The sequence below is a fragment of the Alligator mississippiensis genome, chromosome 3 (assembly GCF_030867095.1).
Source record: "Alligator mississippiensis isolate rAllMis1 chromosome 3, rAllMis1, whole genome shotgun sequence".
Classification (NCBI taxonomy): domain Eukaryota; kingdom Metazoa; phylum Chordata; order Crocodylia; family Alligatoridae; genus Alligator; species Alligator mississippiensis.
Genome location: NC_081826.1, coordinates 147,186,114 through 147,473,191, shown reverse-complemented (window position 1 = coordinate 147,473,191; position 287,078 = coordinate 147,186,114). Strand labels below are relative to the sequence as shown.

The window sequence follows — 287,078 nt, the reverse complement described above, 5'->3', positions numbered from 1 at the left end:
TGGGAAATCCCACTGGGTGTCCATATATATCACTAGGTATCTAACTGCTTTTGAGAATCTGACCCTAAATGCCATGCCCGAGATCACACAGGAAATCTTGGGCAGAGCTAGAGGTTGGACATGATCTCCTGAGTACAGCCTTTTAAATATGAGGCCCCCTTTCCTCCCTTACTTTGTCAGAACGAGGACACAGTTAAAAAAAACAACAACATGAAAAGTGAAGCAACCCACATCATCTCTGGGAAACAAAATCAATTGTAATAACAGAGCCTGCTGGGGCAAAAGTCAGCTATTCAGGAGCCTGTGGAAACTTGCCTTATCAAACTGTCAGACCTCATGTCAGGGGGGATGTTTTGTGTATGGAAAAGCATTAAAGGATCTCAGCTCCCAAGAGATTTGGAAGAGACACAATAGAAGAGACTGAAGTACTGACTGCAAGGAGGAATGAACAGATTTCCCAAGCCCTGAAAATAAACAGGCAGGGAAGAGATCAGTGTCTTTTCTGCTTTAAGGCCAGGTACTCAAGAGTGAGGGCAGGAATAAACCTTTTGACAGGGAGGGAGCCCCAGGATCTTCCTTGTTTCTACCTGGAGAGCATGAGGAAAAATGGGACACTGTATTCTCTAAGGCAGGGGTGGGCAAAATGCGACCCAGGGGCTGGATGTGGCCCACCAGGCTATTCTGTCTGGCCCGTGGGGCCCCTAAAAATTTTAGAAAATTAATATTAATCTGCTCTGGGCTGCCTGTCATGCAGCCCTCAATGGCTTGCCAAAACTCAGTAAGTGGCCCTCTGCCCAAAATAATTGCCCGCCCCTGCTCTAAGGTCTGAGTCAGTCATTGGGCTTCTAGAAAAAAACAGATGCTAACAAAGTTCAAACAGAAGCAAGAAGCAAATTAACCCTTCTCTTCCCTGAGTGACACTTCCTAACAGAGCTCTGAAGCATATCAGGGGACTAATCAAGGTGTGCTTCTTGCCCCCACACACTACTGTCACAGTATATACAAGTTCAACCCCTCCCTTTTGGACTTGGTATCTTGATCTCCTTTTTGGGGGGATCATACCGATCTTTCCCCTGAAAGGCCAATCCTGTTTCATTTTGCAAAGCATTATGGAGTTTCTGAGCTAGAAGGACAGTCTAAGAACAAAGAATTAAGAGCGAAGAGTGGGGCAGCAGCGAGCTTGTTTATTTTCCCTGTCACTGTACAGTGAAAACTCTTAGTTTCTTCTGAACTTCCTTTACAGCCTCTTGGCATCTATTCTGAAGGTAAAGAATGTCTTATTTCATGTATGCTTTATCTAGGTTTTTGCCTGACTGCTGGTGAGCCTGTCCTTTGCAAGGAGAGAGCACAATGCCCAGGGCAGGGAGTCGGACTCGATGATCTACTGAGGTCCCTTCCAACTCTGAAAATCTATGAAATCTATGAAATTAGTAGACATGTCTGGAATTTGGATAGGGAGGCAATAGGTGATGTAGAATTACCAAAACAAAACTTGACCTTCAGTGATCGTTCATTAGACAATTTCTTTTTTTTGCAAGTGACTAGGAAACGTAATGCTCTTCCCAAGAGACTTAGCAAAGATCATCTTAGTTGCCTCGCTCAGTTATGGAATCCAGCATGCAAGATGACGTGAATTAAAGAACAAAGTTATGTGTTAAATTGTTCGAGATATCATTTACATTTTTCTTAGGAAAAGTACATGAGATCATTAAAAGTATCTACTCCATGCTCACATTTACTTGATTTCATCTCTCCCTGCTAATATGCACCATCAGGGCTGGTCATGGGGAGCATGACAGTTCCATTATGTGCTGAGGGTCATTGCCCTTTTCTGTTTGAATTTGCAGATCATCTCTTACAGGGTGATACCAAGCCTCTTGCACTGCTGTATTTTGCAGAAGGTTCTTCAGTGGTCCAAGTTCTAAGCCTTCATAGAGAAATGTACATTGCAGTTGATGGGGCCAGCTTTCCAGTTCAGGTCACATGTCCACAGATGGCAAGGACCTGCTGGTGTCAGACCTATGCCACCCAGGCCTGTTAGGTCATTTTTAGAAAATATTTTTGATAATGACCATGTAACCAGAATTTTGATGGCATAACTCAGTTGAAATCTTTCTGCACTTTCAGTGATCCCCAAGTACAGCAGGTCTCAACATGACTCCCTTCTAGTCAAGGTTCGTTTAAACTCCCCTAGGCCAAAGACAATAGCCAGGTCATTGCAAAATGTTCCAGTCACATGACCTGGCCAGGTTTGGACATGCAGTAGTGGCAAGACATGACTGCTAAGAGGCTGTGGACTCTGGATAAATGGGGACCAATTAACCTCTCGTTGACACTGATGGAATGAAGTAACTGATAAGAAGAACACTGCTGGCTCAGGAGATATTAATGGCTTAATTAAGGATAAGAACCAACAACCAAGGGTTGATGGCTTGTAAAATACAATTGGGCTCCTGGCTCTTAGAATGGCAGAAATTCCAGGCCAGTCCAGATCATAGGTATTCTGGTATGTCTCTTTCTAGAAAGTAGAATCACTGGACCCAAAATGTCGGTGCCTTTGGCTTCCTTGCTGGAAGTCCAGTCATTCTTGCATATGAAACCTCTTAAAATCATACAGCTGCACCTACATGAGACACTAACTGTGCAGTTGTTACTGCGCCGTCATTAAGTACTTGCATATGCAAGTACTAAATAACTGCACAGTAACTGGAGTTACTGCTCAGTAAGCGTCACTGCACAGCTTTTTGGTGATGCTGACTGCGCAGGAGCTCATTACAACTGCATAGTAGTGTCATGTCATGCTTCATGTCATGCAACACTACTGCGTGGTCACAATGAGCTACTGCACAGTCAGCATCTTATGTAGACGCAGTCAAAATCATCCTAAACTAGGGTTGGAAGGAACCTCAGGAGGTCATCTGGTCCAAACCCCTGCTCAAAGCAGGACCATCCCCAGCTAGATCATCCCAGCTAAGGCTTTGTCTAGCCAGGTGTTAAAAACCTCCAAGGATAAAGAGTCCACCACCTCTCTAGGAAGGCTGTGGAATCTCAACCCACAGCAATCTCAAATCCAGAACAGTAAAGCCTATTCCAGTGCTTTACTATCCTCCTAGTGAGAAAGTTTTCCCTGATAACTAACCTAAACTTCTCTTGTTACAGCCTGAGACCATCGCTCCTTGTTCCATCTCTTGCTATACTTTGGACGCATGCTATTCTTCTACCATATGCAAATGCCCATTACAAACGTCATGCTAATGATGAGCAAACTCCCAATGAAAATTTCTGTGGCATGATGCACGAGCACCACCATAGTACCAACAGGCAATGATTAACCCCCTCTACAACTTTTACTTCTGCAATCAGGTGTAATGTGAATATGTGTAACAGCAATGTTGCTGTGCTGACTGTTAATTTGGACTACAACTCTGAAAAATCCCCAGGACCTGGGGGGGAAAGGGAAAACAGGAAGAGGAAGCTCAAGACTGGAGTAAGGGGGAGAGAGAACAGCATACATGTGTAACCTAGTCAGTCCTACACAGAGGAGTTCACAGTAGATCTGGAGATCTCACTCTTGGTCACTGTAGACTGAAGAAGTTGGGGGCATTTGCACGGTGCTGTTTGAGTGCTTTATGGACAAAAGGCTTGTTAGGAGACACCTCTGGAGATATGGGGGGAAATTAAGGTGCTGACTATATGTTACCACAGTGTTGATGTTTCTTTACCTTTTTGCCTATTTCCTCCCTTTGGCCTGTTGGTTGTGACTCTAACCCCTATGATTCTAATGTTATATCTATGTCTGTCTGTCTGCCTGTCTGTCCATAACGCTTTATTTGCACATTGATTGGCTGATGGAAACAGCCCGTCAGAGTGCTCCAATCATGGAGGAGCACCACCATGATTTCAAAGCCGCGTCTAGGACTGGACAGAGGGTGGGGGAGCCGAGACCAGCAGTGCTGGCCTCGGCTCCCCCACCCCGCTTCCTACAAGAGGCACTGCGGCAGCATGGGGCATTAGATGGCAGCACTCAATCCCAGCCTGCTCCCCCCACCCTTGTCATTCTTGATGGGCAATTGGCTAGTTTTCTGTATAAAAGTAGAAACCTCCCCCTTGTTTCTTGTGCCAGTTTCTGGGTCTGCAAGGTTGGCACATAGAGTTAAATCAGCTTGTATTCTGCAAATAGCTGCCTGATAAGTAATGAGACACAAAGATAGGAGGGAGCCAGTGAACTCAGGTGGATGAAAACAGCCTAAAGGAATCAAAACTCATGGCAGAGGTGATATCTTTTATTAGACCAACTAGATATTTGCATTAAAATTTCTTTATTTGCAAGCTTTCGGACACAGGCACCCTTCATCAGGCATAGGAAACTGAGAAGATTGTAAAAGTTCTCCAAGGTAGAAATGAAAATTCATATTTCACAGAAGACCTGAAAGTATGGTAAAGTCTCCTTTTTGGAACAGTTCATTTTATGCAGATTAAGCTCAGAGAAAAGCTGGAAAAGTCTTTTTACCTTGAAGTTTTCTAGTGGTAAGCAGGATGTAGAATCATATTTCCTTCTGGTTATGATGTTTCATATTTCACAGAAGAGTGGAAATGTGGAATGCTCTACCACCAGACAACTTTAAGGTAAAAAGACTTCCAACTTTTTTTGGGGGGGTTGATTCCTTTTGCCTTTAGACTAATACAGCTACAACCTGAATATTTGAAAACAGCCTAGAAATACTGGCTTTGCTTTAGTCCAAGATCATACTTCTCCACTGTCCTTCTACCAGAATATAGGTCTAAAGCCTCAGCTAGTGTATGTTTGTGTCATTCAGCTTGTAGTTGAAATCATTCTTCACCTTCAGTGATCTCCAAGTACGTATGTCTCAACAGGACTCCCTTCTAGTTAAGCTTCACTTAAACCACCCTAAGCTAAAGACAGCTCTTGGTGGGTGCAAATCTGTGCTGCTCCATATGGTCAGTGGGGCCAAATCTGCAGCTGGGATAGACTGGCTATAAGCGTTACAAGGGCCATCTAGTTCCATTAGCTTCACTGGAGCATCTCCTTCTACAGAAGCTGAGGTACTACTCTAGGCAGTTCTTGGCCTTCGCTGCACACAGTCCTGCTACTTTCCATTTCTCATAATTTGATGCCCTTAACACTCCTCACTCAGAGGCACAGGGATTATATGTATCCCTATGCAATAGGGAAGTCTGTCTGCCTGCCTTATTTCTGATGGTATTTCCAGTTCTCATTTAGCATATAGTCCCTGCCTATAGTGACAGCACTGGCTTTCTATGCTGCCTGTTGATTTTGATAGCTCTGGTTTGGAGGAGGAGGAGGAGGAATCTGGTGTACTGAAGTGCTCAGCCCTTCTCTCTGTCCTCTCCCCACCCCCCTTCAAAATACTTGTTTTCATGGCCCAGGATGGGAAGAGAACCTGTACTGTTGCCCTTCCTACCACCCCTAGTTTGGCACTGGCATGCTGTACAACCCGCCAATGGTAGCCGAGCCATGTCTAACGGCATGTCCTTAACCAAGCATGTCAGGAATGTGTTTGTTTTCTGAGATGCAAATCAATAGGTGGTGAAACCACCAACAGCACAAATTAGACTCTGCTTGACATACTGAGCTAAGTTCCTGGGCCCAGGCAACAGCAAGCCAGACAGGATGTAGGAAGAGGTAGCTATGAGCCAGACCACTGATAACCAGGGATCCTGGTTTTCTCTGATTTAACCCTCTTTCCCCCCCCCCCCCCCGGGCCATCTTCAGTTTAAAAAAAGTAATGCCAAATCCACATTTTTCACTGATTTAACCAAAAATTGGGGATTTTTTTAAATCAGAGAAAACCAGGATCCTCGCTGATAACCAACCTGGCTACCATATCTGAGGGTAGCTGCAAGGTACTACAATGAAACAGTCACTCTGGGTCTGTTCTGTTGCTTGGGAATCACCAGAGCAATTTGGTATACTGGCAGCACAAAACCTGGAGTAGAAGGGGTGGGGGGTTAAACTCTGGATTTATACTCCTTACATCAGAAATGCCCTGGCTGCAGTTCTCATACCCATGCTGCCATTGGATCAGCCTCCAGGGAATGAAGGGAAATGTGGGAGGAATGCTTTTCACCTTTAGTAGTAGCAGACTAGAAAGACCCTGGAATCATTTTATTTTTCCCTAACAAGAGCAGGAGGGCCCTGTACCTGTGCAGTGGTCTGTCCAGGACACACTCTTTTTGTCTGTTTTTGCTCTTTTTGGCTGCCTGTATACCCCTGAGAAATCAGCTCACATCTAACACAGGGAGAATCATAGTTTGTAGGGTTGGAAGGGACTTGAGCAGATCATGAAGTCCGACCCACTGCCCTGGCAGGAAAGAGTGCTGGGTCAAATGCTCCCCAGCAAGGTGTTCATCTAGCCTCCTCTTAAAGACCCCTCAGAGGAAGCCTGTGCAGGTTAGTGCCAAAGACAGCATCACTGGTTACATGGTGTTCAGTTCTAACATCCATAACTCAGTAATACTGTTGGGAAATTAGAATTATCCAGAGAAGTGCTTCAAGGTTGTTCTGAGGTCTGGAAACCTGCCTGACTGTGAGACCCTCAAGGAACTGCTCTACCTGCTTCTTCATCCAGGAAAAGAAGAAGGTACCTGACAGTAAACTATTTGTACCTACCAGGAGATGATGTTTCCAGCAGTGGAGCGCTCATTAACAGAAGTCAAAACAAGACACTGATTTCTATGACACATTTCAGACCAGAAGGTGCATGACTTCACAGTAAAGGGATGTAAGCTTTGGAGCAGTTTACCACGGTGGATCCCTCACCTGAAGTTTTCAATCCAGGCAGGCTGTATCTTTCTAAAAGAAGTACTTTCACTGAACCAGTGATTTAGGTCTTATATCATGCAGGAGGCCAGACTATATAAGATCAAACTGATCCCTTACTGATTAATCCATGCTTCACCTTCCCTTTTCGGTAGACACTATTCTCTTGCCTCAAATTCTATAAAGGCCTCAATTCTGCATTTACTGAAGCTAATTAAACCAGGGCTATGGGTTTGTGATAACTGAATTGGTCTAATAAGTACTACACAGAGGGCGCATCTACATGTTCATTAATGTGCAGTGATTACTGCACATTTAATTTAGTACTTGTATACTCAAGTACTAAATAAATGTGCAGTAACCAGAGTTACTGCACAGTAGCACCAGCAAATTCCTTTTTAGTGATGCTACTGCGCAGTAGTCTAATAATAGTATGCAGTAGCATATTAGCACTGTCCATGCTACTGCGCAGTGTTATTAGACTATTGCACAGTTAGCATCTCATGTAGACATGCCCAGAGTGCTCTCTGTAGGAGCAGAATGCTAGCAACTTACTTAGACCCAGCCATATTCTGGTCCCTTGTTCACTCAGGATTGAGGAGATTTTTTGCTGATGTTGTGGTTCATGAAAATAAAGTCAAATACAAATTCAGTTACTTCCCTGTACAGCCTACCTGCATGTGTACAGCCTCCTTACACATGTACAGGCACATGTACAAGTTCTAGACTAAGAATAGTCCTTGGTGGAAAGTACCTGAAGCTGTGCCCAGAAAGACTGAGAAATGTAGTTAGAAGTGAAATGCTCTGAAGAACTCACCCATTCTACAGCATTCCCACCACCAGGAACACCTCTCCTCCTTCTGGGAAGGGATAAGGAAGGATTTGCTTTTCAGCTACCAATTAGTGGCTCTAGAGTCTAGAATTACTTAGCCCAAAATTTCTTTGTACGATGAGTTCAGCTGTGAAGAGACACGTGCCATGCTCCCTGCATCAAAATCAATGGAATTGTACTGGGTGTCTGCACAGAATTTGGCCCTTTTCATTTCCCAGATTCAGTTTATTTGCCCAGATCACATGCAGCATCCCACAAGTATTGAAGATCTGCCTGTGTTTTAATGTAATGGTTGATCATCTGAGGCAGAAAGCAGCCAAGTGATTTACTTGTGGTCATGCCTCTGGTCACATTGAGTCATTAGTTTATTTGGATTTAGGACTCAGGCTCCTCTCTTTCCCAGCATAGTGCTCTGGCTGATAAAGCAAACCACCTGTATTCTCTTGGCAATTATTTTTTTTTCAAAAAGGCAAGCACCCAGGGAATTAAAACAATAGCAAAATCCTGGTGCCTGAGTGAGTCTGGTTGGCCCAGGGGCAGATCCAAAAGAAATGCACTGCCATCTCTGACCATGTGGCAGTCCCTGAAGAAGGTAGGAATTCCCACCCTTCCTTCCCCTCCATCTCAGAAGCATGTCCCCTCCCCACTCCCCATCCCCTTTCCTCCCATTCCTCCCTGCCCTGCCTGCTGCTGCCACTGTCCCCACTGTCCTGGGGGCAAGATGAGGTCCTGTCACACTCCAGCTGGGCTGCATATAGGGGCTGGGCTCAGCCCAGGACAGCAGCAGCAGCAGTGATGATGGTGGGCAGGTGGGTTTCCCCACCTTCCTGATCTCCCTGGATGTCTTCCCACCAGCCTGGGAGCGGGCATGAAGAGGGGGAACCCATCCACCTGCTACTTATGCTCCTGTTGTTGTTCTGAGCTCATCCCAGCCTCTGTGAAACCCAGCTGGAGTTAGGTGGCAACCAAGTAAAACATGCCTGCTGGGAGAATGTGAATAGCTATTATTTATCCAAATGTCAAAGCCATCAGAGGAATTTAAATTCAAGTGATCCATGCAGGGACTTTAACCATTTCACAGCAATGCTGACTGTTTATGACTAATGGTGTTTCATTTTCTGGGTGTTCATGTGCACGTGATCTGTAGACTGGTTGCAGTTATTATTTGTATTGAGGAAGCACCCTGTGGTGCCAGCCATGGACTAAGGCTCTCATTCTCCTAAGCCCAGAAACCCAGTACTAAAGGTAGTTCTTGCATCAAGGCATTTATGATCTAAGACAAAAAGACATATTCCTTTCTTAAAAGCCCATTTGCTGGAGAAAAGAGGAAATGCTAAATTATCTTTTGCGAGTTGGCAGGAAAAGTCTACTGGTTGGAAGGTCTCAGAACTTCTGAAGAGTTGCAGGGTAGAGTAATAAGCTTTGTCTGTAGCCAAAGTGGTCCCCAGTGTTTCACATCTACCAAGTCCCATGGATGGATCTTGGGGGGCTTGTTCTCACTGTAGGCTTTTCCTGTGACTGGCTGGTTCCCAGCCGCTTCCCTTTAACCCTAACAAAAGGGCTGCATGTAGAAGAAAACATGCAATTTGGTGCCACTAGAGGCAAAATTAGGGCCAACTGTCAGAGTATGGAGCACCCCCACCTCCAGATCTTAAAGAAAGAATCTTACTTCACATTGATATGTGGATGCCACAAGGAGCACCCCATGCCACAAGAAGCCTCCATCCCATTCTTATCTCTCTCATGCATACATGTGGAGATGTGCTGCAAAACTGTGGAGCACCAGAAGCATGGAATTCATTCAGAAATTATGAGAAGAATCACAGAGAGGTTAACAGCCTGCTTATCAGCCTTTTGAAGGCCTCTGAATCATTTCAGCCTGCATTCTGCTCCTCCAACCACCTCTCCACTTGAATATTAACTGGTGCTTATTAGATCAATATTTTACAAGAGAGAACGATCTCATTGTTCCCATTGTGCAGATGGGGAAACTGAAGCATGGAGCAGTGGAGTGAGTTGCCCAAGGTGATCCAGCACAGCAGTGGCAGAGCTGGGACACACATCTTTCAAGCCCAGTCAAGTATTCTAGGGCATTTATATACATACATTTGTCTGCTCTGACATGCTGAAGATCCGGTGCGTCAGAGCAGACTCGATTAACCTTCAATGTGTTTTAATTCAAAAGCACGCCACTGCCATTTTCTCAGTGCTGATGCATATTCCGCCATTTAAACAAATGCATGTGTTTGCTGCTGTGCCGGGAGCTTTTAAAAGCACCCAGCACTGTGGCGCAATCGTGTGTACAAATGGGCTAGGTTCTAGGTTACCCTGGGGGGTATCTACAAGTGTGCTTTACTGCAGAGTTAACTAATTAGCTCCTCAGTAAAGTGTCACCATCTGCATGTGCTGCACTATTGGGCTGGAGTAAACCAATTAACTCTACCATGGGATAGTACTGCTCAACACAATTACTATCCTATGGTGGAGTTATTTAGTGTGCCACAATGCATGTGTAGACGCTGGCTGGTGCATGAGAGTTCTACAGTGCAGGGTCTGCCTTGTGCCCCAGCCAGCCCCTCTGCAGCACATTAAGCCAGGGCAGAGCAGCCCTGGGCTGACGGGTTGACCCCCCAGGTCCTCTGCCAGCCAGGGCTGAGCTGCCCCAGCTCAACGTGTTGTAGTCCCAGGTGCACATGTAAACACTGAGTCTAGGAGCAATAAACTTTGATGCAAAGTGCACTGGAGTTTATTCAGCCATGCTAATTGTATGTGTAGATGCACCCCTTGACTAGCTAGGATTAAAAATGGCAAAGTCTTATGTACCATCTTTCCCACTGGCATGGTGTAGAGGGTGCACATGGGTTCACATGCACCTCTTGAGATTGGCAGTGCACCCCCTGAAAGAAGCGCCGCCGATGCTGCCGGCAATGCCTGCAGGCAGTCACCACTCACCACCCTCCCCATTGCTGACGACACCATGGGCAATGTCTGTGAGCAGTCGCCAATCACCACTGGTCACTGCCGATGCTGCTGGCAGCATCTGTGGGTGGTCGCTGGCTGCTGGTAGGTGCTCACCACCCCTTGCCTCCACCACCAACACCACTGTGACCGCCTGCAGGAGCTCCCCACTCGCTGCTGCCATGCCCCTGCCACCACTACCGTTGCTGCTGCCATCACCTACAGGTAGTCACCATGCCCCCACCAGGCTCCAGGGGCGCACGTCATTCATGATCTTTTCAACCCCTATGTTCTAGCTCTGATCTAGCAGAGGCTGTATGTGACTTCCTCTACTTCTAATCCTCCCAGCTGCTGGGAGTTGGTCTGGTGCTAGATACAAGAACTAAGATAAAAAAAGAAGCCTGTTCTTCTGCTTCTTCCAGTTCTCAATCTGCTGGTACCTAGGAATTAGGAAGGGAAAGAAAGCAGCCTGGCTGGAAGGAAGAGACAAAAGCAGGTCAGGGGAGAAGACAGAGGCAGATATTTCTCATATTTTGGCTTTCTGACTCAAGATTTTGGGTCTGGATTTGTACAAACAGTGAGTGAGAAACTGCAATAGCAACTACTGCAGCATCTGCCTTAGCATAACTGATCATTGTCTGCTCCAGATCCTGGTATAATTTACATATGTGGAATCAGAAAAAATATTTGCCTTAAACTTTGATTATTTTAGTTATAAGATGACATAACCGCTTTGTGTAGAATTGCTGGCTTGGTACAGTAGAACAGATAAGGGCAAGTGTTTGTTCTTTGTAACTCTTCTGCAAATGCTTCGCTCACCGCGGCCTTGAAGGTAGAAAAAAAAAGTATGTACAAAGTAGATTTCGAGGTGCAAGAAGGAGGTTTGTGAACTAACCCTATCTCCCCCATAATTCCCATTCTGATAACAGCAAAGAAATAATGAAGTAATATTATAGCCGCTTTTCATGCTAATTTCACTATATGATCACGTGAGTTGTAAGCGACTCTTAAAAAGTATATAAGCCTCCTGATTTTGCTCTTGGGGGGGGACCCCTTCCAAGTGCTTGGGAAATCCATGTCACTTTGGAACTCCCCCTACAGCTGTAGTTTCTTTTGAATAAAAGCTTCTGCTGACCTGACCCAAAAGTACTCTGTGTGTGTTTCCACGACAATTCCTGGTGCCGTGACTCGGATCCAGAACACAGGCTGAGGAAGGAGGACCGCAGGCTACCCCCCGCCCCCCCCGAACCCTGAGGCGCCAAACTTGAGAGGTAAGAGACCTAATTCAAAATCTCTATTGGGGTTTCGGAGGAGGACTGCCTGTAGGCTCCCAACTTGGCCGTGGTAACTGGATCTGAACCTTGTTAAAACAGGTCAGTCTGAACCTTACTGCCGGCTAAAATTTTCTGTCTGGTAAAGGATCCCATTTTGTGTCTGGTAACGTACGTTTTAGGGAGAAACTGTTTGAGGCACCTTCATCCAACAGCACATCGGGCTTGTAGTTAATTAACTAAGGTGGTGTGGGGTAGGAGGTCTGGCTAACTGAATAAATGTGCATGTGTGTGTGTATTTAAAAATATGAGCCACTAACCAGGACTGAAACTATGGTTGGGCTCAGCCGCCCCAATTCTGCCTAACAGGGCAGTTTTAAAAGCAAGGGGGCCCAACTGGAACCTCGTGACCCAGTGGACAGGGCTTATTGAATGAATGTGTGTGTGTATTTAAAAATATGAGCCACTGACCAGGACTGAAACTACGGTTGGGTTCAGCCGCCCCAATTCTGCCTAACAGGGCAGTTTTGAAAGCAAGGGAACCCAACTGGAAGCTCGTAACCCAGTGGACAGGGCGTCTGAGTGATTTTGTCTTTTCCAAACCCCTCGTCCCAGTAGCTTCTGCCAAAAGCAGGAGTGAAAGGATCCCTCTAGTGTTTCCCTCCCCATTTCCATTTTATGAGCCGGTGTCGGGTCAGAAGCCTTTTGTCTGGGCAGTGAAAAACTGTGGGGCAAGGCACTGAGCGGCCCGGACATCCTAAATAAGCCTTTCCTACGTCTCCCTGTGTGACTGAAAATGGGAACAAGTCAGTCTAAACAGGTTCCTGTCCCCCCTAAGGGAACTCCGGCGTACTTTATGTACACACACTATTCTCCCGAAACTTGCAAGTACCTGGATAAGTGGAACTGGTATACTAGGGATGATCCTGTGAAACATTTTCCACAGGAAGGAACATTTGATCAGGATAAAATAGTGCACTTGAGAGGGGCGTTAGAGTCCCGTAAATCCAAAACACCACAAAACCAGTGGGACGCATTCTTTTATTGGTATGATGAAATGTCCAAAAGGCGAACAGAATCTCAAACTAGGAGCCTAAAAAACTCTCAAGAAAAATTAAAACGGCAGTTAAAAGCTGTTCGGGAAAAATTGGCTGCTCCCCCAAATTACACGCTGGCCACCGCTCCGATGTATCCAGCATTGTCCGGGGCGCCCCCACCACCGGAGCCAGCAGAGGATATCCTTAACCTTTGTTCAAACCCTGCTCTCCTGGAACTCCCACATCAGCTACAACCGGTTCAACATCAGGCTGCAGCCCAGGCTAGTAACCCATTAGCTGAAGCTCCTTCAGTAAATCCATCCACGGAGCTTAATAGTCCGAACTCATCCACCATATCTGCCACTCAATCATCACCAGTGTGGCAATTTACTCCTGGGTCACAACCCACCACAGGTGTATTTAAAAGAATGGAAATAGGCATGGAAAAATCTCCCTTCAATCTAAGATCCCGAACTGCACAAGTTTACCCCCTAAGACAAATGCCAGGCATTGGCACCGATGAACAAAATATAGTAACTGTGCATGCACCCTGAACTCCAGGTGATCTCTACAATTTAACTCAAAAGTTCCCAAAAATCAGGGAAAACCCAGAAAAATTTCAGGAAGAATTGCAAACTGTTATAAATTGTTATAATCCAACATGGGCTAACATTAACCAGCTCATGCGATCCATTTTGCCCAAGGAAACTATGCTACGTCTGTACGCTGCCTGTACTTGGCCAGATCAAAACCCAGGGATTGGCCAAGACTTTATTAACAAAAGAAATGCTTTGGTTCAGGCAGTACTCACAATTTGCCCAAAAAAGGCAGACTGAACCAAAATAAATACCTGTAAACAAAACAAAAATGAACACCCCAGTAACTATTTAAAACGCCTCAAACAGGCATTTAAATGATACTCAGGAATGGATAACCCAGTCAAAAATGCTAAACAAGCAATAGTGGCAGCATTCGTCCAGGAACTTAACCCTAAAATTGCTGAGAAAATTCAAACAGTAATTATTGGCTGGGAAACTAAAGATTTAACTGAAGTCCTTGCTGCGGCTAACCATTTTCATAACAAATTGGAACGGTCTAAAAACAGTGCTGAGTTTAAGTTAATGGCCTTACAGATTTCTCAGTTGCAGGGTCCAGGTAGAGGAAGGGAACGAGGACGGGAAAGGGGAGGCCTGGGTAGATTCAGGGGAAGAGATAGATCCTTGAGCCCACAAAACCCAGGCTATGGGAACCAATGTCATTATTGCAAGCAAGAAGGACATTGGAAATCAGAATGCCCCAACCGCCCCGGCCAAGAACCCAAACCCCAGCCCCCACCTCCACTTCCTGTCAATTTTCCCAGTGTTGAATAGAACAGCCTGAAAAACAGTAACATCATTGCTCCTTTGCTTGCTACTGACCAATCTGGTCCGTTTGTTAAATGCCTTATTTCTGGTAAACCTGTCTCCTGTCTTGTCAACACCGGAGCGTCCCGCTCCACGCTAAAGGCTGCTGAGTTTCCTTTTCTACCTTATTCTCCTGAAACTGTAAATGCTGTCGGTATAGGCAAACAACCTATTCCACATCCCGTCTCTGAACCTGTCTCCATCTCTATTGGCCCTTTGTCTGAAAATCATGCCTTTCTTCTTAGCCCCTGTGCACCTGTCAACCTTCTTGGTAAGGATTTGCTGTGTAAACTGGGATGCGTGATTTATTGTAGCCCAAATGGTGTTTACCTTGAGGTACCGGAACATAGGGAAACCGAGCTTGTGGCTTTGCTAACCCAAGAGTACTCTAATTCCAACACTTCCTTCTTGCAAGAGAAACTGTTGGCACGAGTACCTCCACAGCTGTGGTCCACCCATGCAAATGAAGTGGGGTACATGCTGAGTGCTGAACCAGTGCGTATCATCCTGAACCCTGCCAAGCCACTTCCTCGTGTCCCACAGTACCCCATCTCAAAGGAAGCTGAGGAAGGGATCAAGCCTGTCGTTTCCTCACTCCTTAAGCAAGGGATTATTGTCCCAATACGCTCCCCTTGCAACACACCTATCCTACCTGTCAAAAAACCTGGTAAAGATACGTATCGCTTTGTGCAAGATCTTCGAGCTGTAAATGCCGCTGTGTTACCCGCTTTCCCCGTGGTCCCTAACCCTGCCACTATTCTTTCCTGTATCCCTTCAGATGCTACATATTTCACAGTAGTGGATCTTTGTTCTGCTTTTTTTTCTATCCCTGTTCATAAGGACAGCCAGTATCTGTTTGCATTTACTTATCAGGGATTTCAATATACCTGAACAAAACTCCCTCAGGGATATACAGAGTCTCCAACCCTGTTTTCCCAAATCCTAAAAAAAGATTTGGATCCTATTACGTTCAAAGGGGGGGTCCACCCTTGTTCAGTACGTTGATGATCTATTGTTAGCCTCACCCACTTTAGAGGCCTGTGAGCAAAATACTTTGACACTCCTCACAGCTTTAGCTCAGAAAGGCCACAAGGCCTCAAAATCTAAATTGCAGCTCTGCAAGTCTAAGGTACATTATTTAGGGCATGATATCTCAGCAGGAAAACAACACCTTTCCCCTAGTAGAGTTGAAGCTATCCTCAACATTCCCAAACCTATAACTAGAAAACAGATGAGGGGATTCTTAGGTGCAACGGGTTATTGTAGACAGTGGATCCTGGGTTATGCTGCTTTTGCAAAACCCTTGCAAGCATTCACTCATAATACCACCCCGGAACCCCTCCCTTAAACTCCTGAAGCCAAACAAGCATTTGTGGCCCTTAAGCAAGCCCTCACTCTTGCTCCTGCTCTTAAACTTCCTAATTATAAGAAACCCTTTACCTTGTTTTGTCATGAACGGGAAGGAATCGCTTTAGGAGTACTCACTCAGCTGCATGGTGAAAAGCATCGCCCAATTGCATATTACAGCTCTGCCCTTGATCCCGTAGCTGCGGGACTTCCTCCTTGCCTCCGTTCAGTTGCAGCTGCTGCCTTGTTGGTTGAAAAGGCAGATTCTCTAGTTTTGGGACACTCTTTAACCGTTGCAGTTCCACATGCTGTGATGGCCCTTCTGCTCAAGGGCAAAACTCAGCACATTTCCAATTCCCGTCTTACTAAATATGAGAAACTTCTACTGTCAGCTGCAAATGTAACCTTAAATCGCTGTTCAATTCTGAATCCTGCGTCACTTCTGCCTATTGCCTCTGATGGTGAGCCTCATGATTGCCTGTCTATCACAACTCAATTGTTAACCCCTCGAACTGACCTCAAGGACATTCCTATCCCGAACTCTGACCTTGTTTTGTTTGTTGATGGTTTCTGTCTTAGAAATGATGCAGGCAAATTAGTTGCAGGATATGCAGTATGCACTCAGTATGCTGTTTTGGAAGCCTATTCTTTACCCCAAGCTCGTTCTGCTCAAGTTGCTGAACTCATTGCTTTAACACGTGCTTGCATTCTTGCAAAAAATCAAACCACAACCATTTATACTAACTCTAAGTATGCTTTTGGTGTTGTTCATGATTTTGAACAAATCTGGAAACAAAGAGGGTTCCTCACTTCATCAGGGACCCAAATCAGTCATGGTTGTTATGTAAAAGCGCTCTTAAAAGCTGTTCAATTGCCTCTTGCTATTGCTATTGTTAAATGTAAAGCTCATAAGAAACCCTTTGATGATGTCACACGAGGAAATAATCTGGCAGACCGTTCTGCCAGAAATGCGGCCCTTTCTGGCCCACAGGCTCCTAACTCTGTTTTTGTTTGTTTTTCAGCAAACCAGTCTCCTTTGGCTAGCCTTTCAAGTCTGGCCTTTCTTCAAAATCAGGCCCCAAAAAAGGAAATAAATAACTGGCTGCGTGCAGGATGTTCACTGCACCCCGACTCTCTCTGGTGCTCCCCGAACGGCCGCCTGGTGGCGCCTAGAGAGCTTTTGCCACATCTTGCTCGTTTAACCCACTCTGTGGCCCATACGAGCAAAGGAGGAATGATTGCTACAGTACAAAGAAATTGGTTTGCCCCAAATTTTCCTTCCATGGCACAACAGTACTGTAGCTCCTATCCCATCTGCTTAGCTCACAACATTGGGCAACGGGTAAAAACAACACCCGCAGCCCATCCTCCTCCATGGGGACCGTTTGTAAATCTGCAAATTGATTTTGTGCAGCTACCTAAGTGCTGTTCTTATAAATACATTCTTGTTATTATTGGTGTGTTCTCTGGATGGGTGAAAGCCTACCCATGCGTACGTGCTGATTCCATCACTGTAGCAAAGAAATTGCTCAAACAATTCATCCCTAAATTTGGATTGCCCCTCACAATAGATAGTGACCGTGGCACCCATTTCACAGAACAGATAGTAAAAAACATCTGCCAAGCACTCAACATACAGCAACACCTACACTGTAGTTATCATCCACAGTCAAGTGGTGCTGTAGAACGTAAAAACTCTGATTTAAAAACACGCATTTCGAAGATTTGTGCTAAAACAGGCCTCAAATGGCCTGATGCACTGCCCATTGCTCTTATGCACATTAAAAACACTGTTAACAAAAAACATGGCCTAACCCCTTATGAAATACTCATGGCACAACCCATGAGGATGCCAGCTACACCACCTGTTGCCCCTCACCAAACAGACCTACAATTAACTGATAAAACTGTACTAAATTATTGCAAGGCATTAATAAAGTATGCCAGGTCTGTTCATTCACAGGTCCAAGAAGCCTTACCTCAACCACCGGATGTTCCCTGTCACAACCTCGAACCAGGGGATTGGATCTACGTAAAGGTCTATCAACGGAAAAACGCACTTCAACCCAGATGGAAAGGACCTTTCCAGGTACTTCTAACCACTAATTCTGCTGTTCGTTGCCAAGGTCACCAAACGTGGACTCACGCCTCGCACTGCAAGAAGGTATCACCTCCATTGGACCCCGAAGCAGCTGTATTCCAACCAAGGTTGGGATCTTTCCCTGAGGCCAAGGACAAAGACCCTCAGGACCTCACTCAGGCAAGTGAGGAGCATCAGGGTGCAAGTGCTAGTAACCTCTCCCCTGCACCCAACACCTCAGCCCAGCCGGATTCATCAGTTGAAGAACGAAGATATCATCTTCGGCCTCGAAGAAAGTGAATGCTCCCATTCGGAAGATCACCACCTCGATCAAGACCAAGAGCCGACATTATCAGTCCTTTAGGTAATTTGAGCCCAGAGGACGAAGAAAGACTTTGGCTGCCATCCTGGGTTTGGCTGGTAGTGTTCTTTTTCTTACTGGTGCTGGTTATGTTTGTTGTTAAGATTCTTTGTCCCTCCTGTATCTAAAAATGGCACTGATATCCTTATATATCACACTTGGGTATCTCAGTATCACCCAAGGGGGGTGGGAGAAAAATTTGTATTTGCAGATCTCCCATGCGGTGGCTCAAGCTGGAAATAAAAGTGACTGCTGGATATGCTCTCACAGCCCAGCACACCTACACCAAGGAATCCCAATGATCGGAGTACCAATATCCCTCCAGCAATGGGGAACAATAAACGGCGGCTTCGTTAGACACTACTCGTTAGCTGCCCATCGGTCCGCTCCTAAAGAATGGAGGGCCGCCCCTGCTAACTGGATAATCTCCCCAAGAGTAGAGGCGCCTTTCTGTTACAGATCCAACAACACCGGAGCTTATAATAAAGCCACACCTGTAGGACACTACCCTCATTGCCTAACTACTCTAGATTATAGCCCTAGTAGCACCAGTGGAATCCTGTTGGGTAACGTACCCTCTCTCAATTGTACAGGATTCATGGTCTACAACTTTTCTAAGGAACCTCATGTTGCTCTCATTGCAAACAGATCAGAATTTTACATTCACTCCAATTTTACTTCTTGTAATATATCTCGGTCCAGCAGAATAACAGCTGAACGTGGACCGTCCTATACGATGCATATCAATCGAAAGTGCCGGATAGGGCACAACAACTGCCGAGATTTGAGTACCCTTTCTGCCCCAGGCCTTTACTGGCTCTGCGGAAACAGGGCTCATAAAATCTTGCCCTGGAATTGGGTGGGGACATGCACTCTTGGACGTGTTATCCCTGGTTTCGAAATGCATAGTGCAATATATCTGGAACAAGTAAAAAATTTCAACCATCACATGAAAAGGGCGGTTAACCCCTTAGCTACCAGAAACACAGGGTTCCATCGATTTGTGAGAACCTTCATACCGTGGCTTGGAGTAAGAGAATTGGAACTAGCCATAATTAACATTTCAGCCACAATGGAAGCTATGGGAAATGCCACTGCGGATGCAATTCAGGCTCTGCAAAAAGAGATCTCCCAGATCTCACAAGTAACTATACAACACCGCATAGCCCTAGATTACCTATTGGTATCCCAGGGAGGAGTATGTGCCTTAGTAAACTCCACCTGTTGTGTCTATGTCAATCAGGACATGCGAATCGAAACTGACATTCGCAAAATCCGAAATCAGTTAAGGGTCCTACATCAAGTGGCCTCAGAAAATACTGACTGGGGTCTAGAAGAAATGTGGTCTTGGCTAACCTCCTGGCTCCCAGATTTCGGGGCCCTTGGCAAGAAAATCCTGTATGGAATATTGTTTGTCTTGATAGTTCTGATAATGTTCTATGTCTTAATGCAACTGATCCTCTGCTGCGTGAAAGCCAGCAGGGGAAGCTTTAGCAAGGCAAGAAAACCCACAGCAGAGTCTAGAATAATGTTGTTACAAAAGTGTGAGCAGATTGAAAGAAAACATGAAAGGCTGCATGATGAAATAGAGGGGCTCATGAGAATGGAAATTTAAGGCTAAAGTGAGACTAAATAGTCTCAAAGGGGGGGGCTGTGGAATCAGAAAAAATATATGCCTTAAACTTTGATTATTTTAGTTATAAGATGACATAACCGCTTTGTGTAGAATTGCTGGCTTGGTACAGTAGAACAGATAAGGGCAAGTGTTTGTTCTTTGTAACTCTTCTGCAAATGCTTCACTCACCGCGGCCTTGAAGGTAGAAAAAAAAAAAAGTATGTACAAAGTAGATTTCCAGGTGCAAGAAGGAGGTTTGTGAACTAACCCTATCTCCCCCATAATTCCCATCCTGATAACAGCAAAGAAATAATGAAGTAATATTATAGCCGCTTTTCATGCTAATTTCACTATATGATCACGTGAGTTGTAAGCGACTGTTAAAAAGTATATAAGCCTCCTGATTTTGCTCTTGGGGGGGGACCCCTTCCAAGTGCTTGGGAAATCCATGTCACTTTGGAACTCCCCCTACAGCTGTAGTTTCTTTTGAATAAAAGCTTCTGCTGACCTGACCCAAAAGTACTCTGTGTGTGTTTCCACGACACTTTTGAATAAAAGCTTCTGCTGACCTGACCCAAAAGTACTCTGTGTGTGTTTCCACAACACATACATGTCTAAATCCATCATAAATCCAGTCCAACATGCCAAAGCAGCAGCCTACGCCTTCCATGGCTTTCCCACACTGCTTGAATACTTCCTAACTTTCCTGCTTGGCAGGCTTTCTTAACACAGCTTCTCTGAAGCCTCTCCCTACCTACTGCTCCCACCCTACCTGGGCTGCAGGCTTTCAGAGTAGATATCTCTAATTAGCTGCCTGGTCTGAGCTGAGGATGGCAACTAGACCATCCTTTGACTCTTTTCAGGTGAGGGCAGGGAGGGGATGTGGCCCATCATAGAAAAAAAGCAGGAAATAAAAAGATTTGTGCTTCTGTTTTGAGAACCAAACATCCTTTTTCTGGTTTTTGATTAAAAAACCAACAGCAAAACAATTAAATGAATGAGTTTTTTTTCATTCTGTACAAAACTCTAATCATTCTTTCAGATCCCCCAGCATGAAGCATAAAGTCACCCCCTGAAAACCTAACTGGAAACCACTGGACAGTCATGGAATCATGGAAAGGGGAATAAATCAGGCAACCTTAAGATGGATCTTAAGTGGAGATGGCCCTTTGGCTATGTTAGGACGCAAGGAATGTGTATGGGGGCCACCAGGGTCCAGTTGAGAGGCTGAGAAATTATAGGTCTGAGGAGCTGCAGGTTTTCTGTGAACATACAGGAGCCAGTTCAGTGCTCAGCCCATGACACCAAAACCTTCAGTGTTCAGACACTGCTGCCCATTCCAACTCTTTCCAGACTGTATGCATAATTCTAGAAATATTCCATTTCATAGCTGAGCAGGACTAAAAGTACAATCTGCTTGGATATTTGGTGAATAATCTTATCTGTGACTGCATGAGAATTTCCATTCCATCTGCCATGTTCCCTAATGAGAATACAGTTGTCTTGGAGAAATCCCTTAAGATGATTGATTGTTGGAGTCAAACTGTTTGACCTGCACCTAGTGCTGTGCTGCTTTGTAAAACAAACTTAAAGATAAACCTTCCTAAGAAGGTATAAATACCTATGTCCTAATGTCCTGGTCTCCTGGATGGTAGACGTCTGTGTTAACCTAGTCAGTTTTCATTGGTGTTAAGAAAGTAATCGGCCACACTATATAAATATTGCTTAATTTGAAAAAAATACAAATCTGCTTTGATCGCTCTCATTTAGGGATGTTAAACCCCCAGCCCTCAGGCTAGGTTGGACCCCCAGCACTGGGTCATCCAGGCCATGGGACTTCCCCCCCGATATTTGGCAGTGGGGAAATGATGGCACCACTGCCCTGCTGACACATTTACTAGACCTATGGGGAGCCCTATGGGCTAGATAGTATGGCTCTGTGTGCTGGATTGGCTGCATAGGGCAACATGGGGTCCAATCCCAGCAACATTGGGCCTGGGTCCCTATCCTGGCATGCAGTGCCAGCATGGGGCCTATCTGGGTATATGGATCTAGTCCATGGACCAGCCTTATGCCACATACATGGCTCATGGGGTCAGAAGATTAAGCACTACTACTTTAGTTCTGTTGAACAGTCAGTTACAATGTGCTCACCTATAGACCCTCCCCTCCCTTTTGCAATAAAGGTGTTTTGTTAATAATGTGACCACAGGAATTCTTTTGACAGCTTTTCCCCTTAAACAGCCTAATGATTAATTTGACCATTCTAATGGCTTATCTGAAGGATTGTTTCTTCCCAGCACCTAATGGAAAGAACAATCAGGTCTTCTAAACCTAATTGTTCAGCGGGTTAATATTAAAAGTTTTTCAAGCTCCTCAGTAAATCTGGGAGTTCTTTGTGAAGCTCTGAACTGGCACTCCCACGGGCAGTAACAATGTGAAATGATACCCGTGAAACGAGGGTGTTTCCTCATTAACTGAGATATTTGTACTGAAAAAATAAAAATGGAAATTGGATGAGAACAAGGGGAAGGTTCTTTAATTCCTTTATTGTTGTCAGAATCTTCAGAGATTTCATTTTAATGCTTTTAAAATTATACCTCTTGGACTGTGGTCCCTACAAGTTTGGTCTTGGACCTGAAGGAATGTGAGAATGCTGCTGCCAGCTGGATGCTGAACAGAAGCTTCACCCCAGTCACAGCACAGCAGACAGCCAGCATGGGAGGAGAGGCCTGTTTCTATTATGACTCCCTTCCATTGGGAAAATTACAACAGAGTTTAGTGGATGTGACTGGAAATAATAAGGAATGGTCTCTCCTCTGGTTGGACCACCACCACACACACAGGGAGTACCGTGATGATGGCTAGGGATGGAAGATGCAGTCAGTTCAGGATGCTTGGCCTGCAAAGGAGAATGAAGCCATGAGGATTTTGCACTCTCAGGATGCACCATAGGAGCTCAGATGGATTCACTTCCATGCCAAAGTGAGCCAACACAAAACATTTCCACATTTCTGAAATGGAAAATACTTTGGACCTTTCTGGTCTATGAAAAAACAGACGTTCCTCTTCCCTCACCCTTTATCTCCTTCCCCCTCTGCTAACCTCCCCACTCTGTTTCATCTAATTCAGGATGAAAACAAGTGTTACATTCTGGGATTTTCAATAGTCTCTAAAAATTTCAGACTGGATCTCAGCCTGAGGAAAGTCCTTTGTCCAGGGGTAGGAAAGCACTTGGGTTTGTACTGTGTGGTTTCCTCAGGCTAACACTGGGGCTTGAATTTTGACATTTCCCCCAGCCATCTTTTCATCAAGGACTCCCTGTTGCGAGTAGGTTGCTCAGAACACAACAGAATGACACTGCATGGTTTTGAGTCAGCCACGTGACACTGCAGTTGTGTTGCCTGCTTCCTTGGCTGTTCGTGCTTTGGGAATACTGAAGGATGCAGGCATTGTTTTTGCCAAAATCTCCCCTGGAGATTCACCTTGAAAGGTCTGGCCACTACCGTTGGTCAGGACATTTCAATGAAAAGGAACAAAATGATCATTTCCAGCCATATTTCCCATGGAAAGTGCAAAGTATTAACTTAGCCATGGAAATGGAAAATGAAACATCTCATGACTTCCTTCCCAGCCCATCATAAGGCTGGTGAGGGGGGAACTGCAGTGTACCAGAGTTTTGGTGGAACCTGTGATGTGTGCACTTCATGCATGGGTCCCACAGAGGGAAGCCGAGTGACTTGCTCGAGGTCACACAGGCTGCTAGTGGCAGGGCATTGAACCAAACCCTCTCAGGTTGCAAGCAAGCACATTTACCTCCGGGCTGTTCTTCCTCCTAACTTTCAGCCAGAAACTCCCAGTTCAGAACTGTTCCCCTGATGCCTCATTGGCGCGGTCAGTCAGATGCTTTGTGTGTTATCAGCAATCGGTCAGAGCCAAGGAGTCTGATACTGGTTTGGTTTGCTTCACTCTGTGTCTGAGCTCACGCTGATCAGCATTGCACAAACAGGAGTCTCTGCACTAGCATTAGCGACTGGTTTCAACTGGCTCTTCCAAGGGCTTCTTCACAATACACATTCCTGTTTCTCACCCCCCACCCGAACAACACAACAATTGCCAAATGACATTCACATAGTACAGAAATTAAAATGCCTATAGTCAATTAGCCCATACTATCTAGCGCTGTTTTAGCTAAGTTTAGGATGTGCCATTCACTACAGGTCTCTCCAGAGACATCACCCCCACTGATTCAAGATGGCAATTGGCCCAAGAGGTCTGGTAGTGTTATGTTGTGCGGCTCTGCTAGCTTGACCTGCTGTGGTTCTTACATAGCCTTGTGAGGCAAAACAGCCAGCTCGGTGCCCCTTACCTCTCTCTCTGCAGGAATTTTGATAAGATGTTGCTTATTCTACTACAGTTTGTATCTGTCTGGCCTCACAACCTCAGGACCAGAGGGCTTTTGTGACACGACTGCTGCTTGTGACCGCGGTGTCCCACTGTAGATGTACACAGTGCCATTTTCATGAGTGGTAGCAGCTTTCTGCATCCCAAATCATACTGGGTGCTTTAGTTTTGCCTTACTTGTCTCTCTATATACACAATCACTCAGATATCAGCTTCTGACAAGAAGACATTCCTTTCTGCAGTTTTCGGCTGAGTTAAATGTCAGCTGGAAAAAAACCTGGCTGCTTTGGTACTGTTCTGTAATTTCACAACAGCCATGTTGGGGGTGGTCTTTACCTTGCCATGGAGCAGACACCTGGGTATCTTGTATTAATTTTTCTCCTAATTATATTATTTCTCTAGGACATTTTTATATTTTACTTAGTTGTGTAGCTCTAGCCTAGCATCTCTGGGATCTTTCCAAAGCTGTTCAGAGACTCTCATCCTGCTCTTTTACTCCCAGGGCTGGATTAAACCTTTTGCAGGGCTTAGGCAAATAGACTCGGGGGCCCTGGGCTGGTTGAGACCCTCCACTCCCCGCACAGGCACTACTGCCTGCAGGAAGCAGGGCTTGAAGCCACCCCTAGGAAGCACCTGCCATGGCAGTGAGACAAGCAGAAGGGAAGGGAGGTGGACAATGCCATTCGCACTGCCACCATGGAGGGAAGGACCAGGGCCCTCCCCTGCAGCTCAGGGCCCTAGGCATGTGCCTGGTTTGCCTATGGGTTAATCCAGCCGTGCTTACTCCACCCTTAGCCCCCTCCACCCTTATCCCCCTCTCCCCCTCACCCTACCTCCAATCAAAATATCATCTATATAAAGCTTAGTCCTCTCTATACCATCCAAAATTTGTTGCAGTTTCCTGGAACAGCTCAGTTGCAGAACAGAAGTACCAGAAAGGAAACAGACCACTGGCAGTCTGTGGTGACTATGTCTTCCAAAGAGGAGGTTGAATGAGGGAAAACACCTGCTCTGATTTTTAAAGAGCACCTGTCAGAACAACGCCAAAGCATTAAGCAGAGAAAAATATTTGGCATCAACCTCTCTCCAAAAATGTCTTCCTAGAAAATGGGGAAAAAAAATTCTTTTTATGTATGTGTTTAAGCCTTGAAGCCCATAGCTCTGTCCTTTCCTACAGTGATAGCAAATATATTCAGTCTGTTTCTTCTGCTTTCTTTTTGGTTCCCAACCATAATCTCTTTCCAAAGTTATCCAAAGTCTCTTTCAGCCTCTACCTCAGTAAGAGGGAACTTTCCAAGGGGTGTGAACTGGAATCCTTTGTCTTCATCTGCACGGTTAGGAGCTCCTCTGTGCCCTGCAGCAAAGACCCCCAAACTCTTCTTCAATTGTTTTCAATCTCTGCCCGAATCTCTGCCCTTCTGTCTGGGGCAGTGTCAACCCTAATTTGACCTGCAAAGGCCTGACATATGCCAAGCCACAGCAAACATGCCACAAGTGGGATAGGCAGCCTCTGTATGTAGCACATGGTAGACTGGGGAAGAAACAGAGAGATTAAGGGTAGATAGCACATGGAGCAAAAAATAGAGTAGCAGATCAGGCAGCGAGCAAAAAGAACATCAAATTGGGTCGGGGGATAGGATTGGAATGGCACTCAGGGAGGGTATGAGGCTTAGCTTGTGGTAGGCTGGCCAAAAAAATTGCTTTTCACTGTTTTAACCTAATAATGGGCTCTTCCCCTCCCTACCCCAGCACAAGCATTACAAACTATATCTTTTCTGATTTGTTATTTACACATACCCCCTCTTACTGTGAGGATAAGCTTATCATGGTAAGCCCTGTATTTTACTCATTTTCCATTGACTGCTTGCAGCATTTTTTTCTCTCCACATCTAATGTTGCTCATTTGGGTACCACATTGATTTGTGCACCACCTGTGTTTCCAGATGGATGGTCCATTCATTTTCTGCTAGCTTGTTGTCCATGGTTCCCGGAAAAAAATCCTCTGAACTAGTGGTGCCAATGTCATCCTCTTTGTCCAAGCTCTGGACACACCACTGACCCTTGCACACTCTTGAAAAGTGATGTCATCCACTGCTGTCCTGGCACCTTTGGCTTGTGCTGTTGGCCGCAGCATGTGCAGAGGCATGGGCAGTTTTGTATGGACTAGGACTCTTGAGCAACTTGTGCCTTTCTGTGTCAGGCCTTTTTGCTTAAAGTATTCTAGATTCTCCATGATATTCACAATATTTAAGTACTGTCTACCTTCCAGCCTGGACTGGGTGTCTCCAGTTGTTTGATAAATTCTAATTGCTTTGCCAGGAGTTAATCTTGGGTCTTCCAGTAACCTTAGGGTTTTTAGTAGCATGTTGCAATCCATGATCTGGTCTCTTTGCAAGGAGATGACCCATGCATATTGGCTGTTCAGCTTTAGATTGTTCATAAATGCTTCTATGTTTTTACCTTGTTTTGTATTTTCTGTTTAAAAACACATCACTCCCATTTTTTACTCTTACATGGCAGATGGTGCTTCTCAAATCTTTGTAGTACATTTTTGTCCCTGCCTGTGTTAACTGAAAAGCATTGAAACATCGCAGTCTTCAGAACCTGCTGTTGCCAGAAACAAGGCTACCTGTTGCCCAAGTTTTTGTATGATGGCACCCACAGTTTGCAGTCACAGTGAAATGTCCTTTAAAGCTTCCCAGTTGCCCTCCACATTTCTGGGGTGTTTCAGCTCTAATGGCTTTTTAGGCAAGTTATTCTTCCACTCAGGATATTTTCCTAGCTTCTGTTACTACTGGTATGCTGTGGTATTCAGTGGCCACCAGGCAGTTGCACATAGATTGCCTTCATTTAGTCAGTCAGTGCTAGTTGCTGAGCAATATGCAACAGGAACTTCCCCAGAGCCCAGCAAATTTCCAAATTGCTCTTGCAAAAGCCTCTAAAAGGTACTGTTTGTCCACACCTTAGACCTTCATTTTCCTGTATTAGGTCAAGCTGAAGGACATTTCCCATGAGACACTATGGCCTCCCTCCCAGAGGTGCCTCAGTGCATGATGGAAAATGTAGTTCAGCATTTCTGAACTGGAAGTGTTCTTTGGGAAGTTTCTTGCTGTTAAAAAGCCAGTATTTTCTGTGGAAGGCAGAGTCTATGTACTCCCTTTTGCCAGCTCCATCTCCCCAAATCTCTGAAACCTGTTTCCTGACATAAACCAGATTCATCAAAAAAATTTTTACTGGTACTTTGAGAGATCTCACCCTTCTGCTTAAGTCCATGACCTAATTTGAGTTTGCAATGCTGGGCCTGACGCTGTGAAACTCACTTCTTTGACATTTGTCTCAGCCCTTTCCTCCTCACTCTTTAAACAACATATAAACCATCCATGAATGCAAATCTGCATTTAAAACCTCTCCAGACAACAGGGGAAGGACTTGTTAAAGTGATGCAACTATTAAAATATGTTACAAGGGCTAGAATTGATATCCAAAATTTACCCTAAACTAAATCCAGGTTTAAAATCTATTCACAACAGTAGAAACAGTTCAACTGTATAGGACCTCTTCCTGTAGTACCCTTCTCTACAAGCTGGTCTATACCAACAGACTCATACCCCCTATATATGCCTTGTTCCTCAACAGGTTGTAAGGGTGGAGTGGACTAATTTGATCAACACAGTCCAAGGCCCCAGAGGGCCACCACCATGCCTTGACCATTTCCATCCTTGTCCAGAGTCTTCCAAAAGCTGTTGTTTTGAAGATATCTTCCACACTGGGACAGCAGCTTCTCTACTCAGAATGAAAGATTGCCAGATAACAGACTACAGGACTGGTCCATTAGATTATGATCATATAACCTGTACCTGTTAGGATTTGTATAACCGCTCCCGCGTGGATTGGGATCGGTTGTTCTTATCCTGCCTCTGATTTCCCTCAGGCACTCTCGCTGCTCGTATGTCACCTCCCCAGGGAGACCTCCAGTACTTTCCTACCACGTCTTGCTGTTCTATTCAGGAGTGGGAGGCTCCCTCAAAGGTGGGACTTGCTGGGAGGCGTCATCAACGGGTGCTTCTGGAGCTCTACCTCCCCTACACCCCTTCCATGCACCAAACAGCTGGATTCAGCCTGGTGTTAGTTAGGCTGGGCACTTCAGATGCCAAGCCTAGTGGTGTGACCCTGATCTGGGCCTCAAATGAGAAGGCCTGACTACAGCACTGGGTTTACAAGCCACCTACTGGACAAGGGTCCTTTGTTTTTGGACCCATTAACATGGGCCTGGGTTATGCCCACCAGTCTCATCCCTAACTTCAGACTATGTGCCTATTGGCCACTGGGCAGCCTCCCTGGCTTTCTGAGCCCCTGCCTGGAGTCTCTGAGGGCCTCTGGTTCCTCAGCCCCAGGAGTGAAGCATGTGGCTGTTCTCTGGCCTTAGGGGCAACCAAACTGAAGAAGAAAAGAGTAATTCAAAGTGTCAGGGAGGTATGGTATCGACTCCCTGCTGACGCATCCCATGTGTGTGGTGGCAGTCAGTCCCTCGGTATCCTTCTCAGCCCGGGTGTCAACTGCTGCACTGCTTGTGGTGCAGAACCCTCTTTAGGACCCCGTCCTGGATCCCACCATGTAGGTAGCTCCGGTCGTGCCAGAGGAAGCACACTTCTACCTCCCAGCTGTGGCTCCCTGGCGTTTTGTCTGTTGTTAGCTATTTTATCTGAGTCATCCAGCATTTTGCAGTGATGTTGTCGCCTTGTGCTGGCTCCAGGGATATAAACAGGCAGCTGGTGAACCATGTGGGCAGTTTGCTCGGCTGGGGTTAGTTCCCATCCAGTGTGCCTGCGGTGGGTAAGTATTTCCCCATTACAGGGTTCCCCTGAGTGCTTCCCTGGGACCGTGGGGGTTCCCTGCCATGGTTCTGGCTCCAGCAAAGGGATTTCCACCTGTTTTCTTTCAGCACCTTGGGACATAACCATACACTCATAGAAAAGAAGGGCTAAAAGGGACGTCAGGAGGTCATCTACTCCAACCCCTTGCCTAAGCCAGGATCATCCCTATATAACCTATCCTATATGTGGCAGGATGGCCAGCAGGCTCACCAGCAGCCCAAATTGTTGGCTTGAGCCTGAACAGCACGAGCCCCATTAGTGGAGGCATTCTTCCTTCCCCACCAATCGGGAAGGCAGGAGGAAGTGACTGAGTGACAGGGCTTGCTCTGCATGGGGCTGGTTGAAGTAACTGAGGGGTGGAACTAGGATAGGCAGCCTCATGAAAAGGCAGCAGAGGGCAGCAGTTAGAGAGCAAGTTGCTTAGAGGGAGCTTGCCCCAGGAGGAAGCCAGGGAGCAAGAGATTATGTGCATATTTGTGTGAGCATGTGCAAGGGACCTGGTGCAGTGTTGAGTGTGCAGGTTCTTGTGCTGTGTCTTTTCCCCCCTCCACATCCTCATCTTCTCTCTCTTTCTCTCTCTCTCATTCTCTCTCCTTACAACATAGGTTTTCTCCAGGGAACAAAGGTGGCAAAAAATGGAGGCTGGGTCAACTGTTGTGACCTGCAGGGGATGTGCCATGTTTGTGTTCCTCCCAGAGGTTCAGGACCACCTCATCTGAATCAAGTGTAAGCTGGTGCCTGCTCTGGAGAAGAAGATTCAAAGACTGGAAGAATGAGTATCCACACTGCATTGCATCCAGGACCAGGAAGATTACTTGGACAAGAATTATGAGAAGAAGGTATTAGAGAGACCAAAGGACACTTCTCCTCATTGCCCTTTGGCCCCTCCAATACCGGCATATGACTCCTTGAAGAAGGAGGGCCCCCAGAATTGGAAAGCAGTGGATTGAAGTCAGAAACAGCTTTCAAGAGCTCTGTGGTAGAACTGCTGAGGAAATGACAGAGGAGGAGACATATGCAGGCATGAGGCAGAGGAGGCAGCAACCTAGAGAACAGGAAGTGCAAGGTCCCAAAGACAGGGGCTCCAGGACCACTGCACCAAAAAGGAACAGAAGAGTGGTGGTGGTCAGTGACTCCCTTCTACAGAGGTCAGAACCACCAACTTGTCATCCAGATTTGGGGGCCTGGGAGGTGTCCTGCCTACCTGGAGCCCAAATTCAGGAAGTCACATACAGATTGCCAAACCCCATCATCTTTCAGACCACTACCCCTTCCTGCTTCTCTATGTGGGCACCAACGACACTGCTAGGAATGACACTGAGCAGATCAAAGGTGCCTATGAGGCTCCTGCCAAGAGGATTAAGGAGCTGGCAGCACACCTGGTACGAACAATGCATGCCCCTGGCAGCTGGAGGGCATGGTGGCGCTGGCAGCACCGGTGGGAGTGCGGCAGTGGTGGCAGCAGGAGCACAGTGGAGGTAAGCAGGAAGCTCCCACAGACACCACCGGTGCAGTTGGAACTCCCATGGCCACTTCCAGAAGCAGTGCAGCTGCTTTTACTGGCAGCCCTGTTCCCTGCCCAGTGCTCGCAGAGGGGGGCACTGGTGCTCCCGCCTGCTCCCCTGCTCGCCGGCTAAACAGGGAGTGCAGTCTAACAAGGGGTGCACTGGCACTCTCAGGGGGTGCACGTGCGCTCCCATGCACCCCCTACGCATCGCTCCTGCTTGGAAGGATGACTGCTATCAAGAGATGGGATCCATCTGAGCATGTTGTCTGGCCAATCTAGTAAGGAGGGCTTTAACTTAGGTTCCACAGGGGTTGGTGATCCAAACCCTCTTGGAACAGAGCACGCACTCCAGAGGGGAAAGGGCTTGAAGATGCAGCTGAACTCTGAGAAAGAGCCAGAGAACTACTGGACTGAAATAAGTGATGCAGAAGGGAAGCCAGTAGGTCAAAATTCAAAATACATCTGATGCAAGGATACAAATGCAAGAAGTACAGGGAATAAATATGATGAGCAGGAAGCTGTAGCCTGTGAAAAGATCTATGATCTGATTGGCAGCACAGAGACCTACCAGGACAGCTCTTATGACTGGAATGTCAATATGGATGATTACACTCTATTTTGGAAGGACAGGGGTGGGAGAAAAGGTGGGTGTTGCTTTGCATGTCAAGAACACATACACTTGTTCCCTGGTTCAGGAGGAAGAAGACAGCAAAGCAGAATGAAGCAGGGTGAAGATGAAAGGTGAAAGATGCAGCATGAATCTAATGGTGGGGATTTATTACAGCCGCCAACTCAGGAAGAGAAGGTAGAAGAGGCACTCTTCAAGCAAGTAACAAATCTATCCAAAACCTATGGGATGGTACTGATGGTACTTCAATTTTCCAGACATCTGCTGGAAGAACAATGCAGCCAAACATAAAAGGTCAGGCTGGTTATGAACTTGTATAGAAGACAACTTTCTGTTCCAGAAAATAAAGGATACAATTAGGGGATCATCTATCTTGGATCTTGTCCTGATCAACAGGAAATAATTGGTGGGGAATGTGAAGGTGATGGGTAACTTGAGAGGAGGCAATCACGATATGATAGAATTCCAGAACCTGAGACAGGGGAAGCATGAAGTCAGAAAAATTAGGACGCTAGATTTCAAAAAGGTGGATTTCATTTGACGCAAGGAGTTAGTAGGCATGGTGTCATGGGAGAAAAGATTGGAGAATAAAGGTGCCCTGGAGGGCTGGGAGCTTTTAAAGGGCGCAGTATTAGAAGCCCAACAAGAAACTGTGCCAACAATGGAAACACAAGATGAATGGCAAGAAACCAATTTGGCTGCACAAGGAGCTTCTAAAATGCCTTAAATGCAAAAGAAAAGCATACAGGCAATCAAAGAGCAGGCAGTTCAAAAAGGAAGCATATGAGAAAATACCAAGAACCTGCACAGACAAAATCAGGAAGGCAAGGATAAAGAACAAATTGCATCTGGCAAAGGTGGTTAAGGACAGAAAAGTTCTAGAAGTATGTTGGCCAGAAAAGAAGGGCCAAGGAAGCTGTGGGTCCTCTGTTAATAAACTAGGGAAACTCCTAACAGAAGATGCAAAGAAGGCAGGCTACTCAGCAGCTACTTTGTCACAGCCTTCACAAAAGTATTAAGCTGCAGCCACACAATAGGAATTATCTGGATAAGGAAGGGGGCAAGCTGAGGGAGGAGATAACAAAAGAGACAGTCAAAGAGCTTTTCATGGGTCTGAATGAATTCAAATCAGCAGAGCCTGATGAACTTCATTCCAGGGTGCTGAAGGAGCTGGCAGAGATCTCAGAGCCCTTGACAATGATCTTCATGAAGTCGTGGGAGACAGGCCAAGTACCAGAGGACTAGAAAAGGGCCAATGCCCCTCTTTAAAAAAGCAAAAAGGAGGAACTACAGACCAGTTAGCTTACCTCCATACCTGGGAAGTTATTGGAGCATATCCTAACGAAGACCATTTACAAGTATTGGCAGGAGGAAAGGCTGATCACAAGCAGCCAGCATACATTTATGAAAAACAAGTAGTGTCAAACAAACGTGATCTCCTTCTTTATGGGACTCATAACAGGCTGCACAATCTACATACACACAGATGTACTCCCTATACTTTCAGGCATTAGGTAAAGTGATTAAAGAAGATAGACCCTAACATCATTACTGGCAATAGAAGCAAAAGATTTTGATAATCACCTGCTCCATCAATTGTTAACTGAAGACCGTAACAGATGGAGGCTTAAGAAGCTCAAAAGTCATAAACCATTTGTACATGAAGACCACAAGATCCTGGAAGAGATTGGGGATACTGAACCAAACCTATGGGCATTAATGGAGTGGGCTGACCACTGGCAAATCTATTCCTACAGCATTCTATACCAACATCAAACAAGTACCCCTTTGGGTACAACCTTGACAGAGAAGTGTGGGTCAAGCTGAACAGACTGAGATCTGGATATGGATGCTTCAAAACCACTTCACAAGATGAACATCTTGGACAACTCTCTGTGTGAATGTGGTGTCCAACAAACAGCGCAGCACTTAATTGAAAGCTGCAATCTTTACAAAAGCCCAGATGGGATAGCTGGAATCCACACATTGAGTGATAATACCAGACAGTGGCTTATAGCTTTGGAAGTTGATATCTGACACCATATGAAAGAAGATCTCTTTCTTTGTCAAAGTAACTACTTGGGTGGATGAAGGGAATGCTGTGGATATATAGCAAGACTTTTGGCAAGGTCCTGTATGAGCTTCTTATAAATAAACTGGTGAAATGTGGGCTACATAGAACTACTATAAGATGGATAGATAACTGGCTCAATAGCCACAGGCAAAGTGTAATTATTAACTGGTCCTTGTCAGAGTGGCAGGAGGTTTCAAGTGGAATCCCTCAGGGGTCTGTCTCAGGCCCAGTGCTGTTCAACAAGTTTATTAACAATTTGGGTGCTGGCATAGAAAACTTCATGAGTAAGTTTGCAGACAACATGAAACTAGGAAGGACTGTGAACACACTGGAGGAAGTGAGTGCAATTTAGAAGGATCTCAACCGGGTGGCAAGTTGGGATAAAGCTAAGAGGATAAAGTTCAATGCAGACAGATATAAGGAGATTTGTACACATGCTTGCACCACAGTGCATGCAGTTGTATAAGCAGTGAAATGTGCATCAGTGCTGAGAACATGGTGGCAACACGCTTTTGAACTAAAATATTTGAAAGGTGTTTTAGTTCAAAAGCGCACCACCGCCATTTTCTGTGCAATGATGCTCATTTTGCCATTTATACAACTGCAGCGCAGTACACATCAGCTCGCACGCAGAGCAGATTCAATTAATTGAGCCTGCTCCAACCTGCTGGATCTCCGGCGCATCGCAGGGTGAAAAGGTATATCTATATAAATGCCTCAAGGTACTACAACTGGGGAAGGAAAATCTAATACATAAATATAAAATGGGTGACACCTGGCTGGATGGCAGCCCTCTAGAAAAGGACTTGGAGTTTTGGTAGATCACAGACTCAAAATGAGTCTGCAGTAGGCCTGTGCGAAGTGGCTAGTATTCGCTTCGGATTTGGATTTGGCCAATTCGGGGGACAGTGATTCGATTTGGTGATTAGAATCACTGTCCCAATTCAATTTGGCCAAATCTGAATCAGAGATTTGGGGAAGGGAGGGTTGGTGGGGCTGGGGAGTAGGGGGGGGGCTGTCAGGGGTCTCCCTATGGTCCCCTCCCCCCTCCCCCAGCTGTCCCTCCCTGCCTGTAGAATTTACCAGCTTGGAGTCCAGCTGCTGCTTCCTGCTGCAGCCTGGGGACTGCCTGAATCATTGAAGATTCGGAGAGCTTTGAATCAATTCGGACCTTTAAATTGATCCCCTGGTTCAATTTGGATTCAGAGAGTCAGCCACCAAATCGGGACGAATCTCCTCCAAATCGAATCACCACCCAAAGCTTCGTACAGCCCTAGTCTGCAATATAATGCAGCTGCACAAAAGGCCAATGCAGTTTTGGCATGCATCAATAGAGGCATTAGGTGCAAGACACAGGAGGTGAGAGTCCCTCTATTCGGCACTGATTAGACCTCATCTAAAATATCATGGGCAGTTCTAGGCTTCACCTTTTAAAAAAGGACATGGAGACATTAAAGAGGGTCCAGAAGTGGGCAACAAAGATGATCAAGGCTTTGGAGAGCAAGTCATATGAGGAGAGGCTGAAGGAGCTAGGCATATTTAGCTTGTGGAAAAGAACACAATATTATGAAGGGACATAATATTGGCTTGAAATACTAGAAAGCAGCCATAAAGAAGAAGGAAAGCACCTTTTCTCTCTTGCGGCAGAGGAGGACATGGACTAATGGTTTGAAGTTGCAGAAAAATAAGTTTAAACCAGATATTCAGAAAAACTTGTTCACTGTTAGAATAGTGAGGCAGTGGAATAGATTGTGTAGAGAAGTTATGGAATCTCCATCACTGGAGGTGTTCAAGAAAAGGTTGGACAACTGCTGGTCAGGGATGGTCTAGGGCCTGCCTGTGTTCTACTATGGGTATTTCCCATGCTTCTGAGCTCTGCTGATTGCCCCTGTCCCTCCTTTCTGCTATACATGTCATGGGCTGCTTGCAGACATTAAAAAAAAACACGCTTTACTGGAAGAAGCAGTGTGCTACTTCAACTCGGTTTCGCAGAGTCTGCATAGCTCAGGTGCTTCAATGGGGCTTTTTGGTGCTTTTATCTAAAGCTGATTCAATTAGCTACTAGATAAAAGTGCCCAAAAAGCCCTGCTAAAGTGCTTGATCTATACAGACATTGGGCAAGTTGGGTCCAACTAACATACTGCCTCTTCTGGGCATACGATGGACTGGGTGCAGCAATACGCCAATTTTAAAGTAAAGCGCCAGGTTTTGTTGAGGGGTTTTTGATATCTGCAAGCAGCCAAGGTGTTCTTCAGTCTCCCTCTAAGGCATTGGGTGTTAGCTATACTAAAGTTGGGGACTTACTCTGGTGGGTGCCAATGTTCCTGCTAGGACCAAAGCTAGAGGTTCCTGGCTAGAGGGTCTTACTCCTCCACTCAGTCAGACAGATCACCATATTTGGGGTCAGGAATGAATTTGACCCCATGGCCAGACTGGTACAGATTGTGGGGGGTTCTGCCTTCCTCTGTAGTGAGGGGCATGTCCCTCTTCCCAGAGTCTCTTGAGCATATATTGCAGTATTTCATAGAAGCATGACATTGACTTCCATGGTTCTCCTGCTTTACCTGTGGCAGGTTAGGGTGTTAGGTCTGCGTTGCATCAAGGCTGAGGATAGTCTTGTGTACAGTTTAGATTATAGAATGGGTTGGTTTGCATGGGGATGATCCTACCTCAGGCAGGGAGTTGGACTAGATAATCTCTAAAGGTCCCTACCAGCCCTGCTTCTCTATGACGCTTTACAGAGATCTGCATTGTTACAGAAAGGGTGACAATAGCACAGAGAAGTGAAGAGACTTCCCCGGAGTCATCCAGCTTACCACTGGCAGAGCCACGCGCAGTCTCCTGACCCCTTCTGACCTGGCATCCTCTCTACTTGGTCACATTACTATCTATCTGGTCTTACCTCCTGCCAACAAATTGCATTGTAGACAATGGGCCTTCTCAGCGGGGTGGGTAGTCGGCCTGCGGAGAGCTCAGAATTGGAGCCCTTGTCTTTGATTAAGAGTACCTGCCTGTATTCCTGTTCAGCTGAACCTCCCCAGCCCCAGTGCAGCCAGACATTTTGGTTTTGATTTCCATAGATTTAATCACAATGTTTCGTAGAGGGCAGTATTGTGCTCTAGAATGTTTTCTGTGGCAGGTAATTCTTTTAAATATTCATTTAAAAAAAAGATGAATACATCACAACTACATTCCTCCTATAGAGAGGCTGAGCTGTAAAACAACTTACAATAGTGAGCCAATGTTTTATTGATGAGCTGTGGGTCTGAAGTAGTCTCTTTTTTGGGGGCTATAATTTTAAAATGGCTCATTCAGCATCTTGTTTTGCACATGACTAACTTCACACTTTATCTTTCTATTCATATGTGCGCCTTTAAGATTCCAAGGGCTAAATCTGCATGCAAGCCACAAAGAAAATCAAATTGTTGTCTCAAAGAAAGGCAAGTCTATAATAGCTCTAGGTCTTTATTGATGGCAAGTACGCTCTGTGTTTCATTTCAAACTCTAGAGTCTTCAGATAATTTATTAGTCCCGTTCTATTTGCAGCTGCGAAAGATATTAATGTTTCCTAGAAACACTTTTAACAAATCTCACAGGGGGAAAATGTGAATGTACTGAACCTTTCTTAGTTTAAAAAAATAAAATAAAAGAGTGTGATCCCTACCCAGATAAAAGAACCCAGAACTGTGTGAGTGACCTGCCTCCCTTACCCGTTCCTTTCCAAGGTGCATTTAAAGAACCACAATATCAATTCATAGCCAAACTCCTCTCCCAAAGCCCACATTTTTAAATGGAGACAATTTAATACTTTCAATGATCAAAGCACCGGAATAAAGGTATGAATCGGCTACCAGAAACTGGATTTGGGGAAGAAGGGTATGAATCAATAGTTTTCCATACAATGCTATTTAAAAAAAAAAATCTATTTTCCCAGCCTATTCCAAAAAGTGGCTGAGAAATGTTGCTGTGGAATCCCATGCTTGCCCTTCAAGCATTTCTCTCTCAGTTCTGCCCCATTTACAAGTAGACACCTGCCAAGCAATATCCTGACCACTGAAGTCAGGGGGAATTTTGCTAACTGCTACTCTTAAAAACTCTCTCCTGGTCTCTGACTCAAGCTAAATTCCTTCCATCTTGTATGCTATCCCTGGTCATTTGAAATCTGCAATACACATTAGAGCCCAGGCTAAAACCCTGCTATCTTCAGAGGGTGCTGTCAGTGACACCTATGCAATTCCATCACCTTCAGTCAGTTTGCAAAGTAAGAACACAACCCAGCTCCCTCTCTCTCCCTCAGCTCTGCAGGGGGAGAGAACAGTAAAACTTTTATCTTCCACACACAAACATCAGCACAGAGATAGCACTAAATACACCCCCCCCCTTCCCCAGCCAGCAGAGCTGTAGATCCAGGAGGTGCTGTGTTTACATTTTGACACTTGGCAGAGGAGCAGCACAATGAAAGGAGAAGAACAGAGAATGCGAGGCCTCCTGCTTCTTTCAAAATATACGATAATGTCTGTCACTAAAAGGGGTGTGTAGGCCTTGATGCAGGGAATGTTTGCAGCTGTTGGAGCTGAGCAGGCCTCTTTTAGGGTGGGTGCACCAGCTTTATATGCTGGCACGCTTATTGAATCTGACAGCTTAATTCCCATGTGAAGACAGAGGGTAGTGCAGGCTCTTCTGGAGTATAAATTGATGTTGGGTCCAATTCTGATTCACAATCTCCTGTTTTACTGGGTGCCACTCCAGACTGGCATCATCCACCCCCTTCTGCACCCTGCTACAGAAGATATGGGCAGCATTTCAGCATGTCCTGGTTCAAGCTGCAGGGAGGAGTTGGGGACCTTCCTTCATCCCTCTTCCCAATGCCAGGATGATCAGTCTTTACTCAAACAGTACCTAAGCGGAGCCAACATTTTCCATCCCAACCCCAAAAAGATAAGTGAAGCATAAGCACACTCCCCTTCTATAAACCCCTCATTTTCAGCATCATGGATTGCTACTCCATTACTCAGCCTGTTTCTTGCCACTTATTTTGCTAGCTATTACACCTCCCACCCAGACCACCATAGATATAGCCCATCTGCCCCAAGACAGGGATGTGGTATAACTAACCAGGGAGCCAAGCCACCAGATTTTTAGCTCAACTTCTTCCAAAATCTAGAAGTCTCAGAAAGAAATGTCCAGCCAGGTGCCTACCTACTCCCCCTACCCCAGGTATTTTCTACATGTGACAGTGCACCCTTAACCGAGGCATTGGAGTGAAATGCTGGCCCCACCAAAGCTAAATATTTAATTATAATGAGCTAGGATTCACTCCATCTATTACAACACAAAGTTCCAGAACTGACCGCAGTATGCCACAGGTGACTGCCCCCAGGAAGGCTAGAGTACAACATCTCTGCCTCACTCATTGGCTACCTCTGCATATGTATATTGAGCCTGCCATAGGATGCATCCAGCAAGTTGCCTTCAATGCCCACCTCCTTCCCCAAGCTTTTCTCAGCATTGCTACTTCCCAGCTTGCCCTGCACACAGCACATTGGTCCCAGGAGATTGCTCCTCTTGTGTAGAGTGGGGATTGGCTGGGGTGCACACAGTGGGGAAAGGTTTTGCTTCTTGGTCCCTTCACACATCTGTGTCAGCCCTTTCCTTCATTCTCCAGTGTCAGCTGCAAGTCCTTGGCTTCAGCTTGTACCATAAGGAAGGGAAAGATACTGGCTTCCGTTAGTCTTTTATTTTTTTCCCAGGGCATACATTTCCACATTCTTTCTGACCCTGAGGCTATCACATCATCTACCTGACTAGCTTTATTTCCTCTATGATCTAGCAGCCTCCAGCCTAATGACTGCCTCACTGGCCCTCTTTATCCATAGCCATGGCGGGGTTGGCACCTTGACAGGGTAGTGGCTGGCTGGCTGGTTGACTCTTCCCTTACTGGCATTGGCTGAGGGTTATAGACCTTATCATATAGCATAGCAGGCCTTGATCTTTCAAAGACATCATCATCTGGCTTACTTCCCTCTAGAGTGCACACTGATTTTCCTGGGCCTGTTTCAACACCCAACTGAAGTCAATGAAGAGACCTCCCTCCAACAGCAGTTGCATGGATGGAACACTCATTTTTTTTCCTGGCAGCAAGGTCAAGGGAAGCAGGATCACTGCCAACACCAGCTGTGAGTCTGGCTTTCTATGCTCAGTTTTCCACGTGTTTCCTCATCTGCCCTTGGTCACCCCTGCAGCTCTTACTACAAAGTATCTTTGCTTTCTTGTTGTACAAACAGCTCTAAATCTTTTGGACATATTTTAAAAAGGAGTTCAGTCTCGTGGCCAACTGTTGAATTCATTTTATCTTGCACAACTCATTCATTTTAAGGTGTCATGTCTCCAAGAGTACCTCCCTTAAGCTTCTGTATTTGTAGTAGTTTCTGCTGAAGGCAGCAGCATGGTCCAGTGGATTGGACACCTATGCTGTATTTCTGTGCTTACCTGTGCCTCAGTTTCCCCATGTCTCAAATGAGAGTACTACATTTTGAGCTCAGTGGATGAAACACACCACAAAAAAGTCAGGGTGGTGGTTATTCATATTGCTGTTAAATGTGGCTCCAGAGAAGAATGCATGTTTTCTTGTCACTTAAGTCATTATTTATTATTTTGAATTTCCCCTTTGCTGCACTTCTCCCTTCCCTGTAAGCTTCAATCAGTGGGAGTTGCCAGATATTTCCAGGCCACCCAGCTCTCTTCCTGTTCTTTGCTTTGTCCTAACACCAGAGTGCGTGTGTGAGAGAGTGTGTGTGTATGTGTGTGTGTAGGGGGGGCAATTTGCATATCATCTTATTTTCTTTAACTGGATCACGTTCCTCTGGAACAATCCAGCAGGTCCCTGGCCTTTTTCTTCTACTGGATCCTTCTCAGTGTTCACAGGACACATCTCTGCTCCTTTACAGGAGCAAGGCAAATACCCTTGTCCTCTCCTTCAAAGGCGAATGGAATATCACCTGCCTCTGGGTGTTCACGCTGTGTGAGCTTCAACCACCAGAAACCTGAGATTGTGGGCCAGTGTTATTTATTAAACTGTATGCTTGAATATGAAAATTAGCCAGCTTCATAAAATTATATATATAGTCTGACAGAGTAGAAGTTTGACGGGAGTAATAATGAATACAAATTACAGAGAAACAAAATAATCTATTTCTATTAGTAATACATGTCACCACGAATGAATTTTATGCCATGTGAATGATGACAAATTGCATTATTATGTTACCAGTTACCTTGGATTGCCTTTCTAAATATACAGTCCCTTGGCATTGGATACGCTGCCCCCTCAATACGCTGCCCCCGCCCTCCTATGTTATTTCACCCAGATGTGGGTCAGGGCAGAGTTTCTCGGTGCAGGGAGCTGGTTGTAGAATTCACTTCCCACATCTAGTTAAAGGGCCTGAATTTTCTGGATCTTTGGATTATGTTGAAAAGCTTGTGGGGCGGGGGGGGGGGGTTCTCTCATCATTCTTTTTTTCCTTCCTCCTCCTCCTCCTCCTCCTTGTCTTCTAGGGGATTGGGAGCCAGTTGGGGAAGGCTAAAGGCTGGATGGAGCTGAAGGAAGGAGTTGGTGGAGGACAGGAAGCACAGTAGTATTCTTTGGGGTGAGGTTTTCTAAAAGGCTAAGGTTCAAACAAGTGATCAGAGGGGCATGCTTTAAAAAACAAAATAAGCACTGCCCATGTTCTCCTAGAACCAAAGCCTGAGATGATGTCTCTTTTGAGGGCTCCCCAGCTATGGTGTTTGTCCCCCTCCAAGGGTTTCCCAGGGAAAGGGGCAAATCAGCATAACAATGAATGATAGGGTAGTTTCCCTGTCATTCTCTGGTGTCTCCATGGAGAAACCACTAAGGGAGTGGCCTGGGACTGTCAAACAGCCACCGCTGCTTCTTCTGAAGGGCCAGGCTCCTGTGAGAAGAAGCACCAGAGGAGGAAGGTGGCTGTGGCCCTTCTGGAGTTGTGCCCAAGATAGTAGCTTTGTGAGCTAGTTGGTAGAGGGAGTAGCTGTGGGCCTAGATGCAACACTAGAGAAGAAAGGACACAGAAAGAACTGCACTCCAAGGAAACAAAGGCAGGGAACAGATCCTGCCTGGAGAAAAGTTGCGCTTGTTCAAGAACAACCCACAGGATACAGAGCTGTAGATAAACCCTGGTGAAGTGCTGGGCTGGAGGCAGATCTGGGCCTTTGCTGTGGTGGGATGAGAGCCTGGGAGCAGAAGCCTCAAAACTGGCTGTGACATGAAGGAGAGATATGGAGCTGGGGCAATGAGGATTAGTAACAAGTTTGGAGCCCAGCAGGGAGACAAAGAGCAATGCAGAATAGCCCATACTCCAGCCAGGTAAACTTCTAGACGAGGGCTTATGTCAGCAGAGGGGGATACCTTGAGTCCTTAGTCTGGGAAGTCTGGGAAGACTGAGCAGGCACAATCTCCTTTGCACACTACAGTTTTGACCAGGAGTGGGATCTAGGATCTTGAAAAGTGGGGCATGCACAGAGCTCACAGGAGTGGGTGTTGTAACCAGCTGTGGAGACCAGAGTTCTTGGCAGTAGAGAGCTCACTCTGCATGTGCTACACAATCAAAAGGGGGTTCAGCCATACCACCAGACTCCCCAGATCCATCCCAGTGTCAACCTGTTATCCTAATAATGCCAGCCATTCCCTGGAGGATGCTCTCTCACCTACCACCCTGAAGACTTCTCCTTTGCAGACCAGCATACAAAAGGAAGCCCAGCCAGTATTAGAGCCTGGTTGAAGCTAGCCCTTGCCTCCCAGCTTGAAGAAGACAGAGCACATTGCCAGATACCCAGAAGGGACAGTTGTACAGTGGCCCTCAGTGACACCTGGAGCAGGGTTGTGACAGTATTGCTACATGCATTTTATACCACAGAGAAAGCCCACCCAAAGAGTCAATTCCACTGCACTACTATGAGAAGTGCAAAAGAATAATGATGAGTCAAGGGAATGTGTCTGCCAAATGAAAATATTTTCTACATAAACTCCCTCAAAATGTTACAGAAACCAGAGGCCTCTCAAAAAGCATGGAAAAATGTTAACCCTGTAGTTCTGTGCCCAGTGTTCCTGGTAAGCAGAGGCAGATCCAGAGTGGGTGCAGCAGCATGGTCCCCCTCTCCCCCCAACTTCCCAGCTGTGTCACACACGAGCTCTTGGCACAGGGTCTACCCAGAGCTTTTGCTATCCCATGACTGCAGAGCCTAGAGGGAAAGCCCATAGCCACCACTACTCATCCCTTCCTTTCTCCTGCTACTGAAATCAGCAGAGATGGGGAGGGAGAGGAAGGGTGAAAAGCAGCAGTGTTCATCCTCTGGGCTCGAGAACTACATAAAAGCAAGGGCTCTAGCTAAAGCCTGCCCTGATCATCTGGTGAGAGATCATAAACTCACCGCTTATGCTGAGCTCCAGCAGGAGCCTGCCCTGACCAGAGAGGGAGCTCAGAGCTCACTGAGCATGTACAGCACAGCGGAAGTGGGGCAGCCACACCCCTCTTATCCTATTCCAGCCACTGTTGGTAACACGTACAAAGGAAGTACTTGGTGCATTATTTTAAATATACTTATTTTCTTTTTGGTTTCCTTGGCATCCCATTGTCAGCTAGTTTTGATGTAAGGTCCCTTACTGCTGAAACTTACCAGCCTACATAGCCAGGTTTCAGGGTAGCCTCTTTCATTAGATAGCCTGGCTTTGAACAACCATTTAAAAAAGTTGCTTTATAGCTCAAAGGATTTCTAGTAATACACTATAATGTAAACAGCTGCAGAGTACCTAGATGAATAGAACAAGCTGGAAAGATCATGCTTCTCTGTGGTTGTGATTTTTTGAAAGCGTTAAAGGATGGATAAGAAATAATCTATGGATAGATTTTAGCTAAACTTTGAAAAACCTTTCTATGAAGTTTCCCACAGGAGACAGTTAAGGAAATGAGGAAACTAAGGAGTGGGAGTTAAACTCCTGTGAGGGATTAAAAACTGGTTTAGACCTTGGAAGTAAAGGGAAGAAATAAATGGCCAATTCTCAGTTTGGAAGGAGGTTAATAATAGGATGCCGGTGGGATCAGTACTAGGATTGATGATGTTCTGTAATCATTACCTGGAAGACAGGATGAATACTGAGCTGGCAAAATATGCTGATGACATAAAATTATTTAGGTTAGTTACAGCTAGGGAAGATTTTGAGAATCTCTCCAGAGGATCTGAGGAAACTAGATAAGTGGGCAACACTGACAAAAGAAACTCAGACACACAAAAAATAAAATATAATGGAAAGGCAGTTTAACTTAGTTTAACACCGCTGGGTTTAGAATTAACAGCAGCTTCTCAGGAAAAGATCTTGGCATTGGTATATGCAGCTCAGAGAAGGCAGCTGCTGAGTGTGGAAGGCAGTCCAAAGCCTAAATAAGGTGTTTGGTGAAAAAGGCACTTGGCTGAGTGAAGAAGAGGATAAATGATACACAAGATCTCGTAATGCCATTAGACAGTGCGGTCCCAATCCTGCAGCTGGATTAGTATGGGTGGATCTATGCAGAGCTCACCCCATCACATTCAGTGGGATACTTCATATGCAGATCTAACTGGATATTTGATGGCATGCCAATGCAACAGTTGGGAGAAGACTGTCTCAGTTACTGCAAGAAGAGTAAAGTGCAGTGAACGGTGCCCTTAAGTCTGGCTCTCCACATCATAAATAGTAGGGCAGGAAGGAGAAGACTCTATGGGGCTTCTTTCTCATAAGTTATCTTTGGTAATTAAAAGTCTGCTGTGACCCCACTCATGTCAGTGGGCAGGAGTGAGTGGGATTGAATGGGAGTGAGCGGAGCCTAATGTTTCTGTACTGCAGTGGTTGGGGGCAGTATGGAGCACTAGGTTGTGATGTTTAGGCATGCTTGCAGATTGTGGAGAAAACCCTAAGTTTGCCTTAGTTTATGCACTCTTATGGGCTCAGCACGAGACAGCTACCTGAGGAATAACTCCAGGATCTGGGAGGATTTTGCAGCCTACACTGAATCTTGGGTTTCCATAGCTTCACTCCCAGTAGCACCTGAGCAAATTATGTTCAAAATTAGCTGGAGTGCATTCACTTGTGTTGCTGTCGTACTCAAGGATTGCAGACGTACTCTGAGAGTCAGTCTCCTGCTCAGCTCCCAGGGCAGGGCATCACCTGTCACCCTTGCTTGGGTCAAGCCATGTCTGAGCCCTATTTGCTCACATGGACTAAGCTTTTTGCAGGCATTTTAAAGGCTACAGATAAGCTTCTCATGGGATGCACAGAAGGGGACCTAACTCGCATGAAATCCAAAGAAACAAGGTGCCAAGACATTTTGAATATTCCATGAGGTACCTATGTGCACTTTTAGGTGTCTAAAAATCTTTGAAAACCTGAACCCTAATGTCTGCAGCAACACTAAGACCAGGAATGAGTGGCACTGGATGACAGTCGAGCAGCACATGTGAGAGTCAAATAAAAGACGGAGGAAAAAGCAGTTGTGTACCTTTCCTTGTTCTGGCAGAACAAAGGAAGGCTTTTACTGGACTTAAAAAGCCACAACTTAACTGCAGAATGGATCAAAGAAAGTGAGGTTTTTGTTATTTATTTACACAATGCCCCAGTGAACTCGGTGAATTTGATACTGTGGGAGGTCAGTGAGGGTGTCTGCTGGGAACTGGTGTTTCTAGCAATGCCACCCATAATTACGCTAGCTAAGGAAGATATATATATATTCACTTCATTTCAGCCTATATTATATAGAATAGCTATAATTCAATATAGGATGAATTTAAGTGAATTAGGTGCTTTAATCATCTAAAATATCTGGCATGAGTTACTCTGAGGGCATGGCATCAGAAAAGTGTGTGTGTGTGTGAAATCATTTTCTGATCCCAAGATACTCTGAGGGCATGGCATTAGAAAAGGCAGGATGTTTGTTTACTTTAATATGGCAGATTTTAATGCATTTAATGTGCACAATATATCTGATCTTTTGCTCAGTTCAAGGCGGTAAGAACTAACATGGTTTTCCTTCTCATCTCCATTCAGTGGATATTTCCACATTAGGAGCTGATCCAGGTCTCATAAATTTAGGGCTGAGATTTTTGACTGTCTATAACTTTGAGTTTTCCAAATTCAATAGAAAAATCCTACAGAAACTTCAAACTCCAGAATTAGAAATAGCAGCACCCCCAGTAGCCTATAAATCCAAAATGCTGTCTCCTTGGAATGTCATCTGCTCCTTTCCTGGTTTATTATTTTAATTAAAAATGCAATTAAAATTTATTGCACCACTTATTAACCATGGAAAGCAGAAATATGAGCAGAAACAGTGTTCTGCAATTCAAAGAAGTTGCTATGTAACTTTATTATTGAATTAAATGTAGTGATATTATCGCTAGTGCCAGACCCTTAGTCAGCATAAACCAATAAGGAACGTAGTGCAATAATAACATATTAATTGCCAGATACTTATCCCTTCTCAGTGCTGATAAAGTCTCTTTGCACTGTAAATTTTAAGAACTTACAAACATTGTTGCAATATGGCTGACTGGTATGCAAGTTGCAGGGTGCAGAGAAAGCTTGCATTTTGGATGACTTACTTTTAGAAGATAACTAATTATTTCCCAACTTTTTTTAACGAGAGTTATTTTTTCCCTCCTGTTATTTGGACCATGACCTCCAACCATTTAGCAGTTACAGCAGGCAACGATTGTTTTTTTTTGTAAGCTTATGTTCTGCAAGCTCCCTATGGTTATGTTCTAGAATGGTAATTTTGCGTATTTTTTATCTGCAGACTAGGCCTGTGCAAAGCAGCTAGAATTCGCTTCGGATTCAGATTTGGCCGATTTGGGGGACAGCGATTCGATTCGGTGATTCAAATCACTGTCCCAATTCAATTAAGCCAAATCTGATTAAGCCGAATCATCCAGGCCCTTCCCCCCCATCCCCCGGCAATGGCTGTCCCTGCCCCAGCTCCTGGCACTTGTTAAAAAAAAGCCCTGAATCAGCAGGTGCTGCCGGGCAGGGGGGCAATCCCCACTGCCCCACACTGCATGGGGGGCTCTGCATGAGCCCCCCCAGCCCCCCCCCCCCATGGCTGCCCTGCCTGCCGCAGCTCCAGCCCTTTAAGAAAAAAAAACAACAAGAAAAACCCCAGACTCATCACTCCTGCCAGTGGAGGGGGGGAGGGGGGTGATCCCTGCTGCCCCTTGCTGCCCCACGCCATGTTGGGGGCTCTGCTCGAGCCCCAGAGGCCCCAAGGCCACTGCAGGACTGGTGAGTCCTGGGGTTTCTCGAGTGTTTTTTTCCTTAAAGGGCCGAAGTTAGCCTGGGCAGGGGACTCGTGGGGGGGCCAGGGGAGTGGGGGGGGGGCTCATGCAGAAGCTTTGGAGAGCTTTGAATCGATTTGGACCTTTGAATTAGTCCCCTGATTCGATTTGGATTCAGAGATTCGGCCACCAAATCAGGCTGAATCTCCTCCGAATTGAATCACCACCTGACGCCTCGCACAGCCCTACTGCATACCCTCATTAATACACATTTTTGGAGGCTTGGGGGTTACTCTAATTTTTTTTTACTCTTTGTGGTCCCAGATGTTACTGTTTTGGGTTAAGTGTAAATGGCAGGTGGATCAGATTTGGTGTTCACTGGCCCTCCCTTTCAAAAGTGTGAGGTTTGTAGAGGTACAAATACTGCTAATGCAAAATTATAGACAGGTCAGCAAAGGGTCAGCACTCACTGTGAGCTGTGCAAAGATCTGCAGTGAGTGACCCTCAGTTTTAGAGGGGGAAAAAAAGACATGAGTGCAAAGAGTAGGTGAGAGTCCAGATTGGGGTCACTCTCTAGCTCGCTATAAGAGGTTCAAGTCTGATATTCACTAAAGCTAAAAGAACTTAAAATTGCTTGAACCTATTATTGAAACAGAACAGGGTCTAAAATAGCTTGGGTAATATAATGAACCTGGAGAGGAGGACTGGTGTTCTCCCTGGTGCCAGCAGAGGAGTAGCAATAAACTCTGGTATTGCAGAATTGAGGTGACAACCCTTGGCAGTTGTGGAGGAGCAACCCCTGGCAGTGCCAGCCGGAGTAGTGCTCTCCAGCAGAAGAGTGGCAGCAACTCTGGTGCAGGTCTCCCTACCCAGCTTTTGCTATTTTAACTGGTGTAGAAGGTGGTAGAGGCCCCAGAGCAGAATGGCAACCTCTGACAGCGAGGAGCAGCAGGGTCTTTTGGGCTGGGCCTCCCTACCCAGCACCTGCCAATGTTGGTTGGTGTAGGTGGAAGGGCCCTTACCCTACCACCTAGGTGTGCCTCCCTTCCCCACTGTCTCAGCAAGATGGTAGCCCCCATGGGTTGGTTTCATAGTTTCATAGTTGGTAGGGACAGAAGGGACCTGAGCAGATCATGAAGTCCAACCCCCTGCCACAGCAGGAAAGAGTACTGGGGTCAAACGATCCCAGCAAGGTGTTCATCCAGCCTCCTCTTAAAGACCCCCAGGGTAGGAGCCAGCACCACTTCTCTTGGAAGTTGGTTCCGGATCCTAGCTGCCCTGACAGTGAAGTAGCACTGCCTGATGTCTAGTCTGAATCTACCCTCTGCCAGCTTGTGACCGTTATTTCTTGTCCTTCCTGGTAGTGCTCGGGGGAACAGGGACTCCCCCAGTGCCTGCTGGTCCCCCCTGACTAGTTTGTAAACGGCCACTAGATCCCCCCTCCTCCTTCTCTTGGGGAGGCTGAACAGGTTCAGGTCTTGTAGCCTCTCCTCGTAGGGCCTGCCCTGCTGCCCCCTGATCATGTGGGTGGCCCTCCTCTGAACCTGCTCCAAGTTGTCCACATCCCTCCTGAAGTGCGGCACCCAGAACTGGACGCAGTACTCCAACTGCGGCCTGACCAGTGTCGCATAGAGGGGGAGGATCACCTCCTTGGACCTGCTTGAGATGCATCTGTGGATGCATGACAAGGTACGGTTGGCCTTCCTGACCACGTCTCCACACTGCCAGCCCATGTTCGTTTTGGCATCAATAATGACTCCTAGATCCTTCTCTGCCTCCACACTGACAAGAAGGGAGTTCCCCAGCCTGTAGGTGTGCTGCTGGTTCTTCCTCCCCAGATGCAGCACCTTGCACTTGTCAGTGTTGAAACCCATCCTGTTCTCATCTGCCCACCCCTGTAACCTGTCCAGATCCAATTGCAGCCTGTCCCTCCCTTCTAGCGTGCCCACTTCTGCCCACATCTTAGTGTCATCTGCGAATTTGAACAGGGTGCTTTTTACCCCCTCGTCCAAGTCACTGATGAAGATGTTGAACAGTGCAGACCCAAGGACCGAGCCCTGGGGAACCCCACTGCCCACATCCCTCCAGGTCGAATAAGACCCGTCCACCACCACTCTCTGGGTGCGGCCCTCCAGCTAGTTAGTGACCCATCTGACTGTGTAGGCATTGACACCACAGTCTCCTGTTTTTTTAATGAGAATGGGGTGAGAGACTGTGTTCCCTGACTAGGTCCTATCTGACTCTAGGCCTGGGTGCGCCTCCCCTGAGGCCTACTGGGGTCCCAGTGCGGGGGATGACCCGGTCCCTGTTCAGAAAAATGGAGGCAAAGAAATTGTTAAATAGGTTAGCTTTGCTGTCTGGTGCAACGACCAGATTTCCTAGCGTATCCTACAGAGGCCCCACGTTACCCGTCTCAGAGATTGCTAACTGAAGTTTCAGTTAACATTCAATAGTTACAGTTTTCTTTCTGGCTGTGCATTTATTATTCCCTTTTCCCCTGGAAGAAATCCTGTTTTAGTTGAACATTGCTCAGGAGTGGGACGTTTGTTCACATTAGAACTGTTGAAATATGGTTTCCCAATTTCTGTGTGGGGCCTGGAGCCAGATTTTAAAACTTTGGGTTAAACCCCTAAATTTGAACCCAGCCCTTGTTCTTGTCATCCAGTGCCCGGCAGAAGGCAAAAGGAAGAGTTATCTGGAAGTTTTAGCTGTAGATAAAGTACCATCCCTTTGAAATTGTCACCTATGTAAAAAACAACTCCTCTAACACTGCCAGGGAGTAGCATACCTAGGGACAGTTGAGCATGAGGGGCACAGGATCAGCGCTGGTTGCCGCTTCCATCTATCTGTTGCCACTGACCAGGGCTGCTTGTTATGCCTTTTCTACCAGTTGTGAAATGCTGGGAGGTTCAGCATTTCTTGTGATACTCATGCAAGCAGCAGACCTGTCACACATCCTACTGGGCTGTTGGCAGAACGTGCAGTCCTTTATCCTGGCTACTTGGGCCACCTGTAGTACCAGGTTTTAGGCATGTAGAAAACAGTTGCTCTGTCTTCCCTCCTCTGGAGTAAGCGAGCCACTGGATAGGAAGGGAAGGCTGAGAACAGGGCAAGCTTTGAGAAAGGACAGGATGGTGTGCATGCACGTAGAACAGGGCAGGGTAGTGCTTCGACCAGTGATGACTGAAATCCTCAGCACTCTTGAAGCATCTGAATTTTCCTGCTTCGGCGTATAAACTGACCTCAGACTGTAGAGTACTCTTGTTTCTGGACCAGTTATCTGATAGCCGCTACTGCATGGAGTCTTGCAGCTCCCTCTGAAGAACCTGGGATCAGTTCTGCTGGCAACGGGACACTGGGTTAGATCCCGTCTGATGCAGCCTGGCAGTGCCTAGGTTCCTAAGGGCATCACACACACAGTTAGGCTTGCGTGATGCGAGGGCTGCTTTCCTCTTTGTTTTGCAAATAGTGTAAGGAATGCAGGACAGATATAACATGGCCACAGTTGCTCAAACCAGTAAAGCAAGCATGTCACTTATTTCTACACACGCTACAAGTGATGAAGAAACACTGGAGGAAGTCATCCTGGAAAGGAACTAAAATTGCACCCTATGGTCACAAAGGAGAGGCTCTCTTGTCATGAGGTCACTGCTGCATAAAAAAGGTGTTGCTTGTGCAAATTGCACAACCAGAACCTAACAAAAATCTACCCTCCACCCCTTTCCCACACATGGCTTTCCATTGAGAAAGTATAGCCAAAAGCAATGCCTAGTTTATCCATAAAATCAGTGGAAAATTTGAAATACAGAAGACAACATGTCTTTAACTTTTAAAGAAAAATGACACTTTCAGACTGAAAAGCCCAAGGAGGTATGTCAGGTATGGCCTGCTGTTCAGCACCCTGTCAGGTGTCAGTGATTTCTGCATTATAAATGAAGTACAAATGACAGGTCACAGAAGATCCTATTCAGTGTCAACGAATATCAGGCCACCTCTTCTGAATACAAAAAACAGGAGAAAGGAAAAGGATTATGTATTGACAGTTTAAAAACCACAGTGCAAAGAAATGGTTAGCAATTGATGACTTTTTTTTTATCTGTTGATAAATACAGTGGGGTACTACCTGTCATCTTTTACAAGTATTTATGTATCAGTTGCCCTTTCAGCATTTTTTTCAGAATTACTGATGCCAAAGTGCAGTGATTCTGAACTGGGGGTACATGTACCCCTAGGGGGTATGTGAAGCCTCATCAGGGGGTACATGAGATATATTTCGTACATTGTCTAACACAGGTCGAAGGGCCTAAAAAATTAATTTCCCATTGAAAGGGGACATGTGAAGTCTCACTCTGAGACCAAGGGGTATGTCGACTGAAAAAGGTTCAGAACCGCTGCTATAGTGGAATCATAAGCCCTAAACAGAATTGGGACCATTTGGTGCTGAGGGCTGTATCAACACAATCTCCATTCAAAATGTCCTTTACCTACTAGCATTCATTGACATTCACATTAAAACAGCCAATGCCATAAATTATCAGTGATCTAAAATGTTCCTGTTAAGATCTTAAATGATCTAAGGATTTTCCCTTAAAAACGTGAGCTAAAGAGGGAGGAAAAATAAAAAAGAGGGACTCTTTCTTACCATTTTTGCAACTATAGGATGTAAAGAAGGCCTGAAAGGATTTTTTTTCTTAAAGTGTGTCATTTTAACATTGGAAATGCCAGAAATCTGGGGTGACACTGCTGAAGTCTGTGAACATTTTGCCATTGACTTTAGCAGATCAGAGGTTCATTGGTTCAGTATAATTGTTCCTGGTTGGTTAAAGCTCTGCCACTGAGGAACCCAAAGATGTGGCTGGGGAGCTCTCTCAGCCCTTAACTGAATGGAGAGCATTGCCAAATGATCTAAACTTGCTTCCAAGAAGCTGCAGGGCTCAGAAAAATGGAAACACTATGAAATTGCCACTTCCTTCTTCTCAGACCATACCAAGATAGTCATTGTGAGCATCTGTTACTTCATCCCCAGGCTCTCATCTGTGTGGTCCTGCAAGACTCAGGCCTCTCCTTACATGTTCCATATATAATCTCACACAAGCACACATGAAGCTATGAAGCAAGTTGGATGCCAGAAATATGCAGGTGATACCTGCTGCATACTATCTTTACAGCAAAGCCACATTTCTTCCTACCTGCTTAGTCAAAACCAGTGCTGGGTTAAAGATCCACTGAACCCGGTCAAGCCTAAAGATCTTACAACCTTAAAAACAACTCTTGCTATGGAGGGAATCCACTCTTGGACTGCTAGATCCATAGGTGCTGAGTATGTGGGGGCCCAATGGCCCTGGCCCCACTAATTGGATGGGACAGTCCTGAAATGAGAACATCAAGTCCCAGTCCTGGGCTGCATGACTCAGGGACATAATTTGTTTCGGATTCCCAGTATCGTGCAGGGATCTAGGTCTTCCGTTCCCTGTGCAAAAACAGGGGAAACGGTGGGTTTCCCCTTGCAGGGTGGCAGAGTTCTAGCCTGTATGGGGTTGTGGGGAGCTGGACACAGGGAGTACCACATGCATGTGCACATGCACCCATGCACGGGGCCAGGAATACAGCCCCAGGCAGTGGTGGAGAGTGGCTCCACACCTGCCTGCAGGTAAGTCTATGGGGGGGGGTGCAGATTGAGGCCCCCATGGTAAGGGAGCGAGTGGGGCAGGGGCTGGACCTGGGGGGCAGTGCCCAGCCAGGACAGTACATGGAGCCGGGGCCGGGGCTGGGTCCAGGAGTTGTGGCAGAACCACGGGCAGCTCGTCCAGAGGGTTGGGGGTAGGGAGGGGCAGGCAGCTTCCTGCTGCTTTGTGCACTCCCATGGAGGAAGGCACGGGGGACACGTGACCCTCAGATTTGTGTGCAGCGCAGGGGTGGATGCAGGCTGCCCACTGCAGTCTTGGGGCTCTCTACCCTGCTGCCCCCTCCCCCTCCCCCTGTGCTGGCTGCACTGCCATTGCGAAACACCCCCTGCCCACCTGGGAACAGCGGGGGTGGCGGTGTGAAGTTGTGCCACCCACGGCTGCCGGGCAGGCAGGGGGCGCCTTGCCATGGTGGCATGGCCAGCATGGGGCTCCTGGGGGAAAGGCAGCAGGGCCAGGGAACCCCGAGCCCACAGCTGGCAGCTCACATCCGCCCCTGCTCCCCTGTTCGTCTCTTCTCTGGCCGTGCCGCTGCAGGGGGAAGGCATCGTCTTAGGCCCCGCAGACAAAAATAAAAATGTTGCCTATGTCTAGATTGAGCAGAAAGTGGGGGTCCTTCTGCAATGTTGTTGGGATGCAAAATATCAGCAGTGACTGGAAGCACCCACTCCCAATTGCAGCAGGCTGAAAGATGGCATGCCATGCTGCTGGACATAGACCTGATAATGGTGAGACACATGCATATTAATGCTGAAAGACAAACACTTAGATATGGATAGGATGGGTTAGATAAGGATAAGCCTACTGTCGGCAGGGCATTGGACTAAATGAGCTCCTGAAGGTCCTGCCAGTCCTGTTTTCTTGATTTAATATCACCTCCACATTCGACTGACTGCAGCACTGATCTTGAAATAAAGTCACGCACCCTGCAAGAGAATCAATAGATAATATGTTTTGTCTTAGCTTAGCAGCACTGGTTATCACGACCAGATCACCCCCATGTTGAATACTGACATCCTCCTGTACAGTCCCTGGCCCAAGCTCCCTCTCCCATATGCAAAGCCCTCTGGAGGACTAGTCTGCATGAGAGGTTGCCTCTCCTGCCACAACCTTAAAGATCTGAAGGACCCTTTTCCAAATAAAAGATATCACATCTACCCAAAGAAACTTGCCTGCCTTTTCCAAATACTTTTTTCAACCAACAGTGTTACAAATACATCATGCCACCACTGTCAGTTCTTTTGTGAGGATAGCTCTTTAAAAAGACTCAGAGAGTGAGGAACATGCATCCTAAAGACAGGCTGTTATTTTAAAACAGCTGAAATATATCATCTTTCCAGCAGCACAGAAGTAACAATACAGAGCAGCTCTGCTCTCTACAGTCCCGGCAGAACCACGTGTGCATTCTGCTTCCTCCTAGTGGCCAAATGCTGCGGTACTGAAGCTGCCGGTCTGAAGGCTGTGACAATCGCTAGAATTAGGCATGTTAGATACTTGACCATCACCTCAGCTGGGGAAGCCTTGTTCTCTACTGCGCTGTTTCAGGAACCTTCACTGGTCTCATTATGAACGACCCAAGCGACATGGCTTCAACCCTTCCCATCAAGAGACTTTCAGTCTAATCAATCCCACTGCTCCATTATCTCCTAGGCCAGTGGTTCTCAACCTTTTTTCTACCAGGACCCATTTATAAACATCAATGGCCAGTCCTGACCCGCTGTCCCTCACTCCCGACCCTCTGCCCCCAGGCTCCAGCCCCCCAGTGTGTGGGGCCTGGGGGTCCCACGCAGCCCCTTGCAGCCTGGAGCTCTGCCAGCCTGCAAGGAGAAAGTCAGAGTTTCCCCACATTTTTATCCTTTAAAGGAGAATCCATTTTTAAAGTTTGTTCACAACCCTTTCATATATTCTTGCAACCCATTTTTGGGTTGCGACCCATGGGTTGAGAAACACAGCCCCTCCTTTCTGCTTTTATGCCTCCGTTTCCCTTTCCATCCTGTTCCTCCACCCACACCATGGTCTCCTGCCTCTTCCCAAATGTTTTTCTCTGTCACACACACAATCCCATACTCATCTGTACATCTGGATCTATTCCTAGGCAGACAAGATTTTTTGGATAGATCCGATATCTTTTATTAGGCCAACTAAAATAGTTGGAAAAATGGTCTTAGACCAACACGGTTACAACCAGCACCCCTGGATCTACTCTCCCTTCTCTCAAATCTCTGGAGGGCAGATTATCCGCTTCAGGACTGAACTCTTAATGAATGTTTTGTCCCCAAATGATCTTGAGTGGAGACTGCAAACTGTGGGCGGCAGGCCCAACAGCCGTCTTTCTGCTCAGGCCACCCCAGCATTGCACCCAAGCTCAGTAAATAGAAAGTGAGAGGCAGCACGGTCCTTAATGCTGTGGGGAGCAGGCAGTCCTTCTTTCTCCATCCATGTCATGGACAGGGCTGGTCCAAGAGTAATTGGTGCCTTAGGCGAACTGTGTGCCTCGGTGCCCCCACCATGTCCAATACAGAGGAAGATAAGACGTCTAGAACGAACTTTTACGGCTTGGTGGGGAGAGCAGCCTGGAGACTGGCCCTGCAGCCCCAGCGCCCGCCACGGCTCCAGCCCTGTGGGTGGGTGTGCTGGGCAGGAGTGAGGGGCACCGCTGGCCTGGGGGCAGGGGCTGCAGGTTGGGAGTGAGGGGCATTAGCAGGGCTGGGGGCAGGGCCGGTCCAAGATGGAGCTGTAGCCAGCCAGGGCTGTTATTTAGAATGATGCTCCTGTCATTTTGTTCTGCCTATCATTTTGGTGCCCCCAAATTTTGGCGCCCTCCTAGTTCACCTAATAGTTGGACCGGCCCTGCTCATGGGAGGAAGCCCCTCTGAAACGTCTGGAGACGGTAAAGAACTGGGGTCACCGAGGAGGCCACCTTTGCTACGGAGGGGCCCCCAGCCGGAGAAAGGTGCGACAAGCAAAGCAATCCCGCTGCACAGCGCGCAGAGGCGCAGGAGGGGGCGCGGAGGGCTCCCTGGGGCTTGGCAGGGCTTCCTCGCCTGGGTGTCTGCAACCAAAACCAGTCTTTATTTGCAGCTCTCGGGTTGTAGTCCAGCTTGGCCCCGGCCAGCACCACGGAGCGCGTTTGTCGCGGGGGCCAAGAGCTCCCCGGGGCGGCAGGAGGCCGGGAGCGCCCTCAGCACCCTCAGCGGGGCAGCAGCCGCACCGCACCGCCGCGCCCGCCCGCCCGCAGGGGGCCGGGCCGGCAGCAGCCGAGGCTGGAGGCGGGAGGCGGGGCCCTCCCCGCCTCACAAGCACCTGGCCCGGCCCCTCCCCGGCGGCGGGGGGTGGGGGAGTCTCCCCGCCGCCGCCGCGTCCCCGCCTCCCCGGTGCGTGCTGAGGTCAGGCCCGGCCGGCTGCGAGCGAGTGCGGGTTGCAGCGGGCGGGAGGCGCGCTGGCCGCCCCCCTGGCGGGGCCAGGGCCGGGGCCGGGGCCGGGGCCGGGCCGGGGGCGGCGCCGCCGCTGAGCCCGCGCCCCGCGGTCCCGCACGCGCTGCCCGCCCCCCCCATGGGCGCCGCGCGCTAGGGGCGCACCATGGCCAAATGGCTGAACAAGTACTTCAGCCTGGGAAACAGCAAGACCAAGAGCCCCCCGCAGCCGCCGCGGCCGGACTACCGCGACAAGCGCAACGGGGCCGGCGCGCCCTCCCCGCAGCCGCCGCCGCCGCCGCCGCCGCGGCCCCACACGTCGCCCCGCGCCCCGGGCCGGGGGCGGCCGCGCGACGACACGAGCGAGCTGCTCCGCGCCTACCGCGCGCAGAGGGACCGCGACTTCGAGGACCCGTACAGCGGGCCCGGCTCGTCCCTGCGCAAGCTGCGCGCCCTGTGCCGGCCCGACGAGCCACCCGGCGCCGCCCCCGCCCCGGCCCCCGCGCCCGACCCCGGCGCCCGCGCCTTCTCGTCCGCCTCGTGCCGCGCCGGCCCCGCGCCGCCCGCCGCGCCCTCGCCGCTGCTCTTCCGCAGCCACAGCGAGCGGCGCCCGGCCACGCCGCCCGACATCAAGTACATGTCGCCCAAGCACCGGCTCATCAAGATCGACAGCGCCGGCGACGCCGCGCCTGCCTGCAAGGGCGCCTGGAGCCCTCCTGCCGCCGCCGCCAAAAAGCTCAACAAGTGCCCGGAGCCGCCCGAGGGCGCCGTGCCCTGCGCCAAGAAGGAGAAGGTGAGGCCCTGCCGGCCCCCCCTGCCTTCAGCCGCCCCCCGGGCTTGGCACCGGGGTCATTTAGCCTGCGGGGGGTGGTGACAGCAGCCTTCAACTACCCGAAGGGGGCTTGCAAAGAGGATGGACCTGGACTGATGACAGGACAAGCTGCACAGCAGCAGTCTCAAGTTGAGGCAAGGGAGGGTTAGGTTGGAGAAAACTTTGTCATTAGGAGGGCGGTGAAGTGCTGGAACGGGTTACTTAGAGCGGTTGTCAAGCCTCTGTCCTCAGAGGTTTTGAAGACCCGGGTAGGAAAAGCTTTGGCTAGAAGGATCTAGCTGGGGACGGTCCTGCTTTTGAGCAGGGGGCAGCGTTCCCTCTGAGCTGCGCGGCCGTGCAAGCGCACCTGGGAGGTTGGACTAGATGTGGCCTCCTGAGGTCCCTCCTAATCCTCATGTTCTGTGATTCCCTGGTTCTGAGGTGGTGGGACGGGGCAAGGGGGCCGGGCCCTGAGGTCTTGGCTTTGCTGCGTCCCCCTGAGGACAGGCAGCTCAGTGGGACCAGAGTGGAAGTTGGGCATGGGGGGGAATCCACCTGCTGCTGGGAGGCAACGGGCGGGGGGCATCTGTTGCAGACAACATTCGGGGAACCAGGCGGGTGGCGCGTTTGCAGCATCTGTGGCCAGAGTTGTGACCCTTTTTGCATACAGCATTTCCCCCCCTGCACAGAAGGTCTCTCTCCAGGTCTCTTCTGGCCAAATCAAAGAACAAGGCATGACGCCATCCTGTGTCAGAAGGGGGAAGAGAAAGGGATGATGAGAGAGAGGCTTCCAGTTCAGCAAGAGTGGGTTTGGAGCAGGGGTGGGGGACATATTTAATCTCTCAAGTATTGTGCTGCTGCAGGATGTAAGCTATGTAGGAAAAAGCCTGTCATGGGCTAAATAGTATAATAAACAGGTATCGTAACATATCCACTCCTGCTCCAACTTGGTTCTGGCACGCAGGTATTTTGGGTGCTAATGTCCAAGGCTCTGGGAACACCAGGGCATACTACAGTCTGCGCTGTTACTCTGCATGTCATTGTTTAGGATAGAGAACGGGCAAAGTTTTCCATAGTTTCTGTTTTGACCTGCATTTTTCCACCCAGTTCCTTATTTTGCTTTCTGACATGCTGCCTGGCTCATGTGCAAGAGACGTTTAGGTGTTGGTTATTTGCATTCTTTCTGTGTGTGGTCACTGGAAATAATTTTGTGATTTTTCAATCATGAACGCCTACACCATAACTTGTTTGACAGATGTGCTTTATGGGGAAAGTGGTAGCCATTGATGCTTGCTTCTACTTATGTACTTGTCTCTTGCAGACAGCTGAATTGAGTAAATTACAAAAGGGTAGACTTTGAGTCACGTGGTAATAAGACTGCTTTAGAAATTGCTTACTGGAAAATTGCATGGAGTATTTGATAAGAACACGGCCATACGCCTCCGTAAAACTGAACAGAGACTGATTTGTGGTGGGAAATCTGAAATATAAGTACACACAGTTTAGATCACTGCTTCTCAAGCAGGGTGCTGTGGCACCCTGCAGTGCCAGGAGATCCTTCGAAGGGTGCTGCGGGGTGCCATGCAATATTAGCCCTATTAAATGTGCAACACCTACTCCTGATTCACAAGATAAACCCAAGGATTTCTAATAAGAATCCGTAACGTCAAAAACATTGCTGTGTCATTTTTTCTGTAGTCAAGAAAAATGAAGGAAAAATAAGACCTGGCATTTTCTAAGGGTCTAGATCAGTGGTTCTCAGCCTTTACAGATTCAAGGCACCCCTTGGAAAATGCCAGCTCTTATTTTTCTGTAGTAAAAAAAATGGATGAGATGAGAATTAATGAAGCCATTTTTCTGTTGCAAAGAACTCAGAAGGATGACAATAGGTCACAGTGGTTTGTAACATTATGAATTCCTATTTGAAAAATCTTGTGAATCATGTTTGCATGTCCAACAGTGCTAATATTGCATGGCACACTGCAGCACCCTTGAAAGAATCTCAGAGAACCCCGTGTGTTATAGCACTCTTGTTGAGAATTACCAGTCTAGACATTACTCTACATATTAGGTTAACTCCTGATTAGAGGTGCACTGATATATCTGTGCCATATTGGATTGGCACCAGTAAAAGGGAAATTAACATTATAGGCCAGCAGCTTTTTTTGGCTGGTGTAGCCGATTAATGTCACTGATAAATGCTGTGTGTATCGCAGCGTGCATGAGGCCAGGAATGCAGCTGGGCAGCATGGAGAGCAGCATCCGGCCAGTAAGACTGAGGGTGAAGGGGCATCGGGAGCGGGGGCAGATTGAGGCCCCCATGGTGAAGGAGGGAGCGAGGGAGGAAGTGGGGCAGGGGCAGGCACTGCCCAGTCTGGGCAGTGAATGCAACCCTGGGGTCAGGAGTGGGACAGCTCATTTGAGGGGTGGGGGGGGTAGCTCCCCACTACTGTGCACACCCCTGGGGGAGGCATGGGGGGGCATGTCCCCCCCTAGATTTGTGTGCGGGGCAGAGGCAGGCTGTGGGCTTGGGGCCAGGGGCTTCACTGGCTTCTTGGCGGGGGGGCTGGGCTCAGCTGGCAGTGGGAGGGGTGGATACGTGGGTGTTACAGGGAATCTGGGAGTGGCCATAGCCTCCCAAGCCCTCCCTAGCGCCTCCCCTGCTCAAACCACTTGGCTCTGCTGCCTTTCCCTTAGGAGCCCTGCCATGGCTGCCTGCCCCCTACCTGCTCCTCCCTAGGGAAAGGTAGCAGAGCTGCGTGCCCTGAGCAGGTGCAGTGCTAGGGGGGGGCTTGAAAAGCTATGGCAACTCCAAAATTCCCCATAGCTTCCCCCCATAGCCACCTCTCTCAGCCCTCTGCCCCCTCCCCCCATCTCAGCTGCTCAGGGTGGCTGAAAGAGTTCAGCGCCCCCGTGCACTGGGAATAGGCCAGCACAGCCCCTGGCCCTGAGCCCTGCAGCGGGCAGCCCACCTCTGCCCCAAGCACAAATCTAGGGGGGCACATGCTCCCCATGCCTGCCCCGTGGGTGCACGCAGCAGCAAGGAGCTGTCTCCCCCCCCCCCCCCCCCGACAAGTCACCTGTGGCTTTGTCTTGCTCCCGGTCCCAGGGTCACATTCAGTGCCCTGGCTGGGCAGCGCCTGGCTCAGCCCTAGCCCCTGCACCATTGCTCCCTCACCTCAATCTGCCCCCCACACCCTTTCCCTCTCTGCTGCCTCTTCCCCAATTTACCAGCTGGACGCTGCTGCCAGGCTGCATTACTGTAAATCGACTGTCAAATCGGTACTAGCCAATATTGCTGGTTAATAATCGGCCGTCGGTATTGGCCAAGAAAATCTTTATTGGTGTACCCCTGCTCCTGATGTCTGTCACTGCCTGATATGGAGGGCTTCACAGACCTTTTAGAGGCTTTCTTGGAGTGTAGAGGAGCACTCTGATACTGTAGTGAGTGATGAGTATGAAAAGCATATGTGCATAAATAAATGGGATGGGAAGAAGTTCAGTGGCAAAGATAAAGTGGAGATTAAAGTCCGGTAGGTTACAGTTTAGTAGCCTAGGTTTGTGTAACAGAGAGCACAACAATGACAGGCTTCAGAATCTCAGGCTGAGTTGTTAATGTTTGCTTTTTTCTGGCGGTATTTCCCTGTAGGTATTTACCAAGCACTGCAAATGCTGTCTTAGATCTGTAGAAAAATGTCACTGTAAATGATATTACACCATAGGTGATGGCCTTTTTTTTTTTTAAAAAAAAGGATCCCTAATCATTTAAAAGGGATGCATATTCCTGATAATTAATAATTTTATTTTCCTCTCTTTTTGAGATATTTTGAATATTATCCTAATCTACAGTTATGTATGCTGATGTTTGACAGATGTAACAGTAGCTCTGTGAACTCTAAATATTTGCTAAATGTTATTACTTTGAATAGTTTATGCAAGCATGTTTAGGCATATGACTTGGTTCAGCAGAATGGTGACACATTTCCATGTCAGCCTGAGTTGATAAATTATATCCTGTCCAAACGCAATCCCAAATAAATCAACTTGTCATGATGAAATAAGATTAAAACGCTAAGATATTTATTGCATTGTCAGTCATTCATATGTAGCCACTGACTGGAAACACTTAATTCTTTTCAAGGAATTGAGTGATTAAAGTTATAATCTTAATTCATATTTCACTTTTCTATAGGCCTCCTGACTTGAGGTTGTATTTGAAAGTGGTTTGCCAGTATTTTCTCTGGGGCATATATTTTTCAGAAAATGGTTGTCCAGTAGGGCATACACAATCCGTAGTTCATTGGGCATGAATTGTAAGTCAAATGATAGTCTCAAGCAATTTTTTTCTTCTCAATTTTAAATCTTACTGAGGCAATTAAAAATACAGCTTCTGCATATGCTACAATAGCAGCTTGTTGTAAAACATATACATCAATTACCGCTAGACTGGAACAACTCAAATAGCTGCTCTTTTCAGTTGTGTAAAGTTACATTCTATTTTTGGTTTAAAAAATTGCATCTTTGAAACAGGATAATTTTCAATGTGACTTGATTATAGGATAAAGTCTTTCTAAATCTGTTATAACTGATATGGGGGAGGAGTAGTGTGTGTGCGTGTGAGAGAGGGAGAGACTGAAATTTTAAGAAACAAAACTGGAACTGGATTTAACCTGTGAGTGGCAAATACTAGCCTGAAATAAGCTGCTGTAGCCAAATTGTAAATTTATAATCTAATGGTTGCAGATGACTGTAATCACCTGTGGGGCTTTCTCTTCCTTCTCTTTCGTCATCTTTTTCCAAATAAAGTTCTGGGTAGAAGAAGCTCAAAAACTTTTTCTTAAAGTCTTCACATCCATCCAACTGAATTTTTCCAGGGCATTTTTTTTGTACTTGGGTAAAGACTGGTAGATTTACCAGACATAAGGGATTATCTGGTGGCTTCTATATGGTGGCAGAGGTCTTCTGTTGCTCAGGAGATGGCATTCCTCACCTGACAGACAGCTGAAGTTCTGTCAGCTTAAGGGTGCTTTTTGCGTGGATGCCTGCAGACACTTGTTACCCAGACTTTCTAGAGTAGAGCAGGCGGCAGTGATGATTCATCTTGCTTGTTTTTCTCTTGCTTGTTCAGCTGTTGGTAAAAAAGCATTGGCTCTGAAGAAGTAACCAGCATAGCCAAGGCCAAAGGAAAGATTCAGAAACTTGCATTATTAGCCAACATGCTCAAAAAGTCTTCTGTAAAGAAGTTCTCCATTAAGTCAGTGTAGCATGAGGTAAAACCTAGGCTTCTTACTAACGCTATGCCTTCATTGTAGGGGTGCACTGATAAAGATTTTCTTGGCCGATACCGATAGACTGCTGTTACCAACCATATTGGCCAATGGTGATCTGATAACCGATTTATCGGATCTTGCATTTTAAAATACTGACATAAATAAACTTTTTTTGGGGGGCACACTTCAGCAGCCTCCTGCATCACATGCATCAGTGTCCTAGTGCTTAAAAATGGCAGCGGGGCATCACAGGTGTTGAGTGAGCTTTATTTCAAGTGCTGCCACCACCATTTTTAAGCACAGGGATGCTTTTAAGCAGAGCAGAGCTAAGTGGGGCGAGGGCAGGTGTGAGGTGCACTTGACTCTGTTCTGCTGCCTTTGCCCTGGGAGCCCCAAGCTGGCTGTGCGCCCCCTGCTTGCCCAGCAGTAGAGGGCAAAAGTCGTTGCCCAAAATGCTGCCATGTGGCAGCAGGTGCACAACCAGTGTGGGGCTCCCAAGGGAAAGGTGGCAGAACAGAGATCCCCAAGCCCACAGCGAGCAGCCTGCATCCACCCCATACACAAAGCTGGGGGAGCACATGCCCCCACATGCCTCTTCCAGGGCTGTGCGTGCAGTGGTGGGGAGCTGCCTTCCCCCTTTGTCCCCCGGGTGAGCCTCCCGTTCTCTACCCCAGGCCTGGGTCCCATGCACTGCCTTGTCTGGGCAATGCCTGCAACCCCAGTCCCTGCCCCACTCCCTCCCTTACTGTGGGGGCCTCAGTATGCCCCCCCACACTCCTTCCCTACCCCTCCATAGACTTGCCTGCAGGGAGCTGCTCTCCACACTGCCTGGCTGTGTTCCTGGCCATGTGCATGTGTACGGCTGCGCACATGCATGCAGCGCCCCCTGCATCTCACTCCCAGCAGCCCCAAGCAGGACCCTGTGCAGGCTATAATGTTGCCCGCCTGCAAGGGGAAACCTGCTGTTTCCTGAGGGAACCCAGGCATCTGGGGGTTGTGGCCTCACAGGGGAGAGGGAACCCAGGTGTCCAGGGCCTGGGCCAGAAGGCATAATTATCGGTAGACTTCATTGGCTATAATGGCCAAAAAAGCTGATAGCTGATAATTTCTTTTCCTCTTTTATCAGTGCTGATATGATAGGCCACCAATATATCGGTGCACCTCTACTTCATTGTAAATATTAGTTTGAGCTACTAGGTTTGAGGTATTTCACTTCAGGCTTGTCTACATTACAGAGCCTCTGCTGCAGCTATTTCAACAAACCCCCTAGTGAAGTGGCGCTTAACCTATCTGACCCCATGGCCTGGCTGCAGACTGAATCCCAGAAGGAGTCTGTCCGCAGGTGTGATCTGGGGCACCAGCTCCGCCCTGCACGCTGGATCTGGCCACAGAGCTATCCAGTATGCTGGCCTGATCAGTGTGATCAAGCATACTCTGCCATGTCATCTGGTGCGGGGGGCTCCCTGTGTGTCCAGACATTTGGGGGCAGACAATTAATGTTGCCATTGCCCCTCTGCCAACAAATTTCTGGGGAGACTCCTGGGCCACATGACATGAATTTGAGCACCACTGTCTTAGTGGCAGTGCAGCTTGTGCAGGTAAAAGGAGTTTTCTTGCTGAGATAGCTCTGTCACCTCTTTGAGGGATGCTATTTAAGAGTCCTGAAAAAAGGAGCAAAACTTCGTAGCATAGACTAACCCTTGAGTCGGAGCAACAGTGGTGCAAAACAGTGCTCATGTTACTTGAATCAGCAGCTGTAACTCCAGCAGAGAGAGTATTGCAGCAGCCTATGTTCCCACTGATATTTGGACTTCAACACACCCCCCCTGCCAGGACAGTAGCTCAAGCCATAATACAGCACTTAGCTCAAGTCAGAGATTTTTTTTGTTATGTTAATTGGGAAGGCAAAAAACTTACCTTTTCAGTGCAGTGAAGACACACCCCAAGCTTTACCTTGCATGCTAAATAGATGATTAAAGTCTGTGCTAGCTCCTTTGAGAAGTCCCATGTAGACAGCCAGCAAACCCATCATCTCTTTGTTATAGTCTGGACCAGGCCTCTGTGTCTGCTTATGTTTGTTTTCTGTTTTTTTGTTCTCCCTGAAGGTTAACATGGCGTCATTAGACTCTCTTCTGACTGTAACACAGACAGAGTGAAATAGGTGTAATATTTTTACATGAGCTATTGAAAATGTATTGTTTAATACTTGCAGGGTTGTTGGTTGTAGCTGTGTTGGTCTAAGGACATTGCAGGCAAGATTCTTTGGGTAAATGTGATATCTTTTATAAGACCAACTAAATAGTTGGAAAAAAGTTCTTTGCAAGCTTTTGAGCTCAAACACCCTTGTTTAATGGTTGTGATTTGAGCAGCCTTTGTAGCAGTGATTGGATGCATGTAGTCTCACCAAAAAAACAGTGAGGGTAAGAATCTGTTCAAGGTGTCAGTGTCAGATATGTCTGTCTGTCTCTCTCTTTTTTTAAAATATGTTGATGTGTCTGAGGATTGATCAGTAAATGGGGTACCAAGAGAGTATCCCCCATAAATGGATGTTGATGTCATTACTAAATTTCTTGGAACTTTGAAAAGTTAGTAATATATTGAAGACCTGAACCAAACAGTGGAGCTTTCCTGTTTGGTAACATCTGCTGATATTTCTACTAAATTTCATAGGAGGAGTTAATTTCCTGAGTATTAACTTTCTCAATTATAGAACAAAGAGGAACTACATAAATTTCCTCTCACATTATTTATTTCCTTCCAGTTGTGGAAAAGAGATCTTTCTGGATTACTGTTACCCTGGAGTTAAAGGAAGGACTTGAGCATTGAGTCCAAGGGACAGGTCATGTTAACGGGTAAGGGAGGATATTACTTTTTTCTCATGATTCCACAATCAAGCATGAAGGCAGTTTTGACTGAGAGTTCACTCTAGCCAGTGAACAAGTTCAGGCAGTAATTAGAAATGTTATATGTAGATATAGATATTCAGATCTATATTGGAGAAACCTAATGGGCCAGAAGAGTTCATGTGCGCATCAGGCCGTCCTGGTTTGACACTGCAGCAAACACAGGAGGCAGTTTTACCTGGAGAGGCAGCAGCACCTGGCTGAGGCAGCATAATAGTGGTTCTCATTGGGGGTGCTGCCCCATTCCTAAAAAGTGGTAGAGTGGTGCCTTGACTATAAAAAAAGATTGAGAACCACTGCATAATATATTATGTATAATATATGAATAGATAGCATATAACTATATCTCTAGAGACACACATTTATAGATATATGTAAAATAAATTAATTCTGGCAGGAGAAAAGGGAGAAGTAGGTAGCAAGTAATATAGGTTAGGATTTATGAAATGCATAAAATTGATAAGGAAAGCTAAAGGCATCAGGGAAAAAAGTCCATGACTAGTACACTTAAGAGAGTTAAAAGAAACTTTAAAAGTATATTAAGAATGAAAAAATCCTAGGAATAAATGAAGAAGGTAAAACTGTTAATAATACAAAAAAGGAAGAAGTGTCCCATAATTATTTCTGTATTTGGGAAGAAACAATGTAGTGCTTTTCTACTATATGAAGATGGCACAGTAATTTCTAGTCTGTTAATAACTGAGGGTGATGCTGGACAATGTCTGCTATAGATCAACAATTTAAAACTGGCAGTTAAGGGCAACTTGTACTCGGGAGTCCTCAATAAGTTGGCTGAGGAGATCTCCAGTCTTTTGGTGTTAACTTTAATTAAATCTTAGAATAGCAAAGAAATTCTAAAAGACTGGATTAGTGCTCAAGTTAAGCCAGTACTTACAAAGGGCAATGTCATGATGCAAGTTTCTATAGGCCATTTAGTTTAAAGCAGTCCTCGGCAAAATGGCAGGAAAACTGGTACAGGGAACACTAGGTGGAGAATTAATGGACAGCAATGTGAGTGGATGTCAGTCCCTATGTTTTCAGAGAACACGTGCTTTGCCAAACACGACTTCACTCTTTGAGATAGCAGGTGTGGCTGATGAAGGTAGCAGCATGCATGTAATAGGCTTGGATTTTATGAGGTATTTTAGTGCTACAGTATTAGCAGAAGTCTTTGTTAGTCCAATCATGTCATAGTTCCTTGACTGTGCAAAGACTTCCAGTTCTTCTGCTTGTTTTCCAGGCTCTGTGTGTTCATGTACAGACACCTGAGGTAACTAATCGATGACCCTACTTCCTCAGGAAGAATGAGGAGGCCTCCCCTGTTGCCTTCTCCTCTTGTGCTTCCTCCAAGTCTCCTGCTTCCCCGCTTACCTCAAGGCTTTGTTTTCTGGTCCCCTATGAACCAAAACTAGGTACTGTGGGAGCTGGCTGATATGACTGCAGAGCCACTGGCCATTATCTTTTTGACAATTTGTGGTGACTGGAAAAAGGTAAATATAGTGCTCATATTTAAAAAAGGGAAGAAGGAAGATCCAGATAACTACAAACCAGTAAGCCTCACCTCAGTCCCCAAAAAAATTGTGGAGCAGATCCTCAAGAAATCCATTTCTAGGCACTTGGAGGAGAAGTGATCAGGAACAGTCACCATGGATTCACTAATGGCAAGTCAAGTCATGCCTGATCAATCTGATTGCCTTCTGTCATGAGATAACTGACTCTGTGGATGTGGGGAAAGCAGTGGACTTGATATACCTTGACTTTAGCAAGGCTTTTGATACTGTCTCCCACAGAATTCTTGCAAGCCAACTGAGGAAGTATGGGTTGGATGAATAGACTGTAAGGTGGATAGAAAGTTGCATGGATTGTCAGGCTCAACGGGTAGTAATCAATGGCTCGATGTCTAGTTGGCAGGCAGTATCAAGTTGAGTGTCCCAGGGGTTGGTCTTGGGGCCAGTTTTGTTCAATATCTTCATTAATGATCTGGAAGATGGCACAGAGTGCACCCTCAGCATGTTTGCAGATGATACCAAACTGGGGGGGCGTAGTAGATATGCTGGAGAGTAGGGCTAGGATTCAGAGTGACCTAGACAAATTGGACTATTGGGCGAGAAGAAATCTCATGACAAGGAGAAGTGCAAAGTCCTGCACTTAGGATGGAAGAATCCCATGCACTTCTACAGGCTTGAGACCAACTGGGTAAGCAAGAGCTCTGCAGAAAAGGATTTGGGGGTTACAGTGGATAAAGTGGATAATAAGCTTGATATGAGTTAGCAGTGTGCCCTAGTTGCCAAGAAGGCTAAAACTATACTGGGCTGCATTAGTAGGAGTGTTGCCAGCAGATTGAGGGAAGTAATTATTCTCCAGTGGTGAGGCCACATCTGGACTACTGGATCCAGTTTTGGGCCTCCCACTATAGAAAGGATGTGAACAAGTCAGAGAGAGTCCAGCAGAAGGCAATAAAATGCTAATGGGGTTGAGGCACATGACTTATGAGGACAGGCTGAGGGAACTGGGTATATTTAATCTGCAGAGGGAAAGACTGAGGGGGGATTTAATAGCAGCCTTTAATTACCTGAAGGGGAGTTCCAAAGAGTATGGAGCTGGACTGTTCTCAGTGGTGACACATGACAGAATAAGGATCAGTGGTCTCAAGTTGCAGCAGGGAGGTTTAGGTTGGATATTTGGAAAAACATTCTCACTAGCAGGGTGGTGAAACACTGCAGCAGGTTACCTAGAGAGGTGGTGGAATCTCCATCCTTGGAGGTTTTTAAGGCCTGGCTCAACAAAGCCCTGGCTGGAATGATCTCATTGGGGATAGTCCTGCTTTGAGCAGGGGGTTGGACTAGATGACCCCCTGAGGTCTCTTCCAACCCTAATTTTCTAGGATTCTGTGATTCTTACATATATATACATAAGTACTTATGTGCTCTGATATTAGGACAACTTTAATTGCATAAAAACAGTTAACTGACATATAACAAAGTAGTCAAACGAGAATATTCACTAAATATCCACTGTAATACTTTTCTTCCTCTTTTAGAGAGAGGAAGTGGTGGGGAGGCACTGTGTCCTAAAAAGCAGTGATTTTGGAACTGGTGTAGAGGCTTAGAGTTGACTAGTTACTGAACAAAAGCACCCAGTTCAATACCATAGTAGAGAGGTTTATTGCGGTCCCTGGTTGCACGAGCCAGGGAGCAGTGAACAGGAGTGGGGAATTGTTTTTTCCTCTGTGTATGGTCATAGTTCTGAAGATCAGTCCTGCACTGCTGCATCCAGTTCTGGTGCTCGCGGTTTTCAAAAGGATTTTGCAGCATTAGTGAGTGTGCAGTAAAGAACCATGGAAGTCATTTGGGGATTGAAGAAAATGCCTAGCAGCGAGCATTGGAGAACTTAATCTGTTTCGCTGATCTGTTTGGCTGTGCTCTTGGAAGATATCCTGTAGCAAAAATCCAAGTTCTTGGGCTTGTTATAGGGGTAATTGAGTGAAATGAATGGCTAGCAGTATATAGGATCCACAGTGCCATTTCCTGTCCTTTTGTCTTACTGGAATATTTAGATTGTACTGTCTCAGGCAGAGGAAGCCCAGACCCCTAAATATATGTACAGCACCTGTCATAATAGGGCTCTGATCTTGATTGAGGCCTCCATATGGTATTTGGTACAAATAATCCTGTCTGGTCTGTACAAGTGATTCTCCCTCTGAAAGGGTCAGCTCTCTTCTTAAACTACCAGACAAATGGGCGTTCAGCATGGCTCCAGAGTAGGATGCTACTTCATGTTTTCTAGTTACCACTTCAACTGGATGTTCTTGTGAGGCAGGCTTTCTAATTTATTAGACTTCAATGGCAGAGCTGATAGACCTCTATGGAGCAAAGCTTTGAAATTTAATGTCTGAACGTAAGGCAGAAAGCCCTTCATGAGAAACTTGGTCCTAAAGAAATCCATCAAAGTTTGCTGGGTGATGTCCTGTTCTTACTCCCTACAGAAATTCATTTTGTGAGCCATGTTTGTGCAGAAGGCAAACCAGAGTTCTCTGTGTCACTTGGCAGTTTGGATGGAGGTAGTTACAGTTTTTGCCTGATCTGGCCCCAAAAGCTGTCTACACCTGTGACCAAACAGAAGAGCATGGCTGCAGACTGCTTTAAAAGGGTCTAATCCCACAAAAATTTGAACCATCATTGCATGAGGGTTCAGATGAACATGCTCCAAAACAGAGCTTGTTCTGTAACTTGTTTCTGTGGAGCTCCCAGCCTGCTCCTGTTTTCAGAATGGACAGAGGGAAAGGGAGCAAAGGGAGTTTGGTCTGTGGTTTTTCAGCCGGCCCTGGAGGGTGGGGTGGCTGTATTCATGGGCAACTGGTGCCTTCTGGGTCTGGGGGGGGCGCCCGCAGAAGCCACTGGTGGCGGTGGGGACAGAGCTGGTGAGCACCCGCAGATGCTGCTGGCAATGGTAGTGGCGGAGACAGGGCTGGTGAGCAGAAGCCAGCGGTGGCAGGGGTAGCCCTGTCAGAGGGGGCACATTCTAAACACAGTGTCTGGCCTTGGAGGGGGAGTGGCATTGCTACAGAGGATGGGTTGCAGACTGGCAGCAAGCAGCTGGAATCTCCAACTCCCAGACCTGACAGTGAGCTTCTGTTGAGTCCAGGGGATCATTGTGACTCATGGTGCTTTCTGCAAAGCACCATGAGTTGCAATGGGGAGCTCCTTTTCTGTCTGTGCTCTTCATGTTTACCCTGTACTTTTTTTCAGTGTGGTTTTCCACCAGGTTTAGCATTGAGTCAGGGTCAGGCTTAAGAAGTCTACCATGTAATTCCCTTAAAAGCAAATCCCCTACCTGCAAATGCAACTTGCAGGAATATGGTGTGAATGAACTGTTAGCACACAGTTGAGGTGATCCTTCAAAATATGCAAGTGCATCTTTGTTCTGAGCTTTACCAGCTCAAATGCCTGAACAACCCAAAGTAGCAAAAGCTGGAAAACCGTCCTGCAATTTAAAAGCACCCTGACTTTCCTAAGTATCTAGGAAATGTAGAGGCATACACAGATCCTTGGTTCTGCATTTACTAGGTGTTTCTATGCAAGTGCCTTGGCAGAAATGTACAAAAAGGGCGCTTTTTTTCCCTTTGCAAAAGGAGTTCCAGTGTATTTGTTTGGAACCTTTGTTTTAGAATTGGGGTGGGTCTTATTCTTTGCTGCCTGGCACCTTATGTAGTCCTGGTGTAGTCTTGCCTTCCACTTGCACTGGTACACATAGTTATCCAAGACAAAAGGTATGAGAGCAAGGCCATGTCTCCTCGCATTTAAGGAAGGCCTTTCTAATGCATCTATATCAGTTTGTTAATATTTTCACTCAAAATATTGTCTACACTGAAAGAGTTCACTTTGCCTTAGAAATCTGAGAGGTCTTTTGTGTAGAATTATTAGCATGTTTCCAGAGAGTATGACCAGTGAAAAAGTCAAAATACCTTTGACATCATTGTTCTCATGTCACAGTAAACACTGCCCTGCTCTGCCTGCTCTAAGATGTTACTTGGACTCTGAAGGCAGTGGCCACAGAGCTGGTGCAAGATCTGCTGTCAGAGGTGGGTGTGCCTGACAATAAGTACTTTGTATTTGAAGAAACAGAGCAAAAAATGAGGGAGAGATGGCAACTGCTGTCTTGCCAGAGTAGGCTGTGTGTCTGTATGTGAGAGCCTCGCAGATCACCTAATCTTAAAATTACACTCACAAGGACTTTTTTCCTTTTGAATAGGACAGTGGCATGCATCCATGCAATTGTAGTAGAGTCTGGGGCTATTGTGTCAGGACTTTTAAACATACATTAATGAGAGATTAATATCAATTTTCCCCTTTAGCATATTTGTGTTTTTTGAAAAACAGTAAGCATTTACAGGATTGATTAATTTTGTATTTAAAGTATTGGTTTTATCTGGTTTTATTTGGTCTTATCATGTGTACACAGTTTGAATGATCCATAATGCTTTTAATGGATGTTATGATAAAATGTGTAAGTGATACTGAGTGAATACAGTTCACTCATGCACATTAAAGGGCTTGGAAGCTATAAGCCTGGCATATGTTGAAGGCATTCAGATTTTTAAGGACCAAAATACTTGTGGGCTTCATAATAGCTTATTTGAGGATCTCCAAATACTTTATAAACTTTAAGCTGCAGTACTTCACTTCTGAGAGCAGGCTGGGGGTTGACGTGGTGAGTGTGTTTATTCACACAGGAGGTATCCATTTGCTTGCCACTTCAAGTCAGCAACTGCCTGCTAAGGAATCCCACAAGAGTTTAAGTGAGGTACACATCTGTTTGAAACTTGGGTGATGTCAGTAGGCAGAATGTAAGGATTGGCATGGACTGTCCTCAAGCTGGTGGGGTTAACAGCCTTGCTTCTACAGATCCAGCTGCTCTCAAGTATTTCTAACTGGCATTTGGTATCTTGTGATTCCCTTTCATCTGTGTAATTCACAGGATAGCTTGCTTCACCTCTTGCATCTTTTCTCTTCACTTCCTCTGGATCAGGACTGGGTTTGCTGGAAGACTTGCTCTTTTTCAGCCTTATGTACAGGCACAATCCTTTTCTCATGGGCAAGGTGCTGAACAGCTGTTCTTGTATGGCAGTAATATTTTCCCCTATTTCAGGGCTGGGATGCAAGTCCGCCAGAGCTTTTAGGAATGCCAGGGATAGCCAGAGGTGATGCTTTCCAGGCAAGTGTAACAGGCTGCGGCTCTGACTGCATGCTCTACAGTGGGTCTTCCTCCTTTCTTCTTCACCACAATGTCTTCCCAAAAGTTGACTGAGTGCAGAGGCACAAAATCCCTCTAGAAGCTGGCTGCCCTGTGTAAGATGTGTGGGGGAGTCTTAAATGGACCGAATCTTATTGATTTGACTTGGGCGATGTGAGGCTCAATGGCAGTTCTTAGTGTCATGACCCAAGGGTATGATTTTGTGTGCGCTTCGGCACTGCAGAATTATTTCCCGCCATGAGGAGCTTTCTTTGCACGGTGCAATTCTCAGTTGCAAAGAGAAAACCCCGGTGCAAAGGAGTTCCCGCCATTCGCATGTAAATTTGTGTCCCACTATTGGCTGTTTTTAAATTATTCCCACGTGGCGGCTAGCGATTGGCTTGCTAGCCGTATAAGAGGCTTGAGCGGATTCCGCCCAAGTTGGAGGACTCCACAACCATCTGGAGGAGGAGAAGGAGGACTTCACATCTTGTGAAGAACTCTAAGCGCTGCGGAGCCTAACAAACCCAGCGTGTGCCTTAAGGATATAGGGGCCTGATCAACCTCTAGCCTCTCCCTGTCGCCGCCTAATCCCTCGATGTACCCTTCCTTGTGCGCTTTCGGTATCCAGAGCTCTTTCTGGGTTTAAGAGGCTCGAGTTTTCTACTGGTCTTGTTCGAGCGAGTTTTGTAACTGCAACTTAAGCGAAGCTTTTCCCTGCCTGCACCGCGACCATCTACGGTGTAAGTAAAATAATCTTTAATCAACCACTACGCGTCCGTGCCTAATTCTAGTCCACTGCCGTGCGCCCCCGAAACCCTCGGACCGCTCCCGGCCCACACACTTAGGATCTCTTCAGCATGTCACTTCTGTGGCTGGTCCACTGCACCATGCTGTATAACTGGGCTGCCCTTCTTTGTGGTCATTGTGGCTGCTTAAGTGTGCCTGGTTCATGTCCAACACTTGGTGGCTGTGCCCTCCTGTCCAGCCAGGGGTCCTACCCCTGCAGCCTCATGCATGGGACGATGGCAGACCAAATTCCAGGTCATGGTGTCTGTTGGTTTCATGAAGTCTGGAGGCTAGCCCAGGGCAGGGCAAATGAGTAACAGGGTTAAAACATCCTTGATAATTCTGTTTTGTGCAGAAAAAGGCTCAATGTGCATGCCTTTGGCTGCCTTCCCCCATGACAGTGGGGATTAGCTGTTGTGACTGATGTGTAGAGGTTATGTAATAATCTAAGCCTACTGTAATGTAGTAATTTTACAGCTACTCTCTGAGAGCTGTGCAGTGAAGTGGAGTTATTGAGTATTGGGTTGTAGAAAACTCTTTATGGAGACAGTATTGATTTAGATTTGTAGGGGGCTGTGTGGAAGAACCACTGGAGAAAACTGCAGATGAGACATAAATAAGCAACCTCCCAGCAAGTGCTGAAGGGAGGTGATTCTAGAATAATGGTATTTCTCCAGGCTCCAGCCTTCAGTGACAAAAGTTTTGGGCCACTGCTGGGCATTGAACAGGAGGGGTGAGGGGCCCAGTTGTTAAAAGCTGTCCCTGGGGGCAGAGTGTTGTGGAAGGGAGTCTGAAGGAATTGCACCTTTTCCCTGTCCAGGGAGAGGCTATTGAGTATTCACCGTTTTCAGATCTGCCTTCTCTGAAATGCTTTTGGTTTTATTTAAGTGTTACTTTGCTCTAAAGAAGGCTGCCTTGTCACAGGGTGCTGCTGTTATAACTCTTGGACCTGAATGTCAGGTTCTGAACTGGGGAGATCAGAGGAGACGGCATCCTGGGACATAGTTTGAAAGCAGGAGAGTTGTGTGATTTGATCCAAGAGAGCCAGTGGCAGGTGCGCTTGGGAATGGGGCAGAGGTGTAGGTACTGTGGCAACTGTGATGGGCCCAGGTCTGCCTATGTATCTTGTGTTAAGGGAGTCAAGCTTGCTGGCTCAGATAAATATGTTTCTTACTTGCAATCATTTGTATTTATTTATTTTTAAAAATTTCCTCACCCCCACCATCTCTTCCATGGAAGACTTTCCCTCAGCATTCTTCCCTTTGGCTGCACAGGTCAGCTAATTCAGGGCTGTGGCTAATTGGGTGGTGGTGGGTTAACTGCCCAGAACAAAAGGTTTCTTAATGCCTTGTGAAGCTTTAATCTGTGTACTCCAGCCTTTGTTGCTGTTTACTATGTCATTTCTTTGTGGTAGCTAGTGCTTATTCTCTTCAAGCTGAGAAATATGTGCTGAAACCTTTAATGCCTGGGTTCCTATGGTACCTGAGGTCGAAAGGTATAGGCACAAGAACACTGTGGGGAAAAGAGGATGAATTCTTCCCCCATTCCAGCCTCTTGCTGATATCATGCATTGACATTCATTCAGGCCTCCTCCCAGAAGAATCATCCTTACAGAGCTCAAGTCTACCTGAAGATGGGTTAGTGCCTCCTTAATGTATATGCTCTGTTTCTGGACAGTATGCCTGTGTTTTCAGTAGTTTCTTTTGTCTAGGGACCTACAGAAGTTGTGGCAGAAATGGGCTGCACAGCGGCTCCTTTAATCTTGCAGTTTTTCCCACATGCTCCCCCCCCCCCCCCGCGCTCTCCCCCCCCAATTGGTGGAGAAACCCCACTGCTCGCCCCTCACTCCTGATCAGTGGGGTGGCGAAAACCATGGTTTTAAATATGGTGCAGATTTTGTCCCCCACCCCTGATCCTGGCAGCCCTGCTGCTTGCTTTTGACTGGTTGAGAGGCAAAATCTGCACCATATTTAAAACTGTGGTTTTTGCCTCCTTGCTGATCAGGAGAGGGGTGAGTGGTTGTGGCAGGGGGTGGGAAGGTTTGCAGGGGAAAACTGCAAGATTAAAGGAGCTGTCATGCAGTCCACTTCTGCCATGATTTGGTAGGTCTGTATTTGTGTCTACTGAACAACTAAATGTGTCCTACGCACGAAGACGACCTCAAATATGGGTTTGGAGTAAAGTCCACTTGGACTCGTTGCCCTGTTTTTGTTTTTTTTCTTTTCTTCCAAATCTAGTAGGGTCACAGCCTGAAAAATTCACAAAGAAACCCAGTAATGACTTAAACTTAGTAAGTGACTTAGCCTCTGGTACAGGGAGCAAAATATAACCATGTTGTTTTAGATAGCAGTTCAGATTTCTGTTGGAAACCCAGCAAATCATTATTACCCTAAAATGAAATTGGCAGGGGCCACTGTGGGTTGAGTAATTGAGATGCTAATTAAAAAAAAGTTTTAAATGACTAATGAGTGGCTCTTAACTTTTTCTTCTAGAGTATTTGTACTCTGAATCATGTTGATGAAATCAGCAGACAGTTGATTTGCTGATGGAGGCATTACAAAGTACAAACTTTGGTTAGAGACAGTCACAGCTCGTTAATCTTTTGCTTTTTTCTCATAGTGTGCTGTGTTTTCTTTTTATCTATATTGCATTCATGTGCATTCTTAAATTTCTTGAGGGCGGCTTGGGTAACATATATTTATATATTTTTATGGCGTCCCTAATCCTGAAATATTCCAAAGCACACCACAAACTTCATGTACAGGTTTCATGCTGTTGCTGATGAACTTCCTCCTCCTCCTCCAGCTTATAATGCTGAGGGTGTCATAACAGCACCATGTCAAATTCCTAAAAGGAGGTGAGGAAATAATGCACATTAGCAGACTCTTATTCAGATTTAAAATGGGTACTTACTGTCCTTGCTCTTGCAAGAAGTGCCATGATGTATTCTAAGACCTTGCACGGTCAAGAACTCAGTTTTTTAGCTCTCAGTGCAAGATGGTGCTACTGGCAGTACAGAGTCTTCACCTTAAAGCCATACCTGTGGTGCTGAGATGAATTCTGATTTAACCAGAAAGGTGTTCTTTTTGTATGTTTACGGTACCAGTGCCTGCTGCCAGGATGGATTAGCTGTGGTTGTCTCCCATATAAAACTAAATAGACCTCACCTCTGAAGGCTTGTTAGCACTGACAGGATCACAGCTCAGGCAAAGATGAAGATGTAACTTCTGCAGCATATCTGAATTGATTCTGGCACAATGAGGTTTAGAGTGTGATTTGTTTTGCGAATTTTTTTTAAAAAGATTTCTTTACAAACAACTCCTAGCTTTTAAATTTAACTAGCCTGCCTCTGCTTTCAGCAAACACATGGAAGAAATTCCTAAAGCAGCTTTACCCCAGTCTGCTGTGAGATTTCTTTTGTAGTGTGTATTGAGGGGGATAAATGCCACTCCCCTTATTTCAGAGGATCTCACTGAAAGGCTGTGTTGGGAGTAGGAAAAAAACAAACCAAAACAAACCCCCAAGCATTAGTGAAATGTGGGTCTGTCTGCCCTACTATAATCTTCTCTATAGTGGCAGCCCACTGCGATGCTGCTATGGCTTCTCCTTCTGGCTACTCCACTCTCTCCAACAGCTTGAAGGGTTTAGGAAGGCAGCCTGCAATTGGCTATGTTGGCTGGGGTGGGGAGGGAAGCCAAATGAAAGTCTCCCACCAACCTGGAGTGACTTTATTTCCTTTCCAGACCTGTCCAATGTCCACAATAGAGTAATACGTTTGGCTGTGGCTGGTGCTTGGCAGACCAGCTGGAGCTGAGCCAAAGATCTCCTGCAGACAATATGTTAGAAATAGTCTCTTTGCAAGCAGTTTAAACCCTATAACTCTTCTAAGGGGATTTGTTGTAGCTGGCAGCTATATATACTTGGCCAAAGAAATGTGAAGTTTAGTAAATTCTTGGTAATAGCAAAGGATGAAAGTTAATGGAACCTCTCAGACCTCTTTAATCCCTTCTGCTCAGAACCCTTACAGGAGACCATTAAAATATACACACAGTCCAAAAAACTCTGGATGGGTTGCTTAGGAGCAGGTCATAGAATCATAGAGAAGTAGGGCTGGAAGGGACCTTCAGAATCCAATTATGTTGGCTGGTGGGCCACTTAACGAGTTTTGGTTGAGGGTTGCATGCACCAATCTTTCATTTTAAGATCTTATTTAAAGAAACTATACATAAAAAGCAAATATCTGCTATATTTTATTTAAAAACAACATTTATCCTGATTTATGGGTTTTTTTTAGTATTGTATATAGAGGTAGAGGTGCACCAATATATCGGTCCATATTGGATTGGCCCTGATAAAAGGGAAATTAACATTATTGGCAATTAGGCTTTTTTTTTTTGGTCGGTATAGCTGATAATGTCACCAATAAATGCTGTGTGCATGTGTGTAGCCACAGTGTGCATGTGACCAGGAATGCGGAGCAGCAGCTTGGAGGGCAGTGTCCGGCTGGTAAGTCGGGGGGGGGGAGGGGGAAAGGGCTGTGGGGGGGGGGTCAGATCGAGGCCCCATGGTAAGGGAGGGGCTGGGGCTGGGGCAGGGGTAGGCGCTGCCTAGCTGTCTCAGCGGGGCAGCACCTGCCCTTTCCCCAGCCCCACTCCCTCCATCCCTCAATCTGCACCTCTCTATACCCCCCCCCCCCCGGACTTACCGGCCGGATGCTACTCTCCAAGCTGTTGGGCTGCATATTGGCTAACGGATCAGTATTGGCCAAGAAAATTTTTATCCGTGCACCCCTCTGTAGAGGCAATTGCATAACAGCTTAAAAATAGTCTTCCTTTTGCGAATTGTGTGTGTGGGGAGGTGGGGTGTGTGTGAGGGGGTCTTGCACATGTTTATAGGGGCCTGCCTGCATTTGGCAAACAACTAGGGAGGAGTATAGTTGCTAGTTGCAACTCCAGTTGTGCTTTGGCCTTTGTGATTTCATCTCTGTATGCCCAAGTAATGTTTTTATATTCCTCCCTTGTTGTTTGTCCAAGCTTCTAGCTGTAAGCTTCCTTTTTGTGTTTGAGCTCTTCAGAGAGTTCTCTGCTAAGCCAAGCTGGTTTCCTGCCATACTTGCTATTCTTTCTGCACATCAGGATGGTTTGTTCCTGTGCCCTCGGTAAGGTTTCTTTACAATACAGCTAGCTCTCCTGGACTCCTTTCCCCCTCAAACTGGCCTCCCAGGGGATCCTGCCCATCAATTCCCTGAGGGAGTCAGAGTCTGCTTTTCTGAAATCCTGGGTCCATACTCTGCTGGTCTCCTTTCTTTCTGTTGTCAGGATCTCAGGATCAATCATCTCGTGGTCACTGCTGCCCAAGTTGCCATCCACTTCTTCCCCCACAAGTTCTGCAGCAGGTCTCTTCAACTCTTGCACCAGGAATGATTTATTGTGTTCTGCGCAGTAGTATTGTCAGTTTTGTTTTGTTTTTGTGGGTTTTTTTTTAAAAGAATTTATTAAATGGTGAACTTCCTACTGAGGCTGGATGAACATCAGAATCGCAGCTATATCATTCATGTATTTGACAGGCATTTCCTGAGCACTGTTCAGCAAGCAAATGTCTATGGCTGTAGAATTATAGAAAACAAGGGGCCTTAACTATCAGATGAATCTTTACCTTTGTCACACAGGAGAGTACTTGGGAGGAGAAGTCAGGGGCCCCTTGCCCTATATGTTGGACCCACAGCGTTGGTGGTTTGGTGTGAAAGGGGAATTGAAAAACAAAGCATAGTTAAGAAGTAGGTGTGTGCAGGGAAACGTTAGCCAGCACAGAAGTCTAGTAGGGAATCTGCCTTTGGGTCCCAAGCCTCTGAGCTGAAGGTCCTGGATCACCTGGGTCAGAGTCTATCTTGTGGTTCCTATCCATTTCTTAAGTGCTTAAGAACAAAAGTCCTACCATGGCTGATTTCAGTCTTACACAACCCTACCTGGCACAGATACTCTGTGCACATGTATAGGGTGGAGGTGGTTGAAAAGAGGAAAAGAGAAGGGGTTGGAGCAAAAGGTAAAATTTTGGTTAATCCAGGATTCTGTGTCTGCCAAACCAAAGCAGATCATTCAGCTTTGAGATGGTGCCCAGAGAAAGGCTATCACTTGACTTCTTTACTAAGGAGAGTTTCTGAGGAAGATATAGTTGCCCCATTAACATAATACTGCTCAAGGCATTGAGATGTTGTCTTACCTCAAGAGACTTCTGCACAAATTCTTTCTAGGGTTGCCAGCAAAGCTATGGTAGGTATAGTCTGACTCCTTAGCCTCACTTATCAGCGTAATTTATGATCCCTGTTTAAGAGGTCCCACCCAGACTGGAATAGCAAGGCTCTGGCAAGTCAGGATTGAAATTCATGGTCAGAGCTGTATGTGGGGGAAATCTGCATGTGATCTACTCATTTCAGTGTTGCTTACTATCTTGCTTTTGCTGATGTTCGTGTACATTAATCTGTTCTCTAACTTTGAAATTAAAACTTTCATAGATTCATAGATGTTAGGGTTGCAGGGGACCTCAGTAGCTCATCAAGTTGGACCCCCTGCCCTGGGTAGGAAAGGGAGCTTGTCCAGTCTCCTCTTGAAGACCCCCAGGATAGGGGAGAGCACCGCCTCCCTTGGAAGCCCATTCCAGATTCTGGCAACCCTTAATGTGAAGAAGATTTTTCTAATGTCCAACCTAAATCTGCTCTCCATTAATTTGTGGCCATTGTTCCTAGTTATTGGCCATTGTTCTTGGTTACTCTGCCTGTACCCTACAGATTGTGGGACTCCCCCGTTGTGCCCCTCCTGCCTGAGCTATCTGAAGGAACATGTGCTGTGACAAGTAGAGAGTGGAGGGAAATAAGGTTGGGGAGAGGGAGACTGTTGCCCACGGCCAGAGTCATCTGCTGTTGAGGAATCAAGGCATTCATGACATCTCCTTGTGAAGTTAGCCTTCCTTTGGAGGTTGCAGTGTTATTGGAACATTGCTATTATTGGCGGGGCTGGCTGGACCAGGCACAGGCAGCCAGCCCCATGTGAGCTGTGAGTGGCTGCAGCACAGGGTGCCAATCATGGGGTGGGGGAGGGGCCGCTTTTCCCCCCCCCTGTGCTCAGCTTTTCCCTGGGCTCCTTCTCTGCCCTTCCCCCTGCCCTTCCCCCACCCCTTCCCTCTTCCCTGTGGTTCTGCCACCTGGTCCCAGGCCAGAAGCGGAGGGGGGGAGGGGCAGGGCTGGGCGGGCCCTGCTGTTGTGGGAGCCCGCCGGACTTCCCCTGGATCCTACTGCCCTTGGTTCCTGTCAAAAATGACAGGGATAAAATATTAATTTTCTAATTTTTTAGGAGCCCCACGGGCCAGATAGAATGGCCTTGTGGGCTGCATCCGGCCCGCGGGACATATTTTGCCCACCCCTGTGTTAGACTGTTGCTAAACTGTACCAATTATGCTGCATAATGTCGCTTTACTTCGTCAATAATTGATGATTACATGGAAGTTTTTGAGAGGTTTTGCTAAAAAGTATAGTAACTCTCTGTTTTCAGTATGACTAGCATCTTTCTCTGCAGTGCTTCAAAGCAGACTAATAGCTTTGTAACATAATTGCATATTGTGCACTTGACTTAAAGCCTGGAGGTTGCTGATTGTCTTGATGTAAAGTGTTTATAGGATTAAGACATTGTCCTTAAGATACTGCATTACAATATTTTTAAGGTGCAACTGCAATGCTTGGTCACTTCTCATTATATCAATGGATCTTCTCACTAGTTGCATTCAGAGCCACATATGTATGTTTTGGTAACAGTGTTAACTTGTCCTTTATGCCCTTTCAGGAAGTCCGTGTGGCTCTACTCTGTTCTCTTACATGTGTTCTTGACGGATCTGTTCACAGAGCTCCAGTCAGGCCCTGAAGGGAGTGTGGAACTGGAAGAAATCTTGCTTGACCCTCTTAGGCTGTTGGTAGGTGCAGAGATGCACTGCTTGTTAACTGCATGCATTTGGCATTAAGGGAAATGTGAAATCCTGCAATGCTGTGTTTAGTCAGTTTTGAGAGTGGAACTGTGCAAAGTACATACCATGAATGCAATATTGTACCTAGCTTACCTCTCCTAAAATATCAGTGTCATTCTTGTAGCTGACCTCAAGTGTCCCTCTAACTGTTTATGTGGGGTGATGAAGGACCTGAAGGACCTGATCCAGTCCTTCACCTGTGGCGTTATGCAGGTGTGTAATCCCACAGTTTATAGAGGGGTTGTGTTCTAGCATAAGTTCAAATATAGGTGCATCCATAGGATTGGCTACCAAATGAGCATGGAAAAATATGTCTTATTTGGTTTGGTATAACCAGGAAAAATGTCAAGAAAGGGAAATGAAATTTTATTTAATTTATTTAATACGCTAGAAATATCTCCAACATCTTTACCAAATGTGTACTTTTTAATGCATTCTTCAGGTTGGCCTGTTGTCCTCATTTGGATAATGAAAAAGTCTAATAGCTTTGCTGTACTTCTCCAACAAGTTCCTTTGTTGCTGGGACTGTATGTAGATGGGTTTCATCGGCAGGCCTCTCAGCATGTTTCATACTTCTCGCAGCATTTTTCCTCTTAAGCTTCTGACCTCAGATTTTTTTTATATCTCTGAGGGGCAGGTAGGGGAAGTTGCCCTTTGGGTAGAAGTCGTTCATGACTATTTCCGAATTAAAAAACACTCTTATTTAACTGGATAAGGCCACTTACTATTAATGCAGCTGTTATAATAATATTCCTGGCCACTCATTATTGGTATCTCTAGCTAAATTATGGATTGCTAATCAAGGGTCAGTCCTGTTAGTTTGGGGATGGCGGTAGTAAGAGCTGCTTGTTCTCTTTAAGCTGGTTTATATCTAGAAGGGAGCCACCTTCCTTTGCCTTTATAACTCCTTCCTACTTTCAGTAATAGCATGGCTTATGTATTTTTTTTTAACGTTCACATTTCTTCTGCCTTCCCCCCCCCACCACTTCTTATCTGAAAGTTTAAAACCCATTAATTTCAGGTTATTTCACATTGTGTCTATAGCAGCTGTGACCCAGGTGACTAACACACTGACTCATATACAGTGCAGACTTGTTTTATAATATGTGGTGACTGTGACCTGGGCAGCTGGGAGTTAGATATCAATGGAGAAAAAAGTTAATTACAAATTAAATTGAGCCCACTGTTCAGTAACACCTCTCCAAATGCCCATTCTCTAATGGTTTTACAACTTAGTCAAGCGCATACCTAAATGAAGGGAAATGACATCTCAGTGATTCTGGGGAGATTACAGCTTCCTCTGAAGGTTAGAGGAGTGGAGGGTGGTCAGCATCTCATAAGAATAAGCTTGCAGTTACCAGATCATTTGATTTCTTAACAATAGCACTTGTATTGATTTGTGTGTCTGCCGTGATTGAATTTGAAATGCCACGGAAGATAATTGGTGGGTCTTAAACAGAGTTAGTATGTGAGCTGACACTTGTCCTCTTTCTCTTTTTTCCATGGGCTCACTATCTTAGACAAACCTATGCAAACTTTAAATCCTGTTGGGTTTTTGGTTTTTTTGGCAGTTGTGTGTATAGGGCAGAGAACATGGCAGGGAGCAGGAAGCAGATCAGTGACTTTGGAGCTAGTTGGAATGTCTGCCAAAAAGGTTGGTCCTCACTAGTCTAGAGGGGTTTCTTGAGGTCACTTCTCAACCTGTCTCTCACTGGTGCTATGATCTGTCCTTAGCTAACAAAATTCTGCTGGTAACCAGTGCACAAGTGATGAGAATAGGGTAAAGTTGGCAGGTCAGGCTACAAATTGTGGTCATGGGTGATATGTTTTGGAGATAGAATGGGAAGAAGGATACCTTCTGAAGTACCATGGTTGACCTGCTGTTTCCATGACTGCTGCCAAACAATTATCTGTGATTCTGACTTGGAAAGGTGTTTTTTTGTTTTGTTTGTTTTTTTGTACACCCAGTGGTCCACAGTTGCCTGTTGGCAGGCGTGAGGCACGGGAAAGCTTTCTGCAAAGCAATATTCTGATAAAATACTGCTAGGAATAGGAGGATATTTTAATAATGTGTGAGGTTTTAGTATTTTACAGTGTAACTAGCTTGCAAAGGCTGTATAACTTGTGAGGCTTACTTAGGTCTTGGCTTCACATTGGCGAACTCCACATTGTCTTTCAGAACTAACATGTGCCTAGTAGGCAGTAGCCTCCAAATCTCCTTAAATTTTAAGCTGGTTGTTACAAATTGCTCCCAAACTCATTGCCTTATTATAACAGTGGTGCTCAACTTTTTTCCTTGGCAGGCCAGATGGGTCATGCCCAGTTCATTCACTAGCCAGATACAGCTCATGGCCCTGATCTTCTGCCTGGGTTGGATGCATTGGAGCCCCATCTGGCCATGCAGAGGAGGCTGGGGAGCCAGCCTGGTGCAGCCCTGTGAGGGGAAAGGGGGAGTGGCCTGGCTATGATTCAGCCCTCCAGGGAGAAGGGGCCCCAGCTGAGCTGTGTTGGGAGAAGGGGTATGGCCCGTCCCCGATTCAGCTGGGCCAGGGGAAAGGAGCATGGCCCAGCCCCAACCTGGTAGTGTGGAGGAATGGGTGTGTGTCCTGCCCCAGATTTGGATGTATTGGTGGAGGGGGCATGGGAATTTGGCAGCGGGGGAGGGTAGCCACTGCTTCCTCACTACCAAATTTCCCAACCTGTGGGGAGCCCCCCAGGCCAGATGCAATGGCTCCATGGGCTGCATTTGGCTCGTGGAGAACCCTTGCCTCTGTAAAGTCCCCATAAAAAAGCTCAGAGACTAAGGTCTGGGTTTTGTTCAAGGAGCTTCTTTTTCAAATAGGTTTATCTCTGGGAAGTGGCACTCACAAAAACTCACTAAACCTCCCTTCTTCCTTCCCCAGTCTGCAAAAAGTCTACAGAGCAGAGTCCAGGAACACCCTCTCCATGGAAAATAATGTAGGGCCCAGTTTAGGAGTCTCATTGCAGGTCTTCCTGTCACAGGACCAAGGCTTATGCATGGTATAAATCCTGCACCAAACAACCAACATAGGGCTCAGTCTAAATCCCACTGATGCTAATGGGGATCTTTCCACTGACTTCACAGACAGCTGTATTGGCTCTTCAGCTTTTTTGCATTTTATACCCGAAGTTCTCTGTCCTAGTAACATACCCACTGCCTGGGGAAATGGGACATAGGCAAAACCAGGGTTTTGAGTTTAATGCTTGGGCACCAGAACTTTCATAAATTAGTAGAACTTTGCTTTAAGTGTTCTTGGAGGAGATCATTCTGATGTATTTTCTCACGGACACATGAGCTAACAGCTTTACATGAAAACCCCCCTTTTTTCTTAAGGGAAACACCTGCTTAATAGTTTGTTTAGGAAATGAGACCGGAGCATCTCTTGGCTGCTGCGGGGGGGGGGTGGGGTGGGGGGGGGGGTTTGGTACTTATTGACATTTTTTGCACCATTGTAAAAAGTAGGCAATAAACTTGTTGCATAAAACATGCATTTGACAAATAAGGATTTATACTGTAGCTAGTGACTGCCTCATTGTAATTGGTGCAGGGTGAGGATTTTACACTGTGGAAAAATCTGAGGTAATTTAACCCAGGTGTGGTTCATACGTCCATGAAGCTAGTTAATGCCCGTTTTCTTCTTGAAGAAACTCCTCTTTCTGTCTTTACATAGTGGGGCAGTATGTGCCAGGGTGCTGCTTGCTTTTCTTTTTGCCATTTGTCAGTATTGCAGGACAGATGCTTCCTGCCCTTGCTATTTAATCACAGCTGAAAATAGGAGGAGACTTGTTCATTTGCTCCCTTTACTTTTGTTAGTGATCACATCTTTCTGTCTTTTTGTCAGCTAGCCTCTACATCTCTGTGCTTTTGGGGGGATTGTTTTACCTTCATTCTGAACTGGGGAGTGTTGGAAGGGCTACAGGTATTCAGCCAGGGAGACCCTGAGTTCTCTATGTCTTGAGTGGCCATTATTTGTCTCACAAAGCAGAGGGGGTTGTGGATACAGTCTGCACCAAAATGATCAATGTCTTGGAAGTCAGTGGGCGGGAAAGGAGGCTGCTATTCTTATTTAATACTGAATTTGCCCTAATCCTCCTTAGATCCTTCACTCCAAAATGGGTTTATTTAATTGGAGGAAGATGATGTTCACTGTATCCCAGCTAAATCTGCCAGCTACTGCCCTCTGGGTATAAAGTCAAGTGGTCAGATGTTGCTATACTGCAGTGTCTGTCCAAGAGCTAGTTATCTAGCATCTGTTCTTTCAGACCAGGTGAGGATTTTCCTTTAAAAATTGGCTTTACTTTAGCAGATAGATCCCTATTGATTTGAAAATCTGTCTCTAAATTGGATGCCTGCATAAACTGTGTGTGTGAGAGATTCTTTTCTATTTAAATTACCCTGACTGCACAGACACATGTAGAAATTGCACGTACAAATGTTCCATTACACCGATAATTAATCATTTGAATGCACATAGCTTCAATAATCAGGTCTCTAATATACAGCAGAGGTAGAACAGCTAATAACCTCCAACTCACACCTTAGTAATTGCATCTTCGTAGAGCTAAGTGGCAATTAACTGCTAAAACAAGTGACAAGATGTAAATTTATCTTTTATATCTACTACTTTTATCTTGGTTTCTTTCCCATCTAACATCTGGACCATTGTTAACTACCAGCATATGTTTTAAATTAGTTAAGTTGCCCTGCATCCTAAGCACTTGTTTCCATGGAGGTTCATTTTTAATGTTTCACCTGCTTGGGATTTCTCTTTTGCATGTGCACAAATTCATTTGTCTTTTTGAACAGTTAACATGTTCACGTTCTGCAGAAATTTTCTTAGACTGATCCATATTTGCATGTTTTGAAGTTTTTCATTGTTTGATTAACTGTATCACAATGGAAATACTGACTTTTTAACAATTTATTTAACACGCCAGTGAGCACATGTTACCGAAGAGCATTGAAGTGGTACGAAGTTAGAATTTGTCAGTGAACTTAATGGTGCCTTCATTTCCTAAGCATTCTGTCCTAGAGGTTGTTTTTCCCATATGCCATTCTACTACAGCCAAGACTAATTGATTTTTATTTATAGGCTCCTGAAAAGGGAGCTTAGTGCAAGTGAATAAATGCATTTAGATGGATTACTTGGCAAGAATATTTAGTGGAAAAAATACTTTACTTCCTCTGAATGATTGAAAGCAAATACCTGCTCTTTGGCATAGTCTAGCTACAAAGCTGGATTGTGATGCACGTTCTGTAATAAAGATTTATAATGCACTTGATATCCAGTAATTGATGGTGATAGGATTATACCAGCCTAATCCTGATGGAACATCTAGAGCGCTAGGCTAGCTGACTTCTGTGTTAACAGTGATGCGCTTGCTAATATTTAGAAGGGAAAAACTTGTCCAGGATTTGTAACAAGTCTTAGTACTCATGTGACCAAACCAGAATTCTGCTTCATGCTGATATCCAACATTTTCCTGTGGTGAGTCTTTCAACCTGTTTGCTGGAAGTGAGCACCCAGATCCATCAGTACCCTGATGTTGAGCAGTGAGTACCCCTGTTTTCAATGATGAGAGCTTGCTAAGAGAGAAGACTTTTAAGGCCACGTGGGAATGGAGCCCAGGTCAGAATAGCTGGGGTCTACCAAACTCCAGGCAGCTGCTGACTGATTTTGCATGCAGATTGCAGGGCCAGCAGCCATTTTCATGGGTGTAAATGATTCCTGCCTCCAAGGCTCTGATTAACCAAGGGGCCTTAGTGGCCCCACCCCTCATCACTAATTTGCTGCAAGAGCTGCCTGCCATACAGTCCCGCCCCTTGTCACTGATTGGCTGCAAGGACTGTCTGTCATGCACCCCTGTCCCACACTGCTGATGGGGGGGCAGTATGACTGATGACCCTTACAGCTTCCCTCCCCCTCCGGTGGGCTGTGCAGCTAGGCTTCAGCAGCCTTGAGGACTACTGGCTTCCCAGAGGGAGCCAACATTTTATTTTTGTTAAGTTTCTTTTTTTTTTTCCAGGGAGCCTGCAAAAACTGCAGAGCCCACACTTTTTCATGGAGCCCTCCTGAAATCACAGTTTCTGCAAATATCCTGAAGAATTCAGGAGAACCCATAGAAAAACTCAGTTTCACTATTTTGTTTCTGTGAACTTTACAGTTCTACTTGTGATGCACGTTGTTAATACAGTAAATGCACTTCAGTGGAAGAAATTGCACCCCAGGATTTAGAAATGAAGAGAATGCAACTAGATTAGCTCTGAATCAGTCATTTTATCTTTAAGGTGGTGTTCTGTGCCTTTAATTGTAAATTCCCTCATTGCTAATTAGAAAGAATACTGGTTTTCTCTGTTTAAAAAAAAACCCAAAATTCTCTGTTAACTCCCCCCAAAATCTGCGTTTTTCACAATTAAAATGAAACTACTCTGTGTGTGTGTATTTATTTATTTAAAAATGTCCACGGGATAGTTTAACTAAAGCTCACTGAATGAGTTTTAGTTAAAGCACCCCAGCAGCCATTTTTAAACCGGCAGGGGCTTATACATGTGATGCTGCAGCGATGCTACAACGTTCTAATTCAAATGCATTGGAGCACATGCATAGGTGCCCCATGCGTTCAGGACCCTGCCATATAAATAGTAATGCAAAGAGTTACCTCTGGGCCCTCAAATGGGTAGAGAGTGACTGTCACATGTGAGCTCCTGCCTTGTTAAGTCCTATAACTTCAGTTTATCTGAACACTCTTGGTAGGCTTTTAAATGCTGAGGAAAATGCTGCTGTGTTACTAGCTTGTACATCTTTCGTTACAGGAAAAGCGGATGAATAGATACTTTAATTTTGTTTTCACACAATAATGTTTTACTTGGAGAAAATAATAGTTCAGAAAAATCTAGAAACAATGTTTCATCTTTTCAGATGCTGCCAAAAGGAGTTAGAAGTTCTTGCACTAGTTTTACTGCATAAAGAAGATATGGGATTGCTTGCTTATTAGTATGGACAGTTTCAGTTAAATTTGATTTATCAGTAGACTGGGAGCTGCTTGTTAAAACCACCTCTGACAGATGACAGCCCTGTTTAAGTGATTCGCATTTAACTATTATCTATAGTGAATTCATCAGAATTCTGTTTGATATAAACATTTGCTGTCTGGCGCTATAAGTGCTAAGGTGGTTTGGAAATCCATCCTGTTTCCATTAGGTGGTATATACCAGGCCAGACGTTGCTGCATTTGGATCCTTTGCTCTGCTAATCACAAGATGATAAATGAGTGAATGAGCCTAGTTTTGGATATTGGGCTTTCTTTCCTTAGCAGCTAGACTTGGTTTCTGTGTTCCTTTTTCAAGTGCAACCTTTTATTTTATGTTCTCTTCAGTGCTGAGGGTACAAGGATAACTCTCTTTTTTCCTTTAATTTATCATAGTAACAACTAGAAGAACATGCAAAGAAAAAGCAAGTAAGAATTTGAAGGTGGCAGAGCTAAGTTTGGAGTCGGAGAGTAGTTTCCTTTAATTAAATCACAATTTCTCAGCTTCTGAATTAGCCTGTATCTGCACTGATTACAATGCGGCCAATAGCTTCAAGTGAAGTCTTGTGTATTTGTCAGCCATTTTAATGCAGGCCCCCAATGTAATGATTCTTTTGTGACCTCTGTGGCAGAACAAAATGTATCAACCTCCCCACTCCCCTACCCAAAAAAACCCAACTCAACAGCCTAAATATAGGTAGCTAAAAAGAAACTGTTAAGAAATTGATTTGCTATTTTTGCAGATGAAAATAAAGTCTGGTCTTATGCTATGATTTTCCCACATATTTCAGATATTTTTCAGCCTAGCTCAGAAAATTATTTCTGGAAACATTATGCTGCCCTGTTTTACATGGAGCACAAGTTAAAAATATTATGAAAAGTCATCCTCCAAGCTAGATAATTCTTGCATCTGAAACAGCTTCTAAAAATTGATTTTTAACATGATGCTCACTACTCCATCAGCTCTGGTTATAGACATTTTTATAGACTGATTTCTGAACCCCAGGAAGAGTAATATAGACAGGATCAAAGAAGTTGTATGGAAAATGGGAATAAACAATTACTAGTTGTTGTCACTGTGGGAAGCAGAATATATGGCAGTAATATTGGTAGCTTCCTGTTGGCTAAATCACCCAACTGCCAATTTCAAGCTTCCTCCCCTTTTCTCAGCTCTCATGCAAAGAAAGAGAAGCAACCAAATCCTACAAAAAGGTGCACACAGAAATTTCCTTAACTTGCATAATTGGGCCTTTCCTGCTGATTTTTGTAATGCATAAAGTATATGTGGTCATGCAGCAAAGTTAAATTGTTAGCTTTTCTGGGTATGAAGATGGTTGTGATGATCCATCTTGTCAAGTTTGAGGCCAGACAGCACAGAAATATATCCTCTCTCCTAATGCATTGCAGATCATTGATTTCTGAAGTTTAAAAAGGACTATCCAAATGTCTGCTCATTGCTCTGCTGCTGCATAATCTGTAAATACATAAACTGTTGCAGTTGTCTGTTGGGTCTGGATTTACCGAGCACTTCTTGGCTTTTCATGAGAAACTGCTGTTGAAATACGCACATTCACTTCAGTGCTAGCAGAAGCAGCAGTTGCAACAAAACTAGAGACAGCTGGGTTTAATTTTGGTTTTGACTCCAGTGGTTTGCCAAAAAAAAGGCCCACAAACAGTGCTGCTGCCAGCTCAGTGTTTTCAGATGAAAAAAGAATGAAAATTGCTATTTCTTTTGTGGAAGCATAATTGCTGCATTGCTTTTAGGTGTCCGTGCTATTAATTGGCTTCCAGACTGATTACATTTCACACACACGGTGCAATTTGACTTTTGGCAGATCAGGGTACTCTTAAACCAGATTGTCCAGAATGAATAGAAACACTTTCTTCCATTTGAAACTCAATAGATATAGAGCTATATACAGTATATCTATATCTATAGACATAGATCTATAGATAGACATATATAGATATATAGAAAGATATATATATATAGACCAATATCTAGAGATTATAGATCTATAGATGTAGATAGAGGTAAATGTAGATCTATATGGTACAGTAAACACTTTGCTTTAAAAAGACAGCATATATTGACTGAATATATTTGCTGCTGAACATCTGTTATGTAGCATTTTTGTGCGTTTGTGTTTCTCAGATATTTTTTAAAGTCTCCTTATTTGTGTTTCTTGTAGAAATGTAATATAATTCACAAAATTCAGATCTTTGGAAGGAGAAAAATATCAATTTCTGCAAGAGTTTATTGACATTAATTCTCTTTTTTTCTTACCATGCCAGCAGTTGTTGACCAGTTGGGCAAGAACTTATATTTTTCTCGTTTGCCTAGAGCTTTCGCACGTAGCAGCACTTTTCCATTCTAGGTTCTTATAGCAGTACATGGGGAAGTGGTTCCTCTGGTATAGAGATGGCAAAATGAAGGCCTAATGAAGGCACATAGTTTCCACAAACTCATCTACAAGTCAGTGGCAGAAGAGGGGTGCTTCCTAGTCAGGAGTGGGCAACCTATTCCAACTTCAGGTCAGAATGACCCACCCCAGGTTGGAGGAGAATGGGTGGGCAGTAGGACTCAGCCACTACTTGTCTCCCCTGTGGTAGGGGGAGAGCTCTCATAGATGGCATTTGTCCCTATCTGCCAAAGCCTCACATCCTTGGGCTAGATCTGGTCTGTGGGGTATAGGTTGCTGACCGCTTGGCTAGGTTGTTGACTCTAGGGACAGTGCCTGATTTACCACACTAAGGGATGTATGCATTAGTTGTATAGACCAACACTGATGAGTGTGTTGGTTGCAGGTTGTAGCATGCTGGTGACTTCCTGTGAGTGGTAATTTTAGTGAATTGCAATTTTAGTTCTGTCTTGGGCAGATACCTATTTGAGCATTGTTATTGTTGTTATTGTTGTAATCTGTGCAGCATTTCTGTGTGCTGTGCCGCAGAGAGGCTAAGTAACTTGCCCATGGTACAGCAAGATATTTGTGGCAGAGCAGAAGTTGAAACAGGATTATCTTTAGCCTAGGCTAGTGCTGTAGCCACTGAGCACACCTTCTGTAGTACAGTACTTTGTAGGATGCTAACGGGGGTACGGACAGACATCCATTTGAAGTGCTCCCAAATCCTCTGGAATTTAGAGCGCCTTTGGAAGCCCCTTTCCTCACTTCCTGAGTGCTGCAGAATTACTGTGAAAGCGTGTAGTGGCGGGGGCAGTACTCTCCTGCCAAGGGACTTGGCCTCTGGAGGTTCCCATGGGCAGCATGGAGAGCACTTGTTGGTGCGCTGTCCTCTTCTCCTTTAATTTTCCCCTTGGACTGGGGGATGCCAGAGTGCCTCTGAAGGGTGCAGACGTTTCAGGATGTGGTTAAAACAAAGTTCCCCTTTTTTATCGCGATTTTTTTTTAACTACTTCCAAAAAGAATGTCTGCCTGTGGCCAAGGCTAAATATCTGGGTGGAGAAAATGCAGCCCATTTGAATGCTACAGAGAAGCTCGGGCTTTGTGGGAGATTCTCTGACACTGGTTATGTCACTCACACCGAGGTTCCTGCTGAGCATGAGCTTGTTCATAGTAATATAGGTCTTCCCTCAAAGGACAAGGTGAATTATTACAAGGTGGTACACTCATTGTCCCTTGTGCCCTGATGAGGATGAGCATTCAGGATGTGAGAGATTGCTTGCCTTACTTTTGCAAGCCACTTTTAAGTTAGTGTTGTCTTGAAACTGAAATGGGGGAGGATAATTAAGTGCCCCCTCATGGCAGCTGATGGCTGTGGTTGGTTGAGCAGTAGTGGTTTTTTGGGTAAGTTGAATTTCATGATCCACTTCTTATATTTTCTCTTTGGCAGCAGCAAACCTATTGCAGCCTTTCTGCACTGAAATGCTACCGTTTGCACAAGATATTTGTGTGTGCATTCCTTTTGGTTATTTTTTCCCCAAGTAGCACTCCTAGAAGCACAGAAAACTCAATCTTTTTAGTTTGTCATCAGAACTCGGTGAGTCCAGCAGTGCTTGGATGGGAAAGGGGGTTTCTACTGTCTGAAACGCTACTGGAAGTTTACAGACAGCAAATTGTGTGAAAGAAATGAGAGCACTAGACCATTCAAGGGCATGGATCCCTTTATCTTTGCATCCACCTCATCACACAGCCCACCTGCCCTCCCATCTGCAAGTCTTCATTCTTTATAGCAGCCCCTGCAATTGCTATGTTTGAAGCTGATTTATTGTGAGTTTAGCTGTCCCTTTTTATATGCTTCAGTAGCGCAAAATATGGAACCGACCAAATCTCTTCAAACCACAAATGAGCACTTCTTGAACCACCAGTGGTCCTTGGACCACAGGCAGCCCACAATTGACCTCAGCCAGCTTGTGGTACAGCAAGCGAATGAAATTCTTACTGGGTAACCTAGGATGAAAAGCTATCTCTGGAAGATAAACTCTGAGGCCTGCCTTCAAAAAGCAGTGATAAACTAGAGGATTCTCTGATTTCCACACTCAACCATGAATTCATGTGCAGAGGGCAGTCGGTCATGTCATCTCTCCCAACTTCTTCCCCACATTCCTCAGGGAGCATGTCACTTCTCCATGTGTTACCTGGGTAATAATATAGGCCATATCTATACTTGCCCTACTTTGCTGTCAGAAATTCTGGTGGCAGAAACCATCACCTCCATTCAGGCCTGCATGTTCCTGGCAGCTCTCTGTAGCTCTGTTTGATGACTACCAGTAGAATGCAAGAATGGGACGGAATAAAGTGGGGAGTAAGCTGGGGTGGAAGGTGCAAGCCGCTAGCAGAAGTGTCAGCACATGGCTTCTGCCAGCTGTTGAACGTCAGCAGCAGAAGCCTTCTCTGCTCACCATAGGTATGCAGTACATTAGCTGAGGGAAGGAGGATGGTGCTACCATGGAGGGGCTTTGAGAGTGTGCTGCTCTCAGAACTGTGCTGGTAGAACCGCAGCGTAGAGTGGGACTTAGATTGTAAATTGCTGTTGTTAAAGATCCATTGTCTTTCTTGTCTGTCGAGCACTATGGTTGCATAGTGACTGTTAAAAGGTTAAACAGGCTTCATTGATGCTTGGGCTCTGGGAAGCCTAGCCTGCATGTGAAATTTAATCGAGCCAAAGTTCACGAAAAACACCGTCTGCACAGAGACGTCTTCATCCCTCCACAAATACTTGGGTCTTTAGATTATGTTCTAGGCACCCTGATCCTCTGACTTGCTGGCTGCATATATTCAAAGATATGTTCCTTTTAAGCTCCCCCCCCCCCCCCAACTCATTTGGCTAGAAAGTCCATGGCAAATAATTGGTCTTGAACACTTGTCTGTAAGCTGTAGTTTCTTTTCTGTGTTAAGTGCTAGACTTTTACCAGAGGGGCCATGGCCCTGCCTGTCCTTTTTGAAAGGCTTGTAGTTTGCAGCATCTGTGGGAGCCTATTCAGATGACACTGGCTGTCTGGGAGAAAGTGATCTTTATCATGGGAAAGTCTGTATAAAGTTATCCATTCTTTGCAGCCTCTGGAGTGGGTTGCTGCAGCTAGCTCACTGTCTCTGGTGCTACATAAAGATTGCTAAGAAATTGCAGCATACTGCTGCCTCTTGTGGCTTGTGCATGGAGCAGGACACTGATTCTCTCAAGTCTACAATGGCATCCAGCTCATATCGCCAAACTTCTCCGTTCTGTTCCCTGTGTCTGACATTGCCGTCTCTTGGCTGCATCCTGGCAGCTATGAGCAGCTTGTGCTAATGGGGAGAGACTGAGGGTGCTAAACTTTATGCCAAGGAGCTGCTGGCAGAAAGAGGTCCCAACTCTTGAATTGGCTTCCCCCATCATTAGTGTCACAGAGCAGCGCTTCTCAACCCATGGGTCGTGGCCCAAAAGTGGGTTGCAAGAATACATGAAAGGGTTGGGAACAGACTTTAAAAATGGATGAACAAACTTTAAAAATGGATTCTTCTTTAAAGGAGAAAAATGTGGGAAACAGTGGCTTTTCCCTTGCAGGCTGGCAGAGCTCCAGGCTGTGAGGGGCTGCTTGGGCCCCCCTCGCCCCACACATGCCCCCGCTTCCACGCCACATGCCCACCCTCTGCCCCATATACTGGGGGACTGAGGCCTGTGGGTGGAGGTAGTGGGATAGGAGTAAGGGGGCACTGGTTTGGGATTGGCCATGGACATTTACAAATGGGTCCTGGTACAGAAAAGGTTGGGAAGCACTGCCATAGAGAATTTGCTTGACTGTTGGCTAAGCAGGCTGGAAGGCACATCCATCCGTGGTTCTCCTTGGTTTTGAGGTGAGTAAGATTCTGAGGCTTTGTGTAAGTAGGCAGCGGGAGAGTTTCTTATGGTTCTTGCCCCAAAGAGCATTTTCCCCTCCCTCCGTGTATGTGTAAAGCCCTGCATGACTGGGCGCCAATCTCTGGTTGTGGCCTCTGGCAGTAATGCAGTTGACATAATTTCTCATGTTGGCATCATTTCCATTACGGATGTGTGTGTGAAATGAGTTTGGTCATTTAATGATAGGCGTACTTTCTTTAAATTTAATGCAGTGCACTTATACAAGAGTAAGCTTTTTAGAAAACCCTTTATTTTCCTTTTTGGTTTTAATTTGAAAAAGGACTCGTGTAGTGTGTTTTTTTTGGGTTTGTTTTTTTTTTTTTGAAGAAGCTACTTTAACTGGAAAAATGTGAAACTTATTAGAAACTGAGAGGATTTGCAACTGTCAGCAAGTATAAAAGAAACCATGTGTCGTCTTAGGTCAGCTGCTTTACCGAGGCTGAGAATTTGTAAATTCTAATTTAAGCTGAAATAGTAATACAGTCAGCTGGAGGGGGGCTCTCTGACAGCACCAGACTGCAGATCTAATTTTAATTATGAAATGCAGATAAAGCGTGTTGAATGGGTGTATTCCCTGTGCTGGAGAAGCTTTTTATTTCAGCAGCCTTTGTATTTGCAATTTGTCTTGCTTCAAACATTTGTATTTGTCTTGCTTCAAACATTGATTTTCAGATGGTGGTGAATAGCAGTGGCCCTCCCAGTACCCCGACAGTCTGGTTGTTCTGTGTTAGAAGGGGCAGTAGAATCTCAGGGTCTCCTCTAGGGGCATTTTCCTTGTTTTCTGGGGCCAGGATTGTTACAAATCCTTGTGGCTGATCCTGCCAACAGATGTGTCTTGTGTGGATCTCTGCTTGTGTGGCAATCCCTCAGCGGTTTGGGACAGAGGGGCCTGCACACGTAACTTAGCAGTTAGTACATGCAGATCTGTTATGTAGCCCTGGACTCTGCTCGTATGGCTTTTGAATTTTGTCTCAGAAAAGGTGGTCTTGTGATAAAGCAAGTTCATCATTTTAGTCTCTTCGGTAACACTTGGTACCTTGTCAACTAGAACACCTTACTATAGTGTTTAATACAAATCAACATTTGATGTTATCCTGTTTGACAGCATTTTAGATGTATAATTTTCCTCCTAATGTTTTTGGCAAATGGGGAAAGAGAAATATCAAATAAAACACATTATCTGCATTAGGCTATTTTTCTATTTCATGTCATTTTAGTGCAGTTATTTTTAAAAAAGGCAACTATTACTGTGTCAGCATCTGGACTTGGGGAACAGCAGGGAGCCTAAGATACTATCCATCAGCTCGTGACAAGGCTGCATCAGGAAAGTAAATGGATGGTAGTTCAGCTGCAGGGCTTTTACAGATAAACCTGCCCTTGTTACCAGGAGAAATTATTGCTGCATGATGCACATTGTTGTCTTTGTGTTAAATGCACACAGCCGCTGACACTGCTCTGACAGTGCTGCTGATTGCTGCTCTTGCATACATTACTGAAGACAGGGAGCATTTTTCATTGAGTTAACTATTATATCCACAATAACAAACCATTCATTTCAGTTGTTAACTGAAACAAAGGATTACTTTTTCTCCCCTTTATTTTTCCTATCTTAGTTGTTTCCAGTTTAACAAACCCTCACATACCAAATTATAGGTGGAGAAAAGGCACCATTGGTTTATATTTTAAAACCTCCAAATAAATAGATTGAAATTCCAAATAATTAACTCATGACCATAGGACTGAGAGAAGGGAAATACAATTTTAATATACTAGAGTTAAACCTTTTTCCTTTCTGAATTCACTGTTTTCCTTCCCCCTCAAGACACTGGGGCTGGAAGCTGTTCACCTTAACTCAGTGTAAATATATTCTGTATGGTAGTCAGGCTTCAGGTTATTTGGCATGTTCAATGACATGGTTCTCTGAGGTCCCCCAAGACTTTTTTGGTATCTACCGCCCGGTTGAAGGGGGACTTCCAGCAGACCCCAGTGTAGATGGAACAGAGTCCAGCTACTCTTACTATGCCTATGCTGTGACTCTGACCCAGCTAGGCATTTTTCAGTATAGGATGTGAGGAGTCCTGTTCACTCCTCTGGGGCTTCTGCTTCTTAGATTAAACAGGATTTTTTTGTATTTACTTTGTATTCTTCTATTTATTCTCACCTTTCTCCTCCCTCCTGTATTCATCTTAGCACAATATGCTCTTTCACTTATGATTTTCCTGCCTCTGTTTTTTGAAAAGCCCCTTTTCCTGCTGTGTCACGTCCCCTACCCCCTTGAGCAGATGCTATCCTGTGTGCCACCCCTGCCCATGCTGTCATGTGCTCCCCCGTTGACCTTCTGGGTTCTGTTCCCTTCATTACCCATATAGAGTGGTTTTTATTGAGGGTAAAATTCAGACTTCTGGGTCCATCTATTGCTGGCACCCTTTAAAAAGACCAGAGCCAGCTTCTATTTCACTTTGGAATGGGAGAAACTAGAGCCACAAGGGCTGACAGTGTAGACACTTAGGGAGAGAAGATTTCGGAGTGGGCTGTAGTTTCATAGTAGCTAGGGTCAGGAGGGACCTGAACAGATCATCTAGCCTGACCCCCTGCCACAGGCAGGAATGAATGCTGGGTTCACAAGACCCCAGACAGGTGATGGTCCAACCTCCTCTTGAATTTGCCCAAGGTAGGGGTGAGGACCACTTCCCTGGGAAGTTGGTTCCAGATTTTGGCCACCCTAACTGTAAAATACTGCCTCCTGATCTCTAACCTAAACCTATTCTCCATCAGCTTATGACCATTGTTCCTTGTCACCCCAGGTGGTGCTGGGGAGAAAAGGGCTCTGCCTATTTGCTGTTGATCCCCCCTGATGAGTTTGTAGGCAGCCACTAGGTCCCCCCTCAGCCTCCTCTTACCGAGGCTGAACAGGTTCAGGTCTCTCAGTCTCTCTTCATAGGGCTTGTCCTACTGCCCTCTCACCAAGTGGGTGGCCCTCCTCTGAACCCTCTCCAGGCTGGCCACATCCCTTTTGAAGTGCGGCGCCCAGTACTGGACGTAGTACTCCAACTGCGGCCTGACCAAAGTCGCATAGAAGGGGAGTATCACCCCTCTGGACTGTCTTGAGATGCACCTTTGGATGCATGACAAGGTATGGCTGGCCTTGCTGGCTGCGGTCTGGCATTGGCGGCTCATATTCATCTTGGAGTCGATAATGACTCCAAGATCCCTTTCCGCCTCTGTGCTTTGAAGAAGGGAACTCCCCAGCCTGTATGTATGCTGTGGATTCCTTCTCCCAAGGTGCAGCACCCTGCATTTGTCTACGTTGAACCCCATCCTATTCTCGTCTGCCCACTTTTGTAGTCTGTCTAAATCTAATTGCAGCCTCTCTCTCCCTTCAAGTGTGTCCACCTCGCCCCACATCTTAGTGTCATCAGCAAACTTGGACAGTGTGCTTTCCACCCCCTCGTCCAAGTCGCTGATGAAGATGTTAAAGAGCGCGAGCCCGAGGAGCGAGCCCTGGTGGCCTTCTTAAAGTCTAGAAAGACTACGTCCACAGCGACACCATCATCCAAGGATTTAATTACTTGGTCTTAAAAGGCAATCAGGTTGGTCTGGCAGGACCTGCCTTTGGTGAAGCCATGCTGATTGCCCCTGAGCATGATCTTCCCTGTAGGCCCCCCACAGATGTGCTCCTTGATGATTCTTTCCAAGATCTTTCCGAGCACCGAGGTGAGGCTTACAGACCTATAATTACTTGGGTCCTCCTTCCTCCCCTTCTTGAAAATAGGGACCACATTAGCCAGTTTCCAGTCCCCCGGCACCTGGCCAGATGACCACGAATGCTCATACAGCGGGCCAAGGGCTTCGCGATGACCCCTGCCAGCTCTCTCAACACCCTTGGGTGGAGGGCATCTGGAGCTGTAGATTTAAAAATGTCTAGCCCTTCCAGAAGATCCCTAACTACATCTGCGCTGACTGAAGGCTTGATAGAGCTATCCCCAAGATTGTCCCTACCTCTGGTAGGTGGGATATCCTGATCCCTGTTCAAGAAAACCGAGGCAAAGGAACTGTTAAAAATATCAGCTTTCTTGTCTGGCGTAGCCACAAGATTACCGTTTGTGTCTTGCAGGGGCCCTACATTGCCTGGTGCCCTTTTCTTGCTCCCAGTGTACTTGGCCTAATGTACTTGGCTTGTTTATTCATAAGCTCTGCCTGTGCTGCCCAGCGCTGGTCTGGTGGGAGGGTGTCTGTACTTGGTAGCTGAGGGAATGGAGGTGCGGTAGAGGCTATTCCAGAATCCTTGCTTGCCATCTTGGTGCTGTCTGGATGCCTCCCTGTCACTGTCCTCTGGTCTAGGTGCTTGTTTTCCTGCCTCTAAGGCTTTAATAAAAATTTCTCCTCTCCTTCTCTCCTTACACTGTTCCTACTCCACTGCATGCTTCAAAGGGGTGCTCTTGCTGGCATTTGCTGTGATTGCCTTCTTTTCCTCTGCAAGGACCGTTCCAGATCTCCTTGGGCCATGCTTTCTGGCTGCTAACATCTTTTTGCCATGTCATGCCCATCCCTTCTTTTCACACCCGTCTTGCTTTCTGGTCTTTGTGCTCTCCTTCAAGTCCTTCCTCAATGGCTGCCTCAGTCTGTTGTTCAGTGCTGACATGCATTGCTCCACTACTTGCTCCTGCCCAACCTTATTCTCAGTGTTAAAACTACTGGGACATGCAAGGTGTAGGCCTGATACAATGTGGCTTGCCTTACCTCTTGCTTTTTTCCCCTCATGCCTTCTTTGTTTTCAGTGTCATGCCAGTATAGAGGGTGGTGTGCTGTTTTGTGGGGAGTTTGTTCCTCTTCCTCTATTTCTATAAAATCCTGTGCAGAGTTACTACACTAGAGACTTGACAGCAATGGTGCCAGCAACTAAGTGAATGGCTAAGACATCTTTCAGTTACGAGGGTGGCAGGCAGTTAGCTTGGAGTCAGTTGGTGAGAGAGAGTGGCAGGACACAGACAGCAGGTGACGAAGAGAATTCGGTACCTAACCAGAACCCATTGTAGAGAAAAAAGAAGTGATGCTTCAGCTTTGCAAATGTGTACCTTCTTTTAGATAGGCCAACTGGCAGGGAGGGTATGAGGGGGGCACGTGCCTCCCCCCCACGACAGGGCCATCCCTGCCATCGATGCCACCGCCAGCATCTGTGAGTACTTACCAGCTCCTTCCCCACCACCAGTGCCATTGCTGGCTTCTGTGGGTGCCCCCCCAGACTCAGGAGACACCAGTCGCCCATGGTGGCAAGAATAGGTAATTTCATATACTTTTATCAAAGTAAAGAGAAATGTGACCTTATTACAGTATTTAGGCAGAATAAAAAGTAGGGGCCATGTCAACAAATACAGTTGTATGCAAGAGGCTTTTTATTCTTTCTTTTAAATGAAAATAAGAATTAAGTGTAGAGAATATACTGTGTAGTGTTGGGTTTTTTTTTTCCCCCTGGAAGGTAGTTGGACAATATTTTATGTTGCTTAGCTTCTTTTTTGTGGCTTACAGCAAAGTAAATGTACACCGGGGTGGGGCAGTTATTTGGGCCTGAGGGTCACAGAGAGAGTTTTGATGAGCTGTTGCTGGCTGGGTCAGGACTGTTCAGCTCCCCCACCACCTGTCCCCCCGCAACAACTCACCCCAATTCCCTATGGGGCTGTGGGCAGGCAGGGAGCAGTTTTCAGGGGTGGAAGAGTCTGGGATTACATACCCCTGCCCTCTAGAGGGTTGGGGGGCATGTTTGTCTTGGAGTGGTGGCTGCCTGGGCGCTAGGTCCCTGAAGCCTGCTGTGGGTGAAGGGAGGGAGGTGGGCAGGGGGCTCGTATATCAGAGCTCACCCGGGCAGCACAGTCTGTGCTGTCCCTGTAGCACTCTGCATGGGGCCAAGCCCCACTTGCTCACCCTAGGGCAGCCTGCACTGTGCTCCCATAGCCCAGCTGAGAGGTGCTCTGCACCTCCTGCTTCCAGTGGTGGCTCCTGCTCCTGGTCTTGCCCCTGCAGCAACACACCACACTGCTCTGGGCAAGCAGCAGCTTCAGCAAGGCTCCTGCCCCAGTTCACAGGGTTCTGGTTTCAGCTACTGGGAGGGGAGCCAGGAGCTGAAGCCGGAGCCCCAGCACTGTGGCAGGAGCTACCCAGCTGAAGTTGCTTGCCTGCTCACCCGGAAGTACAAGGTGCTGTTCAGTGCCATGGGGCAGGAGCAGATTCTGGCAGGCTGTTCCCCATGCGGCTGCAGCCGGCTGGGTGTTGCTCTGTACCCCTCACCTCCAAGACCAGCTCCTCTTCCCATTGCACCACTTCCAGTAGTTGCATGAGGCCCTAGCTCCAGATCTTGGCTGCTGGAGCCCTGAGCCCTGGGGTAGGAGCTGCCTGGCTGAAACTGCTGCCCAGAGTGGCCTGGTGTGGTACGGCAGGGACAGGATCAGAAGCCATCGCTGGAAGTTGGGGGTACAGAGCAGCATCCTGTTGCAGCTGCACTGGGAACAGCCCATCCAGAAGCTGTGTGCAGGCTGGGGCCCTGTGCTGGGGAAGCCTGGTGCAGGCAGGCTGCCTTGGCATGAGCAGGCAGGGCATGGCCCCATGCGGAGTGCAACAGGGGCAGCGGCAGGCCAGATCCTGTCACCTGGCAGATTGGATCCGGCTCATGGGCCGTATTTTGCCCAGCCTTGATGTACACAATACTCAACAAAGTATGCAAAAAAGAAATCCACATGTTAAAAATATATGAAAAGATAGAAGCTTCCTGCACAACGTGAATGCAAGCCTTTGATTAATTGGCATATTGCCGTAAACCAGGCTAATTGCTCAAATCCCATTAATTTGCCAGTGTTTAACTATTACAGATATGGCCATGTGCCCTTCAGTGATCTGTTTAGAGGGCAGCGTAACTATGGAAAAGCCTGTGGTTGTCTGAGCATATCCACACATTTATATCTCAGTTTAAGTAGAGCACTTACTCGTGACAAATGTAATGCGTGTGCTTTAAGTTCTTTGCTGAATTAGGGACTTGGCCTCCAATACTAAAAAAAAGTCCCTCGCTATAGTCCCTCGCTTTTGCTCTTACGCTCACTTTCCACCCGCACCCGATGCTTTTTAGTTTAGATGTTGTACCTTCCACTACTTGCTGCTACTTTAGATTCCCTGAGTTCTAACTTGCCAACTTCAAAGGCTTCTCCAAAAAGTTTAACTTTCCTCATTTCAGGTCCTGATAGCGGATGACTACTCTGATCCTTTTGATGCCAAGAGTGAACTGAACAAAGCAGGGAAAGGAGAGAACACAGGCTACATGGAACCATATGAAGCTCAGAGAATAATGACTGGTAAGAATATGGGGCTCTATGCAGCCATAAATGCAATTGAGATTTGACATGAAGTGTTTTATGCACATCTTCAGCCTGGTCATGCCAGTGCCCTTTTGGTACCTTGGACCACACTTTTCAAAGTAGTTGGATGGTCATCAATAGAGGTGAACCAATACATTGGTCCAATATTGGATTGGTACCAATATAAAGAAAATTTGCTGTATCGGAAATCGGACCAATGGGACCGATAATTTGGCTGATTAATGCTCGTGCTGCAGCTTGGAGAGCTGCCTGTCAGAGCTGGTAAGTCCATTGTAGCGGAAAGGAAGGGGAGAGAGAAGGGGTGTGGTGGGGGCAAATCAACAACCAGCAGCACTGGGAGGGGGCTGCAGCCACCCCAAGTTTTGTCATTGCCCAGGTCCCAATGCTGCTGCTGGTACCTGTCCAGCACAGCTCTGGCTCAATCCCCGCCCCCACCCATGCTCTGGGAAGAGCCGGGGCAGTGGTGGTTGGGTGTGCGGTGGCGGTCCTGGGAGCTGGGCTATGACAAAATTTGGGGTGGCTGCAGTCCTCTCCCAGTGGTGCCGTTGCTCGCTCTGTGCCCAGCCCCCACCAAGAAGAGCCCCGTGTAGCCTGGCCCCAGCCCACAACTGCAGCCCACACGTGCCCCCCCCCCAAGCATGAGCCTTGGCTTTGTCCCTCGCCCTGCCCTGGCTGGGCAGCCCCTGTCCCTGCCCCCTCCCTCACCGCAGGGGGGCCTTGATCTGCTCTCCACGACACCCCCCACTGCACAATAGACTTACCAGCTGTATGCAGCTGTATTGGAATTAGATTGGTATCAGCCGATATGCCTCCTTAAATATCGGTTATCAGTATCGGCCCCCAAAATCTCTATTGGTGTACCCCTGGTCATCAACGTAATTAAGATGCCTAGCAAGGTTTCCTGCCAGGACTATTTTTGAAAGTTTATAAGGGAGCCAGTGGAATTTCCACTTATATCATTGGATCAGGCCTAGATGCGTTTTTATAACCTCAAGGAAGATTACACAGTGGGAGAAGTGGATACCACAGGGATGCAATGGTTCTATTTTCATGCAGATGTCCTCCTCCTTTTTCCCTCCCTTCTTTGTATAAAGCATATGTGAAGAGAGGCACAGAAAATGACCCACAGACAACATTGTTTGTAAGCACCCTCCTAGGGAGGTGTCATTGGGCCTTTGTTTTTTTATTGTTGTGGACCTATTCATTCCTTTTGAGAGGATTTTTAGCTGGAATGGTTTGAATGGGTTCTGTGTTCTTACACAAGTGAGAAAAGCATGTTTTTTTTTCTGGTGTAAGTGTTCTAGTATATCCCTGGCTTTGCCTTTGTCTATAGTCCTTAAAGATTTTCTTCACAAATATGTATTCATGTTCTAAATACAAACACTTGTGTGAAGGGAGAAGACGTACAAAACCTGCTCTTAATGAGCTTGTGGGGATTTGCTGTCAGATTCAAGTGGGAAAGATTTCTATGGTATCCTTGGTCAAAACAGCTTGGGATATGACGGGCCAGTTTGTGTATGTTGGAATAAAGCTGTTCTTTGGAGTCCAAGCAGGATGTTAAAGGCATTCGCAAATGTGAAATCTAATCCTGCACAATGAAGTTCTAAGTGCTACTCTCTATTCCCTTTAGACTCATTGGGAATAGAAGATACTCATGTCTCATGGGAGTTGCTCAATCTCTTTCTGGATTGGACTTTCATTTGTTGCCAGGTACCCAAGGGCCAATCTGGTTCTCCTAGAAGCCAGTGGGAGTTGAGCATCTTTCCATTGACTTGACTGGGAACAGATTATGTCCCTTAGTATCTATGTGAAGAGTGTCTTGATGTCTTACTGTGAGATGAAAGCTAAAAGGCTTTTTTTTTTTTTTGGAAGGCTTTAGAGATATAGTTTTGGATTCCTGTGTGAGTGTGGCAGGAACCTGTAAATTTAGATTATATAACTACTCTGCAGTAGCAATTTTAAAGAACAAATTCTTACTGAGATCTTCGTCTTGTTCTTGACATACATGTTCAGCGTTTTGAATTTCTCCATAAAGTTATGTTGACTGACAAGTAAAGAGCCTGTTATAGTAGACATACATCAATATGATTACAGTGGCTCTGGCAAACATTCTTTAAGAGAGTGTTCTGATCATATTCAAGCATTATTTAATCTCAGACAGGGAAAATCTGCAAACAGCAGCAAAATAATCTTTTGTTTTCTTTACTTCTTCCAGACACCTTTGTGAATGTCTGCCGAGTACCAGAATTGAACTCCTTGATTCATAAAATATTTAAAAATGGTTTAAGATGCAAACAAAAATATCTGTGGTTCAAAAATAGAAGGTTCACAGATTAAACTCTAATATTAGGTGTGTTTCCCTTTGCTATTGTTAAGCAAGATTTTGTTCTTATGGCTTATGTACATGATACCTGATTTGAAAGAGTCAGGGCATTTGCATGGGCCTAACAGGCTGTCCATGCAGAGCACCTTGCAAGCGCTTGCACTGTAGCAGCAATTAAATTAAAACAAGAAACGTCAAAGTCAGTAACTTGGTTGACAGATTGACTAGTCTCTCAAAAAAGTGTGAGGTGTTTTTTGTTATTGTTCTTGCAGTTTAGCTGTATACAAGAATACGACCTTTTGCAAGGGTCTCTGAAGGCTTGTTGAAGGAGAAAATCCATTTTCAGTCTGGGCTGTAGGGCTGGTGCAGGGGTGGATGTAACAAGACCCACCACATTTTAGAGCACAGTTGCCTTTGCTTCTGGCAGCAGCTAATGATCTGTCCCAGTTGGTTAGATCAGATGCACAAATGGTTATGGGCTGACTACAGGGAATACTTACCAAAGTGTCTGACTTTGCCCCTGGGATGCTATGGGTCTTATTGTGCTTGCTCTCTTTCACTCATGCTCTCTCTCCCTGGAATGGGACCATGATATCAGTTACTCAGAAAACCTGCACTCCTTTGCCTTTGACAGTTTGACTAGGCTTCACTTTCTAAAGTGTTATTTTACAATGGAGCATGAAGCTCTGATCTTGATTGTGGCCTTTGGGAGCTACTGCAAAGCAAACAATGAATTATGGGAGATGTGAGTGACAACAGCTCAGGTGGCCCTGTAATTTCCACTTGCAGCCGGACATAAAATCCCTTTGTTGCACACTTGGGTGATTAAAGTCATTGTCCAAACTTTGCCTAAGGAAGAAGCAATTCTTTTTTTTTTCTTCCATTCCCCCCCCCCCCATTTTGTGGGTTTTTTAAAGAAAAAATGCCGTAGAAGAAGCCTTTAAAAATATTTCTGCGTTGAAACATTACCTTGTTTGTGTAGGCAACGAACCATGGTTCCCACTCAGTTTAGACTCCGTGCACATATACATGTTTGCATTTCTTTCCCTGATAACACTTTAAACATACAGCAATTCTCATTTCTAAAAACCAAATGGGTCTTATTTGGAATTACTGTTTTGAGCTGCAGTAAAGATTAGCCAGTGGAACTGTTTGTATCCATTAGTTACTTGGTGAATCAACCTCTCTTATGTTTTCATGTGCTTGTTTTTCAACTAAGACTTAAACAATCATTTCTTATCAATGATCCTGTGGGGTTTTGACTAAAAATTCATGTTCTTTCCATTAAAAGCTGCAGCCCATTGCCTGTTTGGATGAATAAATATGATAGCTTGTTTATCCATGACATAACTTTGCTTTTATCCCTGGTTACTGGGTGGAAATAATGTAGGGAAGGAGGAAAATAATGACAATGTTTTCATTTATGTTTGTAGAATTAGCTAACCTGCTGTTTAATTATGACACCGAATTTGTTAGGCAGTTGCCTTGATACGATTATTTAATGTATTGAACAGCAGGAGCAGGACATAACAATTTAACTGTGAATCTTCAGTTGTCTTATGGTCTGATTTTTTTTTTTATTAGGGCTGAACAAAAATCTTCTTCAGCAGCAAGGTCTTCAATATGTACTCAGCAGTCCTCTTCCTGCTAAATTTATGCTCTTCACTTATTCTAGACTGGCTTCCAGTTCCCCAGGGATGCACCATTTAATGGATCTGGTGCTCTGAAGGCACTCCTAATGCATTTCCTAGGGCTGTAACAATAAGATGCAGGCTCAGACAGTGCCATGGGATCTGTGCCTAACACTTTGGGGGGGATTAGCACCGTCATAAAAGGGAAGAATTACAAAGTGTTTACTAAAAGTCCAGATGTAAAATTACCATGTCCCTTGTTAACAGTAGTCCTTTGAAGCATTGCTAGTCTGTGGTCACCCCTATCTGTGTCAGTGAACAGCTTCTAAAGAGAAGAGAGATAAAGGTACAATGTAGTCATATAATCACAGAAAATTAGGGTTGGAAGGGACCTCGGGAGATCATCTAGTCCAACTCCCTGTTCAAAGCAGGATCATCCCCAACTAGATCATCCCAGCCAGGTCTTTGTCTAGCTGGGTTTTAAAAACCTCCAAGTATGAAGAGTCCACAACCTCTGGGTATCCTGTTCCAGTGTTTTACTACCTACTTAGTGAGAGAGTTTTTCCTAATATCCAACCTAAACATCCCTCACTGCAGCTTGAGACCATTGCTCCTTTTTCTGTCATCTGCCACCACTGAGAACTGTCTAGCTCCATCCTCTTTGGAACCCCACTTCAGGTAGTTGAAGGCTGCTATCAAAGCCCCCCTCAGTCTTCTCTTGTCCAGTTCCCTCAGCCTTTTCTCATAAGCCATGTGCCCCAGCCCCATTTTTGTTGCCCTCCACTGGACTCTCTCCAATTTGTCCACATCCTTTCTGTAGTGTGTGTGGTGCAATATGGGACACAGTACTCTAGATGTGGTGTCACCAATGCCAAATAGAGGGGAACAATCACTTCCCTTGGTCTGCTGTCAACACTCCTACTAATGCAGCCCAGTATGCCGTTAGCCTTCTTTGCAACAAGGGCACGCTGTTGGCTTATATTCAGCTAATTGTCCACTGTAACCCCCAAGTCCTTTTATGCAGAGCTGCTGTTTAACCGGTCAGTCCCCAGCCTCTACCAGTGCATGGGATTCTTCTGTCCCTTTGTACAGGACTTTGCACTTTTCTTCATTGAACCTCGCAAGATTTCTTTTGGTCCAATCCTCCAATTTGTTGAGGTCACTCTGAATCCTAGCCCTACCTTCCAGCGTATCTACTGCTCTCCCCAGCTTGGTGTCATCTGCAAACTTGCTGAGGGTGCACTCTATGCCATCTTCCAGATCATTGACAAAGATATTGAACAAAAACCAGCCCCAGGACCAACCCCTGGGGCACTCCACTTCCTACCAGCTGCCAACTAGACATGGAGCCATTGACTACTACTCATAAGCCCAGTGACCCACCTTACAGTTCATTCATCCAATTTGTACTTCCTTTGCTTGCTTGCGAGAATGTTGTGGGAGACCATACTAAAAGTTTTGCTAAAGTCAAGTACACCACATCCGCTGGTCTCCCCACATCCAGAGAGCCAGTCACCTCATCATAAAAGGCAATCAGGTTTGTCAGGTATGACTTGCCCTTGGTGAATGCCTTAGATAGTAAGATTGAGCCTTGCATTGGATTCAGTGTGGGGATGAACCACTGAGGAAATCTGCTCTGTCCTGCTTTATGCTTTCCTGGGCTATAGTGTTCTCTAACAGGCACAGATCCATTCCTCAGAGTAGTATAGGTATAGACCTGAGTGTGGAGGGGGCAGGCTGTGTCTCTGCCATGTCTGCACCTTGTTTGTGTGCTGTGTATCCTTAAGCCCAGAGGAAGCAGCTGTAGGAGTGGCCGGAGGACATGGGGATATAATTGCATTGCGTCTCTCTGTGATGTGCCCATCTGTGATGCGGGAGGTTCCTTTTTTCTCCTTCATAAGGAGCCACACATCTCAAACTCAACTGCAGTGGTGCATGATTCATTATAACAAACTTCAAATTGTAATTAAGGAAAAGCTGGGAGGTAGGGGGGGCAGGAAGAGGGGAGGAGCAATCTGAGGGTTCAGTCCTTTAGAGACCTGGAGTTTTGGGACTCTTCCTCTGATGAGGATTTCCAGGGTTGTAGTCAAGAAATTCCAAGAAAAATTATAGTTTTTGGCAGAAGGTCTTGGAAAAAATGGTAAAGCCACTTGTGCCATTTGTTCCAGGGCAGAGCTAGAGGGTACCAACGTGACGAAGAGGCCCTGGTATAGCTCTGTGCCTGTAGAGCGTTGCCTAGTCTGAGACCAATGGCGAGTTGGGGGAGAAAAGCTAGTGAGGGGCTTGCTTCCTTGCTGATACTGAGTTTCTTTTTGGGTGGCTCCATTCTTCATATCATCTTGTGGTTTGGAGGTGCCCAGTGCACTGTCAAGCTCCCCTTCAAATGCCCACTTAACCCCTGTCTCCTAGAAGGCCAAGCCCCTTCCTCACCCCTGCACCATCTGAAGGATCTTTCTGGTGGGGGAAGGGGTTGTGTCCTCCTTGGCCAGGACAGGAATGGCTCGCTCTGCTTTGCTTCTGTCCTGGCCAGTGTAAGTGGGACGTTTCTACCCTTTTGCTTTTCTTAGCTTCCTTTTTTAGCTCAAGAGCCCCTTACCCATGCACAGGCTCAGTGTCCCTCTCTGCTGCCTCTTACTTCTTGCAGCTTTGCCAAGAAGCAGTGGAGTGAAGAGGACATGGTTGTATTCACTCAGTGGCTCTAGAGAGGTAATCTCAGTCCTGGGGCTGCTTGTGTACAGGTCAGGAAGGCAGTGCTTCACCACCTGGGTCATATCCTGAGGGCTTTCTTTACATCCATGCCTGCAAGGCACCTGTAGGTATTGAAAGCTGAGGCTCCTGCAGGAGCAAGAGCTGAGGCTGGCCTGTGGGGACTGGAAAGAGAAGTGCCATGTCAGGCATTAGTTTTTATAGCTGTATCTGCTGAAACCACTTTCTGTTACTCTGTCCCTTTTAGGCAGAAGGTGATTGCTCGCTGATGTCACCTTGCTTGGTGAGGAGCATCCTTCCTTTTTAAAACATGCATCAGACCCATACTGCAGCATCCCATCATTCTCCACAGTGCTAAGGAGGAAGGATGCTTTTTAGAAGCCTCCTGATGCCTCCTCTGAGGCAGCACAAGTCCTCCAGACAGCTCTGCATCATGAGAGGAATTGACTGGGCCCTCAAACTGTATGAGTCTCTTCTGAACAATTGAGCAAAGTCCTCTATCAGTAGATGGCTTTGTCTGGCAAAGTGTAGACCAGTGATTCTCAGCCAGGACGATGCAACAGCCTAGGATGCTGTGAGCTCCTTTTAAGAGTGCCTGCCCACTGACACTGCCAAGTCGAGCTGTCCCACCATGCCTCTGTTTCTGGGAGATGTTCAGGGCTGATCTGGAAAGCAGCTGTGGCAGGAGGGGACACCCAGCTGTGGCCTGGCCTGACAGGAAGGGCTGTTGTGAGGATGCTGCTGCTGGGTCACCCGAGAACCCAGACAGGCAGGGCCACTGCTGTGGACAGGATCTAGTAAGTGCTCTACTTGTCCCTGTGATTCCTGCAGACAAGGGGCAATCCTTGGGCTTTCTGTATTGAGGCAAAGGCAGGGGTACACATCTGCCTTGTGCAGGGAAAAGGAGTGGCTCCCTCTTCTTGCATCTGCAGAAGGTCTCACTAAATTTGGAAGAGTTACAGAGGAGTACCAAGAATGTGGAGAGGTTGAAAACCATTGCCGTAGAGGATATCTAACAGGTCTTTTCAGAAGAGAGTTCCAGCCTTTGGACTATGGTTCAAACAGCTGCTACACAAGGGTATTATGCAGAGAGGACTGCTTATATTACTTCTTCATTTGTGTAAGTGGATGGTAATTATGAGGCTAATCTAATCCACTCCTGGGCTCTTGGAGCATGGATGTCCAACTTATTATCTGTTATGCCAGTATCTTTTTTCCTGGGTGTCAAATTAAATTAGTTTCTTAATTTAAAGTTGTGATTTCGGTTAGTAGGGACTCAACACCACACACAGTTGACTAGGAAAAGGTCAGTTTGGATGGTGATTAAATGAGATGTAGTCAGTTATGTCCCAAGCTGATCTGTACTGCAAAAGTCTTTCTGAAAGTTGTTGTAGTGAAAAAGCAAAAATACTTTCCTGCACAGAAGCCTCAGCTCCTCCGCTGGCCTGGGCCTGGGCCATGCAGAGGCAGGGAGGGCACTTGCTATGTTTACTGTATGCACAGTGCACTGTCCTGCAGCCTTGGTGTCTGCTCCCCTGGAGGAGGCCCCTTTGTGATTTCAGTCAGCAAACTGAAGGGGGATCACAGTGGTTTCCTTCATCTTGCATTGAACTCTTTGAGTTTCTGGTCAGTCCTCCCTGCTAGAGATGACGGAACCTTAAGAAAACACCTCTGAAGAATAAGTTTCTTAGCCTGTGTAATAGATGATGTGGTGATGGGAGATAAAAACTGTTTGGGAAGGATATTCTCTCTGTTAAACCCATTGTTTAAACCAGGGGTGGGCAAAATAGTTTGCAGGCTGAATTCAGCCTGCCAAGGGATTTTTTTCTGGCCTGCAGTCAGTTCCTCAGTCCTGCCCAGCTCAGGCATGAGGGGCTGCCTGGGCTGTGGCACATGCAGACAGTCCTACCATTCCCAGCATGGCCCTGGTCCTGCTGCCCAGGCACCCTAGCCTGTGTGCCCCTCACCCACCACCAGGGGCAGGATCCACATGGGCAGGGCACTCGCCGAGCAGCTCAAATGGGGCTGTGCCTGTGGGCTAGTGGGAAGCAGCATCCAGGAGCGAGACAGAAGAGCAGGACCAGGGAGACCCCGTGGTCTTGGGGCAGTGACAGGACGGGGATGAGGCCCAGAGCAGAGCAGTGATCCACTGCCTGCATGCCCCTGTGATGGGCACAGGTGCTGCGGGCAGGGGAGTGCAGGGAGCAGATCATGGGTCTGTCCTGGCCCCAGCGCCGCACTGTCAGCACCCCAAGATCCTATCCCCTGCCCTGGATGTGGCTCCCATCTGTACAGCTGTCAGTCTCCATGGAGACCCCTGGCTCGTGGGGTGGTGACATGGTGGGGCCAGGGCAGAGGCTGGGTTCTGCGGGCAGGGGCATGCAGGGAGTGCATTGCAGCTCTGCCCTGGCCCAGGCCCACACTGTCACCACCCCACGATCCAGGGGTCTCCATGGAGATCAGCTGGGACCTGCATGATTGGAGCACTCAGCCAGGTAGCCAGGATGGGGCCATGGGCCAGCAGGGGTTGGGTCCAGGAGCAAGAAGAAAGGTAGGCATGGCCAGGGAGACCCCAGGACCTGAGCCAGTGACAGCGTGGGGTCGGGGCTGAGCCATGATTCTGTCCCTGCACACCCCTGCCTGCGGAACCTGCGCCTGTCACGGACATGCGGGCAGGGTATAACTGCTCTGCCCCAGGCCCCAGCCCCACGCTGTAATTGCCCCACGATCCTGGCCTCGCCCACCCACCCACAGCCTGTCCCATGTAGGGAGATTTGGTGGGTTGTTGTGAGGGTGCTGACTTGGCCCACAGCAGCTCACCAAAACTCCCTATTTGGCTCATGGGCCCAAATATTTACTCACCTCTGGTTTAAACCCAAGTCCTTTCAAGTTGCAAGCTGAGTAGCAGTCTGTTCAATCTGTGTGCTTCTTATAGAAACTTGCAGCAAATACAGCTAAAACAGGGATCAGCAGTGTTTTTAGGCTGAGTGCCAAAAACCCAATAACCTGGACTTTGAAGATGTTGGTAAGCTGGGGGTGGATGGCAGGGGAGCTGTGAGGGGCCCAATCCTTATTGTGGCAACACAGCCTCGGCTCCTTCCCCGCCATAGTCCCTGAGGCACACATGCAGCCACTGCCAGCAACGAGTGGGGCTGGGGCTCTGGACCTTGGTGCAGCTCACAGGTACTGCTTGGAGCAGCTGGGCTTTGGCGAGCCTGCAAGTGGCTGCACTGGATCCCAGAGACCTGCTGCTGCTTCTTGCCAGTGGTGGCTGCAGGTGTGCCTCCAGGTTCACAGTAGGATGGGGCATCCCCTTCCCCTTGCTCTTCCCTGCTGCAGGCTAGGCACTTACCACTTGCACAGGGGCAGCACAGGCCTCACCAGGACCTCCCAGGCCACATCAGGGACAAGGGTCGCAGCCAAGGACTGTGCTACTTCGTGGCAGTGGCTCAGGACCCGGCTCCTTGTTCAGTACAGTGGGAGCAAGAGTGGGGGTGGGGGCTGGGGCTGGCAGGACGGCTAGGCCCGGTCCTGCGATGCTCGGTTGCAGGAGGAGGAGCCTCCCAGGACCGCCCAGGGCAGCCTGCCCCCACTCATGAACACCTTCCTCCAGCCCTTTGGCCAGGCTGAGGGCTGCCCCACCCCATCCCCAGGGCTGTCTCTGCAAGGGAGCTGCACTTTGGAAGGCCACTGTGTGGATGAACTGGGGAGAAGAGATGAACATGGGGGCGGCAGGGCCTGGAGCTGCCCAGCCAGAGCCCTCCTGTGCTCGTGCAGCTTACCCTGCCCTCTGCAGCTGAGTCTGGTGGGATGGGGATGGGGACATGCCCCCTCTTGCCTCTCTGCTCTGCCCCTCTCTGACCCCTGTGGGGATGCTAGGCTTTGCAGCTGTGCAGCTCTGGCCCCTTCCCCATGGTGGTCCCCAAAGCATGCAGGGGCTACAAGTCAGGCCAGGACTCCAGACCTTGTTGTAGTCACTTGCAGGATCGTGGGTGCCTGCCGTATCTGGCCTGGGCTCTGGGCAGCTGCTGCTTGCTAAGGAGCCTGGACTGCTCCCAGCTAACGTTCCGTCTAAGCTGCGCAGCGTGCATGGCTGTGCAGGTGCACTCATGCCATGCTGCCAGGTGTGTCTGCATGGCCGCACACAACACACAGCTTGGAGGGAGCGCTGCTCCCAGTAGGGCTTACAGTCTCTATGTCTCCTGCTGGAAGCAGCCCAGGCTCTGTGGCCAGTGGCAGCTGCCTAGAGCCCAGGCCAGGTATGGCATACTGATCAAAATGGCTTCACATGCCATGCTCTGGCATGCGTGCCTGGGGTTGCTGACCTCTGAGCTAAAGTGAGTATGTTCATTCAGTGGTGGTGTTATTTTTCCCCTTTTCTAGAGATGAGAAATGATTGCTTTACCTTGTGTCTTGCTTTGCCTTGTGCCTTGCTTTCTCCTCCTCCCCCCTCCATATGTGCATGACTGACAAAGGAGCGCTACAGACCGAAGGGCAGAGAATGGACGAGTCCTTTGGTAAACAGCACATGACTGCTCACTTCTTATGGGCAGGTCAGGATGGGACTGTGGACCCAGACATGCCTACAGAACAACTGCCAAAGGCTCCTTTTACCCCTGTGAGTCTTGCTCCCTGTTTGAACTGCAGTCAGCCTGGCCCTTTGTTCACAATCTGTGGAAGGATGAAATGATGTTTTCTTTTCTGTTGGGGATCCAAAGCCCATTGACATTGATGTCCTTCCATTGGCTGCAGTATATACTAGATCAGGCCCTTAGGCATTGAACTGGAATAATATAGTCGTGAAAGTATGTGAATAAATCATTTGTGGCTGAGTTAGTTTCAGTTTTACTCTAGGGATTGTTCAGCAAATTGTCCTGGTGCATGTAGGGTTATAATAAGAACAGCTGTAATTAATGTGAACATATTGAACTGTACAATGTCTGACTACAATGGGTTGACCAGAAAGACTTTTTTGTTGTCACAGGACTGGCTCTGCATTCCCTATCATGACAATTCCGAAGGCAAAGAACGATTTTAGCGGTCACAGTGCTTCTTTCTGTTACCTCAAGGGTTGTACAGAGGTCAAATTGGGATCATTTTTTCAAGTGCTGTGTATTTAAAAAACAAAACAAAAACAATAAGAATCCATTCAGTTGTAGTATGCAAAACACAGTGCTATCCTACGCTCAGACATGTTCCTTCACTCAAAAGATTTTCATCAGCTTCTGAATAGATTTTGAACTAGTATTTTGTCTTTATAGATGAACCATATATCCTTCCATTCTGTTAGGTAATCTTTTGTTATAGTTATGGTTTATCTTTTAAGCGAATATAAAACTACATAATTATTAAAAATAATGTTTTTGTTTTCCTCATAAGAAGAGATCTTTCCTTCAGATATACTGTGGACACACAGTAATTCTGTTAGCTCTGCTAGTATTAACAGCAGTGGTATATGCAGTTATTGGCATTTTGGAAGTGCCTGCTTCACCCTGCGGGTGCCTTCTGATCTTGCCTGCCTTGTCTTGTTGGTTGAAATAATAAGTTGGGAGGCTGCCCATGAGTTTGTGTGGTCACAGTCCTGCTGAACTCCACTAGACCCTGCTGATCTTGGATCCCTTGCTGGGTCTCGCTCAAATTCAGTGCCTCTTGAGACACTCGAAGCCTTATGGGCTAGATGTGTGGCTCCAAAACCATCCCTTTACCACGCCCCATGCCTCACAGATTGTACTTAAACATTGTCCCTTTTGATGGGGCTGCAGTCTAGCTTGGCCTCCTGTCATTGCTGGGCCCTTCCCAGCACCCTCTGGCACTGGGGTGCCTTCAGCCCTAATGAGGCAGCCTCCTCCCCAAATAGCCTCATCCTGGTCTACCTGATTCAAATAACAATGTAAATGCAAGCCTCTGGGCTCTAGCATAACAACAACATTGGAGGTCACACTCTGCCCCTTTAAGGAGGCAAGCTTCTCCCTCACCAATGTGTGCCTCCTAGCCCCAGATACTTTAGGAACTCCTAGAGACCATTAGTTTTACCAGCAGCAGAATAGGCAACTGAGCATCTCTGCATAGCATTTCTGCTAGAACTCCTTCCCCCTGGCTGCTGACAGAGAACTAACCGCCTGCAAGCCCCAGCCTTGAGGCTTATATGTGCCCAGGGTCCTGCTTCCTTCTGGTCAGGTGACCGGGTGCAGGTGCCAGCTGATACCCTGATTAGCCTGCTGCCAAGGCATCCTGTAGCTGTGGAGCCCTGCCTAGCTCTCAGGGCTCCCTAGTGAAGCTGCTTCTGCTCTTGGAGGAGCAGGCACACGTTAGTGCCCTGTGACAAGGGCCGCTTACCGAGTTTTGGCAAGCTGTCGAGGGCTACATGGGTAACCCCACCCCTTGACAGGTGCCCTGCCCTCTGGTTGCCATCTTGCAACTGGAAGTCCTACCCCCTAGCTCCTCACCTTTGCCACCAGAAATCCCTCCCCATGACCCCAGAAATATTCCTTTCAGCAGTGGGTTTTGCCATCTGGAACCAGAAAAATACCAAATGATATTCTAAAAAGTTAACATCTAAAACACTCATTAATTTGATTTAAAAAAATATTTTTGTCCTGGTTTACATGTGTTTTTGTAGTGTACACAGAAGTGATTGTATATAATAGCCTAAAATGAAGTCTTACTTTTGTATATTGTGGGGTTTGGGGTGGGTATAGGTTTGTGGGGGCTGTAGGTATGTGGGGGAGGGTGTGGGTGTGCCTGTTAGGGGTGGGTGGGTGTGGGATGAGGGAGCTTGCAGGTGTGTGTGTAGATCTGGGGGGTGTGGGTTGGTAGGGGTTTGTGGGGTACTTTGTGTGGGGGGGGGTATAGGTATGGTTCCCTACACGTGTATGGCTGTGTGAGGGGGGTGTGGGTGCATGTGTATGGTGGGAGGTTGTGGGACTCACTCTACGAACACCCCTTCCCCCCCCCACACACACACACAGTCTCTCCCTACTCCCATGCTCCAGGATACCAGAGTGGCCCTGTGCTCCCTGGTTCAGCGATGCAGCTGGGAGCCATGTGGTGCTGGAGCAGTGTGGGCAGGCAGGCAGGGAAATGCCGTGGGGTTGGGCTGCCGCGTGCTTGCTGAGGCTCCCCCTGGGTCCTACTGCTCCTGTCTCCTGTCATCTTTGACAAGCAGCCAAGAGCAGATAAATATTTTCTAAATTTTTTAGGAGCCCCACAGACCGGATAGAATGGCCTGTTGGGCCAGATGTGGCCCACGGGCTGTATTTTGCCCACCCCAGATCTAGAAGATTTCCTGTCCCAAAGATGGTAGAAGGTAAATTTAAACCTTTTGAAGGCATAATGCCCCCTACAAACTTCCTGTTTGTCCATCTACTGTGAGCTGTTCTGATTTGTTTCCTCCTGCCCCATAGGGAAATTGTGTTTAGCTATGGCTAACTTATCCCTATTTCTGCCAGCTAGAAATAAATTAAGTTTTCTTGTTCTTCCTGTCCTCTGTCTTTCCTGATCTTAATTTTTCTTTTTTTTTTTTAATTCAGCACACACATTTGTTGCCTCCTCTTTGGCAGGGAAGTATCCATTTATTGTGATTGTCAGCATGTCTCTGGAGAAGTCTTACCTGTTACTTGGATAATTGCTCAGGGGTCTATTTGTTTTAGTGCCCCTCCAATTCGAAGGTTCCTTGTCGAAGGAAGTTGGCAATATAAGGTCACTGCCAAAAAGAGGAGTCTTAGGCTAGTCATTCTAGAATTGCTGTTAACAGGTGGTTTTTGATCCAGTCTTTCCATTTACTCCTTCTGGTCTTCAGTCTCCACCCATGGGCCTAGTAACATGATGGGCTGAGCAATTTTTGCCTGAGTGTGTACAGTCTCTTAGCATAGCGGTCCTGGACTGGCTTCTGAGGCAGTACAGTAACATAGGTTTCCTGGGTAGCTTATTTATTAGCTTTCATTCATTTCAGCCTTGTGCAAAACTCCTTGCAAGTAGAACTTTTGAACACAAGGGATGTTCTTCCATGCTGTGGCTTGCAGTATTGTGTGGTATGGAGAAAGGAAGTCTTGCTATAAAAAGCTCTGAATAGAATTCATAGTAAATGTCTCCTATAGGTCTCTTCTGCTCTTAGTTGTTGCCAGTAAGAGGGATTTCTTGACTTGGAAGATGTCTGTGAAGACAATAAAAAGTAGGTTGTCAGAGTTCAGATAGGTAGGAAGTTAGCCCATGTCTTCCTCCCAACAGATTAGTCACAAAGATGGCCTGCAGTCATCCCACCCTGGGCTTGATCTTGTTAGATCTCATAGTTGAACAGGGTTGGGCTGAGTCCTGCAGGAAGAGGTGCTGATTCAGTAGGTGGCATGCTTCCCTTTGAGTCAGTACTGAGTCACCACCTAGCACTGTGCTAGGGCTCTCTGAGGTCAATCTGAGCACTTAGAACAGGGGTGGGCAATTATTTTGGGTGGAGGGCCACTTAGCGAGTTTTGGCAAGCTGTCAAGAGCCGCATCTTGACAGGTGCCCTGCCCCCTGGTTGCCATCTTGCGACTGGAAGTCCCGCCTCCTAGCCCCTGACCTTTGCCCTCAGAAATCCCTGCCCTTTCCCCTGCAAGTACTCCTTCAGAGAAGAGGGTTTGCTATCTTAGAACCGGAAACCCCCCCCAAATTATGTACTAAAAATCAAATACCCATAATATTATATTTTAATTCAGTTACAATATATTTTTGTCCTGATACCTGTGTGTTCGTGCTTTATATGTAGAAGTGATTGCATAATAGCTCAAAATGTAGTCTTACTCTTGTATAGTGTGTGGGGTGTGCAGTGGTGTTGGGGGTGTGGGTGGGTGGGTGTATGTGGAGTTTATGGGGGGCTGTGGATGTGAGAGTATGTGTGTGGGGTGTTTGTGGGATGTGTGATTGTGTCTGGACGAGGCTGTGGCTGTGGGGTTTGCAGGAAGGGTTGCAAGGGGGGAGCCAGCTGTCTGAAGCCTCATGGCTGCGTTTGCACTCCGGCAGCTCCTGCTGCTTCCAGGAGGCCGGGGGTTGCCAGAGAAGGGCCTGTCAGGCTCGGGGGGCAGTGTGAAGGGCTCCTGGAGCCACTGGGGGTGGCACGAGTCAGTGGGGACATGGTCTGGGATGTGGGAAGCCCAAGGAGGTAGTGCAGAACTTGCATCACGTGCCTGAGGCTTGGGGCAGCAAAGACCTGCCTCCCCCCACCCGATGCCACACACATGGCCCGGGGGGTTGCCATCACCCTGGGGGGATGGCCCAGCCCAGCCCCATCACCCCACCATGTAAGGGCCCAGTGTCTGGGCAGCAGCTTGCTCCCCGCAGCCCCAGGACGGGCAGGGAGGCTGCGCCAGGAGCTGGAGCAGAGCCATGGCTGCTTTTTTCCTCTGAAAGCTTCTGCGGCCTCCCCGAGCTTCCTGTGCCCTGGGCTGGGACCTTGCCAGGTTGTGCCACCCCCAGCAGCCTCAGGAGGTGACCTGTGCTGCCCCCGGGGCTGGCCAGGAGCTTCCCCAGGGCCCCATGGCTCCTCGCGGCTGCAGGAACTTCTGGAGCAGAAAAGAGGCCACAGCTCTGCTCCTGCTCCTGTCGCAGCCTCCCCGTCTATCCTGGGGCTGGGGAGCAAGCCGCCACTGGGTCCCGGCGGGGCAGGAGGGCCCAGGCCTTCCCCCTGGGGTGGCAGCACCCACTGGAGCCTCCTGTGGGAGGGGCAGCTGGGCTGTTGCTACTCCATGCCTTAGGCGTGGGATGGAAGTGCTGCGCTGCCTCCCCAGGTCACGTCCCCACTGGGTCATGCTGCCCCCAGCAGCCCCCGTGCTGCCCCCAGGGCTGGACAGGGGGGTTAGGCGCCAGCGACAGCCAGGCAGTGCCCTGGGGCCAGTGCTGATGGGGCCCAGAGCAGGGTGGCAGGAGCCTGGGGTGCAGCTGCCTGGGCTCTATGGAGCTGGGCCAGGATGCCCCAGCAGGGAGGGGGGGGAGCCAGTGGCCAGACAGGGACCAGTGTGCCTCCCTACTCCCTCTTAACTGAGCTTCCCACTTCGGCAGGGGAGGGAACAGCCTCATGGTCCCTCCAGCTGGGTGGGGTGGGGCAAGGCAGGCCCTGCTTTTCCAGGAGCCTGCTGTGGCTTCCCCTGGGTCCTACTGCCCCTGGCTCCTGTCACCTTTTTGACAGGAAGCAGAGGCAAATAAATATTAATTTTTGAAACACTTCTAGGAGCCCCGTGGGCTGGATGCGGCCCGCGGGCCATATTTTGCCCACCCCTGACTTAGAGCCATGAAAGAGTCCAGGAGACTTTTTGCAATAATAAGGAAGCTATGCCATGGCTACATTTGTACCTGGGAAATTAAGATTTTCTTCGCAACATTGGCCTCCTTTAATTAAATAAGCTGCTCCACCCAGAACTCTACTGCCCGCTGTGGCTGACATCAGTGGGCCTGCCATACTTCATCAGAAGGTGGCTGCATATTACGGAGGTGGTGTCATCTGTGTATGCAGTCTTCTAAGAACGTGGTGCTCCTGTTATAATGGAAGGGGGAAGATAACTTAATTACAGTATGGGGTGTGAGCTCCCTCACCCTCCACTCCCTTTAAAATACACGTGTTGTGGCTATGTGTTTTCTTCCCTCCCTGTGCTTGACTCTTTTATGGTATTGCCAACAATTCTGTAAAGACCTAAAAGGAACACCAGGCATTACTCCCTTTTCTCACAAAAACGAAGCAGTTTCCTGTAATCCTTCTATTTTCTGTCTCCCATTTTATATGCTTTTATTCACCCATTTAGCTGGGCCAGCTTCCCCCTCTTGTTCCAGGTGCTGTTTCTTTGCCTTTTGGGCTGTGCACGTGAAGCCTCATCTTCTTGTTGGGTTTTTTTTCTTGGGAATCTCAGTCTCTTACTTTTGCTTCCTTCAAAACCCCCCTGGTTGCAAGTGTCTTGGCACAACTTCCTTTGGAGAGCCACAGGGTGCTGGGAATTCAGATGACCAGAGCTTCACTGTCTGCACTGTGCAAGCTAAGCAGTAGCCATCCATGTATCATATCAATTCCCTACACCCTGCCCCTGGATACAACTGGCAGGGCAGAGTAAAGAGTCATTTCTTTCCATTTGTCTTCTGCTTTCTGGTGTCTGCTGTAGACTGAGCCTTTAGTGTGGCATTGAGTGCACCCCCGGGCAGAGGTACAAGGTAGGGTCTCAGCAGCTGCCCTGAAAGAAGTGCTAGGAGTACTAGCATCATCTCCCTGCAAGCTAACTTGAAAGTGTTGGGAGTGCTGGGAAAACAGAGTTCCCATGAACCTGCACCTACTTCAAACAAACCCCTGGATGCCAGTTACCCTTGTAACTCTAGAGGCTGTATTTGTTTGAGCAAGTAACTTCTTGCACCACAGAAACTATTGGCATTTGAACTTGTCATGAGTCAGTTCTTGCAAAATGCTTAATCCTTTTATACTGGTGCCTATTGGCATATCCCTCATCCAGCAGTGGATTTACCACCAGAAAGTGATGCAAAGGATGAAACGATAGACTGTATTTATTTTGAAATATATTTGGTCTCATTTTTGACTGGTGACAGGTGTGTTCAGAGTATATTTCATGAAAGTATTCCATTGATAATTTAGCATGTTGGACCTAGCAAACAAGCCTGGGATATGCAAACACTTTGGCTAAGTTCAGACAGTCAAAAAGCCCAAGGCTGAATCAATTCAATCTGCAGTCAATCTAAGATTGACTAATTTCAATCTTAGTCTATGCTGCATAGATTGAATTGATAAGCAAGTTAAATGACATTCACTTTTGATTCTGGAAATGCAGCCACATGCCTGCAGTGGCCCAGGCCAGAAGCTGGGGGTGCTAGAGCATGCCTCCCTGCTCGGTTGGACCAGACAGCTTGGGCCAAGGCTAGCCCACCCACCCTGTGGGGTTGTGGGGAGGTTGCAGGGGAGGTGCAAAGCATCCTGGGATGCTGGGGGGGCTGTGAGTTAACTTGAATCTGGAGGGGATCTGGGACAGAAGTTCAATAAACCTATTTAACCTAAGTCAGTTAAGTTTGACACTATATCCATCCAGGTTTATTTTAGACATTTAGAAAGCAGTTTATGTGCACTGAACCTCTGTAGTATTATGGATTTGAACTGGTTTCTGATCATTTATACCAGTTTACGTGTAATTTCTATCCCTAGCTTTTAGATTACCCACCATAATGCAACTGGAGGCAGACTGGTTTGAGGTTTGCTTTTTTTGCTTTGAGGTTGTATTTGAGTATAGCACTAGGAAACAACTGCATTTATTTACAAACAAATGGTCTTGCCCACAGAGTTTTGGGCTACAAACATCACTTTGTAAGCATTTGTGGCCCAGTCCTATGGTTCTTACGGGGGGCAAAGTCCCCTTTAAATCCTGGAGGAATATTGCCCTAATGGGGACTACAGGATTGACTCCTTTTATTGTGGATGGATGCAGAAAAACTTTTAATTCTCCCTTCAAATTCTATCTCCATTTTAAATGTCAGCTGTGGTGAACATTTTGGGGCAGACTCTCAGAGTGGCATTGCATCCAAATGTCAGCACACCTCATTTGAAACTCTGTTTCCCAGCTAGCTCTAACTTACTAGTGATAGTTACACATTTACTACCCTGTTGGTAGCCAGTGCAGACAGGTGATATATCAGTTGCTCTGGCCAAGTGATGCTTGCAGAGCTGCTCATTGTGTCATTCCATGTTGGTTTTTGTTGGGTTGGTTTTTTTTAGAACTATTTTTCTATGTTGAACGTGTAGAGGGTAACCACATTCCCCTTCTCCCCCTCTGTCCCCACAAATGCTCCAGATTTCTATAAGCACGAGAGATTCTAGTCTGTTTTGTGCTGTACGTGTTTCATAGATTTCATAGACATTAGGCCTGGAAAGGACTTCACAAGATCATTGGGTCTAGCCCCCTGCCAAAAGAGCAGGCAATCAGTAGGGGTCAAATGATCCCAGCAAGATAGACATCCAGTTGTACTTCAAGTGTTATTTGAAGGCAGTCTTGCTCTGGTGTCTGAGAGAGCCTGGGTCTCAAACAGGTTATTAACCACAGTGGGCCAGTTCCCATTTACAGTGCCAAAGGCTAGAGGTTTGGGGGAATTGCCCCGCCACCAGTCAGTACTGAAGTACCTCTTTTGATGTGACACATCTGTGACTTGGACCATGATGCTAACGCAGTTGTTGCCTGAGTTTGCAAGTTCAGGTCCTCAACTCAATAGCACTTTCCTGTTTGGGTATAACTTGGTAACTTTTGAACATTGTGTTCCAGACCTTCAGGAAATGTTCTTGGGCGGGGATTAGAAACTGAGAAAGATGGAGCCAATGGACAGAATCATAGTTTCATAATCCTGGTGCCTGCTGAGTAAGTGCACAGTTTCGGACATCTATGTTGTAGTCTGCAGATCAAAGGTATAGTGGTCAGCACAGGGTCCTTGGCATGGGGCAGCAGGGACCGTGCACCCCAAGACGCACGTTGGGGTAGGTGGAGGTGGCACAGCCCCTGAAATAGAAAGGAGTGGGAAGAGGGAGGTTTGCATTCGAGGAGCTCATAGGAAAAACAGGACAATGAGGAGATTCTGGTGGGTGCCAGTATCGATAAAAGCAAGGAAATATTGGAAACCCTGAGTCTGCCTAAGGATGTCACAGCTCTGAAACAAGAGATAGAAATGGTCATCCTCCTGCCTGCCTGCCCCCTTTTTTTCTTGTTACTCCATTGGCAAATCTGTTTTGAGGTTTCTTTTGGAAACTATTTCAAGGGAAGAAACTTCACCAAAAAAGGCATGTCTTAACTCTTGCCATGACTGTTGGAAATTGGGAAGGATTATGAAGCAGGGTTCCTTCCCTTTTTATTTACCTCTTGTGTACATAAAGTAAGACATGATTGAAATAATTCCAGGGCTGCCTCAGACCAACCCACCACCACCTCCCTCCCACACTCCCCTTTACTTTTCAAGCATGGTGACAGGTCTTACATACGCTGCGAAATAATGCTAGGCAAGAACTACAGCCAGCTGGCGACATAGTATGTGCTGCTGTCCTTGTTTGCACAGGAAGCTTATCATTGTACAGATGAATGAGTTATGTGTCACTTTTCCAGTGAAGTCAAGGCCAAAGCGAGGAGTAGGCATGGTTTTGATATTGATGTCAACAAATGAAATGTCATACAGGAATTTACAGAGGCTTAACTGTGCCAATTGTCACTAGACGGTGAATGTTCAGGTTTTCTGAGTCTTTCTTGAAATTTTTTTTTAAGCAATCTCCTCACATTCCCCTCCACTCAATAATGCTTTTATAACACTGAAGATATTAATGCAGCTGCTGCTCAGGGTGAAAGCGGGTGAGACTTCTAGAGTTAAAGAAAATACTTAGTTTTGCACTTTTATTTTCATAATCTATATTCATGCACCTGACTAAAATGTAATAAAAGGGGTTTTTTCCCTTAACTTAAAAAAAAAATAAAAATCAGTGTGTTTGCTGTAGAGAATTTAAAGTTTATATTTACTTTTTCTTAGGCTGGATAAGATTTTTCTTCCTCCTCTCTTTCCCCCCTCACTCTTTCTCTCCTCTCCCCCCCATTTTATTTATGTATCTAGGTTCTTCTCTGTTTTGCCTCTTAATAAATCATAGGCATTTGGATACCAGTTTAATAAAATGCTTATGTACCCAGTCTTAAAATCAGTGGGATTTAAGACCATGTTGAAGTCCTTTGCTGATTTGGGGTCATTATTTAGATTTTAAAAGATGTGTTGAAAAGATTGATCATACTTATTTGTTTCAAGGTTCTAATTTAAACCCACATCTGGGTACCAAATCCTGGCCCTCAAAATTTATTTCAGTAAATGTTGTATAATTTTGATTCAGAACTTTCTTATTTTTCTTACCTCTTCATATCAGATTCTACAATCGGGCCAGATTTATGGGGAGGACAACTATAACCTCAAGTTCCTCAGAGTTAACCCTATTTCATCCTGGATCATAATGCTGCGCATCATCTGTCCTATCACTTTTTAAGTGCTACAGATGTAATGGCTGTCTAGTCCATGCCCTCTGGTGAGAAGAACTTGATTCATAAGATTCACTTGAATATTTTAAAGAGAGATACTCACTTCAGTTTGCATGTCTGTCTTGTAAATTGAGCATATCTGCTCAATTTGCAGATGGCTTAATTTGCTGTGGCTGCCTAAAAGGTTTGGATGCCCAATTCTCATGAACACAGATGGGAACAGGGTGTCCAGAACTACCCAGCTGCCCTTGGAAATGCCACTCTGTGCTTCCAGGAGAGGAGACATAATTATTTAATGCAGGGGTGTCAAACATAGAGCATGTGGGCTGTATGGCCCCCAGTACTCGCTTTGGATCTGAATTGACCCTGACTGGCCCTGTGGGCAGGGGCCAGGACATGCGCCTATGTGGTGCTAGTTTTGGCTACTTTGGGAACCACCCATGACTCCTGCCCTCAGTGCTCTAGGATGCGTGCCATGCATGATGCATGCTCCAGCTGGTCTAAGACCTATGCCATATGTGGCGCCCACAGGCACTGTGTGCAGCATGGATCCCAGACTGGTTGGAGCAGGCACTGTATGCAGTACAGTCCTGAACCAACTTCCAGGGGTGCCATGTATGGCACAGATCCTGGAGCAGGTGCCAGTGTGGTATGGGCCAGCAGGGGTGGGTGCTGCGTATAGCATGGCACCTGCTCTGACCAGCTTGGGACCTGCACTACTTGTGTCACCTGCCCAGGCTGGACTTCGCCATGCACAGTACCCATTTTAGCTGCTCTAGGGCCTGTGCCCCACACTTTGCCTATCCTGGCTGCTCTGAGATAAATGCCACATGCCTTACAAATCCCAGCATGGCCAGAGCAGGTGCCAGAACTGTTATGGGGATGTGTGGGAGGGGCCCATGAACCTCATGTCAGTCATCCAGCTTGTGGGGCCAGATGTGTTTGACTCTCGTAATTTAATGGAACAGACACTGTAAATACCTGTGCAAGAAACTCATTTAGCACAGGCTATGTTACTCCCGTGTAAAATTTCACTGAATGTGGTCCAGTATTCACACAACAGTGTGGGAAAAGCTATAAGGGATTTTTTTTAAGCGGTAGAGTTCAAGATGCATGCGTTTAAATATATGTTTGGAAACTGGGGGACTTAATGTCAAACAGACTAAAAACTTTTACCACTAAATCTCACTTGATTTCAGTTAAATTAATAGCACAAAAGAAGTGAAAATCTGTTTATGACAGAACCACCACCTGTACCAAGCCCTGCTTTGTACAGTGTTAGCTTGTCAAGCCTAGTGCTGTTCTTGATTCATGTTCCTTTTTTAAAAAAAAGTACAGTTTCTTGGATTCATTATCTTTTCAGGGCTGTGACAACTGGTTGATTTTCATTTGGAGTGAAGAAAAGGATTTCATTTTCCATGTCGCTGCTTCTCAAAGATTCAATAATCCTTCTTTTCAGCCCCTCTTTGTCTTCATTTCATATAGTAGGGACCAGGATGCTGGCAGCCTAAGCGGGACTCTGTATCAAAAGTCCAAGCAATAGGAGATCACAGTCCAACTGCATCTTGGCACCTTGATGTTTCTTTGTGAGGCTTCTTGGAAATCAGATTTGATCCGCCAGCTCTGTAGTGGGAAAGGTGCAATACATTGTTTACTGTGGATCTTGAAAATCTTCAGATGTGGGGATGAAATAGCTGCTCATTTTCTTGTTTGATGCTTTCATCTTGATGGATTAAAGAATGTAATGCCTCCCATCCAAGGTCACTTTATCTGCCTTTTAAAAAGTACAGGCTAGTTTCAAGAATCTAAAAATATCTGCAGGCAAGAAGTAAATTGGGAAGTGTTAACAGGGCATCAGCTGCAATGGACTTGCCTACAACATTGTTGTAACTGTGCAACTGTTTAATTAAGCCCAGGAGCTGCAGTCCAGAAATGTCAGAGAGGATCAGTGAGCAAATAGTTAATGCCTTGGGCTGAAGATTCAAGACCTGGGTTTTGCTCTTAGCACTACCCCTGGCATGCTAGGTGGTCCTTGGTATGTCACTTCCCCCCACAAGCCTCGTTTTTTCTATCTGCAAATGCTGACCTCCTTTGTAAAGGAAGCGCGAGTTGTTATGATGGCAAGTGCCTCAGGGCTTTGCTGAATCGGGGCCTAAACAAGGCTTATATTTAAGTGACATGTTGTTTTCTTACAAAGTATTGGGGCAACTGAAATTTTGGGAGTTTGTACTAGGACATCTGCAAAGGGCTCAAAGATTGACATTTGGACAGAACTCCTGTTTTGTTTCCTTGCACTGTTTTGTATGAAGGAACTGACTGTATTCATGATGGGTTTGGGGAAGGAGTTGTTGAGGAACAGGTTGGGGTGGTTGGAGTGTGAGGCCTGTAGGCCAGCAGCTGTAGAGCTGGCCCTTTCAGGGCCAGTTCACTCGGTGACCCTACCTCTGGGTAAGATGGGAAAGGCAGCTACATGCATATTAGGAACTAGAGTTCTAGGGATTTTGCCCACAAGCAGTGGGCCAGTGCAGCAGAAGACAGGTTGAAGGAGATGTTGTTCTACTTTTCTTTTGGAAGGAGCATAAACAGTGAGATTAGAATATTAGAGCTGCTTTCATTATTTTATCTGAAATGTTAAAAGCGGGCAGCTTTAGAACTCCAGCTCATTCTCAGGCTTGGTGTTTCTGACTCACTGATAATTGCTTAAATGCCTTTTCTTTCTCCAGCCACCTGAGGTTCAGTTGCTTGTCTTTCCAGAGCAACAACTCTCCTTCAACTTAAATTGAGGTAACAAAAAGACTGAGTTGGCAGGAACTGGCAGTGCAAGGGGGAGGCAGTATGTTCAGAGGGAGATAACATCCTGCCTTGCTCTTTAGTTCTTCCTTGTCTGACTTGCACAGGCTTCTGAATGGGTGGTTATCATGATTTGACACCCTGGAGGCAAATGAGTTGGAACATGACTGGCACTGATTGCATCGGTCTTAGGATGCTGTTCTAGAACTTCAGTTACTTCTTGACTTTTCCTAGGCCTGGGCAGTCCTTGGCGATGCAGCATTTTGATTGCATTTTGGGGATCTACTGTCACTGGTCAGGAACTGGTAGTAGAGTTAGAGTTCAGTTTTCTGTCATTGAGCTCCCCACTTTGACAGAAGAAGCCCAATAGGGGTAGATAAGAGACTTTTTGTGACGGGAACTATTTCTGTGAAGGCAGGCTAGAGCTAATCCACAAATATCCGCAGGGCTAGAGATGATTCTGATTGACCTAAAAGAGCGTTCAGGTAGCGTAGATAATCATAGTAATTTTGACTTTGCAACTTCCCTGAAAAGTACAGGAGAGACTATTACTATTGTCACAATACTGCAGGCAAAACCAGTATTTTTGATCTGGATATTCCCTCCCATCATATGCTTACGCAGAGGGAAAAAGTGCAGTTTTATCGGTCGGAGAAACCTGGAGTTCTGTGGGATTTATCAACATTGAAACCTCATTAGGTGTGTGTGATTTCCCCCAGAGCAGCTGGAGGGCTCCCACGTTCCTCAAGCGTTATGCAAGGAAGGGGTCTGGGTGCTGAGTGCTTACATCTGTGTAAACGCAGTAAGCAGTGCTGTAAACAGCAAGAAATCAATCCCGACTGTGAGGGAAGGTGAGTGGTGTGTGAAGGATGCAGTGTACAAGGTCAATCTGCAGTATTCAAGAAGCCGGCCTCTTGCCCATGCTTCTTAAAACTCCAGATGTTTCAGTTGTTTACATTGTAATTAAATGCCATCAAGAAGTTGTTTCATTAAACAAATAGTACAATATGGCAGGCAGCTACCAAATGGGATCCATGTGTATAGGAGTAAAAAAATGTTGAAAATTAGGGCAAAAATGCTGACCTTGAATTTTTATGCCCCTCTGAAATGAGTTTCTTCTGTGAGGACAACAGTTGTATGGCAGTGCATGGCAGTACAGCCTGCTCATTGGGAAGAATACTGCTGGTGGTAAATTTTACGGGAAAAGCAAAGCAGAGCATAGTGATTCAGTTCGATTTCTGGTTAGAACTGTGGTGCAACCTTCCCCCCCACCCCAGCAGAAAGTGCTCTGTGAGCCCCAAGTGCCCTGGGCCTTGCTCTTGGAGGCAAGTGTGGTAGCCTCCCCACTTGCTTACTGAGAGGCCTGAGCCTGCACCATTGTGAAGCCCCTCTGACTTGATTGCAATTTGGATCAGACTTTGAGTTAGACTGCCATTCTTTTGCCTTTGTTTTGCAGTGAGGCCTTGCCCTATCACTCAGCTGGGCAATGTACAAACCTGGGATAGAGACGGTTGTTGACCTCAAGAACTTGCAGTTCTGCTTCCAAAGGCTGACGCGCAGCTGATAAGCTCTGATCAGACCTGGACTCACAGCTCAGACTAATTAACATGACTAGGAAAAATGAAATTAGATGTGCTAAACACTTTAAAAGTCCTTACTATGAATCTTTCTTCCACACCTCCTGCCTCTGCCCCCTTGCATCTGTTGTTTGTCTTGGTGCTCCTTCTGTGTCACTCATTTTTTCTCTCCTCTTCACTCATCATAGATTTGTGTTCCTCCCACCCACCCTTTTTATACTTTTGGGGGAACGCTTTCAGTAGAGAGAAAACTGTTAGAAACCCAATCTAGCTATTTGGAGAACTTACCAGCATTTAGCAGAGGTAAATATTTATGTTGAGGGTTTAAGGTACAGAGTAATGAAGCAAACTCTCAAGTGGTAGCTTAAAAGATAAGGGAAAGCAGGAGTGCTAAATATTTGTTAGTCATGTGATGAAACAGACCAAAAAAATGCTGCTCTCAGGTAAAAGATGTATTTTTCATTGTTGTGTTGTGCCATCTTTGGCATGTCTAGCTGATGGGGAATGTGTATAATTTTTGCCTGTTGTTTTTGCATCCAGACTCCATAAGCCCCTAGCAGTGAGACGTGAGTGAAATCTGAAGTGAATGCAGCATGTTTTTTGACATCAGCTGTAATTTGACACCCTGTTTCTTTTTTTATTTTTATTTTTAAACCGGTGAGCTGTCCTGGAGACACTGGCTGAGCTGTCAACTGACATCAGTTCGTTTAGCTTCAGGATCTATGGAAAAACCAGAAAAGGTGTATACTGTACCTAAAAAAACAAAAACAAAAAATCCCCCAAATCTGTAAGTTTAAGGCAGTTCTGTTTTGCCTCAGCTTCTTGTAACTGTGCAGATGGCATGCTATAGGCAGCCCGTCAGCCTTTGCCTGTTGATCGATGTACAATTTGTTCATCCCCTCTGCCTAACTTAAGGCAACTTCCTGTGATCATCCATTGCCTCATTATCCAAGTACAGCCTGCTTTAAAGAGGCTATCAAATCAAGGTCTTCATGCAGTCTCTCTTGCTTGCGAGGCCCCTGCTTGAAATAGAGTTTTTTTGGAGAAGAGTATATAAGAGTTTAGTAGTTGTTAAATGTCTAGTGGCAAATGGAGGCCTTGAGATATTGTGCTATGATGGTCAGAGCCAGGCTTGGTTTGTTCAGTCTCCTCTAGAAAATACCCCCTGTTGGCGGGGGATACCCTGGAATATCAGATCGTCATCCCAAGATCCTCATATCTGTGGTTTAAAAAAAAAAAAAAAAAAGGCCTGACTCCTTTTTACCCCTCAGCCTCCCCCATTAGAACTGCTGCTGTGGTGTGTTATGCTTGTCAGTTTTCTTTGCGCAAATACAGCCTGAGCAGAAGAGATTGGAATCAGAGGGGAGGAGCCAGTAGTGTGGTATGAACATTTTTCATTATGCTTCTTCGCTTGCTTGTTTGAATGATGCAACAGATCCTGCTATTGTTTATAGATAGCTATGATGCACTAAAAACAAATACATGTTGTATGTACTCTTTGGCTATAAGAGCTATATTTGCAAAACTATAGTTTTGCCAGTACGTCAAGCTAGCAATTAAGGTAGCGGACCAAAAACAAAACAAAGCTTCCCTCAGAAGGAATTTAGTCTTTTTCTGTGGGCCCCGCACATGTTACATTTAGGACATGATTTTAGGTGTTAATGTTCTATAAATAGTAATCTGGCCACATGTTAAAGCCAGTTTATGGTGTGATAATATAGCAACTTCATCACAAAGATGATTGCAGCTCATTTGTATCATGCCATAAATTGAACCTGTGGCATGTTGACCCGTGACAGGTCTCTCACACTCAGCTGAGCTTAGGGTCCAGGGAACATCTCCTTCCAACCTGATCACTGGGACTGGGCTGGGGATAGCACTGGTTCTAGTGCTCCTGCCCAGTCCCCGGAGGCAGATTGAAGTTGGGAAGGTGCTATGAGCCTGACACCAGAGAATGTCTCCCCAGTCTCATGCTCACTGTGCCCTCGACCTTTAAAAATGGGCTTGCAGCTGGGAGCCCCAGCTGCATGCCCATATTTTTTAAGGTCCCAGGGAACCTGTGGAAGTGGGAACCCAGAGCTCTCCTTCCCAGCTGCAGGGAGTTTAGAGCTCCTCAGCTGCCCATGCCCCACACCATGTGGCCCAGAACACATGGAGGTGGCTGTCCCACTGGGAAATGTAAACCCCATGCCCAGAAGCTCTGTCTGGCCTGCCAGCATGCAGGGGTTCAGAGACTTGCAATGCAGTTGAAAGTCCCCAGAAGACTTTCGATAATTGGCTGTTGTTGGCCCAGCCCAGACAGCTCCAGTCTCAGGCTGGATCTTGGGCTGTTCCAGTTGGGGCAGATAATCAGCTAATTGTCAGCTCACTACACCGAGGGCTTGACCTGCCCCCTGTGTTGTCCAAGGCCCTGCTCGATAATCAGCTGGTTGTTGGCTCTGGCTTCAGACCATGCCAGAGCTAGTTTGAGTCCTTGGTGTGGTCCTAGGGGCTGAAGCTAACCACCAGCTGATTTTGGCCCCAGGAGGACCTGTGGGCATTCCTTTCAACTCACTGGTGTACAGGGAGCCTGGGGTTATGATCCTGAGCTCCCCTGCACTGATAAGTAAGTAACAGTGTGATGGGACCTGATTCCTGTGATGAATACCTGATTTTGTTTTATGGGTAACTAAAAAATGAAACTTTTTGTAGTGCCCTGCTGTAGCTTCTCCCACAACCTGAGAGACTTCAGAGCGGTTCTTTATACAGCACCCATGGGAAATGGCGGGGTGCCAGATAACCAAATGTGTCAGTTATCTGAGAGGTGTCTTTGCCTGGTTGGGCAAAGACGCCCCTCCTGCCGCGTCTGGCATGTCCACATCTCAGATTAACCATGCCACCCCTCTTGCCCCTCCCCTGGTGTCAGTGTGCCAGGGAAAAGGGGGGGGGGGGGGGCTCTGTGAAGGCTGCTTTACCCCGCGCAGGCTGCTTTCCCCCAGGCTGTGGGATTCGACAAAACCAGAAGTCCCACTTCCGGTTTCCCTTTTGCCGCGTCGACTGGCATCAGCCAGCATGCCGGTTAATACAGCATGCCGGTTAATGAAGTGCCGGTTAACGTGGATTTTAGTGTATTTTCTTTTTCTTCCTTTCCATCCATTTTGCTTTCACTTCTGCTTTACTGTTTCTCTTCTGTGCCCTCCAGAAGTTTGCTGCATGCCTTACTTTGAGAAGTGCAGGTATATGGGATTAGCTCTCAAACTATGGTGCACACAAGTTGTTGATGGGCTGTAGATTTTTGGCTGGTCCCTTGTTGTCATTTACTGAACACGTTAAGACGACTAAAGTTACATTAAGTACTTTGCTGTTATGGAAGAGTAATATAAGAAATGGCTGCAGCTGAAAGAGGTGTGACATGGTCCAAAGTGAAAAGGGAGAGGTTTGTTCCACCTTTGCTCTATTTAAGGGGGCAAAGTGGAGGAGGAAGAAAAAAAAAGACCCAGTGCTCTTTTTTGTTGCCTGCCTGTGTCTGTGTGTGCGTGCATGCATGCAGGTGTATGCGCTAATAAACACATAGCTCACAAGGGTTGGGAGTTTGTGTAGCTTTTCCCCGTTTCCCCATTTGTGTTTTTATGTTAGTATTTTAGGTTTTGTCTGCTGTGTCTGACTCTACTAGTCTAGTCATCATAGCAAACCGGTGACATCACGAGAGGAGAAGAAGCGAGTTGTGTACTTGAGATGGAAAAGATTAAGCAGCAGTTTTACAACTCCTTTTGCTTGCAACACCACCTGCTAACATCTAATTGCCATGCTATAGCAAAAATAGTCTTGTTAAAGGTGCAGCATATTTCCCCCTTCAGTTAATGTGTCAGAACTCTTGGTTGGTATCCCTGAGTGCTTCCAAGAGCCTGTCAACAGCAGCATGGCAGAACAAGCTTGACATCTCTGATATTTTTATGGTACAAGATAAGAACAGATTTAAAAAATCTTCAATAGCAAAATACCCTTTTGGACACTGTCTAGAAAGGAAGTAAAAAAACCCAAACACCAACCTCTTTCACAGTCGCCTCCTCAAATGTGGTTTGTGCTGTGAAAATGTTTGCATACCCTCTGGTCTCGTGGTTTTAGAAGGATCAGATTGGAAAACAAGAATGTAATCTGAACTGTTTACCAGGAAATGCTGACTCGGCTATCTAGTGCATGCTCAGAACCAGAATGATTTTTTTTTGGTGTGACACTGGCACATCAAAAAAGTTGAAACATCAGTGTTGGAATCATAAACAGTATCCAAGCAATATGCCTGTTACAGGAAGGCTATATAGAAGGAGAATTGATCTCCAGTGGACAGCTGAACTATGGTTTGGTTTTGCCCCAGTGTAGCTGTTGTCTGATAGATGAAACAAGCCTGGTTGATGCAGTTGCATTAAACACTGAATATTAAAAATGCAATACTTTTTTTTAATGTAAACCATCCTGCATGAAGTAGGCCAAATGAGGTTTTAGAATGCATTAGTGGGATGTTTATATAAATAACCCAGTATATTCTAACCCAACTTCATATGCCATATTATGATTTAACTCTGCTGTACTGAAGCCAAGAGAATTCAGCTGCTAGCTGAGACTCTGGAATTCAAACTGGCTTTTAGAATAAGACAGGCTTGACATTGTGGCATGTGCATCCTTATAAAAAGACTTGCATGTTTACAGTTTGCAACTCTGTAGTACTGTTACCCTCTCGCAGACGATGCTTCCTAGGATTTGGGGTGATTCAGGTGGATTCTCAGCTGAGCTAACAGAAAAAGCCGTAGGCTAAGAGGACTGGGTGAAAACTCCTTCAGTAAAATCATAGGTCTGCCGTTGTGTCAGTTTGCCTGGCATAGCAGAACATTGATGTTCTGCCCTGTAGGGATGCTTTTCATGAAAACATATCACAGGCCCAGCAGAGATTGCAGGAGTTTAGGCGTGATAATCTAAAAGAGAAACTCTTTAGTTACATACAGGGCAAATGCCTTCTACCCTAGCCATTCTGACTCACATGGGCCCTTATAAGAAATTGTCCCCACTAATCCTTAGGGAGGGCAAGGAAGCTGGAAGTGCTGGCCCTGGCCATATCCACATCCAGAATACACTGTGCTATGTAGCGAGCCATCAAGAGCTCTTGTCTCAAGACTCAGTACCTTGGCTTTCATTTTGCTTGCAAGAGTAGGTGACTTTCTATCAGACGATCTGCCTGGATTTGAATCAAAGGAACTCTCAGGCTTGAGTGGCTCAGCAAGTGCAACAAGATAGAGAGGGTTCATAAATAAGGTGACTTTCAGACTACAAGAGTTGGGATGCGTGTGGTACCAAGTGTTGTAAGATTCATAGATTTTTATTTTTTTTTTAAATCAGATCCGCTAGATAAATTAGCCTGACTGTAAATGCAAAGTTATGTTGTTTTGCCCAATAACTTGAGTTTGGTTGAAGAATTTTTTTTCAGAATATTTGAAGACCTCAAGGGGTTAGTAGATCTGCCACTTCCTTATGTAGCTGCCCTGCACTGTGGACAAATTTGTGCCCCATTTCCAGTTTTGAATGTTTGGCTTTTGTTCTGGCTGTTGGCTCTTGAAATGAGATGCCGGACATTACTCCTTCTCTTCTCTCTGATTTCTCCACGTGCCATAGGGGCCAAAATGTACAAACTGCCTGACTCAAAGAGAAATTTTGGCATGTTCAGTGGTCCCAGTCTCTGTCCCGGTAATGATTCACAAGGGGGAATGTTTGTGGGTTTGTCCATCTCCAGGGTCCCTCACAAAACTGAAAGCAAATGAAGAGACCCATAGAACTGAATTTGTGCTTTTGTCTGTCCCCTTTATTTTGTGGCTCTGGTGTTTTATTGGAAAACTTGAAAACTTCAAATTTTCTTTTGTGGACAGTTGATGCATCTGAACCAGAAGCCAAAGTATCCGACTATAGGCATGCATTTCAGTGTTGCTGCTTTTAACATTGGGAATTGTAAATAAAGTCCAAGAGATTCTTGCAGGAGGAAAAAAATAAATATTGCATTTTGTAGATTGAGTTAGTTTGTTGGATACTTTGGAGTTAACTGTCTTAAAATGTCAAAGTCCTAGTTTTGGTTGATCTGACTTTCCATAAGTGTGATACCTAAGCTTCTTTAATAGATTTGTAAAAGTGATTAATGAATGCAAATGTACATAACCGGTCTGTAGGGAGATTGATGTAAGATTGGCCAGAGGTCACCTCACTTACTACCCCACTGACAGGTCATGCTTGATAAATGTGGTTTTCATTATAGTTGATGACAAAATCATTCATTCCCTGGTTGTTACCTTCTAAACAGTTAACTTACAGTTGGCTGCTGCTGCAGCTTGTGCAGCTTGTAAATGATGTTTAGAGGAAAGAACCACTTAAAGATATTCTTGAGCAGCAACCATCTCTCTACTCACTGGGTGTCTTCCTTTGTGTGGTCTGTACAGAATCCTAGCATTAACATAACTGTTCAGCCAACAATCAAGTTCTGCTCAATTTGAAATGGCAGCTCTTTTAAAACAGCTGTCACTTACCTGGACTGCTTATGTCTGTAACCCCTTGGCCTGCTGCACGTTTTGCTGAAATGGCAGTTTTTCTGCGCCCAAGAATCCAGGAGGGAAGAGTGGAATTTTTTCTTTTAAGTCAGTGATTCTTAACTGGGGTGCGGGAGCACACTTGAATGCCTTGAGACCCTTTCAGGCTGCTGTGGGGATACCACACAATGTTAGTACTGTTGGCTGTGCAAATATGATTCACAAGATGGGCCCAACTATTTCAAAGTAGAATCTGTAGTGTTAAAAAGTTCTCACCTGTTGTGATCAATAGAAAAATTCCTGTTTTGTTTTCCCGTAATCAAAAAAAACATGGTGAAAACTAAGGGCTGTTATTTGTTGAGGGGTACCTTGTGTCTAAAAAGGTTGCATACCACTGTATTAAGTAAATCTAATTGAATTTGAACACTGGCTATACTGAAAAGGGCTAGGTTCTTATTTTAATTTTGATCTGGATTCTTATAAAATACTGATTGCCCATATCTTGCTGTGTGTTGCAATATCACCTTGTCTTTATCCACCAACAGACATGTATACACAATTATTTTGGCTTGTTCTTTAAAGTGAACACATTGGCAGGCTATCCTGTCTTTGAGTGAAGTGCCAAGTCTTTGAGTGAAAATTAAATAGCATGGGCACAAGATTCTAAAAAGTAAATAAGATTAACTAAAAGAATGCCCCTTGTACAAGAAGGACAAAGGTGCATTTATGTTGTCAAAAACTCCTCTTCCTTAGCATCTGCAGTCTTGCAACTCACTTTTGTTTGATACCTGTCCACTTAGCCACAGCTGCTAATGTCCCTGTTGCTGGCCTAATGTGAAAATATGGCATAATTTTTTGCTTTATACATCCACAGCAGTGCAGCTCTCAAAATTTGTCTAATTCCTGCTGCAGAGGAGAGCAGTTTGTTTGGTTTGAGTCATTTCTGTACATGCACTGCACTTCTCAATGTTTCTTGATGGTTTTAAAATAGAATTTACCCTATGTGCTTATAATGAATACTAAAGAGGTCAGATTTTTATTTAACTGTCTTTGCTTGTTCTGCGGTAGGCTGCATAGATTGAAAGAATGTTCCAGCCTTTTGGGTCCAGAGTGAGTAGTTATGGGAACATGTATGGCGCGTTAGCAAGCATATCTGAAACTGCATTTGGCAAATTAAAAATGAATCCTATCACACAGCAAATGGAGAGATGCAAGCTGTAATCCAAGATACTGTTTTTGGTTTCTTGTCTTTTTTTTTTTTCCTCTCCAGCTCTGGGAAAGAATGACTTTTGCAGAGACTGGAGGTTAGTTTTTTCAATGTAAGCATAGGAGTAATGGCCAAAGTTCACATTGACATTGTGCCTTAAAGCTTACCGCATGAAATAGTCACCTGGATGACAGTGGAGTCCTGTTCCTGATGTGGGGCATTAGCTGATTGTCTGGAATGATCTGGGGTAATAAAAGATCAGGAGAGTTTAGGGCAATGGTTTCATAGATTCATAGATGTTAGGGTCGGAAGGGACCTCAATAGATCATCGAGTCCAACCCCCTGCATAGGCAGGATGGTGCTCAGCTTTATTTTTTACAAGTGGGCCAAACCTTTAAATCAGCAGTGGGCTGAGGACTGCATAGAAAAGCATTGTAGTTCTATACTCTGGCATATCCATCCTTATATTAAGTATTTTAGATAATATTAGAAAGGAAAACAGACATTTTTAGTAATTTGGGGCTTATTAATGCAAAGTAAAAAAGTTCCATATTCTGTAGTATTTTAAATTTTATAAAATTAAACAGTGTCCTGTGCAACACCAGGGACTGAGGTTGATGGGCCTCTGGCTTACATTATTAGCCTATACGGAGTGGCTGATTTCCAGGTTCTTAGTTTGACTGGCAGATTGCCACAGGCCTGAGACCCTGCAGGGAAGGACAGATGGAGACTGCTCAAACTGGCAGCACTGTACCTTAGTTTAGCTCCCTGCACTTCTCCAGTGCCCAACCAGTGTCTCCTTCAGGCAGAGCCATGTGCTCTGCGAACATGGTGGGAGTGGGGCCATGCTCTGCCCCAAAGCAGTGAGGCTTTCTTTGAAATACTTTCTACAGTTTACAGGTGCTGTAGTCACTAGTCAGCTCTGTGCTGTGCTAGAGCCCTGTGGGCATGTGTGTATGGGGCTGCCAAGGGTGGGTCTCCACTGCTTTTCTGCTTCCAGCTGCCAAAGTTTTCCCAGGGCTCTGGAGCCCAGGAGCTGAGCATCACTGCCTTTTGGTACCTCCTCTCCTCCTCCCCACCCGCAATGAATTCAGCAGCAGGGAAAAAAGGGGCTGAGCAGCAGCAGCAATGCTCAGCTCCTGGGCTCCAGAGCCGCATCAAAGCTCTGAGTTCACCAGCATGTCAGCATGGGCTCTGTTTGGAGCCACAGCTTTTGTGTGGTTCCCTTTCAAGCTGTGTTGATGCTGCTTGGCCCTTTTCCCTGCTGCTGAATTCAGTTGTGGGAGGTGGTGGCAAATGGCAGCTATGCTCAGCTTATGCTCAGTTTCTGCACTCTAGAGCCTCACAAGAGCTTTGAGCTCACTGGCACGTCAGCGTGGATGAATGATGTTGCCACTCATACTCTCCTTTCCTCCGTGTCTCAATTCAATATCAAGGGAAAGGAGGGGATGAGTGGCTGGAGTGTTCACCTGCGCTGACGTGCCAGTGATGGACCAGCTGCATGGGTTGCTTCTGGTCTGCAGGCTGGAGGGTCGAGCACCACTGGTCTAGGGTACAAATGGGGGCTCATAGCATAATGCTCCAGGACATCACAGCCAAGTCTGGGTTTTTGACTGCTGGCCCAAGGACTTAGTAATATTTTGCAACCTGACACTTTAAACAAAGGGAGGATTCTTGCTCTTCTCCTCATTTCTCAGGGATCACGTTTGGGTACCTTCTGAATTGAATCAGTGCATTTCTGAAATGGAAAGGTCTTGAGAAATAATGGACGTTATAAAGGCATTAATACCTTCTCATAAACGTGCATTTAATAATAGAAAAAAAACGGTTGGAAGAGGAAATAAGTGGAATAAACTTCTGCCTTCAAACTACTGCAACCCCCTCCCCTCCCCCCCAAATCCTTCTGAAGGAACTCCTTGGAGGAAAAATTGTGAAGTCATTCAGCCTCTGTAAGAGTCTGTTTGGGCCATTCAGCCTGTAAGCTCCCAGCAAAGAGTTACAAAGCTCTCTATATAAGAAAGACCATCGTCTTGTTCTCCTGGTTTCAATGTTATTTACCTACGAAGGCAGGGGTGGGCAAAATACAGCTTGCAGGCTGAATCCAGTCTGCTGAGGGATTTTGTGTGACCCATGGCAGGTCCCTCAGTCCTGCCTGGCCCAGGCATGGTGGGGCGTCCCGGGTCGTGGTGTGTGCAGCTGGTCCTGCCGCCCCCGGGCACGCAGCATGGCTGAGGTGGTACAGTGGCCGGACTCTATTTCCTGGCAGCCCCTATGGCAGTGGCTTCTAGATGCCACACCTGCTGGACCTGGGCTTGCTGCCCAGGCATCCTAGTGTGTCTGCCCTGTGCACACTGCTGCAGGCAGGATCCGTGCAGGTGGGGCAGTTGATGGCGCAGCTGGGATGGGGCTGTGGGTGGGTGGACCATTTGCAACAGAGCTTTGTTGAGTCTTGCTCTTAAAAACCTACAATGAAGGAGATTCCCCTAGGGAACTTTTTCCATTCTTGGACTGTCCTAGGTAATACTTCCACACCAATGTATTCCCTAAGTTAAGCTGATTATTACTTATCCTCTCCTTCATAGGCATAGAGAACAATTGCTGTTATCCTTTTTATATAGGATTATATTGTAAAAATATTAAGACCTTCCCCCACTTCAATCTTGGGGTGATTTTTTTCTAAGGGGAAGAAAAAGAACAGTCTTTCAAATCTTTCCCCATAGGCTTTTGAGTTTGTTTACATCTTTCTTAAAGTGTAGCACCCAAAATTGTACAGAGGACATGAGTTGAGACCTCACCAATCCTGAGGAGAGACTGATTTCCTTCTGTATCTGGTAGCTGGCCTGCCTGTATTCATCCTTCTAAAAATGGCACTTCTCTCCTTTTTTTGCATCACCTTTATTGTCCTACACCAATTCTAACCTGCCCTAACGCCGCACTCATTTTTGGCAGTACTGCTACCCAGTGAGCTATGGCCAAAGTGGCCAACCTGCAGCACAGGTGCTACAAGTGGTATGGACAGCTTGTGTATGTCATGCAGCCAATTGTGGAGGGAACAGGCAGCACAATGGCACATAAGCATGGAACAGAAAGCAGAGCAGCAGATCAGACAAGAGAAGGTAATCAGTGTGCCATTGTGGGCAGGTATAGAGCTAATTTGTGGCATACCTATCAGAAAGGTTGGTCCCCTACTGTGCTACTATATTTTCTTGCATACACCATGCCTACATACATAGTATGCCTTTCTAAGAGACAGGATGAAGAAAAAAAATACTCTTTGCAGAAACCAAGTAGCAGTAGTTGGGGAGCCAAGCCTGCTGCCAACCCTCCAGGATGGATGGAGTCTGTGGACCAACCTGGCCTGTTAGATTTAGGACCACATGCTGAGTCCAACCAGGTGTGCCTGGCTCCAGCGTGTGGGGCCACATCATCCAGCTGAGAGAGGTCTGTAAATTTGACAGTGGGGAAATGGTGGCACCATTAATTGCTAGGTCTCCCAGAACCACAGCACTTAATGCTGCCACTGTCTCTGCTGCCGAATTTCTGGACCCGTGAGGATCTTCTGTTCTCACATATGATATGCATTCCAAGCTTCACCAGTTCATTTAGGTGAAAAGGGTTCAGGTTATATGAGAGAGAATATGGTATTCTTCATTTTGTTTGTTCCTCTGCCTTCTTCTACATGTCTTTACTTTCTGTTTGTTACATTTCATCTCAACTTCAGGCCACTCTCCATCCTCTCACCTCCCTCTACCCCAATTTATTGCACCCATTTTGAATTGACTCTGTCTTCCAAAATGCTTGCTACCCTGCCAGCCTAGTGCCACCCACAAGTACTAGGATCTCATACCCTTACCCTGGCATCTGACAGCCTTCCACATACAATGAGTAATAATGGCCAAGTCACTAATGCACTTTGTAATGTCTGTGGGTTGGTTGCCCTTTCCTGGGTATTGCAGTCTCTGCTTGCAGCACTGGTGTGTTTTGTGATTTGTTTTTTTGGAAGGGCTGGATCTTGGGCAGAGGGCAGAGAGATAGGGGGATTTCCCTTTAAATCACTTTGACCTTGGCTTAATGTCAAGTCTGTTGTAGTCGCCTTTCATGGAGAAAATGCCTACTCTTCAGGCACAGTACTGCTCTTAAAACCCTTACTGTTTTACTTTGTTTCTAGTATTTCCCTATTAAACTTCCCAGCTTTTTACTAGATTAGTTCCTACCTAGGGAATACTGCAAATATTAGGTAATGCTGATTGGGTATTAGAGACAGTTGAAAAGTTGGAGCAATCCATGTAGATGTCTCTATAGAGCTCTATCCACTTACCCTTGGTAGTTGCACAGACCTATTTGGTACACACACTTTGTTGTCAAAGAGGAACTTGGTCTTTGGAAGCAATACCATTCATCTCAGCCGTGGATCATATGTGGCATTTCCAAAGAATCTCATTGTTTTGTTTTTTTACTTTTCTAGTCAGCTTCTCAATGTCATTTGGGATACTGTAGCCCTGGGACACACTTGTGTTTATAACCCCTTAGCTTCAGTGAATAGGAATTACCAGGTAGGTTTAGTTTTTTCATTTTGGTGACTTTTTCTACTTGCTAGCAGTGAAACAGACAGCCCATTTCTTCTTGGAAACCTCAGTTCTCTCTCCTGCAAGTATTAGCTTAATAAGCACAGTTCTGTAAAAATGTATTTTTCTTTATTAGTGGTGAGAGATCAAAGGATAAAATAAATCAGAAATTCAAGGGATTCAATTGTGATATTCAAAATGAACAGAAAATGGTCTGCATAAAGCTATAGCAGCCTTTTGTTCAGGGATCTCGTGGTTGCTCTCACTTCTGGTTGAATGAAAAGACCCATGCCCTTTTAATTCCCCAAAGCCAGACTTCAGGAAAGTGGAACTCACACATTTTTAGATTCCTTGGTTATTCCAAGAAATATTTTAGAGCTTAGAACTGTAGTGATTAGAGCTTTCAGGAAAATCTATGAAAAGTATCTCCTACAAATGGCTAAAGCTTAAGTATTCAGGTCCAGACTGCACAGTCAGCATACATCACCCTAATGCTGCTTTTGGTACGGATTTTTATTTTACTGCCTGCTGCCGAAGAGAAGAGCATGTTTGATTTAATTTGCTGAAAAATGACATTCCTTTGCAAATGTTCTTTCAAAGTGTTAATTAAAGATGGAATTTCAAACAAATTAAAGGAATCTTAATATTTCTTTGCTTGCTCCAGTATCTAGTTTCAGTTGGAAAATGCTTCTACTTCAGGTCAAAACCCTATTCATTCGATGCTTGTGTTCTCAGACCACAAAGCGTGAAATAACAGGCTTCCATCTCTCATATTAAAAGTTGTTTTCTATGTATTTGTTGGCACTTTGTAAAAGTAATTTGTGACTTATCTTCTGCCACCTCTCGTGTTTTGGGGCTTTGTGGACCAGAGGTTAACGGTATCTGCAGTGCAAAGACTTTGTTGCTTCTGGAATCTGGGCTTTATTTTTAAGAGGATTGTCATTTCTGTATTCTTCTGAATGCAAAACATTTCCCAACATAGTGCTAGCTTTAGTAAACTGAAATAGAGCAAAGCACCTCTGGTTTAAGGGAGACTAGACTCTTGGGGTTTTGATCCAGCAGGGGCCAGGGGGGTGTTAATAGCCTATAGCTGGGGGCAGCTGGTATGATCTTTGATAAGGAGACTTTTTTTAATGTAGAATTCTGCCTGGAGCAAAATTCTTCTACAGAGACGCGCTTTAAATTTAGGCAGTGGAGATTTTCTTTATTTCTGTAGGAGAAAGCACTAATGACATGGAACAACACTTTCCTCAAATACTTACAATAACCTTTCTCTAGGGTTTATTCCCATCACAAAAATGGGAATGCTGTCTGAGACTCGCACCTAAGAATTAATTGGAACAATGTTATTTGTATGCATTGGAAGCTTTGGATATGCTTTTTTTCACATTTATTTATGTCTAATGTAAAAGTTAACATTAGAAATGTTCCTCCCCAGCTGTAAAGCTGGTCTTCAGTAGACTCTTCAGATTTATATATTTTAAAGTATTGCCTTTGTTCACAGCATTAACCAATTTCTCTTCAACCTGTTTTTTTTTTCTTTTTGTGGAGGAAAGGTCGGACTTTGCTTTTGTAGGTGTAGGCTAGGCCTGTAGTTTACAAACCTGTACTTTGCTTCCAGATTTCTTTTTCTAATATTGATGTTGTGGATTCCAGAGTTACGACTGAAGTAAATTAGTGATAGCGTCCTTCTGCCAGGGAGAGGGATGGTGAACCTTTTCAAACTGAGTAATTCTACTAGACTTCTCTATTTGTTGCAAGATCTCCACAAAGTGCTTGCCACCTTTGTGTTCTGGGCAGTATTGGCACATGGTATTTGTAGCATCCTAGTTTTGGCTGTGCAGGAGTTGGTTCAGCAGAGCTTGGAAGCATCTGCCTTGGGGCATCAACATTTATTTGACCATTTTTTATTTACTTTTGGCTTGGGTGAAGAGACAAAGACCCAGAGGTGCTGTTAAACTTTATACCTTTCAGTTTTAAGATATGAAATCTGGTTTCTTTTATCTTTGGGCAAGGCAGAGAAGGCTCATTCTTGTGTTGAAGTGGGAACGACTTCTCTCTACAGTAAGCATAGCAGCACTGTATCTTTGTAGAAAATATAGACGTTTTAAAAGAGCTGTGCAGTAAAATGTATTTATCAGACTCTTTCCAGCATTTTTTCTTTGTATGTTTGCCAAAGAGGCTTACAGTGCAAAGGGTTTTATCTGTTATCAATATCTACTCTATTGTACCTTGGTATTTGTTATAGTATTACTGCTTCTGTCGATGCACTGCTGTAAAAATGAAATTTGGCTCCCAAAGCCTGTCTCTGTCTGTGAGGAGTCCATGATGGTGCAGAAGCCTTGTGGGAAGGCATTGTTGTGGGAGAATAAGGATGGTATTGCAGCTAATGATATTCCTTGCATTGAGTTAGACAGACAAGGTTCTTTGGGTGAATCTGATATCTTTTTTTTTAGACCAACTTAAATAGTTGGAAATTACATTTTTTTTTTTTTTCCAACTACTTGAGTTGGTCTAATAAAAGATATCAGATTCAACCAAGGAACCTTGACTGCCTATGTCCTTAGACCAACACGGCTACAACCTAGGCCCTTGCATTGAACTAGTAATTCTTGACCAGGATGCCACAGCATCCTGAGGTGCTTTAAGATCCTCTCAAGGGTGCCATGGGCTGCCACTCAATTTTAAGCATTCTTAGGTGTGCAAACATGATTCACAAGATAATCTCAGTGATTTCAAATAGGAATCCATAATGTCAAAAATGTTCTAACCTCTTGGGGTCTTCCTGAGTTCTTTGCAACAGAAAGCTTGTTTTACTATTTTTCTGTAGTCATAAAACATGTGAAAACTAAGAGCTGGTGTCTCTTCTGAGGGGTGTCTAAAAAAGGTTGCAGTAGACAGACTTTTGAGATTTTTCTAAAACAAATCTCATAAATGTTTTGAGGGGGTGTATGCAAAGGCAGGGGAAATTACATTGCCAGTCCCATTGATTTTTCTGGATGTTGAATTTCCATTTTGCCCCCAAATATTCTCCACATTCACATTTGTTTTTCATGAGATTGCTGTGTTTGACTAAAGGGAATTATGGGGTGCATACAACTTTGGCAAAATCAAGATGATTAAAACATTTCATCTAATGGTAGTCCTGATGGAGAAAGCCTCGGTTTGGTCTGGGAATGTTTTTGGAGAGTTCCAGGCAAGGATGGGCTTGTGAATTTATAGTTATAAAAATGAGTCAAAACTTAGAACTGTCATTTTCCAAGGGGTACTTTGAATCTAAAAAGGTTGAGAACCATTGATCCAGGTGTATGACTTTGTAGTAAATGTTCATAGTCTTGGAGGTTTGATTCTACACTGTGTTACTCCAGTTTTATTGTAATGTTACTTCCCAGTTATTTTATGATATGCATAGGGATAACCTGGTAAAATCTGTAATAATGAGAGATTTATGCGCATTAATTACATTAGCATTCATTGTTCTATGGGTTTTATTTGATTGTGCAGTGTTGCCACGTTTCTCTTTTTATTTGCCACCAAATTAAAAAAACCCGAAATTGGCATTCATCTGATAAAGGCTTATACAATGCTGCTTCTTTCGTCCAGTCTTAATGAAGAACTTGCTGTGCTTGAGCAATTGCTCAGGGATCCTGCTGTGCATCAAAATGATTTGGGGAGAATAATGGTGAATTCAGAGGAATGTGCTGTCACTAACATACACTTTAAAGCACTCCTCACCCAAAAATAGCGCATGCTTCCTGTAACCTGATCTGCACATCTCTTCTTTAAAGCATTTGGTTTATCTCCATTTGAACAATGAGGGAAATCATCCATGTGGCTGTTTTTCAGCTCAAGCAAATTGTTATTGAGGATGGAGAATCATGCTCTGTTTCTTGTCATTTATCTAATGCAAGGTAAATTCAGAAGCTTTCTAAGGGCTTGCTCTCTGCATCAGCTATTTAGGGTTCTTCTGGCTGCGAAATGTGTAGAATCTCCCTCTGAAATCATAAACAAAGTCATCAGACAAATACAGTGATTTTTTTCCTCTTTTTTTCCTCTAGAATTTCAAAGGCAGGAAAGTGTGAAGTCCCAGCAGAAAGGCATTCAGCTATATGACACACCCTATGAACCAGAAGGCAATGGTGTGGAATCAGACTCTGAAAGTGTGGTGAGTCAGCGCTTACGAGAAAGCAAGTTGCCACAGGATGACGACAGGCCTGCGGATGAGTATGATCAGCCATGGGAGTGGAACAAAGTCACCATCCCAGCCTTGGCAGGTAGGATTCCTGGATGCTGTCTGCCTACCGCATTTATGCCCAGCAGTAGCAAAAGAGCTATGTACTGTGGGGTGGAGGGGAGCATGGACGTGTGTACATATGTGGGCTTGTCTGTACAAGATGCTACTGCACAGTTACCGCAAATTTTATTTAGTATTTGTATTATCAAGTACTAGATTAGTGTACAGTAACAAGAGTTCACGCACAGTAGTACCAGCGAATGTCTGTTAAGTGATGCTACTGCTTAGTAGCCTAATAATACTGCGTATTGGTGTATTAGCACTATCTGTGCTGTGACATGCTACTGCACAGTCATCTTCTCGTGTAGACATGCCCTGTGTGTGCATCATTTTGAAGCAAAAGTTAAAGAGAAGTTTAGATTTTCTTGAGATCATCTACCAATAAAGGAAATTTTGTACTTTTAAAAAAGAATCACTATAACTCTTGGAAACAAATTCCACAGTTTGTCCAGATTCTCATCTTCCAATCTAATTCCATGGATAATTTTCATAACATATTAATCCTGCTGCAGGGTTGAGATTAAGATTTATTTGGCTAATTCTGTAAAGTGAACTACTTCCTATGCTGAGGTAAAGTACAGGGGAAAAAAAACTTTCATGTTACGTCCTCTTGTAGTTGTAGGCATTTAAGGCAGCTTTTAGTTGTGTTCATTTTAATTCGGCCTATTGCTGGGTTTACCTGTAATGTGTGCAACATGTTCTTAAATAGGTCAAGAGAATGAATTTATATTAGTGGTACTCGACCTTCAGCCTGCAGGCCAGATCTGGCCCTCAGAGCCATGACACCTGCTCCACAGGGCTCCCCACAGGTCCAGGTATTTGGTGATGGGGGAAGCAGCGGTGGCTAACACTCCCCCACTGCCAAACTTCCGAATCCCACAACTAGAAGATATGGCCCTGTGTGCTGGTTCACAGCCCAGAAAGGTTGCGCTCCATTGATCTGAATGATTCTGCCTCTCAATGTGCTGGTCAATGAAACTTTACATCCAAGTTACCGTTTTTACGTGCCCTCAGGAAGATGCTAAGCAGAGGACTACTTAGCACTGGTGCTCAGGGCCTACTTCCAAGAGGTAAATTGCTCCTCTGTTCCCACTACTGCAGGAAGGCTCATGCTGCCTGAAACCAGAATGCTTTAATCCCATCGGGTGCAGATAACACGTAACAATTGAACCATTCCAAAATGTCACTGACTGGAAATTGGCTCACAAATGTATCAACTGCTGTAGCTTGGACAGGAAGGATTAGGAGCGAGTACCCCACCCAGCATGCCTCCACTGGGCAAATTGAGGGGAAGGGGGAGTGCTTGCACCCATGTTTTGTGAGTCTCAGGGGCGGGTGACCTGTGGCTGGGGACATTATCACTTTTCTCCTTTCCCTTCTTTCCTAAACCATGAGTTAAGTAAACATCAAGAGCTTGCAAATGATAGAAACCTACAGTGTGCTTGCCTAACTTGAAGGAGTGGGGAGCGCTTGGTCCCAAGCTTTTGGTTCCCGTGGTCCAGGGAGCATGATGAGAGGCTGTGATGGAGTGGTGACTGAGGACGCAGCTGGTTGTTAGGTAGTTTTTATTGAACAGGCAGTACGGGGGAGCTCACAGGTAAAGTGCTAAGGAAAGGGGGAAAAGGGTGTCGGGGGCAGTGGAGTTCTGGCTGTGTACCAGAGCAGCCAGCTGCAACAGTGTCCAGGGGGCTGAGGAGCAGTACAATGTGGTATGCTTGCAGGACCAACCAGTCCAGTGTCACAGAAAAAAAATTAGTGTCCATGCATAATTGATTCAAAATAGTACTTAATATTCCAGGCAGATTTAAACTGGTTTATGCAAGCCTATATCTGTCCACATTTAGGTTTAAGTATTATGTGTGCTTCTACCTGAGGTTCCGGTGCTTCCTTGCATTCCTGAGATCCTTCACATTCTGGGTTGACTACTTGCAGAAGTGAAGAACAATGAATGGCGTTAGTGAATGGGCATTTAGAGATGCTTGTTGAGGAGGCAAATCTCATTTAGTATATGTTTATTAAGAATATATGCTTTTATGTATTTTTAAAATGAAACAAAATCAATAAATAAAACTCCTGGGCTAGCAGTTCAAGACCTAGTAAGTGCACATACATATCTGTTGTCTTTTTTCCTAGACAGGGATTTTTTCATTAAATCCTCTTGCCAGCATTCCTCACCTTTTCCTCACCCAGCTGACCTTTTGTAAAGCAATGGATGTTCCACTTTGTAGGGGATTTAGAACTTTTGACATAATTTAAGTATAATGTCTGTGATTGTGTCCTTTGTAGCCAGAATTCCTGAATCATAGGAGTTGGTGTGTAAATACTGTACTGCTTGTAGTTTGTCTTCAGAGGTCAGAAGCAACTGTTCTTAACTGTTTCCCTTAATTAAACAGTATTTTTGCTGATATAACACAGAAGGCTGTCTTTGGTAAATACCTAAATGTCAGTATTTTGTAAGCCGAGTCTTTTACAACCTATCAAAGTTACTAATTTCCTCTGAGGCTTAAAACCATGACATGTTTAAAAAACTTCAGATGTTTGCTTGAACAAGTCATATGGAGACAGCCTTACTAGGAGCTATAGACCAGTTCTGTAGCTATAGACCAGAGTTATTACTATTCAAAGCACAAAACCCCCCTTATGTTGAATAGCATACATTACAGGCAAGCCATTTAAATACAGTCTAGATTGTATGTAACTTCATATGTTTATACTCACCTTACCATTTTTCACCCTCATAAAAAGCTAGTGGGAAATGGTGACACTTTTCTGCTTTGATGGTACTTAAGTAACTTTGGCTGCTTGCAGACATTAAAAGACCAAAAAAAAAGTGCTTTGCAAGAAGAAGCAGTGAGTTACTTTGACTCAGATCTACAGTGTCTGCACAGATCAGGTGCTTCAGCAGGGCTTTCTGGCACTTTTATCTGAAGCTGAGTCAATCAGGTATTAGATAAAAGCACCAAAAAAGCCCCACTAGAGTGCCTGATCTGTACAGACAGTGGGCAAGCCGGATCCAACTAACACACTGCCTCTTCTGGGCACGTGCTAGGCTTGGCATGGGATCGTGCAGAGTTTAAAGTAAAGTGCCGTTTGTTTCTTTTTTTAACATCTGCGAAGCAGCCTGTGTGTAACCTCTCGTATGCAACTGAAGGCTAAGAGTAAATGCAAACATGTATGATAAAAAGGCATTTGTTATTAGAGTGCAAACAAAATGTTTGACTTTTACTTCACTCTTGAAAACTACAGAAACGATCAAGAGAAATATTTTCCAACTTTCCCAGAACAAATTTGGTTCAAAACTGAAAATAATCCCAAGACGTGGAAGCCCAGTTTTATATTTTTTTAAAAGATTCAATACTTCCTAGCAACAGGGGTTTGGGGAAGAAGTTCCTTCTTAGTCAGATGTGCTACTAAAAAAGTCCCCTGCACTAAAAGTAAAAACAACCACTCTTTTTATGGGGAGCAGTAGCTCTGTAATATGTGAATTGCTTTTTAAAAAATGCATTGATTTAACTTTTCCAGATTAAGAACAAAATTCTGTTACCCTTCTGGAGTTAGTGCTTTCCTACAAGGTATAGTTCCATTAACTTTATTTCCACTGTGGTGGGTAGTAGGTAGCTTAAGGATTTGAAAGTATTATTGGCATGCACAAAAAATTGTGCTATTTAAATCACTTTGTAAATCATTTTTGGCATACAAACACTCTCGGCACTAATTTTGTGCGCGGAAGGATGCTAAATAATTTTTAGGTCCTTGGGTTGATGGCCCACTTCTCTCCTTCTAAAACGCTGTACATTTTCAGAGCTTTGGTGGGATGGTGTTGGGGGTTGAAAGAATCTTGACCATGAAGGCAATTCACTGAGTGACTGTGCAAGTACATAGTATCCCATTTAAATTACCATGATGCCATAAAAGATTAGGAACAGTTGGCTTCTGATGAATACCAGCAACAGAGAGCAGATCCTGAGGGTCTGATTTCACAGAACTGCTTGTAAAGTGAAACGTGTAGCATCTCAATAGAAACGGAAGAATATTGTGGGTTTAATCAGCCTTACAGACCACTTCTAGCTCCAATCAGCAGGGGTCTTGCACTTCAACAGTTTTAGCATCTGTTCCTGTTGGACTGTGAAATGCTCGTTGAAGTCTTGTAGTTGCAAATGGCACAACTCACCCGGGCTGCATTACCCGGTGGGTTCAGAGAGGTACTAACCATTTCTTGCCATTCCTGAGCCAACTTAGGTGCAGAATGTAGTTAAACATGCGATGGCAGTTACATTTGTTGAAGGAAGAGAAAGTGCTCCAGCTGTGAAATGGGAAAGGACTAGATATTTTTTCAAAGAGCTATTGACATTCCCTACATCAGGAAACCAGTTGCTTTTTCACAAGTGAGTGTCAAAATGTTGCAGGAGTCTTGTCTTCTTTTTTTCTGTGAGGATAGAAAAAATAATGTTTCTTCCCATGTGGCAGAGAATGCTCACCCCATTTTAAGGAGATGCTGATCATCTCTGTTTGGGTTTATACCTATCACCACCCATTCCTCATCTCTCTCTAGTGACATTGGCAATCTGAAATTACCAGTATTTTGCATTTCCAGCATTTAATAGAAGTAAAGTAATTGGGGCTAGTAACTTCACCTGTAAGAATAAGAAAGTATTCATATTTGAAAGCCCATATTGAACGGTAGGCCTCAGACGTATAGTTTGGCCTTATTGTGTTCTTCAGGCTAACACCTATCTTCCAAAATCTTAGTCCCGTCTTTAACTCTTCTCTGTTTTCTCTGAGGATTACAGATTTTTTTTTTTTGCTTCAAATCCATCAATTTTTTTTTGCTCTGAGTTCATCAAACAAAACACTGCACCTAAGGGTAAACACAATTAAACTCTCAGTGCTGGCTGTATTTACTGTATTGTAAGACATGGTTTCCCCCCCATTTAAAGAGCCTTGTATTAGAATCGAGTAAGAGGGCAGTGTGGGGGCAGGCAGCAGCTGAGGCTTGGGCTTCAGCCCCTACCAAAGGTCTGGGCCATAGCCACAGCTGCTGCCTGCTCCTCCCTGCCCCCTCCATCACACCACCTTCTCCCCACTGTAGCCTCTTCCCCCCTCCTCCATACAACCTCTCCTTCCCTGCCTGCTCCTCTCCCTGCTTTACCCTCGTTCTGTTCCAGCAAGCTCCATGAATGCTGCAACCTAGGGCACTGAGCAGATCCCCAGTGCAGCACAGCTCAGCCCAACCCTGTATCAGCAGCATGCAGTCCAATGCCATGGGCTAAAATGGGGACAGTCTGCTGGTTCAGAGCAAGGGTAAGGGGAGGGAAGTGGGGAGCAAAGGCTGGGGGGGAAAGGGAGGAGGGGAGAAGCAGAGGGAGGGGGAACAGAGCTTGGGGGGAGGAGGGGGAAAGGGAGGGCAGAGGCTGTGGTGAATGGGGGCCCTGCAGCTGCAGGGGTGAGGGCAAAGGTGCAAAGGGGGCAGGCACAAGCAAGGGGCAAGCTGCAAGCTACTTGACCTCCCCATACCACCTGCCTCCCTACAGCGGTGGAGGGGGATGGATTAAAGACAGCCTTCCAATAATTAGATTCTATACATGGAAAATTATAACAAATTTATGAATTTTCCTTGTATAGAATCTAATTATTGGGGGGGTCATCTTAGATTCAAGTAAATACGGTAATCAGGAAGAAGAATGTTAATGTTGAAATAGTATGTAAATAAATGCATAGTATGCCTTGAATGTACAAGTAGAAATATGTGCCTTTAGTACTTACGATAATATCTGAACTTATGCCCTCTAATATTTATATCCTTTAAAAAGGCCAGAGGGGTAGGGGAGTAGAAGTGCTGGTATCCACATTTCCAGATTGAGGAACTGCAGCGTAGGAAAACTAAGAATATGCCTCAAACTAGGATTCATACCAAAAAAATATTATGATGTGTTGGTCTGGCCTCTCGTAGGGAAAAAGGGGTTAGTTGCCTGATTTCCTTGTGCAATCTGCGGGGCGAGTATTAGAACACTCACCAAGGGAGTAGGAGACCTGGGTTTTAGGTCTGAAGAGGACTCAAACCCTCATCTGCAACCCCCCAGGTGAGTGCTCCCAACCATCAGGCTCCTTCCTTGTTGAAACAAGGCCACCCAGCAGCCAAAAATGCATGACTCCATGGGGCCACCAGGAAAGCAGCAAGCAAAAAGGAGCTTGGCTCTGTAGCTAGTGCTAATTAGGTCACTCAGCTGAGAGGCTAGGAGCAAGGGCTGGATTCTGGTCCCTGTTCTCTGGACTGTTTATCATGCAACAAATTAACCCTTATTAATTGAGGTATCCGATGAAGGTGCTCCACTTCAGCATGCCTTAGGGAACTTGTGTTCCTTAGGGTTAATTTGTCATGTGATTGGGACTGTCAGCAAGAAGGGAGGGGGAGCAAGTTGCTGTTTGGGATTTGCCCAGCCGGAGCTGGTGGGGCAGGGAGGGGTGGATTGGAGCTCTCCCCCATCTCGTGAGCCCCTTCCAGCCCCAGCTCGTGCTGGGCAATCCCCAGATGGCAGCTCACTTCCCCCTCCCTTCCTCCTCCCTTTCTGCTGACAGCCCCAGAGCTTGGGGGCTGGGGAAGGGAGGAGGTTCCTTACCTGTAGGCAGGCTTTTTGGGCTCCAGCAGATAGGCTCTATTTTACATTTTTTTCTTAGCCTCTCCACAGCCCCTGACCACCCCGGTTTCCCCTGCTGGGCAGGCTCCTGCCCTCAAGGTGCCCCTGTGGCCTGCGCTGGGCTCAGGCTCTGGCACCCTTAGGCTTAACCTGCCTGTGTCTTGCACCTCTTCCCCTGACATGGCTCAAAACCTCAAAGTCCCTCAGGCACCCCTGCAGTCTCCTTTCCTCCTCTGTCAGTCACAGCCAGTCCTCTGTTACAAACTAGAACAAAAATTCAAGCAACCATTTTAAACTCAAAGTCCCCCCGCTCTAGGTCATCATACCACTACCAGGCCACCTTCCCGCTCTTCGGCTCTTGCTGCCCTAGGATTATCTGCCACAGCCTGCATCTCCCACTTCCCACAAGCTTGAACTGGCAAGAGCTCCTGTCTCAGCAGACTTCAGGGCTCCACTGCCTCTTTGTCTCAGGGACCCTGGTTTATATCCCTTGGGCTCCTTCCTCTTCTGGTCAGCTATTCTCTTGACCAGCTACAGGTATGTCCCCTCACCTTAATGGTCAGCTTACTGCCTAGGCTGTAGTTGTTCCCTTGCTGCCTTCCCTCCGGCAGCTAATTGATACTCGCCTGCCTGGGGCTCTTTCTGCTGCCATTTCTCTTTTTAAGTAACAGGAGCCCCTGGCTCCCTCTTACAGTCATGCATTCTTCACTCAGCTTGATGCTTCCCATATCTAATGCAACTAATAATAGGTAGGTGTTTTAAGGAGCTGGTAGTTATCCTGTTCTCTAGATCAGTGGTTCTCAACTTTTTTTGTACCAGGACCCACTTGGAAACATCCATGGGCAGACGGTGGTCCTCACTCCTGACCCACTGCCCCCAAGCCCCCAGCCTCCAAGTGTGTGAGGCAAAGGGAGGGTGTGTGGGGCCTGGGGAGCCCCAAGCAGCCCCTTGCAGACTGGAACTCCAACAGCCTGCAAGGGAAAAGCCACTGTTTCCCACTTTTTTTTTCTCCTTTAAAGGGGAATCCATTTTTAAAGTTTGATCCATTTTTAAAGTTTGTTTATGACCCTTTCATATATTCTTGTGAAGCACTTTGGGGTTGCAACTCATGGATTGAAAAACACTGCTCTAATGTGTCAGTGGTCTGTAGTAGGCAGCAATGTGGGTCCCATCTTGTGCTGAGATCAAGTGTATTTTGCTGCACTGGTCTGTTACCCAAACCAAGATGGATTTAAAAGGCATAATGTAGTGAAGGGATGCACCCCTCTCCAATACACTGCGGACAGGATGCCCTACAAGTCTTGTAATTAGCTTCCCACTGGCCAGTTTCCAGTGGGAGGATTGTTGACTACATCCCTGCTTTATGGACATGGGGCACTCCTCCCTAGCTTGCTCCTGTAGCCTTTGGTTAAGGGCAAATAAGACTTGGCTTCTGAACCCCAAGCCTCTGAGCGTGGGCCTGTACGTAAAATGCCTGCCAATGGTTTTGAGAGTATCTGAAGCCCCAGGCTGAAAAGTCTGAGCTGGAGGATACTTGCTGGTGTAGCGCTGTACAGGGTGTTTGAACAATTGAGTGTTGCTCAGTTGAGAGGATTTGGAACCGATTTGGCTGATCTGACCTGGAATACAAAAAATTAAAAAAAAAAAAAGGTTCCCCGTTTTATACTTTATCTGCAATCAGCTGTTTGCTTCAAAGCTTATCCATGGCTCAAATAGATAATAGTAGGTCTGGCCATTCCCCTTCCCATTTTGTCTACTTGATCCTTCTTACACAAGTTATAACTATCATTTTGCTTTAAAAAAATTGCAGTCATACAAGTCTTTCCTCTAGGTCAAATGTATGTCTGTAAAAGAGCAATTCTAGTGTCTCTTGTTTACTACCCAGGCCATAAGCATTGTTGTTCAGACAACTAGAGAATTTCTATTTGTGTCTCCCCATGCCTGAATTAATTCTGTTCTCAGTATCTTGATTTTGTGTTAAATCACTTGTTTTGCCTCTAAACCCATCTCTTTTGTTACTAAGCACTCTCCTGTTCCAAATAGCCTCTTCCCAAGCAGACAGGTTCCCTTCCTCCAGAGTTGGGGATTATCCAATTTAGACACATCCCTCCCCAAAATCAGTGGACCAGAATTGAAACTTGGTACTTTCTACCTCTTACCTGGTCATTGTTTTGCACCTAGGATCTCTTGTCATCTTTCATTCATGGGATGGGAAGGATGTCATATGCTTTTCTTCAGTGCCCTTCTTTGTTTCCTGAAGTTGTCTATAATTTGTGAGGCCATCTGCAAAGTAGACATTAGTACCAATACGCACCCATGCCAGTGCATCTTTGCCTGCTTTTTTTCAGAAGCCTAACTGTCCTAAGAGGCTTGTCTTTCTTCCTGGCTCCAAGGAAGTTGCACATTGTCTTCTTTCCACTGTTCTTTATATACAAGGCTAGTTTTGTTGTCTTTGGATAGTTAGAGCTCTGTGGACATGGTAGACTCTTACATGCTTGGCTGATCAGCCACCCACAAGTACATTCCACATAGCTTTACTCTTTCCCATTCTCCAGAACTAAATCTTCAGGCATGGTTCCTTCACTTTCTAAACTGAGAACCTGAACTACTGCTTTCTCAGTGGTTTTGAACTGCCAAGTTGTCCCTCTTGTACCTTGCTGTGACCAATCCTGCTTTTGTTAATCAGCTTGCAAGGGGGATGCTTCCTGTCTCTGACCTGCGCTTTATCTAATCTTGTTGCTAGTTTGAAAGTCCCATTAAATATTTTGATACTATGAATCATTGTGTTTAGCTTTTATTGTTCCTTGCTTCCTGTGTTGTGCTATAAAGAATCACTGTGGCCTGTTATTTTAAAAATACATTGACAAGAAATTTGTTACGAGCATATGATAAGTCACGTGCACTTATAACCTGATGTCATAAAGATTGAGCAGTTCTTAAAAGGCCGTAAAAGGTTCTTTAAATGCCTGTTAAAGGTGACTTGTGGCTGTGATGTTGGAAAGTCCATCCACATCTTCTGTATATCCTGAGTGCCTGTCTAGCTGTAATAGCCCTTTGTTCAGCCTAGTGCTCATGTCTCTGCTGTCTTAAAACTCCCTGGACATAGTGAGTAGGTCTGTGGGAAGCAGGGAGTCTGGGTGCAGTGGCTGAGGTGTTCTTTGGGCTACCTTCCTCCCAAGTTTTCTCTACTTTGCTCACCTGTGGACTACAGAATATTATAGTGGAGTATAATTCAGCTGGTAGAGGTGCTGTGCCATTCTGCCACCTAGCTATGCACATATTTCACAGCTCCGTGTTAGTTGGCTGTGGGGTGGTTTGAACAGTGACTGAGCAGCTTTATCAGTAACCATTCAGTAAGCAGGTCCTTGCTTTTTGTGCAAAGCTGGTGTTTCCCAGTCAGAATGCCACATTTTGTCCTCATTGTATTAGCTATTCATCAGTGACAATACGGTGAAGATGAGATGAATCTTTTATGTCATTCCCTTTGGACATTGCTTACAGCTCCTGGCTGACCATCCAAAAACAAGCCTGGCTGGTTTATAGCTTCATTAAAACCCTGTCAAACGAAACCAAACCCTTGTACCTTCATTTCAGAACACTTTACTCTGTCACCTTATTTAATCTCATCGCTGTATGCAAATTGATCACATTTAATTATTTTCATGCCATATGGGTGTGACCTAAAATGACACTCCCTCGCTCCTTTCTTTAAGTAAAGATTTTCCTTGCAAAGTTTGCACTTGTTTAAACTGAACAGCCCTCAGATGGTGAAGACCCAACCCTTTCCAAAAGGGTGGTCAGTGATAGGGGTGGAATGTAGTGTTCTGTGGTTGTAGAGGAAGGTTGGTGCATGCATAGACAGCGCTGAAAGCACGTGTAAACAGAGGAGCTGGTAGCATCTGAGCAGAGTTCCAGGAGGAGGTCAGACTGAGCATGCTTTAGCTTGGCTAATGGAGTATGTACAGTACTTGCTACCTTGGTAGTGAACACATGGCTATATTCCGCATGTGCATGACTGTTGGCAGCTTCATCACCCTCTCTAAACAGGCTACTTCAAGAGTCTACAAAACTGCTTATGTTCAGTTAGCTACCAATTTTTGACTAACTTGACCCCCCTTGGCCAAGGCTTAAGTCAAGAAGACCATTTTGGAGTGCAGGAAAAGATCTGAATGACCTTTAACATCAAGGAAAAATGGATCCAGTAACAAAACAAAACTTACATCATTAATAAATTTCTTATCTTTGCTTTACAAATGCGGAAGCTGGACAGCGTTGAACAGGGTTTGTACTAGACAAGGTAGATGTAATTATTTACTACAAAAATAAAATTTAATTAAGGACCCCAAGTGTGAGTGTGGCAAAATCCAAACTACAGCAGCACGGAGGAATGTCCTGTTTATCATTTTAATGGTTGTACTGAACACCTGCATCAGGCTACTGATGATGTCTTGCAATGGATATCAAATCTTAAACTGTCAAGTTAGCCTTATCCCTTATAATGCTGTTGTTTATAGGTTGTTTATAGCTTGTTCTGTCATTCAGTTGCTGTATTCCATATGAATGAATAAATAAAACACCCTCTCTATAGTTAGCCTGGCTTATACCAGTTGACATTGTGGGCTTGGGATCTGATTCCCAAGCCCTTGGTCTCTAAACCTCTGGTTCAGGAAACAGATCAGGGGGAGTGATTATTCCCCTCTATTCAGTGTAGATCAGGGGTGGGCAATTATTTTGGGTGGAGGGCTGCTTACCAAATTTTGGCAAGCCGCTGAGGGCCGCATGACAGGTAGCCAGGGTCAGATAAATATAAATTTTCTAAATTTTTTAGGGACCCTGCGGGCTGGATAGAACGGCCTAGCGGGCCGCATCTGGCCTGTGGGCTGCATTTTGCCCACCCCTGGTGTAGATGATGCCACTTCTGGAGTATTATGGCCAGTTTTGGGCCCCCCACTACCAAAGGGGTTTGCAAAAATTAGAGAGAAGTCCAATGCAGGGCAACAAAAAAGGTGAGGGGGCTGGGGGACATGACTGACAAGGAGAGGCTGAGGGAACTGGGCTTATTTAGTCTGGAGAAGAGAAGACAGAGAAGGGATTTAATAGCCTTCAATTACCTGAAAGGGGGGTTGCAAACAGGATGGAGCTAGACTGTTCTCAATGGTTCTAGGTGACAAAACAAGGAGCAATGGTCTCAAGTTGCAAGAAGAGAAGTTTAGGTTAGATATTAGGAAAAACTATCTCACTACAACGGTAATAAAACTCTGGAACAGGTTACCCAGAGAGGTTGTGGACTCTCCATCCTTGGACCGAGCTAGACAGAGCCTTGGCTGGGATGATCTAATTGAGGATGGTCCTGCTTTGAGCAGGGGGTTGGACTAGATGATCTCCTGAGGTCCCTTCCAACTGTAATTTTCTATGATTCTATGACTTGGACTTCTCAAGACTATGTACATATTCTGTATTCTGTACCAAGTGGCCAAGGGCAGTGTGATTTGCCTGGCCAGTTTGCTGCTGAGCCAAGACAACATGTCGACTTTGAAAAGCCACAGAAACTAGCTCATAAAGGCCAGCTCTGATGATGCCTTCAAACTCTTCTGCTTCCTAGTCTGGGCACATTTGAATTTGGACACTTCACCTCGCAAGAAAAAGTGTACCAGTTCATGTCATGCTAAACCACTGAGGTGGACTCCCTGCAAGGTAGAAGATGGAAGTTGGTCCTACAGGTGTAACCCCTTGAGAAGCATGAGGGAGAGGGCTTCAATTTCCAGTGACGTGATGTTTTTTGTTGCTGACGAGTGTTTCAAGCTTGGATCCTCGGAGGGCTACATAATTTTGCACTTTCGCTGTTTGTTTTTAATATGTGTATAATAAAGGTTTTAAAAGTCTAAAAGCTTCTCTCACTCCCTCTCTCTCAGGTTGGCAGGGCTTGATGTCACCTACTTGGTGTCCATGGGCTCTGGACCTGCTGACCTTAGCTTGTCCCCAAATCAACTGACCCAAAAAATGAACGTGTGGTTTCCCAGACTTGAGTTATTTGGCAGTAGGGGAAGAGTGTGGGAAACCATGCTGTGTCTAAGTAGGCATTCAGCTGCTAGGGGCTGTTAACCTAGAAACTTTCCCTGGAAAACGTCTCTAATGAAAGAGTTCTAGCTAAGCATTTTTCATTACACCTTACCTTTGAATTGGAACAAATTATAGAAAGGGCCATAAAAGGACCACTCTCCTGATTCGGAGTGTAATACAGCCGTATAAGCATTGTCAGTGTGCACCACCCTTCTTTCTTTTATTCTTCATTGTACATTTTAGTTTTCTGTTTGATATGTTTTTTGGGGTTTTTTTACCAATCCTAATTAACAGTTGTAATGTGCAGCCTCAGAAAATGTGTGCATGTTTTTGTCTGTCTCTGTCTTAATCCCACCCACACAAACACAAAGCAGGTATTAAAAAAAAAAAGACATTTCGCTCAGCGTACCTTTTCCTGTTCCCGTTTTTTTTTTGTTTGTTTGTTTTTTTATTATTGGGGGAAGGAGAAGAACTCCTTCTCACTCTAATTATTAGTTCAGAATCTGCCTCCCTTCATGAGTGAGCTGGATTTAATTCTGCTGTGAGCACTATTAATAGAAAAGTCAGATTAATTCTGATTGCAGCATCTTTTGCAGAGGAGATAAAAGAGGAAGAAGCTAATCATTGCCTTTATTATACAGCATGTTTGTATTTCACAAGCCAGGCAGGTGGGGCTGGAGGGAGCCATTTTAGGTTGGGCAAGGGACTGTCTCTCTTTTGAAAGTCTTGGTGAGCAAACGAAAAAGGATCCCCTGACATGGGTGGGTTGTGGTGTTTGTGACTCTTCTCCAGTTCCGGTTTCAGGAATGTCCTGAGCTTAGGCAAGCTTTTTACTTTAGGGCCTAAGGTTGAAGCAAGTCTCTCATCTGCTGACTTCAGTGAGCCTTTGTAGAGGGCCTGGTTTTGGTTTTCTTGGGTACTACTACTTTAACTGTTCCACAGTAGCAGCCACAGACCATGGCCCTGATGGACTGGGTGCTGTACAAAGATGGTGTCTGTCCAAAGAGCCAAGACTGGTTTTTAAGTATGGTTGCAAACAGACATTGCCTTTGTGCCACCATAAAAAATTTTATGGTGACACAAAGTGAAAGCAAACAAATATCCGTGCCCTGTGCCAGACCACAAACACAAACTTGTGGCCACAACAAAAGGTAGTATAATTTGTGCCATTATTTTGCAGCAGACATCTGTTTGTTTTAGAGTGGGAGAGCTGTTTGTTTTAGAGTGGGAGAGCGTGGGCAACCTGGAGTTTTGGGTTAAAACTGTGGATGCAACATGCTTGTTTAAGGGAGCTCTACTACAAAATGACCAAGACTGCTAGCATCTACTCCCACAGGTTTCTGCATCAGGTGTTAACTAGATACCAGGCTGCCACCTTCACATTAGTTTAAGTAGCAGTGGCTGGCTCAGAGGAGAAGGGCTGTTTTCCTTTTGCCTGGTAAAATGCTCATAGGACTGTATGATGGCAGCAGGATGCTTGGCTGCAGGATCAGGAATACCTGTTGTGCTTCACTAAGTGGCAGGTGTATTGATTTTTGTTGTTACACTCCAAGGCAAGACAGGTCACTGGATTCACAGAACCAAAAGAGTAGGTGCTGCAGGCTCAGGAACAGGCATTAAAGATTAACTAGGGGAAGGAGCCAGCAAACCCGTGAGTTGTGATGCAGCTTCCTGATGGAATAGAGGCCCATTGTTCTGCCTCTTGACTTGTGCACATTGTGAGTGGCAGACTATCTGTCTGAGCAGCTGCTTGGAGCTGACTGCTCTGCGGAAATACAGAAGCGAGCAGGAGCAGTACTGGCTTGCCCTGTTTGTCTCAGTTTGCTGGACTTGGCCCGCACTTGGAGGACTCTTATCTGACAGTCACTGGCAATGACTGAGTGTAATGGGAGGGCAGTGGCACCCGCACTATTGACTGCATCCTTGGAGAGCCTGACTGGGTGTGGAGGGGGCGCTTTTAATTATTGTCATAAGTGCTGTAATATTTCCTCCCTCGGTGCTGACCTGTTGCGGGCCTCTGGGGATGAGAATGGGGGTTGGGATGAGGGATGCACTGAAAGAGCATGGGTGCAGTGTGCTCTGAGGTGCTTCAGCCCCTCTCTGTGGACTGTGCGCTGGCAATTAAGTTATATTTGACCGAGAACTGGTGCAGAGAGGAGCCAGGTTGTGTGGGGAGGGGAAGTGGAATCACAAACGTGAAGTATTTCCATGAATTAATACACATTTGAATGAAGCTCTCTTCTGCAGTGCAGGAACTAGAGACAAAAGGCTGTAGCTCAGTGGTTTTCAATCGTTTTAGAGTCAAGGCACCCTGTGGAAAATGCCAGCTTCTAATTTTCACTAATTTTTTTTGACTAGAGAAAAATAACAAAGCAATTCCTCTGTTGTAAAGAACTCAGAACAAAGACCACAACCAGACAGAATGGCTTCAACTCATGTGTTCCTATTTGAAATCTCTGGGTTTATCTTGCGGATCAGTATTTCCATACCTAACAGTGCTAACGTTGTGTGGCACCCCACAGCACCCTTGAAAGGATGTCAAGGCACCCAAGGGTGCAGTGACAACCTGGCTAAGTATCACTGCTGTAGATGGTGATGTGAAATGGGACCCATTCAGCCTAGCCTTCTCTGTAATACAGACCAGAATCATGGCTGGTCAGGCTCCATCACTACTTGTGGTGTAATTGGGCTGGAGCAGGGTTGTCAAACTCATCTCCAGCCCCAGGATAGATACAGCCTTCAGGGGTCCTCCCACGCCCCATCCACAGGGCAGGAGACCATGACAGGTGTCTGGCAGGTGCAGGGCTAGTGAAGGCTATATCTGCATAGTCCTCTCTAGTCCCCCTGCTGCTGAGGGGACATGCCATCAGGGCTTGGGGGCACCAAATTCTATAGCAGGCTTCTGGCCTGCCCTCAACTTGAAGTAGCCTGGCAGGCCAGATCAGACAGCTCTGCAGGCTGGATCTGGTACTTGGGATTGATCTCTGACATCCCTGGGGTACAGCAAATTTTAAAGCAAAAATCCCTTATTTCAGTGTGTAAATCATGGCCCAAGTATCAAGTAGGGTGAGATAATACACATTTAAATAACAAAGAGATATTTAGCATATAAAGATGGAATTCTCTATGGCCATTTATAATTCTCTGTAACGACTGTTGTAGCATGTAGTGAGTACCCTTCTCATTGTGAGTTTTAAGTTCTTGACATTCTTCATATATTAGTTTTGATAACTTTCCAAGAACAAAGAATAATACGAGTTGGTTATTGTGAGCTTCCCACACAAGGGTGGTGATTGTGTTCTACCCATAGACTTTTTTTTTTTCTATGGCAGTATATGAAATGCTAAAACAGAAACTTCATTGTTTGGCAAACACTGAAAATGCAAACCAAATATTTACTGTATGACTCTACAATACCACAGCACTTCACGCTAGAATGAGATCACATCCGCGGGCAGTTGTGTACACTGAAACACAAAACGCACAGAAGTATAAACTGCACAGAAGTACAAAATAGCTGGTATTCTAAAAATAATCTTATGGGGGTGGGGGCTATATGTATGTGCATGTAAAGTCGGACACTGTTCTTTATATCCTTTCTACATCATATGAAATGACTCAATTATATTTAAGGAAGACAGTGTAATAAATAGTTGTTTCATCTCCCTTTTCACTTATCTCCCAGGCGCTTTTACACAGCTTTTGGGGCTGGATTTTGTCATATGCATACTCCATTTTTTTATGTACTATTTGGGGGGTTCTGATGAGAGCATTTGCTATTTGAACACTAAACTTCTTAAGAAAAAGACAATAGTTTTGTTTTATATTAGACCTTTGTTTTGCAGTATGTTTAGATTAAGATTAATTTTTAATTTGCCTCCGTTGGGGCTATAATTTAATTAGCTTCTACTATTTAATGTTTGGTTTAATCATTTGTATAAATGCAAGTTATTTTAAGGGATTTCACAATTATCTTTATGAAGACACACTAAATTAAAAACACTTTGCTGTTCTTTTTGGTGTTTTTAAAAAAATTATGGGCTATATAGAAATTTAATTAAAATATGTTATGATACATTTAAATCTTTTGCTGGCTTCTATCAGCATCTTTACTCCTGTTTTGATGATGATATGTTAGAACACTTACTTAGGTGAATTGGATTTCTGTAATTTTAGTTGTCGTCCACTGCCACTTGCCACTTCTCAAATATATGGTTATGATTATTTGTTGCAAATGGCATGTCAGCAGTGCCCCTGAACATAGATTTAATATGAAGTCTAGCTTATTTGCATCATGTTTTACTTAAATGAACTTTGGTGAAAATTAATATCTGCAAGGATGCATTCAAAACAGGAGCTTGCCATTTGACATTGTTGTAATGGTCCACATGGAGTTCTGTCCTGTTCCCAGGACTGGGCATCAGAAAGGTCACACTGTATGCAGTGATTCTGTGGGAAGGTAGTCATACTGTATGCATTGTAAGAATAGAAAAATTAGAAATTTCTGAAAGGCAGATACAGTGTTGGAATTATTGGGGGAGTGGAGCTTTGAACCTGATCTTGCTAGCCTTCCCTTCAGGCACTGCCATTGAAGGCCTCACTGGAGACCTTTTTGGGGCTAGATGCTTTAAAACTTTCCTCCATTTTCAACCTCCCTATCATGATAGAGCCTCCAAAATGAAACTGCAAATTCTCTAGCTGTGGAGAAGAGCAAAATAAATCATCCTGACAAGGTTGAGGGTGTTGATTTGTCATGTAACTGGAAATGAGGAGGAAATGCAAGAAATGCAAATATTTATAGCAGTCTTGCTTGCTAAAGTTGTCTCCCCAAGAAAACATTTGCCTCTCTGCTCCAGATAAAGCTTTACATTAGGCATCTTATGGGTAGGGCTGTTTTCTGCTTTGCAAATGCACAGATGTGGAAGAGGCAGTGGAAGACCAGATACAGCTAGCCTCCTGCTTTTGCTGTGGGGCAGCATGTCCCCATCATGACCTGTGAAATCATCCACCAGAATCTTGTGAGGGGCTGTTCCTCTGTGTCCAGCCTGGGCAGTATTTGGCTTTGAATGCTCAGGGTTATTAGCAGGGATTCAGGTTTTCCGTTTCCCATGGAAAAACGGAGTAAAACTTGGATTCCTCCCCCTTACTGGAGTAAAACGCGGATTTCTCATTTTAGCAGAGAAACTTAGGCAGGGGTGCCACGCACACGGTGCCAAGTAGCCTAGAGAGCAGCTCCTGCAGGTTTAAGGGGGTGGGGAAAATTGAGAGCCCCATAAGGAGGGAGGGAGTTGGGCAGGGCTGGGGCTGGGAGCTGCTGCCCTGCTGGGCAGTGTCAGGCTTGGGGCCTGGGGCTGCAATGCATGGCTGCAGGGCTGAAGTGGGGTGGGTGGCAGGCAGTTTGTCTGAGGGTGGGAGAGGCCAGGGGGGAACCCGTGCCCTCCAGATCTGTGCATAAGGTGAGGGTGGGGGAGGGTGCGAGCTTGGGCTCCCTCCCTGCTGCCCTCCCCCAGGGGCCTCCGCTGCAGGGCAGAGCGTGGATGCGCTGGCAAGCTACTTGCTGCGAGCTCCGCGCTGCCCTGGTGACACATCCCCTATGCACATGGGGGGCAGCAGGGGCAGAGGCGCAGGGTTGTAGCCCCCCAGGAGTGTGCGCTGTAGGGGGCAGCTGGCCCCACCCTGCCCGAGCCTGCAGCAGGCAGGCGGGGGGGGAGGGGGGGAACGACGACACCGAGCTGGGCTTCGTGCTTTGCTCTGCTGCAGCAGTCGCTGCCTTCTGCCACTCCGGCAGGGCTGGTGGGGCAGGGGTTGTGGGTGGGGGTGAGGGGCACCAGTGAGGCTGTGGGGGGTCTTTAATTTGAATCATGGATTTTGGGGGTTTTATCAGAGAATTTGTGATTATTTTTATTTTCTTTTAAATCGGGGAAACCAGAATCCTTGGTTATTTAGTGTTAAAGGTAACTGGAGGATGTGGAGCTGCTGTGGAATAATATGAATGTTGGCTGGGTTACAGGGCTGTTTACCTTAAGCACAGGTTGGTTTTCATGTAGTAGGAGGTTCTCAGGAAAAAGGAAGCAGGAAGGAAATAATGGCTCAAGACAAGCCACCCTGCCCTAAACACTTAAGGGTTGTTACGGGTTCTTGGGAAATCTGGCTCAACCTCCTGCTGAGCCTGGTGAACTTGTTTGGACAATCAGGGCCAATAGCTCAGGAACTGAGGAGAACCTGCTGGAGCAGGAGGGGTGATCTGTCTGCCTTTGCTTTTATAGAGAGCTGTTTGGCTACTCTACTTGGGGGCCAAATCCAGGAGCACCTCTTGGGTGAGCCTTGCTGATACATAGTGTTGTCACACAGGGCCCAGTCCAAGAGTGGTAGAATCGGAGGTTACAGCACCCAAGTAGTCAAGGCCTAAAGTCTGATACCTTTGGGTGCCTTGAGAGAGATCAGGGAGAGGATGCACAGAGGTGTAGTCAGTCCCATAACCAGAGCTCTGACCAGCAAATAACTTTTAGAAATTTTTATGCCCTCTACTGCTGTTCTGTAAAGTACATAGAAAACCCCAAGGACCTTTTCTTCTTCACTGGAAAGAAAAACACATTGGTATCAAAAAGCTTTATGAAGAATAGAGAGAAAAATAAGTAACCTTCCAACCTCTCTCTCTCTCTCTCTCTCTCTCTCTCTCTCCCCCATACTCAGATGCCCATGCTTACCCATGCTCACATGCTCACTTTCACTCTCTCATGCTTGCTGTCTCACACTCTTGCTCTCTTGTACTTGCACTCACACTCCCTCCCCCTCTCCTATGTCTATTAATTTTTTTTCTGTATGCTCATTGAAAACATAAGTCTCTCCAACATAGGAAAGAGCAACCATTATTAGTAAGAGACTGGGCGGTATTTTTCCCCATGGTGATAAACTTATCAGGGAAGTCAAGGACAGAATGGACCAAGAAACCAATCTTATTTCCATTAAAGTTGAGAGTAAAGCCTTTGCTCCAAAACAGGCATCTTTCTTATCTGGGCTACATTGGGAAGCTTGTGCTAGAGGAGTTCCATGGATAAATAGTGCTTCAAGGCAACATTTTCAAACCTGAGTGTCTGCAGTTGAGCTCCTAAACTTTTTTTGCTGAGCACCTGCAGCTGCAGTTAAATTCCAGTGAGACCTTTTGGGCTTGAATGCCTCCCAGAATCAGCCTGCTTCTCTTTAACAACTTACTTATATTTAGTTACCATATATTTATGCAACAACTTTGGTCACAGTCAGCAGAGTGTCAGTTTGGCTCTGCTCTCCAGCACTAAATTCACAAAAAGAAATTTGAGCAGGAGCCCAGAAGTAGATGCTTAAGTCCTCCAACCAGAAACAAAATATGCAAGAACCTCTGGAATTTAAACAGTACATTTCTTTGCAAAAAGGAATATATATATAGAGAGAGGGAGAGAGAGAGACTCACACACGCATTGTATGCGTCCTTGGACACATTTTAACACAGTGGTTAAATATAGACAAGTCTTACAGGTTTTTTTTCTGGGTGAAATAAAATATTTTCAATATCTAAGGATTTGTTTGTTGGCTGAAGGCACAAAATTTGTTCATTAACATTCATAGAGTTCCAATGAAGAAAAGATGCAGTATCAGAACACATTTCTTTTCTAGTGGAAATAATGGATGATTATGCGTTGGATTTCTATGGCAAACACGCAGACAGGCACAAACATGTTATTTTTGCCTTATTTTGGAGGTTGTTATAGAACAGTAACCAACTTAAATTTTGCAATGCAAGGAGAGAACTTATCCTCCTGCTATATAGGTTATGGAATATGTTTGAATATGTTTGACCCATTTCTGCTATTTATTGATACTGCTTAGGTAAGGGGCAATTGGAAATTATTCTAATAAAAACAGGACTTTTTTAACAGAAAACTTAGGAAAAGAAACCCCCAAATCCAACATTAGGCCATTCATCACCTAAGTGTAAACCATGAGGATTGTACGCTGGTTCTCACTCCTAACCTAGGCCCTTGGACAAGCGATATATACACGTTTTGGATCAGATTGTGTAATTGCCATTAGTACCATACACACATCTTTCAGGCTGCGCATCCTGGTGAGCCGAGTTCCAGGTGTATTGGGTCAAGTGGCAGATTGGCTTGCTGCATTGTGCATTTGGTGGCTTGGGAAGAGAGCTCTTTGCAATAGTGACCAAGCTGGGCAATTTTTGTCAGTGGCGCTGACACTAAGCTTTTGGAGATGCCCGGGCCATTCTGAATGCTTTGTCTTAGACTCAGTGAATTTAGGCCATACTGCTGCTGTGGCCCTGGAGTACTGCAAAAGCTCCGTGTTTAGTTGTCTGGCATTGACCACATATTACAGGAAGGTTAAACCATTTCCTTAAGGTTGCTGTTGAAATTCTTAAACCTGGTAACCATGGACCATAGTTTGTAATCCTTGCCCACCCCAATCTGTAGAAAGACTGGATCTTACTGCACTGTGCCCATGAAACCATTAAAAATCAGTGTCCATTTATGATCTTTGACTCAGAGAGAGAATCTACTTGCTTGTAAATAGCGGGACTTCTCTTTGGGAAGCATGGGGCCTGAAGCCATTGATATTGCAGAATTTGAGTCTTGTTTAAAAAGTTGCACTCTAAGATCGTATTTCTGCAGAGAAAAGCAAAAGTGTGAAGTGTTCACATTGCAGAGGGGCAACATAAGACTGGCCAGGTGACCCTAGGTACCTGGGCTGTTGTTATACTGCGTTATCCAGAAGCAGCGTGAGCCTTTCAGGAATGGCCAATGTTTTCATCTGCCACTCAGAAACCTGCTGGCAGCAGTAAAGCTGTCAGCTAATCTCGACAGTTTAATGCTTTTACTGCCGCTGCTATTTGGGAGATCTCTCAGGAACACCAGAGTCAAATATTCTGATTTGTCTTGGGGGAAAATGACCCAGAGACAGGGCAGGCCACGAGGATATAAAGCTTTCTGTGACTTCTTCTGGGATGCATCCTCCTGTGTGGTCTTCTGACTGGAGTTTTAGGGCTGGATCAAAACTATGACAGTGTGCTGCCTCGTAACCAATAAGTGTATTTTTATTAGCATTAGGATGCTAACTTCACTTGTTCTCTTACAGATGTTGCAATTCTCTGTGAAATTACAGCATTGCAAAATGCTTTCCTGTGGTAGTGAGAGGTGTGCAAAAACCATTTACTTTTTTTTGTCATGCATTTTTCCATTTACTTCAAAATGCAAGCCTTATGCTAGGTAGGTAATGCATGGGCAACTGCATTTGAAGTGATAACTTTCTGGTTAGTGCTTTGGACATGTGCTTGGAACGGTTTTTCTCTCAAAGCCTTTGCCAGAGCACTATCTAGGTATTTTCATGCTTCTTTTAAAGGGGCTGGATTTTTCCATCTACCTGACATAAACTATAAGCTTTAATCATGTCCCTAAAACAAGTGTAATTGTATCTTTTCAGTATTAAGCAAATTTCCTCAGCAAGGCAGGCACACTGAGCAATTGTCTTTCCCTCACAACTTAAAAGTTAAAATATTAAAACAAGCGCTGTTGATAGTTGTGTGACGGTCTTTCAAAGTACCTGGACTATGTTATCAAGCTCGGGAGAGCCAACAGCACATTCGGACTGTAATGGATACTGTCAGGAAATTTCCTTATAAGATAAGGATCTTTCTCAGTCAGCTCACTGGATCTTACACCAGAGAATGCATATTATCTTCATTCTGAAGCATAAAGGCCACTCAAACGCCACAGTTGTATTCCTCAGGGTTAACCTTTTTGTCTTGGGAGGTAACTGTTGTCTTTTTTGCAGCCCAGTTTAATGGAAATGAGAAACGGCAATCTTCACCTTCACCCTCCAGTGACAGGCGCCGACAGCTGCGAGCACCAGGAGGTGGCTTCAAGCCCATCAAGCATGGCAGCCCAGAATTCTGTGGGATCCTGGGGGAAAGAGTGGACCCAGCAATCCCACTGGAAAAGCAAATGTGAGTTAATGCGAAGATTGTTTTCTATGGAGACCTCTCTGTCTGCTGACATGGGTCTGGTGGTTTGCATTAGTGGTTGTCTGGGATGACTAAGACCCATTAACGTTTCTGACCTATTGTCCCCTTCTTGTTATGTTATTAAAAACATGCACACATGCAGGCAAGGAACAAGGGAAGCTGCGAGTGTTGCTACCAGGAGAGCTCACCCCTAGTTCCCTTTGCTTGTACAACTTGTAAATACCATGTTAACAGGTGCTCTGGAAAGAAAATAGAGCCATCTGAATTATCTTGAGAAGCCGTAATCATCAAGCCTACCTGCCTGATTCTGTTTTCTGTTCATGAGACTGACATCCACAGATATAAAAGGGGTCTGGCTCCCAAATATTGTTGGGGAACAGGATTGTGTTTTGAATCTCCCAAAGTCTGATCTGCCCTATGGGTTTGGTTGCTAGTTAACTGCAGAGTTGGGATGGGTGGGGTGGATTAAGGGGCTATAGTCTAACATTGATTTTGGTGCTTGTTTTGGCTGGCAGCAGTGGCCACGTCTACACAAGATGCTGACTGCACAGTTGTTATTGTGTAGTCATTCAGTACTTGTATTCACAAGAGTTACTGCTTAGTAGCATTGTCAAGTGGCTTCTAGATGATGCTGACTGCACAGTAGCTTGTTACTACTGAGCAGTAGTGTCGTGTCACACTTCTTACCACGCAACACTACTGCGCAGTCAGCGTCTCATGTAGATGCAGCCAGTTTGTCCCCATGTGGTGGTAGAAATCTTGAGAGATTTTTGACACTGCTGGCTCTGATTTCTAACACTTATTTGGCCTCATATCTTACACCAAGAAGGATAAGAACACTGAACATCTCAAATATTGCAAAATATCTTATAGGCTGTTAAACAAGCACAATATCAACAATTAGGGCAACATTTGAAATTTGTGTTTCAAATAGAAGTCAAAGAATCGGAGAACGCTCAATCTGTGCCTAACCTAAATTATCTATGGCGATATATACACACTTGATTCTTGGCTCATCAACTTGATATGAAATCCTGCAGTTAATGCTTCATGTCTGACTCTGAATACAATTGTGCCTTACTAATTTGTGCTGGTAACTGGGGAACCCATTGCAAACTTCTGAATTTTAGGAATCCAAATCAGTAAGATAAGTCTGAACCTGGCAGGCACTGAGCAGTCTCTGTTTCCATGACTGCATCTTCCACGGTCATGGCTGAAATGGACAATCTAAAGGGCAACAACACTGTATTGCAAAATGAGGTAGTTTGTGGTAGGTTTCACAAACAAACGATGTATGCTGATGAACATAAGCATAAACAATATAAACTAACCAAGTCTCAGCAATCAGAGACCCTTTCACAGCACTGCCACTTGACTGATTTATGAGCAGCTTTGCAAATGATGAAGTGAATAGACTAGTAAAGTAGCTGATTAGCAAATTTCTAATGTGGGCACAAATACCACTGTCTAGGTGAGTATCAGGAAACTGCTTATAAGTGCTTGGGGTGATAGGGAAAAATGGAATCCCCAAGCATATGTACCTTGTGTCCTTTGATATGCAATGTGAAATGTAGGAAAATGAGAATAAGACGCATTCCCTTTTGTTTAGGGGCAGATCCAGATGGGGTGCAGTAGTGTGGTTGCACCCCACCTTTTTTTGTTTTGCATGTGAGCTCTCAGTGCAGGGTCTACCTAGAGTTCCTGCTTTTTCATGGCTCCAGAACCCAGAGGGTGTGAGCATTGCTGCGACTCTTCACGAGGTCATTTAGTCCACCTCTGCTCAAAGCAGAATCATTTCCTGCTAATCCAAGTATCCATCCAACTTGTTCTTGCAGATTCCACAGTTTCTCTAGAAAGCCTGTTCCAATGCTTGATCACCTTTGTAGTGAGACAGTTCCTCCCAGTCTCCAACCTAAATTTCTTTTGTTGCAGGTTTAGGCCATTGGTCCTAGTTCTGTACCCTACAGCCACAGAGAAAAACCTCATCCTGAATTCGGTGCGGAGAGGGCAGGATGGGAAGGGTGAACAACAGCGGCTCATCTCCTAGTAAGAAAGTAGGGGCCCCAGCCAGGCCTGGGGGTGGGTGTGGGCTGCCCACTGCGGGCTCAGGCTTCTGCTCTGCTGCCCTGCCCCAGGGCCTCTGCGGCCCAGCAGGTACAAGATGGCACTGATGGGAACAGTGGGGCTGTGCACAAAATCTGCTTGCTGCTGCAAGCTCTGCGCTGCCCTGGTGAGGTGTCCCCTGTGTCCACAGCAGCACTGAAGGGCACGCTCCCACACCACCACCCTCACTGCTGCCGCACACTCAGGGGATGCCTTGCTAGGGCAGCATGGAGCTTGCAGCGGCAAGCAGTTTTCCTGCAAGGCCCTGCTCTGCTCTGCAGTGCCAGGTTGTGTTGCCAAAACGGCTAGTTTCGTTCCCCTGGAGGCTTGTTCAGTTACTCTCAAGGAAAGAGTCACACATACAGGCTGGGTCCATCTAGGTTTATTGTTTGCAAACAGTTCGACCGAGGAGCAGAGAGCTCAAATCAGGGCCGACGATGAGTCCGGCCTGGAATCACATTTTTATAGCTTACATTCAACAGAGTCTTGACGTACTAGAAGTTTATTGGCTGCAGTACCAGTTCCTAATTGTGACGTCTTATCTTGTAGGCTGTACTTAACTAGTTATTGGTTAATGTGACTTATCAGGGTTAGTACGTGCGCACTCAAAGGTAGAATTGCAGCATGCTCAGAAGAAAAGAGCAATTTCAACAAAGTTAGTTAAACTTTAGTAACTTCTTATCTTAACGTAACCTTAAGGCACTGGACAGAGATAATTTCAAAATGCAAGGCAAGCAGTAAGAACCACAGCTTGGACATTAGACCTCCTGATCTTTACACAAAAGGGTCATAAGATGGTCATAAGACACTTCTATCATATGGTTGTTGCTCAAGCATTACTGCAAAATTATGGGGGCTAACGTCTTTTTACTACAGTTGCACCCACAGGGCTGCGGAGACCCTTGGGGAGGGCATCAGGGTGGAAGCCCTAGCCTGTAGCATGTAGTGCCCACATGTCCCTGCCCCGTGCACAGATCTCCTTTGACTTCTGGGGAGCGTGTGCACTGGCAGGGAGCTGCCCCCATCCCCAACCCAAGCCCACAGCAGGGGTGGGAGGGGGAGGGGGAGCCGGGCTCTGCTCCGTTGCAGCAGCCGCCACCTCCTGCTGGTGACGGGGCATGCGGCTGCGGACCCAGGTCCCTGGTCCCATAGCCCTGACAGCTGGGGGTCCCCTCTGGCAGGGCTGGAGTGGGGGGGCAGAGGGCTGTGGGTGGGCGGGTGAAGGACACCAGCAGGACTGGGGGCTATGGGGGAGAATGAGGGGCACGAGCAGGGTCAGGGGGCTGTGGTAGAGGGAATGAGGGGCACCAGTAAGGCTGGGGGGCTGTGGAGGGCCTTTCATTTTAATCCCAGACCTTGGGCATTTTATCAGAGAATTTGCAACTTTATCAGGAAAAAACAGGATCCCTACTGTTCACACAAAGCTCTAGTAGGAGCCTGTGTTGCCCAGGTGTTGAGTTCAGAGCTCACTGCACATGCACATCCCAGCCAAAGTGGGGTTGAGGGGTTTTGCCTACCTCCCTCTTTCTGTTCCTGGATCTGCTATTGCTTTTGTGCTGTCTACTTCTCACTGAGTAAAATCCTCTTCCCTGTAACGAGCCAGTGCATCTACTCTAGTTCTCCATGGACAAACTCAGAAATGAGTAGGTGGTGAGCTACAATAACTGGGTTTGTAGTATGTGTCAGCACTGCAGATAAATGGAACCACCTTGTGTCTTCAGTGGAATTATATGTGCTTGCATCAAGTCTGAATTGAGTCCAGATTCTAGAGTGTCAAACATGCAGCATGGAAAAGGTTAGCATCAAGGATCTGGTTTATGTCCAGTGAATTCAAAGGTCAGTTTTCTGTTGATTTTAGTGGGAGGGGAATCAGGTCCTTAACGCTTGGATAGAAATAGATTATTATTGTCCTTTGAATAGTCCTCACAAAGCTGCCAGTATGTCCGTCCTCCCCCCCCCCCCAGTCCCTTATTGGTATCATTAGGAGACCTGCACTTCTAGAGCCACTCCCTTCACATGCCTTTCCTCTTCCACACTTGCAGAGTGCCATTTCACTGCTGCTTGATCACATAATGGACATTTTGAGTCATGACCCTTAAATGTATATAGAGCTGACATTTTAAGGAAGAGACACCCCCAATGTAAGCAAAATAAACGTCTCAGCTGAGAGTTCAGACCTAGCTAAGGATGCCCCTGCTGCGATAAATTCCCTAGTCAGCTTGGAAACCTCAGCTGCCTTGAGTGACTCATTCATATGATCTCATACTATGCAGAGTAATGAACTCCTGATATATAGTCAATGGCTCCCCTGAAGCCACCTCAGGAATATTTATCTTGGATACAGAGACATAATATTCCACTAATGATTCTTCAGTCTTCTTATGCCTGTCAACATTTAAAACCAAATTTCCCTGTTCCCTGCCCCACAGTTGAAGCAGTGATTGTAACCCTGCATCTGTCTCCCAAAATGGATTCTTCCTACAAGCCACATGTGCCCTTGAGCTAGCCAAGGGTGCATCAAGCCCCATCACTAGGGGTCTACTTATTTTTTCTTATGCTGAGCCAGGGAGAAGTGTGCTGAGTATCTCCCCAGAAGAGATCTGTTTAACCTCTTCTTGAAAACTCCAGTGAAGGACGTTCCCTAGTAAACTCCGTAGGGGAGCCTGCTCCATTGTTTCACCACCTTTAGAGTTAAAAGAAAATTGTTTTTTTCCTCTCCTCTCCTCTCCTCTCCTCTCCTCTCCTCTCCTCCCCCCCCCCCCCAGGTTTCCAAACTAAATTTCTTTGCTGCAAATGAAGCTGGTGTTTTCTTGTCCTTCCTTCCATGGTTGTGATCAACACATGCTCTCTGTTCTCTTGATAACCACTTAGGCATTTAAAGACTGTTAGCACCTCTTCCATCAGTTGTCTTTTTTTCTAAATCAAGCAAACCCAATTCCTTTAGCTTTTCCTCATAGGCCATGTTGTCTAAACGTATTATCTGTCTCGTTGCTCTCTGCTGTATTCTCTCCAGTTTGTTGATGCCTTTCTTAAAGCGAGGTGCAAAATTGGACACAGTATTCTAACCAAGGCCTCCTAGAATGTCAAACAGAGCAGAGTAGTTGCCTCCAGTGTCTTGCATACAATACATCCCAGCATCAGAACTGCTTCGTGCAGCAGCAGCATGCCATTGTTAACTCTTACTACTCAGTTAGTGATCTAGTATGATCTGGATCCTTTTCTACTGGAGGTCTGTCTTGGCAGAGATTCCCCATTTTGTACTTGATTTCTCCTTCGTTAGCACTTTGCACTTAATTTTCACTGTTGTTGATTTCAGGCAATCTCTGATTTGTCAAGAATATTTTGAATTCTGATCCTGTCCTCCAGTATTCTTGTTACCCTGCTCCCACACAGTTTGGTGCCGTTTGCAGAAGTTTTTAAAGCCTACTCTCTATTCTGTCATCAGTTGTTTCAATGACAGTGTTGAATAGAATGGAACCCAGGACGTACCTGCCTGGGCACCCCACTTGAGGTGTTGTCCCCCACCGTTTGATGAACAAACTTTTGATTTTGCCTCTTTAAGAGTGACTGTGCATCCATCTGTAGGTGATCACATCTGGACAGTGCTGCATAAGCCTCTGTTGAGAATATCTTGTGGGACTGTCACAAGCCTTACTAAAGTGAACAGATGTCACATGCTGCTTCCCCCCATATCTGCTATCCTGTCAAAGAAGGAGATGAGAGTATTTTGAAGTAGCCTGTTCTTGACAAATCTATATGGGCTGTTTTTATCACTGTTATCTTCTAGGTACCTGCAAATTGTTTATTTCAAAATCTTTCTGAGACTTGAAGAGTGGCCCTAACACATTCCTAAAACTCAAAAGACTGTCCCATGTCCTGCCACATTATCTTTTCTGTTAACATCTGGGTAGATGAAGTCTCCGATTCCTACTAGATCCTGTCCTTGAGGTTTTCATCTGCCACTTGTCCTCCAGATGAGGTCATCCGTACTAACACTTATTTTGAGGTCATGTCTGGGGGGTTTTCCCCCATTTTATCTTCACCCAGAAACATTTAGCAGGTCTGCCCCTCAACTCCCCTCCTAAAAACTTAAGAGCTACTGTATACTTCTTGATATATAAGACACCACCTTTGTCCCTGATCTCCCTCCTTGTTCTTCCCAAGTAGGCCATACCCTCCTCTAACAGCATCCCAAGCTTGTGATTTATCCCATTGAGTTTTGGGTGTGGACAGAAGTAACTTTTGAAATGTTTTCAAGTGAAACATTTTAAAATTAAAATGATTCTATTTAGGGGCCTACTATGCAGCCCCTGTGTTGCCCCCCTGGCTGAAACGTTTCAAAACTGCCACAGCTGCCTGTAACCACAGCTTTCTTGCCACGCAACACTAGAGGAGATGGAGGATGTCTCTGGAGGGGCAGAAGTGGCTATGGCAGGGACTCCTTGGCTCTCCATCACCAGCATTCTCACTCTCCAGCCCTGATTCCATCTTCCTCCCATGGGAGTGGGGAGGCAGAGGGGACTGGGGCTGGAGAACCTACCATGCAGAAGCTGTTCCCTGGCCCCATTGTCTCCTGGCTCAGGCCCATTTACCTCTCTGCTCCCCCTCTCACTGGAGGGGAGAGGTATAGGGGGCTGAGGCTGAAGAGCCAAGCATTGGCAGCAGTGTTTGGCCGTGAGTGCTAGAGCAGCTGGGACCAAAGAATGGGAGTCACTAAGTCTGTAGACTGTCCACCCTGTGCTTCCTTTGAAATAGCACCTCATGTAAAGATGTATTCTGAAGTGCTTGAGCTGCTTTTGGTACGTTTCAAAGAGCTTGTATTGTACATTTGTACAGCTGACCCTCTGAGATGTTTCAATTGTTATTTCTGTCCATAGCTTGTGATTCCAATTATGTCATAGCTCTGGTGGTGTACTAAGAGCTCTAGTTCTTATTCCCCGTGCTCCTGGCATGTATTTTCAGGGCATTCCCAATGCTCAGCAGGTTGCCCATAGTTTTTCCTCCTATCTCTGACTGGCCCATTTATTGCTTTCTTTCCTCCGTGGAATCTGTAATGGCTGGAAGGGAAAAACACTTGACGCTTTGTGTCCCTGTCTTGACAAAAGTAACTTGCAAGCTTTTCACCTAGCTTTTTTTGTCTCTCCAGCCACTAGCAGCCTGTGTGCTTTTAGAGGGACACCCCCTCCCCCCCACCCACACACAGGATAGGTCACCTCCTGAATTTGTGGCTTTCTCCAACCCTTCAGCTGCCTGCAATCTGTGGTCTTTTAAGAAGAACTGTTCTGCTTTAACTCTAAAGCGCTTCTCATCCCTTCCCCCTGTAGACAATATGTCTAAATGTTGAGCTTAGACCAGGGGTTGGCAACATTTTTGGGTAGAGTGCCAAAAATACCCACAACCTCAATTTGTAAGATGTTGGCGTGCCAGGGGTGGGTGGCAGGGGAGCCACAAGGGGCCCAATCCTTGTTGTAGCAGTGCTTCTCCAGCCCCTTCCCTGCCCTCCACTCCAAGGTGCATGTGCCAAGCAAAATGTTTTCGCATGCCACACTCTGGCACCCGTGCAAGGGGTTGCCTACCCCTGGCTTAGACCATTCATCAGGCTCCTATGGTTAGGGCAGGCCCATGTTTGTCACCAGTACACAAGAGAGAGATATGGCCAAATTCTTATCTAACTGTCTTTGGCTCTCTGGCCTGGTGACCAAATGCCTTTCACTGGAGACCAGAGCAAGGCTTGAAAATAACACTGCTGAGCTTGTAGCAAAATGTCTTCATTGCTCTGCACCTTCCCAGTTCACACACCGATAGCCAGTCACAGCCAGTATGTGACCCATCCTAGACACCGAATGCACCATTTCCACAACCAGTTGCCTACCACTGGAAAAATGGCTCCAGCAATACAGAAAAATCACCCTGATGCGCTCACCAGCTAGCTCACTCCCTTCAGTCTTTAGCAGCATGTCTTCAGCTCTTGGAATCGCTTGAATTCCCTCCCAAGAAATATCCTTCACCTTATGGAAAAAACTTTGTCTAGTAACTTTCATCATTGTGTCTCATTGCTTTTCATGACAACTTTTACCTTTTTATAGAATACAGTTAAGTCACTGAATATACTGTGTCCTTATCTCTCCATCTCTTCAGCTGATAAATTAATGTATTCTGTTTGAGGAGACTTGCTGGATGTAACGAAACAGGGTGAGGTGATTCAATTTTAAGACTACCACAAACTGCGTAGTGCAGTGCACAAGATTTCACTCTCAGCCTTATATGAATGGGCTAACATTGTGAGCACAGAGTTGTCTAGAGCCAAAATGCATCTCTGCCGAGGGAATTTCTCCAGCAATGTATTTGTTCAGCACTGGTTAGTTAGAACAACTCCCTTCATAAAAGGAAGTTATTGGGGAAGTATGTTTAAAACAAATAAAAGGAAACACTTTTCCACAAGGAATTTAACAATTCACAGCATTTAAGGTCAAGTAATATTTGTCATTTAGACTTGGGAGGAAGAGAATAATTCTATTTTATGCTTTGGGGTGTCAGCTGATAACTGCAAGAGTGAGAAAAAGAATCTCTCCTACAAAAGTGTGCCACCACTAACCAAGCATGTTAATGGGCCTGATGAAAGGGGTAGGGTCCACTTTTCTCTTAAACATTGGTTCATGGATTACTGGATTTGCAAGCTGATCCAGCCCAGTAAATTCTAGGGGAACCATTCCCCTTTAAAGATCTGCTTGTAAATAAAGAAGGGCCAGTTTCTGTCTCCCTTCCTTCCTTTCACAGTATCACAGAGAAGTTTTCAGAACTGGTCTTCATCACTTTGTTCTCCTTAGAGGAACTGGTACAATGTACTACTTAGTGGGTTAAAATAAAGGCAGTCTGAATATTCTCAGGCATGTTTCAAAAGACCTTCTTTGTTTTAGCTACTCCTGTTGAGGAAAAAGGCACGCCTATTTGTGTTTCTGATTTTTTTTTTTTCCCCCATGCTTTACTGCATTTCATGTCATAAAATCTGTCATTTTCTTAGCAGTTCTGTTACTTTTATTCAGTTTCCACGTTTTACAAATCTATAGTTAGAATAGTTCAATTATTTAACATAACTATAGGCTCATTTTGAGGGGGAAGGGGAAAGAAAAATGCGTGTTTGAAGATGAAATGGGGTTTTTTGTTGTTGTTTTTTTTTACAGCTCTTGCCTATTGCAGGATTAAGGCAGATTTATTACATTTTTCTCACGATGTCATCTGATTAATTGTTATTACACATTGCACTGAATGGGAAGCTTCATGTACATTCCTCTAATGCAGTCACATATGTTCTGATTTAAGCGTCTGCTTTATGTGAAACGCAACAGCAAGCATCATCTCACGCTGTAATGGCAACTTTATGTAACGTGAGCAATTTGTTTTATTGGAGTTAGTTATTCTTGAGGTGTTAATCACTGCAGCACATGAAAGCATTTGTTTAAGTGAATGGTCTTTGAGGCGAATATCCATTTTTTTATGTCTTAATTTCTCTGTCTTTTTTTCTAGATGGTATCATGGAGCAATCAGTCGGACAGATGCAGAAAACCTGTTACGGTTGTGTAAAGAATGTAGCTACCTTGTAAGGAATAGTCAAACAAGCAAGCATGACTATTCTCTTTCGTTAAAGTAAGTACAATATGATGAAACATGGTGAACATAACTTACAAACCAGCAGTTTGGTTTTTTTTGTTGCAGTAGAAATCAGTCACTTTTGTTGCACAAGTAATGCTTGATAAAGGACCCAAAGGAATTTTAGAATACTGCCTGTCAGCTTGTATTATGTCTGGTGACAGTTCCTAGACATGGTGTTATACTTCTGGGATGTTAAAGGAATTTTATTCTCTGTTTGGTGCTCTTTTAACAAAATACACTTGATCTTTTCCAGCTTCTGTCTTTAAAATGATCCTGCTTCTTGTGTTTTGTTCCAGCCATTAATAGACACCCCGTTTCTTGCTCTCTTCTTTTCTGGGAATGGCTCCTTCTGCATGGAAATAAGCCATATAGGGGCAAGCTGTGGTGAGGTTCTAAATGGAGAGGCTGTTCCTGTCAGAAAGCACAATCAAGGCTGACAGAACTTCAAAATTAAGAAATTATCTTTTTGTCCTAGTCTCTCCCACCTTTTCATTTGAAAACTCTCCTCTTTCTGGTTTGATCGCTTAGGCCAAAACCTGTATGTTTTGAAGGTCAGCTCCTCATGTGCTTGGGTATTCATGTTCTGTGCACGCAAGTGTTAGGAGAGTTATTCTCCCCATATACATTTTCTGGAAGGGAAGTGAGACTCTTATATGGATCAGCTCTAAATGATTGCCTGCTAGACTGGCCTTCCATCTTCATTTCAATGCTTCACAGTGCTCTCAGCCTTTACACCAGCTTTTACACCAGTTTCCTCAGGGCTGTACCTAAAGACTCAATCCTACTCCATGATGAGGGTGGGTGGCAGTTTCAAAATTACTTCAAATTTGCACATATAAATAGACCACATCCATACATGCAAATTGAGTAGTCAGAAGCCCATTTAAAACCTCTTGCCCCTCTAAAACAACAGGCCAGGCAGACAGCTGGTATAGGAAAGAATAGTCCCATTGACTTGTCGTCTTAGATTTGGTTTCACTCCTGTTGCCTGGAGCACAGCTGTGCCACTTTGCTCAGACAGAGGATCTGGTCCTGCAGATTAAACACGTCTTGCTGTAGTATTACAATCCAGGTGAACCTGTATCACCCTTCTGGCACACGTACTTGCACGATGAGTTCTTTCTGCTGCATGCAGTGGCCCTCTCTGAATAGTTGGCCAGCAGCTTATCTAAAAGCAGCACCCTACTCCAGTCCTCTACTATAGCTTATCTGATAGTCATGAATTCTTGGTTGCAGTGATTCTTCTAGTTCATTGAGGACTGCTGAGCAAATGCCATGTGGCTCTGTTGGTTTTAAGTGCATTTAAATTCTATCTTTCACAGCTCCTGTGACCAGAAGTGAGCACTCTGAATATGTAATTGGAGTATGCCTTTCACAGACTAGATGCTGCAGTTCTTGTACCAGCCCAAAAACTTATGGTTCAGCTAGAATGCATTTCTTAGAAAGAGATGTCTAGTCTTGCTTTAAAGCCTCCAAGTGCCTGTAAACCTACACTGCCTGTTCAACAGTGATGACAGTTTGGGAAATGTTTGTATCTTTGTTTCCTGTTTGACATTTTCTGATTTGAACTTCTTGCCATTCCATCTTGCCTTTCTGTTGCTTGTTACATTAGCAATCCTTCTTCAATGAGGAACCAGCTCTCCATGTACATAGTCCATCTTAGTTTCAAAATCACCCTCTGACCTTTGCTTTAGTAATCCTAGACCAATGCTTCTCAAACTTACACTGAAGGCACCCCATTGTTAGACTGAAGGCATCCCTCAGAAAATGCCAACTGTTAGCTTCCACTTGGTTTTTACTACAGAAAATAATAGAGCAATTTTTCCATTACAGAGACCTCAGAAAAACAAAACAGGTCAGAATGTTTTTACCACTGTGAATTCCTTTTTGAAATCTTTGGGTTTATCTTGTGAATCACACTTGCACCTCTCACATTGCGTGGCACCCCACAGCACCCTTGAAATGATCCTCAAGGCACCCTAGGATGCCCTGACACCGTGGCTGCGAATTACTGGCTTAGAGTGATTAAAGGAATGCCCTCTGCCATTATAAGCTGCAATTTTCACACCCCAGATCACTTTTGTAGATTTTCTCATGGCTGTTTCTAGCATAGTTTGATACTGTGGGTGCCAGGATTTGACCTAATATTTCACTAAGTTTCTCTCTAGTGTTATAAACAGAATAGGAGCACTTGCCTGCTTCTTCTCCATGTTCTTCTTGTAGTACCTCTTATTATACCACTAGCCTTTTTTCCTTTACCATCACTCCTGGAGCTTATGCCCAGTTGTTTACTTACCAATGGCCACTAAGGGTGACCTTCCACTCCATTCCTGTCATAGTAGTATGTAGGTCTGGCCATTTTTGTTGGCCATTTTTGTTCTTCTGAGTGTAAACAATGCCACTTAGGAACAGGTTGGCATTTTGTTCCTAGCTACATAGTGCTATGCATGTGGATGAGGATGCACTGCTACATAGGCACACAGGCTGAACGTGTGCAGTAACATCCTGGGCCCTTATAGGTACCCTTTGTGGATGTATAATGACCTTAGATGCCCAGAAGTGAAGTTGGCTAAAACTCCTGGGTTCTAGGACACTTGCCCCTTCCCTTCCTCCCCCTGTCACCCCCTGGGTGGTTTAAACCTAGGTGTTTCTGACCTCCAAGCTCAAAACCCTAACTACCACACCACAGCTCAGCCATTATTCACAGTCTTCTCTGGTGTTCCTTTTGAAGTTGAGCCACTAACAGAGTCCTTGTTTAAAAAAAAAAAAAAAAAAAGGGAATTAAAAAAAAGCAAAAGAAATGGATAAAGACCAACACAGGGCAAAAGCTTATGCCTCAACACAGAGCCCTCTCCCTTCCAGGCCATCAGCTGCCTCACTGAGCTGTATTCCTTCTTGTTCTCTTCCTTTTGCCCCATATATCTCCCACAACTCACTTGCATATCTACCCAAAGGGCAAGCTTCAGAAAGTGTGCCAAAAAAGGGATTGGATAAGGGCTGAACTGTGGTGTTAGGGAAGTCAAACCTGGGTCCAAACTCCCCTGGATGAAAGCTTTAGTTAAAGTACCTGCGGTGCCATTTTTGAAGCACAGGGATGGTGATACACGAGATGGGGAGGCTGACTGGAGCATGGTAATTACCACACTCCAGCAAATTCAGTTAATGAAGTCTGCTCCGACATGCTGTAATTACAGCGTATCAGAGCAGCCTTGCACCGTGTCTACAGGCACCCTTAGATGGCCAGGATAGAATGCCACCCTGAGTTCTTTGCAGAGTTATTTATTTGCATGATAGTCTCTTACCACACTGTAAACATAACAATGTCATCTTCTTCCAAGATGTAGGACCAACTGCACCAGTGTATTGAAATGTAGGTCGCATAATGGGAGGCAGGAAAATCCAGCTTGCTCTCCTGAAAGACCTGTCTCGCAGTTGCTTACTCCCTATTTACTACTTCATCAAAACTTTGTCATTTGCAAACTTCCTTTTTGATTATATCTTTCAGCATTTCAAAACATCTGATCACTGCTCAAATCCATTTGCCTTGCCTTTCTTTTACCCATTTGATAAGGTATTGCATGTATAATTAATTGATGCTTTCATATCATATCCCCTTATCATGGATGAAGATGACTGTCTTAACCAAAGTAACCTTTGTATTTTAATTAATCAGCTTTGCTGTCTGGACATGAAGAAAAATGTTCCTGGATGACTCACAGTTCTCATTCACACTTCTTCCTTTAAGTATTTCCATCTAATTAGCTTTGCTTACAACTGTTTTTAGTTTGGGGAAATTGGCCCCATTAAAATCCAAAGTACATATTACTATTTGGGGTTGCATTCTGTTTGTGCAACACCCTTGTAACCAGGTCAGAAGGATCGCCCACACCTTCGCAAGCCTTAACCTTAAACTCCTGTGAGTAGTCTGTCTGCATCAGTAATATCAATGCTATGTATTCCTGTATCCTCATTAATGTTTATCTCACTGTGCCTCCTGCTTCCTTCATCCTTTTTGTTGCTGAGTGGAAAAAAAGTGCATGGTCTTAGAGTATTTCACCCTTTTCCATCTCTATTATTGAACTTCCTCTGTATTTGGCAGTTGCTCTGCATTTCCATTGAGTATTTGTTGCTATCCCTGACAGTTTTTAGTGCTTCATTCTAATTTAGCACTTTTTGACCTGCTGGTTTTAGTTTGGTTTTTAGTTTCTCCTTTGGTTCTACCCCTACAGAGCTTTGCTCCAGTTAGATACCCATCTATGGTGTTTTTGCTTTGAGCAGTTAAGAATTTCTTAGATAACCAGTGCTTTCCAGTTCCTACTTTCCAACAAATATCTAAGTAAATTTACAATCCCCTATGAATGCAGGACCAGATGATACTGTTCTTGGAGTTCTGCAGCAGCTTCCTGTGGCTTTGGCAGTCTGGGCATACATTTAACAGATAACTATCCTTTCTCTTTCCTTGTCTTCTGCTGACCAACTGCTGTTACTGTCTTAGATGGTGATCCTGTATTGAGAAATTTGGGTTGTCTGCCTGGAGCCCCCCCCCCCCCCCCCCCCGGCTTCCTTGGGCCACTGAGTTGGGTGCAGGGCATCAAGCCTGCTTTTGCGGCTCCTAACATAGAACTATTGGTGGCCAGATACTGGAGGAGATGCTACTGAAAGGTGGAATGCTAGACTCCATCCAGACAAGGTTCTTTGGGAAGATATGATATCTTTTATTAGACCAACTCAAATAGTTGGAAAAATTCTTTGCAAACTTTCAGGTACAGATACCCTTTGTCAGGCTGAGGAAGCATCTGCATTTGGTGTGTGCTCTTCCTGATGGAATGAATAGGCTTCATCCATGTTTTCTGTCACTGTCTCTCACCTTAGCTCACAGTTATGATGTTACTTCTGGGCAAATAAAGTTACTCGCATACATACATACATGTTTGCACCATGGTAACTTGAGAACTGATTCTCTGCTGGTCAGTGATTTTCATCAGTGAGTAATTTTCCCCCCATCAAAGACAATATAGAACAAGTGGGTTTTCTCTGTTCCCTTCATTTATTTAAAAAAATGCAAATAAGGCTTAGGTGTCATTCTCTTGGCAGGTTATCAGAGGGGTAATGCATGTATGCCCCAGCTGTAGCATGCGCATGTAATACTGACCAAATAGGAGCCTTTTGTTAAGTACTTTGTTCTAGTCATTCTGCCACCATAAAACCAAAAGCTATTGGCATGTTTCACTGCACAATTTCAAGGCCTGCTGACCTGTAGGAATGTTAACAGTTAAGACAGAAAGAACCAGGCCAGGACTTTAGAAGATACTCAATATTTTGTTTTCTTCCCGTTAGTAGATGGGTCCAAATGTATGCATGTCTGGGGATAAAGTAAGTTACTCTGGTTGAGTCTTTTGGATGCTGTTATAATATAAATCCAGAATATATATGCAATCTATAAATTAGGTAGAGGGCTGAAACTATCAACTTTGAAGTAGCACTTTAAATTTAATTTTAATGCTCTGGTTATATATGTGTAAATGGGGAAATATTAACTCCCATCAAGGCTTGTTTAAGTGTGTTTAGTAGTCTAGTATAAACCAATACGGTAACTAATGATTACTGCAGTTATGCAATAAAACTGCAGTACACATAACATACTCCCACTCCTCATGCATAATTTATTTTATTATGGAGATGTACCCTCTTAAATTGTTCTGACTTTATAAAGAAAAAAAATGAAGGAAAGCCAAGCTCTGCTGTGTAGCTGACACATTACAGTGTAATCTTGGATGGCTCTGTTGAACTGGTAGGTTGCAGCTGGTATATGCTGTCAGGGAGTAGCTGCTATGCTGGAGTAGTTAAAGTGCAATTTTAGGGCTGTCCTCTGGCTTTGTGGTAAATTGAACTCCATTCCTCTGCACTGCTTTAGTGTGGCTCTGCAGCGTCCCTCTGTATGGGCAGTGTCCACGCTGCTCAGCCAAGGAGTTGCCTCTCATTAATGGCTTTGCAGCAGTGGTAAATGCAGGAGCGTGCAAACGTGAAGCAGGGCTCTGACCTCTTGTTCCCAAGTTGAGGCTAATGACCAAACAGTGAGGAATGTTTGTGTTTCCCATTGGGAAACTGTTCAGGAAGCCGTGCTCTGTCACAATGGCATTTTAACTATTTCCTTCCTTGCTGACAGCCACTTCAGTGAGGCTGTTCATATGCTGAAAGCCCAGCACATGTGTTATATGCAGTGCTGGCTCTTGGTAGTGTCAGGTACTTTGCAAGATTGAGCCTGGAGTCCCTCCTCCCAGCTGTGTTTCTGTATCTTTCTGACTGTGGCATGTGCTTGCCCAGAGTACGCACATCTGATGCACTGTCAGCTTTTGAGGTGGCAACTATGTGCTTTTGGTGGTTTAAAAATGTGTCCAGACAGCAGATGCTTTAAGGTGTCTGTCCAATGGCAGTGTTTCCAGATGGCTTTGATTGGGAAATGTATTTAATTTGTTCTTGTTTCCCTCAGCCATAAGGAACCGTTGTTACACAATTTTATACATAAGCTGGCTGGCTTGTTGAATGACATGGATTTGTGACTATTTTTTACATGTATCAGCTTTTTCTGTCTGAATGTTAAGTTACTGGATTGTCTTCCTTATGAAAGCTGGAGGATATCCTAAGTGTTTGTCTCCAATAGATAACGGAATATTACGGCAGGATGTCAGTTCAGTCCTTGCTGCTGATAGTAGATGAGGGTGGGTAGAGAGACCTAATATTAAATGGAATTTGCTCTAGCATGTGCAGAGGTCCAGTTCTTCCTTCCTCTCAGTATGCTATTCCTGACCCCAGGAGATCCTTGCAGAGCTTCCCCTAAAATTTATTGTTGCTCTTTCAAAATGTTTTATGTGAATTTAAATTTTGTTTTGTGGAGCAGTGTTGCCCTTTTGTCCAGCTGTATCTGCTTGAGCCCTGGTCTTCTAGTTCACAACATAGTTTATTTTAAAAGAGGTATTTCATTTTTTTGCGAAAAAGAATTACAAGGCATATTATTTTATTGGGCTTTAAAGGTTTAGAGTGGAGACCTATGACTTAAGGATTTGTTGTTTGTGAGTCTTATTTTTAACAGCTTGGTGACAGAGAAATTTGTTTATTCCCCATTTCAAAATGAAAGCGAGAGCTCAGTGTTTTGTTATAAGCTTCCATTTAGATCTATCTCTTTATCCCTAATGAGCCAGTTACCTGTGGTATAAATAAAGTTGTCTTAAAATACTGGGTCCAAGAAATACAACATTTTAAAAAAATTAATGGCTGTTAAAAAAGATGCCAGTAAACCTTTTTCAAGGCAGGACAGTTTTCAGAATGATCTCTTGTAACAATACACATATAATTATTGTTACTTTACCAGTTTCAGTGGCATCTAAACTAACAAATTCTCTTTGGGGACCTCTTATGCCCCCAGCCCTTTGTCCTGTTCATAAATTTGTGTTGTAGCTGCAGGCAGTAGGAGCTGCCATTCTGCATTCCATTAATGGTTTCCTTGTTGATGTATGCGTTGAGAAGACATTTGCCAAATGGGTACAGTAGGTATGTTCTGTTCAGTTACGTATGCTCAGCTATAAATCTTGATTTGTAGCTACTGACATCTTGAGAGGAAGGAACAAGATTTGCTTTGTTAAACCAATGTAGCCTTTATTTGTTTTCAAGTCAGTGTTCATGAACACAGGAACAGAGAGCCATCGCTAAATTTCACTTATTTTTGCCCCCTGTGAAGGAGACACTTTCATTGTCCTGACAGCAGTTTAGATGTGGAGTTGACAAGTTCACATTACATTGCAATTGCTCTTTGCGTCAACAAGTTTGTGCACAGTGGCTAATCAGTGGGTACTGACCTGGCCTGAAATGCTGCTGTAACTTGGCAGAATGTGTTTTTATATTTTATTTTAGTGCTAGTTCTATATTTGGTTTTGTATTATGCTCAGCATCACTGTCATATGGGAGCACCTTCTGGTAGGGCATACAGTTAGCAGAGTAACGTCTGTCAGATTTTGTTCTTCAGTCTTTTCTGGGGATGTGCAATGGAGTACTGTCTCTTGGTACCGTTACAGTTTGTGTGCATGTGCACACCCCCAGAGCACACTGCATACCACACCTGTGCATAACCCAATGCCAGTCCCAATTTGCTGCCCATTGCTTACATCATAAACAACTTCTGGTTACCTGCATTATAGCTGAAGTGTGTAAATCATTTAAAAGCAGCCCCACTATCCACTTGGTTGATCACTTAATTGTAACTGGTTAACTGCGTAGTGCATATAACCATCTACTATGTGACCAGCTTTACTCTGTTTAACAGTGCCAGAAATGAAGAAACAGCATCGGCTGTGGAAGGGCTGAAGCATGCTTGAACAAGCTTTCAAGGTGCTGAATACATGAGCTGCTCTAATTAAAGTGCCTCTCCCCCACCCCCGGAGCATGTGTAAAGATGCCCTTAATGATCATGGCTTGCTTATGCTAACTTTGTATAAGTGCATACACCAGCAAAGTGCATAACCCTTTTGTATTCCCAGGGGCATGTAGTTAAATGGAATTGTGTGTGTATGTGTAATATATTAAAGGTCACTCCATCTATGCATATGGCATAAGCGCATTACAAACACCCATAGTCTTTATTAAAGTACTCATACGGAAGGCAGAGTCAAAGTCGTGCACCATACAATAGGAATCGAAGGTGGTGAAGAGAGTAATGGTGCTTAGACTATGGAATGGATTTCCTCCCCCCCCCCCCCCCCCCCCCCCCCCCCCCCCGAAATGAGAATAGAAAGCTTGCTCACCATATTTATAGATCATGCATCTGGTTGGGGCTTAAGAGAACAGAATTAACATCCAGCACACTCGTGATAAATGAAGATCTTGGTCATGAACAACAAAATTAAATTCAGCAAAGACAAATGTCAGATACCACACATAAGAAGCTGAGGGAAAACCAGCGCGCAGGTACAGAATGAAGGGCTAGGCTATGGCACTGCTGAAAAGGATCAAGGGGTTATAATGAAGCAAAAGATTAAACATTTGTCAGAAGTGTGATGCAGTTGCAAGAAAACAAATGCCTTCTTGGAGTTCATTAGCAGAAGCATCCTACGCAAGAGGCTTTAGCATCAGTTAGGCCTCAACTTGGAGTACTCTGTCCAGTCTTGAGCGCTGCATTTTAAGATGGATATGAATGAATTGTAGAGGGACAAAGAGGGAGTTTGGAAAGCAAACCATACAAGGAATGTTTGAAGGAGCTGAGAGTGCTTAGTGTGGCAGAAAGAAGATTAACAGATATTATGATAACAATTTTCAGGTATTTGAAAAGTAGTCATAGCAAGGGTGATGGAATGGTTGTTCCCCCTCCCTGCCTGGTGAGGGTAGGACAAAAAGCAGCGGTTTTAAACTACATGAAGAAAGATTCAGATTAAGGCTTAGGGATTTCTACCTAAAATGTCCGAACAGCTAAATTTTTGGAAGAAGGTGCCTTGGGAATTTGTAGAATCCCCTTCACTGATTTAGGTACAGTGCACCTACCTCCCTGCAGGGAATTGGACTAGATTAGTAAGAGTCAGGTTTCTGGCAGGTGTGCTACGAATTAGCCATGAACAACCCCCTCCCCAAATTAATGCGTTTCAGAGGTAACAGACGCATGAATCTCTGAGGCTAAGTCACTGCCGACCAGCATGGCGTAGAGTCTCCTACCCTTGTAAAGGATGTTGCTGTGTGAGAGCTTAATGTTGGCAAGGAATCCAAGGGCACTCCCACTCAAAGGGCCCTGGTATTAACCAATTGCGGGTGTGTCCTTTCAATCAAAAGTGACTCCACGAGGTCTGTGGACTCAGCAGAATGCTTTCCACTGTCTGCCAGCATCACCTCTGTTCTTCTCAAGTTTGCCTTCAGCCAAGTGTGGAACTATTACATGGTGTTCAGAAAGATGAGCGAGTAGGTGGGAAATGGCTTGAGAAAATAACAATAGGTACAAGATTACAGTGTTTGGCAGCCTAATAAAATTTTAAGGGAGCTGGGGAAAGAGGACAGCTTTGTTACCACAGCAGATGCCAGGTTTGTACTTCCAAATACAAGACTCAGGCAATCCGGATATATTTCTGGTTCTACTGCAAACCGCCAGTGATTTCTGGCATTTACGTAATGTCTCCTAGCATTGGCCTCCCCAGTCTGTAAAATGGGATGAATAGATTTACCATGAGAGGTTCTTGTCAGTTTAATTCATTAATCTGTGAGGTGTTCTGAGAACAGCTAGTGAGAGATTCGAGTTGATAAGTATATTATTATTATCTAAATTTTAAAAGGCATTTTTAAACAATAAACCAGTGTATGCTTTCTTAATAGTACAGTGGGAATCTAACAAAACAACTAGCAAGTCAGTGTGGGATGTTTCCCTTCCTGCCAAATCTGTTCATCATGATTTAAATCATCCCATTTTTAATCATAATTTGAACCAGCAAGCAGGAAACCTTTGCTTAAATAATTGATTTTTATCTTGTTTTGTATTCTTTATTTGCCTAAAGAAGAGAGACCGCCATTGGTTTAAATTAAGGCTTTATGGTACTAAGTTAAATATAGTCCTTATGTTGTTTGATACTTTTTCAGTTATCCATACACATTTTTAAAGCAATTATATAGCTGAGCATGTAAGTAGTCAGATTCTCAGTTTTATCAGATAATGGTGATTGGATTCATTTAAGGTGTTTTCTAATTGTTTCTACTCATTTCCATCAAGCTGTATTTGGATGGAAATTGGAAATCAATTAAAAAGCATAAAACAGCATTTTAAAACTCTTATTTGTTAAATAAAACTAACCATGCTGCATAAAATAACTTTTATGATATTTAAAAAATCCCAAAGTATTCTTTGCTGTTAGTGCATGGAATTTGATTGTTTTGGTTATCACATAGATGATTTTGGAACTAGTAAATTTTCCTTATCCCTCACCATGGTTTTTATTCATAGATCGGTATAGGAAAACAAGCTGCTTTTTTGGTTCCCTGTTAGTTTCTCAGCTTTGAATAAAATAGTCTTTGAACTGAACTCAAATGAAGAGACTCCCTTTGTCCAAAGCTGTTCTAGCTCTTCAGTAAAGTCTGATTTCTCGTTCTCCCACAAGTTGTATGTGTTAACTTTTTTAAGTTTCCTGATTCTAAGATTCTAAACTTGAGCAGCGGACATTCATTGCCTGAGTACAGGTTTTATTTACTTTAAATTATTTTAATACTTTACATATTTTTTTTTTATTAACCCCATTGGAAAAGCACTTTCTTCTGCTAAAGTTAAGTGTTTTTTCACATAGGTTCACTATTGGAATTTCTAAACCAAAGAGTTTGGGATTTCCCCCCACAGGGTGGCTTCTGACTGTTAGAGTAGGGGTAGTCAGCCTGTGACACGTGTGCCACAAGTGACACAGGCAGCCTCTCTGCATGGCATGTGGCAGATCAGGGAAGGGACCAGGCAGCACAGTAGTAGGTAGGCAGGAAGCAGAGCAGCAGATTGGGCAGAGGAGGGAGACTGGAGTGGCACTTGGAAGAGTACAGAGTTAATTGTGGTATGCCTGGCAAAAAGGTTGGCCTTCCTTGTATTAGAGGATGTTCTAAGAGCCTGCTGCTAACAGTCACAGTAGGAGGCAATGCTTGAGGCTGTAACATTTTCACAGTCCTATGCAGGTGCATAAAGGTCATGAAGTCCTAGAGTAATTTCCTTCAGCTGTGAAACAGTGAGGGGTAGACCATGGCTGTTTTACAGAAAGTCATGAAAGCAAACCGTGTATGGAAAGCCCTGATTCAATTTAGTTTACTTGTTTGATGAAGCCATTTAGTCTGACTGTGCATACACAGATGGCAGTCGTAGTGCTTATCACTGTTTGGTTAAGCCAGGAAGGAGCTGTGTTCCCATAAGAGTTTGAAATAAGTTACTATTTACTAAGCTGCTGCAAAGATTGTCTTTAAAAATGAAAGTACATCACTAAGATCAAGAGGATTAACGGCACTAAACAGGATAAGAGCAGAAGAAATAGCAGCTTTCTTTGATCATATTACCTGGCAGTTTGCTTAATACTGAACTGAGGTCTGCAGATCAGAATGCCACCACGATACACATTGGGTGCATCTACATGTGTGCTTTACTGCCAAGTAGACTAATTAGCTGTACAGTAAAGCATCACTGTCTACACGTATGCCAGTATTAGGGTGTAGCAGATTAATTAATTCCACCAAAAGATAGTACCGTTGGGGACGCTACTATCTTCCTTTGGGATAATTTACTGCACTGAAACGCACATGTAGGAAGTGACCATGGTTGTACATTGCTTTGGGTCAGCTTAGCCAGCCAGAGGCCTTGACTTATATTGTTGATATTCCAGGCACATGTGTAGACAGTGTACCGGGGAGCAGTTTACTCCAGCTCAAACTACTCCAGAGTTTGCTTCAAATTAATTGCACATGTAGCTGCATCCATTGACTCCCTCTGGTTCCAAAATATGGAATCATATTTGCTCATATTTTATATGGAGTTGTGAAATGGAGGAAATCACTTATAGCTAAACTGCACACATGCACACCATTACCCCCACCTATCAGAAATATAATTTTCCTTACAGATCCTAACAGGTATCCTTTGCACCTGTCACAGTGTCTTTGGTGAGAATATTGCCTTCAATAATGCAGTCATTTAGGGCCCAAAATTGGAAAGGATATAGGCTGTCTCTAGAAATGACTGACCATCACTCCTACAATAGCACTTCATGCCTAAAGTCATCACCAGCTATAGTCTGCGTAATGCTTATACTAGCAGTCCTGCATGACTTAAAGCTACAATACTTGCCCTTCATAAACAAATGTGTCACTGTGCTGTCCCCTCCTCTACTGTAGGCTGCAGGATGGATAATGGGGGACATGGCCATCAGGGGATGAGGCTCAAGCACACCCACATCTTGGTGTTGCAGCATGCATTTCCTTGCTTTCTGCCCCGAGGTGAGAAGCCTGGCCAATACAGCATATAAACCAGGGAGCAGCTAAAGTTAGTGCTGGTTCAGAAATATGCACTGGCATGTGTGTGAATCTGGTAATCTTATCTCATATTGCTGGTGTACTTTGCTGCATCTGTGATAGAGTGCATCTGGGCCCAGGAGGGAATGTGTCAGCTAAACCAGTATTAGCTATCTCCATCAGGAATGTTATATAATGGTAATTCAGAGTGGGGACAGTGCTATTAAGCTACCTTTTGAAGGTGCTTTTCTCACATTGTGGGGTGATGTCTCCCAGAGGCATAGTAAGGTGTTTCAGCACCTAGGGCAGAGGTAGGGGTGAGGGATTATGCTGACTCCTATGGAGAGCGGGGGTGGGATGGGGTACGGAAAAAGAATCTTACCTGCCTGGCTGTCCTTCGCTCTGGCGGCAGCTGTGGCTGTAGCAACATAGGACTAAGGAACAAGTAGTGATGCTGCTTCTGGTGCCCCATTCACTCCCCGCAGGTGCAGAGTTGTGCCTCCCATAGCAAAGCCTCCTAGGGGGTATCATTCCACCCCCTTCCTTCCAGATGCAGTACTGGGCATGAGGATGTGCCTGCCCAACTCCTGTGGCTGCATATTCCCGGGCGGGCTGCCCATGCCGTGATGGACTCCTAGGAGGAGGGGGCCATACTGGCACCCCCTGTAAGTCAGCGCCTATGGCTAGTCCCCACTCACCCACCCCTACTTACAATACTGCCATTCTCCAAGCCCTTTAAGAAAGCAGACAGGTCTAACAAGTTACTATAAACTGCCAGAGGCAGCAGCTGATGATCAAAGAATATGCCAAAAATAATTTTTAAGTATTTGAATGCACACTTGCATTCATCAGTGTCCATGGGAATGGGTAGGTCCTGATGTCAGAGGTACTAGGTTATGAGGACTGCTCTGCACCCCTGGAAATGAGGCTGTAACAGGCATGGAGAATTAGTTCAAAGCAATAGATAAGAAGGAAGGAAAACAGTTTCCTTAAAGGTGCAAAAGCTTGGTTCAGCCAGTTCAATGTGTAATAGGCAGATACTGGTTGTGACATAGAAGCAGTGATACTATAATGTCATCTCTGAGGTGTGGAGCCTCTCACATCCTTGGGAAGAAAACTTTTCCAAAGGGGGTCTCCTGATACTAATGCTGCTTTGGAGTCCATGTAGCTGGACTCTGAAGGTGTGGGAAGGAAGGGTTATTCTCTGTGAAAAGGTGTTTTGTGGAGCTGTTATAGATACTTTGGCACTTATATGTGCTGAGCAAAGGCTCTCTGAGGTTTGGCCTGCAGTTCAGTTACTCCTGTGAGTTCTCTTCTCATTTTTCTGTTCTCTCAGTAAAATCTGCATTTTGGCTAGGGGCAAAAGTTACACACAAACTGGTATAAGTGACCAGAAACCCATTCAAATCTGTAACACAACACAATTTCAGTGCACCTAAACTGCTTTCAAAATGGCCCAAACAGGTTTAATATAAACCTGGATGGATGTAGTATCAGACTTCACTGATTTAGATTAAGTCAGTTTCTTGCACTTCTGTCCCAGATCCCCTCTAGATTCAAGTTAACTCTCAGTCCCTCAGCATCCCAAGATGCTTTGCACCTCCCTGCAAACCTCCCTTTGCAGGGTGGGTAGGCTAGCCTTGGCCCAGGCCACCGTCGGCTCTAACCAAGCAGGGAGGTGTGCTCTAGTATCCCCTGGCTTCTGCCCTGGGTCACTGTAGGCATGTGTCTGCATTTCCAGAATCAAAAGTGAATGTCTGTTCACTTGCTTATTGGTTCAATTTGTGCAGCTTAGACTCATCGGTGAAGATTACATTGATTCAGACTTGGACTTTTTGACTGTCTGTACTTAGCCTTTGAGACAAATACCAGGAGTTGTGGTCTGGGGTAGCTGCTGACAGGGGTTCCTGGGGGATACACCAAGTCCGAAGGGGGCTGTGAAGGTGGAGGAAGGGCTTCCTCCTGACAGTGAGTGCAGGGTGGGGGGGCAGTGGGTTCCTGAGCTGAGGCTGAGGCAGCAGGGCAGCTGTTCCACCTGTGTGGCCTGCTGTAGGCCCTGTTATGACAGGGCCAATGTCTGTCTTCTGTAAAGCAAACAGTGTTTTAAGTTTGAGGTGCAGGGAAGGAAGCTAAAGAAAATTTTCACTGACAGGTCCCTCCAAGCGAGTCATGACTGCATGAATATGGGGCAGCAGAGCTGGCAAGAGATCATGTACAAGTGACAGACCCATAGGCCAAGATTTGCTCTGATGTTATCTGCAAGGCTTCATGTGTTGACATAAGGGAATGCAGTCGCCTGCAGAAACACGCTCTTCTTTTGTGGGGACCGTGTAGATGGGATTGGTGTTAACAATTCAGCATGCTTGCTCTTTTCCCTGTGCTTTCACAGCTGGGAGTGGGCTTTCCTCCTGCACTTCAGCACTCCTACATGCCATGGCTGAGAGCCTTTTGGTGATTAGTTTGTACAAACACACATGCACACATATATACATACAGTGGCTTGGAACTGGGCACTCACCATATCGCTGTTCTTGTAACTGTTGGCACTGTGGCAGAGTCCTCAGTGAATGGTAGGCATGTTGAATCTCTAGGGTAAAGCTTGCTGTGGGGCAGCTGCCTCCAAACCACGTTTCCTAGCCTATCGTGAATGTAACAGGACCCTCTGCAAAACAGACTACGCTGTTTTGGGGGAAATGACAGGAGGAACTTGCTGATGGTTTTAATCTTCCTTTGAAAAGGAGCTCAGAGTCCTCACCAATCACCTTCACCACAGTGCAGGGTGCTTCTGCCTTATCAAGACCAGCTGTGTCTGTGGTGCATATGGCCCTCTGGAGTTGAGGGCTTACCCCCTCCCTTCTTACCCAGTTGTGCTCTAGAGCATTCCCTCTACATCAAGAAAGGCAAGTGACCTTACCTAGCTCCCTCCACATTGGGTATGGGACAGGATCACATGCAAGCCCTCTTTTAAGGGAGTCCTAGAAGCAGTTGCACTGCCCTTGTGTCTCTTGAGAGCTCCTAGAGTCAAATGCCCTCAGACAAAGCCCTGCAGCACCACAGCACTAAGCTCCCACCCTGCTGTTTTGGCAGTGGGTTCCTCTGACCCCTAATGCACAGAGCAGGAAAGGGTCCTGCTGTGTTAATGAAGATGTACACTGGAGGCACAGCTCTGTTGTCAGTAACTGCTAGCATATGTACCCCCCTTGCTGTGTTGGGGAAAGCTGCAATGCACATTTTCCCAAAAAGAAAAGCCCCAGAGAGGCTATTCTTTCCCACTGGGCTAGAAAAGCCAGTGAGGGAACTCTGCAGCCACAAGAGGGGCAGTAGGTGATGGGGGCATGGGGCTCTTACATCCAGAACTGGGACCCAGCAGGCTGCCAAAAACAGTTATCTTTGAACATTACAGAGTTATAAGATAGCACTTCACCAAGGCTGCAAAGGCACAACCAAATAGTCTGCTGGATCCATTTATCAAAGCTCTCTCCTCCTCACATAGCCAGGATAGTAATAAATACTGAGCTGTGAATACTCAGCCAAGAGCTAGAGATTTTAAAGAAGTAAAAGAAATGGATTGTGCAGCTCCAGGTTCTTTTTCTAACTTGCATTACAAGGAGGAGAAGATCACAGTGATTCAGCACCGCTGCCCCTCTGCCCTACCCTCGAACTGAGAGTGACCTTGCATATTCTCTAGACAAGAACACGTTCAGAACTAGTGTGGCGCTGGGTGAGTGGGAGTAGGTTTCCTGGCTGTGTTCCTAAAATGGAATAGGATACAGGAGTGAATGTTTTCCAAGATGAGAGCGGAGATGGAAAGATCCACTCCATCTTTCTAACAGAACATCCCCCAAGTATTTTTTGCCTCACATCTGATCCTCATATGCCTTTGTTCTCAGGAAGCAGCTTTCACTGCTGGACGGACTCAATGTCTCTCCTTCTTTCAAACAAAGTTGTTTTCTAATATATGCCTTAAGTAAGAGTGTGGAAAATATTTTAGTCCTCAGTGTTCCCCATATGTAACTTGTCCACCCATCCAGCCAGTGGCCATTTCTCCTAATGGTCCAGATAGAAATGATTGCAATGTCCCAAAAGCAAGCATACTTTGTGGTTATGCACAGGCTGCTGTGGACTTCTGAGACTAAAATGAACAATTTGTCAAATGCATTGAGGGCAGGATTGTGCCTGGTTCTGTCTTCCTGACTCAGCAGACTCTTTTTTTTCCTGGAGGGAGCACACAGGAGTGGCAGTAGTCTTGCCCCATCTTAAATGGGTGGTGCTCCTGCCTTCCACACAAGTGATCTGATGGAAAGTGCAACCTCAGCTGTGAGAACAGCCCTTGCACAAAGGGCTCAGAGAAGTGCATAGCACCCATTCCCCCTGCCATTCCTCCAGGACTTGCTCTTGCTAGCTGGAGAACCTCTTTTGGAGAGTATGGTACTGGTTAGTCAGTTCTCACTTTGGTTAATTATCCTTGCTTGATGTTAAAAATGGAGTTGGCAGCAGCATTTTTCCCTTTCTTCTGATCTGTACTCACTAGAGCAGCAGATACAGGCCTTGGATGTGACTTATGAGTATCCTTCTGGTTCTAGAAGTAACATAGTGTTGAAGAACCTGAAGGCCACATTGTAGTAACAGGCAAGCCCAGCTTGCCATGGCAGTATATTAGGATAAGTTCCCAAGGGGGCAGTTATTGGATTTCTCCTCTATGTTATCTAATCAAGTGTCACGGTTCGCTGTTATTCCTACTAAGTGTAATAGATTTGAAGAGAGATTACTTCACCAGATAGGAATATCAATAATAAATGTGCCTGGATGTAAGCCCCTTAATGAAATGGGTTTAAATGACTGCAGTTGCTTTTCATTTTTTAATTAATACGCTCTGAAGAGCACTGGGGCTGTGGATAGTTCGTGTTTTCCTATTAGACAGGTCCCTCTGAACATAGATTCCTCTGTCATGGTGGTAACCTGTGTTATCTTACACTAGTACAGTACACGAGAGAAACTACACCAGGCCCCTGGGAGTTGTCCTTCATCATCACAACTTTGACTTTGTGTCATTCCATCTTGTTTGTATTATGATCTTAATATTTCATTTTTTTGTAGCTTGATGGACACACTTCCTCTTGTATGGGTGATGAAACATGAGACTTAAAAATATCAGCTTTACAGAATTTGCTTCTGAAACGTGAGCAAAAATATCAGCATTCATAGTGCCCTTTTCTGTCATGCCTTCCAAAGCTGTCTGTAAAGGAGGCACTATGTTGTGCAGGCAGAATAACCAAGACAGGGAGGTGACGACATGCTGTGAGGCCAGGCAGAGAGTCGGTGACAGAGTTGAGAACAGAACCCCTATGTCTACATTCCCAGTCTGACATCCTGTCCACCCTGCAGCCACTACTGAGCAGCAACCCCTGAGCCAGAAGAGATCATCAGGTGTCACATGTGACCTTAGAAATCTTGTAGTCTCTTGCTGGTGGCTCTGGCAGAACAGGGATTTGCAAACTTGCTAAAACCAATGATGATTGGGGGTTTAGTCTGAGGCTATGGGTGCAGGTGCCCCAGGGAGTGACTAGGAATAACGGGTGTAAACTAGTTGAGAGTGGATTTAGGTTAGATATTAGGAAGAAATTTTTCACAGTAAGGGTGGCCAGGATCTGGAATGGGCTTCCAAGAGAGGTGGTGCTATCACCTAGCTTGGAGGTCTTCAAGAGGAGGCTAGATATTCACCTGGCTGGGGTCATCTGACCTTGGTCCTCTTTCCTGCGAGGGGCAGGGGGTCAGACGTGATGATCCATTGTGGTCCCTTCTGACTCTACAATCTATGAATCTATGAATCTACACATCGCCCTACAGCGACATAGTGACGTGCTGTATTGCTGTACGGCACGCTACAGTGATGTGGCAATCGCACGGGTGTACACGTGACCTATCCCTCGTAGCAGTCACATGGGTCTATGGCAGGGGCAGGCAATTATTTCAGGCGGAGGGCCGCTTACTGAGTTTTGGCAAGCCATCAGGGGCCGCATGACAGGCAGCCAGGGACAGATAAATATTAATTTTCTAAATTTTTTAGGGGCCCCGTGGGCAGGATAGAATGGCCTGGCAGGCCGCATCCGGCCCATGGGCTGTATTTTGCCCACCCCTGGGCTATGGTGACGTAGTGGTGAAATCTAACTGTGCCACACACATGGTGCAGTAACTACTCATACTGCACTATGCTTTAGTCACTAAAGCACAGTGATGTGTAGATGTACCCTATGATGTACAAATGAAGACTCAGAAGATTAGCCCCATAATGTGTAGGGGCTGGTATGGCAAAAGAAGGAGTGTACTCTTTCTTACAGGAAGGAGTCTTGTTGTTGGAAGACATGAAGAGTCTCCTGCCTGGACCTCCTACAAACAGCTAACCACATGTTCCCCTCAGCCCCTCCACTGGCAGTTGTCCAGTATCAGTTGATTTGACGAGTTTCAGCAGTGTGCAGTTATGCATGTGACTTGATTCTGACACACAGCCTCGAAGGAACCAGGGGAAATATGGAGATATCAGAAAAGCTATGGCATCCCAAAGGATAAAAAATGAATTTGGGAGCTTTCTGTCTGCATGCTGCTTTGATAGCTGTCCATTGTTTAAAAAAAAAAAAAAATGGAGTAAAGTATAGATTCCTTCCCTGCACCAACCCCCACCCTCCCCTGCCTTTCCCAGCTTCATAGATATTGCATGGTTTAAAATACTGGTACTTAAACGTGGATGATTTGTGTGTTGACACATGTAGGTGTTGAGTAAAAAAGGGCAATCAGTTCTGAGATTAAGTAAGGTTTTTTTGTTTTTGAACTGTATTACTATTAGTCATGCTGCAAAAGCCCATAATTAATGTAGGCACATTGTGGGCCAAATAATAAAACAGAATCTTTGTTGTGTATCAGTGCATAAATCAATTGCATTAGAGAGCGTAGAGATGGAGATTTAATTTAGAGAAAATGTTTCACCCTGTGGAAATAGGTTGTCAAGAAATTGATAGAATACCAGCCATGAGTGGGTTTGCTATCCAAAGACCAAATTACAAAGAGAATGAAACTGACCTTTCTAAATTACATTTCCAAGCCTCCTTGAGTGTTGCTGAAGCCAAAGGCGCTTTGCATATTAATACATTAAGGAGTGCTACCTTTTCCATTTCTGTTCGTTAAACTAGAGGTTATCCCATCTGATTAAGTTGGTTTGGAAATAAAATGAGCTGCTTTTGTTTCCAGTTGTCGCATCACTGTGTTTGTGACTACAGCATTTATATTTCTGTAGCATCAAAGATTCCCCTATGGCTATGGGAGGGGGGAAAAAGCTGATCTTCAGGTCACTGGGCTCCAATACCTCTCTAGGGGATGAGGGAAATTCTGGAGATGAGGTAATTATACAAGCACTTGCCTTAAAAGACCATTTAAGAACAATAATCATCACATTGTTCACCTTCAGCTGAATGTTGCATTATATTCCCAACTTCACCATTGTCTTTTAATTTTGCAGAGGGGGAACAGGGAAAGATTGGATGTGATCTGTATGTTTATGCCTTTCTAAGACTTTCTCCAGTGTGTTTGCATGTACTTGCTCTGTTTGGTGCACTGCGTTCTGATTCCAGGAAAAAGGAAGAATGACACCCAGATTTTGTATCAAGATTACATGTCAGTGACTGAAAGGTCTATTCTTTCATTTCACAAGACTGCTTTTCGAAGAGGCTAACCCTGGGTTTTGTTTTCTAATTAAACATGGACATGGTGTTCTGCTGCACTGTTGAAGGTTTGATTGCAGGCTGTTTTCTTTTTCCTTTTCTTTTAACATCTCACTGTTATTTATTGGGCATTGCAATTACGTTACAGTTGTAACAGAAGGCTCTGGCTTTAGGCCTGTGGCTTCTATAGTATGTCCATATTTGGCAACAATCTACAAAAATTTTCCCTGAGCATGGAAAGTTAGAATTAGGGTATGGTGGAAACCTATTACCCTCCATTCAGAAAGGTAAACCAATACATCAAAAAATAAACAATACCTGGGTCCCCCACCAAAAACCTTCCATGTTCACTGGGCGGAGAGGGAGAAACTCTTCAGTCTTTGGCCACAGACAGACATTTGAAGCACTCCAAATTCTGATCCAATTTGGAGTGCTTCAAGTTCCCACGCTTCCCACCCTGTCCGCCAGACCCAGAAGACCAAAGGCAGAGGGGCATGCAGGGATTCCTGCTCTCCAGCACCAAAGCTGGAGAGGTTTCCGAGGATGCCTCGTGGACTCCAGAGATTGCCAAGGACAGTGAAGTAAACAAAGGAATACTTGTGGGCTGTCTACCCTGTTCCCCCTGTCTTCCCCATGCCCCCCCAGTGAGGGGGGAATTGGACAACTATGGCATGCAACCTTCTGTTGTGTTCTGTAGAGTATGCCATTTTTGAAGCACTTCTTGGCTGTGAATGTCTGTCTGCTCGCTGTTTGGAGCATTCCAAACATCATATTTGTTCAGGGCCTGTGTAGTGGATTTGCACTTGACTTCCTTTTGTTGCCCCGTTCCACTTCCCTGAGTAAAGATGCTGCCAGGATAGAGGAGCCATCAGTAAGCAAAGAGGCAGTGTAGCTTTGCTCAGAGGAAGATTTTGCCCAGGGCAAGGTCTGAAGTTAAGCCCTCCTTTCTCTACCTGCTGCCCATGCATGCTGCCTGTGACCCATTAAAGGATATCAGTCTGTCTCGCTCAAAATGTATGCACCTGGAACAGGAAGCCCTGTTGTCCTTGTCTCCTCACAGTGCCAGCACAGAGAGGGGGCTGGGCCTGGAAATGCATTGCTTGCGAGTAGCATGCCCCACCTGGGCTGATTCACACCAGCTGGGAACACGCAGGGCCAAAGTAGTCCATACTCCAGTTCTGCGACAGCTGTCCTTTCTTATGAATGCAGTGGGAAGTCCTTTGGGATTGCCTCCACATCATGTTAAATAAAGCAGCATTGCATAGCAGTCCTGGTGACTTGTTCCATTGCTCCTCTCTCTATATATATGCAGTAAAGAATTGAAAATTTGCAACACAGCACAAGCAAAAAGCTTATTGAAGTATAGAACTGGCAATGTTACAGGAAAGCGTTGTGCAGGACTGCCTCTTGAAACACATCTGTGCAAAATGAAGGGCCTGTGTCAGGTCAGCAGCTTCAAACTGAAGACGACACTTGCTCCTTCAGATTTACTATACACCGACACTTTGTGTCTCGCTTATTAAATACAAATTTTGAAACAAGGTTCTGTTCATTGTCTAGCAAGAAGGGTCTGTCTATTTGGAGGGGAGGGAAAGAGACAAAAAGCCTCCAACTATTCATTTCAGTTTGAGCCACTGTTATCTGCAAGCGCTGACCTCACGACTTTTCTTCAGTGCTAAGCTGTTTAGCATGTAGAATGTGGTGTGCATGAGCATCAGGCAGATTTACATGACAGAGGAGCAAGCAGGGCCCTAATTTGTGGACCTGGACAGATTTACATGACAAGATACTCAGTAAACCCATAAAAAAGGGAAATTTACTGTTCGGACAGTGCCTATGTGCTTGCTTGATAGATGGCATTGGCCCTGTGTCTCTGGCGTAAATGACGGGCATATTCAGAATTAGTGCCATACCAAATTAGGCATTCATTTACCATTGAGCAGACTTCCAGGCCAAAGCCCCAGAGAGTGGCAGTTCAACCAGGCCACACAGTTGCTCCCCCTGAAATCCTACCCCATCTTGAGCTTAGTGTAGAAGTCATAATAGACCATTGTGTTAGGGTTTTTTTGTTTGCTTAGTGGTCTCTTTTGCAGCAGCCCTGGGCTTAAGGAATCCCTCAGTACCACCCACTCTGAGATCCACAGGAGACTGTGGGGCTCTGCTGCAGACCTAACTGATTTTTAATAGCCTGTCAGGAGCCAAGAAATTAGAAGTCTCCTTTTCTAACACTTGCAGTTGAGATCTTTTCCCTCATGCTGCTTTGCCGGGACCTGGGTCAAGCATGGAGGAGCATCAGCATCTGCTCCTTGTTTCATGGCTCATATTACAGATTTGAGCTTATGGAAATGTGGTAATTTTAGCTGGTGAGTATTTTAGAAGTCCTCTAAACACTGCCAAACAGAAGTAAGAACAGGGAGGGATTTTGCTTTTGCTGCAGTATAAATCAGGGATGATTCTACCCATGTCATTAGTTGCTGGGGTTAAGGACAGAATAGAGTCCAATGCTGCTTCTGTTATCTCCTCCCAGAATGCAGAAAAATATTTACTGAGGCTCCTGTTTTGCAAATGTTGGTGCATGCATGCAACTTTCCTCCTTTGGGTAATATCAGGCTATTCATGTGATTAAAGTTAGGTCACATGAATGTGCAGAATCCATCTAAAAATGCAAGGGTCCTGGTTAGCAAATGCAGAAAGCTTTTGATTTTACATGCGAAAGTCTTGAGATTTGGTGGTGTGTTTTGGACTTTTTAAAGTAATTTAGTTAAAATAGGCGTCTCAGATTATGGCAGCATAACCCTGATGTTAAAAGAGCATCTTGGTTCCTTCTTCTGTATGGTTTTTAAAGAGCAAGGAATTTCTTATAGCTCTTCAAGTAAATGCTTTACCAAAAGTATTTTTAATGTATTTCTAGTCCATTTGTAGTCTAAACAGTAGTGACAGGGACTCTGCTGTTCACAGATTGGTTTCTGCAGAGTCCCCTGTCATTTGCTGTTACCCACCAGGCTAACAGACTATCTGTCCCTGTTTTCAGAGCAGCAGATGAAAACTCTTTGTAGAGAACTGAGGCTAACACTGTGCCATAGCTTCCCCACCTGTTGGGTAGTGTTGCAGAGAGATGTAGTGTCATCCAGTGCTTGTAGAGAGAGACTGTTAATTGCTCCATGGAGATAGTGGCTGTCAGATACAGAATGATATATTGCTGTGTGTTCTGTTCTTGAAAAGAGCAGAGCTGAGCCAAAAAAAAAGGAAACCCACTAAAAGATCAGTCTCTAAACATTTCTGGCTGAGGATGCTACAGATTAGTCATTCAGCTAGGCAGAAACCAGGTTCTTTGTTTCAAGGGAAATTTTATGCTTTCTTGTTTCCTTTTCTTGCTTGGTCCAAATCAAAATGAAATGTAAAACAATTTGATCAACCCTTTCTTTTTTTTATGAATAACATGGAATGAAATAAATCCTGAGTTGAAAAGTTATTTCAAACCAAAAATCAAAAAATATATATTTAAAAAATATCCAAATGAAACACCTGACATTAAGAAGACACTGGGCATGTCTACATGTGCATTTAGGCACGCCTGACTTTCATGAGCATTAAGGTGATTTAGGCTTGCGTCGACACGTGCATGCATTAAAGTTCATGAACATCATGTGCGCAGACTGACGTAGGACTAAAGTTAGTCCCAAATCAGTCCGTACACACTGTTAATGCACCTTAACGCATCTACACATGCATTAATGCTTTAGCTATTTGCGTCTAAGTTTGATACCTGCTTTTGCAAGTATCAAATTTAGGCACAGATAGCCTACAATTGTAAAACTGCCAATTTTAAGGTGCATTAAGGGCATGTACCTGTAGACACATGCCCTTAATGCACCTTAAATTGGCATGTGTAGACACATGCATTTTGTTTTCCCTTTTCTTTGGAACAAAATTTCATCAAAATAGACATGTTCCACAGAGTTTTATTTTGATAGAATAACATCTTTCTATGGAAAAGTATTAATAGGAGACAATTTGGCCAACTCTCCAATTCTCTAACTAGATTTTACTTTCTTTTTTTTTTTTTTTTTTTAACTGGCCTTATCTTTGAAACTATAAGAACCTAATTGCTGTTGCATGTCAGACATGCTGTCTCTTAACCATGCAAAAATGAGGTAAGATGAAGTGTAGCTGGAGGAGCTGCCTATCATTCCCCTTCAGTTTGTGAAAGAAAAACATATGGGAAGCCTTTTAGTGAAAGGTTCAGTTCTCTGGCAATAATTTTGTGGCAGTGAAGTTCCAAGAGTGAGGCATAAGTTTTAGTTGCACAAAAAAGGTTTTCATCCACATAAACGTTTTTAGCATAAGATGTTTCATGCATCAATTAGTTAATAAAATGTTTGCACTCTACAGTCAAATGGATAAGGGAAGAAATGGAAAAAGTATATACTGTGTGTTGTGAAGACCTTGGTTTTCTTCAATAACATAAGACCTTGGGAATTAATAATGATGTTAATATGTGGGGAATCAGCAAAACGTGAGGTTAGGTATTTTTCTGAAGTCAGTTAGGCCGAGATTTTTACAAGGGCCAAGCACCCAACAACTTCCACTGACATTGGCAAAAGCTCCAGGGTGCTCAGCAATTTTGAAAATGCAGCCCTTTTATTTGTGTGCCTAAGTGTGGAGTTAGGAGATTAACTTCTAGCCCCTGACCCTATGTTCAAGTATCTTGGCTATAGCAGGTGTTAACCATTTGCACTACTGCAACATTAAGGGCTTAAGAAATCCAGTATTCCTAAGGGCAAGAAAGCAAAGCCTCTGAGGTGCGAATTCATTTCTTACTTCTGTAACCCTTGTTGTGTCTGCTGTTGTCAGGGGCTGCCATTAAATTATTAGGGAGCAGATTTAAAACAAACAAAAATAAGCTTGAGGGTTTGTTTGTTTATATCATATTGCTTGTAATTCACCTACAGAACTCACTGCCACAGGATTTTGTGAAGGCTGATAATTTAACCAGGTTCAAAGAAGCAGTGGACCAGTTTATACAGGATAGCTTTATCAGTGGGTGCATAAGGATGCAACCTCAAAATACTATATCTTGGCGACATGGTATCAGCCTTTGAGTACACCACACCTGAACTAGACTTCCAACTAGAAGAGGCTGGAGGAAGGGGAAGGGTGACAGTTTTCCCTATTTCTTCACAGTGTTGCCCCTGTCTTGCTAGTGCTATGTGCCCAGCAACGTCACGGAGAGAAACTTTAGAGAAAGAACAAGAAAATGAGGTCATAATACTACCTGAACTGGCTTGGGACTTGAGAGTAGGTATACAGTTTGGAGTTAGTTCAAACTGTATTCTTGTCATTGATTAGACATCATATTGATTGCATTGTTTTGAATACAGAGAGGGAGTCTTTAGTAGAGACCTTGGTTACAAATATGCCTTAAAAGTCCTAAGCACAGAGATCCTGAAAGAGGGTAAATATGGGAAAGGGGAACATATTCCCATCAGACAGGCTTTTAAGTATTGCATTTTAGATTGTTTCACTCTTCCAATGATTTTCTTCAAACCTCCCTTTTCTTAAGCAGGGTAAGAAGCATCTACTGTAATATTTATAGGTGCAGTCTATGTGAGTTCAGTCAGTCTCATTGGAAGACTGAAAAAAGGGAGATAGAAGTTGGCAGTTTACAGTGCCCAGGCAGAATCAGAAAGAAATAAACCCTTAAGTGCCCTTACTGCCATCTTTCCAACAATATGTACCTTCAGCTGTTGTGCCTGGGACAACTTTCAAACAGAAAACAGTGGAGTGATTTGTGAGCTGGAACAGAAGTTTAAATGCAACTTCAACAATGTGGTTACTACAGTTGACTGCAAAAATCAACAGTCAATGAAACCAATCTAATTAGACATTCTTTATGCTTAGTGCACAGCTAAAAATATATATTTAATGTGATGTGGTGCAATGAATTAAAGGTACTCACCTTGTGGCCACAAAGCCCTGACTTGGATGTGGGTTCTCACATAGAAGAAATCAATTTTACTCTTAGTTCCCAATAAATCTGTCTCAAGTGCTGCTACACAGTATGGTTTCTGTATATGTTGATGCTGTCTGGACAGGATGTGCAGCACTGGAATGACAGAAAAGTTGCAGAACGAGATGGAGGGGTCATTGGCAAAGCTGTGGGGTAGAGGTTCCATAATACCTGCCCGCTCTAGTCAAACACTGCTTAGTCCTTGCATACATGAGCACTAAAATCACATTTTAGGTCAGGAAAAAAACTCCCTTTTAGTTAGCTGAGTGCCATGCTGTTGGGATGCTTAACTGCATTCTTGTGCCAAGCCAAGGATTTCTGAAGACATGTAAATGATGGATAATATCTGACTTTCACCAAGGCAATGACAAGTGAGAGATGCATTAGGAGGGTTTCTGATTTCCCTTATTTTTTTCCCCAAGATTGAAATCTTCTGTTTTAATAGACTACCCAGTGGATGGTTTAATATCTAATATTAAGGTACCTTGTTGGGGACCTTGTTGAATAAGCATGCAAATAACTGTGAGAATGACATCATTCACTCGGGTCACACAGAAATAATTTCTTACTGACATATAGCATGTTGGCCAGAAATATTTCTTTTGGTCAAGCTTCTGTGCTCAGTAATTTGGGATGTCTTGGGGGGGTTATCACTGTGTTAAGGATTTTCATGACTCACCTGAGTCAAGTGCTAAATGCACACCCATCATGTGCTGTCCCTTTACTATTTAGAATGAGTAACAAATTATTGTTCGTTTCCTATCTTATGAAAGAAGGACCAATGTAATGGTGGTGTGAAGAGCATGAAGGCTGGTGGTTCTCAACCCTGTCCTGCTCCCACATAAGTCAGTTCCTTTTCAAAGAATCATAGAGAAATAGGGAAGGGACCTCCAGAGGTCATCTGCCTGCCTGAGGCATGATCCCTTCTCTCCAAACCATCCTATACAAATCATCTGGCTAATTATATCAGTGCTTGCAGGATCACAGTCTCAGAAATGACTGTACAAAACATCTGAAAACAAGTGGGTAAGCCAGAGACCTTGTCATCATGAGCTGAAGTAGAAATCCATCTTCTTCCAGCTGACTTGGAGATGGGCAGTGATGATTTTCTCTGTTCCTTTCAGATGAGCAGAAGCTGACATTGCACCGGCTCCAGTAATAGCATCACAGTCGCTGGTACATGGGGACAGCTTCTCCACCTGCAATCACATAAATATTATATGCAAGTGTTTTTAAGTCAATTTATCATGAAAAGTGGTGATTTAACATAACTATTACCCCGTATTCTTCATGAAAAATGCATTAAGCAATTACAACTAAAAGTAAGAGGTATAGGAAATGCATACTTGCTCCAGGCGATGTGCCCCAGCAGCTGCAAAGATGTGTCATGTATTATTAAATACCTTGATTATTAGGAGGGGACAGTTCCTATTATTAGGGTATCTCTCACCAGTGCCATTTGATAATCCTCTAGATCAGAAATTGCTTTTTGTTATGATAATGAAGGATTTTAGCTTAGGTATGAATTGCATTATGCATTGTCATAAAGCTCGGGTGCATTAATTAGGCAGGTCACCCACTGGGGAGGGCTGTGTAATTATGGCTTGCTCCTCCAGCATGGTTTATCAAAGCAGCAGAAAATGACACGGGATCTCTTTTCAGGTTGAGAAGTGGGGCTGTTGTGGCTGGCTTATGGAGCCTTGCTGCAGACCAAAGTGTAGTGCTGAACGGTTGCAATTACAATGCTGTTAAAAGAAGCTGTATTTCACTGGGTTTGTAATCAAGAAAGAGGCAGCTGTAAGTCATATCCTGGCCTAAGCAAAGGGTCTCCTGTTTATGAGGCTGTATGAGAGCATGCCAGCATTACATGGCTCTGTAAGGCAGGCATTGTGTTGCAATGAGAAGAAAATGTCTTGCTATGTTATTCCTGGTGTTATGTCTCGGCAGTCCCAAGTGAGGTTACCCAGGCTGTGATCTGCATGGCAGCCAGTTGCAAGGAAGTATCTCCCTTCCTTCCCCTGTCCTTGTCCATCCAGCCAGACCCTGCTTTCCCCAGCCTGATCCAATCAATCATTCTGCAGCTGGCAGGAAATCTACCTTGCACATGACTTGTGGGTATCAGGGAAGGTGTGCCTGGCTGCTGCAGGATTCTCCCAGCCTTACTTCAACTATGCTTTTTGGATGTTGGCCTGAATAGTTTTCATCCCTCCAGTGGGGTGGGTGGCACTGACATTCTCAGTGACCATAGTGACCTTGGGAAGAAGATGGCATGGGTATTTCTGTTCCAGAAATATCTGTACGTCTGTTCAGGATTCACCTTGGCAGGGCCCCTACGAGGCAGACATGAGGCATCTGTTTCAGCTGAGTTTATGCTGCTGGTCTGCTTTTGATGAAGTCCGTTGCTACTGATTATCTGTCTAACATCAAACTTTGGCTGTCTTGCCATTTATACTACTCCAGTTTCTGCAGACATAAAAGAAAATATGCTGTTCTGATGCATCATGCCGACGGAGCTGGCTCTAGCACACTGAAGGCATGGCTCTTTGTGGAAACCCCATAGTGAATTACCTCCTATTCACAGTATGGCTCTTCTTGAGATGCAGAATGGCCATGCTGCAATGACATATATTTACCAGTTCCTCCTCTGATGTTACAGCACCATATTCTCTGCATCTTCAAAAGCATCTGGCTTCATTTTGCCAGTCCCAGATGCTGTCAGGGAAGTGAGCAGAGCCTGGCCTTTGTGTTCTCATCCTCAGCATCACTCTCCTGTTACTTCTTATCTGCTGGATTTGTGGAGTGGCATCTTGGGCCAGCCTGCCTGCTTTCCTGGACAAGCAGAATTTGCTCAGAGGTCTGCAGTGTGAGTGGGGGTGGGGCATGACAGGCAGGACTGGGAGGGGAACAGCACTGCCTAGCTGCTCCTTTGCTCTGAGCAGAGGCTGGCACAGCAGTTGTTCTGTGCTACACCAGCAGATCAGGCAGGTGATGAGACCCTGAGTAATCCCTATGCTCTGGGAAGTCCATCTGTGTCATGGTGAGTTAGACAGCCGCTGGAGTAACACCAGAACGCTGGGAAAGGCATGTGTGGGGAGGGTGAGCATGTCTACACAGCCCATGAGTTGGACCCAGGGCCACTGACAAATCACAGACAGCCCCACCTCTCCCTTGCTCAGCACGTCGCAAAACCTAGGAATAAAGTAGGGAACTACCTTAGAGCATCCCTGAGCGCACAGCACCATGCATGCCCAAGATCACACCCAAAAGTTGCACTGGGGGGTGGAGGGAGACTCATGCTTATGGCTGTTCTTATTCAGCTCCACCGTGCCATTACTGTGCTGTGGCACGTGCCCAGAGGGCAAGGCACACTCCATAGCAATGGCCCTGGGCAGGGTTCATAAGTGGGGGCCAGTAATCTGTCTGCCATCCCAGTCCTGAGCTGAGCCACACTGTTTTGTGCCTGAGGGCACCTGATTGCAATGAGGATGCTGACTGTTCGGCTGTGACTTCATAGCCCTTGGCATTCCTCTGGGAACATGCACCTCTTTCTTCCTGAATACTATTTTTAAAGGCAGCAAGTGGCTCCACTTGTGCTGCCCGAAGCAATAGACCAAGAGACATTTAACAGACTGTTCTCCAGTCCTGGCTGGATTCTTTAAATTAGTATGCATCTATTTCTCTGATCCCATTCATTTAGTGGCAGGCTCTTAAGCCATTTACTAGCAGAGGAAATGCATAATGAAGTGAAGGAAAGGAACAATATATCTCCTCATAATAATGTATTTAGAGATGTCACCCTTGGCTTAAAGGAAATCGTTTAGAGAGCAATTATGTTTCAAAAGAGAATCATTCCTGTAAAAATTGAAATTTAAATCAAGATTTTAAGCTTGCAAAGCTATAATTACAGTGCCTGCAGTGATTTCGACTCGACAGAGAAGGGTCATTTCATCAGAGAATTGCCTCAACAAATCTGAAAAATACGAGCTTGCCTTTGCTTCAGCAGTTCCATAGGAAGCATCGCATATGTTAAATGGAAAAAGGCAATTTTTGCAAAACCCCATCTTCCAAGCAGACTGACTTATGTGGGGGGGAGTTTCTTTCCCTGCTAAAAAATACATTTGGCTTTTACTGGGTGCGAACTCTGCCCTAGTGGAAACGGATGGAAAGATGGTTAGATGGCAAAGAAAGCCATCCTAGCTGCATTGCAATCTGATCCCTTTCCTCCGTCCAGTGCCTGGCCATTGTACATTGTTTTTTGCTTGTGTAGCTGTTCTCCTAACACCTCTGCTCTTTTTGTTTGAAAAGATGGGGCAAAACATAGAGGTCCATACACAAACTTTGGAGATCTGAGGGCAGTTCCAGCATCGGGAAAGCCATGGAACATCTGTTGGCCATCTTTCCCCCTTTATCCCGCCTAAACTGTAAGCTGTTCAGGGCAGGTGCATAGTGCCCAACTTCCTTTGGGATGTCTTAGTCTACTGCAGGGGTGTCAAACTCCTCATGACTTGCCTACGGTCAGTCTTCAGGTCTCATCTGGAGCGCGGAGATGCATCATCTGGCCTGCAGGGTTGCCTATAGGGCTGGAAATCTGGCAGTGGAACAGATGGTGGCTGCTGCGGCTCTGGGAACCATGGCAACTAATGCTGCAACCGCACATCCCATTGCCAAATTTCTGGCCATGTGGGGAGTGCCACAGGCCAGATGATGCAGGCCAACTCCAGCCCATGGGCTGGATCTTTGACAACCTTGGTCTATTGAAATGCTGCCAGTGGGCCAGGTGTAGGGCCAGGTGATCCCCTGTGCGAGAGCTACATGAATGGGCTGAGAGGAGCAGAGTGGAAAGAAGGAGCCTTCCCCTCACCACCACGCTGAGGACCTTCTGCATTGTGACCAGTGCTATTCCAGGCAGGCTGCTCCCAGCTCTCTTCTTGAGCATGGTTCAGAAGCTCCCTTAGGTGATAGGGCTAGGCCAAGCATCCACAGTATCACTGACTCACCTTGTGTATTCATAGCCCACCTACTGCTGCATCCTGCCCTGCTTTGCTGCCCACAGAATTGAGCACTGCAGCTCACCACATTTAGCCACTTCCCTCTTCAGTTAGGCAGCAAGTTCCCTTTCTCAGGCAACATCCTGCATCCCATGGGTGTGCAACCGCTCTGGCAGCTCTAAGAAGTGCTCTAGCTACAACTCGAAGGAGGGGAGGTTACAGCTTAATGCCTCTTTGCAGCTACCCTGCAGCCAGCAAGCATGAGTCAAGGCGCAGGACTGTATAGCTGGGCATCTGAACACAAATGCAGGGAGAAGGGAACACACGAGTAAGAAGACTTCCCTTTCTGCAGATACCCGTCTGAATTTCCATCCCTGCTCCCTGGTCTTGTGCTGGGTTAAGGCAGTGTTTCTCAACCTGTGGGACACAACTGAAAAGTGGGTCGCACGAATATATGAAAGGGTTGTAAAGAAACTTTAAAAATAAATCAACAAACTTTAAAAATGATTTCTCCTTTAACAGAGAAAAATGTGGGAAATAATGTGGCTTTTCCCTTGCTGGCTAGCAGAGCTCCAGCCTGTGAGGGGCTGTTTGCCCCATACATCCACCCCCTGCCTCACATACTGGGGGTCTGGGGACAGGGGTCAGCAAGTCAGGAGTGAGGGGCACTGGGTTGGGACTGGTCACTGTTTTTTACAAATGGGTCCTGGAACAAAAAAGGTTGATTATCACTGGGTTATCACAGCCAAGTGGAGTGGGGTGAGGTCACAGCCTACCCACTCATACATGGCTGAATTAGGGGCATCTCAGTTGTCATCCCTGCCCTGATGAGCAAGCATGTGGAGTGAGCAAGGTTGTCACATTGCCTTGGCAGCAGCACCCACTTTCTTGCTGGCCTTAAAGCAAAGCATGGGGGTGGTGGTAGCTGGTGGTGCCATTCCCAAGGACAGCCCTGGGAGAGAGTGCTGCGCCCGTCAGGCTCTTTCTGTAGCACCTGTCACCTGACTGTCCCGAGGCATGAGTTCCTCTCCCTCATTCTCTTGGGGGAGTGAAAATGTCCTTTGCCCTCAGATCAGAGGGGCCAACCCCCTCCCCCCCCCCCCCCCTTTCTGCTGATAGGCTCCCTTGCTAGTGCAGGCCCTGTGGACTCCCATTAGCAAGTGGCAAATGTGTCCTCCCTTGTTGCGCACACTGGGATAGTGCATCCTCCCTGAGGCAGTAGGTGGCTGGGGATAGGGGGCACTACTACAGTATTGTCAGGCCTCATGAATGGACCTGGCTCAGGGTGGGAGGTGGCCTTCCATGTACTGGCCTCCATGGGACCGTATCCACTGCCCCAGGAAAGAGTTTGCTGATTTTCCTTCACCTGTCCCCCACTACCTTTCCCCCTCACATGCAGGGGTGGCTGAGAGGAGGTTCTCAGTCAGGTGAGATGGGCAAGGCTGAAAAGCATCAGGGCTTCAGACCCAGAAGCCTTACCTTGCCTGGGCTCAAGCCCTGGGCTGGGCAGGGCAGCGGTGCACTAGAGCTGCATGGCTATAGTGGAAGGGAGGTACTGTGGGTGGGGGTTGCCTTCTGCCCTTGTCAGTCCCTGCACATCGAGTCCCAGAACCAGTGGTCCACCAGGACCTGTGTGAAAACAGGGTTAGGGCACCAGAGTGCCTGGGGGAGAAATGCAAATGCATGGAAATGGGCTCCTGCCTTAGGGCATATCTGCATGGACTTCATGCTGCGCTCAAGGTCAATGCCAAAAACTACCTTTGACTCCTACAGGAAATGCACCATATCCAGCAGCATGGTTATGAGGATGTGCTGGGAGCACCTGGCATTCTGCTTTCAAGCTCGCTGAAGACAGAGGTAGAGCCAGTGTAGATGTACTTATAGGAGCCAGCTGGATCCACTCTGCTTTGGGTCATATAGGCACAACAAACCAGGCATCCTTGTCTACTTAGACTAACCTGTTTGTATTTGGGAAGAATAGAGCTTCTGCCTTGCTTTGAGCTATTAGCTTAAGACAAAAGCTTAGTCCAGACAGCCCATGCTTCTAGGCTGCCTTTTCATCCTACCTAGCAACATAGGGGAAGCCCATTTGGATTGTGACTGCTTCGCAACATCCAGGCATGCTTCTGGGCACTAACACTGTCTTTTTTTTTTCTTGGCAGGAGCAGCCAAGGCTTTATGCACATGAAGCTGACGAAAACCAAAGAGAAGTACATCCTGGGTCAGAACAGCCCTCCGTTTGACAGTGTCCCAGAAGTCATCCACTACTACACCACCAAAAAACTGCCCATCAAAGGGGCAGAGCACTTGTCTCTGCTTTACCCTGTCGCTGTCCGGACCCTATAACACTCCAATCTCACTCCTTCCTGTGGATGGGAGGTGATGGTCAAAGCAACAAAGCAGGAATGTCACTGCACCGCTCACCAGTTTCCAGTACTCATGTTTGAAATGGAGAGTGGCTGGCTGCAAACTGTTGTACAGTACTGTGTGTATGGTACTCTTGCACTACTGCATGCCTATAGGACTCTGCTATTTAAGAGAGAGGAAAAAAAATCATATTTAAATGATGAGAACAGATAATCTTCCTTGGGTTTCTTTCTGTGAATAAAAAATGTTTCCAGATCCAAAGAACTGCCTTCGAGGGTTAAACCAGGCCAGTGTTTACTGTTAGCCTGTATGCTCCAAGGATAGTTGGTCTGTTACTGTCCTGGTTGTTCCCCATATTTGATTAAAATAACGTTCCACTGATGAATACCTGTACCCTAATGGACTCTAGAATGGACAAGTTCTTGGAGCATCAAGGAGAAATCAGCCCGTGATTGGCTTGGCACGCACGGCCTTACACGATTGCTCCATGTACGTATCTGTGGTGCATGGTGTGTTGGGATGATCCAGACACGGCGGTCCTGTGTGTCAGAAGATGTGATTAGGAGATCTTAATGAGTACATTTTTTTTTCAATAGCAAAATGTGTTTAATTATTTATGAATAGGGAATGTAATTAAAATAGTGGTTTAATATATATTTTTTATCCTTTTTGGTACAATAAATCTTTAAGGGTTACTGTGTTCATTTGCAAGTTTCATTCCTAGATAAAGGCAGGCAGGCCATCCTGTTTTCTGGTGTGCTAGTGCAACGTGGACTGATGTTTCTGTAGTGGAAATAAGGCCTTTTACTAGGAAGGCTGGTGTTACGTAGCTGGCAGTCGCATCTTAGAAGGCCAAATTTCCTTTGTTACTTTTATCTGGGCAAATCATAGTCCCACTGAGGTAGCTGACTAACAGTGGCCAACATCCTTCCCACCTCTGAGATGGAAAAGCATTTGATAAATGACTTTTCCAGTTCTCCAAGTGAGAAGCAAGGCACACAGCAAAATGCACTTGTGGATTTTCCGCAGTGTCCTTTGATGGAGAAATTCTTTAGGCCTGCATACAAAGAATCTGGTGCTCTAGCATGAAGCTGTAATGGGCCTTTGCAGTTTCCTCTCTCAGAAAGAGAGTCTGTGCATTGCTGTCTCAAATTATCTATCAGTTACTGTCAGAAGTTGTACTACCTCAGGGAATGCAAACACAGCGCCCTCCCCAGTTCAAGAAATGGCTTGTACACTGTGTACAGCTGCTGAATAGAATCACAGTCAAACTGTGATGACCCAGGAATATCAGAACTGGTTAGGCTGCATAGTCCACTAATTAATATGACCCTGGTCCACCACCAACTCATCTGTCTAGAGTGCTGTACATTTATACAACAGTGATTGCAGTAAAGATTTTGTTAATTGCAGTTTACATATTTTACAGACTGCAACAAGGCTGTGAAAATGTCTGTTATTTAATTCAACATTCCTTCATATTCTTTCCCTTTTATCCATGCTTTGAAATAAGCGCTGTTTGAAAAGTGTAATGGAATCATCATTTCCTTAATGCCTGTAAAGTAGTGCTTCATTGTACTGTATAATGTGGTAAGAATTTTAAGGATGCTCCATAATGACACCTCCAGGTGAATAGTAGGCATTCTGCTACCAGTCTTCAGCTCTGTCCATACTGGATTTGAATTTGGTATGTTGCATTCTGCGCTGGAATGGGTGCTGGTTGTTAACTAGCCGCCTGCCAAATGTTATGCCATCCAACAGCAGGTTTGGAAATAGTGGTCACGCATCTAACTGAGTGTTGAAATGAAGCTGCATTGCCAGAGTGGGCATCTGCCTCTCTTTCTATGACCTTGGGCGAAGAGTTAAGTCGTGGTCTTTGCAAATAGATGGTGTTTATTTCCTGTAGACAAAGCAAAAGAAGGATCTGTTTATTTTTTTCTGAAATGATCTTATGATTTCCTGGTCATATCCTCCGTGATGTCTTCATGGAACATCTTTCACTTAGAGACAGAGGCAGTGGTGGCCCGGATGTTATGCATCTAAGTGCTAATATGTGGTCACTTCTCAACTCTCACCATCAGGAGTAGATGGTGACTTGGACTCCCTGCCTTGTAAAAGGGAGCGAGTGCCCTGGGAATACTTGGGCAGGCAAATGTAGTCTATGAGGTGCTGCATGTAGAATTAAAAACACCTGGTGTGACCATCCTTCTCGTCCCCAGATCAGGGCAATGGGAGGTGGGCAGAGCATGCAAAGCCAAGGAACAGATCTACCATGGGCTAGGAGAAAGCAGGACAGGCCTTGTTACTGGTAAGACTGTGGTTGAACCACAACTTTACCTTCCATACGAGTCCCAGTGTTTCTCAGGATACAGCTGTCACTTGGCCAGCTTTGTAGGTTCAAGTGTATTTTAAGGATCTCTTGTCATTCCATAACTTACTCCTTGTTTTTGTAATGACAAAGTTATTTTTAGGATCCCTGCCTTCTTCCAGCAATGAAGCCCCTAAGACAAGGATTCCAATAAACTAGGGGGCCTTGCAAGACTCTAGTAATCAGTTGATAGGGAGGAATGGTTTATTAAAACTTCCTTGACAAGAGCCTGAGCCCAAGCCCACCATACTCAAGAACCATCTCTGTTGCTTTCCCTGGGCTCTGGGTCAAGCCCCAAAGGGTTAATACAGTCAGATTAGTTCCAGGTTGGGGGTGGGAAACTCCCGTTGTGAATCAAACTGAAATTTCTGAGTTAGGGAAAGGAAATAATTTCTCTAGAGAAAATGTTTCATCTTTTTTTAATTATTACTAAAAGACTTCAAAAGCAAGCACTCAGTAACTGCAGCATAAATAAAAACAGGAGTTTGTTTGCACTGTAATGTTGTCTTTGTTTATTTAAGTGATTGTATAATATTTTTCCAGTTAAAATCCCTCCCTCCCCCTTTTAATGTACAGTGAAAATGTGGTCTGTTGCAGTTTGTGACATTGCTTATGGCTGAGAGAACTAGTAGTAATCATGCCTGTATAGTCCATTAAAAGTTTATTTTGAAAAAAGTTATAAACCTCTCCCTTTTCTTCCTCTAATTGTGGAGGTTTCCTATTTGTCAGCATGTATTCAGATTTTCTTGAACTGCTAACAATTGAAACTATTATTCCCTTTCAGAACGGCTCTCATTTAGATTTTTATAAGGCTGGTGTGTCAGCAGCCTACAGAGAAAATAATAATTATGCCATATTCCATTCAGTACAAACTCTGCCAGGCATCTCAGCCCTATTCAATATTCTGCCTTGGAAACTACCTGAAGCTTAATTTTCTCCCAGAAATTGCATACGTTGCAACTCAGCTGCCAAAGGAAGCTGTAGACACGTGCATGAACCGAAAGCCACTGTTATTTTATTCGGAGTGCTTGGGGGAGGCGATTAGAACTACTGGAAAACATAATGCCAACAGGCTTTTTAGGCTGGCTTCCTTAAACACAGAAAATAAATAGCTCTGTGTTCAGTCAGAGAAGCCGGGAGACCTTCTATAGAAATAACAGAATAATAGTCTCAAACAAGCCATACCCTATCTCTGGAATCCCTCCTCCCTAGGACAAAGGGGTGGTATGAGGGGATTTCCTCGCCTTTGCAAAGGCACCAGCATGAGGTCTGTGCACCCATTGATCCATCTGATATTAGTACAAGGAGGCCAAGGCCTTTTAAGAGCACATCTTCCAGCCAGACATGCTTATCTGTAAGCACTAAACTGTCTTCCCTGTGTTGTCCTTTAAATCCCTGTTGCTTCAGGATCTCCGGTGCATAGGCACACTGGAGAGGAAAGTCACTGAACACTGAAGGGTTGTGTTGCAATAAATATGGAGATGGTGGCTGGGACTGTAACCATATGCATTTTTCCTGTTGTTGAAGAGGTTTTAAGGCTTGTTGTAGAGCAGCATTTGACTTGGCTTGGTCCCTTATTAGAATGAAAGTAAATTAGTATCAAATGAATACAGTGCAGAAGGGTAAAGATCCTCTTCTGGAAAAAACCAAAAGAAGAATGTGTGTCAAAGTAAACTGCTAGTAGGCTGAAACGAGAAAAATAAATTGCCTGAAATGAACTCCATTAATATTTCTAGCTTTAAAAAAAATTAATTTAATCTGGAATCTAGGCAGTGAGCAGGGGGTCTTGCCATCTGGTGGGTAATGGCATTTCCGTGCACCATGAGATGATGCTGTTGCTATTGCTTCTTTCACTATGACAAGAACTTCTTGCTACAGTTTGTCCCTGTGAAGTCTGTCAGAAAAAGGTAAGATCCCTGGCAAACAAAGATTGCATGCCTATACTCTCACTTATACTCTCAATTCAGAAGTGCAGGGCACCTACCACTTTAATTACTGTGCCTGGAGATGGGCCAGCAACAAGGCTACTGGAAAACAGGGTTTAAGGATGGGCACTCAAAAGACATTAACTTATTTTTTTTTGTGTAACAGGGCCCCTGAAAGTGCTCTACAGCCATAACATAACAAACATGCATGACTACAGAGCATTTTTTTTAAATGGCTGATCACGTGAAAATTTAACCCTTGTCTAATGAAATATCAGATAGGTGCTCTAAGACAGAGTGCCTTAGGGAACCTGCATACAGGTTCCCTGCAAGGGATAATTTTGGGCAATTCTGCCTGCATCCCATGTGGGTTTGCGGGGTGGACTGGTGCTCGCACCAGCCCAGCCCCACTCCCAGGGCTGTCACAGAGAGGAGACAAAAAACTGCTGTGTCCTCCCCGACAGTGGGGAAGGGAGGGGGGTGGGGGAAGGGAGCCCCCTTATGTGCTGCCCCTCAGCTATCCCTGCTGGGGTCCTGGGGGGAGCTGGGCAAGGCCCGTGTGCTGGAGGCAGCTCCCTTCTGCCCCCCCCGCATGAGTGTCTTGGCAGTGGCAGCTTCATGGCTGCTGTGCCCGGAGTAGGGGTGGGGGGAAGAATTGGAGTCCTGCACCTTGTGGGCCTGGCCCAGGTACCCCCAAGACCCCAGCTGGGTAGCCGGAGTGGGCCCACACAGGAGCTGGGCTCCATTCCACCCAAAGCTCTCAACAATAGCAGCCTTGTGGCTGACATGCCAGAGCTCATGTGGGAGGGAGAGAAATGGAGCCCCCCACCTCATAGGCCCTGCCCAGCTACCCCTGCTGGGGTTCTAGAGGGAGACTGGCCGGGCCTGCGCAGCAAGGGGGGTTCCCTTCCCCCCTGGCCGCTGTGTGAGCATCTTGACAGCGACAGCCTCATGGCTGCTATGCCCAGAGCTGGGGCAAGGGTTGAAACGGAGCCCTCTGCCTCACAGGCCTGTCTTGGCTCCTCCCCAAGACCTCAGCAGGGGTAGCTGGGAGGGGGTTTTGCAGTGAGGGGCTCCATCTCTCCCCCTCCCCCCTACAGCTGCTGGGAGGCTTCTGAAGCACCCCCACCTGCTGGCCTGGGCCAGTGGAGGCAGGCTGGAACCCTAACCCTCCCCCCCCCCAACAGGTGAGGCTATGCTGGGTTTGCTGGTGCTCTAACTCATGGCGCTTTTATGTTAGCGCCATGAATTAGAGCACCTCCTCTATGGGCTGCCTGCACTTACGTACATACCCAAAGTCGAGCACTTGTTCTGAAAAGAGACTCCTGGTCTCCTAGTTCCCTCCATTGACCTTCCACAAAAATAAGGATGGAGGATCCCTGGCAAGGCTGGGGGAGGAAGGCTTCATTTCCTGTAACAACTGTCCCTGGGGCTTATAAGAGGTTCCTTGCTGTCCTTGGCAGGATTTTTTTGCTGATGCAGTGCCCATTAAACTTGATTGAATATAATGGGCCTTGGTTCAGGTTCTAAATCCTAGACAAAGTCAGTCTAAGAGGGTACCAAATCAGAATCAGTGCAAGGCAGGGAATACTCTGGCCCTTGTCTTCAGAGCTGTCAATACAGCACCTATTACCATCACAAAAAAGGATTTCCAGAATGTAGCTCTTGAGGTTTTTAAAAGCCTAGGTGTTATGTAAAAACTGGCATCCATTTATGCCTGGGAGTCCTGACGTGACACTGTCTAGAAATGGACTGAAAACAAGTGATGCTTGTCCATCTGTCTTCAGTGTCTAAACTGTGGAGAAGAGAATGAGTCAGGTGAATGAAAGTCCACTTCATTTTGGTTTTGTACCTCTTACCATATGAACTATCCAAGCAGACTGGAAAATGGAATTGACTTTTTTTGTTATATCTGAGTCCTGTTACCAAAAAAAAAAAAGGGGGGGGGGGCAAAGAGTGTTTCAGCTAAATGGCACTATTTGTCTGAGCTGAAGCTGATAATCTTGATGGCAGGTGAAAGGTATGGTGGCACAAAACACACAGCAAGCCTCACTTCCCACAGTCATCGTCATTGTCAGAGCCCTAGGTTTCACTTCAAACTAGGAACACAATTTTTAAAAGTGAACGCTGTGGTTTCACCATTGCAGCACTGAAGACAAGCACTGAGCCTGCTTTGGACATTAATATTGCTCATTGTATGAAGCGGCCAACATACATTTTAGAAAAATACAGTGTCACTTGGTAGTCAAAGCAGCAGAAAGCATGAAATCACCAGTTTTCTGCCCCTTCCTACAAATCAAAAGGAGTTTTAACAAGGCAACTGCATGTTCTTTGTGCAACTTGATGTGATTATTTCATTTCACATTTTTATTTGCCGTTTTTCTTTTAAGGCTTCCACATTATTTTGTTAAATTTAAATTGCTTTTCAGGTGTGTGGTTTTTACAGCATGATGCAGAAATGAAGTTGCCTGGCTCCAGTAAGGGAGACCAATATTTCATGTCATAGTAGTTTTGTTTTAAAACCTGATTTGTTCTTTAGCATTCTCCTTGAAGATCAAACTCTGTCAGAAAGTGTTTGATCGAATAACAGGTATGGGGTCCACCTGTCCTGTGTAGGGAATGGTGGAACCTATGGAATTTGCTTGCAAGGCTCTCCCATTACTTATGGGCTCCATTCAGTTTGCAAGGTTACTTTGTGCTGTTCATGCCCTTATTAACATTCCTGTGGTTCTTCAAGGGCAACAAACTTGTAAATCCCTGTTCTCTTGAGCAGGACACCTATGCTATATATTACAACAGTTTTTGTCCTGTTCCTTCCTTTCCTCCATCTCCAAGTGTTAGGCAAATGCTCATCAATTTAGCCCCCTGTGAAGGTGGGGAAATGGAGGCATCAGACAAGACTCCAGAATTGAGCATCCCAAAACCATTCAAACCTTCAAACCAGACTCGGGGTCAGAATCTCCCCAGTGGACTTGCTTCTTCCAATAACCCAAACAACCTGCAGCTGAGCCCTTGGAAGGGTAGGAATTTGGTTAGCAGTAATTTGAGCATCCAATGACTGGAGGAGGGGGTAGCCTCACCTATGCCACACAACAGCACTCATGCTCTGGGCTCAGTGGTCTGCTGACGCCCTCTGAGACTACACTGGTGCATAGTTGAGCATCAAAAGTTGCCTCGGAGCTGGACAAGTGAGAGGAGTTATCACACCCCATTCCCCTTCTTGGGTGTCCAAAGCCATGGAGAAGACAGGGACTTTGTGGAGCAGGTTTAGTGCTGAAAGGAAGCATTATAGGAATGCTTAGCATGAAGCCCAGTTCTCTCCTACACTGGTGTTAACCCTGAGCAGTGACTCCAGACAACCCAGCATTAAAGCTAATGTAAGAGAGGATGTGGCCTGTGAATGGGGAAGCAGGGGGAGTGGTTTGGGTAGCAAGGGATCAGTTTGGTTTGTAAGGACTTTTTGTGATTGAAAGACATGTCCAGGCCTTTCCAAAGTGAGAAGCACATCACAGCAGGGGATGGGGCAGAGAAGGGTGAAGACAGCATCTCTATGAAGCCAAAGAAAGATGAGGGCATCTTCATGTGGCCTAAGGGGTCACATAACTTACTGGTATATACTGAGCAGGTCTCCTGGGAGCTTCAGGAAGCAAGCCACCTGGCTGATCTTGATGTGCACTGTCCGCCTTTACGCTTTTCTAGCTCCCTTTTCCCCACATTACCCTCTGAGTTTATTGCCGTCACCTGTAGTGTCAGTTCCACAAGTCGAGATCCTTGACGCAGGGCATGGGGCTCTTGTTCCTCCTTGTGGGGCTCTGGAGAAGAGCAGTAGGCAGTCTGTGCAGGGGTTCACTGCCTTACTTGGGCTGATACACCAGTAGGATGCAGGTGACTGTCTCAAGGCTCAGCACTGTGGATTAACCACACGCGTTGGTTGTGGTCAGAGAGCAGGCCATGCTTCTGTGGTGCAGAGAGGGAACAGATCTGCCAAGAGGGCCAACCCACTCATCAGGTGGAGCTGAAGCAGCTCAGCCGTGGTGTCTGGCAGCAGTTCCCACAGCTGGAGGGAATAATCTGTTTAAAAATCTTTGCCCGCTGGGACTCAACAGGTGTGTTCACGTTGCAGTTTGCCAGGCACAATCTTGGAAAAAGGGGTGTTGCAGTTCAGGGTACTGAAGATCAGCTCTCCCTTCAAGGTTGCAGGTGTGTGTCTTGCGCACAAGAATGCTTTTCCCTGGCTTTGAGATGCAGGCTCCTCACATCAGCACTGCCCTTCCTTTTCCCATCTAGAACTGAATGTGGAGGGGCCTCTCAGACTCCAGCCAAGGCTGATACAGAGTTGGAAATTAATAGAAATATTGCCCATATCTTTGTCTGTCAAAGCCTCTGGTTTTTTCCTGGAATATAATTCTAATTATTGCAAATAATAAATGAAAATAAGGCAGAAAAAAGCCTTTTGACTTCTCAGGTTTTCCTTCTCGCATCCTGTTTTCTTACTTTTCTGACTAGAACATGTGAATTGTTTGTGTTGTTGTTTTTTGTTCTCTTTTCCAGTGCAAAAGTGTACGAGACTTTTTTTCTAGTGGCAACAGAGGGAGGAATGTAAAATGGTAGCGGGGGGAGAAAGAGAAGGAAGCCTTCCACTATTTCCAAGTAAAACTGTCAGGGTTGTTTGCTTGCTTGCTTGTTTTTCAAGGTTCTCTACTGCAATTTCCCCACCCTCATTCTTGATAAAATCCCTTTTCTTAAAAAATTATTTAAAAAAAAATTGAAAAGCTTCCCCCAGCTTAGAAAGTGGGAGAGGAGCTTGTTTCATCAACTGTTGGCCATGACAGATGCCATCCCAGTAAGGCTGTCATGCCATTGAAAGCACCCCCCAGTCGGTATGCCAATCAAATACAGTCAGTATTTGAAAGCATCGCTCCCCCACCTCCTCATTAGGAACATTATGCTATGTTACTAATGTCTCCAGCAAAGCGCAAGATACTCCTTTAGGGAGTTATGGAATCAGACCACAAAGCCCAGGTCACCTCCCCTAGGGGAGGAAGCCATGGGGCCATGGATTGAGGGGAAGTAAAAGGGCTGACTTCTCCCCAAGTTGCTCAGGGCTAGACCTAGCACTGATCTCTCTTGCCCCTGTGGACTAAGTGCATGTCTTCAGGCAGGCTCCATAGTGGAGCTCCAAAGTGGACTGCCTGCCCATGCATTGAGTTATGAAGTGTTTCAATGACACTTGCAGCCTAAGGTATCCTGGCAAGAGAAACCATAAACTTGCAGACCTAGGGTGTCCCAGTGCCTGAAAGCTCTCTGTGCAACCTTAGAAAGATATATATGCAACTGCTCAGCCTAGGACACTGAGCGCCAGGAAGCCCCTTTGGCTAATGCAACTGCAGTTAACTGGGCCCATTCCCAGTGTTCAGGAAACACCCACACTGCCACAGGCCTAGAGGATGGGGAGTGTCGCAGCTGGGGTTGCTGTAAAGCTGGAGGGACCTGGAGCTGTGAGGGCTGCTTTCTATTTTGGATTGATTTTTATAGAGAGCTGGTGACGAGGAGGGGTTAAGGAGCGGATGAGTCTCTTGTTCCAAGTCTGATGAGAAGTGAGGGCAAGCATGTCATGGAGAGGGCAGTTAAACATAGGTTCTGCCTGTCTTAGCAGACAAAATTAGGTGCCTACAGGACTCACTGACAATGAAAAGCTCTGGGCTGCTTGATGGAAGAATAAGTAGGGCCTGGGCCCTGGGCAGGACCGGAAATCCGGCATGATCAGAATGTTTCATCTGAGCACCACATCTACTAACACAAATGGCCCTGTTCCCTTCCATTTTGTTTTGGCCTGGTCCAGGAACAAAATTGTACCAAAGGCACAGTTTTATATCAGCTGAGTTAACAGAAGTACATGGTTATATGTGGACATTAACAGTTTAAAGCTCCTGCCTATAAATTTACAGGCACAAACTGAACAACTGGGACCTGCTTTCACTAACCCAAGCCCTGGTTCAAATTGCTGATGTTGACACCATGCAGCAATTGTGTTGCAATCGGCTTCTGGCCTCCCATGGGAAGAGGGTTTGCTTCAAACACCTAACCTTTAGCTAGGAAATCCTGGATTTGCAGACAGTCGTGTCTATGTTTGCACGTGCAAGCTAGTCTACCCTCAGCTGGGACTCTCCCTTCGACTTCTTACTCCATCTCTAAGCATGTAGCTATTTATCAAAAAAAATTTTAATCAACTTGGCCCCCAAAGGCAGCAATAGCCTCTCTAGAGTCTTTGCAAACCAGGATCAAACTTATACTAAATACACCTCAGTAACAAGAGGGGCTAATTTAATGGCTGGAAGGAACTGCAGCAACATGCTTGACTGCCCTTGAGTTGAGCTTTTTTTTACCTTTGGACAGACCGTGTCCCAGCGCAGTTTCTCTTTCCACCCTCCCAGAGTTCACCACAATAGGCTGGTTGCTTCTCTGCAATATTTAGATAACATTTTCTTTTTCACACATGGTATGTTTTCTTGGATTAGCCCCCCCAGAGACAAAGTGCAAAGGTTGTTTTGAATGCTACCGCAAGCTATTAATATTCATGATGCAAAAACTGTATTGCCTGTATTTAATTTGTACTTGTTTCACTTCCAGCATCTGCAGTCAACTGAGAGAATGACAAATGAAACTCGCTCTCAGTGGAACATTTATGCCATCGTTACAAGGGATCGTGTCTAAATTCCTTGGCTGGAGTGAGGATTTGTATCTGCTTTCAGCAACACCTGCCCCTTAATGGAGGAAGAGGAGAAATTACCATTAGCAGGCCTCTCGTTCCACATTTCCACTACCCCTTTCTCTTCTGTAGCCCCCAGATTTGTGGCCTGGAGTTCCAGCTGGGCTGGGTTTCGGACCATCGCATAGATGCTCCATCGACCTGATGTGAGCTAAATGCTGGCTCCTGTGAACTGTGTGGTCAGCCCAGGTTGCACAGGCAAAGCTGAGCTCTGGCCTGATTGTCCGGGGAGAGGATAAGGCAATGCAGAAGGTGACCTAGGATTTGCTGAACTTTTCTCCAGGTTAGATTTGTTTTTAATCTCACCTTCATTATTCACTCTCAGCAACAAGTTTCCTTTTCCTGCTTAAAGCCCTTGCTCAGTTTGGTGGAATTCCCATATGGGCAGGGATAGACGGGAGAATTTGTCTGCTCTTTACAGCACTGGGAAATAGCCATCCAGACCAGCTAAATCACAGACCACATTCCTGAGGCTGTGGCTGCCCACACCCCAGCACACTTGACAGTAGAAGAAATAAACTGCTGCCTCTCTTAATGAGATAGTCTTTGAGGTGCCATACAGCCCTGCTTTCTGCCTAACTTCAGGCTTCAGACTACCTCTCATTCCCATGCTGTGTTGTTTGTTTCCATTTCTTCTTCTCTTCTGCAATAGGAGGGAGTGCTTCCCTGATCTGCCTTGCTGAGACTGTGCTTCCCAAGTGACAGGACTGAGCATCCATGTTCCTGGGTAACCTCAGGGAAGCATGATTCCTCTTTCTCTCCTTGGCCCCACCTCCAAGGTTTCTTTGCTTTTATGCCAGAGGGCAGACATATTGGGAAGTCACATGCAGAGCTGTATCACTTCCTTGGATGTCTCAGGTCTGCAGTCACCCCCCTAAAGCAGAGCTTTTACCCAGTGGATTTTATGAAAGCACTTCTGAGAAGAAATGCAAGCTCCCACTCACTCAGGGTCACAGGGACTTCAGGTAGGTGGTGGGGGTCCCCCAGCGCCTGCTTCTGCAGTGTCCCTTCTCTAGCATGATGGGTGACCTTTCACCAGTCCCTCCAGATTCACAGAGGTGTTGATGAGGTTACAGTCCAACCCAGACAGCCCTACATAGCTGAAGGAGATCCAAAGGAGCTGGGCCACTGCCTCTGCTTGGTCAAGGAGCCATGTCTCCTAAGCCCACATGCCTGAACAGATTCAGGGACACCACTATCCTGCTGGGTCCAGGGAGTAACAGACCCTCTGTGGGGTCACCAAAGCTGTCCAAGGGATTTGGACACCCACTTTTCAGTTCAAATCAGCAGGACCTGGGCATCCCAGTGTTATGGGTACCCCAGCCTTGCCTCAGGCCTGTTGCTGTACATTTTTTCAGAGAGATGCAGGGCATGGACCTGCCCTATTGTGGGGGTGTGGGGTTGGTGGCTGCTACAGACAAATGGCATCAGTGGGCAAGAAAGAAGGGAGCAGGAATGCTATAGGCATGTAGTCACCTGTCTCTGCAGTCACTGGGTAAAAAATGATGGGCCGTCACTGCCACCAAGTGGTAGAATTCAAAGTTTCAGCTTTGATTCTTGGATGCAGATCTTGGAAAGCCAGGTTGTGGGGAAGGAAATTTTTGATGTCCCATTTTTAACAGCCTGCCAGCCACAGCAAGCATGCAGATCCCTAGCCAACTCTGGGAGAATGGTCCTGAAGCATTGTGGACAAGCTGTCACAAAAACCACCCACAACAGACTTGTGAAAGTAATGGTGGCCTGGTCTGGGCCCAGGCACCCCTCAGACAGTGCAGAGCTGGCCTTTTCTAGTATGCGGACAGGGTATATATGCACCTGTATATACTAACTAAATAGAGAACACAAGCTTTCTTCAACCCAAATTCGTGTAATCAGATGCTGTGAAAGGACATCATAGAGCAGAATGTATAACAGAATGAGTGATTACAATAAAATAGGTGGGTTATAAAAGCTAATCTGCATAATGAGAGAAGAACCTGTAGTTCCTCTTTAAATCATGCTTAACACAATCCAGTCAGTGGATGATTTCTTGTTCTGCATTTTCCCATTCAAACTGGCTTTTAAAATGTTCCTGCCTGAAGACAGTGATGGGGTGTCCAGGGAAGTTGAAATATTCTGCCACCGGCTTTTGTGTCTTTCTGCAGGTGATGTCAGATCGGTGTTCATTCATTCTTACACATGGAGATCACCCCGTCTGTCCAATGTAGACAGCAGATGGGGATTGTAAGCAAGTGATAGCATTGGTAGAGCTGTAGATGACTGAACCCTGGATGTTGTACTCTTTGTTATTTGGTCCAGTGATGATGTGGTCTGTATTGATATGGGGTCCTGTAACAGAGGGAGCTGGCTGCAGATGATGGACTGGCAGGCACCTCAGAAGTCCCGTAGTGAAAGGAGAGAGTTAAGGGGGACTTATGGCTTGCAGTGAGGCAGTGGCCTGGTGTGGGAAGAATTTTAGTTGTGAAGCAGCTTGCTTATATGTTTGTTCTGAATTAAGCTTGACCGGAGGACTTGGATTATGACTGCAGGGGAGCATTGGAGGCCACACACAGGTGCCTGGGAGGCAATCTGGGTTCTGGATCCAACGAGGGCCAGCTCAGTATCTGTTTTCTCACTGCAAGCTCACTAGCTAGCTTGTTAAGTAGAATTTGATCCAGCAGTTAGTCTTTGCCAGGAGACAGAGTAATATGAACAATTACACTCACTGAAAAGAATGGCAGAATGCTATTTTAAGAGATGCCAGGAGTTAGAAGATGCTTTTGTCCCATTATGAAACTGCTGCCGCAACCTAGGTGAGCAGGACTTGGGCACCCAGACTGACATTTGGTCAGGACACCAGGATAAACAATTGCAATTTTCTGAATGAAAACCCCAGACCCAGCTCCCTCCCCTCCCTAGCTCCCACCTGAAGATAGCACTGGAGCTGCGGGGGGGTCTGCAGACATACAGCTGCTCCAAACTGGAGCTTGATCCCCCAATCCCCTGGACCCAACAGAGCACCATGAGTTACAGCAGGGACCTGCACAACTGTCAATTCCCAAAATCTTTTAGAAGATATTTTAACAAATTATAGTTAAAAAAAATCATATACTAAAAATCAAACAGCTATCCTAATGCATTTTGAATTTATTTTTTTTAAATGTCCTGATTTATGGGTTTTTTGAGTACTGTGTATAGAGGCGACTGCATAATAGCTCAAAATAAAGTTTTGCTATTGTATATTGTGTGGGGGTTGGGGAGTGTGTGGGGGTGTACATATGTGTGTGGAGGGCTGCCTATGCAGTAGGTCCCAGGAGCAGGCAGGGGAGGTGGGCAGGGGGTGTGGGGCACATGCAGCAGACCTTGCCCAGCTGGGGTGCAAGTGCAGGTATGGTCTGCTTCCCACCCTTTCTCTCCCTCCCCAGCTGCCCCTGCAGCCTTCATGGGGCCAAGCCCCACCTGCTCCTGCCCAAGGCAGCCCGTGCTGCACTCCCACCTGCACTCACCTCACACCCATGGACAGCACCCCCCAGCCGCAGCCAGTATACACAGTTTCCCAGCAAGACTATTTCCACTGCTGCTGCCCAGGTACTACTCAGCTCCCCCTGCCTCCAGCGGCTCCTCCTCCTTTTCCTGACCCTGCTACACCTCTCCAGGCAGCAGGTAATGGAGGGAAGCCATAGATTCCCAGCCAGGTTGGGGGGAAGCTGCAGCTGGGCAGCTCCTACCTCAGTACATGGGGGTCCAACTCCAGCTCCAGCTCCTAGCTGCCTTCCACTCACTCGGCCAGCCACAGGTGGCTGCTCATTGTGCCAGCCAGGTGGAGTAGGTGGAAAGCAGGTATGTTAGCAATCCAGTTCCATGCAGCTGGAGGAAGCTTTTGGTAAGAATGACTTTTATATAGCAATGTGTATTCCTTGATCTCAATATGTTTTCTGAAGGCTGTCAGTATAATTATTCCCATTTTACAGATGGAGAAACTGAGGTACAGAAAGGAAAGTGGCATGACCCTAGTTAGCCAGCAGTTTAATGGGAGAACCAGAAAGTAAGCCCAGTGGTGTGAGGCACAGGCCCAGATTGGAGCTGAAGCAATAACACTGGCAATTGTGGCATTGAGTAGAAGGTGTTGTGCTACACTTCTAGGAGCTGCTTGGGCATTCATAGCAGAAGTTCCTAAGGCAAGTTAGCCAAACTTGTTCACATAAGCTTCCCAGTTTAGAGCACTGAAGTAAGTGCTGTGAGAAGAGTGTCCAATGAAAGGGGAAAACGTGCTGATCAGGTGATTAATTAATTTTAAAGGGGGAATTTCTGTTGGGTGTGGGTCTTGCATCCATTACTGGCTGACATTCATTTTCCCAGCATAGACCACCCCCTCAAAAAAAAACCAAACCCAAAAAACAAAAAACATGTCTCATTTTTCAGATTTCTGGGAGTGTCTGGCTGTGATTATACTACTGGGCTTTGCAGAAGCAATGGGCTCAGGGTAAAAGGCTATAGGGATTTTACCCTGAGATGAAGCTGCCTGCTGTGAGAGGGTTAGACAGCCTTGGCCAGCCTGAATGCTTGGATCCACCTAATTGACCACAAAGATCCCCTGAGAAAGTGGAAAATAACCCAAAAAAGTGAATAGTATGAATAGAAAGTGCCTTTTTTCTCCTCCCCCATCCCTCCCCCTTCCCATCCTCCCCATCCCATGAACTAGCTGTGACCTGTCTGAAACCGGATGCCCCTCTTTGCCCTAGATTCTACCAACCAACCAGCCTGCTGTTAGCTAGCTGTGGGATCTCACGTGCATCAAGACGTGGATCTGAGGCTCCAGGGCCTGGTCCCAGACAGCTACCCCACTGCAAGAGTGAGAAGACTCCAGGGAATGAAGCAGAAGTCTGAAAGTTTTTCACTGTGGGGTGTGTGTCTAAATATGTATTTTTTGCACTACTAACAATTCCCTGAGTGTAACTACCAAGCCCCCTATCAGTCATCATTTAAAAAAAAAAACAACAACTCCTGAGATAAAATGCAGTGGGATGCCCAAGCTGCCGTTCTGTTTGAGTTACCCATCCTCTCTGGGCTAAGCCTTTGTAAAGGTTCTGCATTAGTGTGGTAAGTGGGGGTGCGGTAAGAATACAGCCCACTAACTTATACCCAGATTGATAGCGGAGGAGGAGAGGTCAACACAGAGTGGCCCACAACTCTCAGGGTCACTTTGGTTCCTTCAGATGAACCCACTGGGCTTCACGGCACTGGGTGACATCCATTTGGCAAGGGTCTAGGGCCCAGTCTGTACCACAAAGTTTCTCAGGCAGAGCCATGCACAGTGGTGCCTCCCAGAAACATTCAAGAAGCGTAAGGCATCCCACCAGGTCCTGAAGTTCTCATTAAAAATCAGTTTACCAGTGCTTTTTGTGAGCTGTCTTCTGATTTCTGAACTTTGTGCTCTTCAAGGTGAGCATAACCATTAGGGCTGCCAGAATATGAGGCAAAACACAGTTTTGGCCATGGTAACAATTCATTTCATCCCCCCAGCCTTAGTTTATTTGGGCCCAGCCCAGCCCTCTCAGCTGGCTCAGACCCATAGGACAAGTCCCAGCCCATTTGCTCCACCCAACTCTTCATCTGTCTCTTGCCTCCCACCTCCTCTTGCAGCTGTCAAATTTACTCATGCACAGCTTCGAAGGAGAGGGCAGCTTCAGGTAATCTTCAAAGGTAGCAGAGGAAACAGAGGCACAGAGAAGAAAACCAACTTATCCAAAGTTAAGGAGGAGGTCAGGGTGGAGAACAGCCCCTGAGCACTTCAGCCCCAGTGCTTTGTCCTGTCTTTACCACCATGCTACCTTCCTAAGATATATGGTAAGAGCAAAGAAAGGTCTTAATAGTGTGGTTAGTTCCCATGCAGTGTTTAATAAAGGGTTAATTGAATCAGTAACATGGGATGTGTGGGGATTAATCTCCATGCACTAAATAGGGTGCACTAACACTATTGCTGTTAGTATGAAGACAATAACACTGCCTGTCAATATCTGTTGTTCATTCTCTGTGGGCTCTGGATCCCAGAGGACCAGACCCCACTTTCACCCCTCACCTTTCCCTCTCCTGACAGCCTGGTCCTGTGTCCCCTCACAAGCGTCCTGCACCATGCCCTCCAATGCAAATGGGGTGTGAGATAGTGCCAGCATGATCCTGTGCAGCACTGGCAGGTGGCATCCAAGCCTCCCTCCAGGGCTCACTCAGATGACAGCTCCAAGGAGACCCAGCCTGTGACCCCTGGTGCTGCATCTCTCGGATCTAGGCACCCCGGGGCACTGCGCTTCCCACCCCAGAGCCTAATTAGGACCCAGCACTCTGTGGGGCCTTCAAATGGACTCTAATGCCTGAGCAGCTGGGGATGGGAAGCATCCGGGGCTGCACCTGAAACATGGTGGGGGCACAGGGGACTCTGCAGACCAGTGCAACCAGCAGCTGCCTGACAACAAAGGGATGAAACCAACCTGTGAGGACAGACTTGCCCACAATTGGTCCAAATGAGATCCTACCTCTGTACTCCGAACCCACATCGTTATCTCAACCCCTTGCACCCAAGTCCCCAGGCTGTGGCCCCCTCCACACTCCAACCGCACCCCAGGGACCTCCCCCACCCTCTCTGATCTGTCGCAGTCAAGGAGCTGAAGGTGCATCCTTGACTCACAATGGGGTAGAGTGGCATGACGGTGGGTTGTATCCTTCACTGCCTATATGGCACGGAGAAGGTTAATGTCCTCCATTCCCCCACCTCCCGCTGCATTGTCCCCATGAGCCAGCTCCTTGAGTGACTGATGTCCTGTGTGTTATCTTTGTCTGTGTATCTGTACAGCACCAGGCTTAAAGAAGTCTCCCAGCTAAATCCAATGATTTTAAATTTCTTTTAATTTTACCCTGGGTGTTTGATACAGAAAACAATTGGCAGAATGTTTTTGATGGAAGGGCCATAGCTTTGGGACATACTGCCCATGTTGTCTATTAAAAGGAGAGTCCATTAGCTGCTTTAAAGACATATAAAATACATCCATCTATTTAAGTTGATTTTACTGGCTGTCAGGGCATCTGGGAGGTGGTAAGAAGTCAAATTTTGTGGGCAAATACTTGACTATAGTTATCAAATGATTTCCCATTTCCACCTGCACTACAAGAAAGGCTTCAAACATGCTACAAATGAACAGGAGGTCTGCAATGCATTACATTTTAGACATAGAAAAGCAATTTACTTAATAGTTATAAAGCACTTTCATTATGTTTTCCATATTCACAGCTAAATATGGAAATTCACAGAGATTATTTTAGGTCACCTAGCCAGGTCAAGGATAGAAGAATGTATTGTTACTGACTATGAATTCTCATCACCTAACTTCTTTATGGGTTTTCTTAGAATTCTTTACTGCTGAACAAAATTTAGTTGGAGCGGTACATCATTTGATTATGCAATATATGGAATAACATGACTAAATGGAAAAATTTTAAAACTGTATTTCACAGACTTTGAGAAAAAAATAACCCTGGATTTTCAACAGATCTCAGCATTGACCAAATATAGTTTTTTTGCTGAAAAACACATAATGTCCCATCATAATGTCCCATTTACAATGATTCCACATAACTTTCTAAAATTAAGAAAGTTTGAAAAGACAATGTTAAAAGGGGGGCAACTCTTGCTGGAGCTTAAACCTGCCAACTTTTAGATGTTTGCTTCTCTAGACTTTTTTTAGCCAAGTGATGAGTTAAGACATCCAGCCAATTGTGAACTGTAGAAAGCAGCAGCCCAAGGCTCTGCTGCTGCTTCCCAAAGCAACATATCAGTGATGTGACAACTGATGTGTCCTCAACCTACAGAGCCAGATGCTGACTGAGCTGGAGAGGAGCAGAAAGGGAGAGCCAGGAGGTCCTCTTTTGAATATTTTCATCTTAAGGCTAGCGTGACTGGCTGGCACCCTGCTCCAGCTGCAGTTGGATGGGAAAGGCTGGGCTTGAAGTTCAGGTTTGCCACTAGACAAGATTCCTCCCAGCCAGTGGCAAAATCCTCCAAAACCAGCTGTCAGAGCAATTAAGGGCATAGCTGAAATGTGAGGAACAATGTGGTTTGATGGTCTAAAAGCTTGGTGCCAGCAAAATGCCTTGGAGTCTCCTTCATCTATTGCAGCTTCCTGAATTTAACTGAGCACAGCAAATGGTATGAAACTGTAGAGCCCTTTGCAGGTGGCAGTTTCCCTAACAGAACGGATAGGAGCTGCCCTGAAGCTTGGGCTGAGCAATACGATTACCCACCGCTTTCCTGGGACTGGCCTTTGTTGTAAAGCTCCACATAATTATCTTTCAAGGGGAGAGAAGTTTAGCCTTCCAGTTTGAGGTGGGAGACAGGAGCGAATTGGACCTTGAGCTTCATGCTCAATATGTGAGCCAGGAAGGATGAGGACAACAGCAGTATCACCTGAGGCTGGATGTAGGGGTGGGCGGCCAGGTAGGGATTTATGCAGAGATCTCAGGTTCTGCCTGACCAGATGGATAGTCCAGCATCATGAGGTCAGTAACATCTCATTCCACATGAGACTGGCAGGTCCTGTCTCTCCACTACTGACCCCTTCTTTGCGCTGCTTGCAATGAAGAGACTAGAGTTGCAGCTTTCCTGACAATCCGCACGGTGGCAGCTCCATCCTGAGAACTGGGTCACTTCCTCAGATCTCCCTGCACAATATCATTTTTTCCCTGACCCTTTTCCCACTGGCCCCTGCACTTAGGGGCTCATTGCCACAGTGGCGGCATAGAAGGAAGCAACACAGACCTAGCTTGCCCCATACCTTAAGGTGTTGTTGGTGGGCTGCCAGATGGATGCCACCCTTAGCCCTAGGTGTGGGTGAGATCCTGCCTGTTCTTCTGCTGTACTGATAAGATTACACCCCACTCCCATGGCACCAGTGAAAAACATAAGAAGGAAGATGATTCTCCCCACCCAGGGCAAAGACCGGAGCTGCCCTGAGCATGCACTTGTGTATATGTGTGTGTCCCATGCCAAGTTATTCTCCTCTAGTGACTGTCTTGTCATGCCAGCAACAAGCAAGGGACAGCAATGAACCTTTCCTCCCCACCACCACCACCCTGTCTCAGTCACCCCAGCTGAGAGGCAGGGCTGAGGATAGCACTGGTATGTGGGAAGGAGGCTTTGTAAAGCCTATCTGGTCCCCCAAACCCATAGAGTCTTAGGGCCTGCAGGGAGGTGTCACAAGGTCCTTGTCTTCAGGACACACAGAGTGAGCTCAGCCCCTTTGCTCAGGACTGCAAAGGATGGGAACTTGGGCTTGTGCATCATGGAAGTCAGCAAGAAGTGAAAGATTTGGGCCCTGCTCTGTGCATCAAAGAAAGAGACCTCCCTTCCCTCTGTATTCAGGTAGATCCCAAGGTGCTGGGGACTGCCCTGCAGGTGCAGGGGTGTCTCTTCCTTTGTGCCGGCCTTGTAGTGGCCCTCGTCATAGACCAGGGCCAAGGCATTCCACTCAGGCTGCGTGCAGATGGGTCTCATGTCATCCTCTTGCCATATGCCCACCGCCCAGCATCCCCCAAGTGACCCCTGCACCTCCCAGTACTGACGGCCCTCAGAGAACCCCTCCGAGCCCAGCACATAGGGGTAGTACTCAAACACCCCTGAGACACCATGTTCCTCCAGCTGTTGCCACTGCAGATGCACGCTCCTCTGATCCCTGGAGACAATCACTTCAGGGTCCCCTCTGTGACTGCCCAAAGTAACGTCCACTGCAGGCAAGAAGCGGGGAGTCAGGGCAGGGGACACACAGACAGCCTGGCATATAGACAGAGCAGGAAGTAGCTACCAGCCCTTGTGTATGAGAATCTCCTGCCAGGCATATAGGAGAGGGGACAAGCAGCCATCCCAAGCCCTGAATAGGGGGTGAGCAGAGGAGAAATCGCCCCAGGGAGGGGAGTCATCTCAGTTGGGCAACTAGCTCCACTCACCAGCACAGGGAGGAAAGGGAAGTGTCACGGTGTGATTGCATGGAGACACCCACAGGAGACAGACCAGGCACCCCCTAAGCATACCAAGGGGGAACTGACCCCACCAACCCCTCCCAGCCCCATCAGGTTGGCATATAGAGACTAGGTCCCAACCCAAACAGGTCCACATTTGCACAGGGACAGTGAGGCACAGAGTAGAAAACCTCTCTGTCAGGGCTAAGAGGTGTCCCCTGCAGCTGGTCAGCAATCCTCCCCCATTGCCTTGTGTTTGCCCTGCCCAGGCCCTGTTGTTGCTACTGCTTCATCACCACAATGATTACTCTAACTCCCTCTCTACCTCATCCACTCTGGACTAGAGTGGCCATCATAGAGGACATTCCAGTTTTCTGCTCCTCTGTCCTCTATTGATACAAAATCCGATGCCTTTATGTCCTCTAATTATTTTTCTCTTCAAGAGAGAAATAGAGGACATAAAAGTGTCCGATTTCATATCAATAGAAGACAGAGGACAACTGGACTGTCCTCTATGATGGCCACCCTACTCTGGACCCATTCCCTGGGTGCAGGCTGGCACGTGGGGCTTGTGGCACCAACCTGCATAACGGCGAGCCGTGTCAATGTCTGAAACACAAAGAGAGAGTGTTAATATCGACACCCCACGTCGCCAGCTAGTGGGAGCCCAAGAGAGCAGGTGCAGGGATACCCCTTACCCATGAAGCCACAGAGAATGTTTTCTTGGGGGAAATCCCTGGCTCTTGCCAGGTACCAGTTGCTCAAATGTTGCCTCCTTGCCCTGCTGGAAGACAGACAGATGTGTTTCTCTTCCCTCTGAGCTCCCTTCCACCCCCAGTGGTAAGAGAGGATGAGTGAGGATGGGGGAGCAGGGAGTGCTAGCTGAGAAGGCCCTCCCCTGTCATTATCACCATCATCATGATTATTATTACTGCAGCACTGAAGAGCCCTACTTCCTGCTCTGGATAGGCACTGTGCATGCATGGGACAGAGAGAAAGTCCCCCCTTTCCTGAGTTTCCAATCTGAGCAGGGGACAAGAGAGACAGGTGGATACAAACAGATGGGGGGAGGCAGGGTTCAGAGAAGTGAGGAGACAGTACAGTCCTACACTTTTGGAAAGGACACAGAGTACCATCAGCTTAACCACTATCAACTTGTCTAGGGACACCATGCTAAGGAAGGGCTTGCAGGAGGGTGATAGAGGATGAGGTGGGGGCTGTGCAAAGGTTACACAGATCAGCTCCCAAGTGGGAAGGACAAAATGAGAAAAAGCTCCAACATGTGTGCTTGAAAATGTAATGAGTGGGGGACTCAAGCCTTGTACACAGAACAAAGAGGAGCAACCCTTGATGTGGATGTCTTGCTCCTAGGCTCACCGTGAAACAGACATCCTGAAATAAGGAGTCCCTAAAACAGCCACTGCAGAATCAGTTACTCCCAATGTGGAAACTTCAGACTGGAGACAGTGTGGGCTCAGTGAAAACCCATTCTCCACCCCTATTCTGTTTATCAAATCTGGTGATTTTCCAGTGTGGAAGCTAAAGGATGCTGACTCTTTCTGGACATTAACAGGGCCTTACAGTGCCAGAGATAGGGAGGTCTGGTCCTCAACCCCTCTCCTGTATGCAGACTCCAGAGACTGTCTCCTCTCTGTGGTATTTGGTGTAATTTAGAGAGTCTGAACAACTTGTGAATCCTGGTTGATACTATGAAACAGTTGCTATGGAAGTTGGTGCTTTTCAGTAGGCCTTTTCCATAGGCCTCTGAATACAAGCTGAGTTCCTCCTTGTCAGTCAATAGGGAACAAGGCTTGTGGCTTTTTACAATGTTGTTGCTAGAAAATTGCAGTTTGCTTATGCAAAATACCTTGTGTACCACCAGTTTGTGTAAGGCAGAATAGGCCCTCCCTTCTCAGCAACTTACTTCTGCAAATGCTTTCTGTGAACCCGTTTGTGGTAAGGTCCTCAGCCAACTTTACTCAATACGAGGGTCTCTCCACTACTACTGTTAACTATCTGTTTTGATTCTAGGGTGGCATCTTTATTGGAAGTCTGCTCACATGCTATGATGGTCCTGTCCTTGTGGGTCCAGTGCATCATGCAGCCACATAAAGTGGTTTGACTCATTTATTTGATCCATGACTAATAGGATGAAACAATTAATAACATAGTGCTATAGGCACTTCTCTGCCAGTCCTTGACTATCCCCCATGCTTCAGGTACATGATGAGAGGCATCATTTCATATACAAGGCTACCTCTGTATGACTGCCAGTTATACAATTAGTCTAGCTTGTGGAGCTCTCCTTTGAATGACCTGTAAAATATTAAGTTCTCAGCAGGTCCTAAGCATTTCAAATAAGGTATCTTAAAAGCGGTGGACGTTTTTTATCTTAATCTCTCAGCTCCTTACATATCAAATGAGGATAATAGCACTCCTTTACCTCACGGAGAGTTGTGGAAAGAAGTGAATTAATGTATGTGGAGCACTTAGTTACTATAGAGCACAGCACAGCACTTTGGAAAAGCCTAATTGTCCATTCAGAGCATGGTGTGAACAGTGTGCAGCATCCAATGAGAATAAGGTAAAATCTTGAATAGCTGCTCTAACGGAGCACTATCCATCCTGTGCTTTAATGAGACAGGGATCGTGTGGGGAAAATATTATGTGAGCATGTAATCATGAGGGAACTGAATTAAAGTTGCAATTGGCAACTGGCATTTCCTAATTCTTACTTTAGTGTTTTCTTACCATACATTTTTGTATATAACATTTTGGTGGGTTCACCTTTGAGAGTATAACTTCAAATTGGCTCCTCAGCACATTATACCTGAATGCATAATATATGATGTAAAGCAAAGACTTGGTTACAGCTTTGCTAAAATCATTTAGATGTATTTCCCATTGATTGCTCTACTATTGAAACTATCCAGTATAGAGAGAACTTTTTTGTATTACTTTTTGTGGTCAGATTGGCTAAGCAAGGAAATGTCCTCAAACTGAAAAACCTGTTAAAGATTTCTGGAGGTAGCTTTACTTTTTTGGTGTTGTTCCTAATATTTTAATGAATGCTTTCTAGATTTTTTTTATCTGTTCCTGTATCTGAATTTGTATAAACCAAAATAGCTTGCAGTACTTTAGATTTGCAGTGCACTTCTTGGTATAACCCAGACTATAGGAAAGGAAATGGTAAATGAAGATGGTATTGGGACAGCTTAGGAAGAGTTTGTGGTGAGCAAGTGAGCTGTTGTAGTTACTCAACCTGATTCTCTCCTGCATCTTCTGTCTGAAATGTCTTAAGGGACTAGGTGGTAAATTATGCCTGGGTGTTTGGCTTACGTGTATATACATAAAGGTCAAGATCTGCCCAGTTTCTGTTTCTGCGAGTTTCTGTAGCTGCCAGCAAAGAAGGCAATAATATGGCTGGCATTATGTCCAGACTCCTCCAAGCCACCAGTCCCTTGCATCCAGCTTGACAAGGGACAGCCTTCAGCACAAGTCTTGAGCTGAAACCACTAGGCACTTAACATAACACTCTTACTGCTCAGCCACTCTACTCGTGAATCTCATTGCATCTCAAATACCCATATTCCTCATGTTCTCCCTAGATAAAGGACTTCAGGGTACTGGCCATTCAGGAAACATGTCTTCACTTTGTTTCTCCTTCTTCAACCTTAGAGCATCACGGTCAAACTCTCATCCCAGCTGCAGTCAGGGCCCTGTGTTTCATATCCAGTGCTGTGCGCACCCCCCCCCCCCCCCCCCCCAAAATGCATTATGAGCAAAATAGCAGTTGACTGTGATGATGGGAAGGCAAAAGAAGTCACTGCACCCAATGATAAATGCCATCGTTGCCGCCTTGGTATATTTATACTAATATAGCTATGCTGGCATAACTCCCCATGAGGAGATTCTTATTCTGAAGCAAGTGACTCTTCCTTTTAGCCTACGTCACTAGGGAAAGGGCTTAAGCCAAACTGCAAAAGCCACATCATTTTGCAATGAGAGCATCCCTAGTGGGTAGTTACCAGTGTCACCACACCTGTACAATTGATAAAACTTTCAAGAGACAAAATAACTTGTGAAGAAAAAGCAGATCGCTGACAGATCAAAGACAACAGAAGACATTTTGACAGAGAGCCAGGTAATTTGACAGCTTGGTAGTCAGTGAACAGAAGGAATAAACTTGTGCAACAGGACCAATGACAAGAACAAGAATCTTGCCCTCACAGTTGCAAAGGACTAAGGGTGCCCTAGCAAATACTGCAAGGTGCGACTGCCAGCTATTTGCATTTAAAACCACACAGGACACAACACAGTGGCCCTCACCTGCAGGGCGCTCTCCTGAGTCCATCAGGGAATGCTCTGCATGGCGGGCAGCTAAAAATCCTGTTTCTTGAAGTAAATAAATGAAGTGAAGCAAGATTTGCTGTGACTCAAAAAGGGTGCATCATTCAGGCAAGTGGCACCATGGGTAGGACAGACTTGGGAGCTGCTCTGAGGCTTTGGCAGGCCTGCTGGAGCTGATAAGGAATTCTTGTTGTGTGTCACAATTAAGGATCTCTTTAGGCAGGTTGGTATGTACAGAAAATGACACTGAATCCAGGCTCCTCCAGCAGCTCAGTGCAGCCTTTGAGGCAGATGAGGGTCTGGCCTGTGGAAACTGGGCAATGGGCTGTCCTTCGCCTTGAACACTGCTGCCCAGAGAAGGACCATCAGCACAGCCAACACCTCTGCCACCCATGCTCCCGGTGAGCAGGCCTCTCTGGTGGCAACATTTGTGTCCTCTATTCTGTGGACTCCTCAACCACTCTCTGGTAGTGCAGCTCTCCCTTTTTAACCCCAGCTCCTGCCCTAGCTCCTGTCTCCAATTACATACTGGTGTCTCCTGCTGCTGCTTCCCATGTTATTACTTTGGCCCTGAACACACCTGGCCCTTCCCTCTCCTCAAATACGCTCACCTGCACTCCTTCATACCCAAGTGCAGAAGGGAGCATGTCCCAGTGCCTAGGGTCAGCAAAGCAAGGGCAGAGGTTGCAGCAGGAGTCCCTGCATATTCCCAGATTGTTTCAGTGCATGTGGGCAGCAAAATCACAGTGAGATGGAGATCAGCATGTGACACTGACCTGGCCCTTCCTTCCCCTTGGAACTGAACCCACCAAGATGCTTTTCACCCTCCCAGTAACAGTCTCTGACCCAGGTGCTAGAAAAGGGCAGATCCAGGGAGCCATTTTGGGGGATTGTCCCCTGATGCTGTCCCAGTGGCAGCCAATTCCCTCAGGTGTACAGGGACCTGCAGCCCCCTGAAGAGCAGAGGTGGCTGCAGAGGGGCAATATGTGCAGATAGTCACTGCCCTGCCCATCCCCAGCTCTTTGCCTGAGGTCTCTCTTCCTTATGTGGAGCCTCTGGCTCAGGAGTTGGCATCAGCAGAGCCTGGGGCTCTCTTAGGGGCCAGTTCCAGCCAGAGATAGGATTGCACAGCAAGGGGCTTTACCAAAGATCTCTCCTGACACAGACTCACTGGGGAACCAGCAGCTATTCAGCCTCAGTAGGAGTATCTGACTGGGGAAGCTTTGCCCTCCTCAAGTAGACCAAAGGAACACCCCCTCTCCTTCAGCAAGAAACCAAGACCTCTAGTGGCCATAGCTGATGAAAACCATCTTCAGCTTCATCTTCAAGACAGAAACACAGATCTGGACAGCACTAACCAGAACTCTTCTCTCTTTCCCAACTAGGGAAAACTCTCAGTGGCAATGAGGCAGAGGCAGAGTCCCAGAGAAATGCGCCCCTTCAGGCACCCAGGTTTCCAGTGGCCCCCCAGGACCTGGTGCCCATCAGCCCTGCAGATAAAGCACAAATCATAAAATCAGCAGCAGTGGGGCTGAAGCTTTGCTTTCACGTAATTCATAGGTTCATTCATAGATTATGGAGTCAGAAGGGACCACAATGGATCATCGTGTCCGACCCCCAGCCCCTGGCAGGAAAGAGGACCGAGGTCAGATGACCCCAGCCAGGTGACTATCTAGCCTCCTCTTGAAGACCTCCAAGCTAGGTGACAGCACCACCTCTCTTGGAAGCCCATTCCAGATCCTGGCCACCCTTACTGTGAAAAATTTCTTCCTAATATCTAACCTAAATCCATTGTCAACTAGTTTACATCCATTATTCCTAGTCACTCCCTGGGGCGCCTTAGTAAACAGCGCTTCCCCTATTCCCCATTGACCTCCCCTAATAAATGTGGGCTGTGCTAGGATGGCATGGCTGTGTACCCTGCTTTTCTTGGTTTTCTTAAGTGTGGGGCTGAATTCAGCATCCTAGAAATGCAAGAGAGCCCACAGCAAGACTAGCTTGTGTCAATAAAATTGTCTTCAATATTCATAGTTACATACAAGTATGGAGAGTTTTTGTAGCAGTTGGTTATGATTTGCACAGTTGTGAATTTTCCTTGCAGCCGAGATCCTGCTGTGGCTCAATGAGGAATGCCAAGTGACTCCTATGTTTCCCCCTGCCAAGGCACTGTGTTAGAGTAAAATGGTGGTGGGGATGGCTGTGCTTTCTGGTGTCTGGAGGATATAGCATCTGGCATGACTTATGAGGCAAATCCCAGGCCCAAATTCTTGTTTATTATATGGTAGCTGTTGTAACTTTAGGCACCTGTGCTGTTCTCTCAAGTCTCATCTATGAAGAATTCTTTCACTCCATCAGGGAGAGTGCCTTCTCTTGACCCAGGCCAGAGGGAAAGCACCTGGGTCTCACTGCCCTGGTCTAGTTTGTCTAGTGAACTGACTCTGTGACACAGGCAAGTTCACCATGCTCTTCTCTGGACTCAGCTTTAAATGATGGAGGGAGCTGCCCTCATGACCTGAGCGTTACTTCTACTCCCATCTCCTTCAGAGGCATTGGCGACACATACGGGGTGCACGCAGGTGCATTTGCACCCCCTGAGCGTGGCAGTGCATTTCCTGTGAAACAGCGCAGCCAACAATGCTGGTGGCACCTGAGGGCAGTCACCACTTGCCACCCCCACCCCTTGCCACCAACGCCACCAACACCACCAACAGGCATCTGCAGGAGGTCTGTGATCACTGCAGGCCACCGCCAATGCTGCTGGCGGCTTCTGCCGGTGATCTCCAACTGCTGGTCGGTGCTTGCCACCCCTAGCCCTGTTGCTGACAGCGCTGCAGCCGCCTACACCTTGGGGGCACTCAGCGTTCATGTTCAGGGGAGATCAAGACCATGAGAGTAGTTTGCCCCCGCCCGGTCTGAGCCTTTTGAGGGCCACCACCATCACTACCATCACCATGGCACTGTCATGGTGAAGGCCCTTGCAAACTGTTTCCAATGTTGCTGGGGCTGTGGCTGTTAGCAGAGCCTGGTAGCAGACCTCTGTTAAGGTTCAAATCAGTGCACAGGCAATGTGCTTGAAGGGGAAAAAAACATTTTTCTCCTAAACATTGCAGACATTTGGATGATCATTGCTACATCCTTGAAAGAAACCCAGAAATTTGGTGTGGTGAAGGGGTGGGGGTGTGATTCTGGATAGTGGGAAAGGCTCATAAGCAAAGGAATGGCTTGCTACAAGCTCAGATTTATTCCAGGCTGCAGTGCTCTACCTGCTCTGCAGTTATACAAGTCATGCACAAGAGCCCCATCCCATCTTTCTATCTGTTTAAAATGTCTCCCTCTGAGACTGTGAGAGGGGTGTGGGCTCAGCACTGGATTGTAGGGAAGTACCTTAGGATCATAGGATAGTAGGCCTCGAAGGGACCTCACAAGGCCATCTAGTCCAGCCCCCTGCTCAAGGCACCAGCATCCCCGACTAGTCCATCCCTGCAAAGTGTCTGTCTAACCTGCTCTTGAAAGTTTCCAAGGATAGAGCTTCCACAATTTCTCTAGATAGCCGGTTCCAATGTTTGACCACCTGCATAGCTCTCGTGCTAGAGAGTTGTAAAATGATGTGGGTTGCCCAGTTTCAGCCAAATGTTTGCTATGCTTGTAACATGCAAACTCCGGGGCACAGCTCCTCCATAGAAATACTCTTGGCAGGGACTGAAATCAGGGATCAGTGCAGCCAGTGCCAGCCCAAGCCAGAGCAAGGCCAAGCCTAGCAGCACCAAAGGCACCAGGGTACCTGAAGCATCAGGGCAACCAGTTGTGCAGCTGCTAGTTAGAGTAGCCCTGGGGGCAATGACCTCAGCCCACACCCCTTAGCCCTGACAAGCTGCTTGGAGTGGACTGTAGGCTTGCAGTCAGAATCGTCCCTGGGGCCATGCTTGACCATATAGCCACAGCCCCATGTGCATCATGTGTCAAGACATTATCACAGAATCATAGAAAGTTAGGGTTGGAAGGGACCTCAGGAGGTCATCTAGTCTCACCTCCTGCTCAAAGCAGGATCATCCCCAGCTAGATCATCCCAGCCAAACTTTGTCTAGCTGGATTTAGAAAACCCCCAAGGATGGAGCTTGCACCAGCTCTCTGGGTAACCTAGTCCAGTGTTTTACTACCTTCCTAGTGACAACATTTTTCCTAATATCTAACCTAAATTTCCCTTGCTGCTACTTGAGATGATTACTCCTTTTTCTGTCATCTGCCACCACTGAGAATAGCCTAGCTTTATCCTCTTTTGAATCCCACTTCAGTTAGATGAAGACTACTCTTGTCTGCGCTCAGTCTCCTCTTCTCTAAACTAAATAAGCCCAGTTCCCCCAGTCTTTTCTCATAAGTCATGTCCCCCCATCCCCTCACCATTTTAGTCACCCTCCACTGGACTCTCTGCAATTTGTCCAAATCCTTTCTGTAGTGGCGGGGGGGGCCCAAACTGGACACAGTACTGCAGATGTGGGCTCACCAGTGCTGAATAGAGGGGAATAATTACTTCTCTTGACCTACTGGCAACACACCAATAAATGACTTATATTCAGCTTATTATCCACTGTAACCCCCAGGTCTTTTTCCAAAGAGCTGATGTCCAGACAGTCTGCCCCCAGCCTGTACTGGTACATGGGATTATCTGTCCTAAGTGCAGGACTTTGCACTTGTCCTTGTTGAACCTCATGAGATTTCTTTTGGCACAATCATCCAATTTATTTAGGTCACTCTGTATACTAGCCCTACCCTCCAGTGTACCTACTGCTCCCCCCAGCTTGGTGTCATCTGCAAACTGGCTGAGGGTGTGCACTGTGCCATCCTCCAGGTCACTGATGAGGACATTGAACAAAACTGGCCCCAGGACCGACCCCTGGGGTACTGTACTTGATACCAGCTGCCAGCTAAACATCCAACCATTGATCACTACTCTCTGAGCCTGATGCACCAGCCAGGTTTCTATCCACCTTACCATCCATTCATCCAGCCCATACTTCCTTAGCTTGCCTGTGGGAATGTTGCTGGAGACCGTAGCAAAAGCCTTGTGAAAATCAAGGTACCCCACATCCACCGGTCTCCCTGCATCCACAGTCCGTCACCTCATCAAAGAAGGCAATGAGGTTGGTCAGGCATGACTTGCCCTTGGTGAGCCCATGCTGACTCTTTCTAATCACCTTTTTCTCTTCCAAGTGCTTAAAAATGGATAGCTTGAAGGTCTGGTACATAATTTTTGCAGGGACTGAGCTGAGGCTGTCTGGTCTAGAGGTCCCTTCTTGTTTGGTCCTCTGAGGAAAAGAGTCTCAGGCTTCAGTCTCCCCTTCCAGTTCCCCTCGACACAGCATTTAATGAGAGGTTCAGATGCTTTGTCACTTAATGTCACACTGGCGGACACTGCTATGCAGTGCAGTGCCAGGGAATGACCCTGTTCTGGGAGATCTGGACCTGAGCCCCAAGGATGCTGATGTCACAGACAGTGAGCCCAGCCCTCTGCTAGCTGGCCTGAGAACAGCTGTCAATCTCCGCTGAGCTGCGTTGGGTTGGACATCAGCTTGTGACCCCAAGATGTCAGGCTGGGCACTGGCACATCCGTGATGCATGTGGAGCCAGAGATATCATTTCCTTGTCAGGACATTGCAGAACCTCAGCTACAGCCTCCTCCTCCCCCACAAACACTTGTCACACCCCACAGTGTGGTGGAGCCTGGGTCATGGCTGCCGTGGCTCAGGTGATGAGAAAATGTTTGCATTGTCCCAGGCAGGAGGCTAGTGTACTGTGAGCAGCGTTGCTGAGGCCAGTATTAGGAGCCAGAACAAGATCCAGGGGTCACATGTGGCAAAAGGGTGGAAAATGGGAGAGGTGCCAAAGAGAATCACAGCAGCAATTCAAAGCTTGGAGAGAGCGCCTTACAGCAGGGTGTCAAGAATATGGCCCCTGAGCTGGACCCAGTCTGCAGAGCCACGTTCAGGTCTGCAGGACTCCTGGAGGGGACAAGAATTTGCAGGTGGGACAAGCAGTTAAGCAACCACAACTGAATTGCTGGGTGTGGAGCCGCAGTGGACATGTGTTTCGGCAGTGACGGAGTGAATGGCAGTGGCGTTAATCCCTGAGGCTCCCTGAGCTGACACCGTCCTGCTCTGATCACTGCTGCCCCTGATGCCACAACTGCGAGGGGGAGGGTCTGTATCTAGACTGCCTGGACCCGTGCAAGCCACATCTAGCCTTGAGTGCCAGGGGGAGGCTAAGTGAGTTTAGTCCCCAGGGCCTTGTTTCTTCCAGTGGAAAAGACTCTGAAGAAACTTGCGCTGCAGCAGGGATGCACAGTTGGGTCTTTCCCATGCCACACCAAAGAAACAAAAACCCCCCAAGCCCCCATCCCCCGTGGCGGAGAGAACCTGACTCCAGTGACTTGGTAGAAATATTCATCACAGCGGGGTCCCATAGTTGGGGTGGGGCTCTGTCCCCTGCTATTCAGACAACCCTGCTATAAGGGCCTGTTTGTGAACAGTGTGCTTTCACCAGAAAAAACATACTGGGTACCAAAGGGCCCCGAGTATCCCAATGGAAAAACTTGGGAGAAACCTGCGTTCCAGCCGGGATACACAGGAGGGTCTTCCCCTTCCCACTGGCCTGTCTTGAGTAGCACAAAGTCTTGGCTCTTCTGCCTTGCTCACCATTTTTATTCCTCTGGGCTTGACACAAACACCACCTTGGAGCAGAAAAAGCTTTTTCCCTTTGCAGCTTTCTTTAGACACCTACCTGACCACCCAAGGATGACCCTCTGAGGAGCAAAGGCTTTTCCCGGTTAAACAGTATTAGCAGCTTCTCAAGCAGCTCTACCGTGACTCCCTGAGCTAAAAATACCAGGTTTGTCTCGAGGGCTGTGGCACCTGTGTTTTCTATGGCAGCGGATCATGGTGGCGTCTTTCTTTTCTTGCATGTCATGAGCTTGTACTTCGCACAAGAATACGAGGTCAACACCACGTCTTACTAGAAAGGAAACTTAAGCTCAACTTTATTATACTACATCTACTCTTAACTTCTATGCTAAACATTACACGTGTTGCCTTTGTTTTCTTCTCTCTCTCCCTGGCCCTCAAAGGCCTGTAGGGCAGGCTACATGCACAACAGGCACCGCGATGGTCTCACTATGCCCAGTGCCTCAGAGGAAGGCGAAAAACCCCCAGACGATAGGTCTGTACATGAAGGGGGAAAAAATTCCTTCCTGGCCCCAACCGGCGACCGGCAAAAGCCCTGAGGCAGGGGTTGACAAAATGCCATCCACACAACAAGATTCGGGTCAGTCGGTGGCTTCTGTGGTGGCTTCGGCACTGTTGCAGACTTCTTCTGTAGCCGCCAGGCTCCCCGTGAGGTTTTGGAGGTCATGTTCAGTGAGGGAGATGTTCTCGGGGTCAAGGTGGTTTCCAGCTGTCGCCATGCAGTGGAAGAAAAGGCAGCAAAAGATTAGATCCATGCATTGCCACCCTGATGCAAAACTCTGATGTGAGCAAGAGGGGACTGAGAGCTTTCCCGTGACACAAACGCCAGAACGTTTGAATGAGGGGAAAAATATAGACCATCCTTAAGTTCCTGCATGGAAGCAGCTAAATATCTTTAGGCATCCCCTATGCAGCCACATTCAGGGTGATGTAGACGCTCGGCTTGGAAAACCCCAGGCCCAAGAAGACCATGGTTGAGAGAGCTAGAAGAATGTAAAACAGGTCTTCGCCTGTGCGAGACACAGGAACCTTCAACAGCAGGCAGAAGGTTCAGCCTTTCCCGGGATAGCTTCGCCACTTGGGGCAGGGGGGGAGGTTTGTCCAGGGGCAGCAGGGCATGAGGCAAAGGCTCCTGCCAATGACAGGAGGAGAGAGGAATGTGTTGCAGAGGATGGACGCTAGGACTGGTCTCTTTGGGGCAGAGGGGAGAGTACCCCACACACGGCAGGGAGCAGGTTTGTGCTACTGCTGTGAGCCTCCGCCTCTCTTCACACAAATCCCTGCTCCCCAGAGGCAGAGGGGACAGGACAGTACCTGCAGGTGCAAGTGTGGGCTGCTGGAGAGCAGAGGGGGTCGCGGAGGAGCTGGCCAGCAGGCTGTGCCCTTGCAGTTCTTCAGGCAGCTCTTTGAAGCACTTGATAAGGAGCAGCTTGCTGACCACCCTGACGGGGATTTGCTTCTCCTGCAGAGGCAAAGAGGCAGTCAGAGCCTGCGCTGCTCCATGAAGACAGGAGATGGGGGAGGGGTCGTGGTCCCTGGACCCAGCGCCATCTCCACCCAGCAGCGTTCCCTCTATGCTGCGCGGTGCGTGCGGCAGCGCAGGTGCGCCTGGCAGCATGGCATCCGCACACACCGCACAGCTCAGAGGGGACGCTGCCAGCCAGCCCCCCCAAGCCCCTAAGTGACATACTGCCCCCAACCTCCAAGACAGGCTCTTCTCTGACTCCCTAGTGAGCCCACAGCCCAGTTCCCAGCCTGCGGCAACCTGAGCTCCCGTCCCACTCCCCACACACCGCTTTGGCACCTCTTCAACATACGCCATAAAAGGGGAAGCAGCTCAGGCCCTCATGATCTGCTCAAACCTGCCCTCACTTCCCCACCGCCAGCGATCCCTGCATGGAGCAGGGATTGGGCTGAAACCAAGGGTTTTGGTAGAAGCCCAGTGAAACAGGGGCAGGTTCCCACAGGGTCTTTTTTCTGGTGAAGGTAGGGGATGGCAGCCTCGGGCAATGGGGCAGATTGGAAGGTCCTACTGACTGCATCCTCCATTCTCCCTGAAGAAAGCTCAGGTTCAGACACAGGAGGAGAAATGGTCCCTAACACCTGGATCTCTGCAGCCAAATCCATCTACAGCTTCCCGCTGATTCTTGGGCTGGCTCTGAGGAGGTGGAGGGGCAGAGCCATGGGCACATTTGGGCCTAGGAGGAGTGTTTCCCTGTGCTCAGCTGGGTACAATCTGCAGGGCTTCCTTCCTCCCCTGGCTGTAGGGACGCGGCCCTCTTCCTTGTACCTCCCGAGCACTGTTTGGCACCTGCTTCCTGTCTTTGCATGGTAGGACAGTGACAGTGACAGTGCCCCCTCCCCCCCACACCTGGTGATGGGATGTAGTGACTTGAGGTGGCACACAGGGGCCCTGAGCTCACTCTCTTTTCCCCCCTCACTCACCAATGTGGCTGCTCACCTTGTGCCCAATCAAGCGGCCGGCTTCCCCCAGGATGGAGTAGAGGAAGACCAGCCCAGCTTGGCTGACGTGCGTCTGGACACCATGAACTGCTGCAAGGACTCTCTGAAGGAAAGATCTTTTCTGCTCCTCCAACAAGATCTTGCTCCACCCCTGAAAGGAGACGACGTAAGGCTTGGCGCTTCCCACAGACAGGCTCCACTTCTGGGGCCTGGGACCACCTTGCCCTGGAGACTTGCAAGCCTCGAGCCCACAGCAGGAGGAGCCCTGTGAGCTGGAGAGAAGCGGGAGGCCTTTCTCCACACACCTTGAGTTTTGCAAGGGCTGGGCATTGCATCCTCACCTCTCCGACTCTCGCCAGGTCCCTGTAGTTCTGGACCTGGCTCTGCTCTGCCTGGCGCTTGCACCGCAACTCCTCTGCCCCTCGCATGTCTTGGCCTATGACAAGTGGAGATACATGGCTCTGAGCTGCCATCCTAGCTTTGGCGTGCAGTGTCTGCCCAGCACAGCTCTGGCTGTGCTTCTGGCAGTCGGGAGGGCATCGTTCTGCAGGAGCCAATTGGGTCCTGCCATCCTGGCACCAGTCTGGGCTGGGGAGGGCTTTGGGATGGGCTCCCTGGTCCCAGAAATCTTCCATCCTCCCAGGCTTCTGGGAGCCACTGTTTGCATTCAGGTCCTGCGCTCAGGCTGGATGTCCTTACCCCTCTGATGTAGGAGGATTTGCGCCAGCCAATACACGCTGCCCCTGGCGTAGCAGCTGGTGCTCTCCACTGGGTCGTTGATGGAGAGACCCAGGCAGGCTGCCATGTCCCCCACCTCAGGTAACTCTGGGGAGGCCTAAGCAGGGGGAGAGGAGCAGAGAGTCCATGAGCGTCCTACCTTCCCTCACACCAGATACCCAAGGCCCGGCTGTGTCTCTCCACCTCCCCCCATTACCCAGCAGGAGGGTGGGGAGGCAGAGATCCTAGTGCTGGAGCTTGACATCTCTTTCTTCCCATGGCAACCTTGAGCCCCGGGTCTTGCTCAGGGCCCCAGGATGATTCCCTGTGCCTGCTGCTGCAGGGTAGCAAAGGCCCCAGGGCCAGGGCTGACCATGCCTTGAGCACGCCACAGAAAGGAGATCCCTAAAGAGCCAGGGGGCCTGGTCTGAAGCTCAGTTCCCAGCTCTGACCTGACTCTCCCAGGAGGGCCCTGACAATGGCAGCGGACCAGGATGCTGGGGGTAGGGGCTCACTGACCTCAAACTGTGGGAGGAGCTGCACAGCAAAGGCAAGCACCCCGGTGACGATCTTCATGCCCAGTGCTCGGGACTGGGCATCCGGGGTCTCCATCCAAAATGTAAAGTGCTGTAGGAGGAAGATGTTAAGATGAATGGGCACGTGCCCCTGCTGTACCCAGCAGCCTTGCCCATGCCCTCCTCCTCAGGGCAAAGGCTTTGAACTCAGGCTTGGCCATCTGCCTTACACTTGCAAAGAGGCTTGCTGAAGTCCAAGGGCTGGAATCTGTCCCGCCCTGGGTCCAGCCCCTCTGCATCATGCTCACCTCCCAAATGGAGTATAATTTGCCCAGGCTGGGGGCGCTGAACAAGAAGCGGCACAGCAGGCCCTGCAAGTACTCGACGTACAGCCTCTGCATGACCTGGAAGGGGAGGGAGAGCCCAGGATCAGTGCCACACAGCCTAGGGCCACACCTGCCAGGGGGTGGCTTGTGGGCCAGGGCAGTGGCAGGGGCCCCTACCTGGTTGCGATGGCTCTCATGCCCGATGGCCAGGAAGCTCTTCTCGATCGCAGCCCGCAGGAGGCGCGACTCCAGGCCTGGCTCCAGGCTCAACTTCAGCTCGCTGTCAGGAGAGAGGAGAAGACTGAGCTCTGGGGGTGGGGGTAGCACTGGCTTGGGCAAGAAACAGTCAGGGTACCTTGTCCTGACCGGCAGGATTGCCCCCGGCCCATGGCAGAGCTTGGCGACTCGGGCAGCGTTCCCGGTACCTGAGGCTACGGATGGCGTCAATGCTGTACGCGAGGATGTTCCTTCTGTCGGCCTCCCCAGAGATGTTTTCCATCATGTCCTGGGAAACCCAGACGGGGGTGAGCTTAGGGTCTCACAGGACAGAGCCACGTCCCACACGGGAAATGGGCCAGTGCTCCAGATGCAGGCAGCAGGATCCCAGCCAACCCGGGAGGTGCCTCACCCATCCTCCACCAACCCAAGCAACCGAGCTGGTCCTCTCCATCCCACGGCCTTGCAAACATGCCAGTTAAACCACTCACTTGTTCCCTGTTCTCGCCCTCCTCTGCCTTCCAAATGCAGAACTGCCCCCAGCCTCTACCAAAAACTTCCTCATCTGCTGCCCCGGCCCAACACCCAGGTATCTCTGGTCCTCTCTCTGAATCATCTCCACCTCTCCCTTCCTTCCTGGCTCATGAGACCATTTCTCCTCTCCTTCCATCTCTCCACACCATCCTCTGCTGCATGCTACGCACCACGATCTTCTCTACCACGGACACTTTCAGGCCTTCCAGCTCCATGGCCACCTCTGTGCTCTGCTCCGCGACTGCGCTCAGGGTGAGGATTGCTAGCAGGAAGCGCTTCCCCTCCTTCCCCTCCAGCGTCTAACGGGAGCGGGACCGAGGCAAAGGCAGGCTCTCAACCAGGGGCCTCCTGCTTCTCCCCAACCCTGTGCGGGACTCAGGCCTCCTGGGAACCGTACTGTGCTGACATGCACCTGGTCCTGGGCCGGCGGGATGGGGTGCAGGGGCCGTGTGTGTGCAGGGAGGGGACCCGGTTGGGCCTTCACAAGCACACCCACCTCCAGCAGAGCTCATGGCCTGAGCGTCTCCCCTTGCGGGCTTCAGGTTCCTAGGGACGGCTTCTCCCCACGGGCTGGATGTGGGAATGCAGGACTGACGGGGGGCTGGCCCCATTGGGGAAGTGTCATACCTTCCCTGGTTCCTGGAGGTGTTTTGTCACGAGGAGGAGGGCAGCTTGCTCCGGTGGCCTCCCATCTTCCTCGTCCTCGTCCTCGTCCTCGTCCTGGTCCTCGTCCTGGTCAGTGGCCAGGCTGGGAATCACTTCAGTGGGGAGGAAAGGGGAGAGGGTGAGTCCAGGACCCCTGAGAGAAGGGAGGTGGGGCGCGGGGGACAGAGATGGTGCCATGCTGCTCTCGCCAGCACAAGAGGCCTGTCAGCAGGAGTCTCACGTGGTCCATCTCCAGCACCCTCCTCCTCCCCTGCAGCCTCCCGCCCCATGCCTGAGAGGAGGCTGGACTGTCGCTGCCCCCCCCGGGAGGTGCCTGTCCCCATCTCAAGTGACCCTGGCTCCTCCTGCAGCCCATCCACACCGAGACCACATGACTCATGGACAAGGAGGGTCATGTGGCTCAGCCCCCTTGCCTTCACTGGGATCCCCCCGAGCAACTTTTGGAGGGTCTGCTTGGCCTCACAGAGTGACTGGCCCTGAGACCTCCTGGTCCCCAGCGGCCCCCTCACCTGTGTGGCTGGCACCAGGGGCTGGGGTGGTCCCCGACTCCAGGGAGCTGTGAGCGTCCTCCTCCGAGGAGCTGCTGCTGGAGCTGGTGTTTTGGGACTCCAGGCAGCTATCGGAGTCCCCCGAGGAGGAGCTGGGGCTCGGGCTGGTGTTTCGGGACTCTGGGGAGCTGTTGGAGTCCCCCGAGGAGGAGCCGCGGCTGGGGCTGGTGGTCCCGGACTCCAGGGAGCTGTGCGAGTCGTCCCAGGAGGAGCCGCAGCTCAGGCTGGGGCTGGTGCTCAACTCGCTCAGCTCCTGCCCCAGGGAGGAAGGGCCCTCGTCCCAGGCTGTGCAGGGGGCTGCCTCCTGCTGTGGGCCTGCAGGGTCGGGCTCCAGGCCCCTCGATGCCACGGGAGGGGAGCTGCGCAGCTCTTGAGCCTGGCACTGTTCTGGTGCCGGCTCCTGCTTGCTCAGGCGTACCCAGGGCCACCTCCATCTGGTCCGGGAAGTGGTGGGTTTCCCGTCCTCCTTTCTCCTGCTGTCAGGAGCTGCCAGTTTTCTTCGGCAGCAGATGGGGCACAGCCACCTCCTTGCCTTGATGGGCCCCTCATCATCATGGCAGGCACGGCCCAAATCCTCCTGCCCAAGCCCCCTGCTCCTCTCTGCTCCCACGCTGACCACCTTGGCCGATCTCCGCCTTAGCATCTGCCGCAGCCTGTCCATCCTGGCACCCAACAGGAGCACTCATGACCTGGGGTCCAGGGCACCCCCTCCAGACCCGTCTCCCCACTGCCCTGCTCACCCGGGGAACAGGCACATGGACCCTGGCTTTCACCCATGCCCCCAGCATCTCTGGTGCTCGGGTTCGTAGGCGGGGAGAGCCTTGGGCTCAGGCTCAAAGACCTGCAGCTGGCTTGGACACCCAGCTCCCTGCTCCTGCCTCTCACCTCTTGAGTGGCCATGGGCTGAAGCCCCTGGGAGCCCAGGCAGCCCCTGGGATGGATCCTGCGGCTAGGATTTGGCAGTGCCAAACCGAGGAGGACAGGGGCCCCGTCCCTGGCACCTGCTGGTGCCCAGCACTGCCACATCTTTGGCCTCCCTGCAAATTCAGCCTGGGCAACACTGGCTGACCTGGGAGGGCTGGGGAGCTTCAGCACCTGGGCATGTTTTCAACCCCCTGGAGGTGGTGTTAAAGAGCACCAGGGCGGGGGTCACCACATTGCAGGGCGCTGCATTTCCTGCCCCTTTCTGCAGGTCCCTGCACAGGCATGGGAAGACCCGCGGCACGCTGCAGGCCCCTCACCTGCCCTGGGGGATGGAGCGCTGCTGGGCGGATGTTCACTGGCCCTCTAGATGCCTCGCTCTCCTCCCTTTGGCTCCCGAAATGAGGCCTCCCTCCTCGCCTCCAATGAATGTCACACCACGCCGCCTGGAATCGCAGTCGCTGCCGTCAGAAGGGGCTGACGCCTACCCCTGAAAAGGACTATGCCACCGTGTTGGAAGCCATCCGCTTGCACAGCCCCTTCCCCTGGAACAAAATGGCACCTCTCCTCCCTCCTGTCCCGTTCCCTCTCTGCTTGCCCCTGCCAGCAGTCGTCTTCCTCCCAGACCTTCCCTTGCGGGCCCTTTCCTGATATGCAAGAGAAACCCCTGCCACCCTCCTCACTCCGCTTCTTGCACCTCACAACTGTTTTTGGCTTCTCCCTGGAGCTCGTCTTCATGACTGCTATTACCCAGGGGAGACCAAGTCCCCTGCTCTGCACCGTCAATAAAGGTGGCTCTAATTGGATTGCGCCCAGTGTTTTAGTCCGCACTGGCTCTGCACCACGCTTCAGCCATCCTGGCACGGTAAGTGACCCCTGGCCAGGACGCGTTTCGAAGCTGTGCAACACCTGAGCTGGAAAAGGCCGGCTGAATCAAAGATATAACACATACAAGTTAGTGCGCAAACATTTCATATTGCCGCCTGGGCGGGGGGGGGGGGCCTCGAGAGCATGCCCAGCTCCTGCTCCCTCACACACAGCTGGCAGGGGACGTTTGCCAGCCCCTCTCTCCAAAGCAAGGGTCCTGTCGGCTCCGTCTTCATTCTTCACTTTTTTCCAAATACAGCCCACAAGCCTGAAAGCAGAAGAGACCCTCGCTCCCCCCCAGCTCTGCCTCTGTCTGCTTTGCCTACGGACCCGATCCTTACCTGCTCACTCCTCGGTGAGAGATCACAGAGCGAAATCCTCCCTCCGACCGGTTCCCCTGTCGCTCTTCAGCTGGCGTCTGTGACTTGGGATCAGAAACAAGACAGGACTTCAAAATTGTAAGAACACGCATGAACTACTCCCGCCCGTGGACAGTGATTTCACCCAGGAGATGAATGCTCAGCCGGGGAATTGACCCGGGATTGTGCTTCAGTTCTGTACGTCTTTAAAAAGGAGGCGAAACCAAATCTCCAGGTGCCTGTGATGGGTGGGTGCGGTGGCTCCGCGTCCTCCCTCCGGGAGAGGGGGCAGCGCTCTGCGCACCCGCCTTACCCGTGTCCCTGCAGACACCGGGCACCCGGCAGCACCGCTCCAGCCTCCGCCTGCAACTGCCTGGAACCCGCAGCGCCGCGATGATACGAGTGCTGCCGCGGCGACGCACGGGGACGAGTTCCACTGCCCCCCCACACCCAGCGCTGCAGCCCCTCCGGCCGCCAGCCCAGCCCCCATTTCCACCTGACCCGCTCTCCACGCTGCCTGGGGACGGGCGTCCCTCTGGCCAGACCTGGCACTGCCCCAAAGCAAGGGCAGGTGGAGGAAAAGCCCAGTTCCCACACCTGCTTTGCTATTATCACCTTGTTTTTCACCTGTGACAAAATCAGCAATGGGTACGGTCCCCTGTGCATAGATCTGTTCGCACAGCAATGTACCCCTGCTGACTAGCTACACCCCTGCCTCGCTCCCTTGGCTTGCTCTGCGTTCCCTTCTCTAAACTGATGTGGCGGACCAGACCGAGGGCCTTACACCAGCCCTGCACACAAAGCCCAGCTCCGGCTGCTCCAGCAACCCCAGGAAGCCCATCCTGAGAAGCTGCATATAAGGACCTGTCCTGGAAACCCTGCTGGCGGCATGTTAGAGACCAGCCGATACATTTCCTATTTGCTGAAGGGCCCTGGAGGAAAAAGGCACCTGCCCCTTTAAATGCCAACCCAACGCTGGCATGTCGCCCAGCCTAAAGCCAGATGGGGGGCTGAGGGGTGCAGGCCGCTATCTGTGTCCATGGACTGCCCTCCCTCTCCGTGCCCAAAACACATCTGTGGCAATCTGACCAACTCCAAGCAGGAAGGCACCTCTAACCCTTTTCCTAACCTTTAACTTAACCCCAACCCGGACCCTAACCGTAGCTCAGCCTGCTCCAGCAGGAGACCTCACGCAGCCTGGCTACTGCAGCTGGCTTGGAAGTCCAAAACCCCATCGCTAGGCCCAGCTGCAAATTTCCTTGCTGCCAAAACACCTCCCCAGATCCAACTCTAAGTGGGGTCCCCAGGCTCCATCCAGCTTCTTAGCAGTGTGGCAGAGGCCATGCACCTCTGTCCAAAATACAGCACTAATAGGGAGTCCTGCTGATCCCAAGCAGGAAGACAGCTCCACACTTGCTTGTTCTTGGTCACGAACTATAACCTCAGCCCCAGCCCCAGGGACAGCCCCAGTCCCGGTTCAACCTGCTCCAGCAGCCTCAGGCAGGAGACCCTGAGCAACCTGACTACAGGTAATGGCTGCAAAAACCCCACATGCACCTGGTGGAGCCCAACGCTGGTGCTTTCCCCAACATCAGCCTACATGGGGGGCCCAGGGTCCACCCCATTTCCACGCAGCATGGACTGGTCAAACTCCCAGTGTCCAACAAACAGCACTGGGAGCCCTACCTTTGCCAAGTAGAACAGCAGCAAGAACGCTTCCCATTCTCTGACCCCACCTAAGCTCGGGCTCCTTCAGGAGCCCCCAGGCACGTGACCAGAACGTCTTCCCTGCACAAACCCTGGGGAAAGCCCCAAACCCCACCACTGCGCCCAGCTTGGAGGTGTCTTGCTGGCACCGTGCACTCTGCGAAAGAGGACGCCTCCCACAGACAAGCCTGACCCCACCCCTGGGAACCCTCCCAGACCAAACCCTACGTGGCAGCCCAAAGTTGAGCCCTGGCCTGATTAGTTGGGAGGAGAGACCGGTAAACGTTCTGAACAGACCTGCAGGAGTGCCTCCCAGCTGATGCACACAGGCAGCTCTAAACCTGACTACAGGAACTGGCTTGCAAAGCCCAGCCAGGAGGTCCTGAGATTCCTGAACATCCCTGGAGCAAGAGGAGCCCTTCCACACCCAAGACTCACGACACCGCCATGAACCCTCCCAAGCCCAACCCGGGTGGGGGCCCCACCGACCCTCCCACTTATAATAGCCAAGACAAGCCTACCTGTTTGCATGCTAAATATTACCCCAGGAGGCCACTCATCCCAAGCACAAAGACAGCTCTCAGCTTTTCCCATTCTCTGACCCTAACCCTAAAAATAGCTCCCGTTGCTCCAGCAGCTCCCAGCAAGAGGGTATAAGGAGCCTGACCCGAGGAAGTCTTGTGCACTGGGCCGTGCAGCATCCAAGCCACAGTCCAAAGCCCGGCCTGGAGATCCCCGGCCACCCAGACAGCTGGGGAGGAAACGGAGCCCTGCACTCTGCACTGCCCAGCAGGGTCTGTGGCACGGGCCACTCCCTGCTCACCGTGTTGTTGTCAGGAGACAGCTCTCAGGGCTGGAGGGATCTTCCCTCGTCACCCCAGTGTCACTCCTTGTCACATCTCCTTCAGGGGAAATCAGGGCCAAGGCAGTAGCCTGGCTCCCAGCTCCGAGCCTTTTGAGCACCACCACCACCGTGGCACTGTCATGGCAAGGGCCCTTTCAAACTGTTTCCAATGTTGCTGGGGCTGTGGCTGGTAGCAGAGCATCCCTGGGTAAGGGTCAAATCAGTGCACAGATAATGTGATTGAAGGGAAAGAAAACCTTTCTCTCCTAAACATTACAGACATTTGGGTGATCGTTGCTACGTCCTCGAAAGGAACCCAGAAATTTGCTGGGGGGGACGGGAGGAGGACTGGGGGAGGGGAGCCTCTAGTTAGGGTATTCCTGGGGGCACTGGCCCCAACCCACAACCCCCTCACCCTGACAAGCTGCCTAGCGTGGACTCTAGGCTTGCAGTCAGGGTCGTCCCTGAGGCCGTGCTTGGCCATATAGCCACAGCTCCATGTGCATCATGTGCCAAGGTTTTATTATAGAATCATAGAAAATGAGGGTTGGATGAGACCTCTGGAGGTCATCTACTCCAACCCCCTGCTCAAAGCCGGACCCTCCCCAACCAGATTGTCCTGTTGTGCGCGCAGGGCGGACAGTGTGAATTAAAAATGAGCAGGAATCTTATCGGGATAAGGCACAATGCCGCATTTATTGGAACATAAAACACACAACATGAAAAGAATAAAGAACAGTAAGTTATTTGCTTCACTCGTTCCCGTGCATACTCATTCATGCAAGAGGACTGTCTCCCTTCACGTTGTCACATACACGTAGCAAACCCCTAGTTTTTCTTTTGTTGTATTTTAAAATACACTCCTTCCCCTTCCCCTAACCGTTTCTGACGTTCTCTTTGCCCTTGCTATCTCTTGCATGTGATTACAAGTTATACTAGGTAAGCTAAGTTCTTATACTCCCACATAGTAAGAAGCCCCTTTTTATATTGTAAATAGTGTCCTATTCTGTTTGTATTGATTTTCACTGTTTTATGTGGTATTATATGATGGTCCTATTATTTTTGTGTTAATTTCTACTGTTTTATTTTGAATTTATATGATTTAGGCCTACGTCTGTAAAGTAATGTCAAGTAATGTCAAGCCCCCACTTGTGTCCCGTGCCCTATTCAATATGTTGCAACTATGACTCACACCTACCCCTCTCATGTAAACTGGTTTTCCTTGAATGCCTGAAACCGAAGAGGGAATGGATGAGTGAAACACAATGATAGCAGGACCCCCTACTATATCACCCCACCATCAAAACCAATACCTGGACCAAAGACCCAGCCATTGCAACCATCCTCCGCATTCAAGAACCAAAAGATGAGGCGACCCACCGTTGTGCCAAGGCTGCACGTGCTTAACATGAACATCTGGAGCCCTCTGGAGCAGGGCTGACCTTGCCTGGACATGCCCTCCCCATAGGAGATCATAGGTAGTCTGCCCTATAAAGAGGGTGAGTGTGTGGGAGTGCTCGTGTGAGCATGCGTGGGAACCAAGCTGTACAGTACAGAGTTCAATTAATAAAACTGTTAACTGGACCCTGAGTTGGGTTTTGCTTTACTACGGTTCTGGCCCCGCTCCACTCTCTGCTCCTTGCCCCTCTAACTTCTGCCTCATTTCTCCCTGTCCTACTTCTGGTTCACTGCCCCCTGCAGTACCTGTCCCAGTGTCTTGTGGCTCCAGCCGTCCTGAGCTCCTCTCAGCCTGCAAACCCCTGTTTCTTTGTTATTGCCTCACCCCCACTGCCTTTTTCTCCGATCTCTGCAATTGTTATTACCTTATCCCCACTGCCTTTTCCCCTGATCTCCGCCACTGCTATTGCCTCATATCCACTGCCTTTCCCCCCGCTCTCGGCCACTGTTATTGCCTTATCCCCACGGCCTCCAGCCTCCGCCTGCAACTGCCTGGAACCCGCAGCGCCGCGATGATACGAGTGCTGCCGCGGCGACGCACGGGGACGAGTTCCACTGCCCCCCCACACCCAGAGCTGCAGCCCCTCTGGCCGCCAGCCCAGCCTCCATTTCCACCTGACCCGCTCTCCACGCTGCCTGGGGACGGGCGTCCCTCTGGCCAGACCTGGCTCTGCCCCAAATTGAGGGCAGGTGGAGGAAATGCCCAGTTCCCACACCTGCTTTGCTATTATCACCTTGTTTTTCACCTGTGAGAAATTAGGAATGGGTACGGTCCCATTTGCATGGAGCTGTGCGAACAGCAGCTCACCCTTGCTGACCTGATACACCACTGCCTCGCTTTTGTTGCCTTTCTCTGCGTTCCCTTCTCTAAACAATTATAGGGCCATTCACCAACCCTACACCAAAAGCCCAGCTCTGGCTACTCCAGCAACCCCAAGAAGCCCATCCTGAGAAGCCTCATATCAATAGCTGTCCTGGAAAGCCCACAGGTGGCATGGTAGAGACCCGGCGATACATCTCCTGTTTCCAGAAGAGCCCTGGAGGAAAAAGGCACCTGCTCATTTAAATGCCAACCCCAATGCTGGCAGGTCTCCCAGCCTAAATATAGCTGAGGGGCCCTTGGGAACATGCCACTATCTGTGTCCCTCACCGTGCCCAAAACACTTCTGTGGCAGTCCGACCAGCTGCAAGCAGGAAGGCACCTCATTTCCTAACCCTGACCTTAACCCCAACTGAGACCCTAACCACAGCTCAGCCTGCTCCAGCAGGACATCCCACACAGTCTGGCTATGGTACAAAGGAAGGCCCAAAACCCCATTGCTAGGATCAGCTACAAATTTCCTTGCTGCCAAAACAGCCCCCAGATCCAACCTTAAATGGGTTCCCCAAGCTCCATCCAGCTTCTTAGCAGCGTGGGGGAGGCCACCCACCCCTGTCTGAAATACAGCACTAATAGGAAGTCCTACTAACCTGAAGCAAAAAGACAGCTCCACATGTGCTTGTTCTCAGTCACAAACTATAACCCCAGCCCCAGTCCCAGTTCAACCTGCTCCAGCAGCCTCAGGCAGGAGACCCTGAGCAACCTGACTACAGGTAATGGCTGCAAAAACCCCACATGCACCTGGTGGAGCCCAACGCTGGTGCTTTCCCCAACATCAGCCTACATGGGGGGCCCAGGGTCCACCCCATTTCCACGCAGCATGGACTGGTCAAACTCCCAGTGTCCAACAAACAGCACTGGGAGCCCTACCTTTGCCAAGTAGAAAAACAGCAGTAACCCTTCCCATTCTCTGTCACCACCTAAGCTTGGACTCCTTCAGCAGCCCCCAGGCATGTTACCAGAACATCTTCACTGCAGAAACCTGGGGTAAAGCCCCAAGCCATACCACTGCACCCAGCTAGTAGATCCCCTGCTGGCAACGTGCACCCCGAGAAAGAGGATGCCTCCCACAGCCAAGCCTGACCCCATCACTGGGAACCCTCCCAGACCAAACCCTTCATGGTGGCCCAGGTCCAGCCCTAGTCTGATTAGCTGGAATGAGATACTTGTAAACATCCTGAACAGACCTGCAGGAGTGCCATCCAGCTGATGCACAAAGGCAGCTCTAAACCTGACTACAGGAACTGGCTGGGGTGAAGACTGGGGTGGCTGGCAGGGAGCAATACAAGGTGCCCCTAGCCAGGCAGGAGAATGAAACTGGAAGAGAATCCCAAAGGCAACTGTGGGTGGAAGGACACTGGGACAGAGAGTCAAATGGGGAGTCTCAAGGGAAGAAGAGAAGCAGAGGGGGGCTCTGGGGCAGGGCAAGAGGTGGAGAGGCATGCACCTCCAAGGCCATGCCTCCCCCTGAGGTATTGTTCACATCTGCCCTGAATGCACCAGGCCCTGTGCTCTGTGCCCATGAGGGGATCATCAAGGCAGGAGGCCACTGCCTGGCCCCTGCTGTATCTACCTCATTGCACAGATTTCCTTTCAGATGCAGAAGCTTCAGCCTGAGCAACTCTGCTGGCCTCTGGAGGAGGGAAAGTTGGGGTGGAGATGGCTATATGTCTGCACAGTGCTGAACCACACTGACTTGTCCATACCCCGACACAATACAAGACATTGTATTGGAGTGGGATACAAATAAACCAAAGAGGCAAATCATCTGAGACCTGGCCTCTTCTTTGAAGCTGGGAAAAATGATGCAGCAACAGTCCTGGTGCCCTGCAGAACTGTGGGATCCAAACAGGCCCTGTTCAGTAGGGCCAATGATCCAGCATGGAGCTCCATTGAGTATGAGCTCACTCTGCATGAGGAGACAGTCACTGGTGACTTTGTGGTCATGCCAGCCACCCAACCATCCAGGTAGGTTGGGTTGGAGTGATCTTTTAGGCAAGCTGCCTTCTCTGGGAGGAGCCAAGGTTTTGTCTTGGAGGAGATTAATAAGGTCATAGGCATTTTCTGATAGTCTTCTATCTCTCAGGTGGGCAGAGTGGGTCTCTGGGGTGGGAGGCGGAGGGGTATGCACCTTAGGATCGTGTTCCTTATTTATTTTAATGCAGGCCTTCTGTGAAATCACATGCAGGCAAATCATTCACACATTTACAGAAGTTCAGAAAACTCATCCTTCATCCTAGTACTTTGGCACTGGATACTCATTTCTTATTTGTGTGACAGTAATACCTAGGGACCTGAGCAGAGCAGCCTCTCCGTTGTGTGGAGTGCTGAATAGCACAGAGTTAAAAGCAGCCTTCCCCCAAAGAGTTAACAGCCTGGTTGGTCAAAGGAGAGTATACAGCTTCTGGATTAGCCCTCAGAGCTGTCTATCAAGTGGCCAGCACTGTGATGACATCATCACAGGTATATAAAGACTACCAGGTGTAGGACTTAGTATAAGGGAGTGGTTTGTGGGGTAAAGTTGTTGGTTGGTAAGAGGGCATGGTTTAAGCTATGGTTTTGGGGCTTGGAGGTGTTTGGGTTGGGGGGAAAGGTTTGCCTTATGGCTTAGTATTTTGCTTTGTGGTAGTATTTGGGATGGACTTGAATGATCTGATTGCCTTGGCCAGCTCAGTGCTTGTGCCTGAGTAAGGTATCACAAGCTCACAGTTGAGTTGCCCTGTAGAGCAATGTAGAGAGAGAAATTCTTGACACTCTGCCTCTTTGAAATGGTGCCTGGATTAATGTCCTCCTCTCAAAGAAGGAAGCTTCCTGACATGAGGGTGGAATATCCCCCAAAAATAAAAAAATAAATCAACTCCTAAACTCTAACCTGTAGGCTTTTTCTGAAGTTGAGTGAATCCTCTTCCTATCTGTAGAGGCATGTTCCCTTCGTGTCTCTTGCTCCTACCAATACATGTGACTAGGAGGCTTAAGCCTCTAACATAAGGCTTTCGCTTGAGGTAACTCCTAGCAGGTGGACAGACTCTGAAAATGTGTGATTCTGTTTCTCTTTTCAGCTGTGGATTTTTAAGTGCTGATTAACTACTTGTTTAACTTGTTTTACTTTGAACCATACTAGTTAAGTTACTTCTGGCTGTCAAACTCCCTAACTCCTGCTCCAGCATATTGGAGCTGGTAATGACCCACAGTATCCACCAATGGGATCACTGGTGTTGCGATAAGGCTTTAAGTGCGTGCAACCTTATTTGCTGACACTGGCATGTCATGGAGTAAGCAGGTGCCCTGGTACCCCAGCAGAGAAGTGAGGAGCCATTTCTCAGCATGATCCTGCTTAGTCTTGAACTGACTGCAGCTAGGCTTGGTTCAAACCCACTAGCTTCCTTGTTGTGAAGAGGCACTAGCTACTTACAGCAAGCTGCTTGGCCTAGTGGCATTATTATCTCTTGGACTCAGTGGAGCTCTTGTTGTACCAAAGGATTTTCTGAGACAGGTGGTCCTGGAGGCCGTGTGTTTGCTATTCCCAGAACCTGCAGGAAGAGTCTGACTGATCTGGGCAGCCTTGGCTGTTGACTTGCAGCTAGCTCTGCCTCAAATCATGCTGGTTACGTAGCGGTAGGTGCCTTGTATCCTCTGCCACTCCTTGGCAGTGATGGAGCAATCTGTTAGCACTCTTGGTTGCATCTCAGCTATAGCTGGGGCCAGCCAAGAAGTCAACCAGCCCAAGTTGAATGAGCTGTCCTTGTACTCCTGTAGTTTACATCAAAGTCACCCACACTTACTAAGATGTGCTGTGCAGGGGAGTAGGAGGGCTGAATGTCACAAGTGAGTACATGTGCTTGAAGTCTGCAGGCTACAGATAAATTCCTAACACTAGACATGGGCAAAGTTGTTAGGACAAACCTGCCCCACTCAACTGCTCATACCAGGCAATTCAGGGGAGCCCTGAGGCCTGAGCTGGATGCTGCTGTGATGAGAACACCTTCTTGGTGTCAATGGCTTGCATGAAAGGCTTTGAGAGCTGCCATTAAGGTTGCCATTGTGTAACAGTACAGAGGCAAGCTCTGTCCTAGCACTGCCAGTGCTGCTCCCCCCCCCCCCCCCCCCACTTCCCCCGGGCCTTGGGCTGCCTGTGCAGCTACTTCCAAAACTGCTGTTCTTGTGCTTGTCTTTGACATAGGATGTCACCCTAACAGGGCCATTCTGTCATGGCTGGCCTTAGTTTCTTGTTCATAGTGAGGGGCAGGTCCTTGAGATGCATGTTCCTGCTAAGAAATATTTGTCAGTCTGCCTGTAGTTGCTCTACTGACAGACTGTCCCAAGTCCTCTGTGAAGTCTGTCCTTGCTGCACGGCACTACTTGCAAGCCATGTAAGAATAGGTGGCTCCATTGTGGGTGTGGCTGAAGGAGCAAAGAGCTGACTTGGCCCTTCTGGGGCTGCTCCAGTTTGCTGGTGCATGATGCTGTAATCGTGCAGTAATGGTGCACAACTTCTCTACTTTCTCTATTCCCCTGTAGTTTTGCAGTGACCTCTTGTTTCACCATGTCTGTCAGTGGAGATGAAATACAGGCTGGTGGCCCTGCAGCCCAGGAAGAAGAGCAACAGGTGAGTCATTTGTGGGGAAACCAGGTGTTTGGCAGATAGAGATTATGTCTCTAACTTACTTGTGCCTATCCCCAAGCAAGGGGATGGCCAAACTCCAGTATCAGATGGCAGTCAGCAGAGCAGCAAGCCAGGAGCTCTGAGAATTAGGTTTTGCCCAGAAGAGCCAGGAAGCCTTCCTGGTACAAATGCCAAGACTGCTGTTGCTGACCTTGTTGAATGCCTTGAGTTACCACTTCTTTGAGGCTCTACTTCAGGGCTTGCTGAAAATTGAGGATAGGGTGTTGTTAGGCACCCATGTGGCTCCTGCTTTGGATACCTAGCACCCTAATAGAACTAGGTCAGAAACGAAACTTCTCTTTACACTCCCTCTTGTTGATAGACTGCCCATCAGCTGTGCACCTGACATTGAGGTGGGGATGATAGTAAATTTTAGGAATGGAAAAGTTTGCATGAGGAAGAGACCATGAAGCCTGTCCTCTACCTGGTTAGGATTGGTAGTCAGTTGTAGATCCTAGCAACCAGACCAAGTTGTTACCAAGGTAAACGTAGGATAACTTGGGTTCTCTCTCATCAGAAACATTTAACTAAATGTATTCCTAAATGAGCCTTGAATCTAACTACAAACCTCTGAGCCTAAAGCTGCAACCATGCAGTCCAGTTCTCTGGCCCATGTGGTGCAGAGGAGGTGTTAATGGTCCCTTCTGGCTTTGTGCCTCTAATAGAGGTAAGACCTGAAGGAAGGTTAGGGGCTGGCTGGAGCTGGTATGAAGCTAGAGGCTCCATTGGCTTGGCTTGCCCAACTGGGTAGATGGCCAATGGCCACCTGTGATGTAATGCAAGCAGCTTGTGCAAGTGAGGAATGAGGGCAACTCCTAGCTACAGAAACCTGGCTTGAGCAAGCCCAGTTCAAAACTACTAGTTCTTCTTCAAGGAGGTGGTTAGGTGAAAGAGCAAGCAGGCTACAGGGGGCACTCTTAAAAGATGGGGAGTATTCTTTGGGAATAGCCTGCTACAGTGTGAAACCTAGAGGAAAGACTGGGGAGACACCTTAGCAGGCAAAACAACAATTCCTTCTGATTTTCTGGAGCCTGCCTGCCTGCCTGCCCCCCCCCCCCCCCCCCCCCCAGCAATGTGGCTGCCCCTTCTGCAACAAACAATGGAGTTTGCGAGCAGCTACTGTCACTGTTACAAAACAGGAGGAGAGGTCCTGGGCTCTCTGGATCTCCTTTATAAAAGGAGTAGTGTGCTGCCTTCTGGCCAGATTTCTCTGATATGCCCAACACTAATACTGTCTTGGTCCCAGGCTGTAGGGATGTAGTTGGCTCTCACTTATCTAGAAGCTGTAAAGTCTTGCAGACTCCTACAATGGCAAAGGGCCTGCTGGGTTCCACCAGATCTAAGAACCACTTATCTAAGGAGGCAGCAGTGGGCTAAATGGTGACTTGCCAACCTGGAAAGAATAACTAAGCAAGATGTTGAAGCTAAGAATTGATCTAGGGGCTCTTCTTTCCTCTAACTACTCCCTTTTAGGTCCCTGCAGAGGCCAAATACCTTGTGACAACAGTGGTAGGGGCAAAGGATGCGGTCTGTAGCACAGTTGCTGGAGCCAAGGCTGCTGTGTCCAGTGTAGTAGATGTGGCCAAAGGGGCTGTCCAGGAGGGTGTGGAGAAGACCAGATCGGCAGTGACCAGCAGCATGGATGCTATGATGGGTTCGTCTCTGGGCCAGAAGGTTGCGAGTGGCCTGGACATAGTGCTGGAGAAATCAGAGCAGTGGGTGGACCACTACCTCCCCATGACAGATGAGGAACTCAGTAAGAAGTTGCCTTTTGCTTATTACTCTTACTTTCTCCCCCCTTCCCCTTAGCTTGTGCACCAAATTGCCAGATTTAAAAACAAAAATACCCTTACTCATCTCCTTGATTCTCTGTATTTTTGTTGTAGCTTGGCTCTAAGTTGCATCTAGCCTGCATCATAAGAGTTACCTCTACCTGTCTTGGCTAGCACTTTCTGTGAAGGGAAAAGCTGCTTTTCATTGTAGCAGCTGCATTCTTTACCCACAACAGGCAAAAGGGCAGCTATTGGCCAGTGTCTCCTAATGCATCATACTGGGGAGTCCTTTCCCCTTCCGGGATGTGTAAAATCGGCCATCTAGTTATCAGAGCCACGGTAACGGCTATCTTCTCTCAACAGCTGCAGTTGCCACCCCTGTGGAGGGGACAGAAGCTGCTCTGGTGGAGAAGCAGAAGCAGCAGCAGAGCTACTATGTGCGCTTGGGCTCCCTCTCCACAAGCCTGCAGCAGCGAGCCTACCAGCACTCCCTGGGCAAGATGAGGTGTGCCAGGCAGAGCACCCTGGAGGCCCTGGCCCAGCTGCAGCAAGCTGTAGACCTGGTAGGAATGCATCTTGCACTCTCGCACCCTGAACATGCGCTGGGTTTATTTCTTGACCTGCAATATTTCCTCAAAAGAAGAGTACCCCCCCCCCCCCCTTCACTTCCCAGGCTTAGCAGTATTTAATAGATGAGCAGCATGCTTGCTATTCATGTCCACCTCTTTCTTTCTCAGATCAACTATGCCAAGCAGATTGTAGATGAGAAGCTTCAAAATGGCCAGGACAAGCTGTACCAGATGTGGCTGGCATGTACCAAGGAGCAGTCTAAAGGGCAAGAGGACACTGACTCGGCAGAGGTACTCTCTCTTCAATGAATGCTCTTCCCCTCTCGGAAAGGGGATGCTTCCATATACTTGATCTTTTTTTCTTGCAGATTGAAGTTCAGGCACTTGCCATGTCTGACCATCTTCTACAGCAACTGAAATCGAACTGCTCCACAGTCCTGGGCAGCATCAAGGGGCTCCCAAGTTCTCTCCAGAACAAGGCCCAGCAGATCTACAGCAGTATGGAAGAGCTTCAGGCTTGCTTCTCCCCTGCCAAGCACTTCAAGGATCTATCCAGCAGTGCCATTGTCCACCTCCGGGAGAAGATGACCAAGATGCAGGAGTTCCTGGATGAGCTGCTGGAGTACTTGATGCAGAATATCCCCCTGGACTGGATTGTTGGCCCCTTTGCTTCCTCTGGAGCCTCGCTGAAAAGTCCTGATGAACCATCGCAGGAAGAATAGGTAGTGGAGGCCCAGCTCCTTCCAACTCCTGCCCTTACCCCCTAACTTCTAGAAATGAAACGGTCTGTAACTGGCCTCTTGCCTGTGGTGCACTGTTGGCTGAAGAATAACCACTTGCCTACAGATCGTCTGATGCCTGGTGGCCAACCTCCATAGAGTGGGTGGGAATCCCTGCCAATGCTCCTAGTGGAGGCAAAAGGTTGGTAAACCCTCCTAGCTCTCACTGCTTTACTTCATTAAGAGCTATGCAGCATGGGGTTTTAACATCTAGGGTGTAGCTGTTCACTACCTAGAACATGCATCTTCTTTCCCTGTAGCCCTGGAATGCTGATGACCTCTATTCTTAGGAATCTCTTTTGTATCGTACAAAACCCATGTTTTTGTTTCAAAATAAACCTGAATTGCATTCAAAATCCTGTGTTGCTCAAAGGTGGTGACTTGCTCCTGTTCCAAGAGTGCTAGTGTTGCTCAGGTCACTCTCCAGAGTACTGGGCTTGCCCTTCCTTTCTCTACCCAACCTCAAGACTCTTGTCTGGTCTCTTTCTTATCAGAAGATGGCATTCTGAGTCTCTCCAGGTCAGACCACAAAAAATGGACCATGTCTTTCTAGCTCCTGAGTGGGAATAATACAATGTCTAGTCACTTTGACCCTGAGAATCGAGCTATAGGAATGTGGGAATAAGATTATTTGCAGGAGCCCTGGTGAAGATGAGGGAGAAGGAGGACAGGTGGGGGTAGGGGAAGCTGTGGAGCACAGGGAGCTTATCACAGAGCCCATACTGCTCGTTACAGCAGATTCAGTTGTCATCTCCATACCTTCCTGGGCAGCCCCTTTTGGCTACATCCACCACTCTGGACACTGCAGGCTTGGCCCGACTGACTGAGCTGTAGATGATCTCCTTGGTCTCTGCCACCGTGGCTGCCCTTGGGTCCTTGGCCTCTGCAGGTACCCAGAGAAGGGCTAGATCTTTCCATGTGGGACAGCAGGGATGAAAGTGGGACCTGGGGCACAGGGGTGGGGGGGAGCTGCTTCAGGGTTTTGCCCTTCTCCCTAGAGCTCCCCCCTAGCCCCAAGGCCTAATCATGCTCCTTCCTCAGGATTGGGTTGGAGGTTTCTGGGGGTCACCTCCTCCATCAGAAGAGCTCTGAGCACAGGCTTGCCTACCCTCCCCCACTCCAGATCACCAGCACTCTACTGGGAGTGCTCATCCAACATTTGCCTGGTGCATTGGCACAGGCAGCCAGCTGGATGCCTCACACCAGGTCCACACAGCTTTTCTGCATCAAGATAGACTTCTAGCCCAGGGCATGGATAGCAATTGTCACTTACTGGAATTCACCATCCAGTGCAGGGTGTCAAAGGCCTGCACCAAGGCAACAGACTTGGACTTCAGGAGGATGGATTTCAATGAGGTAAGGAGACTAGTTGGAGGCACTGAGATCCTGGAGGGGAGCTGGGAGTCCAGGAAGGGTAGTCATTCCTTAAGGAGACTATCTTCCAAGCCCAAAGGGTGACAATCCCAAAACAGATCAAAGGGGGCAAGAGTGCTCAAAAGCCCCCATGGCTCACCAAAAGCATCCAGGAATGTCTCAAAGCCAAAAAGGAGGCATACACCTAATGGAAGGGAGGGGACCTCACCAAGGAAGAGTATACCTCCGTAGCTTGGCATTGTGGGGGGGGGGGGAGAAGTCAGGAAGGCCAAGGCGGAGATGGAACTGGGACTAGTGACCCAGATCAAGAATAAAAAGAAGTCCTTTTTTTTAAATACATGTGGGATTAAAAAGAAGATACAAGGTAACATAGGGCCCCTGCAGGACATGCTAGGAAATCTAGTGGTCACACCAGATGAGAGAACTAACCTCTTTAACAATTTCTCTGCCTCCATCTTCTTGAGCAGGGACTGGGGCATTTCCCTTTTTCCCCCCCCCCCTCCCCACTGGGATCCCTGACAGACACAGGGGGGTGCTGCCAGGCCCAGGGTCAGAGAGGACCTAGGCAGGGAACTTCTGGTGGGACTGGACATGTTCAAATCAGCAGGTTCTGACAATCTTCACCTCAGAGTGCTAAGGGAATTGGCAGAGGTCATTGTGGGGACCCCTGACACAGCTTTTATGAGCACTCATGATGCTCTGGCATGGTGCTTGAGGACTAGAGAAGGGCCAATAGGGTCCCCAGCTTCAAAAAAGGGAAGAAGGAGGACATGGGCAACTAGAGGCCTGTTATTCTTGCCTCAGTCCTGGGGAAGCTCTTTGAGAGTATATCTGTGAGGGACCAGTGGGGCGGGGGGTTCATGCTTAGGGGGCAACAGACATGGGTTTGTTCGAGGCAGTCCTGCCAGACCAACCTGGTGGGCTTCTATGACCAGGTCCCAAAATCCTTGGACATGGGTGTCATGGTGGATATAGTCTATCTGGACTTCAGGAAAGCCTTTGACATGGTCTCTCACCCCATTCTCATTAAGAAATTGGGCAACTGTGGTGTTGGCGTCTACATAGTCAGATGGGTTGCAAATTGGGCTGCACCCAGGGTGTGGTGGTGGTGGTGGCTGGATCTTCTTCTATCTGGAGGGATGTGGGCAGTGGGGTCCCTCAGGGCTCAGTCCTTGGGCCTGCACTATTCAATATCTTTATTAGCAACTTGGATGAGGGGGTAAAAAGCACCTTGCTCAAATCTGCAGATGATGCTAAGATGTGGGGAGAAGTGGGCAAGCTAGAGGAGAGGGACAGGCTTCAACTAGATCTCACCTGCCCACACCTGTAACTTATCTAAAACAGGATGGGATTCAATACTGACAAGTGCAGGGTACTGCACCTAAGGAGGAAGAACCAGCAGCATACCTATAGGCTGGGGAACTCCCTTCTCATTGGTGCAGGGGCAAAAAAGGATCTTGGAGTCATTATTGATTTCAGAATGAACATGGGCCAACAGTGTGGGGATGCGGTCAGGAGGGCTAACTGCACCTTGTCATGCATCCACAGGTGCATCACGAGCAGATCAAAGGAGGTGATCCTCCCCCTCTGTGACACTGGTCAGGCTGCAGTTGAAGTACTGCATCTAGTTCCAGGCACCACACTTCCAGAGGGATACGGTCAGCATTGAGATGGTCCAGAGGAGGGCCACTCGCATGATCAGGGGTCAGCAGGGCAGGCCCTACAAGAGGAAGCTACGGGACCTGAACCTGTTCAGCCCCCACAAGAGAAGGCTGAGAGGGGACTTGGTGGCCAAGGGGGACCAGAAGGCTATGGGAGAGTTCCTCCCAAACCCTACCGGCAGTAACAAGAATAATGGCCACAAGTTGACTGGGAGTAGATTCAGGCTAGACATTGGGTGGCACTACTTCACAGTCAGGGCAGCTAGGATCTGGAACCAACTTCCAAGGGAAGTGGTGCTGGCTCCTACCCTGGGGGTCTTCAAAAGAAGGCTAGACAATCACATAGCCAGGGTCATTTGACCCCAGTACTCTTTCCTGCCATGGCAGGGGGTCAGACTTGATGATCTGCTCAGGTTCCTTCTGACCCTACTAACTATGAAACTAGGGTGGAATATTATACCCAGATATTAATAGTGTTTGCTCCTCCTTACTTGGCAGGTAGCAGGGCCCCACAAAGGAAACTGTCCCCTTTAGGCAACAGGGTTCTTCCTTGGCACAGGGTCCTGCTCTTGTCCTAGCCCCAGCAATGACTCACCCAGGGGTTCTTGGGGAGGATTTTTACTAGTCCAATGCAGATCGGCTCCATTTGGAGTAGAGGAGGAGGAAGAGCTGATGACTCCCGCACTTGAGTCAATGACACGGGTTCCATTGTGAAGCCAAACAAGTCCTTTCTACCGAAGAAAGGACCAGGACAGGCTTGTCCCAGAGAGAACCTTTCTATATCAGATACCAGCAACAGGGGATAGAGGGGGCCTGCCATGGTGGGTCTTTTGTGCTTACTGCTACACTCTGCAAGCCACACAGAAGTTAAGTTAGGTTGGTCAGCTAGGAAATGGGGTTGTGGCTCTGCTGTAGGTGTGCAATGAGTTTTGTCTGGTCTTGCTGGGTGGTTGCCCTCCCCTAGGGCTACTTCCTGGCCACTGAAATCAATGCAAACTGGGCAAGTGTCCCAGGACCGCCCTTTAGGGGGCTCATTTTTTTGTGGGGGTGAAGTTCATGCAAGGAAGTGTCTCTATTTTGCATTTTTAACACTCAAGTATTTATCTAATTCTCCCAAAGAATATTAAAAAGATCCATGATACAACTGTGGTGGGTTAATATTTACCTGAGTACATAAGGAGCCCCAAATAACGTCTTCCCCAGGGCCCAACAGTCCTAAGGCCACCACTGCAGTGGCCCTATTCCTAGCTTCCACAGGAATGTCTTGCTTGCCTTTTGAGCGTCTTGTTCTGAGGCTGCTGAAGCCCTTCTGCTTCCTTTGCTCTCTGGTGTAGGAGAGTTTCCCCTGGGAGAGGCTAGTCCTGCTTTCTTTTAAGCACTTGCTAGCTTGCATATCTATGATCTGCATCAATGATGTTGCTAAAAGGATGTGAGTTCCCCCCGCTCCCTTCTTCTGCTTCAAAAGGAACCAAGGGCATGGGAGCTTCTATGTGACTAGGCAGCCCTTAAATTGAGAAGGGGAAACATGCTGGAACAAGGGAAAAGAAGGGTCATTCTGAGGAAAGAAGAACTCTGCTCCCCAAAAGAGAGCTTTTGTTGGGATCCCTGTTTCCTTCCTGGGAGAGGGCAAATGTCTTTGATTAAAATGTAAACTGTGGGGTTAAATGAGGATGCTATTTTCCATGCAAGAAAGTGGTTTAGGAAGGTCTCTCTGCTCCCACTTCCCTTGGGTAGCCCCTTGCTGGCTACATGAGCCATTGCCTAGGGTAATGCTAATTAAGTTCTCCCAGCTCTGTAAATTCAGTGTGGGTGTGCTGTGGGTCTAGAAGGCATAAACTGTAAAGGTGTTTGACCATTTCTGGTCCCATTTAGTGAAATGTGGTATGGGAATGATTCCTCTGGAAGGGACTGTCCTGGTTCTACCCTATATAGGAAGAACTTCCTGGTTTGCATACCCTCGACCTACATTAATGACAGCCCTGCCAAGCAGGCCAGTGTTGGGTTAACTGCTGTGCTGTCCTGGCTCTTGCAGTGACCGCCTCCCCTACCATGGCCTCCAAAGAAACTGACCCCCCAGGCTGTTGTCCCTGAGCCCCAGGAACAAGAGTGTCAGGTAGGTGTATCCTGTGGGGCTGGAACTGCTTGGGGTGGTTTGGCATTAGATGAGGCCTCAGTTTCAAAGCATCCCAGTCTGGTGCTGGTACCTGCTGCTGTGAATCAGAGGTGGATGAGTGGGGAGCAGGCCCTTCCCCTGGCAGGGAAATGCAATCTGTTCAGCAGTCCCATGAGACTGGATGGGATATACTTGGCTACAGTTTCCCTGGGAGGAAGCCCAGGGTTAGCAGTGCCCAGTCTGCAAATCCCGCTACTCCCTCCTTAGGGGTGAATCTATATCCAGCAAGTGGAGCAGCCCAGCCTCTTCTGACTGCTAAATGGAGCCACATGCAGTGCTGGGAACAGTGTGCTTCCTTCCTTTTGTCCGGTTCTGGCTGTGAGATGATGGCCTCTTACCTAGGTTACTAGATCATCTTGCAAGGTGACAGAGATGAGAGTTGGAATGATCCCCATAAGCTGTGGGGCTTTCCATAGGCTGTGGATTCTCCATAGGCAGGTAGCAGTGAGTTTCCAGGTGGCTATCTTGAAACCACACCAAAACCGTGGGATGACAAGAGCCTGGCTTGCATGAGGAGAAACAGCAAGATACATTTTCCTACTTCAGTGGAAACGATCCTCTATCCTGCTGCCTATCACCTCCTCTAGATACCTGTGTAGGACAGAGCTGGTGGTTGCTACAGCAAAGGCTTCAGTATCTCACATGGTGGATGTGGCCAAAGGAGCTGTCCAGAAAGGTGGGGAGATGAGCAGATCTCCAGTGACCAGTGGGCTCTTCTGTGGGCCAGAAGGTTGTGAGCATCCTGGACACAGTACTGAGGAAGTCAGAACAGTGGGTGGAAAACTACTTGTGTGTGACGGATGAAGAACTGATTAAGGAGTCTAGGCAGAGCTCTCCCTGGTGCCTTTGTAACCTGGGTATGATCACAAAACCTACCCAACCAGCCTTGGAAAAAAGGATTCCCTAGCCCCTGGTTCAATTAAATTTTGAATCTCTTCTTCCCCCACCCCTCATTTTAAACTTCTACCTGGGAATACCTGGCAACAGACTACCTCTAATAGACTATCTTTCCAGCAGGCTGTATAGATAGCCAAGTACAGCCTAGTTAAAGGCTTTTATAGGTAGGAAGTCGCAGGAAGACATAAGAAGCAAATTCCTGCCCCTGCCCCCCTACATGTAGGGTTTTTTTTACAGTTTTTTTTATTGTCTCTCATTGGACCAAGTGTATAGTCTGCAATGTTTTAAAACAGCTTTCAGGTACACAATGCCCTTCCTTAAATTTGGGAAACAAGTAGGTACAGCCAAAACTAAATACTAAACCAACCAATAACTTGTGTCCAGCCCCAAAGTAAAAGAAAACAGCTACTCTAAAGGAGTAGAGGAGGGCTGTAAAGGAGGAGCAACAAGATGTAAGTTGAATAAATCTTATCATGCAAAAGAACAAGACCTTAGATGGGGAAACTTACCTGTAGAGGACAGAAAGGGTTAGAAGACTTGCTAGTTAGAGAGCTGTTTCAGGATGCACAACTTGGTTTAATACATCGAATTTAACCTCCACTAAACCTACCCCCCCATGTGTCTTCTGACATCATTTTTATATATTTCCTATGAGTATAGGGACTGTGAGGTCAGATATAGTGACTGTTCTGTGAAAAGTGTTTTCCCTACAGGTGGTTGGGTGTACCTATCTCTACCCTGTCTGTGTAAGGGCTCATTCTGGAGCATAGTGGTTTAGCTTCACCCCTATCATTCCCCTTTCCACAAGACAGTTCAGTGCCTTGGATGTGGTATACTGCACTGTGACAGATGTGTGTAGGATCCCTGGATCCTGATGGTTTTCTTTTGAGGTAGACACCCTCCCTGCCCAATACAAACAACACATGTGGGAACAAGCATAGGAAGGTAAATATTATGCTCGACTTCTTCCAGTCAACCTGCCCTTGCTGTAATGATCATGTGCTGTCCCTGTGGTGAACACAGTCTGGAGGTACTTCTGCAGCCCTTCCACTGGCTCGCTGTCCCTGTCCCTATGAGTTCTCTCCTCTGGGGACCTTGCCCATCCTTTGTGTCTAGACTGGGGCAGGAGGCCTGAGTCTGCAGGTCCTGGCTGCTCTCCACTGGCAGAGCTGGTTTCTCCTGCTCTTTTCCAACTGCACTTGCAGCCTCTGTGGAGGGGGCAGAGGTGGTTCAAGTGGAACAGCAGAAGCAGTTGCAGAGCTATTGTGTGCCTGGTTTCCCTTCTGACCACCCTGCAGCAGCAAACCTAGCAGCACTCCCTGGGCAAGATGAGGCCTATCAAGCAGAGCACCCTGGAGGCCCAGGCAGGGCCTCACTTCCTGGAGCACCCCTGCTTCCAGGAACTCAGGACACTGCAGCTCACATAGGGGCTGGCCAGCTGGGCGATGGATGAGTTTCAGAAGATGCCAGGAATTCCTAAATAGTATGTACAATCCATTCCCAGTGGAGCTTATGGTTACAAGCATACAGCAGTGGCATCACATAAGGTTGCCCAGTGATTTTATGAGCTCTTCACTCCAGGCAAATACACACAGGTGAGGAGCAGATGACATCCTCTATGACCTGAAGGGAGGGAGAAAGTAAAAAGGTCTGGAGTCTGCAGTGAGTTGGGGAAGGCCAAGTCATAAAATAAAGACAAGTGATAACAACCAAGCTCCTGAACATAGCTCTGCCAGTTGTGCCATACAAACAAGAGCATAGCCTCTTGAGTAGCATTGTTTTCATATTCGAAGGGAGGCCCCAGTTCCCAAGAGCTGCACCTTGGACCACAAAGGCCAAATGAAGGTTACATGTATAACCCTAGCCATGATGCTACCCACAGCCACGTCCGGATTCAGGGTCCTGGGGTGTCAGATAGCCTCGGTCAACCTCCCAACCCCTAAGGCTGAGGCCACCTCTCCATGGAGTGATTCCTTGTGGTTTCCCCACACACTGGAGTACATACAGTCTAACTATTTACACACTTGATTATTTACAAAACAGTCAACATATGAATGAGGTTAATAGTAGAACAGGATATCAATAATTTAAGGCAGGTATCAATGAACTAAAACACTGTGCAAATTGAATCAAAGACACCCTCAGTACAACTCCCCAGCTTAAACTGTGAGACTCCAGTGAATTTTGGAAGGAGCACACAGGGTTAATTTAAACATCAGCTCTCCTTGGCACAGACAGCAGGCTCTCTGCTAGAGCCTGCAAGGGGAAGAGCAGCTCTCCTCTGCTCCAGCTGTCTGTGGTATCTGCAAAGAAACACACACAGTCCCCTTTCCCCAAAATCACCTTTCTCCAAGTGCCAGACACGGCCCCTTGTGCTGATAACTGTGTGGTGGGAGAAACCTCTCTAAGGTCCGTTGTCTAGCTGTAATTTGATTGACAGACAACGCAGGTAAAGAAAGACAGCTGTTTATTTGCTCGAGCAAAGACCATAAAGCCAGCAAAAGGCAAAATGGCCCCCCCTCAAGGGTGAGGCGATCTTTTATACTTATTACAACAAAGCAAGACTATATGGTTAACAAAAAGCAATACTTGGGGCGGTGCTTTATAAATCTTTGTAACAGCATATTTCTATTAAGCTGAACTAGCACTTTTAAAAGCTAAAAGTTAAGTAACGGTAACATTATAATATGTTAGCAAAACCTTACACAGTAGAAGATAGTTTTCAAGGACGCAACTAGTATACCCAAAACAATGGTTTCTCTGTCTTATCTTACTTCTTGCTGTAGCTGATTTTTTTAGCACACAGACACAGATTCATTTTTTAACTCAGAAAATGCTTGGTACAGTTAAAATGATTACATGACACAAGCAAAGGCCTAGCTATCATTCTGCCTTGTGGTCAGCTGCATTGCTAGGCCACAGGTCATGCCTTGTATTCAGCTGTAAAGCTAATACTTCTTAATAATCCAAATTATTGTAAACCTAACAGTATGCTATCAGAAAACTATTCTATTTCAGGGTAATAACAAACCTGCGCACTACAATTCCTCCCTTTGTTCCAATTTTCCAGAGGAAATTTTGGAACACACTTTTAGGTATTTAACTTCTTGTGGGGTTAGGTTTTGATGATTGATGCTGGATATTTGTACAAACTGACCATACATTTTTACTTGCCTTTGCATAAACTGTTGTCCTAGAGAGCATAGACACTGAAAACAGCACAACAGGCAGATTATAGTTATAACAATTTTAATTAAGCTTAATACAAAAGGTTTAAGTCATTCTGTAAGGGAAGGCAACCAATTAGTGAGCCAACTAAGAGATGTATCTTTGGGGATTTTAGCTATATCTTTGGCTTTTTGGATATGGACAGCTGCATCATTGAGATGGGTTTGTACTATTGTAAAAGAACTGTTAACCCAAATGCAACATTCTGGTCCGATAACTGCACAAGCTCCTCCTTGAGCAGCAAGGAGAAAATCAAGGGCTATACGGTTTTGAATTATCATTTGTCAGAGTTCTTCTTGGGTGTTAGCCAAGGCAGCAACGGCCTTCGAGAGTTCCTTGTGACCTTCACTGAATTCATGAGCCATGATTTCTATCACAGCTTGCAGGCGTAGTGTAAATCTTCCAAGACAAGCAGCGCCTACTCCTGGGAGTATACCTGCTAAAGAACACCCGACTAACACTCCTTTGGTAAGCGGAGTTTTTTGATATTTGTTTACTATATCACGGCTTTTTTGCAAATCCCTCTTCTTTCGCCACCTGCCCCGTGGAAGGTGCGTGGCAAAGGACGTAGAGGGTTTTAGCATTGCCGGATAGCAGATACCTTTTCCTTTGGCAGGGATTTTATGGTAGGGGTGGGAGCCACAGACCCAGTATTGTCCTTTTAAAGCAGCGAGGTTTGAATACTTAGGAGGTATTTGGCCCCCGTTTCCTAATCCTAGCACCCCGCGTTTACCCTTTGATTTAAAGGAAGGATTTGCAGTTCCATTGAAGCAGCATTGTCCCCGGGAGGTATCAGTGTACAAACAATACCACAAGGTATTATTTAAAGAGGAGATGGGGGTGCAGATAGGATTAGTGTCCTTGGTTAAATTTTTGCTGCTGTAAAAATCATTGTAAGAGCTGCAATAGGTAGGAGTTGCTGTGTTATTATTACGCCAGTTTCCTCCACTTGAACTAGTAAAATAGTGGTGACATATGCTTGTGCCTAAATTAATGCAGTCTGATATTGAGCAGTTTACATAGAAACACCAATCTCCAACAACAGGCTTTACTAAAAGGAACTCCTGCTGACTTGGTCCCAAGCTTGGTTATTAGAGGGGTTTAAAAGTGACTCGATGGGGCCCAAGGGGATGGGAGTCATGGGAATGCCTCCTTGAGTGTGGAGAGGAAAATGACTGCACACCCAACAATCACTTTGGTTTTCTGCTTTAGCGGCTCTCTCAACGTATTGGAGGTACATATTATTATCAGAGATCTGGGCAACATTAGGTTTAAGAGTAGTTTTAGCCTGAGGAGACTCTGCAAATTGTCTGAAAACTGGGTGGCTAGGCTTTACACAATATTCTGTTCCATAAGTAAATACCCGAACTTCTGCTGAACTACAGCAATGTGAGGGAGGATACCAACGGGCAATGTTGACCTTCCCGTCTATATCAGAGAGTTTGATTGAATCGCTTATCCAGACAGGAAAACCTTGGGCACCAGGATTAGCACATCTGCAGCAACTGGCAGCTATAGCTGACCCCTGTGAGAGACTTATTTCTCCAGCAAAGAGAAAGATTAGAAATAACATAGTTATAAAAACCATATTATAACCAAAGTCAGCACAAACAGTATGCACAACCCTGCAGCTCCAATAACTGATCTTCTGGGACATGTTACAGTCTCAAAGTGCTCGGTTTCAGCTGATCCAAAAGTGTCTAGAGGATGCAGTACTTGGATTTCGGTGCTCTCTGGGCTGGGCAGGACCCCAAAAGGGTGACAGTTCATTAGTGGACCTTGGTTAGTTTGAGTTTTATATTATCTAACGGGCTGCAGGTCCAGGAGGTGTTTGTTTTTATTTTTTTCGTCTGCTTCTGGCTCACCCTTGTCACGGTCAGGTGGGCGTGCGGTGCTCCCACGAAGTCCACAGTCGTCTTCTTCTGGCTTCCCCTTTTCCAGGTCAAGGAAGCTTGCGTTGGAGCCGATCTTGAGCTCTGGTGAAACTTCTGTCTTCTTTGTACGAGTATAATGAATCCAGTTGTTCTTCTCTGCTACTTTTACGGTGGTGTGGGAGGTGAGGAGGACTTGATATGGTCCTTGCCACTTAGGTTCAAGGGGAGACCGTTTCCAAGTTTTTACATACACCCAGTCTCCAGGCTGGATGCGATGTGCTGGGACATCGGCAGGGAGGGGTTGGCTTAAAGCAGCATACCTATGGAGAGATTTTAACTGAGACCGTAGAGATAAAATATAAGAGGTGAGTTCTTCATCGCCTAAAAGAGAAGAAGTGTGAGCCGGTAATAAGGGGAAATGTTGGGGCACAGGGTGTCCAAACAGCAGCTCGTAAGGGCTGAGCTTTAGTTTTCTCTTGGGGGTGGTTCTGATGGACATAAGGGCCAGTGGGAGAATCTTAGTCCATTTTAACCCGCTCTCAGCACGTAGCTTTCCAATTTTTTGTTTCAGGGTTTGATTCATTCTCTCTACTTGTCCTGAGCTTTCTGGGTGCCAAGGGGTATGGAATTTCCATTCTATTCCTAGGCAGCTGGCCAGTGTTTTGTTTATGTTAGCAGTAAAATGCGATCCTTGATTGCTTTCAATAATACGTGGAGGACCAAACCTGGGTATAATTTCATTAAGGAGTATTTTTACTACTTGTTGTGCTGTAGCTCTTCTGGTGGGGAAAGCTTCTACCCACCCCGTGAGTTGGTCAACAATTACTAGGAGGTTTTTGTACCCATTGTCTTTAGGCATATCAGCAAAATCTATTTGTAGTTTTTCAAAGGGAGTATAAGCCCAGGGGCGGGCTCCAGGGGGTCCTGATTTTTCTCCTTTGATATTAAACTTTTTGCATATACTGCAGTGTTTTAAAAGCCTTTTTGCTTCCTGGTAGACTCCGGGTGCGTAGAACAGCCTGTTAGTGATAGTGGCAAGTTTTTCACAACCTAAATGCTCGCTTTGATGGAGTTGTTGCAGATAGGGTCTAAGGGCTGCTTTAGGTAGCACTATCCTTTCATCTGGCAATTGCCATATTCCATCTTTTTCACAGGTGGCTCCTGCCGCTTTCCATCTCTGTTGTTCTAAAGGTGGTGCAGACTCGTACATTTTTGGCTCTAGCAATATTCCTAAATATGCCTTTGACTGAGGAATTTGAGCTTGGAATGCTAGGGCGGGTAGTGGTTGTAAGGCTGCTGTTTGAGCTGCAGCATTGGCCAGGGCATCGCCTTTTGAGACTTGATCTCCCTTTTTGGTATGGGCTGGGCAATGCATTACAGCTATGGCTTTTTGGCAACATTATAGCTTGTAGGAGATCATTGACTTGTTTAGCATTTGATATTTTAGTTCCAGAAGCTGTCATAAATCCCCTCTGTTTCCACAATTGTCCAGTGGCATGACAGATTCCAAAGGCATACTTAGAATCAGTCCAAATATTTACAGAGTGGCCCGATGCTAATTGACAAGCTCGTGTAAGGGCAGTAAGTTCAGCCGCCTGCGAGCTCAACTGCCCAGGCAGTGGTTCAGCTTCAAGTACTTCAAATGGAGTTACTACTGCATAACCTGTTTTTCTAACTCCATTTACTAATTTTGAAGAGCCATCTACAAAAAAAATCAAGTCAGGGTTGTCTAAGGGTAAGTCACTAAGATCTACCCTGGGTTTGTCTGAAAATGCTGCAACTTGAAGGCAATCGTGGGAGTCTGGTTCCCCGTCGCTGGGTAGAGGTAATAGAGTAGCCGGATTTAGGGTATTGCATCTCTCTATGACCAGGTTTGTAGCCATTAAAAGTGTGGTTTCATACTTGTTCATTCTCTGATGAGAAAAATGTTGAGTATTTTTCTGGAGGAGAAGGAGGGCTACTTCATGTGGAGAATTAGGATAAGGGGATATCCGAGGACTAATTCCTGGGCTTTCTCAACTATGGTTGCAGCTGCTGCCACTGTGCGAAGGCAGCCTACTCCCCCCTTTGCCACTGGATCTAATTGTGCAGAGAAGTAAGCTACCGGGCGTTGGGTGGTGTCTAAGGGTTGAGTAAGTACCCCAGAGGCTACTCCTAGTCGCTCATGGACAAAGAGTGTGAAAGGTTTTCGATAATCTGGTAGCCCTAGGGCAGGAGCAGAAGTTAAAGCAGATTTTATATTATTGAAACTACGGGCGGCTTTATGATCCCAAAAGACTGGCTCTTCTGCCTCCTTTGTAGTAAGCTGTACAAGTGGTTTGGTTAACTCTCCAAAGGCTGGAATCCAGGAGCGACAGAACCCCACCATTCCCAGCAGACCCCGAACTTGACGCTTTGTTATAGGCTTGGGAATATTTAGGATAGCTTGGATTCTGTCATCGCTCAGGCGTCTTTGGCCAGGCTCCAAAATGTGGCCCAAGTATTTAACAGTGGATTTACAAAACTGAAGCTTACTTGGTGACACCTTGTGGCCTTTGGCGGCTAGTGCAGTGAGTAAAATGATGGTGTCTTGAATACATGCTTCCGATGAGGCAGAGCATAAGAGTAAATCATCCATGTATATTAGGAGGGATGAGGAGTTAGGAAAAGTAACATCTTGCAAATCTTTGTGAAGAATTTGAGAAAAAATGCTGGGAGATTCTATATATTCTTGGGGTAACCTTGTCCAGGTCAGTTGAGAAGAACCCCAGGTGAAGGCAAAAAGATATTGGGATTCAGGGTGGATGGGGATGCTGAAGAAAGCAGAACAGAGGTCTATTACGGTATAAAAAACAGTGTCAGGGGGTATTGCAGTTAAAATAGTATTGGGGTTAGGAACGACCGGGTGTCGAGGAATGACATACTTATTCATTTGTCTGAGATCTTGAACCAGACGATACATGGTTTCCTGTCTGGACCAGGCTTGGGTTTCTTTACTGGAAGTATAGGTGTGTTACAGGGGGATTGACAGGGAATTAAAATTCCTTGTTTAGAAAAATCTTTAATTAAAGGCTTGAGTCTCTCAATAGCTTCTGCTTTCAAAGGATACTGGGGTACTTTAGGTGGCTCAAGATTGGTACGAATTAGAATTTTGACAGGATCTGCAGATTTTAGGAGTCCCACCGAGCTGGAGGTGAGGCCCCAAAGTTCTGGGGGTACCCTTTCTTTTAGAACAAGGGGAAGAGACTGCAAGCTCGAGTCTTCTGTAACTGCAAGCGCTGTGGCTATCATTGGGACCAGGGAGGACGGAAACGTTAGAATAATTCCGTCAGGTGAGCACTGTATGGTGGCTTGTAGTTTGCAAAGAAGATCCCGTCCAAGAAGGTTAACAGGGCCAGTTGCTAGAAGAAAAGAGTGTTCTGCTGAGAGGGGGCCAATTTTTACGTTTGTGGGTTGAGAAAATGAGCAACGGAAGGGTTTTCCTTGAATTCCCATAACAGTGACTTATTTTTCACTTGGTGAAAGATGTCCTTTGGAAATACTGGAAAAAGTTGCCCCTGTGTCTAGCAGGCACTCGTATACATGTTCTCCTATCTTTAAGGGTATTAGGGGATCTTGAGCACTGCAGTTTAGGGTGGCTTCTTTAGGTTGGACAGAGGATAGTTGCAGAAAGTGGCATGTAGAATCTCCCTCATCACGTCAGTCGTCACATTGGTTTTGAGCAAGATCTGGGGTAACAGTAGTGAACTGAGGGTTCTTGAATTTTGATTTTCAGGGTTATCACTTGGGGATCTTTTTGGTCTTAACTTGCACTCTCTTTTCCAGTGTCCTTCCTGTTTACAGTAATGACACACGTTGGGCCCATACGGTTGGTGGGTACGGCCCGGTGGCCTAGGCACAAAGGGCCTCGGGCCACGGGGCAGATTGGTTCTATAGGCATTTGTGGGCTGTATTACTGCTGCCAACATGCGAATGTTGGACTGATCTTCCTTTTGTTTTTCTTTCTTCTTTTTTTCTTCCCTTCCATTAAAAGTTTTAGTAGCAATGGCTAAGATTTCTGCCATGGATTTACCCTCAACACCCTCAGTGTTATGTTGAAGCTTTTTTCTAATATCTTCGCTAGCCTGACTTATGAACACAAGTCTTAACACAGGCAAAGTGGCAGGTGTCTCGGGGCCCATGTTTCCATGCTGACGTATAGCTTTACAGAGTCTTTCAAAGTAATCTGAAGGGTGTTCTTCGGGACCCTGAACAGTAGCTGTCACTTTGGACCAGTTTGTAGTTTTATCTCCTGCTTTAATCCTTCTAAAATGCTGTCTTTCAGCATTCGTATTGAATTTTGCCCCCTTTCCTGATTGTAATTCCAATTCGGATTTTGCCTGGGCACGCCATTAGGCATGGGGTGGTTTTCGTGGGGCTGATTGGCTAGAAATTGGTCAGCATGGCATAGTATTTGAGTCTTCTCGTCCATAGTTAAGAGGCTTTCGAGAAGCTGCATGACATCTGACCAGGAGGGGTTATGAGTCATGAAAATGGTTTTGAAGCACCTTAGAACTACTTCGGGATCATCTCTGAGCCTGGGGGTGTTTTCTTGCCAGTTTAAGAGGTCTGTGGTGGAGAACGGAGCGTGTGTCCAGTGACTGATAACTTCTCCACCCTCGCCAGGCACAGGGTATTCTCTTAGAGGTAACTGAAGTGCAGGCTTAGACAATTTTTGACGAGTGCGATTTGAAATCAGAGTGGAACTGGAATCTGGAGAGGGATCTCTGGATCCCTCTTCAGATCCGGGACTCGGGGATTCCAAGAGAGACAATCGAGGTGATGCCTCCCGAAGACTTCCCAGTCCCTCGGCCGGCTCGGGGGCAATGTTTTGGGGTTCAAACATTGGGGGTGGTATCAATGGTAGGTTAGGGGGCCTAGGCATGGGTCTGTAATCATCTTCTGAATATGACAGTGGTGCAGCAGGTTTTGGACATAGAAAGGGAGCTAACAGATTTGGAAAAGGTGCAGGGGTCTGGGAAGCTTAAGGTTTTAATTGCTTGCTAGCAACGTTGTCCCATAAATACCAATAACTAATTTGGCCAGGGCGGAGGTCCTCCAAGATCTTTTGTAAGGCAGCCAGGTGATTTAGGTCAAATGATCCATTTTCTGGCCATTGTCTTCCCAAATCTAACTGGGACGTATAAGACGTCCAATTAGTTAAACAGAGTTCTGCCATACGAGACTTGGACAGTTCCGCCCGTCCCTCCAAATGTTTCCAATTCTTAATCATAAAAGCAAGGGGTGAATCAGGAATAACTTTCCCTAGACCGGAACCCATGATTATATCCCAGCACAAGCAGTCTTATTTCCCTAAGTTCTACCTGCCTAGAAGCTGTTTCGTCCACGTACAAGAACCGGTGTTCTCGGACCCCACTGGCTTTCTCCGTGAGGAGGGGCGTCTTGAGTCCGAGACCCTAGTCATTGGCTGTTATAACAGCATTTCTACCTTATATCTGTGTCTTTCGCCTTTCGGCTAGGCTGCTGGCTCTAACAGCGTTTAAATCAGCAGACAGATACCCTCAAAGACTGTTTCCAGAGACCTCTAGAGGTAAAACCAGAAAACCAGAAACCAGATAGAAACCAAAAACATACCTGACCTGAGGTACTCGCCGGTACCGTTTCTTTACCTGACTTGAGGATCCCGCCTTATTGGTCCCGAGGGGACCGTCCACCTACCGAGACTAACCCAATAGGTGAACTCACCTGGTGCACGCTGGGGTGTCGGGGGATGGAGGTCTCCAAAGGTGCCAAGCTAGACGGGTCCCATCTGGGGTGCCAAATTGTGGTGGGAGAAACCTCCGTAAGGTCCGTTGTCTAGCTGTAATTTGATTGACAGACAACGCGGGTAAAGAAAGACAGCTGTTTATTTGCTCGAGCAAAGACCATAAAGCCAGCAAAAGGCAAAATGGCCCCCCCGCAAGGGTGAGGCGATCTTTTATACTTCTTATAACAAAGCAAGACTATATGGTTAACAAAAAGCAATACTTGGGCGGTGCTTTACAAATCTTTGTAACAGCATATTTCTATTAAGCTGAACTAGCACTTATTAAAAGCTAAAAGTTAAGTAACAGTAACATTAGCAAAACCTTACACAGTAGTAGATACTTTTCAAGGACGCAACTAGTATGCCCAGAACAATGGTTTCTCTGTCTTATCTTACTTCTTGCTGTAGCTGATTTTTTTAGCACACAGACACAGATCCACTTTTTAACTCAGAAAATGCTTGGTACAGTTAAAATGATTACATGACACAAGCAAAGGCCTAGCTATCATTTTGCCTTGTGGTCAGCTGCATTGCTAGGCCACAGGGCATGCCTTGTATTCAGCTGTAAAGCGAATACTTCTTAATAATCCAAATTATTGTAAACCTAACAGTATGCTATCAGAAAACTATTCTATTTCAGGGTAATAACAAACATGCTCACTACAACTTAAACCAGATTCCTCCAGCATCCTGACATGCTCTCAGGACTGGGCTCTGTGCTGCAGCTCAGCCGGGCTAGCCACACCCCTCTGCTCCCCAGACAGACCAGGGACAGGCAGGGTCAGGGGTCTGGCCAGAGAGGGGTTTCATTTCCGCCCCCCTGCCCCACCAGGAGGGACCTGAGCCGGGTCTGCCAGGCTCCTCCTCCACCTCGTAGCTGCACCCCTGGGTCAGCGTGGACTCTGAAGGGGCAGAGAGGGGGATAAGGGAAAAGCAGCCCTTACCCCTTGCTGCTGTGTGTGCTTCCTTGTGTAGCCAGTGGAGCCTGTGACCCTCCAGCTCCTCCACACTGTGCTCACCCCCCCAAAGGAAGTGCAGCCTGTCCAAGCTGGGTGCAGTGGCCAACAGGCTCCTCAGCATGGCCTCCATGTACTTCACGTGCATCCACTGCTTGCCCTGGAGGGGGAGGGATAGCTGAGTACCATGTAGCCTCAGGCTGCACCTGCCAGGAGATGGCAGAGAAGACTGTGTAGCGTGAGGAAGAATGACCTGGATCCAATGGCTCTAATATGTCAGGGGTATCGGGCAAATCTTCAGGGTGGTCTTCAGGAGGCACAACTCCATGGCTGGCTCCAGTGCTGGCTTCAGCTTGCTCTCAGGACAGAGGAGCCTGTGTGAGACTGAACTCTCCGGTGCTGGCAGTGGCACTGCTCTGGGCTGGAAATAGGTGAGGAAGTTGGCAACACCTGGCAATACTGGAAACTGGATCCAGCAGGTGGTTACAAACCAGATGAAGTCTTGCAGCTCTGCTGGTTGTGCCCTGCTGGTGGAGCTCCGGCAGCAGCCCCTGGACTATAGCTGTCCACCTGAGCACCTTGCGCCTGCCAAGGCTTCTGGGGGCTGGAGCTGGAGCTCCATGTGCAGAGCAGAAGCTTCCCACCCCACCACACCAGCGGTGCGACATGGTGGTGGCAGTGGAAGCTACAGACCAGGGGGGCAAAATAGCCTCTTGCTCCAGCCAGCCCACAGCTGCTTGTTAGGCTGCAGCCCCGGGTGCTGCACAGGGCAGGGGGTGCAGTGCTGATGGCTGCCAGGCTCGGAGCCTGCCACGATCTCCGACCTGGCCCGGGAAGCCCACTCCCCAGTCAGCCCTGACTTGGTGGGGCCAGAGAATATCTCCCTGCATCTCCATTGCCATCAATGTAGCAAATGGCCTGCCCATTGGCTACCCTGAGCTCTCCCCTGCCCTGCTGTGCAGCATGGAGGCGGTGTTGATGGCACCGGACACACAGGACAGCCCAGAGAGGCGCGGGCTCCACCAGCTGCACCATTAAGCACCAACAGGAGGAATGGGGAGGGGTTCCTTTTTCCTTACGCCGAGCAACAGTTTCTGCCTGGCAGCCGCCACTGCTGCTACTGCTCAGCCTGGATGCGTGAGTCTGGAGCAGGCATGGGGCACGCCAGAAGGGGGCTGCATGGGTGAGCCCCACCAGTACTGTGGGGATGGGACCAGCAGTGGCAGCAGCCAGAAGGAGCTAGAAAGGCAGTCCTGCTGGAGAGCCACCGCAGCCCTGCTGCGTGCCCTGGGCAGAAGGATGCAGCAGAGCTGGGAGGCGCGGAGCAGGCGAATGGCACACTAGGGTTGTGTGCTCTTGGCAATGGCCGGGAGGCATCGCAGGGCACGCAGGCTCCAGGCTGTTGCGGGGGCAGGTGCTGAGCAGCTCAGGGGGGCTTGTGTGAGGGGCTCCAACACACATCCCATGATACCCTCAAATCCTAACCCCCAACCACACCTCCCCCACACACGATCACATACCCCACAAACACTGCAACCACCCACACCCTCCCCCATGCTTCCCCAGACAGACACCTGCAAGTCTCTGTGGGGAGCCCCACTCACCGCTATACGCACACACCTCATCACACACACACACACCCCAGCCACCCTCCCGTCACAACACACAGCCCCCCACAAACCCCATACACACCCATACACACACGCACACATGCACAACCCACCCTGCTCCACTCCCCCCACAATATACAAGAGTAAGACTTTATTTTAAGCTATTATGCAGTCACCTCTATATACACAATGCAAACACACATAAATCAGGACAAAAATGTTTTTTTAAATAAAATTAAAATATGTTACTGTGGATATAGGGTTTTTAGTAGATACTTAATTTTTTTCCTAGGTCCAAGATGGCAAACCCTCTTCCCAAAAGAAGTACTCCCAAGGGCAAAGGGAGGGACTTTGGATGGCAAAGGTCAGGGGTTAGAGGGTGGGACTTCTGGCCCCAAGATGGTGACCGGGGGCGGGGCGCCTGTCAAGGGGCGGGTCTTCCATTGCAGCCCTGGACAGCTCACCAAGCCTCATAAAGCGGCCGTTCAGCCGAAATAATTGCCCGCCCCTATGCTAAGTTATTCATGATCCCCAATGGCCTGGTTACAAGTGCATGTGAACAGAGGGTTGTTTGTCTGCAAACACCGTAGCAGGTACTCAGCCTCCCTGCTGGTGTTCCCAATTCTGTTTCCCCAGGGGATAGCTCCCGAGTCACGTGGGAGGCCATCTGTTTCTCAGCTGCATCCTTACATTGACCTGACACACACATGGTGTTTGTACCCGAACATGATCCATTTCTTAAGTGAAGGGATCTTAAGTCTTGCAAAACTCCCTTCATGCACCATGGCTTGTGTGGTCATCCAGTGGTGGCAGCTGGAAGGACCTGCAATCCCCTGGGCTGCCTAGAAAGGCAGTCCACCTGCGGAGCTTCCCCAGGCCCACTGCATGCCCAGGGGCAGCAGGACATTTTAGGGCTCGTCAGTGTTGGGCCAGGGAGGACCAAGGGACCCACCATGGGCTGGATAAAGCAACACCATGGGCCACACATGGGCTGTATTTTGCCCACCCCTGAGTTAAGATGTCACAAGAACTGTTCCAAAGTGGGGAGTTGGAGCTAAGATGCAGCAGAGGCAACTTTGATTTAGTGATCACAATAGAGGCGACAGCAGCTTTGCTGAGGTGCTGTCCTGGAGGCCTCCCTAAGTGGCACGTGAGCTGGGATTGCTCTGGCTGGGAGAGCCCCCAGGGCAGGATGTCCTTCAGGGTTGAGAGTAAAGCTTGCCCAGGCTTCAGGCTCCATCATTTTGGGCAAGGAAGAGAGTAACAGAGGACAGGAGTCAGTGACTCTCGAGCTCAGGGGCCCCCCACATCCTGGTGAGGAAGACAAACTTCAGCAATGTCAGTTCAGCCCTCATTCTTTAAACTTTCAGACTCATTTCTTGTTGGGGGAAAATGTTGCTTCTGACAGCCTCCTCCCTCTTCCCCTCACGAATGGTGCAATTTTCTTTCCCCATCTCTGGCCAGCACTCAAGCTGGCATGTGGGTTTGTCAGGACGGGATGCTTCCGCCACAGGGTGACCAGCAGGACCAGGACTTGTCTCTCACCAGGCCTGCACCTGTGCCCAGTGCTTTATGCGCCCCTGCTAGGCCATGGTCCTCTTCCCCTGCCAGATACAGGGACTATGCAAACCCTCTCCCTCTGCCCCGTCTCCCTGCAGTGCAGGGCACACTGTCACTGAGAAACACACTTGACTTGTTTTCTAATCTCACTGAATGCTTTTGGTGCCTGAGTCCTGTCATGGTACCGTGCTTGTGTCCCTGTGTCCACCTTGGCACCAGGGCTAACCCCAGACCCTGCCCAGCGGGGATTTGCTGCCTGAGCTCCCCTCACTGCTGTTGCTTCAAACCAAAACATGATGGCACCTTTGGGAAGCAGAGCTGCTGGCCAGGGTTGCGCTTGACAAAGGACATGGGCAAGTGCCCATCCTCATGCAGAAGACAAGTCCAGACAAGGTGCAAATGGCTTGATTGCTGCACCTGAGGTAAGAAGGAGTTAAGCTCTGAGCTGACTCCCTGCTCCTTCCTATTGTGTGAGGCAGGAGCTTCAGTTTTTGACAGACAGACATTTACCCAATTAATTGCTGCAGCACACCAGCACCTCACCTCTAGTGCTGCTTGGGGCCAGAGAACTTGCATCCTTTGATATTTCCACTGTTCACGTAGTGAGACCCAGACACTCAGGCGAGGGCCAGCTCACAGCATGGTGGCAGCCACACATTTTTTTGGAAAGAAAAAGATACAAAAGACAGACATATCCATGGTGTTGGGTTTGCTATCAAGACCAAGGTGGCCTTCCAGATGTTGAACTGTCTGGTTGGCAACAAGGAGCATTTTCAACCAAACAACAGACAGCATGCAACAGTCATCAGTACATACACCCAGCCCCTTGATTCAGATGACAGAACAAAAATATTCTATGCTAAACTCAACCAAGTCCTGTTATCTCTCCCCAAAGATGATCAGGTAATTCTTGGTGATTTCAATACGGGAGTGGGGAAGGACTCTGAGATATGAAAAGGAGCACTTGGAAAGGATGGGGTGCGGAAGATCGATCCCAATGGATTTCTTCTCCAGCAAGTGTTTGGAACATGATCACATCGACACAAACTCCTTATTCCACCATGGCAACAGGTGAGACACACCCAGGCAGGGGCATGCACTGGGGCACAAACAGTAGCACAGATTTGTGCTGCTACATTTTGTGATGCTATAAAGGCAAACTGCTGCTCGCGTGGACCCTGCCTGAGATTTTACTGCAGAGCTAATTAGGCTGCTCCATGGTAAGCATCTGGCGTAGATGCTCCCACTGTATCACATGATGATCATTAAGTATGATGTTAGTGTTGTGTACGGTATTGGTGATGTTCTTCTGACGGTTGTTTTATGGCTGGTAAAGTTAGTCCTGTGGTAATTGGTTCAATTTTTTCTTTTTACATGCTTTTTTCTTGATGCATGCTGTATTAAATCCTTTGTAGTCTTGCCCTGGAGTTCCCCTGCTGATCAGAGGGCTCCAGCTGTGGGAATTGCCTGCATGGGGAGCTGGGGTGAACCAGGGACACCACTGGCTGCAGCAGGTAGTTCCCATCTTCCTATACCTCCTCCCTCCTCACTGCCTCCCCACCTCCTCAGTGTCCCCCTTGGCCTGTACAGTGAAAAAAAAATCTCACTGTGCACAGGGGGAGTTTAAAACCCCCACAGCACCCCAGGCGGAGGATAGTAAACCCAGTGCTATTTGGGACTTTATTCTTTTTAGTAATCAATTTCTTCTTTTCAGTTTACTAGCTTGGATTTTGCTTTCCACCTCAGGTAGAAGGCTATAATCTTCCTTTCTTAAGAGCCCAAGGGATTGTTCTCCACACGCTTTGAGAAGTTATTGTTTCCACTCAAGGCTTTTTGAATTTGTGTGTAGCCAGAACTGAACATTTCATTGCATTGTATGGAGCAAGAACTTAAACAAAGACAAACACTGTGAGCAGGATTTGAATCCATGTGGCAGAAATCCCATTGGATTTCAAGTCCAACACCTTAACCTCTCAGCCATCACAGCTCAGTCAGATGACAAAGAACCCCAACCCATGGAAAAGAGAAAGACCAGAGGTAGAAGACAGCAGTGATGACAATGAATGATGAAGAAAAGCCTCGCTCCAAGTCCAGAATCTGGAAACAAAATCTATCACTCTGGCCACGGAGCAACTTTGTGTCCATTTGGTTACACAGGCAGCAATCTTGCTGTCCTCAGCCAGAGATGCTGCTTCTCATGGGGGCAAAGACAGAGTTCTCTGCTGTCACTTCACTTTGTGGCGGTCGAGCAGTAAGGCCGTGGGCTGGGGCTATGGCCAGTAGCCCCGGACGGTCAGGTGGGTACTTTTGCACGATGGAGTAGAATTAGGCACGGACTCGTAGCGGTTGAACAAAGAAAACTTTACTTACACCGTCGATGGTCACAGTGCAGGCAGAAAACTTGCTTGAGTTGCAGTTACAAGCAGAGAAACTGGCGGCTCCAATAAAACCGGGAGCAAAAGACCGAGAGCTCTAATAATGAAATGAGAGTCCGTAAGGTGACTCGACGAGCGCGCAGGGTAGGGATACGTCTGGGAATCGTCGAGACGGGGCGTTATTGGTGGCTGATCAGACCGCCAAATTCTTCTCTGAGACACACGCGGAGTTTGCTAGGCTCCACAGTGTGCTCAGAGCTCTTCACGAGATGGATGCGGCGTCCTCCAACTTGGGCGGAAACTGTTCTGACCTTTTATATGGCTAGCAAGCCAATCACTAGCCGCCACGTAGGAATAATTTAGAATCAGCCAATAGTGGGACACTAATTTGCATATGGGTGGCGGGAACTCTTTTTGCACCGGAGTTTTCTCTCTGCAGCTGAGAATTCCACCATGCAAAGAAAGCCCTATGTGGCGGGAAAAATTCCACTGTGCCGAGGCGCACACAATCATTGGGTTATGACACACTTCAGTGCTCTCTCTCAGACCAGGATGACAAGCATCCAGAAAACCTCTGCTTTGTTTGCACAGATATTTGTTGGACTCCAACAGCAGGTGAACATGT

The 287,078-nt window shown here is 46.7% G+C and overlaps 4 protein-coding genes across 10 annotated transcripts in view; 3 read left to right on the top strand and 1 right to left on the bottom strand.

Moving 5' to 3' along the window:
* Window positions 1–20,218, top strand: part of LOC132249420 (syncytin-A-like) — a 101,132-nt gene extending 80,914 nt beyond the window's left edge. For 3 of the 5 annotated variants that reach the window (XM_059724507.1, XM_059724503.1, XM_059724506.1), the window contains one exon: window positions 17,614–20,218. In XM_059724507.1, the coding sequence (XP_059580490.1) occupies window positions 18,222–19,706 (1,485 nt within the window). In that variant the 5' untranslated portion in view covers window positions 17,614–18,221 and the 3' untranslated portion in view covers window positions 19,707–20,218. Of the gene's footprint in view, window positions 1–11,716; window positions 11,864–17,597 lie in introns of all 5 variants that reach the window. The other 2 variants (XM_059724504.1, XM_059724505.1) reach the window with 2 other exon arrangements.
* Window positions 20,219–55,553: 35,335 nt separating this feature from the next.
* On the top strand, window positions 55,554–212,896 carry SHB (SH2 domain containing adaptor protein B). 3 transcript variants are annotated; one of them, XM_059724502.1, is made up of 6 exons: window positions 55,554–56,397; window positions 100,725–100,842; window positions 143,266–143,481; window positions 166,016–166,187; window positions 175,833–175,952; window positions 203,798–209,816. In XM_059724502.1, the coding sequence occupies exons 1-6, from the start codon at window positions 55,771–55,773 to the stop codon at window positions 203,799–203,801; spliced, it is 1,257 nt and encodes a 418-aa protein (XP_059580485.1). In that variant the 5' UTR covers window positions 55,554–55,770; the 3' UTR covers window positions 203,802–209,816. The 3 variants fall into 3 exon arrangements, with proteins under 3 accessions (XP_059580485.1, XP_059580484.1, XP_006259190.3); XM_006259128.3 differs by lacking the exon at window positions 203,798–209,816 and adding an exon at window positions 209,824–212,896 and having other exon boundaries at window positions 55,574–56,397; XM_059724501.1 differs by lacking the exons at window positions 100,725–100,842; window positions 203,798–209,816 and adding an exon at window positions 209,824–212,896 and having other exon boundaries at window positions 55,561–56,397.
* A 29,555-nt stretch (window positions 212,897–242,451) lies between these two features.
* On the bottom strand, window positions 242,452–250,666 carry LOC132249419 (uncharacterized). The gene is made up of 14 exons (XM_059724500.1): window positions 250,602–250,666; window positions 249,383–250,353; window positions 248,103–248,803; window positions 247,555–247,685; window positions 247,098–247,226; window positions 246,603–246,682; window positions 246,355–246,457; window positions 246,160–246,255; window positions 245,856–245,963; window positions 245,319–245,454; window positions 244,961–245,055; window positions 244,618–244,770; window positions 243,471–243,618; window positions 242,452–242,865 (listed from the first exon to the last, which is right to left on the bottom strand). Exons 3-14 carry the CDS (start codon window positions 248,800–248,802, stop codon window positions 242,738–242,740), a joined length of 2,007 nt encoding a protein of 668 aa, XP_059580483.1. The 5' UTR covers window position 248,803; window positions 249,383–250,353; window positions 250,602–250,666; the 3' UTR covers window positions 242,452–242,737.
* A 7,016-nt stretch (window positions 250,667–257,682) lies between these two features.
* LOC132249418 (perilipin-3-like) lies at window positions 257,683–263,310 on the top strand. Its single transcript, XM_059724499.1, has 6 exons — window positions 257,683–257,708; window positions 259,696–259,783; window positions 261,314–261,596; window positions 261,976–262,175; window positions 262,350–262,472; window positions 262,550–263,310. The coding sequence occupies exons 2-6, from the start codon at window positions 259,721–259,723 to the stop codon at window positions 262,901–262,903; spliced, it is 1,023 nt and encodes a 340-aa protein (XP_059580482.1). The 5' UTR covers window positions 257,683–257,708; window positions 259,696–259,720; the 3' UTR covers window positions 262,904–263,310.
* The last annotated feature ends 23,768 nt before the right edge of the window (window positions 263,311–287,078 follow it).

Coding starts and splice junctions, on each gene's coding strand:
- SHB (XM_006259128.3), top strand. CDS start 55,771: ATGGCCAAATGGCTGAACAAGTACTTCAGCCTGGGAAACAGCAAGACC. Junction 56,398..100,724: donor CCTGCGCCAAGAAGGAGAAG/GTGAGGCCCTGC, acceptor TCCTCATTTCAG/GTCCTGATAGCGGATGACTA. Junction 143,482..166,015: donor CACCATCCCAGCCTTGGCAG/GTAGGATTCCTG, acceptor TCTTTTTTGCAG/CCCAGTTTAATGGAAATGAG.
- LOC132249419 (XM_059724500.1), bottom strand. CDS start 248,802: ATGGACAGGCTGCGGCAGATGCTAAGGCGGAGATCGGCCAAGGTGGTC. Junction 245,056..245,318: donor AATCCTCCTACATCAGAGGG/GTAAGGACATCC, acceptor CACTTGTCATAG/GCCAAGACATGCGAGGGGCA. Junction 243,619..244,617: donor GCCGCTTGATTGGGCACAAG/GTGAGCAGCCAC, acceptor TTGCCTCTGCAG/GAGAAGCAAATCCCCGTCAG.
- LOC132249418 (XM_059724499.1), top strand. CDS start 259,721: ATGTCTGTCAGTGGAGATGAAATACAGGCTGGTGGCCCTGCAGCCCAG. Junction 261,597..261,975: donor CATGACAGATGAGGAACTCA/GTAAGAAGTTGC, acceptor TTCTCTCAACAG/CTGCAGTTGCCACCCCTGTG. Junction 262,176..262,349: donor TGCAGCAAGCTGTAGACCTG/GTAGGAATGCAT, acceptor TTTCTTTCTCAG/ATCAACTATGCCAAGCAGAT.